This window comes from Engystomops pustulosus, chromosome 11, assembly GCF_040894005.1.
Source record: "Engystomops pustulosus chromosome 11, aEngPut4.maternal, whole genome shotgun sequence".
NCBI lineage: Eukaryota > Metazoa > Chordata > Amphibia > Anura > Leptodactylidae > Engystomops > Engystomops pustulosus.
In genome coordinates, this window is record NC_092421.1 from 74,217,367 (window position 1) to 74,478,480 (window position 261,114).

The 261,114-nt window shown below is 47.8% G+C and overlaps 4 protein-coding genes across 5 annotated transcripts; all 4 read left to right on the forward strand.

Annotated features, from left to right (window-relative positions):
* The first annotated feature begins 1,341 nt into the window (after window positions 1-1,341).
* LOC140105769 (inactive pancreatic lipase-related protein 1-like) lies at window positions 1,342-43,106 on the forward strand. The gene is made up of 11 exons (XM_072129847.1): window positions 1,342-1,435; window positions 1,510-1,558; window positions 1,633-1,778; window positions 2,630-2,746; window positions 17,005-17,139; window positions 26,802-26,907; window positions 32,940-33,056; window positions 38,526-38,624; window positions 38,795-38,914; window positions 41,963-42,081; window positions 42,850-43,106. Exons 1-11 carry the CDS (start codon window positions 1,424-1,426, stop codon window positions 42,952-42,954), a joined length of 1,125 nt encoding a protein of 374 aa, XP_071985948.1. The 5' UTR covers window positions 1,342-1,423; the 3' UTR covers window positions 42,955-43,106.
* A 16,901-nt stretch (window positions 43,107-60,007) lies between these two features.
* LOC140105805 (inactive pancreatic lipase-related protein 1-like) lies at window positions 60,008-76,789 on the forward strand. The gene is made up of 11 exons (XM_072129905.1): window positions 60,008-60,114; window positions 60,189-60,237; window positions 60,312-60,457; window positions 65,978-66,094; window positions 67,340-67,474; window positions 68,845-68,953; window positions 70,727-70,843; window positions 72,139-72,237; window positions 72,417-72,536; window positions 75,794-75,912; window positions 76,531-76,789. Exons 1-11 carry the CDS (start codon window positions 60,103-60,105, stop codon window positions 76,633-76,635), a joined length of 1,128 nt encoding a protein of 375 aa, XP_071986006.1. The 5' UTR covers window positions 60,008-60,102; the 3' UTR covers window positions 76,636-76,789.
* Window positions 76,790-88,199: 11,410 nt separating this feature from the next.
* Window positions 88,200-163,397, forward strand: LOC140105992 (pancreatic lipase-related protein 2-like). Of its 2 annotated transcripts, XM_072130135.1 has the most exons (12): window positions 88,202-88,537; window positions 102,682-102,836; window positions 103,645-103,770; window positions 104,362-104,502; window positions 111,080-111,188; window positions 115,529-115,639; window positions 115,717-115,821; window positions 122,226-122,344; window positions 122,531-122,660; window positions 160,524-160,638; window positions 161,448-161,612; window positions 163,184-163,397. In XM_072130135.1, the coding sequence occupies exons 1-12, from the start codon at window positions 88,465-88,467 to the stop codon at window positions 163,254-163,256; spliced, it is 1,422 nt and encodes a 473-aa protein (XP_071986236.1). In that variant the 5' UTR covers window positions 88,202-88,464; the 3' UTR covers window positions 163,257-163,397. The 2 variants fall into 2 exon arrangements, with proteins under 2 accessions (XP_071986237.1, XP_071986236.1); XM_072130136.1 differs by lacking the exon at window positions 163,184-163,397 and having other exon boundaries at window positions 88,200-88,537; window positions 122,226-122,414; window positions 161,448-161,584.
* A 7,640-nt stretch (window positions 163,398-171,037) lies between these two features.
* On the forward strand, window positions 171,038-218,423 carry LOC140105886 (inactive pancreatic lipase-related protein 1-like). Its single transcript, XM_072130011.1, has 14 exons — window positions 171,038-171,141; window positions 180,576-180,613; window positions 180,698-180,749; window positions 182,644-182,801; window positions 184,087-184,212; window positions 184,866-185,003; window positions 185,195-185,303; window positions 185,467-185,586; window positions 200,666-200,761; window positions 213,089-213,204; window positions 213,369-213,486; window positions 215,390-215,501; window positions 217,076-217,225; window positions 217,303-218,423. Exons 3-14 carry the CDS (start codon window positions 180,698-180,700, stop codon window positions 217,367-217,369), a joined length of 1,362 nt encoding a protein of 453 aa, XP_071986112.1. The 5' UTR covers window positions 171,038-171,141; window positions 180,576-180,613; the 3' UTR covers window positions 217,370-218,423.
* The last annotated feature ends 42,691 nt before the right edge of the window (window positions 218,424-261,114 follow it).

Consider the following 261,114-nt stretch of genomic DNA (forward strand, 5'->3'; position numbering starts at 1 on the left):
GCAAGTCAATAGCAAACAGAAAAGCTAAAAATATAACCAGCAAAGTACTATACACATAGGTGATGGGAGAGCCTTAGCTGAAGAAGACTGTGGTGGGGCTCTTTCAGTCACAGCAAGTACCTACTGCGGGACCAGAGCACAGCTGCAGAGGGACTGGGTGTGGGCCAACAGTCGAAATACAGTCAGGGACTTAGAGCACACTTGGAATTCTCAGAAAGAGGGAAAGTCAACGCCACATGCTATGGACAGAAGAAGATGCTGGCACGCATGTAACACTAGGAATGTGGAATTGAAAAGTTTAAATTTAAATCTCGCCACCACCACTTTGTCAGATGTATCACTGCCTTCTACCCATGTCGGTTTTAGGACCTCATCATGATCCCTCTCCTCTTCTACCACCAAGCCACCATGTTGCCCTCCTTCAGCTGTTGGCAGTTTTGTTTCATTGCCATCATAGGTCTCTTCTGATGGTTCACCGCCCACACTCTCATTATTCTCCAATAAAAGTGCTTCGAAATCTTGGAACTCTATCTCTACTACTGGGGCAGGTGGATGGGACATGGAACCCAAGTCATCGTACAGCACCACTGACAGCTCCATGACTTGTGGATGAAACAGCTGTGATACTTTGAATTGTGTGTGAGGGGGTGAGTATGAGTGAGATGAAGACAATTACAGAAGTTTCCATTATATAAAATAAAGAAACTGTCCTTCTTCAAACAGATAAGATGTTCAGGGGTCTATGGCAGGCGCCAGCAGAACAACCGCCCCACGATGTGACAAGTGAAATTCAATTTTCCTAACAGTGTGAAAAGCTAAAGCAAACTGTCTGCCGGCCCTACATACAAAAAGTCATCCGACTAATGAATGACCTCAACAACTACCTTATGGCCTACTCCAAAAACATGCACGTAGGCCCTGACATCCTACCGCGGTGCCACAATCCAAGCACTAGGCACCAACTGCTACTCACCTCTCCCCTGGTGGCAGCACGGACCTGGTACCTACCGGGGCTCCATGTCGCTCTGCTGGTGCTCGTTTGCCACCCCCAGACCTTTGCTCACTCCTCCTCCTCCAGTGCACAGTCCTACTCATGCGAGATTACCAAACAAGGGAATTAGTAATGACCTCAGCTGATGGACATAAGATCGACCATTTTACAAAAACTTTAAACATTGTGACTTCTGCTAACAAATGCTGCTCCTTCTCAGTCCTGTGTGTGTGTGGCTCCCAACAAGCCCCAGGCATTCGAAGGCTACATACCACCATATGTCAACAATGGAGGGTGCTGGAGATGCCAGGATGAGATACTATGAGCATTGGCATTGCTACAAAGAGTCGGAGGCTTCTCCACCCTCTGCCCTGAGGTTCTTTTAGCCCTTATAACCAGTGGATGAGAATCCAGTAGTATTAAGTCTGGGACATGAGCTGCAAGGTGAGTGCTGATGAGTTATAGCCTTATTACGGTGCGGTGCCATGAGACTGATGAGACTGTTATTATATGTGCAGATGCTGCGGAGCTGTGTGCTGATCCTCTCCCTGCTGGGCGCTGCCACAGGTCAGATATGTGATATATAATCTCCTGTACACTGTTATATCTTCATGTGATGATATCCTCCTCTCCTCCTGCAGGACTGTCTATCTGCTATGCTCCTGATGAGTGTTACTCACTCTCTCCTCCGTTTAGTGGCACTGCTGTAAGACCCTTTGCAGCGCTCCCTCTTCCTGTACCAGTTTACTTCTATCTCTACACCCCAAGTCACCCTGACGAGTATGAGGTAAGTCCACGTTATTATATTGCTGTAGATGAATGTTAGCTCATGGGACAAGACAAGTAACTTTCCTGCTGCTAGTAGTGCAATCTATCTGGGATTTTCAACATCCCTGAGATGATGTTACCAATCGTATCTCCTGAGAGACAGTCCTGGATTTTTGGCCGTACACCTGTATCCAGGGCGGCAGGGGGAATGTCCTGGGTCCTCTGGATGCTATTAGAGTTGGGTGCAATGGTAGTGCAGGAAGCCGTCAGCCCCCCTCCCCACCAGGACTATTGAGCCTCTTCCAATGTTGTGTAAGGATTTCATTGCACCTGTCAGCTTCAGAGGGATCGAGTAAAGGGGACTGTAAAGGGGGAGCAGAGGATGGGGGGGGGGGGTCAAAAAGTAAAGGAGGAGAGGTCAATGTGAGGCGGAGGGGAAGCAAAATGTAAAGGTAATGAAAAGAGCAGGGGCCACAGTACGGGTGTTCTTTGTGTGGTCCACTGGGAGGGAGCATTATACAGTGTGGAGAAGCCACAATACTAACAGGGGGCCATGATGTGAAGGTGGGACATGGCTTAGGACATAAATTGTTTTTGTCTCTCAATCACACGCACATTTTGGGAGGTATGGGTACCATAAAGGACGACACCCCTATGGCAGCTGTGAGGCCCCATCATAGACAAAATATGTAATTCCACCATCAATACTAACACATGCGAGGACCATGGGTGAGACCTTCATGGGGAGACAGGTGACATCACTGACTTATGACCTGGGGGTCTGGGTGTCAATCATCACCTGGGGGTCTGCTCCATGAGATTATACCAGTCACTTACATTTATCTGTAATTATTGTATCTTCTCCACCAGGAAATCTTCCCCGACAATCTCTGCAGCTCCGGGTTTAACTTCAACAGAAAGACTAGAATTGTATGTCATGGATTCACAGAAAATGGAAAGGAGCCCTGGATCAGAGATATGTGCCAGGTACAGGACACCCGACTGACCTATTGTCTTAGCCCATTATCCCTAATCATAGGAGCTAAAAATCTTATATCCCATTCACACACAGTGTATTATCACCTGCATCACTGTCTCCAGCAATTCTGATTATACAGCCACAACTAGGGGGAGCTCACTACATACAGATTATACAGCCATCACTAGGGGGAGCTCACTACATACAGATTATACAGCCACAACTAGGGGGAGATAACTACATACAGATTATACACCACCACTAGGGGGAGCTCACTACATACAGATTATACACCACCACTAGGGGGAGCTCACTACATACAGATTATACACCACCACTAGGAGGAGCTCACTACATACAGATTATACAGCCACCACTAGGAGGAGCTCACTACATACAGATTATACACCACCACTAGGGGGAGCTCACTACATACAGATTATACACCACCACTAGGAGGAGCTCACTACATACAGATTATACAGCCACCACTAGGGGGAGCTCACTACAAACAGATTATACACCACCACTAGGGGGAGCTCACTCCAGACAGATTATACAGCCATCACTAGGGGGAGCTCACTCCAGACAGATTATACAGTCACCACTAGGAGGAGCTCACTACATACAGATTATATACCACCACTAGGGGGAGCTCACTACATACAGATTATACAGTCACCACTAGAGGGAGCTCACTACATACAGATTATACACCACCACTAGGGAGAGCTCACTACATACAGATTATAACGCCACCACTAGGGGGAGCTCACTACATACAGATTATACAGCCATCACTAGGGGGAGCTCACTCCAGACAGATTATACAATCACCACAAGGAGGAGGTCACTACATACAGATTATACACCACCACTAGGGGAGCTCACTACATACAGATTATACAGTCACCACTAGAGGGAGCTCACTACATACAGATTATACACCACCACTAGGAGAAGATCACTACATACAGATTATGCACCACCACTAGGGGGAGCTCACTACATACAGATTATACACCACCACTAGGGGGAGCTCACTGCATACAGATTATACACCACCACTAGGGGGAGCTCACTACATACAGATTATACACCAACACTAGGAGGAGCTCACTACATACAGATTATACAGCCACCACTAGGGGAAGATCACTACATACATATTATACACCCACCACTAGGGGAAGTTCACTACATACAGATTATACACCACCACTAGAGGGAGCTCACTATATACATATTATACAGTCACCATTAGAGAGAGCTCCTCACATACAGATTATACAGTCACCACTAGGGAGAGCTCACTACATACACATTATACAGCCACCACTAGGGGGAGCTCACTACATACACATTATACAGCCAACAGTAGGGAGAGCTCCTCACATACAGATTATACAGTCACCACTAGGGGGAGCTCACTACATACAGATTATACAGACACCACTAGGGAGAGCTTACTACATACAGATTATACACCACCACTAGGGATAGCTCACTACATACAGATTATACACCACCACTAGGGGGAGCTCACTACATACAGATTATACAGCCATCACTAGGGGGAGCTCACTACATACAGATTATACAGTCACCACTAGAGGGAGCTCACTACATACAGATTATACAGCCACCACTAGGGGAAGATCACTACATACAGATTATACATCCACCACTAGGGGAAGCTCACTACATACAGATTATACACCACCACTAGAGGGAGCTCACTATATACATACTTTACAGTCACCATTAGAGAGAGCTCCTCACATACAGATTATACAGTCACCACTGGGGGAAAAATATTCACATGCATATAATACAGCCACCACTAGGGGGAGCCCACTCCATACAAATTATACATTCACCACTAGGTGGAACTACTCACATAAAGATTATACAGACACCACTAGGGTGAGATCACTACATACAGATAATACAGTCAACACTAAAGGGAGCTCATTACATACTGATTATATGTTCACCACTATGGGGAGCTCACTACATTCACAACATATGCCACATTATACTGTATACCACCACTAGGGGGAGCTCACTACATACAGGTTATACAGCCACCACTACGGGGAGATCGCTACATACAGATTATACACCAGCACTCGGGGGAGCTCACTACATAAAGATTATACACAACCACTAGGGGCAGCTCACTACATACAAATTATAAAGCCACCACTAGGGGGAGCTTACTACTTACAGATTATACAGCCGCCAATATGGGGAGCTCACTATATACACATTATACACCACCACTAGAGGGAGCTCAATAATTACAGATGACACACCACCACTAAGAAGAACACACTACACACAGATCACTACATGCAGATTATACAGCCACCACTAGGGGGAGCCCACTACACACAGATTATACACCACCACTAGGGGGAGCCCACTACATACAGATTATACACCACCACTAGGGGGAGCCCACTACATACAGATTATACGTTCACCACTAGGAGGAGCTCATTACATATAGATTATACAGCCACCACTAGGAGGAGCTCACTACATACAGATTATGCAGCCACCACTCGGGGGAGTTTACTACATTCAGGTTATACACCACCATTAGGGGGAGCTAACTACATTCACATTATATACCACCAATAGGGGGAGATCACTACATACAGATTATACACTAGCACTAAGGGGAGCTCACTACATACAGATTATACAGCCACCACTAGGGGGAGCTCACTACATAAAGATTATACACAACCACTAGGGGCAGATCACTACATACAAATTATACAGCCAGGACTAGGGGGAGCTCACTATATACACATTATACACCACCACTAGAGGGAGCTCAATAATTACAGATTACACACCACCACTAGGGGAAGCTCACTACATACAGATTATACACCACCACTAGAGGGAGCTCACTATATACATATTATACAGTCACCATTAGAGAGAGCTCCTCACATACAGATTATACAGTCACCACTAGGGAGAGCTCACTACATACACATTATACAGCCACCACTAGGGGGAGCTCACTACATACACATTATACAGCCAACAGTAGGGAGAGCTCCTCACATACAGATTATACAGTCACCACTAGGGGGAGCTCACTACATACAGATTATACAGACACCACTAGGGAGAGCTTACTACATACAGATTATACACCACCACTAGGGATAGCTCACTACATACAGATTATACACCACCACTAGGGGGAGCTCACTACATACAGATTATACAGCCATCACTAGGGGGAGCTCACTACATACAGATTATACAGTCACCACTAGAGGGAGCTCACTACATACAGATTATACAGCCACCACTAGGGGAAGATCACTACATACAGATTATACATCCACCACTAGGGGAAGCTCACTACATACAGATTATACACCACCACTAGAGGGAGCTCACTATATACATACTTTACAGTCACCATTAGAGAGAGCTCCTCACATACAGATTATACAGTCACCACTGGGGGAAAAATATTCACATGCATATAATACAGCCACCACTAGGGGGAGCCCACTCCATACAAATTATACATTCACCACTAGGTGGAACTACTCACATAAAGATTATACAGACACCACTAGGGTGAGATCACTACATACAGATAATACAGTCAACACTAAAGGGAGCTCATTACATACTGATTATATGTTCACCACTATGGGGAGCTCACTACATACACAACATATGCCACATTATACTGTATACCACCACTAGGGGGAGCTCACTACATACAGGTTATACAGCCACCACTACGGGGAGATCGCTACATACAGATTATACACCAGCACTCGGGGGAGCTCACTACATAAAGATTATACACAACCACTAGGGGCAGCTCACTACATACAAATTATAAAGCCACCACTAGGGGGAGCTTACTACTTACAGATTATACAGCCGCCAATATGGGGAGCTCACTATATACACATTATACACCACCACTAGAGGGAGCTCAATAATTACAGATGACACACCACCACTAAGAAGAACACACTACACACAGATCACTACATGCAGATTATACAGCCACCACTAGGGGGAGCCCACTACACACAGATTATACACCACCACTAGGGGGAGCCCACTACATACAGATTATACACCACCACTAGGGGGAGCCCACTACATACAGATTATACGTTCACCACTAGGAGGAGCTCATTACATATAGATTATACAGCCACCACTAGGAGGAGCTCACTACATACAGATTATGCAGCCACCACTCGGGGGAGTTTACTACATTCAGGTTATACACCACCATTAGGGGGAGCTAACTACATTCACATTATATACCACCAATAGGGGGAGATCACTACATACAGATTATACACTAGCACTAAGGGGAGCTCACTACATACAGATTATACAGCCACCACTAGGGGGAGCTCACTACATAAAGATTATACACAACCACTAGGGGCAGCTCACTACATACAAATTATACAGCCAGGACTAGGGGGAGCTCACTATATACACATTATACACCACCACTAGAGGGAGCTCAATAATTACAGATTACACACCACCACTAAGGGGAGCTCACTACGCACAGATTATACAGCCACCACAAGGGAGGAAATACTCACATACATATAATACAGCCACCACTAGGGGGAGCTCATTACCTACTGATTATACAGTCACCACTATGGGGAGCTCACTACATACACAATATATGCCACCACTAGGGGGAGCCCTTACATACAGATTATACATTACCACTAGGTGGAGCCCACTAAATACAGATTATACGTTCACCAATAGGAGGAGCTCATTACATACAGATTATACGTTCACCACTAGGAGGAGCTCATTACATACAGATTATACACAACAACTAGGTGAGCTCATTACATACAGATTATACATCACCACTAGGAGGAGCTCATTACATACAGATTATACAGCCACCACTAAGGGGTGGTCACTACATACAGATTATACAGCTACCACTAGGAGGAGCTCACTACATACAGATTATACAGCCACCACTCGGAGAAGCTTACTACATTCAGGTTATACACCACCATTAGGGGGAGCTAACTGCATACACATTATATACCACCACCAGGGGGAGATCACTACATAAAGATTATACAGCCACCAAGACGGGGAGATCACTACATACAGATTATACACCATCACTCGGGGGAGCTCACTACATACAGATTATACAGTCAACACTAAGGGGAGCTCATTACATACTGATTATACGTTCACAACTAGGAGGAGCTCATTACATACAGATTATACATCACCACTAGGAGGAGCTCATTACATACAGATTATAAAGCCACCACTAAGGGAAGGTCACTACATACAGATTATACAGCCACCACTAGGAGGAGCTCACTACATACAGATTATACAGCCACCACTCGGAGGAGCTTACTACATTCAGGTTATACACCACCATTGGGGGGCTAACTACATACACATTATATACCACCACTAGGGGGAGCTCATTACCTACTGATTATACAGTCACCACTATGGGGAGCTCACTACATACACAATATATGCCACCACTAGGTGGAGCCCACTACATACAGATTACACGTTCACAACTAGGAGGAGCTCATTACATACAGATTATACACCACAACTAGGAGGAGCTCATTACATACAGATTATATAGCCACCACTAAGGGGAGGTCACTACATACATATTATACAGCCACCACTAGGGGGAGATCACTACATACAGATTATACACCACTGCTAAGGGGAGGTCACTACATACATATTATACAGCCACCACTAGGAGGAGATCAATACATACAGATTATACAGCCACCACTAAGGGGAGGTCACTACATACATATTATACAGCCACCACTAGGAGGAGCTCATTACATACAGATTATACAGCCACCACTAAGGGGAGGTCACTACATACAGATTATACAGCCACCACTAGGAGGAGATCATTACATACAGATTATACAGCCACCACTCGGGGGAGCTTTCTACATTCAGGTTATGCACCACCAATAGGGGGAGCTAACTACATAAACATCATATTCCACCACTAGGGGGAGCTCATTACATACTGATTATACGTTCACCACTAGGAGGAGCTTAATACATACAGATATTACAGTCACCACTAGGGGGAGCTCATTACATACTGATTATACATCACCACTAGGAGGAGCTCATTACATACAGATTATACAGCCAACACTACGAGGAGCTCATTACATACAGATTATACAGCCACCAATCGGAGGAGTTTACTACATTCAGGTTATAAACCACCAGTAAGGGGAGCTAACTACATACACAGTATATGCCACCACTAGGGGGAGCCCACTACATACAGATTATACAGCCACCACTAGGAGGAGCTCATTACATACAGATTATACATCACCACTAGGAGGAGCTCATTACATACAGATTATACAGCCAACACTACGAGGAGCTCATTACATACAGATTATACAGCCACTAATCGGAGAAGTTTACTACATTCAGGTTATAAACCACCAGTAAGGGGAGCTAACTACATACACATTATATACCACCACTAGGGGGAGCTCACTACATAATGATTATACAGCCACCAAGACGGGGAGATCACTACATACAGATTATACACCAGCACTCGGGGGAGCTCACTGCATACAGATTGTACAGTCAACACTAGGTAGAGCTCATTACATACTGATTATACGTTTACCACTAGGAGGAGATAATTACAAACCGATAATACAGTCACCACTATGGGGAGCTCACTACACACACAATATGAGCCACCACTAGGGGGAGCCCACTACATACACAATATATGCCACCACTAGGGGGAGCCCATAACATACACATTATACACCACCACTAGGGGAAGCCCACAAAATACAGATTATACATTCACCACTAGGAGGAGCTCATTACATACAGATTACACACCACACTTAGGAGGAGCTCATTACAAACATATTATACAGCCACCACTAAGAGGAGCTTACTACATACAGATTATACAGCCACCACTAGGGGGAGCTCACTACATACAGATTATACAGCCACCACTAGGGGGAGCTCACTACATACAGATTATATAGCCACCACCAGGAGGAGCTCACTACATACAGATTATACAGCCACCGCTCGGGGGAGTTTACTACATTCAGGTTATACACCACCAATAGGGGGAGCTAACTACATACACATCATATCCCACCACTAGGGGGAGCTAATTACATACTGATTATATGTCCACCACTAGGAGGAGCTTATTACATACAGATATTACAGTCACCACTAAGGGGAACTCATTACATAGTGATTATACAGTCACCACTATGGGAGCTCACTACATACACAATATATGCCACCATTAGGGGGAGCCCACTACATAAAGATTATACTTTCACAACTAGGAGAAGCTCATTACATACAGATTATACATCACCACTAGGAGGAGCTAATTAAATACAGATTATACAGCCACCACTAAGGGGAGGTCACTACATACACATTATATACCACCACTAGGAGGAGCTCATTACATACAGATTATACACCAGCACTTGTGGGAGCTCACTACATACAGATTATACAGCCACCACTAGGGGCAGCTCACTACATATAAATTATACAGCCACCACTAGGTGGATCTTACTACTTACAGATTATACAGCCGCCTATATGGGGATCTCACTATATACACATTATACACCACCACTAGAGGGAGCTCAATAATTACAGATTACACACCACCACTAAGGGGAGCTCACTACACACAGATTATACAGCCACCACTAGGGAGGAAATATTCACATACATATAATACAGTCACCACTAGGGGGAGCTCATTACCTACTGATTATACAGTCACCACTATGGGGAGCTCACTACATATACAATATGAGCCACCACTAGGGGGAGCCCACTACATACAGATTATACACTACCACTAGGGGGAGCCCACTACATACAGATTATACACCACCACTAGGTGGAGCCCACTTAATACAGATTATAGTTCACCACTAGGAGGAGCTGATTACATACAGATTATACACCACAACTAGGTGGAGCTCCTTACATACAGATTATACAGCCACCACTAGGGGGAGCTCACTACATAAAGATTATGCACTACCACTAGGGGCAGCTCACTACATATAAATTATACAGCCACCCCTAGGGGGAGCTTACTACTTACAGATTATACAGCCGCCAATATGGGGAGCTCACTATATACACATTATACACCACCACTAGAGGGAGCTCAATAATTACAGATTACACACCACCACTAAGGGGAGCTCACTACACACAGATTATACAGCCACCACTAGGGAGGAAATATTCACATACAAATAATACAGTCACCACTAGGGGGAGCTCATTACCTACTGATTATACAGTCACCACTATGGGGAGCTCACTACACACACAATATGAGCCACCACTAGGGGGAGCCCACTACATACAGATTATACACTACCACTAGGGGGAGCCCACTACATACAGATTATACACCACCACTAGGTTGAGTCCACTTAATACAGATTATACGTTCACCACTAGGAGGAGCTCATTACATACAGATTATACACCACAACTAGGTGGAGCTCATTACATACTGATTATACAGTCAACACTAAGGGGAGGTCACTACATACAGATTATACAGCCACCACTAGGAGGAGCTCACTACATACAGGTTATACAGCCACCACTAGGGGGAGCTCACTACATACACAATATATGCCACCACTAGGGGGAGCCCACTACATACAGATTATACGTTCACCACTAGGAGGAGCTCATTACATACAGATTATACATCCACCACTAAGGGGAGGTCACTACATACAGATTATACGTCCACCACTCGGGGGAACTTACTACATTCAGGTTATACACCACTATAAGGGGAAGCTAACTACATACACATTATATACCACCACTAGGTTGGAAATATTCACATACATATAATACAGTCACCACTAGGGGGAGCTCATTACCTACTGATTATACAGTCACCACTATGGGGAGCTCACTACATACACAATATGAGCCACCACTAGGGGGAGCCCACTACATACAGATTATACAGCCACCACTAGGGGGAGCTCATTACATACTGATTATACAGTCACCACTAGGAGGAGCTAATTACATACAGATTATACAGCCACCACTAGGGGGAGCTCATTACCTACTGATTATACAGTCACCACTATGGGGAGCTCACTACATACACAATATATGCCACCACTAGGGGGAGCTCACTACATACAGATTATACGATCACCACTAGGAGGAGCTCATTACATATAGATTATACACCACCACTAGGAGGAGCTAATTACATACAGATTATACAGCCACCACTAAGGGGAGGTCACTACATACAGATTATGCAGCCACCACTCGGGGGAGCTTACTACATTCAGTTTATACACCACCATTAGGGGGAGCTAGATACATACACATTATATACCACCACTAGGGGAAGCTCACTACATACAGATTATACAGCCACCACTCGGGGGAGCTTACTACATTCAGGTTATACACCACCATTAGGGGGAGCTAACTGCATACAGATTATACAGCCACCACTCGGAGCAGCTTACTACATTCAGGTTATACACCACCATTAGGGGGAGCTCACTACATACAGATTATACAGCCACCAAGACAGGGGGAGATCACTGCATACAGATTATACACCAGCACTTGGGGGAGCTCACTACATACAGATTATACAGCCACCACTAGGGGAAGCTCACTACATAAAGATTATACACTACCACTAGGGGCAGCTCACTACATACAAATTATAGAGCCACCAATAGGGGGATCTTACTATTTACAGATTATACAGCCGTCAATATGGGGAGCTCATTATATACACATTATACACCACCACTAGGGGGAGCTGAATAATTGCAGATTACACACCAGCACTAAGGGGAGCTCACTACATACAGATTATACAGCCACCACTAGGGGGGAAATATTCACATACATATAATACAGCCACCACTAGGGGAGCCCACTGCATACAAATTATACATTCTCTACTAGGAGGAACTACTCACATAAAGATTATACAACCACCGCTAGGGGGAACTTCTTACATAAAGATTATACAGTCACCACTACGGGGAGATCACTACATACAGATAATACAGTAAACACTAGACGGGAGCTCATTACATACTGATTATTCGTTTACCAGTAGGAGGAGCTCATTACATACAGATCATACACCACCACTAGGAGGAGCTCACTACATACAGATTATACACCACCAGTAGGGGGAGCCAACTACATACAGTTTATACACCACCACTAGGGGGAGCCCATTAGATACAGATTATACGTTCACCACTAGGAGGAGCTCATTACATACAGATTATACACCACCACTAGGAGGAGCTAATTACATACAGATTATACAGCCACCACTCGGGGGAGCTTACTACATTTAGGATATACACCACCATTAGGGGGAGCTAACTACATACACATTATATACCACCACTAGGGGGAGGTCACTACATACAGATTATACAGCCACCAAGACGGGGAGATCACTGCATACAGATTATACTCCAGCACTCGGGGGAGCTCACTACATACAGATTATACAGCCACCACTAGGGGGAGCTCACTACATAAAGATTATACACTACCACTAGGGGCAACTCACTACATACAATTTATACAGCCACCACTAGGGGGAGCTTACTACTTACAGATTATACAGCTGCCAATATGGGGAGCTTACTATATACACATTATACACCACCACTAGGGGGAGCTGAATAATTACAGATTACACACCACCACTAAGGGGAGCTCACTACATACAGATTATAAAGCCACCACTAGGGGGGAAATATTCACATACATATAATACCGCCACCACTAGGGGGAGCCCACTCCATACAAAATATACATTTTCCACTAGGAGGAACTACTCACATACAGATTATACACCACCGCTAAGGGTAATTTCTTACATAAAGATTATACAGTCACCACTATGGGGAGCTTATTGCATACAGATAATACAGTCACCACTAGGGGGAGCTCATTACATACTGATTATACAGTCACCACTAGGAGGAGCTTATAACATACAGATAATACAGTCACCACTAGGGGGAGCTCATTACATACAGATTATACAGTCACCACTAGGGGAAGCTCACTACATACAGATTATACACCACCACTAGGGGGAGCTCACTACATACTGATTATACATCACCACTAGGAGGAGCTTATTACATGCAGATAATACAGTCACAATATTCATCTGTAGTGGAGGACTTCCTCAGGGATGAGGAAAGTCACCCCTGAGGAAGTCTCCACTTGGGAGACGGAACGCGTGGGGAGTCCTCCACGTCCTCCACTACTGCATGCCTGCCTGCTGACCACTGACTCGTAAGGTATACTTACTCATTTATCCTATAGCCGCACTATGATTGTTATGGCAGATTTATCTTCATCTGTTCAGGGTCATTAGACATCTTGGGCCTTATTCATCCTTCTATTGTACTTGTATCATACTAGGGGAGGTGTTTGTTTGGTGAACCTTACCTGGTTGTGCCAAACATTTTGACTCATGTATATTTTTTAATTGTTTTTAACCTGTCCTTCATGCCTTGATGGAGTTTTTCTATTGTTGAAATAAAGATTTATCACTTTTTTACATAATTTTGTCTATTGGCACACCTCCACTCTGTATATAGTATTACAGTCACAACTATGGGGAGCTCACTACATACACAATATATGCCACCACTAGGGGGAGCTCACTACATACAGATTATACACTACCACTAGGGGGAGCCCACTAGATACAGATTATACGTTCACCACTAGGAGGAGCTCAATACATACAGATTATACAGCCACCACTAGGGGGAGCCCACTACATACAGATTTTACACCACCACTAGGGGGAGCCCACTAGATACAGATTATACGTTCACCAATAGGAGGAGCTCATTACATACAGATTATAGAGCCACCAGTAAGGGGAGGTCACTACAAACAGATTATATAGCCTCCACTAGGAGGAGCTCACTACATACAGATTATACAGACACCACTAGGGGCAGCTCACTACATACAGATTATACAGCCACCACTAAGGGGAGGTCACTACATACAGATTATATAGCCACCACTAGGAGGAGCTCACTACATACAGATTATACAGCCACTACTCGGGGGAGCTTACTACATTCAGGTTATACACCACCATTAGGGGGAGCTAACTACATACACATTATATACCACCACTAGGGGGAGCTCACTACATACAGATTATACCTTCACCACTAGGGGGATCTCATTACATACTGATTATACAGCCACCACTAGGGGGAGCTCCTCATATACAGATTATACAGCCACCACTAGGGGAAGCTCACTACATACAGATAATAGAGCAACCACTAGGGGGAGCTCACTACATACATATTATAGAGCCACCAATATGGGGAGCTCACTACATACAGATTATAAAGCCACCAATATGGGGAGCTCAATATATACACATTATACACCACCACTAGGAGGAGCTCAATAAATACAGATTATACACCACCACTAAGGAAACTCACTACACACAGAATTTACAGCCACCACTTGAAGGAGCTCACTACATACAGATTATACAACCACCACTAGGGGGGTCTCACTACATACAGATTACACAGCCACCACTAGGGGGAGCTCACTACATACATATTATAGAGCCACCAATATGGGGAGCTCACTACATACATATTATACAGCCACCAATATGGGGGACCTCAATAAATACAGATTATACACCACCACTAAGGAAACACACTACAAACAGAATATACAGCCACCACTAGGGGGAGCTCACTACATACAGATTATACAGCCACCACTAGGGGGAGCTCACTACATACAGATTATACAGCCACCACTAGGGGGAGCTCACTACATACAGATTATACACCACCACTAGGGGGAGCTCACTACATACAGATTATACACCACCACTAGGGGGAGGTCACTACATACAGATTATACAGCCACCACTAGGGGGAGCTCACTACATACAGATTATACAGCCACCACTAGGGGGAGCTCACTACATACAGATTATACACCACCACTAGGGAGAGCTCACTACATACAGATTATACACCACCACTAGGGGGAGCTCACTACATACAGATTATACAGCCACCACTAGGGGGAGGTCACTACATACAGATTATACAGCCACCACTAGGGGGAGCTCACTACATACAGATTATACACCACCACTCGGGGGAGCTCACTACATACAGATTATACACCACCACTAGGGGGAGCTCACTACAAACAGATTATACACCACCACTAGGAGGAGCTCACTACATACAGATTATACAGCCACCACTAGGGGGAGCTCACTACATACAGATTATACACCACCACTCGGGGGAGCTCACTACATACAGATTATACACCACCACTAGGGGGAGCTCACTACATACAGATTATACAGCCACCACTAGGGGGAGGTCACTACATACAGATTATACAGCCACCACTAGGGGGAGCTCACTACATACAGATTATACACCACCACTCGGGGGAGCTCACTACATACAGATTATACACCACCACTAGGGGGAGCTCACTACAAACAGATTATACACCACCACTAGGAGGAGCTCACTACATACAGTTTATACAGCCACCACTAGGGGGAGGTCACTACATACAGATTATACAACCACCACTAGGAGGAGCTCACTACATACAGATTATACAGCCACCACTAGGGGGAGCTCACTACATACAGATTATACACCACCACTCGGGGGAGCTCACTACATACAGATTATACACCACCACTAGGGGGAGCTCACTACAAACAGATTATACACCACCACTAGGAGGAGCTCACTACATACAGTTTATACAGCCACCACTAGGGGGAGGTCACTACATACAGATTATACAACCACCACTAGGGGGAGCTCACTACATACAGATTATACAGCCACCACTAGGGGGAGCTCACTACATACAGATTATACACCAGCACTAGGGGGAGATCACTACATAAGGACTGACCACTTATAACCCCTATAACACCACTAATGTTATACAGTATGAATTCCAGTTTGCTGTAAGTATGAATAAAAAATATTCAAAGACATTCTGCTCTCTTTGCTCCTGATTGTTCTCACTCTTCTTCCTCTCATTCATTTTGCAGGAATTTTCTAAGCACGATGCAGACAACTGCATTGCTGTAGACTGGAGCGCCGCTTCCTCCATGGTTTATGTTCAAGCTGCAAATTCTGTCCGCACTGTTGCAACAAGTATTGCCAATCTTTTGGAAGTGCTGGAAGTGGGTCATGGTCACAACCTAAATGAAATTTTTACTACATACTGGGGCAGATTTACTTACACGGTCCAGTAGCGATCCAGCGGCGCGTTCTCCGACGCTGATTCGGGTTCTGCCGCGATTCACTGAGGTTATGTCCACTAGGTGTCGCTGCTGCGCTCAGGTCCGCCGTAGTTCACCTTCTCCGTCTGGGTGTATGTGAGTGCTTGATCTTGCGACACAATTTTTTTTTTTAGTCGGGTTTTCCGACGGCCACGCCCCCCGATTTCTGTTGCGTGAAAGCCGGCGCCGATGCGCCACTATCCGATCGCGTGCACCGAAATCCCGGAGCAATTCAACGCAAATCGGAAAGATTCTGGAAACCCGATGAAAATGGGCGATTCGGACCCTTAGTAAATGACCCCCAATCAGTCTGTATATGGGACACTATGGAGCTTGGTGTAATACAGGGGACACTATGGTGCTTGGTGTAATACAGGGGACACTATGGTGCTTGGTGTAGTACAGGGGACACTATGGTGCTTGGTGTAGTACAGGGGACACTATGGTGCTTGGTGTAATATAGGGGACACTATGGTGCTTGGTGTAGTACAGGGGACACTATGGTGCTTGGTGTAGTACAGGGGACACTATGGTGCTTGGTGTAGTACAGGGGACACTATGGTGCTTGGTGCGGTACAGGGGACACTATGGTGCTTGGTGCGGTACTTGGGACACTACGGTGCTTGGTGTAGTACAGGGGACACTATGGTGCCTGGTGTAATACAGGGGACACTATGGAGCTTGGTGTAGTACAGGGGACACTATGGAGCTTGGTGTAGTACAAGGGACACTATGGTGCTTGGTGTAGTACAGGGGACACTATGGTGCTTGGTGTAGTACAGGGGACACTATGGAGCTTGGTGTAGTACAGGGGACACTATGGAGCTCGGTGTAGTACAGGGGACACTATGGAGCTTGGTGCAGTACAGGGGACACTATGGAGCTCGGTGTAGTACAGGGGACACTATGGTGCTTGGTGTAGTACAGGGGACACTATGGAGCTTGGTGTAGTACAGGGGACACTATGGAGCTCGGTGTAGTACAGGGGACACTATGGTGCTTGGTGTAGTACAGGGGACACTATGGTGCTTGGTGTAGTACAGGGGACACTATGGTGCTTGGTGTAGTACAGGGGACACTATGGAGCTTGGTGTAGTACAGGGGACACTATGGTATTTGGTGTAGTACAGGGGACACTATGGTGCTTGGTGTAGTACAGGGGACACTATGGAGCTTGGTGTAGTACAGGGGACACTATGGTGCTTGGTGTAGTACAGGGGACACTATGGTGCTTGGTGTAGTACAGGGGACACTATGGTGCTTGGTGTAGTACAGGGGACACTATGGAGCTTGGTGTAGTACAGGGGACACTATGGTATTTGGTGTAGTACAGGGGACACTATGGTGCTTGGTGTAGTACAGGGGACACTATGGAGCTTGGTGTAGTACAGGGGACACTATGGTGCTTGGTGTAGTACAGGGGACACTATGGTACTTGGTGTAGTAAAGGGGACACTATGGTACTTGGTGTAGTACAGGGGACACTATGGTGCTTGTTGTAGAAAAGGGGACACTATGGTGCTTGGTGTAGTACAGGGGACACTATGGAGCTTGGTGTAGTACAGGGGACACTATGTTGCTTGGTGTAGTACAGGGGACACTGGTGCTTGGTGTAGTACAGAGGGGACACTATGGAGCTCGGTGTAGTACAGGGGGTTGAGGGATAAAAAATAGGAAACACGGAGGATGGCGCCTCGGGTGATAACGTTTGGTAAGCGTTGGTAGTTTGAATGAAGAATAGAGGGTGCTCACCTGGTTTATTCTTGGTTTTTAGGCATGTATATTAGAGTACGGTCCAAGTGTTCCAGGCGATGAAGTATCAGATGGTGGTTATCCTTTGTGGAGTTTTAGGTATCTATATAGGTTTCTAAATCGGTTTCTGACAGGTACAATTCTAGGGTTCGTTATACCAAATATGCAGCTACCACAACTCTAAAGGGCCGGGATCCCAATAGGGTCCGGAGAGATAATAGGAAGAAATTTGCAAAAAGGAGAGTTCACGTGGAGCGCTATTGGAAATAACTTACCCAAATTTGAAATATACCAATGTTGAAACCAAATAAAGATTTATCAAAGAATTTTAATATTATTTTCTTAAAAAACAGATAAAAAATAAATAAATAAATCTTACAGACAAAGTCCAAATGACGCGTTTCGGGTCGCAGACCCTTTCTCAAATACAGGACATATATGAATAATCAGATCAATAATGCAGTCTTTAAATACAAAATGAGTGTGTACTTACAATTGCCATGCTGTGCGGTGAATGGGTAGGGAAATGGCGCGATAAGCGGGTTTTTGGCGCGCTGACGGCCCGGAGCCGGGCGACGCATGCGCAGAAAATTTGTGTTGAAAGATGTTGCCGGAGTTACCGGAAGTAAAGCGTGGTGAGTGGTAGTCTTGACAACGGAGCATGCGCTCTCGCAGCTCCTGGTATGTAATGTTACGCGCAAAACAATAAATGTTAAGCAAGTAATCTATGCGCATGTCAGGATTTATCGTTAGTTAAAGGGTGGGGGGCACAAAAAATTAGCTTTAGATAAATAATGAACGGAATAGAGAATAATAAAGGTTGGCACGATCTGGGGTAATTAAAATAACATTGGGCTGATGTCGGAATAATATACTTTTGGTAATAGGAGTTTCCAAGTAGTTATAATACTGGGACTAATATAAACATTAATTTAGGAATAAATAATCAATATCAATTCACAGAATAATTAATTAAATAAATAAATGTAAGAGTAAAATGAGTACCAAACCGTAAATACATAAATAAATAATTAATACATAGTAAAAAATCTCATGAATGGTGAGAGGACTATGTTAAAAAAGGATATTATCAAAATTAAGAAGAAGGTGATAAAAAATTTTGTATAGTAACATATATAAATGCATAATAATAAGTACATGCAAAAAAATTTTGTATCCATATATATTCATATTCATATTCAAATACACTCAAGATTAGAAAGTATTGGATTATGATAAGATGGCCGGAGGGTAAGATAATATTTGTCTCAGAATACATTTTCTAGGCTTTCGTTTAATCCTGTGGGTGTCAGGCATTGTAATTTAAATATCCAAAACATTTCTCTTTTTTTCAGGTAGTTAAATCTCTGAGGTGTATTGGATTTTATGTGCTCAATGGGTGTGATGTTGAAATCACTCATGTTGCAACTGTGATGGGTGGCTGCATGGCGTGAGACACTATGTAGAGCAAAACCTTTTTCTATGTTTTGTCTATGTTTGTTAAGTCTCTCCCTCAATGGTTGAATGGTGCGTCCAATGTACTGAAGCTTACACTTGCATTCCAACAAGTATATAATGTATTTAGAGCTACAATTGAGGAAGCTCTTAATAGGGTAAACTTCTCTAGTGACTGTAGACATAAAGTCCCTTCGTCTATGTGTGATCGAGTCGCAGCATTTGCAACCATTGTGACCGCATTTGTAACTTCCTAATAATTTGGGAAAGAAAGAAGATTGCACATTAGTAGTGGCTACTTCCGGCCGAAGGCGGCTAGGTGCCAAAATATTCTTCAGGGTTTCTGACCTTCTGAAGGTAACTTGTGGTTTTTTGGGAATAGATTCCCTCAGATAGGGGTCGTGCATAAGAATTTCCCAATTTTTATTTAGGATTGCGCGGATCCTTTGACTGTCAGTTGAGAAAGTCGTTATGAAGTTGACGTTATGGGGATTTTTGTTCGTGTCTTTATTTTTAGGAACTAGACAAGTTTCTTGTGAAAGGGCTCCTGCTTTCTTGACAGCTGTTTGGATGAGAGAAGTGGGATATTTCTTTGCTTTAAAACGTTTAGTTAAAATGGCACTCTGATCAACATAGTCTTTATCGTCCGTACAATTTCGCCGAATTCTCTTATATTGTCCATAGGGTACGTTTGTGAGCCATTTTTTAAAATGACTACTGCTAAAATCTAAAAAACTGTTGCTATCAACTTGCTTAAAAAACGTTTTTGTTTTGATGTCCCCGTCTGGAGTGTGGAAGACGACAACATCTAAAAATTCGGCATTATTCTTGGTAATATTACAGGTAAAATGAAGACCCCAGGAATTCTCATTGATGTCTTTGATAAAATTCATAGCCTCTTCTTCCGTACCATTCCAAATAATAAAAATGTCATCAATAAATCTTTTATAGAAATAGCAGTGTGAGTAGGATGTATGTTGGTAGATGACCTGTTCTTCAAAAAGTCCGACAAATATGTTCGCAAAGCTGGGGGCGAATTTACTCCCCATAGCTGTGCCACGTTTCTGTAAAAAAATCTTATTAAGGAAGGTGAAGTAGTTGTGTTCAAGGATAAATTTAGTAGCCTGTAACAAAAAGTTGGCCTGTGCTTTACCTATTACGGGATCTTTATCTAAAAAGTGGGAGATGGCGTGTATTCCTAAATCATGTGGTATGTTGGTGTACAGTGATGATATGTCCATTGTAATGAATAAGAAGGAGTTATCCCATTTACGTGTGATTATTTGTTTGATTAAATCAGAAGTGTCAAGTAAGAATGCATCCAAAGATCTTACATATTTTTGCAGGTAGAGGTCGACATAATGTGACAGGTTAGAGGTCAGAGATTCTATGCCTGCAATAATTGGCCTCCCGGGGGGTTTTGTCTGATGTTTGTGTATTTTTGGTAAATGGTAAAAATGTGCAACGGCAGGTTCTTCAATCTTCAGGTATTGATGTTCTTTTTTATTTAAGATTCCAGAGGAGAGACCTTCGTCAAGAAGTCTATACAATTCTTTCTTAAATGTCGGAGTGGGATCGGTTTCAAGTTTGGAATAAAATTCAGTATCAGATAAAAGTCTCATTGCTTCTGTTACATAATCCGCCCTATTCTGTAGCACTATGCCTCCTCCCTTATCCGCTGACTTGATTACTAAGTCATCTATTGAGGACAGATTTTTTAGTGCAGTCCTTTCTTTTAGAGTAAGATTGCTCTTTTTGGGAGGTAATTTATTCTTGTCAGCTAGGGAGTACATATCATGAAATTCTGTTGAGACAAGAGTGTAAAACGTCTCAACGTAATTGCCCTTATGGTGTGATGGGTAGAAAGTTGATTTAGGTTTTAGGTTAGTGTGCACAGGGATCACCCTATCAGTACCGTCAGTCGTGTCTAGTACAATATCATTAGTATTGTGATGTGATTTTCCTTCTTTATTTTCACTAAGAAGATTAAAATGTCTTTTTAACGTTAAGTTCCTAATAAATCTGTTAAGGTCTATAAACAAATCAAATTTGTTAGAACGTTTGGTAGGGCAATATGATAGACCCTTCTGAAGTACTTTCGTCTCGTATGTAGACAAAGGGTGTGAGGATAGATTAAATATTTTTACAAGATCCGTATTCTCTTTTTCCTTTTTGTCTATTGGAGCTATGGTTTCAATTATCTGATTTTCTTGTTCTTTGGTGTCTCGATAAGAGAATCTTCCTCTGATGATGCTGTCCCTGTGTCTAGTTCTTCCTCCTCTTGTTCCTCTCTTACTGCATTTTTTCTTTTTAGGGAGAGGGGGGGTGCCGGGTATATTGTTTCCTTTAGAATTGGTTTTATTGCATATTGTTGTAATGGGAAATTCGTCATTTCCCCTGGAAGTCCTAAAAAAGATATGGTTTCGTTGAATGAAGGACCATCTAGGTTTTGTGAAGGTTCTATGGGTAATTTTATTACATTATTACTATTTAGAGGGGTATAGAATTGTTGTGGGGGGTCATCATTAGGACTACTAGGAGGAGGACTATTATCGTGGATGGTGAGGATGGACTCATTCAATTCACTGGAAGGGAATTTCCCTGATGGTAGGTTGGGTTTAGGGTAATTGTTATTGGGAAGTGTGAGTTCGTCAAAGTTTAAGGCAGGTTTAGCTCCTGTGTTCAGTTTCGTATGAGTGACCTGTTTGTCTTGGGTAGTGGGCCCTATAGTCTTATGGTTCATGTTGAGAGTGGGTTTAATTAATCTGGCTGTGGGGGGGTCTTTTTTGGGGGGCCTTACACTGTACGTATTCCTGGTGTTAGTATTCGGGGTGATTCTGGGTTTAGTATTTTGGTATAGGTGAGGGGGTATGAATTCTTTTCTATGATATCTAGAACGAGTATTATTGGTATGTTCGTCAGTGCTAGGATTTCTATCCTTATTTTTGTTCTTAGTCCAGTATTTAATGTTTCCAGTGTTGAAATCATTTCTGTCTCTATCTAGTTTCCCCACTTTTTTCTCTAAAATATCTTTTTCGTACTGTTCTATGTTAAGTGTAAGTTTTTTATAAAGTTTGTTGTAAATAGTGCTTTGCTCAAAGGGTTGTAATTTGGATAAAATTTCTTCAATAACGGGTGTACAGTTTTTTGACAGTGACAAACGCTTGATACAGAGACATTTCAAAAGTGTAATGGAGCATTCATGTAATATATTGTCCCATTCTTTTATGAATAGAGGGTCATTCTTAAAAGCTGGTTCAGGGTGCAGACGTAGACCTCTCGGTATGATGTTTTCTGAGAGATAGGTATCCAAAAACAGTTTATCTAAATGGTGTTGAGATTCGGTCTTCATATGTTTCTCAAGGTCAAAGAATAAATGTTCTATATGTTTAGCATCAGGTTGTGGTTCACTTACAGTTTCACAAGTTTTGGTCCTTTCTTCCAACGTAGTTCTGGTGTAGAATGAGAAAGCTTGCTCTCTTTCTCGGAATCTTCTCTCAAATCTTGACATGTTTTCAACAAAGGGATCCGATATCACCCTGTCAGCCGAAGTAACCTCTGCGTTCCGTAGGTCCGAGTTTACAAGTAAACCGGAAAAAACTGAGGGTTGAGGGATAAAAAATAGGAAACACGGAGGATGGCGACTCGGGTGATAACGTTTGGTAAGCGTTGGTAGTTTGAATGAAGAATAGAGGGTGCTCACCTGGTTTATTCTTGGTTTTTAGGCATGTATATTAGAGTACGGTCCAAGTGTTCCAGGCGATGAAGTATCAGATGGTGGTTATCCTTTGTGGAGTTTTAGGTATCTATATAGGTTTCTAAATCGGTTTCTGACAGGTACAATTCTAGGGTTCGTTATACCAAATATGCAGCTACCACAACTCTAAAGGGCCGGGATCCCAATAGGGTCCGGAGAGATAATAGGAAGAAATTTGCAAAAAGGAGAGTTCACGTGGAGCGCTATTGGAAATAACTTACCCAAATTTGAAATATACCAATGTTGAAACCAAATAAAGATTTATCAAAGAATTTTAATATTATTTTCTTAAAAAACAGATAAAAAATAAATAAATAAATCTTACAGACAAAGTCCAAATGACGCGTTTCGGGTCGCAGACCCTTTCTCAAATACAGGACATATATGAATAATCAGATCAATAATGCAGTCTTTAAATACAAAATGAGTGTGTACTTACAATTGCCATGCTGTGCGGTGAATGGGTAGGGAAATGGCGCGATAAGCGGGTTTTTGGCGCGCTGACGGCCCGGAGCCGGGCGACGCATGCGCAGAAAATTTGTGTTGAAAGATGTTGCCGGAGTTACCGGAAGTAAAGCGTGGTGAGTGGTAGTCTTGACAACGGAGCATGCGCTCTCGCAGCTCCTGGTATGTAATGTTACGCGCAAAACAATAAATGTTAAGCAAGTAATCTATGCGCATGTCAGGATTTATCGTTAGTTAAAGGGTGGGGGGCACAAAAAATTAGCTTTAGATAAATAATGAACGGAATAGAGAATAATAAAGGTTGGCACGATCTGGGGTAATTAAAATAACATTGGGCTGATGTCGGAATAATATACTTTTGGTAATAGGAGTTTCCAAGTAGTTATAATACTGGGACTAATATAAACATTAATTTAGGAATAAATAATCAATATCAATTCACAGAATAATTAATTAAATAAATAAATGTAAGAGTAAAATGAGTACCAAACCGTAAATACATAAATAAATAATTAATACATAGTAAAAAATCTCATGAATGGTGAGAGGACTATGTTAAAAAAGGATATTATCAAAATTAAGAAGAAGGTGATAGTACAGGGGACACTATGGTGCTTGGTGTAGTACAGGGGACACTATGGTGCTTGGTGTAGTACAGGGGACACTATGGTGCTTGGTGTAGTACAGGAGACACTATGGTGCTTGGTGCAGTACAGGGGACACTATGGAGCTCGGTGTAGTACAGGGGACACTATGGTGCTTGGTGTAGTACAGGGGACACTATGGTGCTTGGTGTAGTACAGGGGACACTATGGTGCTTGGTGTAGTACAGGGGACACTATGGTGCTTGGTGCAGTACAGGGGACACTATGGTGCTTGGTGTAGTACAGGGGACACTATGGTGCTTGGTGCAGTACAGGGGACACTATGGTGCTTGGTGTAGTACAGGGGACACTATGGTGCTTGGTGTAGTACAGGGGACACTATGGTGCTTGGTGTAGTACAGGGGACACTATGGTGCTTGGTGTAGTACAGGGGACATTATGGTGCTTGGTGTAGTACAGGGGACACTATGGAGCTTGGTGTAGTGCAGGGGACACTATGGTGCTTGGTGTAGTACAGGGGACACTATGGTGCTTGATGTAGTACAGGGGACACTATGGTATTTGGTGTAGTACAGGGGACACTATGGTATTTGGTGTAGTACAGGGGACACTATGGAGCTTGGTGTAGTGCAGGGGACACTATGGAGCTTGATGTAGTACAGGGGACACTATGGTGCTTGGTGTAGTACAGGGGACACTATGGTGCTTGGTGTAGTACAGGGGACACTATGGAGCTTGATGTAGTACAGGGGACACTATGGTATTTGGTGTAGTACAGGGGACACTATGGTATTTGGTGTAGTACAGGGGACACTATGGAGCTTGGTGTATTGCAGGGTACACTATGGAGCTTGATGTAGTACAGGGGACACTATGGTGCTTGGTGTAGTACAGGGGACACTATGGTATTTGGTGTAGTACAGGGGACACTATGGAGCTCGGTGTAGTACAGGGGACACTATGGTATTTGGTGTAGTACAGGGGACACTGTTGGTTTGGTGAAAGACTAGATGTTGCTTAGTGCAGTAGCTCTTATACTTAGTGTGGAGTAGGGGGCGCTCTCACTCCTGGGCCTGTCATTGGGGGTCATTTACTCATGCCCGATTCGCGTTCTCCCGACGTGTTACCCGAATATTTCTGATTTGCGCCGATTTTCCCTGTATTGCCCTGGGATTTTGGCGCACGCGATCGGGTTGTGGCGCAACGGCGCTGGCGTGCACGTGGCGGAAATCGGGAGGACGTGGCCGATAGAAAACCCGATGGATTCGGAAAAACCGCCGCATTTAAAAAAAAAAAGTGTTGCGGGACACGCGCTTACCTTCACCAGGTATAGGCTCGTGCATTCCGGCGGACCTCGGGGAACTTCAGCGCAGCAGCGACATCTGGTGGACGGCGGAGGAACTGCCTTAGTGAATCGCCGGAAGACCTGAATCCACCGCACAGAATGCGCTGCTGGATCACGAATGGGCCGGGTAAGTAAATCTGCCCCAATGTCTCTAACATGATCTCGACTGGTTGTTATCTTACAGGTGACATATGGCTATTCTTCTGCATGTCATCTTATCGGACACAGTCTCGGAGCGCACGTCATGGGGTTTGTTGGAAAGTATAGAAAAAACATTTTTCGGATCACAGGTGAGGAGTCTGTGATGCTACTGCCCCAGTGACGTCTTCTCTCTCCCATTATACACTTTCCTTTTAAGGCTCTTTCTTACTCTTATAATATATTCTCTAGAGCGCAGTAATGGGACGTGTGCTATGGTTGTACGTCCGCTATGGCACTAATCAAAATCCCATGTGCTACTGAATTCTGTTGTCCAGTGTCACAATGAAAATGGAGAATCACATATCTCACCAGGTTTTATGACAAATAACACATTTGCTGGTTTCTGTAATGTTAAATATCTGTTACCCGCATCTTCCCTTCAGTGCAGCCCTTTCTTCGGAGTTTGTGTTACTCACTGACATCAACTCTGCCATGGTCTACAGACTCTGGGATCTCTCACTCCCTCTCCTGCTCCTGTGAGCTGTCAGCTGCACCAGTATCGGAATGTGTAGCAGGAGTCCGCTGGGTCCTAGAGGCAGATTGTAACACTGTAGTAGCGTGGAAGCCACTTCCTTGGAGGTCATGTTATTGCCTACGGCTGTATCACTTGGTTTCAAGTAGATGGCAGAAATATAGGGGCAGATTTACTTACCCGTCCTGTCGTGATCCCCGCCGTGCGTTGTCAGACGAAGATTCGGAGCTGCCACGATTCACTAAGATCTTGCTTCCAATTTCCTGCATCTGTCGCTTCTCCGCTGAGGTCCCCGGAGTTCACCTTCTTCTTCCTGGTGCATGTGATCGCGTGCGCCATAAACCCGTGGGAATTCAGGGCAAAATGGAAAAGAATTGCGAAACCCGACGAAAATGCAGCGTTTGGACACTTAGTAAATGTGCCCCATAGTCTCTATAGAGTAGTAGCTTTCTCCCAATCTGTTTGACGATCCTGTAAGTATGGCTATACGGCTAGACGCGTTTCGGGGTGTCTAACCCCTTTCTCAATAGCTCTTGGTCTCTAGACTGTGGCGGAGTTGATGTCAGTGAGTAACACAAACTCAAGTCAAGAGAGAGAGTGGGACAAGCTCCCCTTATATACAGGAAACAAAAGGGGAGGAGGAAAGTGCACTGCAACAAACCTCCTCCCCTTACAGTGCACTGTGGAATTAACCCCTTCCGCCTCCAAACATTCACCACCAGTCCAGGTGCACACTCCGTAACCTGTCGGGCATACACCGCAAACCCTTATATTTGTATGAATTAAACACATGTTGGTTGTCAGTAGTGCATGGGATTTTTATTTTAATTCTTACTCTTCTCTGTTCCGCTGCAGCAGCTCTCTTGTCCTCTGCCACTGCTGTGCCGGCTCTGAAGCCTGTAGGCGCCATGTGATGACATCTCCTTCCTGTTAAACCCCCAACTCTTATCACCACTTTCTCTCTAGTTTGTCCCACTTATAACACCACTTACCCCAAATCTTTGTGACCCTCTTTTCTTTCCGACATCCCCCACCCACCCAGGACCCTGGAACAATATTTATTGAAGTCCCAGTTTTTTATGGGACTTTGCACATTTTTTTTTACTGAAAACCACTTGCACATTTATAAAGTGTTGCACACTCCACATTAAAGGAAACCTACCACTTGAAGTGGCAGGTTTCAGATGGAAATACCGAGCACCAGCTCAGGGTGAGCTGGTGCCGGAGCTTATTTTAGTTAGTGTTTTAAACCGCTGTATTGTGGTTTAAAACACTTTTTAAACTTTATAGCGGGGAGGTACGCGCTCCGCGCTTACCGTGTGCCCGGCTACATAGGAAGTGAAGGAGAGCCGTGCGCATGGTAAGCGCCGAGCGCGTACCTCCCTGCGCCGGCTATAAAGTTTAAACATACCTCCCAACCGTCCCGGATACAGCGTGACAGTCCCGTTTTTCATGGTCTGCCCCGCTGCCCGTCACGGCGAGAGTCATGGCCCGGGACATCTACTCTATTGCCACGTGATCTCCCCTCTCACACTTTCACTATGAATAGACGGCCTCATTAACATAATCCTAGCACTCGCTAAAGTCCACACCCATCTCCATTAAGGCAATCCCCTGTCCACACCCACCTCCTCCGCTTAGCCAATCCTCTGTTCCCACTTTACAGTCAGTGCAGTCATGCAGACTCCGCCCAGTACACCTTTATCCTCTCCACTTCCGGGAGTAGTGTCACGTGACTGCAGCTCACACTGCTTCCTGTTATGTGCCTGGCAGCGTGCAGCTCACAGCCGGAGTTATCATCAGTAGACACAGCGGGCAGTGCAAGTCTCTACCTGTCTCCTCATGTACCTGCACACTCTACAGGTATAGTCTGAGACTTGGTTATGTCTGGCCCCCTGCCCTGTACTCCTTCTGCCCTCTGTGCCCCCTGCCCTGTACTCCTTCTGCCCTCTGTGCCCCCTGCCCTGTACTCCTTCTGCCCTCTGTGCCCTCTGCCCTGTACTCCTTCTGCTCTTTGTGCCCCCTGCCCTGTACTCCTTCTGCCCCCTGCCCTGTACACCTTCTGCCCTCTGTGCCCCCTGCCCTGTACTCCTTCTGCCCTCTGTGCCCCCTGCCCTGTACTCCTTCTGCCCTCTGTGCCCCCTGCCCTGTACTCCTTCTGCCCTCTGTGCCCCCTGCCCTGTACTCCTTCTGCCCTCTGTGCCCCCTGCCCTGTACTCCTTCTGCCCTCTGTGCCCCCTGCCCTGTACTCTTTCTGCCCTCTGTGCCCCCTGCCCTGTACTCCTTCTGCCCTCTGTGCCCCCTGCCCTGTACTCCTTCTGCCCTCTGTGCCCCCTGCCCTGTACTCCTTCTGCCCTCTGTGCCCCCTGCCCTGTACTCCTTCTGCCCTCTGTGCCCCCTGCCCTGTACTCCTTCTGCCCTCTGTGCCCCCTGCCCTGTACTCCTTCTGCCCTCTGTGCCCCCTGCCCTGTACTCCTTCTGCCCTCTGTGCCCCCTGCCCTGTACTCCTTCTGCCCTCTGTGCCCCCTGCCCTGTACTCCTTCTGCCCTCTGTGCCCCCTGCCCTGTACTCCTTCTGCCCTCTGTGCCCCCTGCCCTGTACTCCTTCTGCCCTCTGTGCCCTCTGCCCTGTACTCCTTCTGCTCTTTGTGCCCCCTGCCCTGTACTCCTTCTGCTCTTTGTGCCCCCTGCCCTGTACTCCTTCTGCCCTCTGTGCCCCCTGCCCTGTACTCCTTCTGCTCTTTGTGCCCCCTGCCCTGTACTCCTTCTGCCCTCTGTGCCCCCTGCCCTGTACTCCTTCTGCCCTCTGTGCCCTCTGCCCTGTACTCCTTCTGCCCTCTGTGCCCTCTGCCCTGTACTCCTTCTGCCCTCTGTGCCCTCTGCCCTGTACTCCTTCTGCCCTCTGTGCCCTCTGCCCTGTACTCCTTCTGCCCTCTGTGCCCCCTGCCCTGTACACCTTCTGCCCTCTGTGCCCCCTGCCCTGTACACCTTCTGCCCTCTGTGCCCCCTGCCCTGTACTCCTTCTGCCCTCTGTGCCCCCTGCCCTGTACTCCTTCTGCCCTCTGCCCTGTACTCCTTCTGCCCTCTGCCCTGTACTCCTTCTGCCCTCTGTGCCCTCTGCCCTGTACTCCTTCTGCCCTCTGTGCCCTCTGCCCTGTACTCCTTCTGCCCTCTGTGCCCCCTGCCCTGTACTCCTTCTGCCCCCTGCCCTGTACACCTTCTGCTCTCTGTGCCCCCTGCCCTGTACTCCGTCTGCCCTCTGTGACCCCTGCCCTGTACTCCTTCTGCCCTCTGTGCCCTCTGCCCTGTACTCCTTCTGCTCTCTGTGCCCCCTGCCCTGTACACCTTCTGCCCTCTGTGCCCCCTGCCCTGTACTCCTTCTGCCCTCTGTGCCCCCTGCCCTGTACTCCTTCTGCCCTCTGTGCCCTCTGCCCTGTACTCCTTCTGCCCTCTGCCCTGTACTCCTTCTGCCCTCTGCCCTGTACTCCTTCTGCCCTCTGTGCCCCCTGCCCTGTACTCCTTCTGCCCTCTGTGCCCCCTGCCCTGTACTCCTTCTGCCCTCTGTGCCCCCTGCCCTGTACTCCTTCTGCCCTCTGTGCCCCCTGCCCTGTACTCCTTCTGCCCTCTGTGCCCTCTGCCCTGTACTCCTTCTGCCCTCTGTGCCCTCTGCCCTGTACTCCTTCTGCCCTCTGTGCCCTCTGCCCTGTACTCCTTCTGCCCTCTGTGCCCTCTGCCCTGTACTCCTTCTGCCCTCTGTGCCCCCTGCCCTGTACTCCTTCTGCCCCCTGCCCTGTACACCTTCTGCCCTCTGTGCCCCCTGCCCTGTACTCCTTCTGCCCTCTGTGCCCCCTGCCCTGTACTCCTTCTGCCCTCTGTGCCCCCTGCCCTGTACTCCTTCTGCCCTCTGTGCCCCCTGCCCTGTACTCCTTCTGCCCTCTGTGCCCCCTGCCCTGTACTCCTTCTGCCCTCTGTGCCCCCTGCCCTGTACTCTTTCTGCCCTCTGTGCCCCCTGCCCTGTACTCCTTCTGCCCTCTGTGCCCCCTGCCCTGTACTCCTTCTGCCCTCTGTGCCCCCTGCCCTGTACTCCTTCTGCCCTCTGTGCCCCCTGCCCTGTACTCCTTCTGCCCTCTGTGCCCCCTGCCCTGTACTCCTTCTGCCCTCTGTGCCCCCTGCCCTGTACTCCTTCTGCCCTCTGTGCCCCCTGCCCTGTACTCCTTCTGCCCTCTGTGCCCCCTGCCCTGTACTCCTTCTGCCCTCTGTGCCCCCTGCCCTGTACTCCTTCTGCCCTCTGTGCCCCCTGCCCTGTACTCCTTCTGCCCCCTGCCCTGTACTCCTTCTGCCCTCTGTGCCCCCTGCCCTGTACTCCTTCTGCCCTCTGTGCCCCCTGCCCTGTACTCTTTCTGCCCTCTGTGCCCCCTGCCCTGTACTCCTTCTGCCCTCTGTGCCCCCTGCCCTGTACTCCTTCTGCCCTCTGTGCCCCCTGCCCTGTACTCCTTCTGCCCTCTGTGCCCCCTGCCCTGTACTCCTTCTGCCCTCTGTGCCCCCTGCCCTGTACTCCTTCTGCCCTCTGTGCCCCCTGCCCTGTACTCCTTCTGCCCTCTGTGCCCCCTGCCCTGTACTCCTTCTGCCCTCTGTGCCCCCTGCCCTGTACTCCTTCTGCCCTCTGTGCCCCCTGCCCTGTACTCCTTCTGCCCTCTGTGCCCCCTGCCCTGTACTCCTTCTGCCCTCTGTGCCCCCTGCCCTGTACTCCTTCTGCCCTCTGTGCCCCCTGCCCTGTACTCCTTCTGCCCTCTGTGCCCCCTGCCCTGTACTCCTTCTGCCCTCTGTGCCCCCTGCCCTAGGGCTCTATGGGAACCTGCCCACAAATTAATTTTTTCAAACAGGAGTGAAAGGTTCCCTATGAGGACTTAATTTGCTTTTCAATATGTGAAGTGTATCCATATTGTTTGTTATACTACCACTTTGAGGAGATAATTTAAAGTGGGGAAAAATGTGAAGTAAAGCGCTGTGGAATTTGATGGCGCTATATAAATAAAGATTATTATTGTAAATTGAAGAAAACCTTAAAGAGGGGTTATATGTTGCTGAATTGCAATAGGAGCTATTATATAGGTCCTTTGGGGGTTGGCCACACGACGGGTGCATTATACTTTGTGTGGGCCGTTAAGGTCGATATTATACTATGTTTTGGGGGCGGGCAAGGGGTGGGACAGTGGGTGTGGTTTAGGGGAAATGGGAGGGGCTTTTGTCCCTCTTTCTGTAGCCCAAAAGTTGGGAGGTATGGTTTAAAAAGTGTTTTAAACCGCAATACAGCGGTTTAAAACACTAACAAAAATCAGCTCTGGCACCAGCTCACCCTGATCTGGTGCTCGGTATTTCCATCTGAAACCTGCCACTTCAAGTGGTAGGTTTCCTTTAAAGGTGAACCAAAAAAAAAAAGTTGGTGTGGTCTGTCGGAGCAGTGCAGGGGGCGCCAGATTCATGAAGAACGTGCAACACAAATCATAAATCTGGCGCCCCCTGTACTATATACAGGCAAACAGCACTTAATGTGGGCCAATGTATGATCACTGTGATCGCTGCAGGTTTTCTGATTTTCTAATTCATTTTCATGATGGTGGATTATTTGACCCTTCCTCCTTGCTGACAGGTCTTGACACCGCGGCACCATATTTTGAAGGAGCGGGTGATGATGTTGGGTTAAGTAGGAATGACGCCACATTTGTAGACACCATCCACACCAGCGCTCTGCCTTTAGCAAATCTAGGTGAGTGTAAGCTCTAGGGGAATATCCTGTAAATATGACGTTATAACCAGCGCAATATCAGATGTTCTATATTGTATCATTCCCGTGAGCGGAGCTTCTATGCTTGTGCCCCTGAGGGCTCCTACCCAGTGATGTCATAGGGACACCAAGGGCACAGGGCTTAGGATCCCTGATCCACAGATGCTATTATAGGTCCCTTAGTGTCACGGGTGCTCCTGCGATCCCTGTCTCGGATCGCGGGCGCATCCGTGCTCCTCCATGTGCCCCCGCTGCAGCCCGCCTCCTAGGGCACGCGCGCGCGTCTCCTGCCGAAAATTTAAAGGGCCAGCGCACCACACAGCCTAAGAGAAAGCTTCCTGGTGATTATTCCTGCGTTCCTGTGTATTCCTGCATTCCTGTGTGTCTCCGCTCCTGAGTCCTGTGTAGCCATGTTACCCGAGTTCCTTCATGTTGCTGTGTTCCGTGTGCCTGTGTTCCCGTTCCCACCTGCCTGGACCTCCCATTGCTGACCCCGGATTTGGACTTGATCTCGCATCTCTGCCGCCTGCCCTGACCCCAAGCCTGGACCTGACTAAGAGACTGTCTTCTGCTAAGGTACCTCGACCTCGGCTGCCACCGCGGGCTAGTCGCACCTGGGAACGACCTGGTGGTTTCCTGCCGCAGCAAGTCCAACCCGCTTTGCGGCAGGCTCTGGTGAAAACCAGGTGCCACTTGGATTCCGGTCCCAGGTGTCGGCTAGTTCCATCTCCCGCGGTGGTCCAGAGGATCCACTGATCCGGCCATGGATCCCGCCGAGGCTCCTCCTCCCAGTCAGCCTGATCTCGCCACTATCGTGATCCACCAGTCCCGGCAAATTTCTGCACAGCGGAATCAGCTAGAGCAAGTCACCGCCATGCTGCAACAGGTGCTAGCTACCCAGCATCAGCAACAGTCTCCTGAAGCGGCCGCTGAGACTCCTGCTACCCCGGCTTATCTTCCTGCTCCTTAACCCAGGCTACGTCTCTTTGCCCGGCAAGTATGATGGAGATCCCAAGATGTGCAGGGGCTTCATAACCCAGTGCTCCTTGCACATAGAACTCATGCCGTCGCAATTTGTCACAGAGCGGTCCAAGGTGGCATTTGTCCTCAGCCTTCTTTCCAGGAAAGCCCTGGCCTGGGCTCCTCCACTTTGGGACAGAGATGACCCAGTTATGTCTAGCCTCACCACGTTTCTGTCAGAGTTCCGGTCAGTCTTCGAGGAACCAGCACGAGCCTCCTCTGCGGAGTCTGCATTGTTGAACCTGCGTCAGGGAAACTCATCTGTGGGAGAGTACGCAGTTCAATTCCGCACCCTGGCTTCCGAACTTGCTTGGAACAATGCAGCCCTCATCGCTACATTTAAGAAAGGGCTCTCTGCGCAGGTCAAGGACGCACTGGCAGCTCGGGACCTTACATCTACCTTGAGTGGCCTCATCACCTTGGCCACTCGAATTGACGTTCGGTTTAAGGAGCGCGCTGAGGAACTACGCTCCAAGTATCCCCAAGGCCGTGTTAGACGCCTTCCTCGCCTGGCACCAGTCTTCCAAAGGCCGCTCCAGTCCCTGCCAGAATCTTCTGCTGAGGAACCCATGCAGGTTGCCCGAACCCGGCTCACTCTACAAGAGCGTTCCAGATGATGTCAAGAGAACCTGTGCATGTATTGTGCCAGCCCACAGCACTTCGTCGCGACTTGTCCTGTCTGTCCCCAACGCCTGAGAAATGCCAGCACCTAGGCTTCTCAGGAGAAGCGTCCCTAGGTGTGCATAAAGCTTCTCCACGCCTGATTCTCCCCGTGCTCCTCAGCATTGGCACCGGTACTCTGGTCCAGGTTTCCGCTTTTCTGGATTCGGGCTCCACAGCGAACTTTGTAGATGCTGTCCTGGTCTCCCTGCATCATTTCCCGGTGGTTCGTCTAGAGCAGCCCTTGTCCATTGCCTCAGTCAGTGGCCAGATTCTCTCATAAAGAGAGACTCTCCTTTTTTGTGCTGCCACAGTGCACTTCCACTCTCCTGCTGGGTCTCCCCTGGTTCCAGCATCATGCCCCTGTTCTGGACTGGTCTTCCGTTGGGGTCCGGATTGTTCCTCACCGTGCATAACGGTTCCACATCCGCTCCCTGTCAGGACTACTACCTTGTCTCCCAAGCCTCTGGAGGGACTTCCAGCTCCGTACCGGGACTTTGCAGATGTGTTTTCTAAAAAACAAGCCGAGACCCTTCCTCCACATCGTCCCTACAATTGCCCCTCTCCGCCCCTGTATCGACTATCGTGGTCTTAACAAGGTCACCGTTAAGAATCGCTATCCTCTGCTGCTTATCACGAAGCTATTTGATCGTCTGCGGGGTGCAAGAATTTTTTCCAAATTAGATCTTTGTGGGGCCTACAACCTCATCCGCATCAGGAAGGCTGACGAGTGGAAGACCGCCTTTAACACCCGTGATGGGCATTTTGAATATTTAGTTATGCCCTTCGGACTTTGTAATGCGCCAGCCGTTTTCCAGGAATTTGTGAATGATATTTTCCGGGACTTATTGTACAGTTGTGTTGTGGTTTACCTGGATGACATCCTTGTGTATTCTGCTGATCTCGAGTCCCACCAGTCTCATGTACGGCAAGTTCTCATCCGCCTCAGGATGAACCACCTCTATGCCAAGCTGGAGAAGTGCCAGTTTCATCAGAAGAGCCTTCCATTCCTCGGCTACATAATTTATGATAAAGGTTATCTGCGGTTCTTCAGTGGCCACGGCCAGTGGGACTGCGAGCTATACAAAGATTTCTGGGCTTTGTTAATTATTATAGACAATTTATCCCACATTTCTCATCTCTGGTCGCGCCAATGGTGGCGCTTACGAAAAAGGTGCTAATCCCCGTGTCTGGCAGCAAGCAGCAGAAGAAGCCTTCACGAAATTACAAACTGCCTTTTCCTCCGCTTCAGTCCTTACCCGACCTGATACTGAAAAGCCGTTCCTGGTGAAGGTTGATGCCTCCTCCGTGGGCGCTGGGGCAGTCCTTACCCAGAAGGGGCCTAGGGGCCGAACACTCACTTGTGGCTTCTTCTCCAAAACCTTCTCCTCCGTGGAGAGAAATTATTCCATTGGAGATCGGGAGCTTCTAGCCATCAAGCTGGCTTTGGAAGAGTGGCGTCATCTGCTGGAGGGAGCCCGATTTCCAGTCAGCATTTTCACGGACCACAAAAACCTTCAGTATCTACAGACGGCTCAGCGTTTGAATCCACGTCAAGCCCGGTGGTCCCTCTTATTTTCTCGCTTTGACTTCCGAATCCATTTTCGTCCTGCAGAGAAAAACATCAAGGCTGACGCCTTGTCCCGTGCTTCTGATGTTATGGGGGAGGACTCTGCTTCAAGGCATATTGTTTCTCCAGAGACTTGTGCTTGCCGCGCCAGTGGACCTCTGGCAGCTGCCTCCCGGCAAGACTTCTTCTGGCCATACCGCTATCTGGATGGTGACTGACCGCTTTTCGAAAATGTATCATTTTGTCCCTCTACCAGGTTTGCCTTCTGCTCCACGTCTCGCCAGCCTCTTCTTCCAGCATATTTTACGTCTTCATGGTCTCCCTCGGCACATCGTCTTGGATCGAGGAGTTCAGTTTGTGTCAAAATTCTGGAGATCTCTGTGCAACCAGTTGCAGGTGAACTTGGACTTGTCTTCTGCTTATCACCCACAGACTAACGGCCAAGTGGAGAGGGTGAATCAGACTTTAGGTTGCTATCTCCGCCACTTCATCTCTGCCCATCAGGACGACTGGGCCTCTGTCCTTGGGCGGAGTTCTCTTACAATTCCCTCGACTCCACTTCTGCCGGTTCTGCTCCCTTTTTTATTAACTACGGACTGCATCCTCGGCCTCCTCTTCCGTTACCCATGTCTGCAGATGTTCCTGCTGTGGAGGACCTGGTACGTGATCTAAAAGCCATCTGGGAACAAGTCCACACCTCTTTTCTCCAAGCTTCAGCCCAGACCAAGCGTCAAGCAGACAAAAGACGCCCACCATTTCCTGTTTTAGCTCCTGGTGACAGGGTCTGGCTGTCCGCCAAGTATGTTCGGCTGAAGATCCCGAGCTATAAATTGAGACCCCGGTTCTTGGGTCCATTTGAAATTCTCAGCCGCATCAACCCGGTGGCTTACAAGTTGCGTCTGCCTTCCAGCATGCGCATTCCTAACTCTTTCCACGTTTCTCTCCTTAAGCCAATCATCTTCAACCGCTTCAACCGACAAATTACTCCTCCTCCGGCACCACAAGCCAATTCCACCGATGTCTACAAGGTGAAAGAGATCCTGGATACTAAGCCAGTGAGAGGTAGGCAGTTGTTTCTGGCATCCGTGCTCCTCCATGTGCCCCCGCTGCCGCCCGGTCTCCTCACTCAACTCTCCTGGCTCCTGCTCTTCCCCGGACTGCCGTGCGCACACGTCCCCGCCTCCTAGGGCACACGCGGGGCTCCTGCCAAAAATTTAAAGGGTCAGCGCACCGTTAATTGGTGCACTGGCTGAACACCTCACCTTTAAGAATCCTGCCTCTTCCTGTGTCCCCTGCCGGATCTTTGCACCTCACAGCCTAAGAGAAAGCTTCCTGGTGATTATTCCTGCGTTCCTGTGTATTCCTGCGTTCCTGTGTGTCTCCGCTCCTGAGTCCTGTGTAGCCGTGTTACCCGAGTTTCTCCGTGTTGCTGTGTTCCATGTGCCTGTGTTCCCGTTCCCACCTGCATGGACCGCCCATTGCTGACCCCGGAATTTGGACTTGACCTCGCATCTCTGCCGCCTGCCCTGACCCCGAGCCTAGACCTGACTACGAGACTGTCTTCTGCTAAGGTACCTCGACCTCGGCTGCCACCACGGGCTGGTCGCGCCTGGGAACGACCTGGTGGTATCCTGCCGCAGCAAGTCCAACCCGCTTTGCGGCGGGCTCTGGTGAAAACCAGGTGCCACTTGGATTCTGGTCCCAGGTGTCTGCTAGTTCCACCTCCCGTGGTGGTTCGAGGATCCACTGATCCTGACACTTAGTCATTTGTGCCTGAGTGCAAAGATGCTGTAGGAATGCAATTAAAAGATATCTTCTTGCAAGGTTCTATATGTGGGGTCTTGCATGAGTCTGAACTAAGCGGTCTGGGGTCTTGCAGGTGTCTAAATACATGGTCTGGGGTGTCTAAAAGGTGTCTGAGTGTGTTGTCCGAGGTCTCTGAGTGGTACAGAAAGGGAGGTCTGGGGTCTAGTTTGGGTATGGCCATGAAGTCTGAGGTTTCATAGGTGTCTGGATGTGTGGTCTGGGGTCTTGCTTGGGAATGACCATGGGGGCCAGGGTTTCACAGTTGTGTGGAAGTGGGGGCCAGTGCTACAGACACTGCAGGGCATCTGGTCTTTCCCAGTGGTTCAGACATGGGATCTTGGGTCTGGCAGGGCTAAGTTGCGAGAGAGAGATTACAAATGATCTGTTATTTTCAGGTTTGGGGTTCATTAATCCTGTCGGTGACATTGACTTCTATCCTAACGGAGGTGGAATCATGCCAGAGTGTCCAGACGTCACCGCAATCCAGCACCAAGGTAAATCCACAGAAAATCGGGAATGAGAGTCCACATCCAAGCCATGATTTTCTCCACATCTCAGTAATGGGGTCACCAGTCTGGTCTTAAGGTCCTGACCCCATGGGATCGCTGTGGTACCTACTGGAGTCTGTCTCCACCAGTATAACCATTCTCTTGTGGTCTTGCAGTTGCTTGCATGCTTCCCGCCCTCTTCGGACCCTACAGCTGCTCAGAAGATTTCCTGGCCATGTTTGAGGGCTGCGAGGAGTTGGTGAAGGACGTCACTATCACAGCCACTGAACTGAAAGGTAAGATTCCTGGAGGTATTGTCATTATAGGGGTTGTGTCAGTATCTCCTAAATGTAAGACCACCGCTGTCTGAAAATAAGGGTTCTATTGCTTCTGAGTTGCTCCACTGTCGGCTTAGCAATCAGGTCTGTACATGTATCCCCCATACTATTGTTACAGGATAAATGTAAATCTTTACTTAGACCTTTCAAGGAGGTAATGATGGTAAAGCAAATATGCTCCAAACATGCTCTAGGAAAACAAGATACTAAGGAATGACATGACTATACCAATGTGTGGCATCACTAGCCTATTGTATGACAACAGAATGTAAGAATCAGTTAAGTTAAATCCCGCACTCAGTCCAAATCAGTCGGATTGACCGGCGCCCCGCCCCCGATTTCTGTCGCATAAAAGCCACCTGTCCAAACTGCGCAAATCCTAAAAAAGGCGAACAGTCCGACAAAAGTGAGCAGTGCTATCCTTGGTAAATGAGCCCCTTAATCTGCCACTGCAAAAGTGTGATTTAGGATTAAAGAACTATAGGAGGTAGCTGCTGTATTTCTGTTATATCCTGTTTTGGGGAGCACAGACAAGGTCAGACAGGCGCTGGTAGTGGAAGATTCCATTATTAGGGGAACAGACAGGGCAATCTGTCACAGAGACCATGCATAATGAACAGTGGGGGTCATTTACTAGGGGCCCGAATTGCGTTTTTTCGTCGGGTTGCCCGAAAATTACCGGTTTGCGCCAAATTGCCCTGGGTTTTTGGCGCACACAATCGGATTGTGGCACATCCGCGCCGGCATGCACACAATGGAAATTGGGGGCGTGGCCGTCGGAAAACCTGATGGATTTAAAAAAAAAATGTGTTGCTCGACACGCACTTACCTGCACCCAGGATAGCTTGGTGAACTCCAGTGAACTCCGAAGGACTTCAGCGCAGCAGCGACACCTGGTGGACATCGGGCGCGCTACCTTAGTGAATCGCCAGAAAACCCGAATCAGCGTCAGAGAACCCGCTGCTGGATCGCGAATGGACCGGATAAGTAAATCTGCCCCTGTGTGTTGTGTGCCGGGTGCTCGGGTTCGGCATGTTGCGGGTTGGGTTGCCAGAACCTGTTGGGGAACCAGCGGTCATGGTCAACATTGGCACCGATGACAAAGTAAGAGGTAGGTGGAAGGTCTTTAAAAATGATTTCAGGGATTTAGGCCATAAGCTCTGGACAAGGACCTCAAAGGTAGTTTTCTCCGAAATACTACCTGTACCACGTGCCACACCAGAAAGGCAGCGGGAGATCAGGGAGGTAAATAAGTGGCTCAAAAGTTGGTGTATTTATTGCATATTAGCAATTAGCAATGTAAGAACAATGTTAGTAGTAAGGATCAATCAATTAAAATCTATAAAAAGTCAAAATTACTGGTCCACAAATCTAAGATCAGATATACCTGATAACATTGTGAAAGAAAAAATTATATTACATAAAGACATAAAGGGGGACATTTATAGCCTCCCAGTATATAGCCAGCCAGCTCCTTGTAGTATATAGCCAGCCCCATGTAGTACACAACCAGCCAGCCCAATGTAGTACACAGCCAGCCAGCCCCATGAAGTATACAGCCAGCCCCGAGTAGTATACAGCCAGCCAGCCCCCAGTAGTATACAGCCAGCCCCCAGTAGTATACAACCAGCCAGCCCCATTTAGTATACAACCAGCCAGTCCCATGTAGTATACAGCCATCCAGTCCCATGTAGTATACAGCCAGTCCCCAGTAGTATACAGCCAGCCCCATGTAGTACACAACCAGCCAGCCCCATGTAGTACACAGCCAGCCAGCCGCATGTAGTATACAGCCAGCCCCATGTAGTACACAACCAGCCAGCCCCATGTAGTACACAACCAGCCAGCCCCATGTAGTACACAACCAGCCAGCCCCATGTAGTACACAGCCAGCCAGCCCCCAGTAGTATACAGCCAGCCAGCCCCCAGTAGTATATAGCCAGCCAGCCCCATGTAGTATACAACCAGCCAGCCCCATGTAGTATACTACCAGCCAACCCCATGTAGTATACAGCCAGCCAGCCTCATGTAGTATACAACCAGCCAGCCCCATGTAGTATACAACCAGCCAGCCCCATGTAATATACAGCCAGCAAGCCTCATGTAGCATACAGCCAGCCAGTCCCATGTAGTATACAACCAGCCAGCCCCCATGTAGTATACAACCAGCCTTATGTAGCATACAGCTAGCCAGTCCCCAGTAGTATACAGCCAGCCAGCTCCCATGTAGTATACAGCCAGCCCCATGTAGTATACAGCCAGCCCCATGTAGTATACAGCCAGCCCCATGTAGTATACAGGCAGCCAGCCCCCAGTAGTATACAGGCAGCCAGCCCCCAGTAGTATACAGGCAGCCAGCCCCCAGTAGTATATAGCCAGCCAGCCCCATGTAGTATACAACCAGCCAGCCCCATGTAGTATACAGCCAGCCCCATGTAGTATACAGGCAGCCAGCCCCCAGTAGTATACAGGCAGCCAGCCCCCAGTAGTATACAGGCAGCCAGCCCCCAGTAGTATACAGGCAGCCAGCCCCCAGTAGTATATAGCCAGCCAGCCCCATGTAGTATACAACCAGCCAGCCCCATGTAGTATACAGCCAGCCCCATGTAGTACACAACCAGCCATCCCCATGTAGTATACAACCAGCCAGCCTCATGTAGCAAACAGCCAGCCAGTCCCATGTAGTATATAGCCAGCCAGCCCCCAGTAGTATACAGCCAACCAGCCCCATGTAGTATATAGCCAGCCAGCCCCCAGCAGTATACAACCAGCCAGCCCCCAGTAGTATACAGCCAGCCCCATGTACTGTTGACTCTGTTGACATTATTGACTAGTGTATAAGCCAAGGTGAGGTTTTTCAGCACATTTTTATATACAAGTATATACAGTAAGTAAGTAATGGACCCATCACACAGGACAGAACTGCAGTAGAGACAAGCAAATCGCTCATAGAAGCTGCAGTACCAGATGTAGCCGAAATTATTATTTTGAGTTTGTTTTTTCCAGAGAAGCTCAAGCTCGTCTTCTGTCACCACTATCAGGCCATCTACTACTTCATTGACAGCATCAACAATTATGAGAAGTATAAGGCCTGTCCCTGCCGATCACTGGAGACCTGCCGTCAGGTAAGTACATGCCCATTAAGAACTAACACAATACCTTGTCCTGTCATATAATTCTGCTACTTCTAATCTTCACCTTTAAGGGGGCCCAATACTTACAGTGAGTAGGAGGGGGAGCGGGTGCCCTCCATTATCCTTTTTTGGGGGGGTGAGTGGGGCAGCTATGTCAGAGGACCCTACCCGCAGGTAAGATGACCTTAGCCCTACTGATGATTATTATTTCTATTAGTCAATGTCAGACCCTTGAGCCACGTAAGCTGCCACATCCAAAGTGGGTGTTTGAGTTTGACACATCATATTGGGCTACGCTCAGGGGATAGCACTGACCCGTTCTTTGGGATCGGCCTGAACTGATTTGGTTGCATGTCCTATGATGCTCCCTTCTTCACATGATCATTGATAGCTTCAATGTGAGTGGGGCCAGTGGCCACCTACCTCCACATGTCTACAGAAGATCTGGACCTCTAGTAGGTGAGTAGGTGTGCCCCTATACTCACCAACCGTCTCATGGATTAGGCCATTGTGTGACCCCCGAGAAGGTGCAAGACAATCACCTACCTGCAATGGATATCATGTCATTGGTGGGATGTAGCCGGAGCGGTGGAGTTGTCCTAGAAGTCCTGTCGTAAGCAGCAGAAGCCAAGGTCACCATGGGGCAGGATTTATATTCTTTACAAAAACCTTTTCTTATTTTATTTACGTATAGTTTTTCCATATAATTAAGAATTTATACCCATTTTTTCCTGATCCCTTTCATCCTGTCTTTTGCAGGGAATATCGGAGCCGTGTTCTGAGGACGAGGTCCAGTACATGGGTTACCGCGCCAAACCCCCGCTATCCCAGGAGTGGCACATGTATACTCTCTCTACAGCGTAGACTCACAGCATAGAGAGAGCAACCCCAGGAGAATACTAGAAGTAGTGATAATAAGAGATGTATGACATCACCAGAAGATGATTATAATATATTCAGCATACTACTACTAATAATAATAATAATAAAGAGTATTCATCAATAGTCGAAATAAACTTTATAACCGTTTCTAGAGGTGAAGACCCACCCCATATCCTCAATACCTGTCATTATATACAGGAGATCCCCAGGTTATACCAGCTGTACATATATCATTATATACAGGAGATCCCCAGGTTATACCGGCTGTACATATATCATTATATACAGGAGATCCCCAGGTTATACCAGCTGTACATATATCATTATATACAGGAGATCCCCAGGTTATACCAGCTGTACATATATCATTATATACAGGAGATCCCCAGGTTATACAGGCTGTACATATATCATTATATACAGGAGATCCCCAGGTTATACCAGCTGTACATATATCATTATATACAGGAGATCCCCAGGTTATACCGGCTGTACATATATCATTATATACAGGAGATCCCCAGGTTATACCGGCTGTACATATATCATTATATACTGGAGATCCCCAGGTTATACCTGCTGTACATGGATAATTATATACAGGAGATCCCCAGGTTATACCAGCTGTACATATATCATTATATACAGGAGATCCCCAGGTTATACCAGCTGTACATATATCATTATATACAGGAGATCCCCAGGTTATACCAGCTGTACATATATCACTATATACAGGAGATCGCCAGGTTATACAGGCTGTACATATATCATTATATATAGGAGATCCCCAGGTTATACCGGCTGTACATATATCATTATATACAGGAGATCCCCAGGTTATACCAGCTGTACATATATCATTATATACTGGAGATCCCCAGGTTATACCAGCTGTACATATATCATTATATACAGGAGATCCCCAGGTTATACCTGCTGTACATATATCATTACATACAGAGGATCCACAGGTTATACCAGCTGTACATATATCATTATATACAGGAGATCCCCAGGTTATACCAGCTGTACACATATCATTATATACAGGAGATCCCCAGGTTATACCGGCTGTACACATATCATTATATACAGGAGATCCCCAGGTTATACCGGCTGTACATATATCATTATATACAGGAGATCCCCAGGTTATACCGGCTGTATATATATCATTATATACAGGAGATCCCCAGGTTATACCAGCTGTACATATATCATTATATACAGGAGATCCCCAGGTTATACCGGCTGTACATATATCATTATATATAGGAGATCCCCAGGTTATACCGGCTGTACATATATCATTATATCCAGGAGATCCCCAGGTTATACCGGCTGTACATATATCATTATATCCAGGAGATCCCCAGGTTATACCAGCTGTACATATATCATTATATACAGGAGATCCCCAGGTTATACCAGCAGTAAATAAATCATTATATACAGGAGATCCCCAGGTTATACCAGCTGTACATATATCATTATATACAGGAGATCCCCAGGTTATACCACCTGTACATATATCATTATATACAGGATATACCAAGGTTATACCGGCTGTACATATATCATTATATACAGGAGATCCCCAGGTTATACCGGCTGTACATATATCATTATATACAGGATATACCCAGGTTATAGCGGCTGTACATATATCATTATATACAGGAGATCCCCAGGTTATACCGGCTGTACATATATCATTATATACAGGAGACCCCCAGGTTATACCAGCTGTATAATATATCATTATACACAGGAGATCCCCAGGTTATACCGGCTGTACATATATCATTATATACAGGAGATCCCCAGGTTATACAGGCTGTACATATATCATTATATACAGGAGATCCCCAGGTTATACCGGCTGTACATATATCATTATATGCAGGAGATCCCCAGGTTATACCGGCTGTACATATATCATTATATACTGGAGATCCCAAGGTTATACCAGCTGTACATATATCATTATATACTGGAGATCCCAAGGTTATACCAGCTGTACATATATCATTATATACAGGAGAACCCCAGGTTATACCAGCTGTATAATATATCATTATACACAGGAGATCCCCAGGTTATACCGCCTGTACATATATCATTATATACAGGAGATCCCCAGGTTATACCTGCTGTACATATATCATTATATACAGGATATACCCAGGTTATACCAGCTATACATATATCATTATATATAGTAAAATGCCCAGGTTATACCAGCTGTACATATATCATTATATACAGGAGATCCCCAGGTTATACCGGCTGTACATATATCATTATATACAGGAGATCCCCAGGTTATACCGGCTGTACATATATCATTATATACAGGAGATCCCCAGGTTATACCGGCTGTACATATATCATTATATACAGGAGATCCCCAGGTTATACCGGCTGTACATATATCAATATATACAGGAGATCCCCAGGTTATACCGGCTGTACATATATCATTATATGAAGGAGATCCTCAGGTTATACCGGCTGTACATATATCATTATATACAGGAGATCCCCAGGTTATACCAGCTGTACATATATCATTATATACAGGGAATCCACAGGTTATACCAGCTGTACATATATCATTATATACAGGGGATCCACAGGTTATACCAGCTGTACATATATCATTATATATAGGAGATCCCCAGGTTATACCAGCTGTACATATATCACTATATACAGGAGATCCCCAGGTTACACCAGCTGTACATATATCATTATATATAGGAGATCCCCAGGTTATACCTGCTGTACATATATCATTATATACTGGAGATCCCCAGGTTATACCAGCTGTACATATATCATTATATACAGGAGATCCCCAGATTATACCGGCTGTACATATATCATTATATACTGGAGATCCCCAGGTTATACCTGCTGTACATATATCATTATATACAGGGGATCCCCAGGTTATACCGGCTGTACATATATCATTATATACTGGAGATCCCCAGGTTATACCGGCTGTACATATATCATTATATATAGGAGATCCCCAGGTTATACCTGCTGTACATATATCATTATATACTGGAGATCCCCAGGTTATACCAGCTGTACATATATCATTATATACAGGAGATCTCCAGGTTATACCGGCTGTACATATATCATTATATACTGGAGATCCCCAGGTTATACCAGCTGTACATATATCATTATATATAGGAGATCCCCAGGTTATACCTGCTGTACATATATCATTATATACTGGAGATCCCCAGGTTATACCAGCTGTACATATATCATTATATACAGGAGATCCCCAGATTATACCGGCTGTACATATATCATTATATACTGGAGATCCCCAGGTTATACCTGCTGTACATATATCATTATATACAGGGGATCCCCAGGTTATACCGGCTGTACATATATCATTATATACTGGAGATCCCCAGGTTATACCGGCTGTACATATATCATTATATATAGGAGATCCCCAGGTTATACCTGCTGTACATATATCATTATATACTGGAGATCCCCAGGTTATACCAGCTGTACATATATCATTATATACAGGAGATCTCCAGGTTATACCGGCTGTACATATATCATTATATACTGGAGATCCCCAGGTTATACCTGCTGTACATATATCATTATATACAGGGGATCCACAGGTTATACCGGCTGTACATATATCATTATATATAGGAGATCCCCAGGTTATACCAGCTGTACATATATCATTATATACAGGAGATCCCCAGGTTATACCAGCTGTACATATATCATTATATACAGGAGATCCCCAGGTTATACCAGCTATACATATATCATTATATATAGGAGATCCCCAGGTTATACCTGCTGTACATATATCATTATATACTGGAGATCCCCAGGTTATACCAGCTGTACATATATCATTATATACAGAAGATCCCCAGGTTACACCAGCTGTACATATATCATTATATACAGGGGATCCCCAGGTTATACCAGCTGTACATATATCATTTTATACAGGAGATCCCCCAGGTTATCCCGGCTGTACAAATATCATTATATACAGGAGATCCCCAGGTTATACCGGCTGTACATATATCATTATATACAGGAGACCCCCAGGTTATACCAGCTGTATAATATATCATTATACACAGGAGATCCCCAGGTTATACCGGCTGTACATATATCATTATATACAGGAGATCCCCAGGTTATACCGGCTGTACATATATCATTATATACAGGAGATCCCCAGGTTATACCGGCTGTACATATATCATTATATGCAGGAGATCCCCAGGTTATACCGGCTGTACATATATCATTATATACTGGAGATCCCAAGGTTATACCAGCTGTACATATATCATTATATACAGGAGATCCCCAGGTTATACCGGCTGTACATATATCATTATATACAGGAGACCCCCAGGTTATACCAGCTGTATAATATATCATTATACACAGGAGATCCCCAGGTTATACCGGCTGTACATATATCATTATATACAGGAGATCCCCAGGTTATACCTGCTGTACATATATCATTATATACAGGAGATCCCCAGGTTATACCGGCTGTACATATATCATTATATGCAGGAGATCCCCAGGTTATACCGGCTGTACATATATCATTATATACAGGAGATCCCCAGGTTATACCGGCTGTACATATATCATTATATACAGGAGATCCCCAGGTTATACCGGCTGTACATATATCAATATATACAGGAGATCCCCAGGTTATACCGGCTGTACATATATCATTATATACAGGAGATCCTCAGGTTATACCGGCTGTACATATATCATTATATACAGGAGATCCCCAGGTTATACCAGCTGTACATATATCATTATATACAGGAGATCCTCAGGTTATACCGGCTGTACATATATCATTATATACAGGAGATCCTCAGGTTATACCGGCTGTACATATATCATTATATACAGGAGATCCCCAGGTTATACCAGCTGTACATATATCATTATATACAGGAGATCCCCAGGTTATACCAGCTGTACATATATCATTATATACAGGAGATCCTCAGGTTATACCTGCTGTACATATATCATTATATACAGGGAATCCACAGGTTATACCAGCTGTACATATATCATTATATACAGGGGATCCACAGGTTATAACAGCTGTACATATATCATTATATATAGGAGATCCCCAGGTTATACCAGCTGTACATATATCACTATATACAGGAGATCCCCAGGTTACACCAGCTGTACATATATCATTACATACAGGAGATCCCCAGGTTATACCAGCTGTACATATATCATTATATATAGGAGATCCCCAGGTTATACCTGCTGTACATATATCATTATATACTGGAGATCCCCAGGTTATACCAGCTGTACATATATCATTATATACAGGAGATCCCCAGGTTATACCGGCTGTACATATATCATTATATACTGGAGATCCCCAGGTTATACCGGCTGTACATATATCATTATATACAGGACATCCCCAGGTTATACCGGCTGTACATATATCATTATATATAGGAGATCCCCAGGTTATACCTGCTGTACATATATCATTATATACTGGAGATCCCCAGGTTATACCAGCTGTACATATATCATTATATACAGGAGATCTCCAGGTTATACCGGCTGTACATATATCATTATATACTGGAGATCCCCAGGTTATACCTGCTGTACATATATCATTATATACAGGGGATCCACAGGTTATACCGGCTGTACATATATCATTATATATAGGAGATCCCCAGGTTATACCAGCTGTACATATATCATTATATACAGGAGATCCCCAGGTTATACCAGCTGTACATATATCATTATATACAGGAGATCCCCAGGTTATACCAGCTGTACATATATCATTATATACTGGAGATCCCCAGGTTATACCAGCTGTACATATATCATTATATACAGGAGATATCCAGGTTATACCGGCTGTACATATATCATTATATACAGGAGATATCCAGGTTATACCGGCTGTACATATATCATTATATACAGGAGATCCCCAGGTTATACCGGCTGTACAAATATCATTATATACAGGAGATATCCAGGTTATACCGGCTGTACATATATCATTATATACAGGAGATATCCAGGTTATACCGGCTGTACAAATATCATTATATACAGGAGATATCCAGGTTATACCGGCTGTACATATATCATTATATACAGGAGATCCCCAGGTTATACCAGCTGTACATATGTCATTATATACAGAAGATCCCCAGGTTATACCAGCTGTACATATATCATTATATACAGGAGATCCCCAGGTTATACCAGCTGTACATATATCATTATATACAGGAGATCCCCAGGTTATACCAGCTGTACATATATCATTATATACAGGAGATCCCCAGGTTATACCGACTGTACATATATCATTATATACAGGAGATCCCCAGGTTATACCGGCTGTACATATATCATTATATACAGGAGAACCCAGGTTATACCGGCTGTACATATATCATTATATACAGGAGATCCCCAGGTTATACCGGCTGTACATATATCATTATATACAGGAGATCCCAAGGTTATACCGACTGTACATATATCATTATATCCAGGAGATCCCCAGGTTATACCGGCTGTACATATATCATTATATACAGGAGATCCCCAGGTTATACCGGCTGTACATATATCATTATACACAGGAGATCCCCAGGTTATACCGGCTGTACACATACCATTATATACAGGAGATCCCCAGGTTATACCGGCTGTACATATATCATTATATATAGGAGATCCCCAGGTTATACCTGCTGTACATATATCATTATATACAGGAGATCCCCAGGTCATACCAGCTGTACATATATCATTATATACAGGAGATCCCCAGGTTATACCAGCTGTACATATATCATTATATACAGGAGATCCCCAGGTTATACCAGCAGTAAATATATCATTATATACAGGAGATCCCCAGGTTATACCAGCTGTACATATATCATTATATACAGGAGATCACCAGGTTATACCACCTGTACATATATCATTATATACAGGATATACCCAGGTTATACCAGCTGTACATATATCATTATATACAGGAGATCCCCAGGTTATACCGGCTGTACATATATCATTATATACAGGATATACCCAGGTTATAGCGGCTGTACATATATCATTATATACAGGAGATCCCCAGGTTATACCGGCTGTACATATATCATTATATACAGGAGACCCCCAGGTTATACCAGCTGTATAATATATCATTATACACAGGAGATCCCCAGGTTATATCGGCTGTACATATATCATTATATACAGGAGATCCCCAGGTTATACCGGCTGTACATACATCATTATATACAGGAGATCCCCAGGTTATACCGGCTGTACATATATCATTATATGCAGGAGATCCCCAGGTTATACCGGCTGTACATATATCATTATATACTGGAGATCCCAAGGTTATACCAGCTGTACATATATCATTATATACAGGAGATCCCCAGGTTATACCGGCTGTACATATATCATTATATACAGGAGACCCCCAGGTTATACCAGCTGTATAATATATCATTATACACAGGAGATCCCCAGGTTATACCGGCTGTACATATATCATTATATACAGGAGATCCCCAGGTTATACCAGCTATACATATATCATTATATATAGTAAAATCCCCAGGTTATACCAGCTGTACATATATCATTATATACAGGTGATCCCCAGGTTATACCGGCTGTACATATATCATTATATACAGGAGATCCCCAGGTTATACCGGCTGTACATATATCATTATATACAGGAGATCCCCAGGTTATACCAGCTGTAAATATATCATTATATACAGGAGATCCCCAGGTTATACCAGCTGTACATATATCATTATATACAGGAGATCCCCAGGTTATACCACCTGTACATATATCATTATATACAGGATATACCCAGGTTATACCAGCTGTACATATATCATTATATACAGGAGATCCCCAGGTTATACCGGCTGTACATATATCATTATATACAGGATATACCCAGGTTATAGCGGCTGTACATATATCATTATATACAGGAGATCCCCAGGTTATACCGGCTGTACATATATCATTATATACAGGAGACCCCCAGGTTATACCGGCTGTATAATATATCATTATACACAGGAGATCCCCAGGTTATACCGGCTGTACATATATCATTATATACAGGAGATCCCCAGGTTATACCGGCTGTACATATATCATTATATACAGGAGATCCCCAGGTTATACCGGCTGTACATATATCATTATATACAGGAGATCCCCAGGTTATACCGGCTGTACATATATCATTATATACAGGAGATCCCCAGGTTATACCGGCTGTACATATATCAATATATACAGGAGATCCCCAGGTTATACCGGCTGTACATATATCATTATATACAGGAGATCCCCAGGTTATACCGGCTGTACATATATCATTATATACAGGAGATCCCCAGGTTATACCGGCTGTACATATATCGTTATATACAGAAGACCCCCAGGTTATACCAGCTGTACATATATCATTATATACAGGAGATCCCCAGGTTATACCGGCTGTACATATATCAATATATACAGGAGATCCCCAGGTTATACCGGCTGTACATATATCATTATATACAGGAGATCCCCAGGTTATACCGGCTGTACATATATCATTATATACAGGAGATTCCCAGGTTATACCGGCTGTACATATATCATTATATAACGGAGATTCCCAGGTTATACCGGCTGTATATATATCATTATATACAGGAGACCCCCAGGTTATACCAGCTGTATGATATATCATTATATACAGGAGATCCCCAGGTTATACCAGCTGTACATATATCATTATATACAGGAGATCCCCAGGTTATACCAGCTGTACATATATCATTATATGCAGGAGATCCCCAGGTTATACCAGCTGTACATATATCATTATATACAGGAGATCCTCAGGTTATACCGGCTGTACATATATCATTATATACAGGATATACCCAGGTTATACCAGCTGTACATATATCATTATATACAGGAGATCCCCAGGTTATACCGGCTGTACATATATCATTATATACAGGAGATCCCCAGGTTATACCGGTTGTACATGTATAATTATATACCGGTAGATCCCCAGGTTATATCATCTGTACACATATCATTATATACAGGAGATCCCCAGGTTATACCGGCTGTACATATATCATTATATAAAGGAGATCCCCAGGTTATACCAGCTGTACATATATCATTATATACAGGAGATCCCCAGGTTATACCTGCTGTACATATATCATTATATACAGGATATACCCAGGTTATACCGGCTGTACATATATCATTATATACAGGAGATCCCCAGGTTATACCAGCTGTACATATATCATTATATACAGGAGATCCCGAGGTTATACCGGCTGTACATACACTCACCGGCCACTTTATTAGGTACACCATGCTAGTAACGGGTTGGACCTCCTTTTGCCTTCAGAACTGCCTCAATTCTTCGTGGCATAGATACAACAAGGTGCTGGAAGCTCCTCAGAGATTTTGGTCCATATTGACATGATGGCATCACACAGTTGCCGCAGATTTGTCGGCTGCACATCCATGATGCGAATCTCCCGTTCCACCACATCCCAAAGATGCTCTATTGGATTGAGATCTGGTGACTGTGGAGGCCATTTGTGTCCAGTGACCTCATTGTCATGTTCAAGAAACCAGTCTGAGATGATTCCAGCTTTATGACATGGCGCATTATCCTGCTGAAAGTAGCCATCAGATGTTGGGTACATTGTGCTCATAAAGGGATGGACATGGTCAGCAACAATACTCAGGTAGGCTGTGGGGTTATACCAAGGGGCCCAAAGAGTGCCAAGAACATATTCCCCACACCATGACACCACCACCACCAGCCTGACCCGCTGATACAAGGCAGGATGGATCCATGCTTTCATGTTGTTGACACCAAATTCTGACCCTACCATCCGAATGTCGCAGCAGAAATCGAGACTCATCAGACCAGGCAACGTTTTTCCAATCTTCTACTGTCCAATTTCGATGAGCTTGTGCAAATTGTAGCCTCAGTTTCCTGTTCTTAGCTGAAAGGAGTGGCACCCGGTGTGGTCTTCTGCTGCTGTAGCCCATCTGCCTCAAAGTTGGACGTACTGTGCGTTCAGAGATGCTCTTCTGCCTACCTTGGTTGTAACGGGTGGCGATTTGAGTCACTGTTACCTTTCTATCAGCTCGAACCAGTCTGCCCATTCTCCTCTGACCTCTGGCATCAACAAGGCATTTCCGCCCACAGAACTGCCGCTCACTGGATGTTTTTTTCTTTTTCGGACCATTCTGTGTAAACCCTAGAGATGGTTATGTGTGAAAATCCCAGTAGATCAGCAGTTTCTGAAATACTCAGACCAGCCCTTCTGGCACCAACAACCATGCCACGTTCAAAGGCCTCAAATCACCTTTCTTCCCCATACTGATGCTCGGTTTGAACTGCAGGAGATTGTCTTGACCATGTCTACATGCCTAAATGCACTGAGTTGCCGCCATGTGATTGGCTGATTAGAAATTAAGTGTTAACGAGCAGTTGGACAGGTGGACCTAATAAAGTGGCCGGTGAGTGTATATCACTATATACAGGTAGATGTATACATTATACATGTTGACAGGGTTGTAACGACCCGGCCCGTTGGAGTGCATGGGCCCAGGCCAAGGCTGTCACCACTTCCTAAACTGTGACAGCCGCGGTCTGGGCCCCCTGTTATAAATATGCTGCTGGCTTACTAATTAATATGTGGGGAGGGGGACCCGCATCTGTTATCTAGGTCCCATATTGTAGCTTAGAGCTGTATTGGAGCTGTGATCCGATACTGCTAGAAGCCGGGACAGAGCAGGAAGTGATACACATGTTCTGTCGGTGTGTCACACCACCAGTGCATTACTGTGTGCTCAGGAGAGTGAAGAAGCCGGGAGGAGCACAGAGGACTGGAGTGCATGCACCCCAGGCCGCTAGCAGGCTGCTGGACATTTTAGAGAGTGGAGGCTGCTGCTGGTCATTTTTATTGAGTAGAGGCTGCTGCTGGCCATTTTTATTGAGTGGAGGCTGCTGCTGGTCATTTTTATTGAGTAGAGGCTGCTGCTGGCCATTTTTATTGAGTGGAGGCTGCTGCTGGTCATTTATATTGAGTGGAGGCTGCTGCTGGTCATTTTTATTGAGTGGAGGCTGCTGCCGGTCATTTTAAAATTCTATATTTTAAAGATTTTATCATAACAAAATATGAACATCGGGTATAAGTTACTGTAATCACCATGAGACACATACATTGCATGGATATTGCAGAAAGAAGGAGGAACAATAAATCAAATCACACAGCTCTGAACGAGACCCAGGGTAGCCATCGCAGAAGGAATTGGTGTGCTGCATCAGACCGAAAATCATCCAGCACTACCATCTCCTCCATCCTCAGATTGTATGCCATCTCCGCAGACCACATGGCCCTGGAGGGGGTGTAGTCGACTTGGATAGTCTGGGAATGACACATCTCATTGCCATAATGAAATGCCTCACAAGGCATGGATAGATGGGCTAGGGCCGGATTACACATGGTGGAGGAAGATTTCAGCCTATCATGTAGCGAAAAAACCGCCTCCCATAGATCTTTGACTGCAGGCCACGTATATGGAGCGTCACCCTTCCCCGCCCCCGCCACTGTTGGATAGAACCTGTGTAAAACAGACAGTGTCCTGTACCATTGGGACAGTATTTTGTAGCTCGTCTCCTGCAATTGTCAAGAAATCAAGGTTTGTGAGTAAACACAATAGATCTTGACCACGCCTCCTCCGAAAATGCCTGATTGCAATCTCTTTCCCAAGATTCCTGAAATCTGGCGCCAAAAACCCATATGCAATTCAGGGCAAATCGGAAATATTCGGGAAACCTGACGGAAATGCGTCCGACGGACCCCTAGTAAATGTGCCCCAATATGTCACCCACAGACCGTATACCCATTGAAGACAGCACGTGACAGACTTGGATTATTGGGCTATTTGGGACCGTTAAGAACAGGGGGTCCTTCAAACCCAATGGGAAATTCGGATTATAGGACAGAGGAGAAAGCGGACCAGGACGGGAAGAGGCCAATCCTCTAAGTAGCACCCCATACCTGCTAGATTAAACAGAGGAGATAAGCATAGTGGCCCTGAATGGGGACCAGGAGGGACCCACAAAGCTGCTGGAATAGGGGAAAAATGTCTAGTTGTCTCAATTTCCACCCACAGCCTATGCCGGTCACCATGTAGGAGGTCAAATCCGGGAGACCCATTCCCCCCTCGTACTTGGGCCTAGCAAGGGTAGAGAAAGACAACTGTGACCTCGATGACCCCCACGCAAACTGCATGGTCAAGGAAATTTTAACCATCCATGAAAGGGGCAACTTGGCCCACCTCGCCATATCCTTTTCCACTGAGCTCAGCGGTACAGTGTAGTTAAGAGTGAACGACTTGAAAGGATCAGAGGAAATATCCACCCCCAGATACTCCATCGCCCCCCTTCACCACTTGATCTTGACGGTAAGGCTACCACTCATTCTGAGAGATTCATGTTAAGCAGTTCTGATTTGGATACATTTGCATGGAAGTTCGAGACTGCCGAGTACCTGTCCAATTCTTTTAGTATCGCTGGAAGATTAGATTCAGGATTTGTGACATACAGCAGTAGATCATCTGCAAAGACTGACATCTTATGTATGGAGTCGCCAACAGCAATCCCAGTGATTTCACTATTAGATTCCATGACTAAGATATACAACAGTGGGGACCGGGGCAGCCCTGCTCAGTTCCATTTCACACAAGGAAGAATTCTGACAGGATACCATTAACCCTGACCTGGGCCCTAGAATTGTGGTATAGCGCCATGATCCGGGACATCATGACAGGATGACGTGGCTTCCAGGAATTTGTGTGGACCTGGCTCTATGCATCAAAGAGAAAGTCGTGATGGGATTATCCTTGGCTTCCTGTCCCGGGATGAAACCGACCTGTTCCCTATGTATGAAATTTGGAACAAGTAGTTTTAATCGCATGGTCAACATCTTTGAGTAGATTTTAATATCAATGTTGATGAGGGAGATGGGCCTAAAGTTAGCACAATGAGTAGCACCACTATATGGCCCAACATAGACTGAGAGTGGAACTTATCGCCCTTAGATACAGAATTGAACAGAGAAGACATTGGGACCCTCAGCTCCACCCCAAACATCTTATAAAACCTGGCCATGAAGCCATCCAGTCCAGGGCTCTTTAACCCTTTGACCACCTAAACACTACACAGATGCCTCCAGTCTATTGCCCTTCGACTAAAATATCTTTGAAACATATTAGATATTCATTAATCAGCTCATATATACCAAGGGCTCTGTTGTGCTTCTTCTCTGAAGATAATTGGTCTGTTTAGGGAAGTTCTTTGCTCTGATGTTAACTTTGGGATTTTAATATTTGATAAGAAGGTGTCGATATCATGTACTATAGTAACACACCTAAATAGACAGACTACATGCATTACGAAAAGGTAAACATATACATAAAATTACAAAGAAGAGCAGTTATGTTCCCACAGTATCTGGACTTCAAAGGAAAAGCAAAAGAGCAACCAATTTACACCAGAAAGAGCAATTGCAGCAAGTAAGTATGGTGGTAGCAGCCATAGTAGGTGCTAGGGGGCCCACAGTGTCAGGGGGCCCTGCCATTCAACCTGACACACTAAAGAACGGAGGATGTGCACCATTGTATACATATTGGTACATATTGTACAGGTATTTAACTGGTGTCTGCGCTGGGATTGTGTCGCACGTGCTTCCATGTGTCACAAATCAGGGGATGTGCCGTCGGACGATCTGACTGATTCTGACTGAGCGCGGGATTTAACTTTCAAATTGTGTCGCAAGACAATGCACTTACATGCCCCAGGAAGAAGAAGGTGAACTCCGGGGACCTGAGCGGGGAAGCGACACATGCAGGATATCGTCCGCACGATCTTAGTAAATCGCGGCACAGGGCATTGTCGTCGGACAATGCACTCTCTTTGAACTCCGCGGAAGGGTAAGTAAATGAGCCCCAATCTGTATATAACAGTGCACATCTTCCACAGTACACAGCATGAACCAGCAGCTCGGGAGAGGGGGGGACAGCAGTCTTAATTAAGCCCCGGGGCAGTTAATAAAGATTGACTTTTGAATGTTCTTATTTACAGGCAGATCCATCTTCTAATTGTATCTCAAGATGATTCACTCCATAAGTAAATATCTCAGGGTATTAGGTTTGTGTCCAAAAAGGCTCCAACTCGAAGTTCTCACCTTTCCCCCAACTAGTCGGCCAGTCCTAAGGGGGTTAATAGCTAAGTGTCCCTGGTAATCGTACATGCGGACGCACCCACTGTAAGACATGTTTATACATCCTGGAGGGTGACTCCTACAGTTCATACATCACATCAACACCCACATAAGTTGTAAGACAAGTCATTGATTTGGCAGCTCGCGCTATTTGTTCAAAGCGTTGGGAATTAGACGCCATTTGTCAGGGGGGTTTAGGGAAGTTCACAACAGGAATACCCAAGACTTTACCTGGAGAGGATTAAAAAGTTACCTGTCCCATTGGAAGAGGAAGCTACAAAAGAAAATGGATAAACAGGGGATGTTACTGCATTTCTATATTACATCCCAGAAACCCCGGGGTCTTCATGAAAGACAAGATGTAATTCTATTCAAATCCCTGAGTTACTTCCATATTGACTCTATCAGTAACATTGTTATCTTCTTCAGGACCAGATTATGGGTGGTGGGGACCCTGGGGGCAAACTGGTGAGGGCCGCCCCACAATTTTTTTTTCAACATTTTTTTTCAATAAAGTAAATGTTGTTTATAATATATACAGCTCCCCCCCCCCCCCCAGTAATGGATTTATACAGCTCCCTAGTAACATGTATATATATATATATATATATATATATATATATATATACACAGCACAACCCCCAGTAGCATACCATATATTTACAGCACCACCCCCAGTAACACACATATATATATATATATATATATATATATATATATATAGTACACGAAAGTAGGCAGCACTCCAGGGCGTACGGTGAAATACTTCTTTTATTCCATGCTCAAAGATACATCATAGTGCAGCAACGTTCAAGCTAAGTGATGTCAGTGGGAGCCATACATTTATACCAAACATAGTGGTCACATGACCCGACAAAACCCCTCCCCCTCAATATCATATTACGTCATTATAATCAAATAAAGTGCACATTTTTCTATCAAAAATACATAGACAATGTCACAGTGCTATCAACAGTTCATACAGTCATAAAGTGCATACAGTGTTGGTATATTTATACATAGTTGTCATACAGTGTCTCGTGCATCCTGTGTTCAATAAAGTGTCAAGTGCAATAAACATTAAAAACATTCAATTCATAATTCCTATGCAGTAGCATATACTTCGGGATCTCACCATCCGTTCCATGTGCTGTATCCTGTAGAAAACCACTGCTGAGTGCGCGCCTGCGATCACCTCGCGTGCACCCACCACAAGCCACCTTTCTTGTGTGCTGTTTGGACTTTCCTTACGTATATATATATGGCCTGGGTCGCAGGCGCACCCGTGTTCCTCCTAGCGCCTCCGGTTCCTGCCTGCAAGATGACTTACCTTTCCCGGCTCCAGCAGCAGTCTCCGTGGCTCCCACGGCCAGGCGCACGCGACCCCATCCCCTAGGGCGCAGGCTCAACAAGATTTAAAGGGCCAGTGTGCCGATAACTGGCAATGGCTGGCTGCCAATTTTGTTAAATTCTCAGCCTTGTGCCTTAGAGAAAGCTTTGTCTCATGTCCTGAGCTGTGGTTTCCCATTGTGACCCCGGTTCCGTTCCTCACTACGCTCCTCCGCTGCCTTGACCTGTTGCTACGTCCCCGACTCCTACTGCCTATCCTGAGCTCCTGCCTGTGCCCGACTGCAATCCTGCTGTACCTTTCATTGGCCGCCACCACAGACAAAGTCGCACTTGTGGAATGACTTGGCGGTACCACGCCACAAGTCCAACCCACTTTGCAGCGGGCTCTGGTGAAAACCGGAGGCCACTTAGACCTCGGTCACAGGTGTCGGATTAAGTGATCATCCGTGGTTCAGTGGGTCCACTACCCCTGGAGCCTGACAATATAAATATGTATATATATACATATACACAGCACCACCCCCAGTAACACACTTAAATGTATATATAATAATAATAATAATAATCTTTATTTATATAGCAACATCAAATTCCATATATGCAACCAAATTACCATTCCCTGGTAACTTTATCTAAGCCTTGAGTTCAGACTATTCTACTGCCTTGTGATTTTGTACTGCGTTTGCCATCTTTATTGTGATGTGGCTCCGGCAACTATTTTATTTGTCTGTTCTGTCTTTGTCTCTGTGTTTTGCACTTTCCAGCAGGGAGAGATTGTTGCCCAGTTTCTGGCCCCCACCTAGGGTGGATGAAGTAATAGGTAGGGAGAGTCTAGTGGGCTTAAAATCATGGCTCACTGTCTGTGGCCGTTTTTAAGTTCCTAGTCCCCACATTACACCTATACACTGCAGGACTATCCTTTCCTTATCCAGGCTTTACTTCTGATAATTCTTTATACTTTTGATCATTTTGCTGCTACTGAATAATGTACAATCACATCATGTCCATTAATGTGATAACAATGTTGAGATATTGGTATCTTCACGGCTTCATTATTCAGCTGTTGTACGTTGTATCGAGTTTACAGGATTGAAGATCAATCATCTGATGAATGTTTGTGGTGCAGATGTATGAACACTATACTACCATGTGTCAATATTTAAGGGTGTGTTATATACTATATAATGATGGAGATGCCAGGGGGAGATACCCTGAGCCTTGGCATCTCCACAAAACTTCTCCGCCCTGTGGTCTTTTCAGCCTTTATAACCAGTGGATGAGAATCCAGTAGTATTGAGTCTGGGACATGAGCTGCAAGGTGAGTGCTGATGCGTTATAGCCTTATTACGGTGCGGTGCCATGAGACTGATGAGACTGTTATTATATGTGCAGATGCTGCGGAGCTGTGTGCTGATCCTCTCCCTGCTGGGCGCTGCCACAGGTCAGATATGTGATATATAATCTCCTGTACACTGTTATATCTTCATGTGATGATATCCTCCTCTCCTCCTGCAGGACTGTCTATCTGCTATGCTCCTGATGAGTGTTACTCACTCTCTCCTCCGTTTAGTGGCACTGCTGTAAGACCTTTTGCAGCGCTCCCTCTTTCTGTGCCAGTTCACTTCTATCTCTACACCCCAAGTCACCCGGACGAGTATGAGGTAAGTCCACGTTATTATATTGCTGTAGATGAATGTTAGCTCATGGGACAAGACAACTTTCCAATCTATCTGGTATTTCCCACTTCTCTGAGATGACGGTACTAATCTTACCTCCCGAGTGTCACAGATCTTGCAGGACTGCCCCAGATTTTGGGCTACCGGTATAGCAGGTCAGAATACGGTAAACCGTCCCAGATTATACCCCACAGCCCAAAATATACCCTCCAGGCCTGAATATCAATGGTGTAATTTGAAGCTGATGGACCCCAGTGCAAAGTCTGTGCCGGGCCCCCGACTATAATGTAGGGTTTATAGTAATAGTCTTCTCATATCAGAAAGTGAGACCTTAAGGGCCCCCTAAACCTCTTGGGCCCGGGTGCGATCGCAACCTCAGCACTCCCTCAAGTTACACCCCTGCTGAATATATACCCCTCTAGCCTGGGTATAGTCTGGGCCAGGCCACATTTTACCACTTGGGGTAAACTCAATATCAGGAGGTAGACAATAACCCAAGCCCTATCCATCCAGACCTTAATGTTATCACTTCACTGGTTTTTAATCCTTTATAAATTGAAGTTTCAAGAAGTTTTCTGGTTAACCCCTTAATGACCGCCCTATCGGGATTCTACGTCGGTCATTAAGGGTACTTCTTCTGACGCGACGCCTTTCTACGGCGCCGCGTCAGAAGAAGATTTCGGGACATCGGGTCAGTATAGTGCCGGTGTCGGGCTGTGACATCACAGCCCAGACCCGGCACTAACACCCGGGATCGGAAAAACTCTGATCCCGGGTGTTTAACCCCTTACACGCCGCGGTCAAGTATGACCGCGGCGTGCAAGTGTGTCCCCCGTGGATCGGACCCCCCCGGTGTGCTTACCGGGGGATCCGATCCCTCCTGCCGCTGCCCCGGGTCCCGACGAGTGACCCGAGGCTGTCGGCTCCTCTTCTCGCCGGGTCCTGCCTTCCTGGCAGGACCCGGCTGTAAGTAACTGAGCAAGTGTATTGCATTGTAAAGGCTTGAATAAGCGATTGGATGATCGCTTATTCAAGCCAAGAAGTAGAAAATGTAAAAAAGTTAAAAAAAAAAATTATTTTTATAATATAATTAAATAAGTAAATAAAATAAAAGTCCCATAATCTCCCCAGTAACACATAAAATGCAAATACAGTAAATAAAACACAAAAACATACATATTTGGTATCACCGCATCCGTATTAATCTGTACAATAAATCCAAATCAATATTGAACCCGCTCGGTGAACGATGAAAAAAAAACTACGAAAAACTTCCCGTAATATACAATTTTTCATCAAACACCATCACAAAAAATGTTCTAAAAAGTGATCAAAAAAAGCTACGTTCCCTAATATGATACGACTGAAAAGAACAACTCTTTTCGCAAAAATAAGCCCTCAACCAGGTCTGACAACAGAAAAATACAGAAGTTATGGCCCTATAAAGTTGTCAATAGTAAAAACAATGCGATATTCTCCAATATTGGTTTTGCTCAGGAAAATTGAGCAAAGATAAGAAAAACTATATAAATGAGGTATCACCGCGATCGTAGTGACCAGAGAATAAAGATAAAATATTATTTTTACATTACGGTGAACGGGGGGAAAAAAATGCTAAAAATCCAAAATAAAAATTGATGATTTTGTTTGTGCCCCCCTTGAAATAGTTAATAAAATCTCATGAATAAGCTATAGACCCCCCTAAATGAATTATCTATACATTGTATCTCATCCCGTACATAATAAGCCCTCATATGTTTGCATTACCAAAAAAAATAAAAATGTATAGGTCGTACAATGTGACAATACAAATCTGCTGTGAATGACGCCTCCATTCATTCTATACTCGGCCGTGCGAGTTTACCACCACATATGGGGTATCGCTACACTCGGGAGGAATTGGGCATCAAACGTTGCAGTGCGTTTCATCATTTAATTTATTCTGAAACTGTCAGTTTGGCCTAAATTAATGTATTTTCCAAAAAAATTCCATAGTTTCTAAATCGCAGGTCCATATTGTTTTAACCCATGTGAAACACTTAAAGGGTTAATGGACTGAATAGAAGTTGTTTTACATATGTTGAGGGGTGAAGTTTCTATAGTGGGGTAATTTATGGGGTGTTACTATTATTTAGGCCTCTCAAAGTCACTTGGAAGCTGAGTTTTCCCTCAAAATGTGAGTTTTGGCAATTTTCATGAAAATGAGAAAAATCGCACCTAAAGTTCTGCGCCTCATAACATCCTAGAAAAATGACCGGAAGCATAAAATATCATCTCAACATAAAGCAGACATTCCGTAAATGTAATTTATCAAGCTTTTTGGGTATTTTTACTTCCCATCTGGAAAGCAGAACATTTCAAACTTGGAAAATGAAGAATTTTTACAAACTTTTGCCAAATTTTCACTTTTTTTCAGAACGAATCGCAAAACGTATCACTTAAATTTTATAACTAACATGAAGTACAATGTGTCACGAGAAAACATTCTCAAAATCACCAGGATATGTTAAAGCGTTTCGAAGTTATAACCAATTATCGTGAGACAGGGCAGATTTGAAAAATCGAGTCTGGTCATTGAGCTGAAAACTAGTGTCGGTGATAAGGGGTTAAAGGGAGTCCAGTCTATTGTGGGTTTTTGTTACGGTTTCTATGCAACGAGAATATCGGGCTGCTGACACTTTTTCTATAACCTGCACCAGGATCCGCGCACAATTTATAGCAGATTTCTATATCATGGCAGATCTGGCGTACAATGATGTGAAGCCGGTGCCTCCTCGTATACTGGGATATTGTGCAGGAGGAACATGGCGGCTGCTACACAATGTGCACGGTCAGGATAAATTCCCCCCATTATGTGTTTGGAGTTTTACTACTAGTTGTTTGTAATGTAGTCACTCACTCGTCTGCTGAAGAGTAAGCCCCTTCTACACAGGGCCAGCGCCCACATTGGGCGTACCTGGGGAAGTGCCAGGGCCCAGGGCTGCTGGGGGCCCCCATAAGGCTGTCAGGGGGCCTGTATCAAATAAATCCATAGAAGGTTAGGGGGGCTATGTATAAAAAAACTATGAGGGGACTGTTTGAGATGATAAATTGGTGAATATTTTAGGGAACAGGAGACAGTTTCAGTTTCTGAAATTTTAATGCCGCCACATGAGTTCACTGCAAAGTGTAAATTAAATACAGTAAATTGAATAAAGCCCCTCCTGTTCAGTTATATACAGATCCCATTCACATCCCCCTCCTGAAATTAAAATCTAGCCCCTATAGATAGAACCCCCCATTTTATTATATTCCCTATCCCATTACTATCCCCTAGTTTTAATATATAAAAAATAAGAGTAAAGAGCCTGTCAAGGGTTCCTCTATTGGGGAGGTAACATATTTAGGACTGGCTCCAGACCATGCAGGGGACAGTAGGGGAAGAGGTATAAACAGGTTAGGTGTCACCAGTCTTCATCCAGGGATATCAGGATTACGGGATGTCCGATCCAGTTGTGGCCTAGTTATCCCTATTCACTCTGACTCCTGGACCCCTTCAATTGCTCCCAGCCCTTACAAGGGCGGTCCCGTGTCTGCCCCTGCAGCGGCTATTGTGCCCTAGAGCTCAGACAGATATTACCATAAAATCCCTATGCGTTTCGTGCAAGGGTTAAATTGCACTCATCAGGGGATACAAACAATAAATCAAGTACTGATAGGCTTGCTGTTCCTGAGTGGGCTGTGTATGCTGGAGACCGGGCAGTGGCTCGTCCAGCATAAGCAAGCATTCACCTCCGCCGACGCCGTACTTTGTACCTAGTGATTAGGTGAACGCTTGCTTATGCTGGACGAGCCACTGCCTGGTCTCCAGCCTGTAGTTAGGGCCAGCATACACAGCCTGGGAGCTGGATCGGACATCCCGTAATCCTGATATCCCTGGATGAAGACTGGTGAGACCTAACCTGTTTATACCTCTTCCCCTACATGTACCCAAAGTTGATGGTTGGCTTATTGTTACCCATGTATGCTTGTAGATCCGTTTTCATACTGATGGATAGGACACATTGGTGTCCACTTTGGTGATTTTTTTTCACTAGGTTTGTTTTATATTTATGCTTTTCCACTTTAGCCGCAGACACATTTGTGGCTTTTTATTGTATATTAATTAAAAGTTAAGTCTTATGTACTACTGGGCACCTTGCTTATATTATAGTTTTAATATATACAATACACCATAAGAGCCCCTCCCCATAAATGTCCCCCTTCTTAATTAGCATTTGGCTCCATATACAACCCTCCCCAGTTACACACAGAACCCAACAGCCCAACCCCCAGCTCAATTATTATCCACCTGTCTCCTTCTTCCCCTGGCTCCTGTGCCGGGCCCCGGTTCTGTGTCGGGAGGCAGGTGGTGTGACATCATCACACGCCACCCGTGTCCTCCACAGTTACAGAGCAGAGAGACACAGAGGCAGGTGAGATTAGAGAGACCGTACAACAGCGGATGAAAATAAACTCATGAAGTTGCAAATTTGGGTCACAAAAATATATAAGTATAATTTTTTTCATCAATTTTTTCATCGTAAGCACCATGAATCCGATCTTGTACGATCTCGGAAGCAGTGCAGTGCTGGGTCTGGACAGTATTTGGAAGGGGAGAGATTTCATGATACTAAATTGTATTTCATTTATGGATATTTTTCAAATAAAAAGTATCTTTTCAGCTTTTAAAATAAATAGTCTTTTCTGTTCATGTATTCCCTTCTTCAGTTCAGTATAGCTGCACATTATTCATATATATCCTTTATTATCATATTATCCTATTATACATAGGACTGTATTTTAGTTTGCATTCCGTATTTTTTTTTTCAATTTTTAAAATTTTATTTAACAAACCAAGAATAACATACATGACATTACCAGGGAGGCATGTCCACCAGGGGCGTAACTACAGCGGTAGCAGTCATAGCAACTGCTATGGGGCCCACAGTATAATGGGGGCCCCGGCATCTGGGGTATTTAGTGTGAATATGCTGTATGTGTGTATTTGTGACGTGTATATGCTCTAAATGTGAATGCGTATGCGATGTGTATATGCTGTATGTCTGTGTATATGGTGTGTATGCACTGTATGCATATTTTTACAAGGTATGGGGGCCCCATTCAGAAGTTCACTATGGGGCCCTACCTCTCCAAGTTACCATTAAGGGAACCCCCATAGCAGCTGCTGGGCCCCATCATAGACAAAAAAGTCGAATGTGGGGACCAAGGGTGAGACCTTCATGGGGGCACTGGTGAGAGGTGACATCACACATTCATCACTGGGGGTCTGGGTGCCATAAATAAGAGGTGACCCACAATCCGGATTGTGGATTTCGTACCCCAGAAGACTCGATCCTGTCTTTTCTGCTTCCTTCATGGCTGGATCCATTGAGTTAAGGGTGTCAATCATCACCTGGGGGTCTGCGCCATGAGATTATACCAGTCACTTACATTTATCCGCAATTATTGTATCTTCTCCACCAGGAAATCTTCCCCGACACTCTCAGCAGCTCCGGGTTTAACTTCACCAGAAAGACTAGAATTGTATGTCATGGATTCACAAACAATGGAAAGGAGCCCTGGATCAGAGATATGTGCCAGGTACAGGACACCCGACTGACCGCACTGCAATGTGTCATCACCTGCATCCCTGACCCCAACAATTCTGATTACATAGTGACAACCTATAAAGATTATACAGGCAACAATAGGAGGAGTTGTCAGAATACAAAATATATAGCCACCACTAGGGGGAGCTCACTACATACACATTATACAGCCACCACTAGGGGGAGCTCACTACATACAGATTATACACCACCACTAGGGGGAGCTCACTACATACAGATTATACAGCCACCACTAGGGGGAGCTCACTACATACAGATTATACAGCCACCACTAGGGGGAGATCACTACATACAGATTATACACCACCACTAGGAGGAGCTCACTACATACATCTTATACACCACCACTAGGGGGAGCTCACTACATACACATTATACAGCCACCACTAGGGGGAGCTCACTACATACAGATTATACAGCCACCACTAGGGGGAGCTCACTTCATACAGATTATACAGACACCACTAGGGGGAGCTCACTACTAACATATTATACTGTACATCCACCACTAGGGGGAGCTCACTACTTACAGATTATACAGCCACCACTAGGGGGAGATCACTACATACAGATTATACGACACCACTAGGGGGAGCTCACTACATACAGATTATACACCACCACTAGGGGGAGCTCACTACATACAGATTATACAGCCACCACTAGGGGGAGCTCACTACATACAGATTATACACCACCACTAGGGGGAGCTCACTACATACAGATTATACACCACCACTAGGGGGAGCTCACTACATACAGATTATACACCACCACTAGGGGGAACTCACTACATACAGATTATACAGCCACCACTAGGGGGAGCTCACTACATACAGATTATACCGCCACCACTAGGGGGAGCTCACTACATACAGATTATACAGTCACCATTAGGGGGTGCTCACTACGTACAGATTATACAGCCATCACTAGGGGGAGCTCACTACATACAGATTATACAGCCATCCCAAGGGGGAGTTCACTACATATAGATTATACAGCCAACACTAGGGGGAGCTCACTACATACAGATTATGCACCCACCACTAGGGGGAGCTCATTACATACAGATTATACAGCCAACTCTTAGATAAAACACTATACATTTGAAGTTGCTGTGTGTTTCAATGAAGAATATTAACACTTATTTCTGCATTCTCCATTTTGCTTCTGGTTGTGCTTATTTTCACTCATTTTCTTCTACAACTTAAAGGAATTTTTTAAGGAAGAAGAAGTGAACTGCGTTGCTGTAGACTGGGGAGTCGCTTCCTTCAATGTCTATATTCAAGCTGTTAATATTGTACGCACTGTTGCAAGAAAAATTGCTGATGTATTGCAAATCCTGGAGGTGAGTCATGAACAGAGGCTAAACATTACACATGGTTATGGTGCTCGGTTTAGTACAGGGGACACTACGGAGCTTGGTGCAGTACAGGGGACACTATGGTGCTCGGTGTAGTACAGGGGACACTATGGAGCTTGGTGCAGTACAGGGGACACTATGGTGCTCGGTGTAGTACAGGGGACACTATGGTGCTCGGTGTAGTACAGGGGACACTATGGAGCTTGGTGCAGTACAGGGGACACTATGGTGCTCGGTGTAGTACAGGGGACACTATGGTGCTCGGTGTAGTACAGGGGACACTATGGTGCTCGGTGTAGTACAGGGGACACTATGGAGCTTGGTGTAGTACAGGGGACACTATGGTGCTTGGTGCAGTACAGGGGACACTATGGAGCTTGGTGCAGTACAGAGGACACTATGGTGCTTGGTGTAGTACAGGGGACACTATGGTGCTTGGTGCAGTACAGGGGACACTATGGAGCTTGGTGCAGTACAGAGGACACTATGGTGCTTGGTGTAGTACAGGGGACACTATGGTGCTTGGTGTAGTACAGGGGACACTATGGTGCTTGGTGTAGTACAGGGGACACTATGGTGCTTGGTGTAGTACAGGGGACACTATGGTGCTTGGTGTAGTACAGGGGACACTATGGTGCTTGGTGTAGTACAGGGGACACTATGGTGCTTGGTGTAGTACAGGGGACACTATGGTGCTTGGTGTAGTACAGGGGACACTATGGTGCTTGGTGTAGTACAGGGGACACTATGGTGCTTGGTGTAGTACAGGGACACTATGGTGCTTGGTGTAGTACAGTGGACACTATGGTGCTTGGTGTAGTACAGGGGACACTATGGTGCTTGGTGTAGTACAGGGGATACTATGATGCTTAGTGCAGTACAGTGGACACTATGGTGCTTGGTGTAGTACAGGGGACACTATGGTGCTTGGTGTAGTACAGGGGACACTATGGTGCTTGGTGTAGTACAGGGGATACTATGGTGCTTGGTGTAGTACAGGGGACACTATGGTGCTTGGTGTAGTACAGGGGACACTATGGTGCTTGGTGTAGTACAGGGGATACTATAGTGCTTGGTGTAGTACAGGGGACACTATGGTGCTTGGTGTAGTACAGGGGACACTATGCTGCTTGGTGTAGTACAGGGGACACTATGGTGCTTGGTGTAGTACAGGGGATACTATGGTACTTGGAGTAGTACAGGGGACACTATGGTACTTGGAGTAGTACAGGGGACACTATGGTACTTGGAGTAGTACAGGGGACACTATGGTACTTGGAGTAGTACAGGGGATGCTGTAGCTCTTTGGGGTGTAAGTATTTTTCCAGTGATTTTGTTTTTTTGTTTTTATAAAGGAAAATCATTACTATTCTTCCGGAAATGTTCACCTCATTGGACACAGTCTCGGAGCGCAAATTGTGGGGTTTGTTGGGAAGTTTCAAAAGAACATTTATCGGATCACAGGTGAGGAAACTGCTCTTGCAACATCTTCACCGGGAGCTGATAAGACTCAGGAGACGAGTGACCGGCCTGGTTGTGCGGTCCTGTTATCTTAGTCCTGTTGTAGACCTCCTGCACGCCTATCAGTAGGGTGAAGCAAGAAGAGGGGACCACGTGGTCACAAGTTTTAGATGTTACAGGGGAGGTTAGGGATGGTAGCGGCTTGAATCAGGGACTTACACTTGGAACAGAGATGATGATCAATGTACAGTTCCTTTATGGCAGCAAGTCAGGAGCAGGAACAGTTTGTGAAACTTCCCTCGCTGGTGACATATAACAGCCGTGTCCAATAACTGGTTTCAGTGCAGATAAATTTGCCTTTGGTTCAGGGGCAGGAACCCGTCTTCAGCTCTGCAGCACTGGCCAAATCTTCTTGGTGCCGCCAACTATTTGATATCAGTGCAGAATGCAGAACAAGTACAAACACCCCCAGTGGACAGAAAACAGCTTCCTGGGTTTTCTTTTTCCGTCTTTACATTTAACTCTGAGTAAAATAATTTCATTATTGTAAGAGGATGGGTTCTGCAAAGTCACCTTGCTCCCAGGATCTGATGGGTTCAGCAGAGTCATCTCACTATCATAAGAGGATGAGGACCAGGATAAGATAGATTCATCAGAGTTATCTGATTATCATAGGGCAGTGGTGGCGAACCTATGGCACAGGTGCCAGAAGTGGCACTCAGAGCCCTCTCTATGGGCACCCGCACCATCACCCCAGCGCAGAGTTTGCCAGACAGGACTCAAGGCCTCTTGCTGTCCCAGGCAGCCCAGAACCCTATAAATTAGCGGCAATGATAATCCAAACTTCTTCCCCTTCTTTCTACTGTATTGGTGTCGTCAGGGGCCTATACAATTTAAACATGTGAAAGAGTCGCTCCGGCACTTTGCAAAAAATACGTGGGTTTTGGTTGTAGTTTGGGCACTCAGCATCTAAAAGGTTTGCCATCACTGTCATAGGGGGATAGTGTGATCAGTATCATATTACAGTCACGAGAAGAAGGGGTTTGAAGAGTCATCTCAATGGCATACAAGGATGGGGTCATCAGAGTCATCTCACTATCATAAGAGGATGGGGATAGCAGAGTCATCTCACTATCATAAGAGGATGGGGATAGCAGAGTCATCTCACTATCATAAGAGGATGGGGTCATCAGAGTCATCTCACTGGCATACAAGGATGGGGTCATCAGAGTCATCTCACTGGCATACAAGGATGGGGTCATCAGAGTCATCTCACTATCATAAGAGGATGGGGATAGCAGAGTCATCTCACTATCATAAGAGGATGGGGTCATCAGAGTCATCTCACTGGCATACAAGGATGGGGTCATCAGAGTCATCTCACTGGCATACAAGGATGGGGTCATCAGAGTCATCTCACTATCATAAGAGGATGGGGATAGCAGAGTCATCTCACTGGCATACAAGGATGAGGTCCCAGATTCTGGGATTTTCAGTCATCTCCTTACCTCAGAGGAAGTCAGCAGAGTCATTCAATTATCATTAGCGCAGTGTCAAAGGTTGTTCCTGCTATGCATCCTCATGGCCACCACCCTGAAAGAAGCTTCTCTGACTTTCATTGGGATCAGCACCATGGTAGCTCCTCTTATGGTCCCTGGCTCTGAAGATAATGTATGATGCCACAAGACATCTTCCATGAACGCTGAAGGTTTTCTGATGTTGTTCTCCTTTATTTCCATGATGGCGGATTATTTGACCCTTCCTTCGCGTCGAAAGGGCTTGACACAGCGGCGCCATATTTTGAAGGAGCGGGTGATGCTGTGGGTCTAAGTAGGAATGACGCCACATTTGTAGACTCCATCCACACCAGCGCTCTGCCTTTGGAGAAGCTTGGTGAGTGTAATATATCTTTATCATAATTTTTATTCTGGTACCATATCCATGTAGTAACCTTGGTCCCTTTGCTGTCTCCGTGTAGTAATTCTGTAAATTGTAATCTCCGTTTAGGTAACATTTTAAAGTAGTAATCTTTTTTCTGGTAATGTAGCTATGCAGCATTTGTAGTAACTTGATTCCAGTACTGTTTCTATGTCGTAACTTAGTTATGGTAGCATATCTAGGTAGAAATTCTAGTTGTAGACCTGTTTCTGTGTGGCAATCTTGGTTCCAGTGCTGTATCTAAATAGTAATCTTAATTCTGGTAATTTGTTCAAGTAGACATCTTGATTCCAGTCCTGTTTCTATGTAGTATTCTTGGTTCTACTTCTGTATCTATGTAGTAATCATGGTTTTGTTCCTGTATCTATAAAATAATCTCGGTTCTGTATACAAACCTTTGATTCTGCAGCTCTCTCTATATTGTAGGCTTGGTTCTGGTTCCATATCTATGTAGTAGCTTGGTTCCAGTGCTGTATCAGTACAGTAAGATTTGTTTTTGTACCGTTCCTACTGTTTTGTTATATTACTGTTTTATACAGTGAATGTCAGATTATCTAAAAAAGCTAGGCCTTCGGGGACACCACAATCCACGACATGTGATAGTCTTAAACTAATGTATTTGATGTGGTGTAGTATAAGATGCTAAATTATTTTCATATGAGGGAGTACCAACACAATTACCCATCAGGGACCCTGGATATTAGATCTATGATTGGTTTCTATTAGGTCCTTAAGACAATTTTGGTGCAAAAATTAGTGATGGTTGTAGGAATGTAATCAACAGAGGTCATGGGTCTAGATGGGGAGTCTCGCTGGGGGTTGGGTTGTGAGATATTACAGGAGTCTGGACCTGAGGTCTTACAGGTGTCTAAATGTGTGGTCTAAGATGTTGTAGGAGTTTGGATGTGGGGTCTCTAATGTCTATGGATCAGGGCTCCAGAGTCTCGCAGGTGTCATGGGGTTTGGGTTTTATGGAGGGGGTCTTGGAGGTTTCTAAATGTGTGGTCTATTGTGTTTAGTGTAATAGTTTGGGTCTGGGGACTCACAGGTGTCTGGAAGTGTGGTCTGGTGGTCAGCCATCAATAAGGAGTCATTTTCAAAACGCGTAGGATTTTCTGCATTTTTCCTGGGTCTCCCAGTAATAAAAACATGCGGTCTGGGGTCTGGGATCTTGCAGCGGCCATGTTGTGGTTTTTGGGTGTGCAGCTATAGCTAAGAAATTACAAATGAGCTGTTTTTATTGTCTTCAGGTTTGGGATTCATCAACCCTGTCGGTCACGTTGACTTCTATCCTAATGGAGGTGGATTCATGCCAGAGTGTCCGAACATCACCACTGTCCAGCTCCAAGGTAAATCCATGGATAACCGAGTCACAGAGTGAGACGAAGAAAGTCTCCATCCAAACCATGATTTCCTCCACATCTCAGTCACCGGTCTGGGCACTTTCTGTCCATACCCCATGTGGGACCCTGTGGTACCTGCTGGAGCCTGTCTCTTCCAGTATAATCAACCTCTTCTAATATTGCAGATATTTGCATGCTTCCCATCATCTTGGGACCCTACAGCTGCTCACAATCTTATCTGGCCATGTTTGAGGGCTGCGAGGAGTTGGTGAAGGACGTCACTATCACAGCCACTGAACTGAAAGGTAAGATTCCTGGAGGTATTGCGATAAAATGGGTTGTGTCAATATCTAACTCCTAACGTCTAAAAATAAGGGGTCTGTGTCTCCTGACTTGCTCCATACCATTCAGTCTTCTGGATTTCAGATGATCTGTAAGATGTTGAAAATATTATAGGTGGGGTTAAGACATTGTAACAGTTTGTAAAGCCAAAAGACTCCTTAGCATAATTAAAAAAAATATTTTAGAAGGAAAGAGGCCATAGGTAACAAATATAAGAAGATTACCACAGTCACCGTGCCAGGAGTAAGTGTCCCTGGTTTATCATGAAGGATTTTAATGGACCACTATTAGGGGGGTGCAAGACAATTTACACCTCTGCAGACACAGTGGCATCAACAGTATTCACAGAGTTCCCTTCAAAATAACACAAAAGGAGACACAGAAGCGTATGGCCAATAATGTTATTTGCCATTGATGGATTTATGCCACAAAAGCGCATATCTCAATCTGTTCTGGAGACCTCGGATGAGGAGATATAGAACTCTTAATGGAAGCATAGTAAGTGGGTCATGTTTGTTCCCAAAAGATGCTAGAGAACTCGATGGGTCTGATGGTTCCAGAACCACACTCCTTTGACTCCCATTGAGGCATTAGTATTCATCCTGGGTTCTGGATTTGGTCCAGATTGGAGGTCCGGGAACTGGAGGGGTTTGATGGTTCCAGAACCATAATCCTATGGTGTCGGGAGAGAGGGCCCGATCAACCTATTTCTGCCATTAAACGTCAGAGCAGCCATTGTATTTCTGCAGTCAGCCCTGTCAGAGGGAGCCATGTGCAGTACCACCACCACCTACTGGCCATTGCTAGTATTGTGTATCATTATAATATTTTACTATTTATGTTTATTGTTTAATATGTAATTCGTTCACATGATAGCAGATGGGCCTTCTAATTGGCTGGCCACTCAGAACCTTCTAGAAGGTCTTCCTCCCTGGGTTTGGTGTTAAGTGTTGCTGTAGTATCAGTGAAGAACTTATTTGTGTAGGAAAGTGGAAAGTGTTGAGTACTGGAGACAGAGAGCCATCCTTCCTACCATCACTGCAGACCTGCCAAAGCTTAATCCAACCCCAGATTAAGGAGATATTTTTTGTGCTTCAGCCTCAAATCTGAGATAATAATCCAGGCCTGAGTTGCACTCAATGCAGACAGACTCTGTTATATTGTTGTTGTTGCTGTTGGATTTCAATTTTTAAATAAAGAACTGTGGGGCAGATTTACTTACCCAGCCCATTCGCGATCCAGCGGCGCCTTCTCTGCGGTGGATTCGGGTCCGGCTGGGATTCACTAAGGTAGTTCCTCCGCCGTCCACCAGGTGGCGCTGCTGCGCTGAAGAGCATAGGAACGCACTGAAATTCACCGAGCTGGACCAAGTGAAGGTAAGTGCGTCCCAAGCGACACATTTTCCGTTTTTAAATGCGGCGGTTTTTCCGAATACGTCGGGTTTTCGTGCGGCCACGCCCCCCGATTTCTGTCGCGTGCATGCCGGCGCCGATGCGCCACAATCCGATCGCGTGCGCCAAAAACCCGGGGCAATTCAGGGGAAATCGGCGCAAATCGGAAATATTCGGGTAACACGTCGGGAAAACGCGAATCGGGCCCTTAGTAAATGACCCCCTGTGAGTTGGAATTAACATGTGTTCTGTGTGCCCCCCGGATATCGACATTACCATCATGGGGCTCCCCTATACCACAGCCTAAGACACTTGCCAGCCAGGATTGGCCCAGGGGGATCTTGACAGCTGTTTCCCCCCCTTTTTTACAGCATACCCATGATCCCTGACAGATGTTGGAGTAGTATTATCAGCCAGAAGAAGTCCACCATGACCTCATTTTATTGTATCTAAAATTGCTTAGATGGCTGCATGGCACAACAACACAACCAAGTAGTGAGAATAGGTTGTTACATTGTGCACTATATGTATGCATGTCTGTTGTTAACCCAAGCCTAAATACCTTTTACACTATGCTCGTATTACATTATTTATCTTTCCTGAGGCTGTGCAGGCTGTGAGGCCTATAAGTCTATAAATATAGTCTCTTGGGACTTTTGGTCATGAGGCTTCAGTTACTGAATACAAAGACTACAGAGAATGCTGTCTGCTTATTGTCGTGTTTCTGATGCAGCAGAGCCAACCTGGCTCCCCAAACATCATTGCCAAACAAGTCGACCTCAGGTGCAGGGTGAGGTTCCTGCTACAATAGGACTTTTCCTACTGTCACAGCCAGCCAACGAGAGTTCTGCTAGCCCTCAGAGGAAGGATTTGGCCATCAGCCTGTTTCCTGCTGCAGTTACAGTTCTTCCAATAAAGGAACTGTGGTATTTTCAAGTTTTCCATTTGCTGTGTGTCCCTGACCTGCCGCTATGGGAGGGGCACAGGGGAAACCTTCATAGTCACACAGTCTCCCCTCTTCTTGATTCAGCTTGCCAACCCAGATTGGTGTGCATGAGAACTTGCCTAGGATAAAAGTATCCATTAATACCCACAGCCTAGCCACCATCAAGCCAGGCAATCTTATCCTACCTCAGGCTGCCCCTGCATACTGTCGACCCCCTAGGTGGGAATGTTGCAGGTACATCAGGTTGAAAAAGATACAGAACATCTTACCCAGACCAAAGTTACATGTGTTTCGTTAGGGCGAGACTGTCTGCGATTCTGAAGCCAGGGATAATGCAGGTCTGATCTCTATGTAGGATCACGTTCAAGACAACAATCAACTTGTTGGCTAGCACATTTTCAGAATCTAGTTGTCCGAAGGAAACCAGTTCTTCAGGTCACACCTCACTCTCTTCCACATATACAGGATTGTGATCATTCCTTGCCTCAAACATTTTGCCCTCCACCACCATCCAAGAGGTCTAGCAAGTCCATGTAGGTGAGGTCCCCCTGTACCATGGTTAGCTTGACTGGTAGCACGTCCTGCCAAGTCTAAAGGATTTGGAGGCAAAGTGCAGCTGATCCACCATTAGAGAGGCATCTGTAGCCGAGGCATCTTCTGGATTAATTGTGTTAGTGAGTTGTCTGTGGGTTTTTGGGATTGGAGGCTGCTGTAGAAGACCCTCATCACTGCTTCTCCCCCTCTGTGCTTTCAGTTTCATCTTCAGGGGTGTATGGCCAGTGTTGACCTTCATGATGAAGAAAGAGTTCACCCTTCACCTGGTTGTCCACTGTGGCACAAAAGATGATTCATACAGTAATTTTTATATATTTTTTTTTTCTAGAGATATTTATCAATGTGTTCTGTAATCACTTCCGGGCCATCCACTACTACATTGACAGCATCAACAATTATGAGAAGTATAAGGCCTGTCCCTGCCGATCACTGGAGACCTGCCGTCAGGTAAGTACATGCACCTTCAGAACCTACATGAAACCCCGTCCTGTCATATCATTCTGCTACTTCTAGGCTTCACCTTTAAGGGGGCCCTATACCTATCCTAGCAGCCTGTTCTCTCCCACATACCTCATTATTTTGGGGTGATTGGGGCAGATATGGACCCTACCCTAGATGACTTGGACTGATTTGGCTCCAAATATTGCATGATGATTCCCCTTCTTCACATCACTATCCAAAGCTGCAATGTGAGTGGGGGCAGAGGCCACCTACCTCCACATGTCTACAACAGAGCCAGACCCCTAGTAGGTAAGTAACCCTACAACCTGGTGCACCACCTGTACCCCTTTACTCTCTCTAACTGTCTCATGGAATATACCATTGCGTGAACCTTCAAGAGGTGTGAGACGCCCACCTACCTACCCAAGAATTAATACCATGGGTGGGATGGGGTCAGAGCGGTGGTGCAGCCCTAGAGAACATGTCATAGGTGACAGGAGCCCCGGTCACCATGGAATTTATATCCTTTACAAAACATTTCTAATTTTTTTTAATCTATTTTTTCCATACAATTAAACATTTTCCTTATTTTTCCTGATCGTTTTCATCCTTCTATTTTTGCAGGGAATATCGGAGCCGTGTTCTGAGGACGAGGTCCAGTACATGGGTCACCGCGCTAAACCCCCGTTATCCCAGGAGTGGCAGATGTATACTCTCTCTACAGCGTAGACTCCCAGCATAGAGAGAGCGACCCCATGAGAATACTAGGAGTAGTGATAATAAGAGATGTATGACATCACCAGCAGCGGATTATAATATACTCATCATCATAATAAAGAGGATTCATGCAAAAGTGGAAATAAACTTGATATCAGTTACTAAAGGTGAAGACTCTGTCCACCCCATATCCTCAATACCTGTCACTAAATACAGGAGATCCCCAGGTTATACCAGCTGTACATATATCATTATATACAGGAGATCTCCAGGTTATACCGGCTGTACATATATCATTATATACAGGAGATCCCCAGGTTATACCAGCTGTACATATATCATTATATACAGGAGATCCCCAGGTTATACCGGCTGTACATATATCATTATATACAGGAGATCCCCAGGTTATACAGGCTGTACATATATCATTATATACAGGAGATCCCCAGGTTATACCGGCTGTACATATATCATTATATACAGGAGATCCCCAGGTTATACCAGCTGTACATATATCATTATATACAGGAGATCCCCAGGTTATACAGGCTGTACATATATCATTATATACAGGAGATCCCCAGGTTATACCAGCTGTACATATATCATTATATACAGGAGATCTCCAGGTTATACCGGCTGTACATATATCATTATATACAGGAGATCCCCAGGTTATACCAGCTGTACATATATCATTATATACAGGAGATCCCCAGGTTATACCGGCTGTACATATATCATTATATACAGGAGATCCCCAGGTTATACAGGCTGTACATATATCATTATATACAGGAGATCCCCAGGTTATACCAGCTGTACATATATCATTATATACAGGAGATCCCCAGGTTATACCAGCTGTACATATATCATTATATACAGGAGATCCCCAGGTTATACCGGCTGTACATATATCATTATATACAGGAGATTCCCTGGTTATAGCAGCTGTACATATATCATTATATACAGGAGATCCCCAGGTTATACCGGCTGTACATATATCATTATATACAGGAGATCCCCAGGTTATACCGGCTGTACATATATCATTATATACAGGAGATCCCCAGGTTATACCGGCTGTACATATATCATTATATACAGGAGATCCCCAGGTTATACCGGCTGTACATATATCATTATATACAGGAGATCCCCAGGTTATACCGGCTGTACATATATCACTATATACAGGAGATCCCCAGGTTATACCAGCTGTACATATATCATTATATACAGGAGATCCCCAGGTTATACCGGCTGTACACATATCATTATATACAGGAGATCCCCAGGTTATACCAGCTGTACACATATCATTATATACAGGAGATCCCCAGGTTATACCGCCTGTACATATATCATTATATATAGGAGATCCCCAGGTTATACCGGCTGTACACATATCATTATATACAGGAGATCCCCAGGTTATACCAGCTGTACATATATCACTATATAAGGAGATCCCCAGGTTATACCAGCTGTACATATATCATTATATACATTATATACCCAGGTTATACCAGCTATACATATATCATTATATACAGGAGACCCCCAGGTTATACCGGCTGTACACATATCATTATATACAGGAGATCTCCAGGTTATACCAGCTGTACACATATCATTATATACAGGAGATCCCCAGGTTATACCGGCTGTACATATATCATTATATACAGGAGACCCCCAGGTTATACCGGCTGTACACATATCATTATATACAGGAGATCTCCAGGTTATACCAGCTGTACACATATCATTATATACAGGAGATCCCCAGGTTATACCAGCTGTACATATATCATTATATACAGGAGATCTCCAGGTTATACCAGCTGTACATATATCATTACATACAGGAGATCCCCAGGTTATACCAGCTGTACACATATCATTATATACAGGAGATCCCCAGGTTATACCGGCTGTACATATATCATTATATACAGGAGATCTCCAGGTTATACCAGCTGTACACATATCATTATATACAGGAGATCCCCAGGTTATACCGGCTTTACATATATCATTATATACAGGAGATCCCCAGGTTATACCGGCTGTACACATATCATTATATACAGGAGATCCCCAGGTTATACCAGCTGTACATATATCATTATATACAGGGGATCCCCAGTTTATTCCAGCTGTACATATATCATTATTTACAGGAGATCCCCAGGTTATACCGGCTGTACATATATAATTATATACAGGAGATCTCCAGGTTATACCAGCTGTGCATATATCACTATATACAGGAGATCCCCAGGTTATACCAGCTGTACATATATCATTATATACAGGAGATCCCCAGGTTATACCGCCTGTACATAAATCACTATATACAGGAGATCCCCAGGTTATACCAGCTGTACATATATCACTATATACAGGAGATCTCCAGGTTATACCAGCTGTACACATATCATTATATACAGGAGATCCCCAGGTTATACCGCCTGTACACATATCATTATATACAGGAGATCCCCAGGTTATACCAGCTGTACACATATCATTATATACAGGAGATCTCCAGGTTATACCAGCTGTACACATATCATTATATACAGGAGATCTCCAGGTTATACCAGCTGTACACATATCATTATATACAGGAGATCCCCAGGTTATACCAGCTGTACATATATCATTATATACAGGAGATCTCCAGGTTATACCAGCTGTACATATATCATTATATACAGGAGATCCCCAGGTTATACCAGCTGTACACATATCATTATATACAGGAGATCCCCAAGTTATACCGGCTGTACATATATCATTATATACAGGAGATCTCCAGGTTATACCAGCTGTACACATATCATTATATACAGGAGATCCCCAGGTTATACCGGCTTTACATATATCATTATATACAGGAGATCCCCAGGTTATACCGGCTGTACACATATCATTATATACAGGAGATCCCCAGGTTATACCAGCTGTATATATATCATTATATACAGGGGATCCCCAGTTTATTCCAGCTGTACATATTTCATTATTTACAGGAGATCCCCAGGTTATACCAGCTTTACATATATCATTATATACAGGAGATCTCCAGGTTATACCAGCTGTACACATACCATTATATACAGGAGATCCCCAGGTTATACCAGCTGTACACATATCATTATATACAGGAGATCCCCAGGTTATACCGCCTGTACATATATCATTATATACAGGAGATCCCCAGGTTATACCAGCTGTACATATATCATTATATACAGGAGACCCCCAGGTTATACCAGCTGTACATATATCATTATATACAGGAGATCCCCAGGTTATACCAGCTGTACATATATCATTATATACAGGAGATCCCCAGGTTATACCGGCTGTACATATATCATTATATACAGGAGATCCCCAGGTTATACCAGCTGTACATATATCATTATATACAGGAGATCTCCAGGTTATACCAGCTGTACATATATCATTATATACAGGAGATCCCCAGGTTATACCGGCTGTACATATATCATTATATACAGGAGATCCCCAGGTTATACCGGCTGTACATATATCACTATATACAGGAGATCCCCAGGTTTTACCGGCTGTACATATATCACTATATACAGGAGATCCCCAGGTTATACCGGCTGTACATATATCATTATATACAGGAGATCCCCAGGTTATACCGGCTGTACATATATCATTATATACAGGAGATCTCCAGGTTATACCAGCTGTACATATATCATTATATACAGGAGATACCCAGGTTATAGCAGCTGTACATATATCATTATATACAGGAGATCTCCAGGTTTTACCAGCTGTACATATATCATTATATACAGGAGATACCCAGGTTATACCAGCTGTACATATATCATTATATACAGGAGATCCCCAGGTTATACCGGCTGTACATATATCATTATATACAGGCGATCCCCAGGTTATACCGGCTGTACATATATCATTATATACAGGAGATCCCCAGGTTATACCGGCTGTACATATATCATTATATACAGGAGATCCCCAGGTTATACCAGCTGTACATATATCATTATATACAGGAGATCCCCAGGTTATACCAGCTGTACATATATCATTATATACAGGAGATCCCCAGGTTATACCGGCTGTACATATATCATTATATACAGGAGATACCCAGGTTATAGCAGCTGTACATATATCATTATATACAGGAGATCTCCAGGTTTTACCAGCTGTACATATATCATTATATACAGGAGATCCCCAGGTTATACCAGCTGTACATATATCATTATATACAGGAGATCCCCAGGTTATACCGGCTGTACATATATCATTACATACAGGAGATCCCCAGGTTATACCGGCTGTACATATATCATTACATACAGGAGATCCCCAGGTTATACCGGCTGTACATATATCATTATATACAGGAGATCCCCAGGTTATACCAGCTGTACTTATATCATTATATACAGGAGATCCCCAGGTTATACCGGCTGTACATATTGTAGCGGGGTCAGTTTTAATGTGACAAAGTCCAGAGACACAGACAGGCTTGACAGCAGAAATACAATATATCATTATATACAGGAGATCCCCAGGTTATACCGGCTGTACATATATCATTATATACAGGAGATCCCAGGTTATACCAGCTGTACATATATCATTATATACAGGAGATCCCCAGGTTAAACCAGCTGTACATATATCATTATATACAGGAGATCCCCGGGTTATACCAGCTGTACATATATCATTATATACAGGAGATCCCCAGGTTATACCGGCTGTACATATATCATTATATACAGGAGATACCCAGGTTATACCAGCTGTACATATATCATTATATACAGGAGATCCCCAGGTTATACCAGCTGTACATATATCATTATATACAGGAGATCCCCAGGTTATACCGGCTGTACATATATCATTATATACAGGAGATCCCCAGGTTATACCGGCTGTACATATATCATTATATACAGGAGATCCCCAGGTTATACCAGCTGTACATATATCATTATATACAGGAGATCCCCAGGTTATACCAGCTGTACATATATCATTATATACAGGAGATCCCCAGGTTATACCAGCTGTACATATATCATTATATACAGGAGATCCCCAGGTTATACCAGCTGTACATATATCATTATATACAGGAGATCCCCAGGTTATACCAGCTGTACATATATCATTATATACAGGAGATCCCCAGGTTATACCAGCTGTACATATATCATTATATACAGGAGATCCCCAGGTTATACCAGCTGTACATATATCACTATATACAGGAGATCTCCAGGTTATACCAGCTGTACACATATCATTATATACAGGAGATCCCCAGGTTATACCGCCTGTACACATATCATTATATACAGGAGATCCCCAGGTTATACCAGCTGTACACATATCATTATATACAGGAGATCTCCAGGTTATACCAGCTGTACACATATCATTATATACAGGAGATCTCCAGGTTATACCAGCTGTACACATATCATTATATACAGGAGATCCCCAGGTTATACCAGCTGTACATATATCATTATATACAGGAGATCTCCAGGTTATACCAGCTGTACATATATCATTATATACAGGAGATCCCCAGGTTATACCAGCTGTACACATATCATTATATACAGGAGATCCCCAAGTTATACCGGCTGTACATATATCATTATATACAGGAGATCTCCAGGTTATACCAGCTGTACACATATCATTATATACAGGAGATCCCCAGGTTATACCGGCTTTACATATATCATTATATACAGGAGATCCCCAGGTTATACCGGCTGTACACATATCATTATATACAGGAGATCCCCAGGTTATACCAGCTGTATATATATCATTATATACAGGGGATCCCCAGTTTATTCCAGCTGTACATATTTCATTATTTACAGGAGATCCCCAGGTTATACCAGCTTTACATATATCATTATATACAGGAGATCTCCAGGTTATACCAGCTGTACACATACCATTATATACAGGAGATCCCCAGGTTATACCAGCTGTACACATATCATTATATACAGGAGATCCCCAGGTTATACCGCCTGTACATATATCATTATATACAGGAGATCCCCAGGTTATACCAGCTGTACATATATCATTATATACAGGAGACCCCCAGGTTATACCAGCTGTACATATATCATTATATACAGGAGATCCCCAGGTTATACCAGCTGTACATATATCATTATATACAGGAGATCCCCAGGTTATACCGGCTGTACATATATCATTATATACAGGAGATCCCCAGGTTATACCAGCTGTACATATATCATTATATACAGGAGATCTCCAGGTTATACCAGCTGTACATATATCATTATATACAGGAGATCCCCAGGTTATACCGGCTGTACATATATCATTATATACAGGAGATCCCCAGGTTATACCGGCTGTACATATATCACTATATACAGGAGATCCCCAGGTTTTACCGGCTGTACATATATCACTATATACAGGAGATCCCCAGGTTATACCGGCTGTACATATATCATTATATACAGGAGATCCCCAGGTTATACCGGCTGTACATATATCATTATATACAGGAGATCTCCAGGTTATACCAGCTGTACATATATCATTATATACAGGAGATACCCAGGTTATAGCAGCTGTACATATATCATTATATACAGGAGATCTCCAGGTTTTACCAGCTGTACATATATCATTATATACAGGAGATACCCAGGTTATACCAGCTGTACATATATCATTATATACAGGAGATCCCCAGGTTATACCGGCTGTACATATATCATTATATACAGGCGATCCCCAGGTTATACCGGCTGTACATATATCATTATATACAGGAGATCCCCAGGTTATACCGGCTGTACATATATCATTATATACAGGAGATCCCCAGGTTATACCAGCTGTACATATATCATTATATACAGGAGATCCCCAGGTTATACCAGCTGTACATATATCATTATATACAGGAGATCCCCAGGTTATACCGGCTGTACATATATCATTATATACAGGAGATACCCAGGTTATAGCAGCTGTACATATATCATTATATACAGGAGATCTCCAGGTTTTACCAGCTGTACATATATCATTATATACAGGAGATCCCCAGGTTATACCAGCTGTACATATATCATTATATACAGGAGATCCCCAGGTTATACCGGCTGTACATATATCATTACATACAGGAGATCCCCAGGTTATACCGGCTGTACATATATCATTACATACAGGAGATCCCCAGGTTATACCGGCTGTACATATATCATTATATACAGGAGATCCCCAGGTTATACCAGCTGTACTTATATCATTATATACAGGAGATCCCCAGGTTATACCGGCTGTACATATTGTAGCGGGGTCAGTTTTAATGTGACAAAGTCCAGAGACACAGACAGGCTTGACAGCAGAAATACAATATATCATTATATACAGGAGATCCCCAGGTTATACCGGCTGTACATATATCATTATATACAGGAGATCCCAGGTTATACCAGCTGTACATATATCATTATATACAGGAGATCCCCAGGTTAAACCAGCTGTACATATATCATTATATACAGGAGATCCCCGGGTTATACCAGCTGTACATATATCATTATATACAGGAGATCCCCAGGTTATACCGGCTGTACATATATCATTATATACAGGAGATACCCAGGTTATACCAGCTGTACATATATCATTATATACAGGAGATCCCCAGGTTATACCAGCTGTACATATATCATTATATACAGGAGATCCCCAGGTTATACCGGCTGTACATATATCATTATATACAGGAGATCCCCAGGTTATACCGGCTGTACATATATCATTATATACAGGAGATCCCCAGGTTATACCAGCTGTACATATATCATTATATACAGGAGATCCCCAGGTTATACCAGCTGTACATATATCATTATATACAGGAGATCCCCAGGTTATACCAGCTGTACATATATCATTATATACAGGAGATCCCCAGGTTATACCAGCTGTACATATATCATTATATACAGGAGATCCCCAGGTTATACCAGCTGTACATATATCATTATATACAGGAGATCCCCAGGTTATACCAGCTGTACATATATCATTATATACAGGAGATCCCCAGGTTATACCAGCTGTACATATATCATTATATACAGGAGATCCCCAGGTTATACCAGCTGTACATATATCATTATATACAGGAGATCCCCAGGTTATACCAGCTGTACATATATCATTATATACAGGAGATCCCCAGGTTATACCGGCTGTACATATATCATTATATACAGGAGATCCCCAGGTTATACCAGCTGTACATATATCATTATATACAGGAGATCCCCAGGTTATACCAGCTGTACATATATCATTATATACAGGAGATCCCCAGGTTATACCGGCTGTACATATATCATTATATACAGGAGATCCCCAGGTTATACCGGCTGTACATATATCATTATATAAAGGAGATCCCCAGGTTATACCAGCTGTACATATATCATTATATACAGGAGATCCCCAGGTTATACCGCCTGTACATATATCATTATATACAGGAGATCCCCAGGTTATTCCAGCTGTACATATATCATTATATACAGGAGATCCCCAGGTTATACCAGCTGTACATATATCATTATATACAGGAGATCCCCAGGTTATACCGGCTGTACATATATCATTATATACAGGAGATCCCCAGGTTATACCGCCTGTACATATATCATTATATACAGGAGATCCCCAGGTTATACCGGCTGTACATATATCATTATATACAGGAGAACCCCAGGTTATACCAGCTGTACATATATCATTATATACAGGAGAACCCCAGGTTATACCAGCTGTACATATATCATTATATACAGGAGATCCCCAGGTTATACCAGCTGTACATATATCATTATATACAGGAGATCCCCAGGTTATACCGGCTGTACATATATCATTATATACAGGAGATCCCCAGGTTATACCGGCTGTACATATATCATTATATACAGGAGATCCCCAGGTTATACCAGCTGTACATGGATAATTATGATGAGACCAGGTCTCAAAAGATTCTTGAGATGGTATAACATGAGCAGATATGGACCAAAGATCTTTGCCAGAGACCGATTTCTTATCCTCAAGGCCACTTCCCTTACAATGAAGTAGATATTGAACAGAGTTCGGATAAGTTGCTTCAGCGGAGGGACTGGTGACTTTTGGTGACTACAGGAGGAGAATTTTGGATTGAAACCACAATCACAGATGCATGGTGTCATGAGCCCCCTATCCTGTAGTCCAATCATGGTGTGCACTTACCCTTGGGGACCCTACAAATTACCCCTTAAGCTTCTCCGAATTTACGGAAAATGGTGTCCTTATGCTAAGTTCTTCTCCAAAGCGTTCAGCACACCCAGTAAACCCAATTCTTGTCACGGAAACCAAACGCATCCAAAATCCAGACACTACACAATTCTAAATGTTAAATCCCGCGCGTTTTCTGGATCCGTTGGTTTGTCCGACTGCCCGCCCCCCAATTTCTGTTGCGTGCAAGCAGGCGCCGATGCTCCAAAATCCGATCAAATGAGCCCCAGTGAGCACATAAAAAGGTATTGGATTGGCATGGAGATCCTCGGAGGAGAAACCGATAAAATCCTAGATCAGTTTTACAAAACTGAGTTGCATCTCCTATATCGGACGATGATTGAATGCTGGCATGCGGGTTTTGAATAACCACTTAATCCGCCCCCCTGGTCATGTGAGAGGGGCGGGACTACACCTGAATAAGAAAGTTGGGGACATATTTCCTAATTATGTCATATCATCTTCTATGTGTCTACTGAACAGAGGATCTGCCCAGCACATTTCCCATGAATTAACAAATCTAACAATACAAAATATCCTTATGAAATGTTGGCCCAATGGTGTAATAGCCATTTTCTTTGCTCCCGAAGTCCGAAATCCTTGGTTCCCGGTACCCCAGGACTATCAGATGATGCTGATCACAGATTAGTTGACCAGAAATTGAAATATTGGATTTATGACCAGGTTATCTTTGAAATATAATTTTGCCATATTCTTAAAGTGTAACTGTAAAGTTATAATGATTTTACCAAATTATTTTATGTGATTCCCCCTTTCAAAACAAACAGAATGATGCCCATATTGTGCTGCTCACGCTTCTGTCCAAAGTTATGGCATTTTCTGTTCTGAAAGTGTTTGACAAAACTCATTCTCACCAGAGTGGGCAGAGACTAATGTCTGTCTGTCTATGCCCTCAAGCTGAGGCCAGTTAGCTTGCCCACAGATCCCATGATGCTTTGTGTTTTCTCTCAAAGTAATTTAGTATTAAATCCATTTACCATATATACTCGAGTATAAGCCGAGTTTTTCAGCACAAAATTTGTGCTTAAAAACCCTATCTCAGCTTATACTCGAGTCTATAGAAAAAAATAACACTGCAATCACCTTTCCGAGGTCCCCCGTAGGTCCTCTTCTGCTTCCGATGCTCAGCTGCCGCCTTGGGTCCTGCGGAGGAGGAGTGGAACGTCCCGAAGAGAAGCCAAAGAGGAGCGGAGGAACCCGAAGAGGACCTAAGGACCCGAGAAACCACCGGAACATTGGAAGCAGAAGAGGACCTACGCGGGATGTTGGAAAGGTGTGTACAGTGTTAATTTTTTTTTTTTACTACAGGAGATGGCAGGCTGTATACTACTGGGGCTGGCAGGTTATATACTACAGGGGCTTGCAGGCTATATACTGTGGGGGGCTGGCTGGCTGTATACTACAGGGGCTGGCTATATACTATATGGCTGGCTGGCTGTATACTACAGGCGCTGGCAGGCTGTATACTACAGGGGCTGGCAGGCTGTATACTACAGGGGCTGGTAGGCTGTATACTACAGGGACTGGCAGGCTGTATACTACAGGGGCTGGCTGGCTATATACTATGGGGCTGGCAGGCTATATACAACAGGGGCTGGCAGGCTTTACACTACAGGATCTGGTAGGCTATATACTACAAGGGCTGGCAGGCTATATACTACAGGAGCTGGTATGCTATATACTACAGGGGCTGGCTGGCTATACTACTGGGGCTGGCTGGCTATATACTACAGTGGGCTGGCTGGCTATGTACTACTAGGGGCTGGCTGGCTATATACTACTGGGGGCTGGGTATATACTACAGGGTGCTGGCTGGTTATATACTGGGGGCTGTGACCAATGCATTTCCTACCTTCAGCTTATACTCGAGTCAATAGGTTTTCCCAGTTTTTTGTGTTAAAATTAGGGGTCTCGGCTTATACTCGAGTATATACAGTAGTTTCCCTACATACTATAAATGTGGCCCATTGTATCTCATTGTATCTTCCTCATTCCTCGGCCTCTCCTCTGTGCCGTCATCCTCAGATTACTTCTTCTTCTTGCACAATTCTGGCTTTGTTTTCATCTCTTCTGATTGTTGTTTATTTCAGGAACTTCCCCGTCCCTTGAATGAAAAGCAAATGTGGAAAGTAGAGATACAGATTAGGAGAGATGTTTCATAATTCAGGTGTGGAGGACACAAGGTCCAGACCATTGCGTACACAGCAAGGAGATGAATAATCTGGAGCCAATTACGTTCACGTGACCTCGGCTAGAAAAGCGTGAGCGGCGGCGTAACCCGACCACAGACACATCTGCCCTGAGTTACGTGAAACCGGATCCTGGAAACTCCATCACAGGAGGATAATATTCTTCTACATCTACAGAGGAGACTACAGCCCCAGCATGTCTCCACAACAGAGGATGATGAGGATCATAGTCCTGACCTTAGTCATGACAACAATGACACCGGTGAAAGGTAAGTAGCGAGATGTCATGTCACAGCATCAGTATGATAATCTACTATGGATCCATAAGAGGATGTAATTATGTATCATATGGAAACATCATAGTGTATGGCACAGAGTAATATATGCAAGGATAACACACAAAAAAGAAAGGATCACAAAGAGTTAATGGGAATGTCACCTCCTGTGTCCTCCTCATCCTCATAGATTGTAAGCTCTTGTGACCATAGTACAAGCACTATCACCTACTGTGTCCTCCTCCTCATAGATTGTAAGCTCTTGTGATCATTGTACAAGCACTGTCACCTTCTGTCCCCTCCTCCTCATAGATTGTAAGCTCTTGTGACCATTGTACAAGCACTGTCACCTCCTGTGCCCCCTCCTCCTCATAGATTGTAAGCTCTTGTGACCATTGTACAAGCACTGTCACCTCCTGTCCTCCTCCTCCTCATAGATTGTAAGCTCTTGTGATCATTGTACAAGCACTGTCACCTCCTGTGTCCTTCTCATCATAGATTGTAAGCTCTTGTGACCATTGTACAAGCACTGTCACCTCCTGTGTCCTTCTCATCATAGATTGTAAGCTCTTGTGACCATTGTACAAGCACTGTCACCTCCTGTCCTCCTCCTCATAGATTGTAAGTAGAGATGAGCGAGCACTAAAATGCTCGGGTACTCGTTATTCGAGACAAACTTTTCCCGATGCTCGAGTGCTCGTCTCGAATAACGAGCCCCATTGAAGTCAATGGGAGACTCGAGCATTTTTCAAGGGGACCAAGGCTCTGCACAGGGAAGCTTGGCCAAACACCTGGGAACCTCAGAAAAGGATGGAAACACCACGGAAATGGACAGGAAACAGCAGGGGCAGCATGCATGGATGCCTCTGAGGCTGCTTAATCGCACCATTATGCCAAAATTATGGCCAACAGCATGGCCATGACAGAGTGACAGAATGAGGCTAGATAGCATCTAAAACATCCAATAATTGACCCTGACACTATAGGGGACGGCATGCAGAGGCAGCGGCAGCAGCGGCAGGCTAGAGAGTGGCATGGCGACATACCCTAAATGGACTCAGGCTTCAAACCAATGGGTGGCAGAGAGGAACCAAAGGAGGTGAGCAAGAAGCGCTCAAATAATATCGGTACATGATAAAAGTTTGCCAGTATATTTTGTGGATTACACAGCAGGGTGGCGACAAGGTTAACATGGAAGCCATGAAAACAACCCAAAATTCTGCCTGACACAGCTCGTTTGATAAGGGGACCATGTATGGAGGCAGTGAACTAGTAGTAGATTAAAGGTGCTGCAGTTAAAACTATGTTAGTTGGATCTTGGCATGGAGCTGGCGCTCCACTGCCAGGCGAGCTTTCGCCAATCCAAGCCCCTGTCTCTAGGCTACTCCCCAAACAGCACTTCTAAGAACCTTTTGTATAAGATCAAGTGTAATAGCGTTCTTATAAGTTTAGGATATGGCGGGTGAGGGGAATGGAAACAGATGCGCAAGAAGCGCTGAAATAATATTGATAAAAGTTTGCCAGTATATTTTGTGGATTACACAGCAGGGTGGCGACAAAGTTAACAAGTTTGTTGTGGAAGCCATGAAAACAACCCAAAATTCTGCCTGACACAGCTCGTTTGATAAGGTGACCATGTATGCCTACAGTTCATGCCAGACGCTGCTCTGGCTGCCAGTCTCCTTTCGAATACAGTTTAAAATAATAACCCTCATCCATAAAGCTCTGTATAATGCTGCACCCCCCTACCTCTCCTCTCTTATCTCAGTCTATCGCCCAACCCGTGCTCTTAGATCCGCCAGTGATCTTAGATCAACCTCTACCCTAGTGCGGACCTCCCACTCGCGTCTCCAAGACTTCTCTAGAGCTGCACCAATTCTATGGAATGCTCTGCCCCGGACTATCAGACTAATACCTAACCTCCAAAGTTTCAAACGTGCTCTTAAAACCCATTTCTTTAGGCAAGCCTATAACACTCATTAACTGCATGAAGTTTTAACTCTTCTACTAACCCGTCCTGTGTCGTCCTCCCATCTGTTATCCATCAACCAACAGGCACCAGACTTCTATGCAGTCCCATTCACCCTGGACCTGGTGACGGCTGAGTGGTTCAAGCGACAGCAATTCCATTTATTATATTTTGTTCTATTCCCTAAGAAGAATGGCTTGACCATTAAAAATTCTTTTACCTCGTGTTACCCCATCATCTTCATAAACCGTAAGCTCTGGCGAGCAGGGACCTCACTCCTGTTGTTCCATACAAATGTTGTGCTCTGTTACAATACATTTGTATTTGTTTCCTATGATTTGTAAAGCGCTACGGAATATGATGGCGCTATATAAATAAAGATTATTATTATTATTATTATTATGGAGGCAGTGAACTAGTAGTAGATTAAAGGTGCTGCACTTAAAACTATGTTAGTTGTATCTTGGGATGGAGCTGGCGCTCCGCTTCCAGGCGAGCTTTCGCCAATCCAAGCCCCTGTCTCTAGGCTACTCCCCAAACAGCACTTCTAAGAACCTTTTGTATAAGATCAAGTGTAGTAGCGTTCTTATAAGTTTGGGATATGGCGAGAGAGGGGAATGTAAACAGATGCGCAAGAAGCGCTGAAATAATATTGGTAAATGATAAAAGTTTGCCAGTATCTTTTCTGGATTACACAGCAGGGTGGCGACAAAGTTAACAAGTTTGATGTGGAATGCCCTGTAATAGCTCTTGGGCGGTGTGCCTTTTATCGGCTAGGCTCAGCAGTTTGAGCACCGCCTGCTGTCGCTTAGCGACTGCACTGCTGCTGTGCCTAGAGCTACCGACTGATGGCGCCATGGCCACGGATGGTAATTCGGAGGAGGAGGAGGTGGAGGAGGGGTGGGAGGAGGAGGAGGTATAGTAGGCCTTTGAGACCTGGACCGAGGTAGGCCCCGCAATCCTCTGCGTCGGCAGTATATCACCAGCCCCAGGGTCAGACTCGGTCCCAGCGTGCACCAAGTTAAGTGTAGTAGCGTTCTTATAAGTTTGGGATATGGCGGGTGAGGGGAATGTAAACAGATGCGCAAGAAGCGCTGAAATAATATTGGTAAATGATAAAAGTTTGCCAGTATATTTTGTGGATAACACAGCAGGGTGGCGACAAAGTTAACAAGATTGTTGTGGAAGCCATGAAAACAACCCAAAATTCTGCCTGACAAAGCTCGTTTGATAAGGGGACCATGTATGGAGGCAGTGAACTAGTAGTAGATTAAAGGTGCTGCAGTTAAAACTATGTTAGTTGGATCTTGGCATGGAGCTGGCGCTCCGCTGCCAGGCGAGCTTTCGCCAATCCAAGCCCGTGTCTCTAGGCTACTCCCCAAACAGCACTTCTAAGAACCTTTTGTATAAGATCAAGTGTAGTAGCGTTCTTATAAGTTTAGGATATGGCGGGTGAGGGGAATGTAAACAGAAGCGGAAGAAGCGCTGAAATAATATTGGTAAATGATAAAAGTTTGCCAGTATATTTTGTGGATTACACAGCAGGGTGGCGACAAAGTTAACAACTTTGATGTGGAATCCATGAAAACAACCCAAATTTCTGCCTGACACACCTCGTTTGATAAAGGGACGATGTATGGAGGCAGCTATATGGACGACTTTTGGAGGAAGCAATGGAGACAACGTGTGGAGGCTGCTATGGAGACAATTTAATTTGGATAGTGCCTGTATGTGGCAGTCCAAAAAAGTTTTCAAACCAGAGGAGCAGGTAGGTGGCCCTCCAGAAAAATGGAATAGATTGAGTGCCTGTATGTGGCAGTCCAAAAAAGTTTTCAAACCAGAGGAGCAGGTAGGTGGCCCTCCAGAAAAATGGAATAGATTGAGTGCCTGTATGTGGCAGTCCAAAAAAGTTTTCAAACCAGAGGAGCAGGTAGGTGGCCCTCCAGAAAAATGGAATAGATTGAGTGCCTGTATGTGGCAGTCCAAAAAAGTTTTCAAACCAGAGGAGCAGGTAGGTGGCCCTCCAGAAAAATGGAATAGATTGAGTGCCTGTATGTGGCAGTCCAAAAAAGTTTTCAAACCAGAGGAGCAGGTAGGTGGCCCTCCAGAAAAATGGAATAGAGTGAGTGCCTGTATGTGGCAGTCCAAAAAAGTTTTCAAACCAGAGGAGCAGGTAGGTGGCCCTCCAGAAAAATGGAATAGATTGAGTGCCTGTATGTGGCAGTCCAAAAAAGTTTTCAAACCAGAGGAGCAGGTAGGTGGCCCTCCAGAAAAATGGAATAGATTGAGTGCCTGTATGTGGCAGTCCAAAAAAGTTTTCAAACCAGAGGAGCAGGCAGGTGGCCCTCCAGAAAAATGGAATAGATTGAGTGCCTGTATGTGGCAGTCCAAAAAAGTTTTCAAACCAGAGGAGCAGGTAGGTGGCCCTCCAGAAAAATGGAATAGATTGAGTGCCTGTATGTGGCAGTCCAAAAAAGTTTTCAAACCAGAGGAGCAGGTAGGTGGCCCTCCAGAAAAATTGAATAGATTGAGTGCCTGTATGTGGCACTCCCAAAAATTGTTTAAAACAGAGGACCGGGTCGGTGGCCCTCCAGAAAAATTAAATGCATAAAGTACTATAGGTAGAGCCAGTGGGCCCTGTCAAAAAATAGCCAGTTTCCTCTGCTTTACTGTACAAAGAGCAGGAGAAGGAGGAAAATGAGGAGGAGGAGGAGTGGATAAATTATTCAGGTTGAGCTTCCTTCACCTGCTGGAGATTGGAAATTAGGAGAAATCCATGCTTTATTCATCTTGATAAGCGTCAGCCTGTCAGCGCTGTCAGTCGACAGGCGTGTACGCTTATCGGTGATGATGCCACCAGCTGCACTGAAAACCCGCTCGGACAACACGCTAGCGGCAGGGCAGGCAAGAACCTCCAAGGCGTACAGCGCCAGTTCGTGCCACATGTCCAGCTTTGAAACCCAGTAGTTGTAGGGAGCTGTGTGATCATTTAGGACGATGGTATGGTCAGCTACGTACTCCCTCACCATCTTTCTGTAAAGATCAGCCCTACTCTGCCGAGACTGGGGACAGGTGACAGTGTCTTGCTGGGGTGACATAAAGCTGGCAAAAGCCTTGTAAAGCGTACCCTTGCCAGTGCTGGACAAGCTGCCTGCTCGCCTACTCTCCCTCGCTACTTGTCCCGCAGAACTACGCACTCTGCCGCTAGCGCTGTCAGAAGGGAAATACTGTTTCAGCTTGTGCACCAGGGCCTGCTGGTATTCATGCATTCTCACACTCCTTTCCTCTCCAGGGATGAGAGTGGAAAGATTTTGCTTGTACCGTGGGTCCAGGAGAGTGAACACCCAGTTATCGGTGCTGGAATAAATTCTTTGAACGCGAGGGTCACGGGATAGGCAGCCTAGCATGAAATCTGCCATATGCGCCAGAGTACCAACGCGTAAGAATTCACTCCCCTCACTGGCCTGACTGTCCATTTCCTCCTCCTCCAACTCCTCCAATTCCTCTTCTTCTGCCCATACACGCTCAACAGTGAAGGACTCAACAATGGTCCCCTCTTGTGTCTCGCCAACATTCTCCTCCTCTTCCTCCTCCACCTCCACCTCCTCCGATATGCGCTGAGAAACAGACCTAAGGGTGCTTTGGCTATCAACAAGGGAATCTTCTTCCCCCGTCTCTTGTGAGGAGCGCAAAGCTTCCGACTTCATGCTGACCAGAGAGTTTTTCAACAGGCCAAGCAGCGGGATGGTGAGGCTGATGATGGCGGCATCGCCACTGACCATCTGTGTTGACTCCTCAAAGTTACTCAGCACCTGACAGATATCAGACATCCACGTCCACTCCTCATTGTAGACTTGAGGAAGCTGACTGACCTGACTACCAGTTCTGGTGGAAGTTGACATCTGGCAGTCTACAATCGCTCGGCGCTGCTGGCAAACTCTGGATAACATGGTCAGTGTTGAATTCCACCTCGTGGGCACGTCGCACAACAGTCGGTGAGCGGGCAGTTGGAGGCGGCGCTGCGCTGCCCTGAGACTGGCAGCATCTGTGCTGGACTTCCTGAAATGCGCACAGATGCGGCGCACCTTCGTGAGCAAATCAGACAGATTGGGGTATGTCTTGAGGAAACGCTGAACTATCAGATTTAACACATGGGCCAGGCATGGCACATGTGTCAGTCTGCCGAGTTGCAGAGCCGCCACCAGGTTACGGCCGTTGTCACACACAACCATGCCTGGCTTCAGGTTCAGCGGTGCCAGCCACAGATCAGTCTGCGCCGTGATGCCCTGTAATAGTTCTTGGGCGGTGTGCCTTTTATCGCCTAGGCTCAGCAGTTTGAGCACCGCCTGCTGTCGCTTAGCGACAGCACTGCTGCTGTGCCTAGAGCTACCGACTGATGGCGCCATGCCCACGGATGGTCGTTCGGAGGAGGAGGTGGAGGAGGGGTGGGAGGAGGAGGAGGCATAGTAGGCCTCAAACACCTGGACCGAGGTAGGCCCCGCAATCCTCGGCGTCGGCAGTATATGACCAGCCGCAGGGTCACACTCGGTCCCAGCCTCCACCAAGTTAACCCAATGTGCCGTCAGAGATATATAGTGGCCCTGCCCGGCAGCACTCGTCCACGTGTCCGTGGTCAGGTGGACCTTGTCAGAAACGGCGTTGGTCAGGGCACGGATTATGTTGTCTGACACGTGCTGGTGCAGGGCTGGGACGGCACATCGGGAAAAGTAGTGGCGGCTGGGGACCGAATACCGAGGGGCGGCCGCCGCCATGAGGCTGCGAAAGGCCTCGGTCTCTACTAGCCTATAGGGCAGCATCTCCAGGCTTAGCAATCTGGAGATGTGCACATTAAGGGCTTGGGCGTGCGGGTGGGTTGCACTATATTTGCGTTTCCGCTCCAGCGTCTGGGGTATGGAGAGCTGAACACTGGTGGATGCTGTGGAGGATCGTGGAGGCGACGATTGGGTTTTTGTGGCAGGGTCCTGGGCAGGGGGCTGACTATCAGCTGACACAGGGGAAGGAGCAGTGGTGTGCACGGCCGGAGGTGAACGCGCTTGTTGCCACTGAGTGGGGTGTTTAGCATTCATATGCCTGCGCATACTGGTGGTAGTTAAGCTAGTAGTGGTGGAACCCCTGCTGATCCTGGTTTGGCAAATGTGGCACACCACAGTCCGTCGGTCATCCGGTGTTTCCTTAAAGAACCTCCAGACTTCTGAGAATCTAGCCCTCGCCGCAGGAGCCCTCGCCACGGGAGCTTCACTAGTTGACACATTTGGCGCTGATGCACCAGCTCTGGCCCTGCCTCTCCGTCTGGCCCCACCACTGCCTCTTCCAACCTGTTCTGGTCGAGGACTCTCCTCCGTCTCAGAAGCACTGTGTTCACCCGGCCTCTCAACCCAGCTTGGGTCTGTCACCTCATCATCCTCCGATCCCTCAGTCTGCTCCCCCCTCGGACTTCCTGCCCTGACAACAACTTCCCCACTGTCTGACAACCGTGTCTCCTCATCGTCGGACACCTCTTTACACACTTTTTCCAGTACGTCAACAAGGTCATCATCACCCACAGACTGCGACTGGTGGAAAACCTGGGCATCGGAAAATTGCTCATCAGCAACCGGACAAGTGGTTTGTGACTGTGGGAAGGGTCCAGAAAACAGTTCCTCAGAGTATGCCGGTTCAAATGGCAAATTTTGCTGGGAGGGGGCAGACTGGGGGGGAGGAGGCTGAGGTGCAGGAGCTGGAGGAGTGCCGATTTCGGTGACATGGGTGGACTGCGTGGAAGACTGACTGGTGGACAAATTGCTCGAAGCATTGTCGGCAATCCACGACATCACCTGTTCGCACTGTTCTGGCCTCAACAGTGCTCTACCACGAGTCCCAGTAACTTCAGACATGAACCTAGGGAGTGTAGCTCTGCGGCGTTCCCCTGCTCCCTCATAAGCAGGTGGTGTCTCACCCCGCCCAGGACCACGGCCTCTGACCCCTGCAGTAGTTGGACGCCCACGTCCCCGCCCTCGTCCTCTACCCCTAGCCCTCGGGTTAAACATTTTGAAAATGAGAGTTATAACTTGAATTTTTTTTTTAACTTTTTTTTTTTTTTTTTTGGTTTTTTTTTATGTTTTTTAGTTTTTAAAACCAAACGATGCTATCCTATTGCTATGGCTATTTTATAGCCAAGTATGAAAGCACACTGCTATGCCAGATGAGATGACACTGAGTTATTAAACAAAATAAACGTAAAATAAAAAAGGAAATGGCAGACTGTGCCTAATTGAAATACAACCCCGGGCCCTAATAAATTTTCCCACTTCGGTCTTTGCGATGGATATGTGCGTCACTAAAACACAGTGGTCGCAAGTCTGACTCCAAATTGCTCACAATTTACTAGTAGATGCACTGCAGCAAGTACAGCCACCAGCAGATCAACCAGAAATCAAATATATATAACGCTACTGTAGGCGTAAGTAAGCCGTTTGGATTCTCCTATGGCTATTTTCTAGCCAAGTATGAAAGCACACTACTATGCCAGATGAGATGACGCTGAGTTATGAAAAAAATAAACGTAAAATAAAAAGAAACTGGCAGACTGTGCCTAATTCTACTCAAACCCCTAATAAATTTTCCCACTTTGGTGTTTGAGGTGGATATGTGTGTCACTAAGAGCTAAACACAACGGTAGCAAGTCCCCCTGCAAATTCCTCACAATATGGTACTAGCTGCAAATAAAAAAAAAAAAAAATTATAACGTTATTGTAGCCCTAAGAAGGGCTGTTGGGTTGTTGTAGAATCACTCCTGCCTAACAGTAAGCTAATAGAACACCCTAACGCTTTCCCTGACCAGCAGCAGCTCTCTCCCTAGCGGCATCCAGACAGAGAATGATCCGAGCAGCGCGGGCAGCGGCTAGTCTATCCCAGGGTCACCTGATCTGGCCAGCCAACCACTGCTATCTACGTGTAAGGGTACCACGTCATGCTGGGTGGAGTGCAGAGTCTCCTGGCTTGTGATTGGCTCTGTTTCTGGCCGCCAAAAAGCAAAACGGCGGGAGCTGCCATTTTCTCGAGCGGGCGAAATACTCGTCCGAGCAACGAGCAGTTACGAGTACGCTAATGCTCGATCGAGCATCAAGCTCGGACGAGTATGTTCGCTCATCTCTAATTGTAAGCTCTTGTGATCATTGCACAAGCACTGTCACCTCCTGTGTCCTTCTCATCATAGATTGTAAGCTCTTGTGACCATTGTACAAGCACTGTCACCTTCTGTGTCCTTCTCCTCATGGATTGTAAGCTCTTGTGACCATTGTACAAGCACTGTCACCTCCTGTATCCTCCTCCTCATAGACTGTAAGCTCTTGTGATCATTGTACAAGCACTGTCACCTTCTGTGTCCTTCTACTCATAGATTGTAAGCTCTTGTGATCATTGCACAAAAACTGTCACCTCCTGTGTCTCCTCCTCCTCATAGATTGTAAGCTCTTGTGACCATTGTACAAGCACTGTCACCTCCTGTGTCGTCCTCCTCATAGATTGTAAGCTCTTGTGATCATTGTACAAGTACTGTCACCTCCTGTGTCGTCCTCCTCATAGATTGTAAGCTCTTTTGATCATTGTACAAGCACTGTCATCTCCTGTGTCATCCTCCTCATAGATTGTAAGCTCTTGCGACCATTGTACAAGCACTGTCACCTCCTGTGTCGTCCTCCTCATAGATTGTAAGCTCTTGTGACCATTGTACAAGTACTGTCACCTCCTGTGTCGTCCTCCTCATAGATTGTAAGCTCTTTTGATCATTGTACAAGCACTGTCATCTCCTGTGTCATCCTCCTCATAGATTGTAAGCTCTTGCGACCATTGTACAAGCACTGTCACGTCCTGTCCCCTCCTCCTCCATAGATTGTAAGCTCTTGTGACCATTGTACAAGCACTGTCACCTCCTGTCCCCTCCTCCTCATAGATTGTAAGCTCTTGTGATCATTGCACAAGCACTGTCACCTCCTGTGTTGTCCTCCTCATAGATTGTAAGCTCTTGTGACCATTGCACAAGCACTGTCACCTCCTTTGTCATCCTCCTCATAGATTGTAAGCTCTTGCGACCATTGTACAAGCACTGTCACGTCCTGTCCCCTCCTCCTCCATAGATTGTAAGCTCTTGTGACCATTGTACAAGCACTGTCACCTCCTGTCCCCTCCTCCTCATAGATTGTAAGCTCTTGTGATCATTGCACAAGCACTGTCACCTCCTGTGTTGTCCTCCTCATAGATTGTAAGCTCTTGTGACCATTGCACAAGCACTGTCACCTCCTTTGTCGTCCTCCTCATAGATTGTAAGCTCTTGTGACCATAATACAAGCACTGTCACCTCCTGTGTCGTCCTCCTCATAGATTGCAAGCTCTTGTGACCATAGTACAAGCACTGTCTCCTCCTGTGACCTTCTCTTCATAGATTGTAAGCTCTTGTGACCACTGTACAAGCACTGTCACCTCCTGTCCTCCTCCTGCTCATAGATTGTAAGCTCTTGTCATCATTGCACAAGCACTGTCACCACCTGTGTTGTCCTCCTCATAGATTGTAAGCTCTTGTGACCATTGCACAAGCACTGTCACCTCCTGTGTCGTCCTCCTCATAGATTGTAAGCTCTTGTGATCATAGTACAAGTACTGTCAACTCCTGTGTCGTCCTCCTCATAGATTGTAAGCTGTTGTGACCATAGTACAAGCACTGTCACCTCCTGTGTCCTTCTCTTCATAGATTGTAAGCTCTTGTGATCATTGTACAAGCACTGTCACCTCCTGTGTCCTTCTCATCATAGATTGTAAGCTCTTGTGACCATTGTACAAGCACTGTCACCTTCTGTGTCCTTCTCCTCATGGATTGTAAGCTCCTGTGACCATTGTAAAAGCACAGTCACCTCCTGTGTCGTCCTCCTCATAGATTGTAAGCTCTTGTGACCATAGTACAAGTACTATCACCTCCTGTGTTGTCCTCCTCATAGATTGTAAGCTCTTGTGACCATTGCACAAGCACTGTCACCTCCTGTGTCGTCCTCCTCATAGATTGTAAGCTCTTGTGACCATAGTACAAGCACTGTCCCCTCCTGTGTCGTCCTCCTCATAGATTGTAAGCTCTTGTGACCATTGTACAAGCACAGTCACCTCCTGTGTCCTCCTCCTCCTCATAGATTGTAAGCTCTTGTGATCATTGTACAAGTACTGTCACCTCCTGCATCCTCCTCCTCATAGATTGTAAGCTCTTGTAACCATTGTACAAGCACTGTCACCTCCTGTCCTCTCCTCCTCATAGATTGTAAGCTCTTTTGACCATTGTACAAGCACTGTCACCTCCTGTCCCCTCCTCCTCATAGATTGTAAGCTCTTGTGATCATTGCACAAGCACTGTCACCTCCTTTGTTGTCCTCCTCATAGATTGTAAGCTCTTGTGACCATTGCACAAGCACTGTCACCTCCTGTCCCCTCCTCCTCATAGATTGTAAGCTCTTGTGACCATTGCACAAGTTCTGTCACCTCCTGTGTCATCCTCCTCATAGATTGTAAGCTCTTGTGACCATAGTACAAGCACCTTCACCTCCTGTGTTGTCCTCCTCATAGATTGTAAGCTCTTGTGACCATAGTACAAGCAATATCACCTCCTGTCCCCTCCTCCTCATAGATTGTAAGCTCTTGTGATCATTGCACAAGCACTGTCACCTCCTGTGTTGTCCTCCTCATGGATTGTAAGCTCTTGTGACCATTGCACAAGCACTGTCACCTCCTGTGTCGTCCTCCTCATAGATTGTAAGCTCTTGTGACAATAGTACAAGTACTGTCACCTCCTGTGTCGTCCTCCTCATAGATTGTAAGCTCTTGTGACCATTGCACAAGTGCTGTCACCTCCTGTGTCGTCCTTTTCATAGATTGTAAGCTCTTGTGATCATTGTACAAGTACTGTCACCTCCTGTGTCGTCCTCCTCATAGATTGTAAGCTCTTGTGATGATTGTACAAGCACTGTCACCTCCTGTATCCTCCTCCTCATAGACTGTAAGCTCTTGTGACCATAGTACAAGCACTGTCACCTCCTGTGTTGTCCTCCTCATAGATTGTAAGCTCTTGTGACCATTGCACAAGCACTGTCACCTCCTGTGTCGTCCTCCTCATAGATTGTAAGCTCTTGTGATCATTGTACAAGCACTGTCACCTCCTGTCCCCTCCTCCTCATAGATTGTAAGCTCTTGTGACCATAGTACAAGCACTGTCACCTCCTGTGTTGTCCTCCTCATAGATTGTAAGCTCTTGTGACCATTGCACAAGCACTGTCACCTCCTGTGTCGTCCTCCTCATAGATTGTAAGCTTTTGTGACCATTGTACAAGTGCTGTCACCTCCTGTGTCGTCCTCCTCATAGATTGTAAGCTCTTGTGACCATTGTACAAGCACTGTCACCTCCTGTGTTGTCCTCCTCATAGATTGTAAGCTCTTTTGACCATTGCACAAGCACTGTCACCTCCTGTGTCGTCCTCCTCCTAGATTGTAAGCTCTTGTGACCAATGTACAAGCACTGTCACCTCCTGTGTCGTCCTTCTCATAGATTGTAAGCTCTTGTAAACATTGTTCAAGCACTGTCACCTCCTGTGTCGTCCTCCTCCTAGATTGTAAGCTCTTGTGACCAATGTACAAGCACTGTCACCTCCTGTGTCATCCTCCTCCTAGATTGTAAGCTCTTGTGACCACTGTACAAGCACTGTCACCTCCTGTGTCGTCCTCCTCATAGATTGTAAGCTCTTGTGACCATTGTACAAGCACTTATTTTTTTTAAAAAAACAACGATGTGCGGAGAGTTTTGTAATATGGTTGCAATCAATAACATTATACAACGAGTGGAAACTATTGCAACCATGTAACAAAAGTCTCCACACATCGTTAGGTTTTTAAAAAATAAGTTTATTTGTATCAATTACTCACCTTTATTTTAAATAGCAGAATAAATGTTATATTTTATTGACACTTGGATATGGGGGGTACTGCTTTGCCATAGGAAACATCCTGTAAATATAACTAACCCTGCTTAGTGTTTTGTCCTTGAAGTTCTGTCATTGTTCACGCACTGTCCCCTCCTCCTCATAGATTGTAAGCTCCTATGATCATTGTACAAGCACTGTCACCTCCTGTGTCCTCCTCCTCATAGATTGTAAGCTCTTGTGATCATTGCACAAGCACTGTCACCTCCTGTGTCCTCCTCCTCATAGATTGTAAGCTCCTATGATCATTGTACAAGCACTGTCACCTCCTGTTCCCTCCTCCTCATAGATTGTAAGCTCTTGTGATCATTGTACAAGCACTGTCACCTCCTGTCCCCTCCTCCTCATAGATTGTAAGCTCTTGTGATCATTGTACAAGCACTGTCACCTCCTGTCCCCTCCTCCTCATAGATTGTAAGCTCTTGTGATCATTGCACAAGCACTGTCACCTCCTGCCTCCTCCTCCTCATAGATTGTAAGCTCCTATGATCATTGTACAAGAACTGTCAGGGCGGCACGGTGGCTGAGTGAGTAGCACATCTGCCTTGCAGCACTGGGGTCCTGGGTTCGAATCCCACCCAGGTCAACATCTGCAAAGAGTTTGTATGTTCTCTCCGTGTTTGCGTGGGTTTCCTCCGGGTACTCCGGTTTCCTCCCACACTTCAAAAACATACTGTTAGGTTGTTTAGATTGTGAGCCCCATGGGGACAGGGATCAATTTGACATGCCTGTGCAGCGCTGCGTAATCTGTGTGCGCTATATAAATAAAGAATTATTATTATTATTATTATTAACTGTCACCTCCTGTTCCCTCCTCCTCATAGATTGTAAGCTCTTGTGACCATTGTACAAGCACTGTCACCTCCTGTGACCTCCTCCTCATAGATTGTAAGCTCTTGTGACCATTGTACAAGCACTGTCATCTCCTGTGTCCCCCTCCTCATAGATTGTAAGCTCTTGTGACGTCCTGTATGATATATCTGCAGGAGTTTAGATGTTGGGCCCCCAGTGACTGTGTATATTGGGGTCCAGTGCACCTGATCTCTATCCTGGAGATTAGAATTGAGGAGAAGACCTGCCCTGAGACCTCACATGGTCCAGTATAATGGATGACTGGTTATTATACTATATAAACCCTCATGACTGGTGTCTCTTGGCAGGGGGTGAGGTCTGCTATGGCCGCCTGGGCTGCTTCTCAGATGCTTATCCATGGTCTGGGACACTGCAGAGACCCCAGCCCGCCCTGCCCTGGCCTCCAGAGAAGATCAACACCAAGTTCTTCCTCTTTACTGGAGAAGGACCCAACTCCTACCAGGTGATGCTCCCACTTGTATCCAGTAACAAGGACTCTGTACAACCATCACTACTCCTATTATTATTATTCCTACCACCACTAGTACTACTACTCCTATTATTACTAGTCCTACCACCAATACTACTACTACTCCTATTATTACTAGTCCTACCACCACTAGTACTACTACTCCTATTATTATTATTCCTACCACCACTAGTACTACTACTCCTATTATTACTAGTCCTACCACCAATACTACTACTACTCCTATTATTACTAGTCCTACCAACACTAGTACTACTACTCCTATTATTATTATTCCTACCACCACTAGTACTACTACTCCTATTATTACTAGTCCTACCACCAATACTACTACTACTCCTATTATTACTAGTCCTACCACCACTAGTACTACTACTCCTATTATTACTGGTCCTACAACCACCACTAGTACTACTTCTCCTTTTATTACTAGTCCTACCACCACTAGTACTACTACTCCTATTATTACTAGTCCTACCACCACTAGTAGTAGTACTACTCCTATTATTACTAGTCCTACCACCACTAGAACTACTACTCCTATAATTACTAGTTCTACCACCACCACTAGTACTACTACTCCTATTATTATCAGTCCTACTTCCACCTCTAGTACTAATACTCTCATCATTACTAGTCCAATCAGGACCACTAGTATTACTACTCCTATCATTACCAGTCCAACCACCAATACAACAGCCATTTCTATTATTACTATTGAGAACTGTTACCTCCACTATTGAAAGGACTTTTTAACTAATTTTATGTCATTTATTTGCAGACGATCAGTGCAGATAATATAACAACCATCACATCCTCCAAGTTCCAGATAGGAAAGAAAACATGTCTTATAGTGCACGGTATGGCGGACAAGGCTCTGAACAACTGGGTGTCAGACATGTGCCAGGTACAAGCCTTATAGTATTATCAGTGATAACATTGGACAGGGGCGGAGCTGTGACTACCTTTCATGCAGGATATTCAGGCAGGGGGCGGGGCTGTGACTACCTCTCACACAGGATATACAGGCAGGGGGCGGGGCTGTGACTACCTCTCACACAGGATATATAGGCAGGGGGCGGGGCTGTGAATACCTCTCACGCAGGATGTACAGGCAGGGGGCGGGGCTGTGACTACCTCTCACACAGGATATACAGGCAGGGGGCGGGGCTGTGACTACCTCTCACACAGGATATACAGGCAGGGGGCGGGGCTGTGACTACCTCTCACACAGGATATATAGGCAGGGGGCGGGGCTGTGACTACCTCTCACGCAGGATGTACAGGCAGGGGGCGGGGCTGTGACTACCTCTCACACAGGATATTAAGGCAGGGGGCGGGGCTGTGACTACCTCTCACGCAGGATGTACAGGCAGGGGGCGGGGCTCTGACTACCTCTCACACAGGCTATACAGGCAGGGGGCGGGGCTGTGACCACCTCTAACACATATACAGGCTGGTTGCCAGTAGTAATAGCTATCATTATCCCCTAAATCAGGCCATCCTTGAAGCAGAAAATGTAAACTGTGCTGGAGTGGATTGGCGTGCTGGCTCAGGAAACGTTATTACATATGCCCAGGCTGCAAACAACATTCGTGTGGTGGGGGCGGAAGTCGCATTTTTAATTGAGACACTGAAGGTAAGTGTCATATATATATATATATATATATATATATATATATATATATATACATGTACACACATAGGCATTATACAGGCACTACTAGGGTGAGCTCCTCACATACAGATTATACAGCCACCACTAGGGGGAGCTCACTACATACAGTTTATACAGTCACCACTACGGAGAGCTCATTACATACTGATTATACAGTCACCACTAGGGGGAGCTCCTTGCATACAGATTATACAGCCACCACTAGGGGGAGCTCACTACATACAGATTATACAGCCACCACTAGGGGGAGCTCACTACATACAGATTATACACCATCACTAGGGAGAGCTCACTACATAGATTATATAGCCACCAATAGGGGGAGCTCACTACAAACAGATTATACAGACACCACTAGGGGGAGCTCACTACATACAGAATATTCACCACCACTAGGGGGAGCTCACAACATACAGATTATACACCTCCACTAGGGGGAGCTCACTACATACAGATTATACACCACCACTAGGGGGAGATCACTACATACAGATTATACAGCCACCACTAGGGGGAGATCACTACATACAGATTATACAGCCACCACTAGGGGGAGATCACTACCTACAGATTATACAGCCACCACTAGGAGGAGCTCACTACATACAGATTATACATCCACCACTAGGAGGAGCTCACTACATACAGATTATACACCACCACTAGGGGAAGCTCACTACATACAGATTATACATCCACCACTAGGAGGAGCTCACTACATACAGATTATACAGCCGCCACTAGGGGGAGATCACTACATACAGATTATACACCACCACTAGAAGGAGCTCACTACATACAGATTATACACCACCACTAGGGGGAGATCACTACATACAGATTATACACCACCACTAGGGGAAGCTCACTACATACAGATTATACACCACCACTAGAAGGAGCTCACTACATACAGATTATACACCACCACTAGGGGAAGCTCACTACATACATATTATACACCACCACTAGGGGGAGCTCACTACATGCAGATTATACAGCCACCACTAGGGGAAGATCACTACATACAGATTATACAGTCACCACTAGGGGGAGCTAACTACATACAGATTATACAATCACCACTAGGTGGAGCTAACTACATACAGATTATACACCACCACTAGGGGGAGCTCACTACATACAGATTATACACCACCACTAGGGGGAGATCACTACCTACAGATTATACAGCCACCACTAGGAGGAGCTCACTACATACAGATTATACATCCACCACTAGGAGGAGCTCACTACATACAGATTATACACCACCACTAGGGGAAGCTCACTACATACAGATTATACATCCACCACTAGGAGGAGCTCACTACATACAGATTATACAGCCGCCACTAGGGGGAGATCACTACATACAGATTATACACCACCACTAGAAGGAGCTCACTACATACAGATTATACACCACCACTAGGGGGAGATCACTACATACAGATTATACACCACCACTAGGGGAAGCTCACTACATACAGATTATACACCACCACTAGAAGGAGCTCACTACATACAGATTATACACCACCACTAGGGGAAGCTCACTACATACATATTATACACCACCACTAGGGGGAGCTCACTACATGCAGATTATACAGCCACCACTAGGGGAAGATCACTACATACAGATTATACAGTCACCACTAGGGGGAGCTAACTACATACAGATTATACAATCACCACTAGGTGGAGCTAACTACATACAGATTATACACCACCACTAGGGGGAGCTCACTACATACAGATTATACACCACCACTAGGGGGAGCTCACTACATACAGATTATACAGTCACCACTAGGGGGAGCTAACTACATACAGATTATACACCACCACTAGGGGGAGCTCACTACATACAGATTATACACCACCACTAGGGGGAGCTCACTACATACAGATTATACACCACCACTAGGGGGAGCTCACTACATACAGATTATACAGCCACCACTAGGGGGAGCTAACTACATACAGATTATACACCACCACTAGGGGGAGCTCACTACATACAGATTATACACCACCACGAGGGGAAGCTCACTACATACATATTATACACCAACACTAGGGGGAGCTCACTACATGCAGATTATACAGCCACCACTAGGGGGAGATCACTACATACAGATTATACAGTCACCACTAGGGGGAGCTAACTACATACAGATTATACAATCACCACTAGGTGGAGCTAACTACATACAGATTATACACCACCACTAGGGGGAGCTCACTACATACATATTATACACCACCACTAGGGGGAGCTCACTACATACAGATTATACAGTCACCACTAGGGGGAGCTAACTACATACAGATTATACACCACCACTAGGGGGAGCTCACTACATACAGATTATACACCACCACTATGGGGAGCTCACTACATACAGATTATACACCACCACTAGGGGGAGCTCACTACATGCAGATTATACAGCCACCACTAGGGGGAGCTCACTACATACAGATTATACAGCCACCACTAGGGGGGGCTCACTACATACAGATTATACAGTCACCACTAGGGGGAGCTCACTACATACAGATTATACAGCCACCACTAGGGGGAGCTCACTACATACAGATTATACACCACCACTAGGGGGAGCTCACTACATACAGATTATACGTCACCACTAGGCGGAACTCCTAGTTTGAGCTTCTCACATACATATTACACAGCCATAGCAGTGCTTATAACATGCATCTACCATTTAACAAAATGAAATATTTAATCGCTTTATGACTTGGTCAATTTCACTTTTAGCAATGATGTTTTTTACTAGAAGGTATTATTTATAAAATTAAAAGATTATGTAATTTTCTTTACATAGATATACTCAGACGACTCTGCATTTGTTATGTAAGAGGCAGGGTCACATGTCCCGGTGCCACAACAGAGAGGAGACAGAACTAGGGAAAAAAATCAAGATTTTGTCAGTCAGAGAGACAATTAACAATGCCCTGTTCAGGGCACTTAGGTATAGAGCAGGGGTAGGGAACCTACGGCTCGGGAGCCAGATGTGGCTCTTTTGTTGGCTGCATCTGGCTCTCAGGCAGATCTTTAAAGGAAACCTACCACCACAAATCTACCTATAAAGGTAGATCGGGTGGTAGGTGAATCAATGGGACGTGAGGATAGCCCTTTTAAGGGCTAATCCTCACGTCCCCGCACTGTTTTGTAAACTTTTATTACCCTAATATGTTAATTTACTTATGTGGCTACTGGGGCGTGGAGTAGCCGCATCTGAGGTTACACGAGGCGGCCACTCCACGCCCCGGTAGCCACTTTTCCCCTTCTACTCACCATGTTCGGCGCGCAGCTGCTCGTAGCTGCGCGCCCTCGTCCGCCGATCCTGCCGTCTGCGCATGCGCAGAACAGCAGGCCTGCGCCTGCGCAGCCCCGGCTTCGGAGCAGTGACCGCGCAGGCGCGGGCCTGCTGTTCTGCGCATGCGCAGACGGCAGGATCGGCGGACGAGGGCGCGCAGCTACGAGCAGCTGCGCGCCGAACATGGTGAGTAGGAGGGGAAAAGTGGCTACCGGGGCGTGGAGTAGCCGCCTCGTGTAACCTCAGATGCGGCTACTCCACGCCCCAGTAGCCGCATAAGTAAATTAACATATTAGGGTAATAAAAGTTTACAAAACAGTGCGGGGACGTGAGGATTAGCCCTTTGATTCTATCCTCACGTCCCATTGATTCACTTACCACCCGATCTACCTTTATAGGTAGATTTGTGGTGGTAGGTGCCCTTTAATAAATAGTGATGGCTGCTGTGTGTCATAGACTGATCACTGGACACAGGCAGCGATGCTACCATTGCCTAAGTCCTTTGTATGACCCAGTAGTGAGTGTAGTAGTATAGTGGACCCCCTGGACCACAGCGGACAATGATTTAAGCAGACACCTGGGACCGGAATCTAAGTGGCACCCGGTCTTCACCAGAGACCGCCACAAAGCAGGATGGTCTTGCTGCAGGGTGGTACCACCTGGTTGTTCCACAGGCGCCACTTGTCCACGGTGGCAGCTAAGGTCAAGGTACAGGATCACTAGGCAGTCTCATGGTCAGGAACAGGCAGACGGTCAAGTCAGGTGGCAATGATGTGAGGTTGGGGATGGAGCAAGAGGTCAGGGCTGGCAGCGAAGGAGCAGAATCAGGAACAGGTCCGGGGTCACAACGGGAGTTCAACACTTGGGAAGGAAACGCTGTGGAAAGCTGCTTCATAGGCATGAAGCACTAAGATCTGGGGGGGGGAGAATGCTTGGAGCCACCGGTTTTTATAGGAACCTGGGAAGTGGGTTGCGCCAATCAGTGCTGGCCAGCCGGGACGGGAGCAGGAACATAGACAGGTGAGTGAGCTCAGCAAGGGGCATCACCACGGACAGAGGCATGGGTGTGCCTGCAATCCGAGACATAGATCGCAGGGGCACCCATGACACTGGGACTACCTATCTACTTGGGGGCATGTGCATATGGTACGGCTCTTACGGAATAACATTTTAAAATATGTGGCATTCATGGCTCTCTCAGCCAAAAAGGTTCCTGACCCCTGGTATAGAGGGAAGGCTGCAGTTGTAAGTGACAGGTGCATCTCTGAAATAATTACCCTTCTCAGGGCACCCTGAATTACTGCATGTTGCTGCTCTTATGATGCAATTGTTCAGGGCCCATTTTAGTACTATTTGTATCATACATATAAATATGAACACAAAAGGGAACTGGATAGCTGTTCCACATGCCAATAGGAAAGAACACTTGGGTTACCAGGGGCAAATGTTACCAATTGTCACGGCTGCCCCTGTGACCTATGTCTCGGGTCACATGGGCACCAGTCTCTACTATAGTCAATAGTTTCAGTTGATACAGGAATTTATTCTAGGGGTTGGGAGGGAACTGCTATGCAACTGGTGGTGCTGGAGAGACTGGGGGGCAACTGAACACCTTATGTAAACCACCTGTAAGGGCACTTTAATAAATTACCCGTAACACAAATATCTGTAAACTTTAACCGTGTAAGTTAACTTCGAAAATATGACAAAATTAGGTCACGGCTTTATTTTTTTTTATATATATAAACCCGTGATATCTAAAAATCAGGCACTTGGAATAGAATCACACATTTTTGAGCCTTGGAAACTGAATTCCCAGCTGGACTCCCAGCTGGCAAGTCAGCCAACCGAGCAACCACCATCTCAAATCTTCCACCATTCTGCTTGCTGTGACTTGAAAGTAGACTGTCCCCAAACGCATGCTCGTTACCTTAGAGGTGATGGGGGACTGCTGCTGGCATGCTCCGTGCCGTCTTTTATACCGAAATATGCAATTATAAAGTTTATGCAAATGAGCAGGAGGCGCTCACTGTTTGGATGGCCGAGCACCTCCTGCCTCCGTCAGAACATAATTTATGCATGCTCCCTCATCTATATACAGCCTCGGCTCTGGTGGAAAGTGCTAAACACAGTCGGTGACTTCACACGGCTGTCTGCTAATCTCGTGCATGCCTTCTTCTTCTCTCCAGCCAGCTGAGCAAGGAATGTAGTTCCCGCACATGCGCAAGAACAGCAGACACGCGACACAAATTAGGGGGCGTGTTGTTGGACGTTCCGAATGATTCTAAGAGGGGGGAAAACTACAACTATGTATTGGCTAAGAGGATGAGGGTGAAACTTCAAAACATTATGGGAAATACAGAACAACCCACTACATGTACAGTATAGGCAGACAACCAATCAACGTAGTGGTTTTATGTTGGGTACCACCAGAAATTTGGCAATTGAACTCAAGTTGAGCCTTTTGCCTCAGGCAGCACCTGTGCAGTCAACTACTACAAAGCAGGACCTGACAATAGTGTAGCTTCACACCTGTTGTCAGCATAACCAGATATATTATTACTGGATGGGGCGAAGGGGGTGCCATGCTTAACCCGCATCCGGCAGCAGGTAGTTTAGGTTCACCCCTGCCTCCATGTGCTGCTGTAAAGGCTCCATGAGGTAAGTTACTTGCCTGGCATGTAATGAAACCTCCTCATAGTAGCCCAGGACACTGTATATTACACACATTGGGGGTCATTTACTAAGGGCCCGAATCACGTTTTTCTGGCGGGTTACGCAAATTTTTCCATTTTGCGCCAATTTTCCCTGAATTGCCCCGGGATTTTGGCGCACGCAATCGGATTGTGCCACATCGGCGCCGGCGTGCACACGACGGAAGTTAGGGGACGTGGTCGTACGAAAACCCGACAAATTCTGAAAAACCGCCACATTTTTTTAAAAAAAGTGTCGCTGGACACGCGCTTACCTGCACCCGGCCCGGCTTGGTGAAGTTCAGTGCATTCCGAGGAACTTCAGCGCAGCAGTGACATCTAGTGGACTTGGGGGGAACTGCCTTAGTGAATCGCCAGAAGACCCGAATCCTCCACACAGAACACGCTGCTGGATCGCGAATGGACCGGGTAAGTAAATCTGCCCCATTGGCTTTCTATTACAATGTCCTGCTTCTGTCTGTGTCTCCTCAGGATTTGCTTGGACATCCCCCATCTGACATCCACCTCATCGGGCACAGTCTGGGTGCTCACGCTGCCGGAGATGCTGGGAGGAGGGTGCCCGGCATTGGAAGGATAACAGGTCTGGAGGCTCCTGACCTCATCTCTATATTCCTGCAACTTTCTAAAGAACTTCGGGATCCAACGGTCAGATAAGGGTCAATTGTCAGGTTTTAGAAAATCACAGATGACAACGTTTTTCCACTTTACGAGGAATCACTCACCATTATACAGCGTTTAGGGTGCGACCACACACTCAGTTTTTCAGATGCCGTTTTTGATGCCTAAACCAGGAATGTAGAAAAATTAGGAGGTGGAGCAGAACCTTTGAATTTTTTGTCTGACCCCATTATCATCCGCATCTGCTTTTGGCAGGTGGCGTTCTGGCGCATGCGTTTTCGTGTTACCATGCGTTTATAAATGCATTGCAACAGCTGAAGAGAGATTTGCCTAATTAAACAGCTGTTAACACTTGCGTTTACAAAACGAAACCGTTAACACATTGTTAACGCATGTGTTAACCTCATATTAACACATTACATTTTCACCTCTGTTTTCTTGTGGGCTTGGATTTTACATCTTTCAATGTGCGCCCCAAATCACATGTCTACTTTATTCTTTGGGTCGGTGAAATCACGGGGATAAAAAATTTATAAAGGTTTTATAATGTTTTCATACATTTACAAAAATGAAAACCCTCTATACAAAAAAAATCTTCATTTTGCCATCTTTCAATGATACCATGTGCAAATCGCACATGATAATATACATTGTAAAACAAGACAGCCTCCGGTCTTTGCATGACCTAAGGCTCTCATAGCAACAGATCACCGCTCCCTGATGACGACATGGAGAGCGCTGATCTAAGCCAACATGGCAGTGTCCACCGATTGCGGGTGTTACCGGTGAGTGCTTGCTGCAATATACAGCAAATTTCCACCAACTATAAAAATGTAGCATAGTCGGACCATGCGGCAGATTTAACATGCGAAGTCTGACAAAATTGTGTCGCACGCCCTGACCCACGAAGCATCAGTATGTCAGGGCTTCCCCGTGGTGGTGACTATATAGCATGCATGTACTGAGTTCTCTCTATTGGTGGTGTATAATCTGTATGTAGTGAGCTCCCCCTAGTGGTGGAGTATAATCTGTATGTAGTGAGCTCCCCCTAGTGGCGGTGTATAATCTGTATGTAGTGAGCTCCCCCTAGTGGTGGTGTATAATCTGTATGTAGTGATCTCCTCCTAGTGGTGGTGTATAATCTGTATGTAGTGAGCTCCCCCTAGTGCTGGTGTATGATCTGTATGTAGAAATCTCTCCCTAGTGGTGGCTGTATAATATCTATGTAATGAGCTCCCCCTAGTGGTGACTGTATAATCTGTATGTGAGGAGCTCCCCCTAGTGGTGGTGTATAATCTGTATGTAGTGAGCTCCCCCTAGTGGTGGTGTATAATCTGCATGTACTGAGCTCCCCCTAGTGGTGGCTGTATAATCTTTATGCAGTGATTTCCCACTAGTAGTGGCTGTATAATCTGTTTGTTGTGACCTCCCCCCTAGTGGTGGCTGTATAATCTGTATGTGAGGATCTCCCCCTACTGGTGGCTGTAAAATATGTATGTGAGGAGCTCCCCTATTGGTGGCTGTAAAATCTGTATGTGAGGATCTCCCCCTACTGGTGGCTGTAAAATATGTATGTGAGGAGCTCCCCTAGTGGTGGCTGTAAAATATGTATGTGAGGAGCTCCCCTAGTGGTAGCTGTAAAATCTGTATGTGAGGAGCTTCCCTTAGTGGTGGCTGTATAATCTGCATGTAGTGAGCTCCCCCTAGTGGTGGCTGTATAATCTGTATGTAGTGAGCTCCCCCTAGTGGTGGCTGTATAATCTGCATGTAGTGAGCTCCCCCTAGTGGTGGCTGTATAATCTGTATGTAGTGAGCTCCCCCTACTGGTGGTGTATGATCTGTATGTAGTGAGCTCCTCCTAGTGATGGCTGTATAGTCTGTATGTGGTGAGCTCCCCCTAGTGGTGGCTGTATAATCCATATGTAGTGATCACCCCCTAGTGGTGACCATATAATCTGTATGTAGTGAGCTCCCCATAGTGGTGGCTGTATAATCTATATGTAGTGAGCTCTCCCTAGTGATGACTGTAAAATCTGTATGTAGTGAGCTCCCCCTAGTGGTGGCTGTATAATCTGTTTGTTGTGACATTCCCCTAGTGGTGGCTGTATAATCTGTATGTGAGGATCTCCCCCTAGTGGAGGCTGTTAACTTTGTATGTGAGGAGCTTCCCTTAGTGGTTGCTGTGTAATCTGCATGTAGTGAGCTCCCCCTAGTGGCGGTGTATGATCTGTATGTAGAGAGTGTCCCATAGTGGTAGCTTTATAATCTTTATGTAGTGATTTCCTACTAGTGGTGGCTGTATAATCTGTATGTGAGGATCTCCCCCTAGTGGTGGCTGTATAATCTGTATGCAGTGAGCTCCCCCTAGTGGTGGCTGTATAATCTGTATGTAGTGAGCTCTCCCTACTGGTGACTGTATAATCTGTATGTAGTGAGCTCCTCCTAGTGATGGCTGTATAATCTGTATGTGGGGAGCTCCCCCTAGTGGTGACTATATAATCTCTATGTAATGAGCTTCCCCTAGTGGTGATGTATAATGTGTACGTAGTGAGCTTCTCCTAGTGGTGGTATATAATCTGTATGTAGTGAGCTTCCCCTAGTGGTGGCTGTATAATCTGTTTGTTGTGACATTCCCCTAGTGGTGGCTGTATAATCTGTATGTGAGGATTTCCCCCTAGTGGAGGCTGTTAACTTTGTATGTGAGGAGCTTCCCTTAGTGGTTGCTGTGTAATCTGCATGTAGTGAGCTCCCCCTAATGGCGGTGTATGATCTGTATGTAGAGAGTGTCCCATAGTGGTAGCTTTATAATCTTTATGTAGTGATTTCCTACTAGTGGTGGCTGTATAATCTGTATGTGAGGATCTCCCCCTAGTGGTGGCTGTATAATCTGTATGCAGTGAGCTCCCCCTAGTGGTGGCTGTATAATCTGTATGTAGTGAGCTCTCCCTACTGGTGACTGTATAATCTGTATGTAGTGAGCTCCTCCTAGTGATGGCTGTATAATCTGTATGTGGGGAGCTCCCCCTAGTGGTGACTATATAATCTCTATGTAATGAGCTTCCCCTAGTGGTGATGTATAATGTGTACGTAGTGAGCTTCTCCTAGTGGTGGTATATAATCTGTATGTAGTGAGCTCCCCCTAGTGGTGGCTGTATAATCTGTATGTAGTGAGCTTCTCCTACTGCTGACTGTACAATCTATATGTAGTGATCTTCTCCTAGTGATGGTGTATAATCTGTATGTAGTAAGCTCTCCCTACTGGTGACTGTATAATCTGTATGTGGTGAGCTCCCCTTAGTGGTGACTATATAATCTGTATGTCGTGAGCTTCTCCTAGTGGTGGCTGTATAATCTGTATGTAGTGAGCTCCCCCTAGTGGTGACTGTATAATCTGTATGCAGTGAGCTTCTCCTAGTGGTGGCTGTATAATCTGTATGTCGTGAGCTTCTCCTAGTGGTGGCTGTATAATCTGTATGTAGTGAGCTTCTCCTACTGCTGGCTGTATAATCTGTATGTAGTGAGCTCCCCCTAGTGGTGACTGTATAATCTGTATAGTGAGCTCCCCCTAGTGGTGGCTTTATAATCTGTATGTAGTGAGCTCCCCCTAGTGGTGACTATATAATCTGTATGTAGTGAGCTCCCCCTAGTGGTGACTGTATAATCTGTATGTAGTGAGCTTCTCCTAGTGGTGACTGTATAATCGGCATGTAGTGAGCTCCCCCTAGTGGCGGCTGTATAATCTGCATGTAGTGCGCTCCCCCTAGTGGTGATTCTATAATATGTATGCAGTGAGCTCCCCTAGTGGTGACTGTATAATGTGTATGTAGTGAGCTTCCCCTAGTGGTGGCTGTATAATCTGTATGTAGTGAGCTCCCCCTAGTGGTGATTGTATAATATGTATGCAGTGAGCTTCCCCTAGTGGTAGCTGTATAATCTGTATGTAGTGATCTCCCCCTAATGGCGACAGTGTAATCTGCATGTAGTGAGCTCCCCCTAGTGGCGGCTGTATAATCTGCATGTAGTGAGCTCCCCCTAGTGGTGGCTGTATAATCTGTATGTAGTGAGCTCCCCCTAGTGGTGGCTGTATAATCTGCATGTAGTGAGCTCCCCCTAGTGGTGATTGTATAATATGTATGCAGTGAGCTCCCCCTAGAGAAAATTAACAATGTAACAATGGTTCCTTTAAATGTCATATTTTGCTGATTATAATTTCTAAAATTCATTAAGAAGAAAATAATGACTCATAGTAGAAATGGACATGGCTGCCAACTATCAGGCTACTTTTTCTCATTGCCCACTAAGGTCTGGACCCAGCTGGGCCCTGGTTTGAGAACACACCCATAGATGTTCGTCTGGACCCTTCTGATGCAGAGTTTGTTGATGTCATCCACTCGGACAGTAAACTTTTCACTGGTAATGATCTATATACCTATATACCTATAGACCCAGTTCTTATAATAAGAACCTCACCCTAATCTAATCTTCACCAGGTGTCGGGATGATAAGTCCAATAGGACACTATGACTTCTACCCAAATGGAGGAGGTCACATGACTGGATGCCCAAATAAGATTTCAATTCTAAGTAACAGTAAAGGTAAGATCTCACCATATTTACAGTATAGACTCCATTGTGTGACCCCTCTTACAGTATAGACCCCATAGTGTGACCCCTCTTACAGTATAGACCCCATAGTGTGACCCCTCTTACAGTATAGACCCCATAGTGTGACCCCTCTTACAGTATAGATCCCATAGTGTGACCTCTATTACAGTATAGACTCCATAGTGTGACCCCTCTTACAGTATAGACCCCATAGTGTGACCCCCTCTTACAGTATAGACCCCATAGTGTGACCCCCCTGTTACAGTATAGACTCCATAGTGTGACCCCCCATGTTACAGTATAGACCCCATAGTGTGACCCCTCTTACAGTATAGACCCCATAGTGTGACCTCTATTACAGTATAGACCCCATAGTGTGACCTCTCTTACAGTATAGACCCCATAGTATGACCCCTCTCACAGTACAGACTCCATAGTGTGACCTCTCTTACAGTATAGACCCCATAGTGTGACCCCTCTTACAGTATAGACCCCATAGTGTGACCCTTCTTACAGTATAGACTCCATAGTGTGACCCCTTTCACAGTATAGACCCCATAGTGTGACCCCCTCTTACAGTAAAGACTTCATAGTGTGACCCCTCTGACAGTATAGACCCCATAGTGTGACCCCTCTTACAGTATAGACTCCATAGTGTGACCCCTTTCACAGTATAGACCCCATAGTGTGACCCCCTCTTACAGTAAAGACTCCATAGTGTGACCCCTCTGACAGTATAGACTCCATAGTGTGACCCCCCCCTGTTACAGTATAGACCCCATAGTGTGACCCCCTCTGTTACAGTATAGACTGGGTGTCATGGATCCCAATAAACCAATAAGAACTCTCTCAGGCCCTTTAATACTAAACCACATTACCAAACAAATAACCATCAAAAACACGCAGACTCTTCTTTTGTTGGGTATAAAAATTGGTCACAGCTTTATTTTTTAAATAACAATTTTCCAAAAACTCTTAAACTCGTGAAGGCACTTGATTGTGAACTCGTTCCATTGGCCCGGCCGCTGTATGCCAGCTGGCCTCCCAGCTGCCAAGTCGGCCAACCGAGCCTTCACCTCCATTGCTCATTTTCCGCCACCAGCAGAACCGTGTACTCCTACACGGTGCTGCGACCACCACCCAACAAAAAGAGAGCCTGTTCTATACCGTCTTGAATCCCCGACAGAAAAATATCTGTCCCAATATCGTTTAAATGAGCCCCGTCTTCACGCATCAGATTGGCATTATTGCCTTCCAACTCCCTGTGACGCACAACTACCCCACACCGTCCTTGAACATAACGGGACATTCTCGTATTGATGGTGCGTCTAGCCCTCTCCACCGCCGAGCGATCACGAGCACCTCTCCAAACCACCCGTGGAATCACCTCTGACCACACCACCACCACTTCCGAAAAGAAGGACAAAATGCGCTCCAGGTCCTGTCGCATGAGGGTAAGCAACTCAGCCACACGTACAGTGCACAGATCATTACCCCCCGCGTGCAAAACTAAAACCACCGGGCCAGAGGTAGATCTGCTGATGGACACCGCTTCGGGAAGCACCTGAACCCATCTCAAACCCTGAATGCCCCTCCAACACACGTCAGCTTGGTGAAACCCGAGACTCCGGCCTCCCGGACGACATGCGGCCCTCTGGCCCGCCCAGAAAATATAGGAATGCCCCAATAACCAAACCGCCGGCCTGGGGCGCACCATACCAGCAACTCCTGAAAAACAAAATTGAACAATATGAATAAAAACATCACAATAAATCAGGACGTATGTATCGCGCAAAACACGCCGATCTCCATCGCCCAATTTTCATAACTTCCGAATCCGGAAGACCCGTCCTGGCAGCCTACGTTGCCGCCCCGATACGGAAAGAATGAGTGCGGTAGTTACTGTGGTCCACCCCCAAAACCCCAAGGCATTTCCGAAAAATAGTCTGGAATTGATAACGGGTGAGGGGGGAACCATCCTCATGAACCAAAAAACACGAACCCGCCGTTGCGACCGAAGAAAATTCCCGCACTAACGAGACCGGACACGAGGAACCGCCCACCGACTCCAAGCGAATCCAGGCGCCCCGACCGAACACATCAGTCTTTGAGCGTCTTACCCGAAGGCGAACGATACCCGCACCCAAAGACACATCCCCTTTTTGTAACCCGCCTGGTCTAGCCGCAGAAGGGGGGACTAATTCGGCTATCCGAAATGCGCCGAAAAAGGCCAAGCTAAAGGCCGTTGAAAAAAGCAAGGATTCAAAAGGGGAGGAACACACCACGGAACACCCCTTAATCAGATCGCATAACAAAGCAAAAGAAACCGGCCGCCTCGATTAGCCAGGGATGTGCTCCCTACGCCAACCCTTCAAGGCCTGTCTGATGACAAAAGTCTTCGTGGGGTCGGCCAGCCCGAAAAACTGCAAAAAGAAGGACACCCCCGCTAGCCGACGCTGCGCCACTGCCCCCGATATACCCGCATCCCGCATACTCAACAAATAATCCTGAGTCACCCTTGTTCTCATAGCAGGATCCCGCCATATGTCCCTATCGCCTGCCGCTTGCAACCAAGCCCCCCACGCCTTACCATACTGCTGCCATGTAGCGGGGGCCACCGAGGAACGAACCATCGCCATCAACCGTGGATCAGGCTCCACATATGGGGAGGGCACTGACACCCCTCCATATCCGCTCCCGGGAACCGCTGCCGGAAAACCTGAAAATCAAGGCGAGATAGCGGGTCAGCAATTACATTATCAACTCCCGGCACATGTTGTGCCCTGAACATGATGTTCCACTCCAAACATCTAAGGACCAGGTGCCTCAGCAACGCCAACACTGGAAGGGAAGAAGAAGTCAGTTTGTTAACAGCAAACACAACCCCCAAATTATCCGTCCAAAAACAAATCCGCTTATTCGCAAACGAATGGCCCCAGAGCTCAACTGCGACAACAATCGGGAACAGTTCCAACAACGTCAGATTGCGGGCGGCCATTCGGGCGGCCACGGCTCGGCACACCATGCGGATCCGAAAATCGCCCCAAAACCATGCCCGCCCGCAGCGTCCGTGAAAAGCGAAATCTCTGAGTTAGGAACCTCTGGGGCCTGCCAGCACGTCATGCCATTATACCCCAGCAAAAAACTTTCCCATACCCGCAAATCAGCCCGGTGCTGGGCAGAAATACGAATACGATGCTCAGGGTGGCAAACCCCTTTTGTGGCCAGGGACAAGCGTCGCGAAAAAACTCTGCCCATGGGCATAACCCGACACGTGAAAACCAGCAGACCCAATAACGATTGCATCTGCCGCAGCGTGACCTTCCTGACTCCAAGAGCTTTTCGAGCTTTTCCTTAGGCAAACGGAAAACCATCGCTTCGGAATCAAGTTCTATCCCCAAAAAGGACAAAACCGTGCACGGGCCCTCCGTCTTATCCGCCGATAAAGGGACCCCGAAACGTGACATAAAAAACTGGAAGGATTTTAACAGATGTGAGCAAACCGGGGAAGCAGCCGGTCCCACAAACAAAAAAATCATCCAGGTAATGTGTGACCGACCGAAATCCAGTTTCGTATCGGACCACCCACTCCAGGAATGAACTGAAAAGCTCAAAGTATTTGCAAGAAATGGAGCAGCCCATAGGGAGGCAGGTATCGTAGTAATACATCCCATCAACCATGCAACCCAAAAGATGGTAGCAATCTGGGTGCACCGGCAAGAGCCGGAAAGCCGACTCGATGTCTGACTTTGCCAGCAAAGCCCCCTGTCCCGCCTGCCGCAACAAGAAAACTGCCCTGTCGAACGAGACGTAAGAAACGAAAGCCTGCGGGGGGAGCGCCTACGGGTGTCCCGGGAGGAGGTGGAAGACTGCGATGACTGGCTGCGGGACCTACCACGCCTACGCCTTGGAGCACTGAACCCCGAGAATGGCACTATGGGGGTGGGGGCAGTGGGGGGTGAGAAGAACTGCCCGGAAGCAGGCTGCCCTGACTGACCCCCCTGGGGGGCAGCCACCGTCCCACTAAACTGCGGCTGCTGCATGAGAGGCTGGGCGGTTCCTGAGGCCGGCGCCGGCCCTTGGCAAGGGGCCACTGAACCCGGGGCGCCCATAAACGGCGTGCCCGCCGGGGGAGGCATGGCGGCAGCGCAGGGCTGCTGAGGCTGCGCCCCAGTAGAAGGTAAACTTGCCGGGGGTCTTGACAAACAAGGGGGGGGGCCGAGGACGAACCCCCCGCCGGATGCGGAGTCAGCGCCGGGACCCCGCCACCCGCCTGCGAGTGAGCGGAGGTATCCGAGGAGGAGGGACCGGAGCTGAGGTTGCTGCCCATGGCCGGGAGAGGAGCGCGTGGTGCAGAGAAGATGGCGGCCGCGCACTGCAAGGGAGGCACTTCCGGTCGGAGCTCACGTGACCGGAAGTGGGCGGAGTCAGGGGCGGAACGGGAGCCGCGCCACAAACCTGAGGCGCGCTCCCGCCCGCAGGAAGGCCTTGCACCGCATCCACTGAGGTATGGCGCCCGGACCTGCCGGAGCGCCGGGAAGCATTAGGACAGGTAAGGGAGTGACCGGAGCGGGGACGGGAGGAGCGGGGAGAGGAGGAGGGGCTAAGCCGAGCCGGCGGGCGCGACACGCGAGACGACCGCCGCCCGCCGCTTACACTCACCGCAGGCGCCGCATCAGTAGCTTGCACGGAGGAAAGAAACTGTTGCAGCCAGCCATCACCCTCCGTTTGCATGCGGGCACGGAAGGCCGCTGCAAGAGGGTCCTCCATTATTCACAGGCTTAGACCTGGACACAGCAACCGCTTCTCTGCCAAGCTTGTGACAAAGAGGAAGCACCCACCCCCTACACCGGCTTAAATACCACACGCCAGTAGGCGTGAATAACTATGAGGTAGTAGGGTGGGGATGAGCTATAACCCACCCCTAATTAAAGTGCCACCAGCCCTTGAACATAACCTTGAGTTAAACTAAAAGAGCAGACACCATTCTAGGGGCACCTTCCTTAATTAGTCAGGCGTACCCCGCAGACCCCATAGTGTGACCCCCCCTGTTACAGTATAGACCCCATAGTGTGACCCCTCTTACAGTATAGACCCCATAGTGTGACCCCCCCTGTTACAGTATAGACCCCATAGTGTGACCCCTCTTACAGTATAGACTCCATAGTGTGACCCCCCTGTTACAGTATACTATACTGTAACAGGGGGGTCACACTATGGAGTCTATACTGTAAGAGGGGTCACACTATGGGGTCTATACTGTAACAGGGGGGTCACACTATGGGGTCTATACTATAGACCCCATAGTGTGACCCCCCTGTTACAGTATAGACCCCATAGTGTGACCCCTCTTACAGTATAGACCCCATAGTGTGACCCCCCTGTTACAGTATAGACTCCATAGTGTGACCCCCCTGTTACAGTATAGACCCCATAGTGTGACCCCCCCTGTTACAGTATAGACCCCATAGTGTGACCCCTCTTACAGTATAGACCCCATAATGTGACCCCCCCTGTTACAGTATAGACTCCATAGTGTGACCCCCCCTGTTACAGTATAGACCCCATAGTGTGACCCCCCCTGTTACAGTATAGACCCCATAGTGTGACCCCTCTTACAGTATAGACTCCATAGTGTGACCCCTCTTACAGTATAGACCCCATAGTGTGACCCTCCTGTTACAGTATAGACCCCATAGTGTGACCCTCCTGTTACAGTATAGACCCCATAGTGTGACCCCTCTTACAGTATAGACCCCATAGTGTGACCTCTCTTACAGTATAGACTCCATAGTGTGGCCCCTCTTACAGTATAGACCCCATAGTGTGACCCCCTCTTACAGTATAGACCCCATTGTGTGACCCTCCTGTTACAGTATAGACCTCATAGTGTGACCCCTCTTACAGTATAAACCCCATAGTGTGACCTCTCTTACAGTATAGACCCCATAGTGTGACCCTCCTGTTACAGTATAGACTCCATAGTGTGACCCCTCTTACAGTATAGACCCCATAGTGTGACCCCTCTTACAGTATAGACCCCATAGTGTGACCCCTCTTACAGTATAGACCCCATAGTGTGACCCTCCTGTTACAGTATAGACTCCATAGTGTGACCCCTCTTACAGTATAGACCCCATAGTGTGACCCCTCTTACAGTATAGACTCCATAGTGTGACCCCTCTTACAGTATAGACCCCATAGTGTGACCCCTCTTACAGTATAGACCCCATAGTGTGACCCGTCTTACTGTATAGACTCCATAGTGTGACCCCTCTTACAGTATAGACTCCATAGTGTGACCCCTCTTACAGTATAGACTCCATAGTGTGACCCCTCCTATAGTTTGGGTTTCCTCTATATTTTGGTTTATTGTTCCTTCCGATATTTTGCAGACGCTTTCCACATTTTGGCGTGTAACCACTTCCGCTCTTTCCTCTACTTTACGTACAGCGTGCGTCACCCCGGGGGGCTCAGAGGTTTCCCCTGTGACAGCTACGAGGACTTCCTGGAGGTGAGTTGTGACCTCCTGCTCATCTCGCCCCCGCTGATTATACAAGCTTCTCCTCTTATTTTCTGCCCAGGTAAAGATTTCACGGACCCTCATATCTCGCAGATGCACTCAGCGTCCGGTCATGTGACTTTCCAAGATGCAAAAGCTCATCAGTAAATAAATAATTGTATTTCACTTTGTCCTCAGGGCTCCTGTTTCCCCTGCCCCCCTGGTGGATGCCCCTCCATGGGGTACTACGCCGATTCCACCCCCTTCAATGCCAGCATGAGGCAGAGCTTCTACTTAAACACCGGGGGCGACGTCAACCATTTCTCCAGTAAGTGATGATTAGAGGATGTGGGGGTAAGTAGGTCATGGCTGGGACCTGATGGAGCAGAGCTGCAGTGTAAAGCATGGAATAGTCAGTCTCTAATATATAATGCACATCCACTGGAGCCACAGATGTTAGCGGAGACATAATAGAGCAGAGCTGCAGTGTAAAGCATGGATGAATCTCTAATAGTGCACATCCACTGGAGCCACAGACCATAGCGGAGGCATAATAGAGCAGAGCTGCAGTGTAAAGCATGGATCAGTTTCTAATATATAGTGCACATTCACTAGAGCCACAGATCATTGCGGAGACATAATAGAGCAGAGCTGCAGTGTAAAGCATGGATCAATCTCTAATAGTGCACATCCACTGGAGCCACAGACCATAGCGGAGGCATAATAGAGCAGAGCTGCAGTGTAAAGCATGGATCAGTTTCTAATAAATAGTGCACATTCACTAGAGCCATAGATCATTGCGGAGACATAATAGAGCAGAGCTGCAGTGTAAAACATGGATCAGTCTCTTATAGTGCACATCCACTAGAGCCACAGATCATTGCGGATACATAATAGAGCAGAGCGGCAGTGTAAAGCATGGATCAATCTCTTATAGAGCAGATCAACTGAGACATAGTGGAGACATAATAGAGCAGAGCTGCAGTGTAAAGCATGGATCAATCTCTTATAGAGCACATCAACTGGAGCCACAGATCATTGCGGATACATAATAGAGCAGAGCGGCAGTGTTAAGCATGGATCAATCTCTTATAGTGCACATCAACTGGAGCCACAGATCATTGCGGATACATAATAGAGCAGAGCGGCAGTGTAAAGCATGGATCAATCTCTTATAGCGCAGATCAACTGAAGCCACAGATCATAGTGGAGACATAATAGAGCAGAGCTGCAGTGTAAAGCATGGATCAATCTCTTATAGTGCACATCCACTGGAGCCACAGATCATTGCGGATACATAATAGAGCAGAGCGGCAGTGTAAAGCATGGATCAATCTCTTATAGCGCAGATCAACTGGAGCCACAGATCATAGTGGAGACATAATAGAGCAGAGCTGCAGTGTAAAGCATGGATCAATCTCTAATAGTGCAGATCTATTGGAGCCACAGATCATAGAGGAGGCTTATTAGAGCAGAGCTGCAGTGTAAAGCATGGATCAATCTCTTATTGCGCAGATCCACATGAGCCACAGATCATAGTGGAGACATAATAGAGCAGAGCTGCAGTGTAAAGCATGGATCAATCTCTAATAGTGAATTTATTGATGTAATTTTACTATTCTTACTCAATAAACTTGGACAAAGGGGGAGATTTATCAGTGCTTCTATGCCTGTTTAATCCTGTATCTACTATGGAGCATGAAAGGTGGCAGGAAAGGCTGGTAGAAAAGCTGTCTAGAATATAGAGGCTATCGCCTTAGTGCTAGGGCTAATACCCTCTCCTCCACCCCTGCAGTGACAGTCCACAGGCTGGGCTTCCCTTATAGGCTACTTAGTTCTGCCTCTGGAATGTTATTGCCTACCAGCCAGTCGGATAGCCTGCTTATCACCAGGTGACGTGAACAGTAAATACAGAGCATCACTATTTTTACATGTAAAGGACATCTACCATCATCAGATGGTCCTGATACTGATGGTAGACTCCTATAATTTACCTCTTCGTCTTTTTCCTAAGGCGACCTCTAGGCTCTGGGGGCTGATAATTTATTTCTGCCAGGTCCTGCCCGTGTATTGCTCACCAGGCATCCAGCAAAACTGGTGCATTCGTGCCAGCTGCAAGCATGGAAAGTTCTGCAGGATTCGCAGGCTGCTAGGATGTGTCACCGACAGTCTGAGCGATACACGGCGGGACCCGGCTGCAAGAAGCACAAAGAAAATCATCAGCCCCCAGAGCCTGGAGGCTACAGACTTTCTAGGATATAGTAGAAAAGCCCTTGGAAGAAGAAGAACCAAAGAATAGGTAAGTTATAGGAATCTCCCCTCAATATATCTGACGATAGGCATCCAAGCAATAATTACATGGAAATACCCAAACAGAACAGTAGATGGCAGTGATGTGCACATGAGCTCAGACCGGGGTTGTATCTAGTTATACTGGATTTTATATCACCCCCTGTGTGTCCCCCATATGGTCACATACTGTGTATATGTCACCCCCTGTGTGTCCCTCCATATGGTCACATACTGTGTATATGTCACCCCCTGTGTGTCCCCCATATGGTCACATACTGTGTATATGTCACCCCCTGTGTGTCCCTCCATATGGTCACATACTGTGTATATGTCACCCCCTGTGTGTCCTCCATATGGTCACATACTGTGTATATGTCACCCCCTGTGTCCCCCCATATGGTCACATACTGTGTATATGTCACCCCCTGTGTGTCCCTCCATATGGTCACATACTGTGTATATGTCACCCCCTGTGTGTCCTTCATATGGTCACATACTGTGTATATGTCACCCCCTGTGTGTCCTCCATATGGTCACATACTGTGTATATGTCACCCCCTGTGTGTCCCCCATATGGTCACATACTGTGTATATGTCACCCCCTGTGTGTCCCTCCATATGGTCACATACTGTGTATATGTCACCCCCTGTGTGTCCCCCATATGGTCACATACTGTGTATATGTCACCCCCTGTGTGTCCCTCCATATGGTCACATACTGTGTATATGTCACCCCCTGTGTGTCCTCCATATGGTCACATACTGTGTATATGTCACCCCCTGTGTCCCCCCATATGGTCACATACTGTGTATATGTCACCCCCTGTGTGTCCCTCCATATGGTCACATACTGTGTATATGTCACCCCCTGTGTGTCCTTCATATGGTCACATACTGTGTATATGTCACCCCCTGTGTGTCCTCCATATGGTCACATACTGTGTATATGTCACCCCCTGTGTGTCCTCCATATGGTCACATACTGTGTATATGTCACCCCCTGTGTGTCCCCCATATGGTCACATACTGTGTATATGTCACCCCCTGTGTGTCCCTCCATATGGTCACATACTGTGTATATGTCACCCCCTGTGTGTCCCTCCATATGGTCACATACTGTGTATATGTCACCCCCTGTGTGTCCTCCATATGGTCACATACTGTGTATATGTCACCCCCTGTGTCCCCCCATATGGTCACATACTGTGTATATGTCACCCCCTGTGTGTCCCTCCATATGGTCACATACTGTGTATATGTCACCCCCTGTGTGTCCTTCATATGGTCACATACTGTGTATATGTCACCCCCTGTGTGTCCTCCATATGGTCACATACTGTGTATATGTCACCCCCTGTGTGTCCTCCATATGGTCACATACTGTGTATATGTCACCCCTTGTGTGTCCTCCATATGGTCACATACTGTGTATATGTCACCCCCTGTGTCCTCCATATGGTCACATACTGTGTATATGTCACCCCCTGTGTCCTCCATATGGTCACATACTGTGTATATGTCACTCCCTGTGTGTCCCTCCATATGGTCACATACTGTGTATATATGACCCCCTGTGTGTCCCTCCATATGGTCACATACTGTGTATATGTCACCCCCTGTGTCCTCCATATGGTCACATACTGTGTATATGTCACCCCCTGTGTGTCCTCCATATGGTCACATACTGTGTATATGTCACCCCCTGTGTGTCCTTCCATATGGTCACATACTGTGTATATGTCACCCCCTGTGTGTCCCTCCATATGGTCACATACTGTGTATATATCACCCCCTGTGTGTCCCTCCATATGGTCATATACTGTGTATATGTCACCCCCTGTGTGTCCCTCCATAAGGTCACATACTGTGTATATGTCACCCCCTGTGTGTCCCTCCATATGGTCACATACTGTGTATATATCACCCCCTGTGTCCCCCCATATGGTCACATACTGTGTATATATCACCCCCTGTGTCCCCCCATATGGTCACATACTGTGTATATGTCACCCCCTGTGTGTCCCTCCATATGGTCACATACTGTGTATATATCACCTCTTGTGTCCCCCCATGTGGTCACATACTGTGTATATGTCACCCCCTGTGTCCTCCATATGGTCACATACTGTGTATATGTCACCCCCTGTGTCCTCCATATGGTCACATACTGTGTATATGTCACTCCCTGTGTGTCCCTCCATATGGTCACATACTGTGTATATATGACCCCCTGTGTGTCCCTCCATATGGTCACATACTGTGTATATGTCACCCCCTGTGTCCTCCATATGGTCACATACTGTGTATATGTCACCCCCTGTGTGTCCTCCATATGGTCACATACTGTGTATATGTCACCCCCTGTGTGTCCTTCCATATGGTCACATACTGTGTATATGTCACCCCCTGTGTGTCCCTCCATATGGTCACATACTGTGTATATATCACCCCCTGTGTGTCCCTCCATATGGTCATATACTGTGTATATGTCACCCCCTGTGTGTCCCTCCATAAGGTCACATACTGTGTATATGTCACCCCCTGTGTGTCCCTCCATATGGTCACATACTGTGTATATATCACCCCCTGTGTCCCCCCATATGGTCACATACTGTGTATATATCACCCCCTGTGTCCCCCCATATGGTCACATACTGTGTATATGTCACCCCCTGTGTGTCCCTCCATATGGTCACATACTGTGTATATATCACCTCTTGTGTCCCCCCATGTGGTCACATACTGTGTATATGTCACCCCCTGTGTGTCCCCCCATATGGTCACATACTGTGTATATATCACCCCCTGTGTGTCCCCCATATGGTCACATACTGTGTATATGTCACCCCCTGTGTCTCCCTCCATATGGTCACATACTGTGTATATGTCACCCCCTGTGTGTCCCTCCATATGGTCACATACTGTGTATATGTCACCCCCTGTGTCCCCCCATATGGTCACATACTGTGTATATGTCACCCCCTGTGTGTCCCTCCATATGGTCACATACTGTGTATATGTCACCCCCTGTGTGTCCCTCCATATGGTCACATACTGTGTATATGTCACCCCCTGTGTGTCCCTCCATATGGTCACATACTGTGTATATGTCACCCCCTGTGTGTCCCTCCATATGGTCACATACTGTGTATATGTCACCCCCTGTGTGTCCCTCCATATGGTCACATACTGTGTATATGTCACCCCCTGTGTGTCCCTCCATATGGTCACATACTGTGTATATGTCACCCCCTATGTCTCCCTTCATGTGGTCACATACTGTGTATATGTCACCCCCTTGTGTGTCCCCCATATGGTCACATACTGTGCATATATCACCCCCTGTGTGTCCCCCATATGGTCACATACTGTGTATATGTCACCCCCTGCGTGTCCCTCCATATGGTCACATACTGTGTATATGTCACCCCCTGTGTGTCCCTCCATATGGTCACATACTGTGTATATATCACCCCCTGTGTCCCCCCATATGGTCACATACTGTGTATATATCACCCCCTGTGTCCCCCCATATGGTCACATACTGTGTATATGTCACCCCCTGTGTGTCCCCCCATATGGTCACATACTGTGTATATGTCACCCCCTGTGTGTCCCTCCATATGGTCACATACTGTGTATATGTCACCCCCTGTGTGTCCTCCATATGGTCACATACTGTGTATATGTCACCCCCTGTGTGTCCCTCCATATGGTCACATACTGTGTATATGTCACCTCCTGTGTGTCCTCCATATGGTCACATACTGTGTATATGTCACCACCTGTGTCCCCCCCATATGGTCACATACTGTGTATATGTCACCCCCTGTGTGTCCCTCCATATGGTCACATACTGTGTATATATCACCCCCTGTGTCCCTCAATATGGTCACATACTGTGTATATGTCACCCCCTGTGTCCCTCCATATGGTCACATACTGTGTATATGTCACCTCCTGTGTGTCCTCCATATGGTCACATACTGTGTATATGTCACCCCCTGTGTGTCCCTCCATATGGTCACATACTGTGTATATGTCACCTCCTGTGTGTCCTCCATATGGTCACATACTGTGTATATGTCACCCCCTGTGTGTCCCTCCATATGGTCACATACTGTGTATATGTCACCTCCTGTGTGTCCCTCCATATGGTCACATACTGTGTATATATCACCCCCTGTGTGTCCCTCCATATGGTCACATACTGTGTATATATCACCCCCTGTGTCCCCCCCATATGGTCACATACTGTGTATATGTCACCCCCTGTGTGTCCCTCCATATGGTCACATACTGTGTATATGTCACCCCCTGTGTGTCCCTCCATATGGTCACATACTGTGTATATGTCACCCCCTGCGTGTCCCCCCATATGGTCACATACTGTGTATATGTCACCCCCTGCGTGTCCCTTCATATGGTCACATACTGTGTATATATCACCCCCTGTGTCCCTCCATATGGTCACATACTGTGCATATATCCCCCCCTGTGTGTCCCTCCATATGGTCACATACTGTGTATATGTCACCCCCTGTGTGTCCCTCCATATGGTCACATACTGTGTATATATCACCCCCTGTGTCCCTCCATATGGTCACATACTGTGTATATATCCCCCCCTGTGTGTCCCTCCATATGGTCACATACTGTGTATATGTCACCCCCTGTGTGTCCCTCCATATGGTCACAAACTGTGTATATATCACCCCCTGTGTCCCTCCATATGGTCACATACTGTGTATATGTCACCCCCTGTGTGTCCCTCCATATGGTCACAAACTGTGTATATATCACCCCCTGTGTGTCCCTCCATATGGTCACATACTGTGTATATGTCACCCCCTGTGTGTCCCTCCATATGGTCACATACTGTGTATATATCACCCCCTGTGTGTCCCTCTATATCAGTGGTTCTCAACCTGTGGGTCGGGACCCCAGCGGGGGTCGAACGACCAAAACCGGGGGTCGCCTAAAGCCATCGGAGCCGAAATTTTACTGTGTTTTTACTGCAAGTTGCATGGTTTGGGGTCACCACAGCATGAGGAACTGTATTGCGGGGTCACAGCATTAGAAAGGTTGAGAACCACTGCTCTATATGGTCACATACTGTGTATATGTCACCTCCTGTGTGTCCCTCCATATGGTCACATACTGTGTATATGTCACCCCCTGTGTGTCCCTCCATATGGTCACATACTGTGTATATGTCACCCCCTGTGTGTCCCCCCATATGGTCACATACTGTGTATATGTCACCCCCTGTGTGTCCCCCCATATGGTCACATACTGTGTATATGTCACCCCCTGTGTGTCCCTCCATATGGTCACATACTGTGTATATGTCACCCCCTGTGTGTCCCACTCCCTCCATATGGTCACATACTGTGTATATGTCACCCCCTGTGTGTCCCTCCATATGGTCACATACTGTGTACATGTCACCCCCTGTGTGTCCCTCCATATGGTCACATACTGTGTACATGTCACCCCCTGTGTGTCCCTTCATATGGTCACATACTGTGTATATATCACCCCCTGTGTCCCTCCATATGGTCACATACTGTGTATATATCCCCCCCTGTGTGTCCCTCCATATGGTCACATACTGTGTATATGTCACCCCCTGTGTGTCCCTCCATATGGTCACAAACTGTGTATATATCACCCCCTGTGTCCCTCCATATGGTCACATACTGTGTATATATCACCCCCTGTGTGTCCCTCTATATGGTCACATACTGTGTATATGTCACCCCCTGTGTGTCCCTCCATATGGTCACATACTGTGTATATGTCACCCCCTGTGTGTCCCCCCATATGGTCACATACTGTGTATATGTCACCCCCTGTGTGTCCCCCCATATGGTCACATACTGTGTATATGTCACCCCCTGTGTGTCCCTCCATATGGTCACATACTGTGTATATGTCACCTCCTGTGTGTCCCCCCATATGGTCACATACTGTGTATATGTCACCCCCTGTGTGTCCCCCATATGGTCACATACTGTGTATATATCACCCCCTGTGTGTCCCTCCATATGGTCACATACTGTGTATATATCACCCCCTGTGTCCCCCCCATATGGTCACATACTGTGTATATGTCACCCCCTGTGTGTCCCTCCATATGGTCACATACTGTGTATATGTCACCCCCTGTGTGTCCCTCCATATGGTCACATACTGTGTATATGTCACCCCCTGCGTGTCCCCCCATATGGTCACATACTGTGTATATGTCACCCCCTGCGTGTCCCTCCATATGGTCACATACTGTGTATATATCACCCCCTGTGTCCCTCCATATGGTCACATACTGTGTATATATCCCCCCCTGTGTGTCCCTCCATATGGTCACATACTGTGTATATGTCACCCCCTGTGTGTCCCTCCATATGGTCACATACTGTGTATATATCACCCCCTGTGTCCCTCCATATGGTCACATACTGTGTATATATCCCCCCCTGTGTGTCCCTCCATATGGTCACATACTGTGTATATGTCACCCCCTGTGTGTCCCTCCATATGGTCACAAACTGTGTATATATCACCCCCTGTGTCCCTCCATATGGTCACATACTGTGTATATGTCACCCCCTGTGTGTCCCTCCATATGGTCACAAACTGTGTATATATCACCCCCTGTGTGTCCCTCCATATGGTCACATACTGTGTATATGTCACCCCCTGTGTGTCCCTCCATATGGTCACATACTGTGTATATATCACCCCCTGTGTGTCCCTCTATATCAGTGGTTCTCAACCTGTGGGTCGGGACCCCAGCGGGGGTCGAACGACCAAAACCGGGGGTCGCCTAAAGCCATCGGAGCCGAAATTTTACTGTGTTTTTACTGCAAGTTGCATGGTTTGGGGTCACCACAGCATGAGGAACTGTATTGCGGGGTCACAGCATTAGAAAGGTTGAGAACCACTGCTCTATATGGTCACATACTGTGTATATGTCACCTCCTGTGTGTCCCTCCATATGGTCACATACTGTGTATATGTCACCCCCTGTGTGTCCCTCCATATGGTCACATACTGTGTATATGTCACCCCCTGTGTGTCCCCCCATATGGTCACATACTGTGTATATGTCACCCCCTGTGTGTCCCCCCATATGGTCACATACTGTGTATATGTCACCCCCTGTGTGTCCCTCCATATGGTCACTTACTGTGTATATGTCACCCCCTGTGTGTCCCTCCATATGGTCACATACTGTGTATATGTCACCCCCTGTGTGTCCCACTCCCTCCATATGGTCACATACTGTGTATATGTCACCCCCTGTGTGTCCCCCCATATGGTCACATACTGTGTATATGTCACCCCCTGCGTGTCCCTCCATATGGTCACATACTGTGTATATGTCACCCCCTGTGTGTCCCTTCATATGGTCACATACTGTGTATATATCACCCCCTGTGTCCCTCCATATGGTCACATACTGTGTATATATCCCCCCCTGTGTGTCCCTCCATATGGTCACATACTGTGTATATGTCACCCCCTGTGTGTCCCTCCATATGGTCACAAACTGTGTATATATCACCCCCTGTGTCCCTCCATATGGTCACATACTGTGTATATATCACCCCCTGTGTGTCCCTCTATATGGTCACATACTGTGTATATGTCACCCCCTGTGTGTCCCTCCATATGGTCACATACTGTGTATATGTCACCCCCTGTGTGTCCCCCCATATGGTCACATACTGTGTATATGTCACCCCCTGTGTGTCCCCCCATATGGTCACATACTGTGTATATGTCACCCCCTGTGTGTCCCTCCATATGGTCACATACTGTGTATATGTCACCTCCAGTGTGTCCCCCCATATGGTCACATACTGTGTATATGTCACCCCCTGTGTGTCCCTCCATATGGCCACATACTGTGTATATGTCACCCCCTGTGTGTCCCTCCATATGGTCACATACTGTGTATATGTCACCCCCTGTGTGTCCCTCCATATGGTCACATACTGTGTATATATCACCCCCTGTGTCCCCCCCATATGGTCACATACTGTGTATATGTCACCCCCTGTGTGTCCCTCCATATGGTCACTTACTGTGTATATGTCACCCCCTGTGTGTCCTTCCATATGGTCACATACTGTGTATATATCACCCCCTGTGTCCCTCAATATGGTCACATACTGTGTATATGTCACCCCCTGTGTCCCTCCATATGGTCACATACTGTGTATATGTCACCCCCTATGTGTCCCTCCATATGGTCACATACTGTGTATATGTCACCCCCTGTGTGTCCCTCCATATGGTCACATACTGTGTATATGTCACCCCCTGTGTGTCCCTCCATATGGTCACATACTGTGTATATGTCACCCCCTATGTGTCCCTCCATATGGTCACATACTGTGTATATGTCACCCCCTGTGTGTCCCTCCATATGGTCACATACTGTGTATATGTCACCCCCTGTGTGTCCCTCCATATGGTCACATACTGTGTATATGTCACCACCTGTGTCCCCCCCATATGGTCACATACTGTGTATATGTCACCCCCTGTGTGTCCCTCCATATGGTCACATACTGTGTATATATCACCCCCTGTGTCCCTCAATATGGTCACATACTGTGTATATGTCACCCCCTGTGTCCCTCCATATGGTCACATACTGTGTATATGTCACCCCCTGTGTGTCCCCCCATATGGTCACATACTGTGTATATGTCACCCCCTGTGTGTCCCTCCATAAGGTCACATACTGTGTATATATCACCCCCTGTGTGTCCCTCCATATGGTCACATACTGTGTATATGTCACCCCCTGTGTGTCCCTCCATATGGTCACATACTGTGTATATGTCACCCCCTGTGTCTTCCCATATGGCCACATACTGTGTATATGTCACCCCCTGTGTGTCCCTCCATATGGTCACATACTGTGTATATGTCACTCCCTGTGTGTCCCTCCATATGGTCACATACTGTGTATATGTCACCCCCTATGTGTCCCTCCATATGGTCACATACTGTGTATATGTCACCCCCTGTGTGTCCCTCCATATGGTCACATACTGTGTATATGTCACCCCCTGTGTCTCCCTCCATATGGTCACATACTGTGTATATATCACCCCCTGTGTCCTATGGGGCGCCGTTTGTTCACAGTGCATTTTGTGACACAGAATCCATTTTGTAAGCACAGAATAATTTTGTGTTCACAAAATATTCTGCTTGAAGACAAAATACATTACACTTGCACAAAACTACACATCTACTTTTAGTGAACACCAAATTTATTTTGTGCTTACATAATAGATTATGTGAACAAAAAAACGATTTTGTGTTTACAGAATAATTTTTTGTGACACAGAATTAAATTTTGTAGACACAAAACTTGTCCTGTGACACAGATTTTTTTATTTTGTGGAACAGAATAATTTTTTTTAACAAAATGACTTTTGTGTAAGAGTCTTTTTAAAATTACATTTCTGTACTACAAAATGCCATTCTGTGAGACAAAATTATTATTCTGTGTGACAGAATTCTACTTCTGTACTACAAAATACTATTTTGTGCGACAGAATTCTACTTCTGTACTACAAAATACCATTCTGTGTGACAGAATTCTTATTCTGTGTGACAGAATTGTACTTCTGTACTACAAAATGCCACTCTGTGTGACAAAATTATTATTCTGTGTGACAGAATTCTACTTCTGTACTACAAAATGCCATTCTGTGTGACAGAATTCTACTTCTGTACTACAAAATACCATTCTGTGTGATAGAATTCTTATTCTGCGTGACAGAATTGTACTTCTGTACTACAAAATACCATTCTGTTTTACAAAAAATCATTCTGTGTGACAAAATTCTACTTCTGTACTACAAAATACTATTCTGTGCGACAGAATTCTACTTTTGTACTACAAAATACTATTCTGTGCGACAGAATTCTACTTTTGTACTACAAAATGCCATTCTGTGCAACAGAATTCTACTTCTGTACAACAAAATTCTATTCTGTGCGACAGAATTCTACTTCTGTACTACAAAATTCTATTCTGTGCGACAGAATTCTACTTCTGTACAACAAAATTCTATTCTGTGCAACAGAATTCTACTTCTGTACTAAAAAATGCTATTCTGTGCAACAGAATTCTACTTCTGTACTAAAAAATGCTATTCTGTGCAACAGAATTCTACTTCTGTACTACAAAATGCTATTCTGTGCGACAGTATTCTACTTCTGTACTACAAAATACTATTCTGTGCAACAGAATTCTACTTCTGTGCTACAAAATACCATTCTGTGTGACAGAATTCTTATTCTGTGTGACAGAATTGTACTTCTGTACTACAAAATGCCATTCTGTGTGACAAAATTATTATTCTGTGTGACAGAATTCTACTTCTGCACTACAAAATACTATTCTGTGCGACAGAATTCTACTTCTGTACAACAAAATGCTATTCTGTGCAACAGAATTCTACTTCTGTACTACAAAATACCATTCTGTGCGACAGAATTCTTATTCTGTGAGAAATATCTGTCAGTCAAACAGACCAGCCAACCAATCAAATGCTTCCTTTATTGCCAGGTCCTGGAGACAGCAGTAAAGCCCCAGCTCTGCTCTCAGGCTGGAGGTTGTGAGGTCTCCCTGGTCTGCCCTGGTTGTGGTCTATAGATAGGGCAGGGACTGGATTGTGCTGATCTCCTGCACATTGTACTGTACACACAGGAAAGTGCCTGCTCTGAGAAGTTACAGTAGATTCTATTTCCTTGTGGTGTAAAGGACCTTTGATGACATCATCGCCATGTGACTTGTGTGGGAGGAGCAACTCTAGCGTTACACAGAAACCATGGAGATCCCTGATAGAAGCTGCAGCCCTGAGGAATAGAAGGGAGTAATAGAGGGAGAGGAGGAGGTGGGGAACAGCGTGACATGTATGTAATGTGGGGGTGCAGGGTGACATGGATGTAATGTGGGGGTGCAGGATGACATGGGTGTAATGTGGGGGTGCAGGATGACATGGGTGTAATGTGGGGGTGCAGAGTGACATGGATGTAATGTGGGGTGCAGGGTGACATGGATGTAATGTGGGGAGCAGGGTGACATGGATGTAATGTGGGGTGCAGGGTGACATGGGTGTAATGTGGGGTGCAGGGTGACATGGATGTAATGTGGGGGTGCAGGGTGACATGGGTGTAATGTGGGGGTGCAGGGTGACATGGATGTAATGTGGGGTGCAGGGTGACATGGATGTAATGTGGGGTGCAGGGTGACATGGGTGTAATGTGGGGGTGCAGGATGACATGGGTGTAATGTGGGGGTGCAGAGTGACATGGATGTAATGTGGGGTGCAGGGTGACATGGATGTAATGTGGGGAGCAGTGTGACATGGATGTAATGTGGGGGTGCAGGGTGACATGGATGTAATGTGGGGGTGCAGGATGACATGGGTGTAATGTGGGGGTGCAGAGTGACATGGATGTAATGTGGGGTGCAGGGTGACATGGATGTAATGTGGGGAGCAGGGTGACATGGATGTAATGTGGGGTGCAGGGTGACATGGGTGTAATGTGGGGTGCAGGGTGACATGGATGTAATGTGGGGGTGCAGGGTGACATGGGTGTAATGTGGGGGTGCAGGGTGACATGGATGTAATGTGGGGTGCAGGGTGACATGGATGTAATGTGGGGTGCAGGGTGACATGGATGTAATGTGGGGGTGCAGGGTGACATGGATGTAATGTGGGGGTGCAGGGTGACATGGATGTAATGTGGGGGTGCAGGATGACATGGGTGTAATGTGGGGGTGCAGAGTGACATGGATGTAATGTGAGGTGCAGGGTGACATGGATGTAATGTGGGGTGCAGGGTGACATGGATGTAATGTGGGGTGCAGGGTGACATGGATGTAATGTGGGGTGCAGGGTGACATGGATGTAATGTGGGGAGCAGGGTGACATGGATGTAATGTGGGGTGCAGGGTGACATGGATGTAATGTGGGGGTGCAGGGTGACATGTATGTAATGTGGGGTGCAGGGTGACATGGATGTAATGTGGGGTGCAGGGTGACATGGATGTAATGTGAGGTGCAGGGTGACATGGATGTAATGTGGGGGTGCAGGGTGACATGGATGTAATGTGGGGGTGCAGGGTGACATGGATGTAATGTGGGGTGCAGGGTGACATGGATGTAATGTGGGGGTGCAGGGTGACATGGGTGTAATGTGGGGTGCAGTGTGACATGTATGTAATGTGGGCTGCAGGGTGACATGGATGTAATGTGGGGTGCAGGGTGACATGGATGTAATGTGGGGGTGCAGGGTGACATGGATGTAATGTGGGGGTGCAGGGTGACATGGATGTAATGTGGGGGTGCAGGGTGACATGGATGTAATGTGGGGGTGCAGGGTGACATGGGTGTAATGTGGGGTGCAGGGTGACATGGATGTAATGTGGGGGTGCAGGGTGACATGGATGTAAGGTGGGGTGCAGTGTGACATGGATGTAATGTGGGGTGCAGGGTGACATGGATGTAATGTGGGGAGCAGGGTGACATGGATGTAATGTGGGGTGCAGGGTGACAAGGATGTAATGTGGGGTGCAGGGTGACATGTATGTAATGTGGGGTGCAGTGTGACATGGATGTAATGTGGGGTATAGGGTGACATGGATGTAATGTGGGGGTGCAGGGTGACATGGATGTAATGTGGGGAGCAGTGTGACATGGATGTAATGTGGGGTATAGGGTGACATGGATGTAATGTGGGGGTGCAGGGTGACATGGATGTAATGTGGGGGTGCAGGGTGACATGGATGTAATGTGAGGTGCAGGGTGACATGGATGTAATGTGGGGTGCAGGGTGACATGGATGTAATGTGAGGTGCAGGGTGACATGGATGTAATGTGGGGGTGCAGGGTGACATGGATGTAATGTGGGGAGCAGAGTGACATGGATGTAATGTGGGATGCAGGGTGACATGGATGTAATGTGGGGTGCAGGGTGACATGGATGTAATGTGAGGTGCAGGGTGACATGGATGTAATGTGGGATGCAGGGTGACATGGATGTAATGTGGGATGCAGGGTGACATGGATGTAATGTGGGATGCAGGGTGACATGGATGTAATGTGGGGAGCAGAGTGACATGGATGTAATGTGGGATGCAGGGTGACATGGATGTAATGTGGGGTGCAGGGTGACATGGATGTTATGTGGGGGTGCAGGGTGACATGGATGTAATGTGGAGGTGCAGGGTGACATGGGTGTAATGTGGGGTGCAGGGTGACATGGATGTAATGTGGGGTGCAGTGTGACATGTATGTAATGTGGGGTGCAGGGTGACATGGATGTAATGTGGGGTGCAGGGTGACATGGATGTTATGTGGGGGTGCAGGGTGACATGGATGTAATGTGGAGGTGCAGGGTGACATGGGTGTAATGTGGGGTGCAGGGTGACATGGATGTAATGTGGGGTGCAGTGTGACATGTATGTAATGTGGGGTGCAGGGTGACATGGATGTAATGTGGGGAGCAGAGTGACATGGATGTAATGTGGGGTGCAGGGTGACATGGATGTAATGTGGGGAGCAGGGTGACATGGATGTAATGTGGGGTGCAGGGTGACATGGATGTAATGTGGGGAGCAGAGTGACATGGATGTAATGTGGGGTGCAGGGTGACATTGTGCAATGTAAGGTGCAGGGTGACATGGATGTAATATGGGGGTGCAGGGTGACATGGATGTAATGTGGGGGTGCAGGGTGACATGGATGTAATATGGGGGTGCAGGGTGACATGGATGTAATGTGGGGTGCAGGGTGACATTGTGCAATGTAAGGTGCAGGGTGACATGGATGTAATATGGGGGTGCAGGGTGACATGGATGTAATGTGGGGGTGCAGGGTGACATGGATGTAATGTGAGGTGCAGGGTGACATGGATGTGATGTGGGGGTGCAGGGTGACATGGATGTAATGTGGGGGGTACAGGGTGACATGGATGTAATGTGAGGTGCAGGGTGACATGGATGTGATGTGGGGGTGCAGGGTGACATGGATGTAATGTGGGGGGTACAGGGTGACATGGATGTAATGTGCGATGCAGGGTGACATGGATGTAATGTGAGGTGCAGGGTGACATGGATGTAATGTGGGGGTGCAGGGTGACATGGGTGTAATGTGGGGAGCAGGGTGACATGGATGTAATATGGGGGTGCAGGGTGACATGGATGTAATGTGGGGGTGCAGGGTGACATGTATGTAATGTGGAGGTGCAGGGTGACATAGATGTGATGTGGGGTGCAGGGTGACATGGATGTAATGTGGGGTGCAGGGTGACATGGATGTAATGTGAGGTGCAGGGTGACATGGATGTAATGTGGGGAGCAGGGTGACATGGATGTAATGTGAGGTGCAGGGTGACATGGATGTAATGTGGGGTGCAGGGTGACATGGATGTAATGTGAGGTGCAGGGTGACATGGATGTAATGTGGGGGTGCAGGGTGACATGGGTGTAATGTGGGGAGCAGGGTGACATGGATGTAATATGGGGGTGCAGGGTGACATGGATGTAATGTGGGGGTGCAGGGTGACATGTATGTAATGTGGAGGTGCAGGGTGACATAGATGTGATGTGGGGGTGCAGGGTGACATGGATGTAATGTGGGGGGTACAGGGTGACATGGTTGTAATGTGGGGGTGCAGGGTGACATGGATGTAATGTGGGGGTGCAGGGTGACATGGATGTAATGTGGGGTGCAGGGTGACATGGATGTAATGTGGGGTGCAGGGTGACATGGATGTAATGTGAGGTGCAGGGTGACATGGATGTAATGTGGGGGTGCAGGGTGACATGGATGTAATGTGGGGTGCAGGGTGACATGGATGTAATGTGGGGTGCAGGGTGACATGGATGTAATGTGAGGTGCAGGGTGACATGGATGTAATGTGGGGTGCAGGGTGACATGGATGTAATGTGAGGTGCAGGGTGACATGGATGTAATGTGGGGGTGCAGGGTGACATGGGTGTAATGTGGGGAGCAGGGTGACATGGATGTAATATGGGGGTGCAGGGTGACATGGATGTAATGTGGGGGTGCAGGGTGACATGTATGTAATGTGGAGGTGCAGGGTGACATAGATGTGATGTGGGGGTGCAGGGTGACATGGATGTAATGTGGGGGGTACAGGGTGACATGGTTGTAATGTGGGGGTGCAGGGTGACATGGATGTAATGTGGGGGTGCAGGGTGACATGGATGTAATGTGAGGTACAGGGTGACATGGATGTAATGTGGGGTGCAGGGTGACATGGATGTAATGTGGGGGTGCAGCGTGACATGGATGTAATGTGGGGTGCAGTGTGACATGTATGTAATGTGGGGGTGCAGGGTGACATGGATGTAATGTGGGGTGCAGGGTGACATGGATGTAATGTGGGGGTGCAGGGTGACATGGATGTAATGTGGGGAGCAGGGTGACATGGATGTAATGTGGGGGTGCAGGGTGAAATGGATGTAATGTGGGGTGCAGGGTGACATGGATGTAATGTGGGGGTGCAGGGTGACATGGATGTAATGTGAGGTGCAGGGTGACATGGATGTAATATGGGGGTGCAGGGTGACATGAATGTAATGTGGGGGTGCAGGGTGACATGGATGTAATGTGGGGTGCAGGATGACATGGATGTAATGTGTGGTGCAGGGTGACATGGATGTAATGTGGGGGTGCAGGGTGACATGGATGTAATGTGGGGGTGCAGGGGGACATGGATGTAATGTGGGGGTGCAGGGTGACATGGATGTAATGTGGGGGTGCAGGGGGACATGGATGTAATGTGGGGGTGCAGGGTGACATGTATGTAATGTGGGGTGCAGGGTGACATGGATGTAATGTGGGGTGCAGGGTGACATGGATGTAATGTGGGGGTGCAGGGTGACATGGATGTAATGTGAGGTGCAGGGTGACATGGATGTAATGTGGGGAGCAGGATGACATGGATGTAATGTGGGGTGCAGGATGACATGGGTGTAATGTGGGGTGCAGGATGACATGGATGTAATGTGGGGGTGCAGGGTGACATGGATGTAATGTGGGGAGCAGGGTGACATGGATGTAATGTGGGGTGCAGGATGACATGGATGTAATGTGGGGTGCAGGATGACATGGGTGTAATGTGGGGTGCAGGATGACATGGGTGTAATGTGGGGTGCAGGATGACATGGATGTAATGTGGGGTGCAGGATGACATGGGTGTAATGTGGGGTGCAGGATGACATGGATGTAATGTGGGGAGCAGGGTGACATGGATGTAATGTGGGGTGCAGGGTGACATGGATGTAATGTGGGGGTGCAGTGTGACATGGATGTAATGTGGGGGTGCAGGGTGACATGGATGTAATGTGAGGTGCAGGGTGACATGGATGTAATGTGGGGAGCAGGATGACATGGGTGTAATGTGGGGTGCAGGATGACATGGGTGTAATGTGGGGGTGCAGTGTGACATGGATGTAATGTGGGGGTGCAGTGTGACATGGATGTAATGTGGGGTGCAGGGTGACATGGATGTAATGTGGGGGTGCAGGGTGACATGGATGTAATGTGGGGGTGCAGGGTGACATGGATGTAATGTGGGGTGCAGGGTGACATGGATGTAATGTGGGGGTGCAGGGTGACACGGATGTAATGTGGGGTGCAGGGTGACATGGATGTAATGTGGGGTGCAGGGTGACATGGATGTAATGTGGGGGTGCAGTGTGACATGGATGTAATGTGGGGTGCAGGGTGACATGGATGTAATGTGGGGGTGCAGGATGTAATGTGAGGTGCAGTGTGACATGGATGTAATGTGGGGGTGCAGGGTGACATGGATGTAATGTGGGGGTGCAGGGTGACATGGATGTAATGTGGGGGTGCAGGGTGACACGGATGTAATGTGGGGTGCAGGGTGACATGGGTGTAATGTGGGGTGCAGGGTGACATGGATGTAATGTGGGGGTGCAGTGTGACATGGATGTAATGTGGGGTGCAGGGTGACATGGATGTAATGTGGGGGTGCAGGGTGACATGGGTGTAATGTGGGGTGCAGGATGACATGGATGTAATGTGGGGAGCAGGATGACATGGGTGTAATGTGGGGTGCAGGATGACATGGGTGTAATGTGGGGGTGCAGTGTGACATGGATGTAATGTGGGGGTGCAGTGTGACATGGATGTAATGTGGGGGTGCAGGGTGACATGGATGTAATGTGGGGGTGCAGGGTGACACGGATGTAATGTGGGGTGCAGGGTGACATGGATGTAATGTGGGGTGCAGGGTGACATGGATGTAATGTGGGGGTGCAGTGTGACATGGATGTAATGTGGGGTGCAGGGTGACATGGATGTAATGTGGGGAGCAGGGTGATATGGATGTAATGTGGGGGTGCAGGGTGACATGGATGTAATGTGGGGAGCAGGGTGATATGGATGTAATGTGGGGTGCAGGGTGACATGGATGTAATGTGGGGTGCAGGGTGACATGGATGTAATGTGGGGGTGCAGGGTGACATGGGTGTAATGTGGGGTGCAGGATGACATGGATGTAATGTGGGGAGCAGGATGACATGGGTGTAATGTGGGGGTGCAGTGTGACATGGATGTAATGTGGGGGTGCAGTGTGACATGGATGTAATGTGGGGTGCAGGGTGACATGGATGTAATGTGGGGGTGCAGTGTGACATGGATGTAATGTGGGGGTGCAGTGTGACATGGATGTAATGTGGGGTGCAGGATGACATGGGTGTAATGTGGGGGTGCAGTGTGACATGGATGTAATGTGGGGGTGCAGTGTGACATGGATGTAATGTGGGGTGCAGGGTGACATGGATGTAATGTGGGGGTGCAGGGTGACATGGATGTAATGTGGGGGTGCAGGGTGACATGGATGTAATGTGAGGTGCAGTGTGACATGGATGTAATGTGGGGGTGCAGGGTGACATGGATGTAATGTGGGGGTGCAGGGTGACACGGATGTAATGTGGGGTGCAGGGTGACATGGGTGTAATGTGAGGTGCAGGGTGACATGGATGTAATGTGGGGTGCAGGGTGACATGGATGTAATGTGGGGTGCAGGGTGACATGGATGTAATGTGGGGGTGCAGGGTGACATGGATGTAATGTGGGGGTGCAGTGTGACATGGATGTAATGTGGGGGTGCAGGGTGACATGGATGTAATGTGAGGTGCAGGGTGACATGGATGTAATGTGGGGGTGCAGGGTGACATGGATGTAATGTGGGGGTGCAGGGTGACATGGGTGTAATGTGAGGTGCAGGGTGACATGGATGTAATGTGGGCTGCAGGGTGACATGGATGTAATGTGGGCTGCAGGGTGACATGGATGTAATGTGGGGGTGCAGGGTGACATGGATGTAATGTGAGGTGCAGGGTGACATGGATGTAATGTGGGGGTGCAGTGTGACATGGATGTAATGTGGGGTGCAGGGTGACATGGATGTAATGTGGGGGTGCAGGGTGACATGGGTGTAATGTGGGGTGCAGGGTGACATGGATGTAATGTGGGGTGCAGGGTGACATGGATGTAATGTGGGGGTGCAGGGTGACATGGATGTAATGTGGGGTGCAGGGTGACATGGATGTAATGTGAGGTGCAGGGTGACATGGATGTAATGTGAGGTGCAGGGTGACATGGATGTAATGTGGGGTGCAGGGTGACATGGATGTAATGTGAGGTGCAGGGTGACATGGATGTAATGTGGGGGTGCAGGGTGACATGGATGTAATGTGGGGGTGCAGGGTGACATGGATGTAATGTGGGGAGCAGGGTGACATGGATGTAATGTGGGGGTGCAGGGTGACATGGGTGTAATGTGAGGTGCAGGGTGACATGGATGTAATGTGAGGTGCAGGGTGACATGGATGTAATGTGGGGTGCAGGGTGACATGGATGTAATGTGGGGGTGCAGTGTGACATGGATGTAATGTGGGGTGCAGGGTGACATGGATGTAATGTGAGGTGCAGGGTGACATGGATGTAATGTGGGGTGCAGGGTGACATGGATGTAATGTGAGGTGCAGGGTGACATGGATGTAATGTGGGGGTGCAGTGTGACATGGATGTAATGTGGGGGTGCAGGGGGACATGGATGTAATGTGGGGAGCAGAGTGACATGGATGTAATGTGAGGTGCAGGGTGACATGGATGTAATGTGGGGAGCAGGGTGACATGGATGTAATGTGGGGGTGCAGGGTGACATGGATGTAATGTGAGGTGCAGGGTGACATGGATGTAATGTGGGGAGCAGGGTGACATGGATGTAATGTGGGGTGCAGGGTGACATGGATGTAATGTGGGGGTGCAGGGTGACATGGATGTAATGTGGGGTGCAGGGTGACATGGATGTAATGTGGGGTGCAGGGTGACATGGGTGTAATGTGGGGTGCAGTGTGACATGGATGTAATGTGGGGGTGCAGGGTGACATGGATGTAATGTGGGGTGCAGGGTGACATGGATGTAATGTGGGGGTGCAGTGTGACATGGATGTAATGTGGGGGTGCAGGGTGACATGGATGTAATGTGGGGTGCAGGGTGACATGGATGTAATGTGGGGTGCAGGGTGACATGGATGTAATGTGGGGGTGCAGTGTGACATGGATGTAATGTGGGGTGCAGGGTGACATGGATGTAATGTGGGATGCAGGGTGACAGGGATGTAATGTGGGGGTGCAGGGTGACATGGATGTAATGTGGGGAGCAGGGTGACATGGATGTAATGTGGGGGTGCAGGGTGACATGGATGTAATGTGGGGGTGCAGGGTGACATGGATGTAATGTGGGGGTGCAGGGTGACATGGATGTAATGTGAGGTGCAGGGTGACATGGATGTAATGTGGGGTGCAGGGTGACATGGATGTAATGTGGGGTGCAGGGTGACATGGATGTAATGTGGGGGTGCAGGGTGACATGGATGTAATGTGGGGGTGCAGGGTGACATGGATGTAATGTGGGGGTGCAGGGTGACATGGATGTAATGTGAGGTGCAGGATGACATGGATGTAATGTGGGGTGCAGGGTGACATGGATGTAATGTGGGGTGCAGGGTGACATGGATGTAATGTGGGGTGCAGGGTGACATGGATGTAATGTGGGGAGCAGTGTGACATGGATGTAATGTGGGGTGCAGGGTGACATGGATGTAATGTGAGGTGCAGTGTGACATGGATGTAATGTGGGGTGCAGGGTGACATGTATGTAATGTGGGGTGCAGGGTGACATGGATGTAATGTGGGGGTGCAGGGTGACATGGATGTAATGTGGGGTATAGGGTGACATGGATGTAATGTGGGGGTGCAGGGTGACATGGATGTAATGTGGGGGTGCAGGGTGACATGGATGTAATGTGGGGAGCAGTGTGACATGGATGTAATGTGGGGTATAGGGTGACATGGATGTAATGTGGGGGTGCAGGGTGACATGGATGTAATGTGGGGAGCAGGGTGACATGGATGTAATGTGAGGTGCAGGGTGACATGGAAGTAATGTGGGGGTGCAGGGTGACATGGATGTAATGTGGGGTGCAGGGTGACATGGCTGTAATGTGGGGGTGCAGGGTGACATGGATGTAATGTGGGGTGCAGGGTGACATGGATGTAATGTGGGGAGCAGGGTGACATGGATGTAATGTGGGGTGCAGGGTGACATGGGTGTAATGTGGGGTGCAGGGTGACATGGATGCAATGTGGGGTGCAGGGTGACATGGATGTAATGTGAGGTGCAGGGTGACATGGATGTAATGTGGGGTGCAGGGTGACATGGATGTAATGTGGGGTGCAGGGTGACATGGATGTAATGTGAGGTGCAGGGTGACATGGATGTAATGTGGGGTGCAGGGTGACATGGATGTAATGTGGGGTGCAGGGTGACATGGGTGTAATGTGGGGTGCAGGGTGACATGTATGTAATGTGGGGGTGCAGGGTGACATGGATGTAATGTGGGGGTGCAGGGTGACATGGATGTAATGTGGGGTGCAGGGTGACATGGATGTAATGTGGGGGTGCAGGGTGACATGGATGTTATGTGGGGGTGCAGGGTGACATGGATGTAATGTGGGGTGCAGGGTGACATGGATGTAATGTGGGGGTGCAGGGTGACATGGATGTAATGTGGGGGTGCAGGGTGACATGGATGTAATGTGGGGTGCAGGTAGGTCCTGGTGGATAGGGGGAGCCGCTTCTTTAGCCCATTAGGATTTAGCATCCTTTATATAAAGCAAACTAAATGCTGGATGGCAAAACCGGGTCCTTTAGCCCACAAGGTTTTGGGTAGCAATAAATCCCCTTAAAGGGGTTTTCCCATTAAATAAAGTTCTCACATTTCAATGTTTACACAATAAAGATCATTTTAACCCCTTACTGCACGATGTTACTCAGTGTTATTGGTGTTTTAGCTCCTATCACTCAGTGATGTTCGGTGTAAGACCCCAGAGTGTGAGCGGGGACTCTCTGAGCAGACGCTTCATGATTCCTCTGTGCTGTGAGCGGGGACTCTCTGAGCAGACACTTCATGATCCCTCTGTGCTGTGAGCGGGGACTCTCTGAGCAGACACTTCATGATCCCTCTGTGCTGTGAGCGGGGACTCTCTGAGCAGACACTTCATGATCCCTCTGTGCTGTGAGCGGGGACTCTCTGAGCAGACACTTCATGATCCCTCTGTGCTGTGAGCGGGGACTCTCTGAGCAGACACTTCATGATCCCTCTGTGCTGTGAGCGGGGACTCTCTGAGCAGACACTTCATGATCCCTCTGTGCTGTGAGCGGGGGCTCTCTGAGCAGACACTTCATGATCCCTCTGTGCTGTGAGCGGGGACTCTCTGAGCAGACACTTCATGATCCCTCTGTGCTGTGAGCGGGGACTCTCTGAGCAGACACTTCATGATCCCTCTGTGCTGTGAGCGGGGACTCTCTGAGCAGACACTTCATGATCCCTCTGTGCTGTGAGCGGGGACTCTCTGAGCAGACACTTCATGAGTCCTCTGTGCTGTGAGCGGGGTCTCTCTGAGCAGACACTTCATGATCCCTCTGTGCTGTGAGCGGGGACTCTCTGAGCAGACACTTCATGATCCCTCTGTGCTGTGAGTGGGGACTCTCTGAGCAGACACTTCATGAGTCCTCTGTGCTGTGAGCGGGGACTCTCTGAGCAGACACTTCATGATCCCTCTGTGCTGTGAGCGGGGACTCTCTGAGCAGACACTTCATGATCCCTCTGTGCTGTGAGCGGGGACTCTCTGAGCAGACACTTCATGATCCCTCTGTGCTGTGAGCGGGGACTCTCTGAGCAGACACTTCATGATCCCTCTAGTGCTGTGAGCGGGAACTCTCTGAGCAGATACTACATGATCCCTCTGTGATGTGAGTTCCTGGGAGCTCACAATGTGCTTAGATTATAAGGGTACTGGATTTATCTACACTTTTATTTACCTTCTGAACATTCTACTAGTATCTGACACATAGAAAGAGATGAGACTGATCAGAGATGATGAGATCCATGAGATGCCTATTACACGCAATGGGGCAGATTTATCAAGCTGTCTAAAAGTCAGAATATTCCTAGTTGCACATGGCAACCAATTACAGCTCAGCTTTAATTTCACCAGCGCTCATGAATATTTTAAAGGGGAGCTGTGATTGGAATATTCTGACTTTTAGACAGCTCAATAAATCTGCCCCAATGACACTCTCAGCTCTGCTACATCTCACACACACAGTCAGCCCTGCTATATGCCTCCCCTCCCTGGATAAAGATCTTATTAGGTAGATCCATTAAGGTAGGTTTCCTTTAACAAATCTCAGATAGCATACGGCCGCCATAAAAGTGCACGGACACATGTATCACCGTACCCCCCAGAAAAAAGATAGAACGTGCTTCAATAGATACATACAACCCCCCCCCCCAACAAAAAATAGGCCAAAATCCTGTATTTATATGTTAAATACTTGGTATCACATCAGCAGATTACAAAGAACACGACCCAGACCAGTAATAGTCAGACTGTCCTGATACTGTATACAGGTCACCCCACACATCACCGACTGTAGGTGGCGCCTCTCTCATCATGGTGACCTATCCCACTCTCTCCATCATTGCTGTCCCCGAGTGACTTATCTCTAAATGGATCCTCTCACTCTTAGTTGTCAGTGTGGATCCTCTCAGTCCTAGTTGTCAGTATGGATCCTCTCACTCCTAGTTGTCGGTGTGGATCCTCTCACTCCTAGTTGTCAGCGTGGATCCTCTCACTCCTAGTTGTCAGTGTGGATCCTCTCACTCCTAGTTGTCAGTGTGGATCCTTTCACTCCTAGTTGTCAGTGTGGATCCTCTCACTCCTAGTTGTCAGTGTGGATCCTTTCACTCCTAGTTGTCAGCGTGGATCCTCTCACTCCTAGTTGTCAGTGTGGATCCTCTCACTCCTAGTTGTCAGTGTGGATCCTTTCACTCCTAGTTGTCAGTGTGGATCCTCTCACTCCTAGTTGTCAGTGTGGATCCTCTCACTCCTAGTTGTCAGCGTGGATCCTCTCACTCCTAGTTGTCAGTGTGGATCCTCTCACTCCTAGTTGTCAGTGTGGATCCTTTCACTCCTAGTTGTCAGTGTGGATCCTCTCACTCCTAGTTGTCAGTGTAGATCCTCTCACTCCTAGTTGTCAGCGTGGATCCTCTCACTCCTAGTTGTCAGGGTGGATCCTCTCACTCCTAGTTGTCAGTGTGGATCCTCTCCCTCCTAGTTGTCAGTGTGGATCCTCTCACTCCTAGTTGTCAGTGTGGATCCTCTTCTCCTAGTTGTCAGTGTGGATCCTCTCACTCTTAGTTGTCAGTGCGGATCCTCTCACTCTTAGTTGTCAGTGTGGATCCTCTCGCTCCTAGTTGTCAGTGTGGATCCTCTCGCTCCTAGTTGTCAGTGTGGATCCTCTCAATCCTAGTTGTCAGTGTGGATCCTGTCACTCCTAGTTGTCAGTGTGGATCCTGTCACTCCTAGTTGTCAGTGTGGATCCTCTTGCTCCTAGTTGTCAGTGTGGATCCTCTCACTCCTAGTTGTCAGTGTGGATCCTCTCCCTCCTAGTTGTCAGTGCGGATCCTCTCCCTCCTAGTTGTCAGTGTGGATCCTCTCCCTCCTAGTTGTCAGTGTGGATCCTCTCACTCCTAGTTGTCAGTGTGGATCCTCTCCCTCCTAGTTGTCAGTGTGGATCCTCTTCCTCCTAGTTGTCAGTGTGGATCCTCTCACTCCTAGTTGTCATGTGGATCCTCTCACTCCTAGTTGTCAGCGTGGATCCTCTCACTCCTAGTTGTCGGTGTGGATCCTCTCACTCCTAGTTGTCAGCGTGAATCCTCTTACTCATAGTTGTCAGTGTGGATCCTCTCACTCCTAGTTGTCAGTGTGGATCCTCTTCCTCATAGTTGTCAGTGTGGATCCTCTCACTCCTAGTTGTCAGTGTGGATCCTCTTCTCCTAGTTGTCAGTGTGGATCCTCTTCCTCATAGTTGTCAGTGTGGATCCTCTCACTCCTAGTTGTCAGTGTGGACCCTCTCACTCCTAGTTGTCAGTGTGGATCCTCTCACTCCTAGTTGTCAGTGTGGATCCTCTCACTCCTAGTTGTCAGTGTGGATCCCCTCACTCCTAGTTGTCAGTGTGGTTCCTCTCACTCCTAGTTGTCAGCGTGGATCCTCTCCCTCCTAGTTGTCAGTGTGGATCCTCTCACTCCTAGTTGTCAGTGTGGATCCTCTCACTCCTAGTTGTCAGTGTGGATCCTCTCACTCCTAGTTGTCAGTGTGGATCCTCTCACTCCTAGTTGTCAGCGTGGATCCTCTTCTCCTAGTTGTCAGTGTGGATCCTCTCACTCCTAGTTGTCAGTGTGGATCCTCTCCCTCCTAGTTGTCAGTGTGGATCCTCTCACTCCTAGTTGTCAGCGTGGATCCTCTCACTCCTAGTTGTCGGTGTGGATCCTCTCACTCCTAGTTGTCATGTGGATCCTCTCACTCCTAGTTGTCAGCGTGGATCCTCTCACTCCTAGTTGTCGGTGTGGATCCTCTCACTCCTAGTTGTCATGTGGATCCTCTCACTCCTAGTTGTCAGCGTGGATCCTCTCACTCCTAGTTGTCGGTGTGGATCCTCTCACTCCTAGTTGTCAGCGTGAATCCTCTCACTCATAGTTGTCAGTGTGGATCCTCTTCTCCTAGTTGTCAGTGTGGATCCTCTTCCTCATAGTTGTCAGTGTGGATCCTCTCACTCCTAGTTGTCAGTGTGGATCCTCTCACTCCTAGTTGTCAGTGTGGATCCTCTCACTCCTAGTTGTCAGCGTGGATCCTCTCACTCCTAGTTGTCAGTGTGGATCCTCTCACTCCTAGTTGTCAGTGTGGATCCTCTCACTCCTAGTTGTCAGCGTGGATCCTCTCCCTCCTAGTTGTCAGTGTGGATCCTCTCACTCCTAGTTGTCAGTGTGGATCCTCTCACTCCTAGTTGTCAGTGTGGATCCTCTCCCTCCTAGTTGTCAGTGTGGATCCTCTCACTCCTAGTTGTCAGTGTGGATCCTCTCACTCTTAGTTGTCAGTGTGGATCCTCTCACTCTTAGTTGTCAGTGTGGATCCTCTTCTCCTAGTTGTCAGTGTGGACCCTCTCACTCCTAGTTGTCAGTGTGGATCCTCTCACTCCTAGTTGTCAGTGTGGATCCTGTCACTCCTAGTTGTCAGTGTGGATCCTCTCACTCCTAGTTGTCAGCGTGGATCCTGTCACTCCTAGTTGTCAGTGTGGATCCTCTCACTCCTAGTTGTCAGTGTGGATCCTCTCACTCCTAGTTGTCAGTGTGGATCCTCTCACTCCTAGTTGTCAGCGTGGATCCTCTCACTCCTAGTTGTCAGTGTGGATCCTCTTCCTCCTAGTTGTCAGTGTGGATCCTCTCACTCCTAGTTGTCAGTGTGGACCCTCTCACTCCTAGTTGTCAGTGTGGACCCTCTCACTCCTAGTTGTCAGTGTGGACCCTCTCACTCCTAGTTGTCAGTGTGGATCCTGTCACTCCTAGTTGTCAGTGTGGATCCTCTCACTCCTAGTTGTCAGCGTGGATCCTGTCACTCCTAGTTGTCAGTGTGGATCCTCTCACTCCTAGTTGTCAGTGTGGATCCTCTCACTCCTAGTTGTCAGTGTGGATCCTCTCACTCCTAGTTGTCAGCGTGGATCCTCTCACTCCTAGTTGTCAGTGTGGATCCTCTTCCTCCTAGTTGTCAGTGTGGATCCTCTCACTCCTAGTTGTCAGTGTGGATCCTCTCACTCCTAGTTGTCAGTGTGGATCCTCTCACTCCTAGTTGTCAGTGTGGATCCTCTCACTCCTAGTTGTCAGTGTGGATCCTCTCACTCCTAGTTGTCAGTGTGGATCCTCTCGCTCCTAGTTGTCAGTGTGGATCCTCTCACTCCTAGTTGTCAGTGTGGATCCTCTCACTCCTAGTTGTCAGTGTGGATCCTCTTCCTCCTAGTTGTCAGTGTGGATCCTCTCACTCCTAGTTGTCAGTGTGGATCCTCTCACTCCTAGTTGTCAGTGTGGATCCTCTTACTCCTAGTTGTCAGTGTGGATCCTCTCACTCCTAGTTGTCAGTGTGGATCCTCTCACTCCTAGTTGTCAGTGTGGATCCTCTTCCTCCTAGTTGTCGGTGTGGATCCTCTCACTCCTAGTTGTCAGTGTGGATCCTCTCACTCCTAGTTGTCAGCGTGGATCCTCTCACTCCTAGTTGTCAGTGTGGATCCTCTCACTCCTAGTTGTCAGTGTGGATCCTCTCACTCCTAGGTGTCAGTGTGGATCCTCTCACTCCTAGTTGTCAGTGTGGATCCTCTCGCTCCTAGTTGTCGGTGTGGATCCTCTCACTCCTAGTTGTCAGTGTGGATCCTCTCACTCCTAGTTGTCAGTGTGGATCCTCTCACTCCTAGTTGTCAGTGTGGATCCTCTCACTCCTAGTTGTCAGTGTGGATCCTCTCACTCCTAGTTGTCAGTGTGGTTCCTCTCACTCCTAGTTGTCAGTATGGATCCTCTCACTCCTAGTTGTCAGTGTGGATCCTCTTCCTCCTAGTTGTCAGTGTGGATCCTCTCACTCCTAGTTGTCAGTGTGGATCCTCTTCCTCCTAGTTGTCAGTGTGGATCCTCTCACTCCTAGTTGTCAGTGTGGATCCTCTCCCTCCTAGTTGTCAGCGTGGATCCTCTCACTCCTAGTTGTCAGTGTGGATCCTCTCACTCCTAGTTGTCAGTGTGGATCCTCTCACTCCTAGTTGTCAGTGTGGATCCTCTCACTCCTAGTTGTCAGTGTGGATCCTCTCACTCCTAGTTGTCAGTGTGGATCCTCTCACTCCTAGTTGTCAGTGCGGATCCTCTCACTCCTAGTTGTCAGTGTGGATCCTCTCACTCCTAGTTGTCAGTGTGGATCCTCTCACTCCTAGTTGTCAGTGTGGATCCTCTCACTCCTAGTTGTCAGTGTGGATCCTCTCACTCCTAGTTCTCAGTGTGGATCCGCTTCCTCCTAGTTGACCATTGTCAGTAAAAGGGTGAGGCTACATGCACACGATGCATGCCCGCTGTACCCTATTACTGTATTACGGGGGCATACATCGGTGCCGGGGAGAGGAGCGGGGGATGAGCGCTGCCCCATAGCCCCTCTCCATAGGAATACACAGCGCACAGCACCGTATTCCGGAGAAAGATAGGACATGTCCTTGCTTTCTACGGATTATGGAACGGTACAGTGCCGCACAGACTGCTCCCATATGTGAGGCATTTGAAATGTATGGGGAACGTATATATGTGGTGTATATACAACGACTGTATATACGTCCTCCATACCTTCGAGTGAATGTAGCCTTAAACTGTTCCTAGAAAGGCTATAACAAATGTGCATTTCCCTTTCCCCCCCTAGAGATTACATTGTTTATATTACAAGGATTGTGATTGGTCAGAATTGAATTTGCATTGTACCAGGGACTCGTCTATGCTCACATGTTGGGCGGGGGTATATGCCTGGGCAAACTTGGCACTAAGATTATCTAATATGGGCCTGACCTTAAATAAACAATCATAACTGGGGTCATCGCGGGGTGGGCACTGTGCATTGTAGGTGTAGTGCAAAAACTTATGGATGGCTCCAGAGCGCATCCTACTCATCGCCATGCGGAACATGGGGGTGTGGTACAGAATGTCTGGGCTCCAGGAGTCCCTGATTGAAGGCTTCTTTACTATCTCCATAAGGAGTATTATGCCCCAATACTTCTGCATCTCTGCTGCAGTGACAGGGGTCCACCTGTAGGGTTGTGCATAAAATGATGAGGGGTTTGGGGCATATGCTGTGCAGCGTAGAGATTGGTCTGGACTACATTTAAATTCAACAGCTCCTCATCAAAAAGAAAACTTTAAAAAGTCCACAGCTCTGAGCCCTGTCGTGTCAAATTTAATTCCAGGTTGGTCCAAAAAGTCGAGGACCTGAGGGGTATAATTATCTGGGGCTACCCATGTGGGGTCAGTGGAAGCCCCAGACACTTCTCCTGCAGAAGTCCCAGGCACAGGAACCCTACAGCACCTTCCAGGTCACTGGAAGATAAGCAGGAGGATGATGATCGGTAAAAGGGGACATCATCCCCACTAGCTGACTCGGTGTCTGAGGCCGGCATGTTGTATGCCTCCAACACGGCGCACGTCTTCTGAGACACTGCATAAATAAAATAAATAAGAATGTGCACCAGAAAAAAACTATAGAAAGTACACGGACAATCCGCACAGATGGCACACACAAAAAATAGATAAGTGCACCCAACTACAGGTACACCTACGGCGCTCTGGAAAAAAATAATACCAGGGACCAGAAAAAACCTATGTGCACCGTGCAAAAAGGCGCTACAGATGCATCTAGCTGCCCTAAGACAAACTAACTACCGCTAAAGATACCGCTATTCACACAGCGCACTGAAAAGTGCGTCCAGTGCAGAACAACGCTAACACAGCGCACTGAAAAGTGCGTTTGGGTTCAGAAGGGACAGACAGGGAAAAACGGAAGACAAGTATGATCACGCAAGGTGATCACACAGGGAAAACAAAGGATGCAGGAGGGAACAGATAGGGATCAATAGAGATAAGATAGGAAAAATGTGTTTTGGTGCACACAGTAACGCTCTGCTCATCTCTCCAGCGGTACCAAACCAAAATGGTGCCGCTAGAGGAAGGAGCTAAAAACACATTTTTTAGCCCAAAAACGCTGCAATTGGCCAGTCAGGACTGACTGGCCGATCACAGCAATCAGCGGGCGGGACAGATCAGATTGGTCGGGTGAAGTCGGCTGGAGGTTCTCCTGCCTCAGTCACCTGCGTCCCCTCGTGATGTCACCACATCACGTGACGTGGTGGCATGGGATAGCCCTGGTGCACTTGCGCTGTACTAGTACAGTGCTAAGTGCTAATCGCCGGGAGCCATATTAGCAAGGGGTTAATTACTTAATTTATTTGGTAATTTTATATTTACTAACATTTTTATGCAACAAAATATTTCACAGTGACAGAATGCATTTTGTGAGACAGAATTAATTCTGTGTTACAGAATACATTTTGTGAATTTTGTGTGACAAAATGCATTTTATGAGACAGAATAAATTTTGTGTTACAGAATACATTTTGTGAATTTTGTGTGACAGAATGCATTTTGTGAGACATAATTCTGTGTTACAGAATACATTTTGTGAATTTTGTGTGACAGAATGCATTTTGTGAGACAGAATTAATTCTGTGTTACAGAATACATTTTGTGAATTTTGTATGACAAAATGCATTTTGTGTGACAGAATGCATTTTGTGAGACAAAATTAATTCTGTGTGACAGAATACATTTTGTGAATTTTGTATGAAAAAATGCATTTTGTGAGACAGAATAAATTCTGTGTGACAGAATGCATTTTGTGAGACAAAATTAATTCTGTGTGACAGAATGCATTTTGTGAGACAAAATTAATTCTGTGTGACAGAATTCATTTTGTGAATTTTGTGTGACGGAATGCATTTTGTGAGACAACATTAATTCTGTGTTACAAAATACATTTTGTGAATTTTGTGAGGCAAAATTAATTCTGTGTGACAGAATACATTTTGTGAATTTTGTATGACAAGATGCATTTTGTGAGACAGAATAAATTCTGTGTGACAGAATGCATTTTGTGAGACAAAATTAATTCTTTGTTACAGAATACATTTTGTGGGACAAAATTAATTCTGTATGACAAAATAATATTGTGTGTGACACAAAATCTTATTTTGTGCAACAAAATGGCATTTTGTAGTCAAACAATTATATTTTGTGACACAAAATACATTCTGTTCACATAAAATAAACTGCATCACAAAATTATTTTTGTGCATTCTGTGAAAGTCTAATTGATTTTGTGCACACAAAAATGATTTTTGTAATGACAAAAGGCAATTTGGGTCGATAAATATTACTTTTGTAAGCACAAAACAGATTTTGTGATGACAACATTGAATTCTGTGTCCATAGTATGAATTCTGTGATCACAAAATTAATTTTGTGCCACTGAACACATTTTGTTGCACAGAATACATTGGGGGTCATTTACTAAAGGCCCGATTCGCGTTTTCCCGACGTGTTACGCGAATATTTCCGATTTGCGCCGATTGTACCTGAATTGCCCCGGGATTGTGGCGCACGCGATCGGATTGTGGCGCATCGGCGCTGGCATGCGCGCGACGGAAATCGGGGGGCGTGGCCGAACGAAAACCCGACGTATTCGGAAAAACCGCCGCATTTAAAAACCGCAAAAGTGTCGCTTGGGGAGCGCTTACCTTCACTTGGTCCGAGGTGGTGAATTCCGGCGCGATGAGATGACTTTCAGCGCAGCAGCGCCACCTGGTGGACGGCGGAAGAACTACATTCATAAATCCCGGCCGGACCCGAATGCAGAGCAGAGAACGCGCCGCTGGATCGCGAATGGACCGGGTAAGTAAATGTGCCCCATTGTGAACAAACGGCGCCCCATAGTGTCCCTCCATATGGTCACATACTGTGTATATGTCACCCCCTGTGTCCCTCCATATGGTCACATACTGTGTATATGTCACCCCTTGTGTGTCCCTCCATATGGTCACATACTGTGTATATGTCACCCCCTGTGTCTCCCTCCATATGGTCACATACTGTGTATATATCACCCCCTGTGTCCCTCCATATGGTCACATACTGTGTATATGTCACCCCCTGTGTCCCTCCATATGGTCACATATTGTGTATATGTCACCCCTTGTGTGTCCCTCCATATGGTCACATACTGTGTATATGTCACCCCCTGTGTGTCCCTCCATATGGTCACTTACTGTGTATATGTCACCCCCTGTGTGTCCCTCCATATGGTCACATACTGTGTATATGTCACCCCCTGTGTGTCCCTCCATATGGCCACATACTGTGTACATGTCACCCCCTGTGTGTCCCTCCATATGGTCACATACTGTGTATATATCACCCCCTGTGTGTCCCTCCATATGGTCACATACTGTGTATATGTCACCCCCTGTGTGTCCTCCATATGGTCACATACTGTGTATATGTCACCCCCTGTGTGTCCCTCCATATGGTCACATACTGTGTATATGTCACCCCCTGTGTGTCCCTCCATATGGTCACATACTGTGTATATGTCACCTCCTGTGTGTCCCCACATATGGTCACATACTGTGTATATATCACCCCCTGTGTCCCTCCATATGGTCACATACTGGGGCACATTTACTTCTCCGGTCCAGTCGCGATCCAGCGGCGCGTTCTCTGCTCTGCATTCGGGTCCGGCCGGGATTTATGAATGTAGTTCTTCCGCCGTCCACCAGGTGGCGCTGCTGCGCTGAAAGTCATCTCATCGCGCCGGAATTCACCACTTCGGACCAAGTGAAGGTAAGCGGTCCCCAAGCGACACTTTTTCGGTTTTTAAATGCGGCGGTTTTTCCGAATCCGTCGGGTTTTCGTTCGGCCACGCCCCCCGATTTCCGTCGCGCGCATGCCGGCGCCGATGCGCCACAATCCGATCGCGTGCGCCACAATACCGGGGCAATTCAGGTACAATCGGCGCAAATCGGAAATATTCGCGTAACACGTCGGGAAAACGCGAATCGGGCCTTTAGTAAATGACCCCCACTGTGTATATATCACCCCCTGTGTCCCTCCATATGGTCACATACTGTGTATATATCACCCCCTGTGTCCCCCCCATATGGTCACATACTGTGTATATGTCACCCCCTGTGTGTCCCCCATATGGTCACATACTGTGTATATATCACCTCCTGTGTGTCCCTCCATATGGTCACATACTGTGTATATGTCACCCCCTGTGTGTCCCTCCATATGGTCACATACTGTGTATATGTCACCCCCTGTGTCTTCCCATATGGCCACATACTGTGTATATGTCACCCCCTGTGTGTCCCTCCATATGGTCACATACTGTGTATATGTCACTCCCTGTGTGTCCCTCCATATGGTCACATACTGTGTATATGTCACCCCCTGTGTGTCCCTCCATATGGTCACATACTGTGTATATGTCACCCCCTGTGTGTCCCTCCATATGGTCACATACTGTGTATATGTCACCCCCTATGTGTCCCTCCATATGGTCACATACTGTGTATATGTCACCCCCTGTGTCTCCCTCCATATGGTCACATACTGTGTATATATCACCCCCTGTGTCCCTCCATATGGTCACATAATGTGTATATGTCACCCCCTGTGTCCCTCCATATGGTCACATACTGTGTATATGTCACCCCTTGTGTGTTCCTCCATATGGTGACATGCTGTGTATATGTCACCCCCTGTGTGTCCCTCCATATGGTCACATACTGTGTATATGTCACCCCCTGTGTGTCCCTCCATATGGTCACATACTGTGTATATGTCACCCCCTGTGTGTCCCTCCATATGGTCACATACTGTGTATATGTCACCCCCTGTGTGTCCCTCCATATGGTCACATACTGTGTATATGTCACCCCCTGTGTGTCCTCCATATGGTCACATACTGTGTATATGTCACCACCTGTGTCCCTCCATATGGTCACATACTGTGTATATGTCACCCCCTGTGTGTCCCTCCATATGGTCACATACTGTGTATATGCCACCCCCTGTGTGTCCCTCCATATGGTCACATACTGTGTATATGTCACCCCCTGTGTGTCCCCCATATGGTCACATACTGTGTATATGTCACCCCCTGCGTGTCCCTCCATATGGTCACATACTGTGTATATGTCACCCCCTGTGTGTCCCCCATATGGTCACATACTGTGTATATGTCACCCCCTGTGTGTCCCTCCATATGGTCATATACTGTGTATATGTCACCCCCTGTGTGTCCCTCCATATGGTCACATACTGTGTACATGTCACCCCCTGCGTGTCCCTCCATATGGTCACATACTGTGTATATGTCACCCCCTGCGTGTCCCTCCATATGGTCACATACTGTGTATATGTCACCCCCTGCGTGTCCCTCCATATGGTCACATACTGTGTATATGTCACCCCCTGTGTGTCCCTCCATATGGTCACATACTGTGTATATATCACCCCCTGTGTCTCCCTCCATATGGTCACATACTGTGTACATGTCACCCCCTGTGTCCCCCCATATGGTCACATACTGTGTACATGTCACCCCCTGTGTCCCCCCATATGGTCACATACTGTGTATATGTCACCCCCTGTGTGTCCCTCCATATGGTCACATACTATGTATATGTCACCCCCTGTGTGTCCCTCCATATGGTCACATACTGTGTATATGTCACCCCCTGTGTGTCCCTCCATATGGTCACATACTGTGTACATGTCACCCCCTGTGTCTCCCTCCATATGGTCACATACTGTGTACATGTCACCCCCTGTGCCCCCCCATATGGTCACATACTGTGTATATGTCACCCCCTGTGTGTCCCTCCATATGGTCACATACTGTGTATATGTCACCCCCTGTGTGTCCCTCCATATGGTCACATACTGTGTATATGTCACCCCCTGTGTGTCCCTCCATATGGTCACATACTGTGTATATGTCACCCCCTGTGTCTCCCTCCATATGGTCACATACTGTGTATATATCAACCCCTGTGTCCCCCCATATGGTCACATACTGTGTATATATCACCCCCTGTGTGTCCCTCCATATGGTCACATACTGTGTATATATCACCCCCTGTGTGTCCCCCATATGGTCACATACTGTGTATATGTCACCCCCTGTGTCTCCCTCCATATAGTCACATACTGTGTATATGTCACCCCCTGTGTGTCCCTCCATATGGTCACATACTGTGTATATGTCACCCCCAGTGTGTCCCTCCATATGGTCACATACTGTGTATATGTCACCCCCTGTGTGTCCTCCATATGGTCACATACTGTGTATATGTCACCCCCTGTGTCCCCCCATATGGTCACATACTGTGTATATGTCACCCCCTGTGTGTCCCTTCATATGGTCACATACTGTGTATATGTCACCCCCTGTGTGTCCTCCATATGGTCACATACTGTGTATATGTCACCCCCTGTGTGTCCTCCATATGGTCACATACTGTGTATATGTCACCCCCTGTGTGTCCTCCATATGGTCACATACTGTGTATATGTCACCCCCTGTGTCCTCCATATGGTCACATACTGTGTATATGTCACCCCCTGTGTGTCCCTCCATATGGTCACATACTGTGTATATGTCACCCCCTGTGTCCTCCATATGGTCACATACTGTGTATATGTCACCCCCTGTGTGTCCCTCCATATGGTCACATACTGTGTATATGTCACCCCCTGTGTGTCCCCCATATGGTCACATACTGTGTATATGTCACCCCCTGTGTGTCCTCCATATGGTCACATACTGTGTATATGTCACCCCCTGTGTGTCCTCCATATGGTCACATACTGTGTATATGTCACCCCCTGTGTGTCCTCCATATGGTCACATACTGTGTACATGTCACCCCCTGTGTGTCCCCCCATATGGTCACATACTGTGTACATGTCACCCCCTGTGTGTCCTCCATATGGTCACATACTGTGTATATGTCACCCCCTGTGTGTCCTCCATATGGTCACATACTGTGTACATGTCACCCCCTGTGTGTCCCCCCATATGGTCACATACTGTGTATATGTCACCCCCTGTGTGTCCCTCCATATGGTCACATACTGTGTATATGTCACCCCCTGTGTGTCCCTCCATATGGTCACATACTGTGTATATGTCACCCCCTGTGTCCCTCCATATGGTCACATACTGTGTATATGTCACCCCCTGTGTGTCCCTCCATATGGTCACATACTGTGTATATGTCACCCCCTGTGTCTCCCTCCATATGGTCACATACTGTGTATATATCACCCCCTGTGTGTCCCTCCATATGGTCACATACTGTGTATATATCACCCCCTATGTGTCCCTCCATATGGTCACATACTGTGTATATGTCACCCCCTGTGTGTCCCCCATATGGTCACATACTGTGTATATATCACCCCCTATGTGTCCCTCCATATGGTCACATACTGTGTATATGTCACCCCCTGTGTGTCCTCCATATGGTCACATACTGTGTATATATCACCCCCTGTGTGTCCCTCCATATGGTCACATACTGTGTATATGTCACCCCCTGTGTGTCCCTCCATATGGTCACATACTGTGTATATGTCACCCCCTGTGTGTCCCCCCATATGGTCACATACTGTGTATATATCACCCCCTGTGTGTCCCTCCATATGGTCACATACTGTGTATATGTCACCTCCTGTGTTTCTGCTCTGTGTCTCAGGATGGAGGTACAGGGTCTCGGTGTCTCTCAGGGGGGATGGTCGAGTCTTTGGAAGATTGTATGTGTCCCTCTCCGCAGCGTCCGGGGGTAACACATCAGATCACATGGTGCACAGGTGAGTGGCGCTAAACTGTCGGGAACCTTGGTTGCAGCTAAACCTTGTACACACTCCAATCACATCCAGAGCTGCAGGTATTGTTCTTCTAAGTCATGTGTTATATATTGGGGCTCATTTACTAAGGGTCCGATTCGCGCACTTCCGCTGGGTTTTCCGACGATTTCCGATTTGCCCTGGGATTCTGGCGCACGCGATTGGATTGGCGCATCGGCGTCGGCTTTCATGCGACAGAAATCAGGGGCGTGGTCGTCGGAAAACCCGACAGATTAGTAAAAACCACTGAATTTAAAAAAAGAATTCTGTCGCAAGATCGGCACTCACATGCACTGGGAAGAAGAAGGTGAACTCCGGCGGACCTCGGCGCAGCAGCGACACCTGGTGGATATCGGGCGCACGACCTTAGTGAATCCCGGCAGACCCCAATCGGCGTCGGAGAACGCACCGCTGGATTGCGACTCGACCAGGTAAGTAAATGAGCTCCATTATGTCTACAGAGTATGAGATACAGGGAGATGTGTGACCTGTGACGGTGTAGTTACGTCTGTCTCTGTGTGCAGCTCTATGTGTGACCTGTGACGGTGTAGTGATGTCTTTCTCTGTGTGCAGCTCTATGTGTGACCTGTGACGGTGTAGTTACGTCTGTCTCTGTGTGCAGCTCTATGTGTGACCTGTGACGGTGTAGTTACGTCTGCCTCTGTGTGCAGCTCTATATGTGACCTGTGACGGTGTAGTGATATCTGTCTGTTTGCAGCTCTATGTGTGACCTGTGACAATGTAGTCCCGTCTGTCCCTGTATTTCTGTGCAGGGGTCTCCTAGTCCCTGGAGAAAAATACTCGGCCCTGGTGGACTCCGCACTAAGGCTCCATCCTACCCCCAATGTCACCTTCCACTGGTCCTCGCGCCTCAATCTCTTTGGTGTCCAGCTGGGAGCAGAGAGGATAGAAGTCCAGACCGGAGAGGACGGCAAAATGTAAGACAACGACTGCGGGCGAGACAGATATAGGGGCACACAGTTTAGGGTATATGAAGGATCAAATGTACATTACAGGGCATCTGTAGGGTCATATATACAGTATGGGGAATCTGTAGGGTCACTTAGAAAGTAGGGTCACATGTCATGTAGGGGAAATATGTAGGGACATATATACAGTAGTGGGGCATCTGTAGGGTCACATGTACAGTAGGGGGAAATGTAGGGACATATATACAGTAGGGGGCATCTGTAGGGTCACATGTACAGTACGGGGAACTGTAGGGACATATATACAGTAGTGGGGCATCTGTAGGGTCACATGTACAGTAGGGGGAAATGTAGGGACATATATACAGTAGGGGGCATCTGTAGGGTCACATGTCATGTAGGGGAACTGTAGGGACATATATACAGTAGGGGGCATCTGTAGGGTCACATGTTATGTAGGGGAACTGTAGGGACATATATACAGTAGGGGGCATCTGTAGGGTCACATGTACAGTAGGGGGAATCTGTAGGGACATATAAACAGTATGGGGCATCTGTAGGGTCACATGTTATGTAGGGGGAACTGTAGGGACATATATACAGTAGTGGGGTATCTGTAGGGTCACATGTACAGTAGGGGGAACTGTAGGGACATATATACAGTAGGGGGCATCTGTAGGGTCACATGTTATGTAGGGGGAACTGTAGGGACATATATACAGTAGGGGGCATCTGTAGGGTCACATGTACAGTAGGTGGAACTGTAGGGACATATATACAGTAGGGGGCATCTGTAGGGTCACATGTACAGTAGGGGGAACTGTAGGGACATATATACAGTATGTGGCATCTGTAGGGTCACATGTACAGTAGGGGCGTCTGTCAGGTGATATATACAGTAGGGGGCATATGTAAGGTCACATGTACATTAGAGGAAATCTTTAGGGACATATATACGGTAGGGGGCATCTGTAGGGACATATATACAGTAGGGGGAACTGTAGGGACATATATATAGTACGCGGCATCTGTAGGGTCACATGTACAGTACGGGGAACTGTAGGGACATATTTATATAGTACGCGGCATCTGTAGGGTCACATGTACAGTAGGGGGAACTGTAGGGACATATATACAGTAGGGGGCATTTGTAGGGTCACATGTACAGTAGGGGGAACTGTAGGGACATATATACAGTACGGGGCATCTGTAGGGTCACATGTACAGTAGGGGGAACTGTAGGGACATATATGCAGTAGGGACATCTGTAGGGTCACATGTACAGTAGGGGGAACATTAGGGACATGTTTATAGTAGTGGGCATCTGTAGGGTCACATGTACAGTAGGGGGGAATCTGTAGGGTCACATGTACATTAGGGGGAACTATAGGGACATATATACAGTAGGGGGTATCTGTAGGGTCACATGTACTGTAGGGGGGAATCTGTAGGGTCACATGTACATTAGGGGGAACTTTAGGGACATATATACAGTAGGGGGTATCTGTAGGGTTACATACACATTTACAGACCCTGTAGTTTATAGAGGTGGAGGATGATGAAACTTTTTTCTCCTCTAGATTTTCATTTTGTTCCAATACAACCGTCCCAGATAGCCAGGGAGAAGATCTAGACCCTTGTGATGAAGCCTAAACCTCTAGATCCAAGGAAAGGACATCAGGCAATCAATAAAGTTTGTGACGTGTCGTTTTATTTCAAATTAAGATTTTATTGTACAAATCATTAAAATAATAATTGTGATGCTCATGGTGGTTTCCACTCCTGATGCTGGTCTCCTCGAACATTGTGGTGTCTTCTCCTTATGATGGTCTCCTCACTCATGATGATGTCCTCTCCTGATGATGGTCTTTTCACTTGTGATGGTCTCCTCCAGATGATGCCCTCCTCAGCGCTGTTCTCAGCTGAAGGTTTGTTACAATTATAACCAGCCTGTAGAAAATTTGGGCTGATATTACAAGATGAACATCATAGGTTGTAAAAGATTATGCTAAGAGAAACCAGGAATGGAGTAAAATAAACACCAGTCCAATGTCCAAGTCACCATGCCTGGTGGTGGTGGGGATTAGGCTCTGATTTTTGGTGATATCACCAGCTTGGCCGCTGTAGTTGTTTAACAATGCTGTGGAGAAGGTCCCTTCAGAGGGTTGGGTGATCCCTAAGATTTATCTCAGATCATTAAGAGATGTTTGATGATGATGAAACATACTGAGAAGAAGAGCAGCTGTGAAGGCTCAGTGGTAGAAGATCCCAGGGGTGATGATGAGTTCCTAGACCCAACATGGACCCAAAGCAGTCATAGTTCGGACATGGAGGTGTTGGTCAGGAAGCCCCAGGCAGCCAGCAGACAAGGGCAAAGGGGGCCAAGACCATAGTCATGACATTCCTGCTACTGCCCATGGGCGTAGCACACAAAGGCAGATCTAAAGGGTGACATTTTTTTCTGCCAGAGTGCAGATGATAGAATAAGGGACAAATGGGGTGTGATGACCGGAGGACGGGTGGGGTGCAGGACTGGAGGACAGATGGAGTGTGATGACTGGAGGATGGGTGGGGTGTAATGATTGTGTGGGGTAGGATGCCTGTAGGGCGGATGGAGTGTGATGTATTGAGGGCAGATGGGGTGTGATGATTGGAGAACGGATGGGATGTGATGACTGGAGGATGGGTGGGTGTGATGATTGGGAGACGGGTGGGATACAATGATTGGGGGACGGATGGGGTGTGATGACTGGAGGATTGGTGGGGTGTGATGACTGGAGGATGGGTGGGGTGTGATGATTGGAGAACGGATGGGATGTGATGACTGGGGGGACGGGTGGGGTGTGATGACTGGCTGTGATGACTGGAGGATGGGTGGGTGTGATGATTGGGGGATGGGTGGGGTGTGATGACTGGGGGACGGGTGGGGTGTGATGATTGGGGGACGGGTGGGGTGTGATGACTCCAGGGCGGATGAAGTGTGATGACTGGGGGACGGGTGGGGTGTGATGACTGGGGGATGGGTGGGGTGTGATGACTGGGGGACGGATAGAGTGTGATGTCTGGAGGATTGGTGGGATATGTTGACTATCGGAGGGATGGGATGTGATGACTAGAGTTTGGGTGGATATGATAATTGGGGAACGGATGTGGTATGATGACTGGGGGATGGGTGGGATATGATGACTGTTGGAGGGATGGAGTGTGATGATTGGGAGATGGGTGGGGTACAATGATTGGGGGACGGATGGGGTGTGATGACTGGAGGATGGGTGGGGTGTGATGATTGGAGAACGGATGGGATGTGATGACTGGAGGATGGGTGGGGTGTGATGATTGGAGAACGGATGGGATGTGATGACTGGAGGATGGGTGGGTGTGATTTTTGGGGGGACAGATGGAGTGTGATGACTGGGGGACGGGTGGGGTCTGATGACTGTAGGATGGATGGAATGTGATGACTGGTGGACAGGTGGAATATGATGACTGTAGGAGGGATGGAGTGTGATGATTGGGAGACGGGTGGGGTACGATGATTGGGGGATGGATGGGGTGTGACGACTGGAGGATGGGTGGGATGTGATGACTGAAGGATGGGTGGATGTGATTTTCAGGGGGATGGGTGGGGTGTGATGACTGTAGGATGGATGGAATGTGATGACTGAAGGACAGGTGGGATATGTTGACTATCGGAGGGATGGGGTGTGATGATTGGAGAACGGATGGGATGTGATGACTGGAGGATGGGTGGGTATGATAATTGGGGAACGGATGTGGTATGATGACTGGGGGACAGGTGGGATATGATGACTTTAGGAGGGATGGAGTGTGATGATTGGGAGACGGGTGGGGTAGGATGATTGGGGGATGGATGGGGTGTGATGATTGGAGAACGGATGGGATCATTAGTTAAGGAACATCAACTGACCAATGTTCATACAGGTCTAGTGTTCCCATTCCCCTCACCCTGTTTACCACCTCATGCACCAGGAGGACCCTAAACAACCCGTGTACAGACAAAAAGCTTCTGTTCATTTACTTGAAGACTTAATTTTTTATTGTTCAGCCTGAGGCTCCTGGAATCTATGGACAATGAATAAGTATAGAGAAATCGAGAGTCATAAAACGCGTGCCACCTGTAGAGTATCATGCGACACAACCGGTATCACCCGCCTCTGAGAGGAAGGTAAACAGAGGAGGACCCATAATTATAGAACTCTTATGTACAAACTGTCTTGGCTCCTTACAAGGGTTGGTGATGGGCCAGGATCTTTATGTAACGGCACATTGTGGTCACACAACATCTCCATCTGTGAGACTCGCACACAGGTAAAGGGATCATGAGACTTAAAGAGGGTAGGCAACCCCTTTAATTCCCCAAAATATGATAAAAACATTTTTAAAAAACTAAAGCATTAGAGAGCCCGCAAGGTCCAACCACCATATACTGAACTATGGGAAGGTTGTTTCTACATGGGGGAACTGCGCAGTGGGACTACCATTTCCATAGAAACATTGCATGTCCCAGTTAGGAATGGGCTCGGTTTTTTCTTCATAAAGGGGGGGGGGTAAAGATTATTTCCTATGTGAGGAGTGGGCAAGTTGTTTCCTTGCTAAGTAATAGGCTTGTTGGGGGCTGGTGGTTTGCATCATGAGTTATGAGAAGGTTGTTTCCTCAGCGAGGAGGGGGCTGGTTGTCTCCTGGGTGAGGAATGGGCTGTTGTTTCTTCAGTGAGGTATTGGCTGGTTGTGTCCTCAATAAGAAGTAGGATAGTTCCAGGTTCGGCTCCAGGTAGCAGCAGGCCCCTGGGCGACAGAGCCTCAGTGGGCCCTTTTGCAGTGAATTCACGTGGCGGCATTAAAATTTCAGAAACCAAAACAGTTTCTTGTTCCCTAAAACATTCCCTAGTTTATCATCCCAAACAGCCTCCTCATGGTTATTTTATGTAAAGCCCCCTCACCCACTATGGATTCATTGGATACAGCCCCCTCACCCCCATGGATTCATTGGGGCTCATTTACTAAGGGCTCCGCGGCCGCACTTTCGTTGGGTTTCCCAAATTTTTATGTTTTTGCGGCAAATTCCAGCCGGGATTTTGGCGCATGTGATTGGATTTTGCACGATAGAGATTGGGGGGGCCTGGCCGTCGGACAACCCGACGATTTGGAAAAACCACGGAATTTAAAAAACGAAAAGTGTCGCAAGATCAGCACTCACATGCACCAGGAAAAAGAAGGTGAACTCCGGCGGACCTCGGCGCAGCAGCGACACCTGGTGGATCCCGGCAGAACCCGAATCCTCGTTGTAGGATAATGACTGGACCGGGTAAGTAAATGAGCCCCATTGTGTCACCGATGATCTCTGCTGAATCTGCTGCTACTGTTTGGCCATTGCCTGCCGTTTGAAGTTGAATAAAGAACTGTAAGTTGATTTGCACAATGTTGCCTCCGTGTGATCCCTGGATCAGGCTGCTTCACCACCACGGGCTCCCCATCCTCCATCATCCAGGGATTCCCAAATACACCTCAATGGTATCTCCATGGAGAAACCTATTGCATCAGCCTCTCCCTCCATATTTCTTGCACTCACCACCTTCAGAACCAATACCAAGCACCGTGACCATAGCGTGCCCAAGGCCACGTAAGACAGCCACTCCGGTATTCTGGGCCCCGGCTGTCTACAACCACCGAAGAAAGGCCAAGCCCCCATGGGGGATGTTGCAGATGTGTTACTTTACAATAGCACTGAGCACAGCAATGCTGCGCTGTCTTGGACCACAAGAGGAAGCTTCGAGTCCTGTCTGGCAAATTCTGTCCTGGGGTGTAGGCCTGGGTGCCCAATTAAAGGGCCTCTGAGTGCCACCTCTGACACCCGTGCCATAGGTTTGCCACCACTACCTTCTGTACAGCCTTATGTGGGCCCCCCAGCAGCTCTGGGCCCGGGCACTTGCCCAGGTATGCCCAATGCTAACACCCGGCCTGATAAGTTGTGAGTAGTGGGCTAGTTGTTTCCTGTTTGAGGGGTGTGGGTTTGTTGTGTTATGTATATGAGGAGGGGGCTGCTTGTTTCCACAATGAGGAAGGGGCTACTTGTTTCAGCCGAGAAGAATTATTTTGCTGCGGGTGCAATGGCTGACAAATTTTTCCATAAGTGTCTCCTGTTTGAGATATGAATAAGAAGTAGGACGGACCTTTAGACAACGAGAAAACAGAGACTCTTTATTCGTTGTTTTGACATTGTAAGAGCCATTTTTTATAGTGAGAAGGTTTTCCCATCTCGACATTCACATTTAACCCCTTAACGACCTGGCCCTTTTTAGTTTTTTCACTTCCATTCTTCACTCCCCACCTTCAAAAATCTATAACTTTTTTTTATTTCTCCACGTAAAGAGCTCTGTGGGGGCTTGTTTTTTTTCTGCGTAACAAATTGCACTTCGTAGTGATGGTATTTAATATTCAAAGAAATGTCCAAATGGTGATAAAACGCATTAGCACCGTTTTCTTGTGGGCTTGGATTTTACGGCTTTCAAATGACAGGTCTAATTTATTCTTTCGGTCAGTAAGGTCACAGATTTGTATAGGTTTTATAATGTTTTCATAGATTTACAAAAATTAAAACCTCCTGTAAAAAATTTCTTTTTGGATTTTTCCATTTTCTGGCGCTAATAACTTTTTCATAATCTGGTCTACGGAGCGGTGGGTGGTGTCATTTTTGTGACTTTTGACGGCATTTTCAATACTGCTAATTTTAAGACTGTGCAAACTTTCGATCACTTTTTATAGAATTTTTTAATATTTTTTTTAAATGGCAAAAAAGTGCCATTTTCGACTTTGGGTGCTATTTTCCATTACGGGGTTAAACGCAGTGAAAAACCGTTATCATATTTTGATAGATCGGGCATTTTCGGACGCGTCGATACCTGATGTGTTTATCATTTTTACTGATTATTTATATTTATATCAGTTCTGGGGAAAGGGGGGGGGATTTGAATTTTTAGGTTTTTTTATTATAATTTTTTTTTTTTACTTTTTTTTATTTTTATTTTTACTATTTTTCAGACTCCATATGGTACTTTAACCCTAGGTTGTCTGATCGATCCTATCATATACTGCCATGCTTCAGTATGGCATTATATGGGGATTTTCCTGCTCATTTATTACAAAGGGGCAGATTTACTTACCCGGCCCATTCGCGATCCAGCGGCGCATTCTCTGCGGTGGATTCGGGTCTTCCGGCAATTCACTAAGGTAGTTCCTCCGCCGTCCACCAGGTGTCGCTGCTGCGCTGAAGAGCATCGGAACGCACTGGAATACACCGAGCCGGGCTGAGTGAAGGTAAGCGCGTGCCGTGCGACATTTTTTTTTTAAATGCGGCGTTTTTTTCCGAATCCGTCGGGTTACCGTTCAGCCATGCCCCCCGATTTCCGTTGCGTGCATGCCGGCGCCGATGCGCCACAATCCGATCGCGTGCGCCAAAATCCCGGGGCTATACAGGGAAAATCGGAAATATTCGGGTAACACGTCTGGGAAACGCGAATCGGGCCCTTAGTAAATGACCCCCAATGTGCTATACGGGCACGCGGCCGGGGGCCATAGATAGGAAGGAGCCATTCAGGGCAGATCTGCATAGTCACATTTTATAGGCTATAAAATGTTTATTTTTTTTGTAATTTGGACTTATGGAGGTTTATTTTTTTGGTGGATGAGGTCTACTTTTCAGGGACATCATTTCTGGGGGGGTTCAATAGCCAATAATCAGATTTTATTAACTCTTTCTTGGTGGTGGTTAAAAAAAAACATTTACTCTTGTTTATGGTTTTTAGCATTTTTTTATCCTAGACGTTCACCGTACCATAAAAATAATGTCTTAATTCTATGGGTCATCACAATTACGGCGATACCCCATTTAGATAGCTTTATATGATTAACTTGTTTTACAGAATATAGAACTCATTTGGTGAGAAATTTGCTTGTTTGTATTTTTTTTGTTTACAGAGCTGTGTTAGAGCTTATTTTTTTGCAGGACAAGCTGTACTTTTTCTTAGTATCAAGTTGGTAAATTTTATTTTTTGATCACTTTTAATGCACTTTTTATGAGGTCAGATTTTTTTGTGTTTTTTTTTTTACGGAGTTTAGCGTACGGGTTTTATTTTATTGAATGGGGTGTTACGGATGAGGTGATCCTATATGTTGTGGGTTGTTTTGGTGATTTTCACTTTTTTATGTTTTATTTGATTACTGCATTACTTTTATTCTTTTTTAATAATTTTTTTTTAATTACACTTTTTTTTTTAAACTTTTTTTTACTGTTTTATTTTGTCCCAGGGTGGGACATGAACAATTGTAATATGTTCATTGTTCATTATAATATGCTGTAATACTAATGTATTGCAGCGTATTACATAGTCGGCCTATGTATTCTGCAGTGCACGAGCCAAACAGGCTGCTACTATAGGCGGCTCTGGGGTCCTTATAAGACCTCAGGGTTGCCATGATAACGACTGGCAGGGCCCGGAGGGTGCCGATCGTCACATCGATGCACCGTATACGCTGCGGTCATAGTGATCGCGGCATCTATAGGCTTGAACAGGCGGGATTGCGATAGTCGCGATCCCGACTGTTACTGCAGGATCCCGGCTACCATGTACTGCCAGGATCCCGCGCCTATCACACGGGCTCAGCTTCTTAGCCCGGGCGATCGCCATGATGTGAGTCTACGACAAGGTGCGGAAGCGTCCCGCATCCTATGACGTAGAATTACTTCAAGGTTTGGGAAGGGGTTAATTGAATTCACCTGCCATATACTCTTACATACATTTTTTCAATTGGATGTTATTAAAAAAAATTTACCTGTGGGAAGATAATTTCCCAAAAATGTAACCTTATTGCCCCTTAGAAACAGAGAAGTTGTCCTTGGACACGACCATCAATGCTGCAGTGACTGCACAAACAAGCAAATATAGTTTCTGCATATAAAATGGGTGGGAGTTACTGCATGTCCCACAGCCGACTGCTGTATCCATCTGGTCAGACAATCAATAAAATGTAATGTGTGGCCACCACTGGAAGAGTACAGTGGTGGTCGTGTCCAAGGACAACTATCTGGTTTGTAAGGGACAACATGGCTACATTTAGGGGAAATCATTTTTCAGATTAATTAAGTCAAATGTAAATGCCCAGATGAGAATACCCCTTTGAGTTATTTTTAGATGGTCATCCCTGGTGGGTCTGCACCTATACGTATAATCCCAGATCATCTGACGACACCACCAGGTGCTTGGGGCATGGATGCTTCGAGAAGGTGCCCAGCCTGTGGCATATAATTATATGTTACAAGCTTTGTATACTTTGTATACTTTCCAGGTCTGACGTCAATGTGCCGTTGCATCAGCTCCGTTACATTTGCATATTGCTCCAATAATAATCCCCAGCATCTTCTCCCCACACACATCATCCTGAGCCGCCTCCTGCAGTCCTAGACTCTAGTCCTGGTCCAGCAGGTGAAGCACTCACTGCTGTCTACAAGTGGGATCTCCAGGTAAGTGAAGGTCATACCTAGAGAAGATGCAAAACATAATGGGCCAGATCAATTATTCTGGGGAGGGGGGGGGGGGCAGATAGACCCTTTGCCAGTCTCCTTTATTGCCGTCATCCAGGTTGTAGAATACAGGATGCACAATACTTGGATAGGTTGTCAGTCAGGAGTCCATGTCAGTCAATCTTTCCTTGAGATTATGTTTTGGAGGTGGTCGGGAGGTTTCCTTCTTCTCTAGAAGCTCTCCATATATCTTTATCCATCTGTTGTGTGTCCTCCAAATGTCTGTGAGAGACGTCCGAGACGTGAGAGCGCAAGAGTTCTAGCAATGAGAGACGTCCAGATGTCCAACTGTCCATGCCTCTCCGTAGTAGCCTCTCCGTCCCAGCCTCTCTGTCCTTGCCTCTCCGTCCCAGCCTCTCTGTCCTTGCCTCTCCGTCCCAGCCTCTCTGTCCCAGCCTCTCTGTCCCAGCCTCTCCGTCCCAGCCTCTCTGTCCTTGCCTCTCTGTCCTTGCCTCTCCGTCCCAACCTCTCCGTAGTAGCCTCTCCCTCCCAGCCTCTCTGTCCCAGCCTCTCCGTAGTAGCCTCTCCGTCCCAGCCTCTCCGTCCCAGCCTCTCTGTAGTAGCCTCTCCGTCCCAGCCTCTCCGTAGTAGCCTCTCCGTCCCAGCCTCTCCGTCCCAGCCTCTCCGTCCCAGCCTCTCCGTCCCAGCCTCTCCGTCCCAGCCTCTCTGTCCCAGCCTCTCCGTCCCAGCCTCTCCCTATTCCTGTCTGCTGTCTAGAAATATCCATAATAAATATTTTTTCTGATATAAAATTCAATCAACACCATCGCATTATTATAAAGTATATGAATAAATGTTATGAAATACTGTGATCAAATAGAAATAAATTTATATACTATATACTAAATGTAAACTAGATGAAGCTGCTTCTTGTCATCTTCTTCTCATCTAGTAGAAGGATACATTACGCAGTCTTTAGTATGTAGATTCCTTACCATTACTGTTGGTAGATTATCATGTGCAGAACCTTTAATTGCATTTCTGGATTGTAATTTCCTTCCAGTATGTAACACAAAAGTTTAGAAAGTTATAAATCCAAAGAAGAAATCCTTGTGATGAACATGTATCACTCGTGATGCAGCAGTCACCCCCTTGGAATTGACTTGACTCGAAATAATTCTTGGAGATTGTGAACTTGTCACTGAAACAGCTGTGATAGCATTGCAAGGGATAACATTGACATTGATCCCTTCTGAAGCAAGTATGGGAATGGTTAAAGCGAGACAGCGCCCCTCTAAGGTAGACAAGTAGATTTGTTTTCTGTTACCACATCCTAGGCGCAGGATCACCTTAGACTTTCTTGGGTAGAGGCTTTAAAAACCATCACCTGAGTCGGCTGCCCAGCTGTCACCCGTGCGTCTGGGGCTGACTGTATCTGCACGATAGGCACCATGAAAGAGGAGAATCTCTTCTTTCAAATGAATCTTGAATTGTGTTTCTAGGTGCTATGGAGCCAGAGATATTCAGGTTTAAAGTGAGAATATCAGGTGACATTTTTATATATAAAAATCACTCCCGACGGCATTTTAACAGTTAATATCTCCGGTATTTCTGACTCTTAGAAACACATATTTAGATTCTTATAAAATAGGAGACTCTATTCTTTTATAGGAAAAAAGGAGTGAGGTTCTATGTGTCACAGAGCCAGAGATACAGCCCCCTGAAGTGTGCCCCCCCCCTCCTCCAGATTAACCATCAGGCTACAGGGAGAACTTGCTGCACACAGGAGCTGCTGCACCTCACAGATAATGGAAATATTCACTTTATATGTTACTACATTCTGATAATTGATAATATCAACTAATATTCATGTTTTTAACCCTCTCCTATCCAGAACTATCTAAGAACACACTTGCTCTCTTATTACCTTTTATTTCATGACAGTTTTTTTTTGTGAAAATTGTCTGATACGATGAACATTCGATCCTCTCCACCTCATGTCGCTATTATATATTAACACCGCGACCCAGGACATGTCCATAAAGTTATATGTGACACCAAAAACACCCACATGTTTGGGGATAAAGTTTTTATTTCCCACCATCCTCCATTACTTACACCGATGTTATGACGTTCTCACTCAGATTCTTATGAAGCGCGGAGGGTTCTGTTATTGTGCGGCTAATACAATGGCGCACATCTAAACGTGACTTTTGCTATCTTATTAGAGGGGGTTATGGATGTGTAGTTTTTTATTTGGTTACCATTGTGCAAGGAGAATACAATGGTAGATCTGTGTGAAGCTCAATGCAATTTTCTGCAATAATAGTTTGGTGCCCCCTGTGTATTTATCGTTCCCTTTGCTGCATATTTTGGTGAATTTACACATATGGGGTCTGTATGATCTCCTCACATCTTACAGTAAGTATATTTTGTTTATATAAGTATTCTGGATTTGTAAATATTTTAGAGGAAATTTTTTTAATGCAATTTTTGCATTTTATTGCAGTTTAATGCAAAGTTGCATGAAGGTGGTAGTGTGTATGAATTTAAAAGTTATTCTTGTTTACATGGTGATTTTTGGAAAAAAATTGATTTTGACTTTTTATTTTGTGTGTGATATATTTTTAACCCCTTAAGGACGCAGCCATTTTACAGTTTAAGGCTCAGCCCGATTTTTTGGATTCTGACTTGCTTCGCTTTATATGGTTATAACTTTTGAACACTGTTACTTATCAAAACGAGATAGTTTTTTCCCCACATTTTGTACTTCATTTTAGTGGTAAATTTTGGCTGATAAGTTTTGCGTTTATTTACAAAAAAAAAGAAAATATGATACATTTTTTGAAAAATTTGCCATTTTCGAAATTCAAAATCATTGCGTTTTCAGGCAGATAGATTTACCAGCTAAATAAGTTGCTGAATAACATTTCCCATTTGTCTACTTTACATTTTCATAATTTCTGAAATATCTGGATAATTTATTTTGATGTCACACGGCTTACAAATAGAATATCGCTTTTCCGGATTTTCAGAATTGACTATTTTGGGGATAAATACAGTTTTGAATGAAATTTTACATATTTAGCATCAAAACCCCCTATATAATCTACCCATTTTCAAATCTGCACCCCTCAAGCTATCAGAAACAGCTTTTACGAAGATTGTTAACCCCTTGAGATCTTCATAGTAATTGAATCAAAATGGAGGTGAAATTTAGAATGGTCATATTGTTCCCTTATACGTTCATTTAGCACCAAAATTTACACATTTCCAAAATATAAAAAGAGAAAACCCACCATACAATTTGTTCTGCAATTTCTCCTGAGTACAAAGACCCCCCACATGTGGCCGTTACTTGTTTTATGGGGGCACAGCGAGGCGCAGAAGGGAAGGAGGGCGCTGCAGCTGCCAGGATTTTAGTTTCCTCATTGGCCCCTTTTGAAGGCTATAAAATTTTCGCTTTTTCGTTATTGGGGCCATGTGACGGCATTTTTTTTGCGGGATGAGATGCTTTTTCCATTGTTACCATTTTGGGGTTGGTATCACCTATTGTTGAAAATTTAGGAACTTTTTTTGAGGGCAGGAGTAGAAAAGCATCAATTCTGTACTGGATTTTTGACTTTTTTTTTTTTGGTGTTCACCGTATAGACTAATAGTCATGTTATCTTTATTCTATGGGTCGATACGATTACGGGGATACCAGACATGAATATATTTTCTTACGTTTTACTAAATTTGTCAAACAAAACCCTAATGTGGGGAAAAATCTATAATTTTTGTATTGCCATCTTCCAAGTGGCATAACTTTGTTACGTTTTTGGCTACGGAGCTGGTTGATGGCTTGTTTTTTGCGGGACATGTTGTACTTTGCACCAGTATCATGTCTGAGTACATATGGTTTTTTGGTCGCATTTTATATCATTTTTTGTGGGATTGAAAAGGTAAAAATCATAATTTTTGGAGGGTTTATAACAGTTTTTTTTTACGGCGTTTATCGTGGGGGTTCAATAATGATTTACTTTTATTCTACGGGTTGTTACGGACGCGGTGATACTATATATGTGGGGTTTGTGTTATGATTTAGACTTTTTTTTTGAGTTATATGTCTCTTTATATGTTTTGGGGGTTTGGGGCATTTTTAGTGATTTATGACTTTATTTTTTTATTGAATAACTTTTTTTTTTACTTTTTCACTTTTATACCATGGGACATGAACACGCAATCCTCTGATTGCTTCTTCATGATAATATTCTGCAATACTCATGTATTGCAGAGTATTATCAGTGTCAGCCTATGCACTTGCATAGGCTGGCACTGTGCCAGTAAGATGACGTCACAGACGCCATCTTACTGGCAATTCTTGCTAGATCCAGATCGGACCCCAGAGTTACTATAGCAACGATCGGCGCCCCCCGAAAACGGTTCGGGGGGGCCGATCGTGGGGGAAAGACCCCCCAGATACTTGTTAGATGCCGCGGTCGCGCTGACCGCGGCATCTAACGGGTTAAGCACCCGCGATCGGAGACAACTCCGACCGCGGGTGTTACACTGGGGTGCCGGCTATTAGTTACAGCCGGCACCCCGTGTTTCCCGATGCCGGTTCGGCTCTGATCCAGAGCCGAGCCGGCATAGGAGCCGTGGCGGATATATCCGCCACTGAGCGCTAAGTCACTGCGCTCCGTGGCGGATATATCCGCCGCGGAGCGTGAAGGGGTTAAACACATTTGTGGATAGCAACCAAATATGTCACGGTTTTTGTTTTAGTATTATTGGGAGTGTAAACTCTTGATGTTGTGTATTGTGGTATGTATAGATCTGATCACTTTGTGTTATTATTTTTAAATCCCTATTTGTGCCTAAACCTCCACTTCAATGTGAGTTGTATGTAAAAACGTACGTTATCAAGGTATTTTCAGTGCACTTTTAGGTTAATAATTTGTGTATGTCACAAAGTTACATGAGGGTGGTCATATGTTAACTGCCAAATGCATTGCCTGGTTTTCTGCTTTCAAAATTCTATAGGTTTTATGGCGCCTTTACTTTTTAATCTGTTTTATTGATATATTTTGCAGGTTGTGACTTAAAATTTCTAGCTGAAAAGCAAGAAACTAAAAGTGATTTAGTTATTTCAATCTTAGTGATATTATGATGATTTATTCATGTGAACATATCAATATGGGACATTTGTGACCTCTACACATGTCCATCTATTACATTTAGGAGATGTGCAGGTAAATGTTTTCTGTTTGGAGAACATTTTTAACCATTAAAGTCATATTTTTAAGTATTTTTAAGAAAAAAAATGTTTCTGTTTGAATCAAAATGGCATGAAGGCGTCAATGTCTATAAACTCTTTCATGCAATTTTGAAAATGGGGCAGGTGCCTGCTTTCAGAAAATATGTGGTTTGTTGGATTTACTTTAATTCTTTTTGCTGTAATTTCGATTTTATTTGTAAACATCAAAATTGTAAGAATTGCTCTGGCCAATAATGCGACAAAATATCCAGAAATGCCTGGTAGTGAAAGGGTTAACCCCTTAAGGACGGAGGGTTTTCCGGCTCATTTCTCGCTCTCCAACTTCAAAAATCCATAACTTTTTCATTTTTCCCTATACAGACCTGTGTGAGGGCTTATTTTGTGCGTAACAAATTTTACTTTCCCGTAATGTTATTTATTATAACATGCCGTGTACTGCGAAGCTGAAAAAAAATTCCAAATGTGGAAAAATTGTGGGCTCAGTGTTTACGACTTTCACTCTTCGCTCCACTTTTCGGTGCGATCGCGGTGATACCAAATTTATACAGGTTTTATTGTGTTTTAATACATTTTCAAAAATTAAACGAATGTGTACAAAAAAGAAAAAAAAATGTTGCCATCTTCTGACGCTAATAACTTTTTCATACTTTGGCGCACGGAGATGTTTGAGGGGTCATTTTTTCCGAAATGAGGCAACGTTTTCATTGCTATCATTCTGAGGTCTGTGCGACATTTTGATCATTTTTTATTTCATTTTTTATGTTATGTAAAAAAGGTGTAAAAGTCGCATTTCGGACATTTGGGCGCCATTTCCCGCCTCGGAGGTCACCGCCGCCTGTAACCGTTTTTATATTTTGATAGATCGGGCATTTTGGGACGCGGCGATACCTAATATGTTTGTGATTTTTATTGTTTATTATGTTTTATATCCGTTCTAGGGAAAGGGGGGTGATTTGAACTTTTAATATTTTATTAATTTTTTTTCTTTTTTAAACTTTTTTTTTTCTTTTTTTATTCACTATCTTTTAGACCATCTAGGGTACATTAACCCTAGATGGTCAGATCGCTGCTACCATATACTGCAATACTTCTGTATTGCAATATATGGCATTTTTGCAGCACATTCATTACAATGAGCCACTGGCTCATTGTAACGAATCTGCAGCTGCCAGATCATACCTGCCTCTTCATACATCCCTTATACCTCTGCGACGTAGAGCTACGGCGCAGAGCGTTAAGGGGTTAATGCCCCTTGGTTGAATTCCCGGGTGAAGTTTCTTATCATCTATCTCCTGTCTATATATCTATTTTTCTAGTTTTCTCATATAATCTCACCATTTATATATCTCACTTTTTCTCTATCTATTTTTCAATCAATCTTCTATTTCTCTTCTACTTTATTTTTCTCTCACATCCATCTCCTGTATATATCACCTACTTTATGGTTCTGCATCTAGAAATCTTTATCATCTTTCAAATTTATCTTCTATCATAATAATTATACTGAATAATTCCTTTATTTACCGTATATACCTGAGCATAAGCCGAGACCCCTAAATACAACACAAAAAACTGGGAAAACCTATTGACTTGAGTATAAGCCGAGGATGGGAAATGCATTGGTCACAGCCCCCCAGTATATAGCCAGCCAGCCCCCTGTAGCATATATCCTGCCCAGCCCCTGTAGTATATAGCCTGCCCAGCCCCTGTAGCATATATCCTGCCCAGCCCCTGTAGTATACAGCCTGCCCAGCCCCTGTAGTATACAGCCTGCCCAGCCCCTGTAGTATACAGCCTGCCAGCCCTTGTAGTATATATCCTGCCCAGCCCCTGTAGCATATAGCCTGCCAGCCCCTGTAGTATACAGCCTGCCCAGCCCCTGTAGTATACAGCCTGCCAGCCCTTGTAGTATATATCCTGCCCAGCCCCTGTAGCATATAGCCTGCCAGCCCCTGTAGTATACAGCCTCCCAGCCCTTGTAGTATATAGCCTGCCAGCCCCTGTAGTATATAGCCTGCCCAGCCCCCTGTAGTATATAGCCTGCCCAGCCCCTGTAGCATATATCCTGCCCAGCCCCTGTAGTATACAGCCTGCCAGCCCCTGTAGTATACAGCCTGCCAGCCCCTGTAGTATACAGCCTGCCAGCCCCTGTTGTATACAACCTACCCAGCCCCTGTAGTATATAGCCTGCCAGCCCCTGTAGTATACAGCCTTCCCAGCCCCTGTACTATGCAGCCTGCCAGCCCCTGTAGTATACAGCCTGCCAGCCCCTGTAGTATACAGCCTGCCAGCCCCTGTAGTATACAGCCTGCCCAGCCCCTGTACTATGCAGCCTGCCAGCCCCTGTAGTATACAGCCTGCCAGCCCCTGTAGTATACAGCCTGCCAGCCCCTGTAGTATACAGCCTGCCAGCCCTTGTAGTATATATCCTGCCCAGCCCCTGTAGTATGTAGCCTGCCTCTGTAGTATACAGCCTGCCAGCCCCTGTAGTATACAGCCTGCCAGCCCCTGTTGTATACAACCTACCCAGCCCCTGTAGTATACAGCCTGCCCAGCCCCCTGTAGTATACAGCCTGCCAGCCCCTGTAGTATACAGCCTGCCCAGCCCCTGTAGTATACAGCCTGCCCAGCCCCCTGTAGTATACAACCTGCCCAGCCCCCTGTAGTATACAGCCTGCCAGCCCCCAGTAGTATACAACCTGCCCAGCCCCCTGTAGTATACAACCTGCCCAGCCCCCTGTAGTATACAGCCTGCCCAGCTCCCTGTAGTATACAACCTGCCCAGCCCCCTGTAGTATACAGCCTGCCCAGCCCCCTGTAGTATACAGCCTGCCCAGCCCCCTGTAGTATATAGCCTGCCCTGCCCCCTGTAGTATACAGCCTTCCCAGCCCCTGTATTATATAGCCAGCCCCTGTAGTATACAGCCTGCCAGCCCCTGTAGTATACAGCCTGCCCAGCCCCTGTAGTATACAGCCTGCCCAGCCCCCTGTAGTATACAACCTGCCCAGCCCCCTGTAGTATACAGCCTGCCCAGCTCCCTGTAGTATACAACCTGCCCAGCCCCCTGTAGTATACAGCCTGCCCAGCCCCCTGTAGTATACAGCCTGCCCAGCCCCCTGTAGTATACAGCCTGCCCAGCCCCCTGTAGTATACAGCCTGCCCTGCCCCCTGTAGTATACAGCCTTCCCAGCCCCTGTATTATATAGCCAGCCCCTGTAGTATACAGCCTGCCCAGCCCCCTGTATTATATAGCCAGCCCCTGTAGTATACAGCCTGCCCAGCCCCCTGTATTATATAGCCAGCCCCTGTAGCATGCAGCCTGCCAGCCCCTGTAGTATACAGCCTGCCCAGCCCCCTGTAGTATACAGCCTGCCCAGCCCCCTGTAGTATATATCCTTAGTAAATGTGCCGTAATAAGTTTCAAAAACTTTTCAATTGGTTTGGAGACTTGATTGAAGACGACTTCTTCTGCCCTAAATCTACACCAAAATTGGTGATTATTCCTAATTTATAGCGATCACAGTGAGACATATCATTCATTGGGGCTCATTTACTTACCCGGTCCAGTCGCGAACCCGCGGCGCGTTCTCCGATGAGGATTCGAGTTCTGCCGTGATTCACTAAGGTCGTGCCTTCTAAAAACATTATAAAGTATGCTAATGAGCCAGTAGGTTTTTTTTTTTTTCCCCTCACTGAATTCTCTTCACAGGTTGTTACAATGAGCAGAGTAGAGCTCCTTTCCCCCTGCCCTTACTGCAGCTGCTAAACAACACAAGGCAGAGGGAGGAGGGAGATCTTCTCTGCTCATTGTAACAACCAGTGACAATACATCACTGAGGGGCTCTGGAAACACCCTTTAGAGCACTTTAGGCTTATTAGCATAATTTTAAAAGTTGATTTTAGCCGTGGATAACAAATACTGGAAGATTACTACACAGTCACGTTGGCTGGATCGATGGGTAAGTGTCCCTGGATTAACGTGATGGTTTTTAATGGTAGATTTTAATTAATGTGAACTATAACCCTGAGTTGGATTTATCATGTTATGAGCACAGGACGGGGCCTGAAGATGCACAGCAGTGGGAGGAGACCTCCTTCTGGGGTGTATAGCTCCTTGTACGGGGGGCACATACTTTTCATACATTCATATTTATTCTTTTTTCTTCTGTGCAGAGACTTGTTCACATCGCTTGGTCATATCTGGGGTCACAGTGAGTTTCCTTCCTCCCTTATATAATATAGGGCTCCATCCCCTATAGATGTAGATGTGACATCCGCTCTCTCTCTCTCCGCAGATGATCGCCATCGCCCTCCTCTTGATCTGCTCCGTCACTACGGACGCAATAGGTGAGGTCATCCAAATGGGGTCTTAGTGCTCTGCTTTGTGCTCCTCCATAGCCCTTTTGCTCCGATCTGATTAACCCCTTAAGGACGCAGCCATTTTGCAGCTTAAGGCTCAGCCCCATTTTTTGGATTCTGACCTGCGTCGCTTTATATGGTTATAACTTTTGAACACTGTTACTTATCAAAGCGATTCTGAGATTGTTTTTTCCCCACATGTTGTCTTTCATTTTAGTGGTAAATGTTGGCTGATAAGTTTTGTGTTTATTTTCCAAAAAAAGAAAAAATTAGGAAATTTTTGGAAAATTTCACTTTTTTGAAATTCTAAATCATTACATTTTCAGGCAGATAGATTTACCACCTAAATAAGTTGCTGAATAACATTTCCCATTTGTCTACTTTACATTTTCATCATTTTTGAAATGTCTGGATAATTTATTTTGATGTCGCGCGGCCTTCAAATCGAATAGCGATTTTCCGTATCTGCACCCCTCAAGCTATCAGAAACAGCTTTTAGGAAGATAGTTAACCCCTTGAGATCTTCATAGTAATTGAATCAAAATGGAGGTGAGATTTAGAACGGTCAAATTGTGCCGTTTATACGTTCATTTCCTTACCTTTTAGTAAATTTGTCAAATAAAACCCTAATGTGGGGAAAAAAATCGATCATTTTTGCATTGCCGTCTTCCAAGTGGCATAACATTTTTACTTTTTTGGCTACAGAGCTGGTTGATGGGTTGTGTTTTTTGCGGGACATGTTGTACTTTGCACCAGTATCATTCTGGAGTGCATATGTTTTTTTGATCACTTTTTATTGCATTTTTTGTGGGATTCAATAGGTAAAAATGATAATTTGTGGTGGGTTTTTTAACAGTTTTTTTAACGTCGTTCATCGTACGGGTTCAATAATGATTTACTTTTATTCTACGGGTTGTTACGGACGCGGTGATACTATATATGTGGGGGTTTTATTATGATTTAGACTTTTTTTGGGTTATATGTCTCTTTATATGTTTTGGGGCTTTTGGGCATTTTTAGTGATTTATTACTTTATTTTTTATTGAATAACATTTTTTTTTTTACCTTTTCACTTTTTCCACCATGGGACATGAACAAGCAATCATCTGATTGCTTGTTCATGATAATACTCTGCAATACTCATGTATTGCAGGGTATTATCAGTGTTAGCCTATGCTCTTGCACACGTCACAGACACCATCTCACTGGCAGTGCCTGCAGGCAGTGCTGGGGACCAGATCGGACCCCAGCACTTCCCTAGCAGCGATCGGAGCCCCCCAAAAACGGTCCGGGGGGGGGGGCGATCGTGGGGGAAAGACCCCCCCAGAGGCATGATAGATGCCTTGGTCGCGCTGACCGTGGCATTTAACAGGTTACACACCCGCGATCGGAGCCCACTCCGATCGTGGGTGTTACACTGGGGTGCCGGCTATTAGTTACAGCCGGCACCCGTGTTTCCCGATGCTGGTTCTGCTCCGATCCAGAGCCGAGCCAGCATCAGCTCCGTGGCGGATATATCCTCCACGGAGCGCTAAGGGGTTAAAGTTTCCAATGCTACTAACAACAAACACAAAGTCATGATTGCAGTGGGTGCAAGGAGCACAGAGCACAGCAGTGTAAGGACTTGCCACCATTGCACACAGAGGAGCTACAATCCTGGAACATAGATCCATCTATCACAGTCCTGCTGCTACTAACAATATACACAGGTATACAAAAAGGTGCACATCTCTCAAGGGACAATACAAAAAAAATGGCTGCAGAGAGCACAGAGAGCAGCAGTGTGAAGACTCCGTCAAAATTGCTGACAGGCAACTTGAATATTTTATAATCTGATGACCGTGTAATGTCGCCTGTAATAAGTGTCATCTTGTATGTTCAGATTTGAATTTTTGCATGGAGTCATTGCCTCGGTGCATTAACATTCCTGAGAAAATCACCTCAGCCGGGGTGACCACTCTTCTCCCACCTCCGATGTCTGCAGAAGAGATGAATATCAAACTACTTCTCTACACCCAGGAACATCCTGACACCCCCCAGGTGAGTCCCATGTCAGCAGATAACATATGACATCACATGCGTCTCCTGAGGTAAGTGAATCTTCCCGGCCTTCCATGATCCATCTCATCCTCCTGCCCAGAGAATACAATGTATATTCTCCTAAACTCTTCTATGAGTCTATGGAGCGGTGAGGGAGGAGCAACTAGGCGTAAAGTGATTCTGCTGCGGAGATAAAAGCAAGATTCTATCTCACCCCAAGTGCTTTATTCCCATCAGTACAGGTCTATAATATCCTATATGATCCTGTGGATAGAGGAGAGACAGAGGCTGCTGGAGATAATAGGAAGCTTCTATCTCACCCCAAGTGATTTACTGCGATCAGTACTTTTCTATAATATCCTATATGCTCCTGTTGATAGATGAGAGACAGAGGCTGTTGGAGTTAATAGGAAGCTTCTATCTCACCCTAAGTGATTTACTGCGATCAGTACTTTTCTATAATATCCTATATGCTCCTGTTGATAGATGAGAGACAGAGGCTGCTGGAGTTAATAGGAAGCTTCTATCTCACCCCAAGTGATTTACTGCGATCAGTACTTTTCTATAATATCCTATATGCTCCTGTTGATAGATGAGAGACAGAGGCTACTGGAGTTAATAGGAAGCTTCTATCTCACCCCAAGTGATTTACTGCGATCAATACTTTTCTATAATATCCTATATGCTCCTGTGGATAGAGTAGATACAGAGACTGCTGGAGTTAATGGGAAGCTTCTATCTCACCCCAAGTGATTTACTGCGATCAGTACTTTTCCATAAATATCCTATATGATCCTGCAAATGTTTCTGAGTAATGAAAAGACATGGGCACACGTAGCGGCTGCTGGATGTAATAGGAAGTTTCTATCTCACCCCAAGTGCTTTATTCCCATTCACACAGGTCAGAACTTCTCTGTAATGTCCAATATGATCCTGCACCACAAATGCTTCCTAAGGGTTAAACTCCCAGGACCCCCAGATCCGCATAGTCATGGGACAATAGTGCTTATCTTTAAGGTCAGCTGTTGCTGATATTTCATGTGTCTGGAGTGCTCCTTTAATTAGTCTTGTCTTCTTACTCTGACTCTTACTGTTCTCTGTCTCTTCCTCTGAAGATGACAGTTATTGTCCTCCTCAGGAGCATGAAGATGGGAGTAATGGGAAGAAGATCTGCTTGTAGGTGGGCTAAGGGTTGGGTATGATGTGTATCCAATTATCTGTGAGATACAGTATAAGAGGACGGGTACAATGTATCCAGCACTGATCCCCAGTATCTGATTCACAGGCATTTCCAGCATTAAACCCCATGGAGGTGCATGACACAGACTTCGATCCATCAAAGGCGACCAAAATTAACATCTATGGATGGAACAATAATGCAGAAGTACCCTGGGTGATCGCCTTGCCTCAGGTGCGGCACTGCATATTACCAGAACCCTATAGACTAGGGGAGAGGGTTAGATCTGGGGAGGGCAACCCAATGTTTTAGAGGGTCTATATGTGGTACATGCCAGGACACTTGGGGGCAGAAGTCTAATGAAATCATTATGGGGCACATTTACTTACCTGTCCGACGAGGATTTGGAGCTGCCGCGATTCACCAAGATCGTGCGTCCAGTTTTGTGCATGTGTCGCTTCCCTGATCAGGTCCCTGGAGTTCATCCTACTTCTTCTCGGTGCATGTAAGTGCTTGGCTTGCGACAAAATTTTGAATGCTTAGTCCGAATCAGTCGGGTTGCCACCCGATTTGTGTTGCGTGTAAGCCGGCGCGTTTACGAGACAATTCGATCGCGTGCGTCACAATCCCTGGCGCGATACCCAAAATGTCGGGAAACCCGACGAAAATGGGGCTGCGGGGCCCTTAGTAAATAAGCCCCCATGTGTCTCTTCTCCACACAAATATACACAATTCATTATAGTTGGGGGCCCAGTCAGTCAGGGGGCACATAATCTGGTGTAGTGTGATCCTAGCTCTAGGGGGCAGCACTCTGATATCATGTGTTTTGGCTTCGGAGCTGTGACCAGACCTGTCATCAGACTGACCTCTTCTTATCTCGGCCTCAGGCCATATTAAGTGTTGAAGATGTGAACTGCATTGTGGTGGATTGGAGAAAAGGGTCCGAAACAATCAACTACCTACAAGCCGCCAGTAACACTCGGGTGGTGGGGGTCGTGTTGGCGAACTTCTTGTGCTATCTACAGGTAAGGTCATCCTTTTATTCCATAACATGACCTCATCATACTGTGACCCTGAACTCAGAGGGTGGGATGCATCACCATTACAGCACCCGCATACATGTCTTATAGCGGGTGCCCCTCACCCATTCTGGCAGGGGTAACCTACATGACTCTTGCAGACATATAGTAAGTGTGAACCCCTTTGTCATCTTCAGAAGACATTCCCCTATTCCCTCTTGCTGGTGCACATGATGGGGCACAGTTTGGGGGCGCACATTGCTGGATTCGCGGGACAATACTGTCGTGGAGTGGGCAGAATAAGTGGTAAGTGTGGAGCAGAGATGGAGCCGCCCTCATAGTAGCAGCAGGGCTTGTGTTATATATGGTGGCTCTGTCCTCGTGGCACCTGGTCTGGGGCTTCTTGTACCTCCACATATTTCCGTGTCTCTCCTCTTGAAGATTCTGATGTGTGACTCCTATGTGACAGGAATGGACCCGGCCGGTCAATTATTTATAGGGGTCAATGCGGACAACAGATTGGACCCGTCAGACGCAATTTTTGTAGATGTGATATACTGCAATGAAACACCCTTCGTTCTAGGCATCGGTAAGGAGCATCTATCCCCTAATGCAGAACCTTACAATCCTTACCTTTACATAGCACAGCATCCAAATCCAGGACCTGTGCACTTATCTACCACCTCCACATACTTCCCTATCCCTAGCACCTACCTACAGAACATCCCCAACACCCTCCCCCGGGTCCAGTCTATATACACAACATCCACAGCCCCCCCCGGGTCCAGTCTATATACACAACATCCACAGCCCCCCCCGGGTCCAGTCTATATACACAACATCCACAGCCCCCCCCGGGTCCAGTCTATATACACAACATCCACAGCCCCCCCCGGGTCCAGTCTATATACACAACATCCACAGCCCCCCCCGGGTCCAGTCTATATACACAACATCCACAGCCCCCCCCGGGTCCAGTCTATATACACAACATCCACAGCCCCCCCCGGGTCCAGTCTATATACACAACATCCACAGCCCCCCCAGGTCCAGTCTATATACACAACATCCACAGCCCCCCCCGGGTCCAGTCTATATACACAACATCCACAGCCCCCCCCGGGTCCAGTCTATATACACAACATCCACAGCCCCCCCCCCCCCAGGTCCAGTCTATATACACAACATCCACAGCCCCCCCCCCCGGGTCCAGTCTATATACACAACATCCACAGCCCCCCCCCCCCAGGTCCAGTCTATATACACAACATCCACAGCCCCCCCTCCGGGTCCAGTCTATATACACAACATCCACAGCCCCCCCCGGGTCCAGTCTATATACACAACATCCACAGCCCCCCCCCGGGTCCAGTCTATATACACAACATCCACAGCCCCCCCCGGGTCCAGTCTATATACACAACATCCACTGCCCCCCCCCCCAGGTCCAGTCTATATACACAACATCCACAGCCCCCCCCCCAGGTCCAGTCTATATACACAACATCCACTGCCCCCCCCCCCAGGTCCAGTCTATATACACAACATCCACTGCCCCCCCCCAGGTCCAGTCTATATACACAACATCCACAGCCCCCCCCCCAGGACCAGTCTATATACACAACATCCACAGCCCCCCCCAGGTCCAGTCTATATACACAACATCCACAGCCCCCCCCAGGTCCAGTCTATATACACAACATACACTGCCCCCCCCCAGGTCCAGTCTATATACACAACATCCACAGCCCCCCCCCCAGGACCAGTCTATATACACAACATCCACAGCCCCCCCCAGGTCCAGTCTATATACACAACATCCACAGCCCCCCCCAGGTCCAGTCTATATACACAACATACACAGCCCCCCCCCCCAGCTCCAGTCTATATACACAACATCCACAGCCCCCCCCCCCCAGGTCCAGTCTATATACACAACATCCACAGCCCCCCCTCCGGGTCCAGTCTATATACACAACATCCACAGCCCCCCCCGGGTCCAGTCTATATACACAACATCCACAGCCCCCCCCGGGTCCAGTCTATATACACAACATCCACAGCCCCCCCCGGGTCCAGTCTATATACACAACATCCACTGCCCCCCCCCAGGTCCAGTCTATATACACAACATCCACAGCCCCCCCCCCAGGACCAGTCTATATACACAACATCCACAGCCCCCCCCAGGTCCAGTCTATATACACAACATCCACAGCCCCCCCCAGGTCCAGTCTATATACACAACATACACAGCCCCCCCCCCCAGCTCCAGTCTATATACACAACATCCACAGCCCCCCCCCAGGTCCAGTCTATATACACCACATCCACAGCCCCCCCCCGGGTCCAGTCTATATACACAACATCCACAGCCCCCCCCCACAGGTCCAGTCTATATACACAACATCCACAGCCCCCCCCCCCCCTGGGTCCAGTCTATATACACAACATCCACAGCCCCCCCCAGGTCCAGTCTATATACACAACATCCACTGCCCCCCCCCCCCCCAGGTCCAGTCTATATACACAACATCCACAGCCCCCCCCAGGTCCAGTCTATATACACAACATCCACTGCCCCCCCCCCCCAGGACCAGTCTATATACACAACATCCACAGCCCCCCCCAGGTCCAGTCTATATACACAACATCCACAGCCCCCCCCAGGTCCAGTCTATATACACAACATCCACTGCCCCCCCCCCCAGCTCCAGTCTATATACACAACATCCACAGCCCCCCCCCAGGTCCAGTCTATATACACCACATCCACAGCCCCCCCCCGGGTCCAGTCTATATACACAACATCCACAGCCCCCCCCCACAGGTCCAGTCTATATACACAACATCCACAGCCCCCCCCCCCCTGGGTCCAGTCTATATACACAACATCCACAGCCCCCCCCAGGTCCAGTCTATATACACAACATCCACTGCCCCCCCCCCCCAGGTCCAGTCTATATACACAACATCCACAGCCCCCCCCCAGGTCCAGTCTATATACACAACATCCACTGCCCCCCCCCCAGGTCCAGTCTATATACACAACATCCACTGCCCCCCCCCCAGGTCCAGTCTATATACACAACATCCACAGCACCCCCCCCCAGGTCCAGTCTATATACACAACATCCACCCCCCCCCCCCAGGTCCAGTCTATATACACAACATCCACAGCCCCCCCCCAGGTCCAGTCTATATACACAACATCCACAGCCCCCCCCCCCGGTCCAGTCTATATACACCACATCCACAGCCCCCCCCAGGTCCAGTCTATATACACAACATCCACTGCCCCCCCCAGGTCCAGTCTATATACTCAACATCCACAGCCCCCCCCCAGGTCCAGTCTATATACATAACATCCACTGCCCCCCCCCCCACAGGTGCAGTCTATATACACAACATCCACTTCCCCCCCCCCCAGGTCCAGTCTATATACACAACATCCACAGCCCCCCCCCTCCCCCGGGTCCAGTCTATATACACAACATCCACTCCCCCCCCCCAGGTCCAGTCTATATACACAACATCCACAGCCCCCCCCCCAGGTCCAGTCTATATACACCACATCCACAGCCCCCCCCCCCAGGTCCAGTCTATATACACAACATCCACAGCCCCCCCTTGGGTCCAGTCTATATACACAACATCCACAGCCCCCCCTTGGGTCCAGTCTATATACACAACATCCACAGCCCCCCCCAAGGCCAGTCTATATACACAACATCCACAGCCCCCCCTTTGGTCCGGTCTATATACACAACATCCACAGCCCCCCCCCCCCCGGTCCAGTGTATATACACAACATCCACAGCCCCCCCCCCGGGTGCAGTCTATATACACCACATCCACAGCCCCCCCCCCCCAGGTCCAGTCTATATACACAACATCCACAGCCCCCCCCTTGGGTCCGGTCTATATACACAACATCCACAGCCCCCCCTCCGGGTCCAGTCTATATACACAACATCCACAGCCCCCCCCAGGTCCAGTCTATATACACAACATCCACAGCCCCCCCCCCGGGTGCAGTCTATATACACCACATCCACAGCCCCCCCCCCCCAGGTCCAGTCTATATACACAACATCCACAGCCCCCCCCTTGGGTCCGGTCTATATACACAACATCCACAGCCCCCCCTCCGGGTCCAGTCTATATACACAACATCCACAGCCCCCCCCCAGGTCCAGTCTATATACACAACATCCACAGCCCCCCCCCAGGTCCAGTCTATATACACAACATCCACTGCCCCCCCCGGGTCCAGTCTATATACACAACATCCACAGCCCCCCTTGGGTCCGGTCTATATACACAACATCCACAGCCCCCCCCCCCAGGTCCAGTCTATATACACAACATCCACAGCCCCCCCTTGGGTCCGGTCTACATACACAACATCCACAGCCCCCCCTTGGGTCCGGTCTATATACACAACATCCACAGCCCCCCCCCCCCAGGTCCAGTCTATATACACAACATCCACAGCCCCCCCCCCGGGTCCAGTCTATATACACAACATCCACAGCCCCCCCCCCAGGTCCAGTCTATATACACCACATCCACAGCCCCCCCCCCCAGGTCCAGTCTATATACACAACATCCACAGCCCCCCCTTGGGTCCAGTCTATATACACAACATCCACAGCCCCCCCTTGGGTCCGGTCTATATACACAACATCCACAGCCCCCCCCAAGGCCAGTCTATATACACAACATCCACAGCCCCCCCTTTGGTCCGGTCTATATACACAACATCCACAGCCCCCCCCCCCGGTCCAGTGTATATACACAACATCCACAGCCCCCCCCCCGGGTGCAGTCTATATACACCACATCCACAGCCCCCCCCCCCCCAGGTCCAGTCTATATACACAACATCCACAGCCCCCCCCTTGGGTCCGGTCTATATACACAACATCCACAGCCCCCCCCCAGGTCCAGTCTATATACACAACATCCACAGCCCCCCCCTTGGGTCCGGTCTATATACACAACATCCACAGCCCCCCCCCAGGTCCAGTCTATATACACAACATCCACAGCCCCCCCCCAGGTCCAGTCTATATACACAACATCCACTGCCCCCCCCCGGGTCCAGTCTATATACACAACATCCACAGCCCCCCCCCCCAGGTCCAGTCTATATACACAACATCCACAGCCCCCCCTTGGGTCCGGTCTACATACACAACATCCACAGCCCCCCCCTTGGGTCCGGTCTATATACACAACATCCACAGCCCCCCCCCCCAGGTCCAGTCTATATACACAACATCCACAGCCCCCCCCCCGGGTCCAGTCTATATACACAACATCCACTGCCCCCCCCGGGTCCAGTCTATATACACAACATCCACAGCCCCCCCCCCACCAGGTCCAGTCTATATACACAACATCCACAGCCCCCCCCGGGTCCAGTCTATATACACAACATCCACAGCCCCCCCCCCGGGTCCAGTCTATATACACAACATCCACAGCCCCCCCCACAGGTCCAGTCTATATACACAACATCCACAGCCCCCCCCCACCAGGTCCAGTCTATATACACAACATCCACAGCCCCCCCCCCCCCGGTCCAGTGTATATACACCACATCCACAGCCCCCCCCCCCCGGGTCCAGTCTATATACACCACATCCACAGCCCCCCCCCGGGTCCAGTCTATATACACAACATCCACAGCCCCCCCCCCACAGGTCCAGTCTATATACACAACATCCACAGCCCCCCCCCCACAGGTCCAGTCTATATACACAACATCCACAGCCCCCCCCCCTGGGTCCAGTCTATATACACAACATCCACAGCCCCCCCTCCGGGTCCAGTCTATATACACAACATCCACACCCCCCCCCCGGGTCCAGTCTATATACACAACATCCACAGCCCCCCCCCCCTGGGTCCAGTCTATATACACAACACCCACAGCCCCCCCCAGGTCCAGTCTATATACACAACATCCACTGCCCCCCCCGGGTCCAGTCTATATACACAACATCCACAGCCCCCCCTTGGGTCCGGTCTATATACACAACATCCACAGCCCCCCCCCCCAGGTCCAGTCTATATACACAACATCCACAGCCCCCCCTTGGGTCCGGTCTACATACACAACATCCACAGCCCCCCCTTGGGTCCGGTCTATATACACAACATCCACAGCCCCCCCCCCCCCAGGTCCAGTCTATATACACAACATCCACAGCCCCCCCCCCGGGTCCAGTCTATATACACAACATCCACTGCCCCCCCCGGGTCCAGTCTATATACACAACATCCACAGCCCCCCCCCCACCAGGTCCAGTCTATATACACAACATCCACAGCCCCCCCCGGGTCCAGTCTATATACACAACATCCACAGCCCCCCCCCACAGGTCCAGTCTATATACACAACATCCACAGCCCCCCCCCACCAGGTCCAGTCTATATACACAACATCCACAGCCCCCCCCCCCCGGTCCAGTGTATATACACAACATCCACAGCCCCCCCCCCCCCGGGTCCAGTCTATATACACCACATCCACAGCCCCCCCCCGGGTCCAGTCTATATACACAACATCCACAGCCCCCCCCCCACAGGTCCAGTCTATATACACAACATCCACAGCCCCCCCCCCCTGGGTCCAGTCTATATACACAACATCCACAGCCCCCCCTCCGGGTCCAGTCTATATACACAACATCCACACCCCCCCCCCCGGGTCCAGTCTATATACACAACATCCACAGCCCCCCCCCCTGGGTCCAGTCTATATACACAACACCCACAGCCCCCCCCAGGTCCAGTCTATATACACAACATCCACTGCCCCCCCCAGGTCCAGTCTATATACACAACATCCACAGTCCCCCCTTCCTGGGTCCAGTCTATATACACAACATCCACACCCCCCCCCCCCGGGTCCAGTCTATATACACAACATCCACAGCCCCCCCCCCCCCTGGGTCCAGTCTATATACACAACACCCACAGCCCCCCCAGGTCCAGTCTATATACACAACATCCACTGCCCCCCCCAGGTCCAGTCTATATACACAACATCCACAGTCCCCCCTTCCTGGGTCCAGTCTATATACACAAGACTGCATGCATATAACAAACTATAGCCACCCACCATACCCCCCTTTCCAGAGTAAACACAGACACGGAAATATCTTTAAAACATGTGGAGTGACAACAGGGAGTCGGCCACAGCTTTATTAAAATACTTTAACCATTTAAACACCTACTCATAGAGTAGTAACTTCTTTTTTAACTTTTAACAAAAAAGGAACATAATCAACGGGGCACCTGAAATGCCAGCCTCACTAGAGGGCATGTAGGTCCTCACCCCCTTCTGTACAACCGCCACGGAGGAGGACATGCAAACCTACATGTCCCTCCGACCCCCCACCAGAAGGGACATTGCCCTCTCAATCCCATCCTGAAGACCAGACAGGAAAATATCCATCCCAATATCCGTGAGATGTACACCATCAGGCAGCAACAAGCCCCGATTATCCCCCTCCAACTCCCTGTGTCGAACTACCACACCACCCCTTTCACGAACAAAACGGGAAACTTTAGTGTTCAACAACCTCCTACTCCTTTCTATACCGGCCCCGTCCCTGGCCCCTTCCCAAATTGCCCTAGGAATGATCTCTGACCATACTAGTACGAACCTGGAGAAAAAGGAAGAAAACCTCTCCAGGTCCGACTGTATCAACGGGACCAACTCCCCAAACCGAACAGAACACAGGTCGTTACCCCCAAGATGCAGAACCAGAATGGAGGGTGAGACGGAATATCTGCTAATGTCCACCACCTCAGGCAGTGCCTGCATCCAGCGCAGGCCTCCGATTCCTCTCCAGCGGACGTCGGCGTCAAAAAAGCCAAGGGACCTTCCTCCAGGACGAACCATAGCCCTCTGCTCGGCCCAGTAAATGAACGAATGCCCAAGGATCCATACCGTCGGGCGGGAATCTAAAATGAACAAAATCAGTTAATAAGCAAGTCAGGGCGAATATAACCAGCAAAACATTCAGACCTCCAACGCCCAATTCTTTGCACCTCGGCATCAGAAAGGCCAAGCTCACTCGCAGTAGTCGCAGCGCCAATCCTAAAAGAATGCGTGCCAAATTCCCCAGGAGGAAACCCGGCAGCCGCCAGCGCTTTTTTAAACAAAACCGTAAATTGGAAACGTGTAAGCGGGGAACTATCAGCATGGGAGAAAAATTGAACCCCCCCAACCCTGATCGCTAAAAAATTGCTAACCGCCAGCACAGGACATGCTGCGCCTCCCACCTGACGCAGTGACACCCAGCAACCTCGCCCAAATACGTCTGTCTTAGAACGACGTATACGCAAACGCAATCCACCACAAGACACTGAAACATCCTCAAATAACAACCCCCCTGGTTTATTAGCACTAGGAGGGACCAATTCCGAAATCCGCAAAGCCCCAAAAAACGCCGTGACAAAAGCTGCACTGACCAACTTAACCTCAAAACCATCTCGACAGACCGTGTCCAGGACCGCAAGCAGTCGCAACAGGACCGAATAAGAAACAGGACGGCGGGATTCCCGTCGAACCGAATCCTTCTTCCAGCCCTTGATAACCTGTTTTATGAAAAAACACTGGGTCACATCCACCCATCCATGCAATTTAAAGAAAAATGCTATGCCTGCTAACCGACGCTGCGCACACAGCCCCGATACACCCCTATCCCTTAACCCTTCCAAATAACGCAAGGTAATGTCCAAGCGAACCCTTGCATCAGACGAAAAATCCACCGCCCCGGCTACTACAGACCATTCCGCCCAAGCTTTACCATGTGCTGTCCAAGTAGACGGAGCAAGAGACGACTGAACTAAGGCCCGAAGTTGGCTTCCAGAGTTGACCACAGGGAACCCGGGCACGGAGTCCCTTCCGCATCCGCCAAAGGGCAAAGGGATCGAAAAACCTGCCAATTAAAACGTGAAAGAGCGTCAGCGATGCTGTTCTCCACCCCTGGCACATGACGAGCTCTAAAAACAATATTCCACTGTAGGCAACGTAACACAAGACGTCTCAACAAACACAACACCGGTAGTGAGGAAGAAGAAATGCTATTCACCGCATGGACCACACTCATGTTGTCAGACCAGAAAACTACCGCCTTGTTCGCCATAATCTTACCCCACAGCTCAACCGCCACCACAATAGGAAAAAGTTCTAACAAAGCCAGGTTCCCGCACCAACCCCGCTCATGCCAATGCGGCGGCCAACTTTCCGCACACCATCCGTGCCTAAAATAACCCCAAAGCCTACCGATCCCGCCGCGTCAGAAAACAACTGCAAATCAGGGCTGGAGATCTCCTTTTCTCTCCAGCAAGTACGCCCGTTATAATCAGCTAGAAAAGAATCCCAAACCCGTAGATCAGCCTTGATACCTTTGGTCATACGAATGCGATGATGTGCGACTCGGACTCCAGCAGTAGCCAAGGAAAGTCTACGTGAAAAAACCCTCCCCATAGGCATAATGCGACACGCAAAAACTAGCAACCCCATCAACGACTGAACCTGCTGTAGAGATGCCTTCCGGGCCGCAAGACAGGCTGTTATCGCTGAGCGCAACTTTAACAATTTATCCTTAGGAAGCCGGAATTCCATTGCAATGGAATCAATTTCTATCCCTAAAAAGGACAAGATCGTACATGGACCCTCCGTCTTTTCAGCTGACAAGGGTACCCCGAACTGCTGGGACAAAAAACGAAATGAAGACAACAAGCCTGCGCAGTGACCTGAATCGCGCGGGCCCACAAAGAGAAAGTCATCCAAATAATGGGTCACCAGCGAGGAGGACGTTTCAAACTTCAAAACCCACTCCAGGAAAGTACTGAAGACTTCGAAGTAATAACAGGAGATGGAACAACCCATGGGCAAACACATGTCATAATAGAATTCATCATCCAGCTGGCAACCCAATAAATGAAAACAATCCTCATGCACTGGCAAGAGCCGGAAGGCCGACTCTATATCAGACTTGGCCATAAGGGCCCCTGGACCTGCGGCGCAAACCAACGATATAGCTTTGTCAAAGGAAACATACGATACAGACACCAAATTCTTATCAATACCATCGTTGACCGATGATCCCTGGGGATGAGACAAATGATGAATAAGCCTGTACTTACCCGGCTCCTTTTTAGGAACCACCCCCAATGGAGAAACCCGAAAATTAACAAAAGGAGGGGAACTGTAAGGGCCAGACATTCTCCCTAACTCAACCTCCTTGGCAACCTTGGCTCGAGCTATTTCGGGCATCTGCAGGACAGATTTCAAGTTCTTTGCAAAAACAGGGGCAACGCTGGGAATGAACGGTATGAAAAACCCAAAAGAAAAACCCGTTCTAAGTAGCGCGGCCTCCGCCTTCTTGGGGTAGAGAGCGAGCCATGGCAGCATCTTTTCCACGCGAACCGGCGTCCTCTGGCTTACCACTACTGAGAGACCGCGAGGAGGCAGCCGCAGGACGGGAACAGCGGAGGGAGGCATGAGCCCCGCCACAGTTGGAGCACTCGTGCCTGAATTTGCAAGACCCGTAAAATCGACAGTGTCCTTCATTGAACATCCAACAAGTTCCCGACCTGCGAGCCGCCCCCGGCCCAAGGGAACCAGCCGGAGCTGAGGACGAGGAGGAGGAGGAGGTGGCTGCCGGAAAGGGCTTGGGAGCGGTCATTATACGTAGCCAGACATCCGTGGCTTTAGAATCCCAACCGATATCCGACCTCTGCGCCAGCCGTCTCCTGAACTCCTCATCGTACCTCCACCACGCGGTACCCCCGTGGGTCCTAAACGCATTAAAAATGACATCTAGATAAACAAAAAGCTGAGGGGCTTTCTCAGGCAATTTCTGAGTCAGGATGCAACCCAAAACGGAGAAAGCCTGAATCCAGTTGTTAAACGTCTTTGCCACCTTAGGTTTTCTCTCAACACCACGCTCAAAGCGGCGTTCCCTATCCACCGTCACAGAGTCCACGGAAATTAAGGACCAAATGTCCACGTAGTCGTTGCGAAAATTTTTTTCTTTTGTGTCATCAGAGAGATGATAGCCAAGAGGGGATACACCACAAAAATACGTATCCCTATAGGCCGGTAAAGACGGTGTGAAGGTGGACGTGGAAGCCTCAACCGTAGCTTTTGCCGTTGAAGGAGGCGACGCCATGGCCGTAGGCGCACCAGGCGCCGCCCCCAACAAGGATCTAATGGACGACAATACCGCAGAATCAGACCCCGAACCACCCCACGCCTGCAAGCAGGCCGACTCACCAGACGCTGATGCAGGCCTCGGAGCCGAGGACGACCTTCCAGGAGCTGCCATCGCCAACGCCGTTGAAGGACCGGACACCTGCTCTCTGCTGGAATGATGAGACCTCACCGAGCTCCCACGGGACCTACTACCACCATGCTGTCTTTTCGGAGATGGAGTACCAGATGATCCAGAGGAAGCCTGCCGTGATGACCGAGAGGATCCGGACCGTGAAGCAGACCTGCGGCCGCGGGAGCGGCGCCTTTTTTCCCGCCCTGACCGGGAGCGAGAAGCCCGCCGGCGCCTGGACGAAGTCGAGCGACGGCTATAACTAGAGCTGGCCCTAGACCGCACTGAAGAGGCACGCCGCTGGCCTTGGGCCAGCACATACCCCGTGCCCAATTCCCCGGCCATCAGCGGAGCAACCAGGGGGGGCGGGACGACCAGGGTGTCTGGATCGAGGGGGGTGAATTCGGATCCAATGATGTCTTCCTCAGAGGCAGCACCTTCATCCAGATCGGTAGGCCCTAGGATGGACGAAGGCTGGGGGTTAACACTCAAATCCTGAGGATGCCAGGGCTGTACATTACGGGCCAAGGCCGGGGGCTGGGAGGGCAGATGTAAACCAGCTGCCCCCGGGCCTTGAGCCAAAGCTAGGGCAGGGAAGTGGCGGGAAGTGGGTCTGATGGAGGAGCTACTCCTGGCTGCGGTGCGTGTGGCGACGCAGCCTCTGCTGGCAGCGCGGGAAGGAGGATTAACCCCCCCCGACCCGGCTGCCACACTAACTAATGGGCGCCGGCTCCGGCCTGCAGAGGCCCTGGCCGGAACCGGAGTGGGGGGGGATGAAATCGGGGGACTCCTCTCTCCTCACCGCTTCCGGGCGCGGTGACAGAGAGGGATTGCGTCCCCCGTTCCGATGGTGAGAAGAGGGAGGCGCTGGGGTGCGCGCGGCGGGCAGAGAAGTACTCACGGCCGCCTGCGCTGATGGGGACAAGCGCTGAGGCGGCCGTGACAACCTACCGGAGCGTCGCACGTCCTGAGGTGGGGGAGCCGACGGCGCCGCATCTTCAGCCTGCGCCTCCGCAAGCAGGGAGGACAACCAGGCAGAGCCTTCAGCCCGGAGACGATGACGGATGGCGTCATCAGTGGCCATAGTAGTCCAGATCTTGCAGGAGATGATTCCCCCGAGAAGGATTCCTGAAAGAGGGTGAGTGAGAGCTCTGACCCTCTTTTAAGCCCTAAGCTCAGCCCCCCAGGTGTGGCTAGCACTAGCCCTGCCCCCGGTCACGTAGCCCACGTACCCAGTAACCCACTCCTGCTGAAAAGGAGGGGGGGGGAGAGAGAGTTAACCCTTAGCTGCCCTCCCCACTGCCTGCAGTCCCTAGCCCAACGGCTATATGCCTACGGGCTAACAACACCCACAGCCCCCCCCAGGTCCAGTGTATATACACAACATCCACTGCCCCCCCCCCCAGGTCCAGTCTATATACACCACATCCACAGCCCCCCCCCCCCAGGTCCAGTCTATATACACAACATCCACAGCCCCCCCCAGGTCCAGTGTATATACACAACATCCACTGCCCCCCCCCCCAGGTCCAGTCTATATACACCACATCCACAGCCCCCCCCCCCAGGTCCAGTCTATATACTCAACATCCACAGCCCCCCCCCCCAGGTCCAGTCTATATACACAACATCCACTGCCCCCCCCCAGGTCCAGTCTATATACACAACATCCACAGCCCCCCCCCCCCAGGTCCAGTCTATATACACAACATCCACAGCCCCCCCCCCAGGTCCAGTCTATATACACAACATCCACAGCCCCCCCCCCCCCCCCGGGTCCAGTCTATATACACAACATCCACTTCCCCCCCCCCCAGGTCCAGTCTATATACACAACATCCACAGCCCCCCCCCCCAGGTCCAGTCTATATACACAACATCCACAGCCCCCCCCCGGGTGCAGTCTATATACACCACATCCACAGCCCCCCCCCCCCAGGTCCAGTCTATATACACAACATCCACAGCCCTCCCCCCCAGGTCCAGTCTATATACACAACATCCACAGCCCCCCCCCCCCAGGTCCAGTCTATATACACAACATCCACAGCCCTCCCCCCCAGGTCCAGTCTATATACACAACATCCACAGCCCCCCCTTGGGTCCAGTCTATATACACAACATCCACAGCCCCCCCTTGGGTCCGGTCTATATACACAACATCCACAGCCCCCCCCAGGTCCAGTCTATATACACAACATCCACAGCCCCCCCTTGGGTCCGGTCTATATACACAACATCCACAGCCCCCCCCCAGGTCCAGTCTATATACACAACATCCACTGCCCCCCCCCCAGGTCCAGTCTATATACACAACATCCACAGCCCCCCCCCCCCGGGTCCAGTCTATATACACAACATCCACTCCCCCCCCCCCCCAGGTCCAGTCTATATACACAACATCCACAGCCCCCCCCCAGGTCCAGTCTATATACACAACATCCACAGCCCCCCCCCCTAGGTCCAGTCTATATACACAACATCCACAGCCCCCCCCCCCCCGGGTCCAGTCTATATACACAACATCCACTGCCCCCCCCCCCAGGTCCAGTCTATATACTCAACATCCACAGCCCCCCCCCCCAGGTCCAGTCTATATACACAACATCCACTGCCCCCCCCCAGGTCCAGTCTATATACACAACATCCACAGCCCCCCCCCCCCAGGTCCAGTCTATATACACAACATCCACAGCCCCCCCCCCAGGTCCAGTCTATATACACAACATCCACAGCCCCCCCCCCCGGGTCCAGTCTATATACACAACATCCACTTCCCCCCCCCCCAGGTCCAGTCTATATACACAACATCCACAGCCCCCCCCCCCAGGTCCAGTCTATATACACCACATCCACAGCCCCCCCCCCCAGGTCCAGTCTATATACACAACATCCACAGCCCCCCCTTGGGTCCAGTCTATATACACAACATCCACAGCCCCCCCTTGGGTCCGGTCTATATACACAACATCCACAGCCCCCCCCAGGTCCAGTCTATATACACAACATCCACAGCCCCCCCTTGGGTCCGGTCTATATACACAACATCCACAGCCCCCCCCCAGGTCCAGTCTATATACACAACATCCACTGCCCCCCCCCCAGGTCCAGTCTATATACACAACATCCACAGCCCCCCCCCAGGTCCAGTCTATATACACAACATCCACAGCCCCCCCCCCTAGGTCCAGTCTATATACACAACATCCACAGCCCCCCCCCCCCAGGTCCAGTCTATATACACAACATCCACTGCCCCCCCCCCCCAGGTCCAGTCTATATACTCAACATCCACAGCCCCCCCCCCCAGGTCCAGTCTATATACACAACATCCACTGCCCCCCCCCAGGTCCAGTCTATATACACAACATCCACAGCCCCCCCCCCCCCAGGTCCAGTCTATATACACAACATCCACAGCCCCCCCCCAGGTCCAGTCTATATACACAACATCCACAGCCCCCCCCCCCCGGGTCCAGTCTATATACACAACATCCACTTCCCCCCCCCCCAGGTCCAGTCTATATACACAACATCCACAGCCCCCCCCCCAGGTCCAGTCTATATACACCACATCCACAGCCCCCCCCCCCAGGTCCAGTCTATATACACAACATCCACAGCCCCCCCTTGGGTCCAGTCTATATACACAACATCCACAGCCCCCCCTTGGGTCCGGTCTATATACACAACATCCACAGCCCCCCCCAGGTCCAGTCTATATACACAACATCCACAGCCCCCCCTTGGGTCCGGTCTATATACACAACATCCACAGCCCCCCCCCAGGTCCAGTCTATATACACAACATCCACTGCCCCCCCCCCCCCCAGGTCCAGTCTATATACACAACATCCACAGCCCCCCCCCAGGTCCAGTCTATATACACAACATCCACAGCCCCCCCCCCCTAGGTCCAGTCTATATACACAACATCCACAGCCCCCCCCCCCCCCCCGGGTCCAGTCTATATACACAACATCCACAGCCCCCCCTTGGGTCCAGTCTATATACACAACATCCACAGCCCCCCCTTGGGTCCGGTCTATATACACAACATCCACAGCCCCCCCCAAGGCCAGTCTATATACACAACATACACAGCCCCCCCCAAGGCCAGTCTATATACACAACATACACAGCCCCCCCCCCCGGTCCAGTCTATATACACAACATACACAGCCCCCCCCAAGGCCAGTCTATATACACAACATACACAGCCCCCCCCAAGGCCAGTCTATATACACAACATACACAGCCCCCCTCAGGTCCAATCTTGAACTTCCTTTCTAATTTGCTTCTCATCCGCAGGGATTTTATTTTATGGAACCTATATAGTATCTGGACACGTAAACTTCTATGTAAATGGTGGAATGTGGCAGCCCGGATGCAAGGCCTTCGACATCGGTGATTATATTTTCCTTATTACAATTTTCCATGAACACATCAGAAAGAAGACGTAGACTCTGATATACATTCTTACTATTGATGGTTTTCAGGTTTTCTATTTCTAGTCACAACCAAATCCACAGGCAAAATGTGTCCGATTTTCTGTTTGATCTGAACTGTGGTGATAGTCCCACAGAACTGAGCAAAGCTTCCTAATTTCAGTGGTCTGCAGCTCTGGGTGTGACTAGAGGATAAGACATAAAATGACTGCAGCTTTGGGTGTGATACATGATATGATGTTATTCAGCTGTAGAACAGATGTGTAAAGGGAAGCATTGGGGCTCATTTACTAAGACCAGGGCAGTGTGTGCTAGGTGCAGGGTCCTGTGTATAGTGCAGTGTGTACTAGGTGCAGTGTCCTGTGTATAGTGCAGTGTGTGCTAGGTGCAGGGTCCTGTGTATAGTGCAGTGTGTACTAGGTGCAGGGTCCTGTGTATAGTGCAGTGTGTACTAGGTGCAGGGTCCTGTGTATAGTGCAGTGTGTGCTAGGTGCAGGGTCCTGTGTATAGTGCAGTGTGTACTAGGTGCAGGGTCCTGTGTATAGTGCAGTGTGTACTAGGTGCAGGGTCCTGTGTATAGTGCAGTGTGTACTAGGTGCAGTGTCCTGTGTATAGTGCAGTGTGTACTAGGTGCAGGGTCCTGTGTATAGTGCAGTGTGTACTAGGTGCAGTGTCCTGTGTATAGTGCAGTGTGTACTAGGTGCAGGGTCCTGTGTATAGTGCAGTGTCCTGTGTATAGTGCAGTGTGTACTAGGTGCAGTGTCCTGTGTATAGTGCAGTGTGTACTAGGTGCAGGGTCCTGTGTATAGTGCAGTGTGTACTGGGTGCAGGGTCCTGTGTATAGTGCAGTGTGTACTAGGTGCAGGGTCCTGTGTATAGTGCAGTGTGTACTAGGTGCAGGGTCCTGTGTATAGTGCAGTGTGTACTAGGTGCAGGGTCCTGTGTATAGTGCAGTGTGTACTAGGTGCAGGGTCCTGTGTATAGTGCAGTGTGTGCTAGGTGCAGGGTCCTGTGTATAGTGCAGTGTGTACTAGGTGCAGGGTCCTGTGTATAGTGCAGTGTGTACTAGGTGCAGTGTCCTGTGTATAGTGCAGTGTGTACTAGGTGCAGTGTCCTGTGTATAGTGCAGTGTGTGCTAGGTGCAGGGTCCTGTGTATAGTGCAGTGTGTACTAGGTGCAGTGTCCTGTGTATAGTGCAGTGTGTACTAGGTGCAGGGTCCTGTGTATAGTGCAGTGTGTACTAGGTGCAGGGTCCTGTGTATAGTGCAGTGTGTACTAGGTGCAGTGTCCTGTGTATAGTGCAGTGTGTGCTAGGTGCAGTGTCCTGTGTATAGTGCAGTGTGTGCTAGGTGCAGGGTCCTGTGTATAGTGCAGTGTGTGCTAGGTGCAGGGTCCTGTGTATAGTGCAGTGTGTACTAGGTGCAGTGTCCTGTGTATAGTGCAGTGTGTACTAGGTGCAGTGTCCTGTGTATAGTGCAGTGTGTACTAGGTGCAGTGTCCTGTGTATAGTGCAGTGTGTGCTAGGTGCAGTGTCCTGTGTATAGTGCAGTGTGTGCTAGGTGCAGTGTCCTGTGTATAGTGCAGTGTGTACTAGGTGCAGTGTCCTGTGTATAGTGCAGTGTGTACTAGGTGCAGTGTCCTGTGTATAGTGCAGTGTGTACTAGGTGCAGTGTCCTGTGTATAGTGCAGTGTGTACTAGGTGCAGGGTCCTGTGTATAGTGCAGTGTGTACTAGGTGCAGTGTCCTGTGTATAGTGTAGTGTGTACTTGGTACAGGGTCCTGTGTATAGTGCAGTGTGTACTAGGTGCAGTGTCCTGTGTATAGTGCAGTGTGTGCTAGGTGCAGTGTCCTGTGTATAGTGCAGTGTGTACTAGGTGCAGTGTCCTGTGTATAGTGCAGTGTGTACTAGGTGCAGTGTCCTGTGTATAGTGTAGTGTGTACTTGGTACAGGGTCCTGTGTATAGTGCAGTGTGTACTAGGTGCAGTGTCCTGTGTATAGTGCAGTGTGTACTGGGTGCAGTGTCCTGTGTATAGTGCAGTGTGTACTTGGTGCAGTGTCCTGTGTATAGTGCAGTGTGTACTAGGTGCAGTGTCCTGTGTATAGTGCAGTGTGTACTAGGTGCAGTGTCCTGTGTATAGTGCAGTGTGTACTAGGTGCAGTGTCCTGTGTATAGTGTAGTGTGTACTTGGTACAGGGTCCTGTGTATAGTGCAGTGTGTACTAGGTGCAGTGTCCTGTGTATAGTGCAGTGTGTACTGGGTGCAGTGTCCTGTGTATAGTGCAGTGTGTACTTGGTGCAGGGTCCTGTGTAAAGTGCAGTGTGTACTAGGTGCAGTGTCCTGTGTATAGTGCAGTGTGTACTAGGTGCAGTGTCCTGTGTATAGTGCAGTGTGTACTATGTGCAGGGTCCTGTGTATAGTGCAGTGTGTACTAGGTGCAGGGTCCTGTGTATAGTGCAGTGTGTACTAGGTGCAGTGTCCTGTGTATAGTGTAGTGTGTACTTGGTGCAGGGTCCTGTGTATAGTGCAGTGTGTACTAGGTGCAGTGTCCTGTGTATAGTGCAGTGTGTACTGGGTGCAGTGTCCTGTGTATAGTGCAGTGTGTACTTGGTGCAGGGTCCTGTGTATAGTGCAGTGTGTACTATGTGCAGGGTCCTGTGTATAGTGCAGTGTGTACTAGGTGCAGGGTCCTGTGTATAGTGCAGTGTGTACTAGGTGCAGGGTCCTGTGTATAGTGCAGTGTGTACTAGGTGCAGTGTCCTGTGTATAGTGCAGTGTGTACTGGGTGCAGTGTCCTGTGTATAGTGCAGTGTGTACTTGGTGCAGGGTCCTGTGTAAAGTGCAGTGTGTACTATGTGCAGGGTCCTGTGTATAGTGCAGTGTGTACTATGTGCAGGGTCCTGTGTATAGTGCAGTGTGTACTAGGTGCAGTGTCCTGTGTATAGTGTAGTGTGTACTTGGTGCAGGGTCCTGTGTAAAGTGCAGTGTGTACTATGTGCAGGGTCCTGTGTATAGTGCAGTGTGTACTATGTGCAGGGTCCTGTGTATAGTGCAGTGTGTACTAGGTGCAGGGTCCTGTGTATAGTGCAGTGTGTACTAGGTGCAGGGTCCTGTGTATAGTGCAGTGTGTGCTAGGTGCAGGGTCCTGTGTATAGTGCAGTGTGTACTAGGTGCAGTGTCCTGTGTATAGTGCAGTGTGTACTAGGTGCAGGGTCCTGTGTATAGTGCAGTGTCCTGTGTATAGTGCAGTGTGTACTATGTGCAGTGTCCTGTGTATAGTGCAGTTTGTACTAGGTGCAGGGTCCTGTGTATAGTGCAGTGTGTACTAGGTGCAGGGTCCTGTGTATAGTGCAGTGTGTGCTAGGTGCAGGGTCCTGTGTATAGTGCAGTGTGTACTAGGTGCAGTGTCCTGTGTATAGTGCAGTGTGTACTAGGTGCAGGGTCCTGTGTATAGTGCAGTGTGTACTAGGTGCAGTGTCCTGTGTATAGTGTAGTGTGTACTTGGTGCAGGGTCCTGTGTATAGTGCAGTGTGTACTAGGTGCAGTGTCCTGTGTATAGTGCAGTGTGTACTGGGTGCAGTGTCCTGTGTATAGTGCAGTGTGTACTAGGTGCAGGGTCCTGTGTATAGTGCAGTGTGTGCTAGGTGCAGGGTCCTGTGTATAGTGCAGTGTGTACTAGGTGCAGTGTCCTGTGTATAGTGCAGTGTGTACTAGGTGCAGGGTCCTGTGTATAGTGCAGTGTCCTGTGTATAGTGCAGTGTGTACTATGTGCAGTGTCCTGTGTATAGTGCAGTTTGTACTAGGTGCAGGGTCCTGTGTATAGTGCAGTGTGTGCTAGGTGCAGTGTCCAGTGTATAGTGCAGTGTGTACTAGGTGCAGTGTCCTGTGTATAGTGCAGTGTGTACTAGGTGCAGTGCCCTGTGTATAGTGCAGTGTGTACTAGGTGCAGTGTCCTGTGTATAGTGCAGTGTGTACTAGGTGCAGTGTCCTGTGTATAGTGCAGTGTGGACTAGGTGCAGGGTCCTGTGTATAATGCAGTGTGTACTAGGTGCAGTGTCCTGTGTATAGTGTAGTGTGTACTAGGTGCAGGGTCCTGTGTATAGTGCAGTGTGTACTATGTGCAGTGCCCTGTGTATAGTGCAGTGTGTACTAGGTGCACTGCCCTGTGTATAGCTCAGTGTGTACTATGTGCAGTGTCCTGTGTATAGTGCAGTGTGTACTAGGTGCAGTGTCCTGTGTATAGTGCAGTGTGTACTAGGTGCAGGGTCCTGTGTATAGTGCAGTGTGTACTAGGTGCAGTGTCCTGTGTATAGTGCAGTGTGTACTAGGTGCAGTGTCCTGTGTATAGTGCAGTGTGTACTAGGTGCAGTGTCCTGTGTATAGTGCAGTGTGTACTAGGTGCAGTGTCCTGTGTATAGTGTAGTGTGTACTTGGTACAGGGTCCTGTGTATAGTGCAGTGTGTACTAGGTGCAGTGTCCTGTGTATAGTGCAGTGTGTACTGGGTGCAGTGTCCTGTGTATAGTGCAGTGTGTACTTGGTGCAGGGTCCTGTGTAAAGTGCAGTGTGTACTAGGTGCAGTGTCCTGTGTATAGTGCAGTGTGTACTAGGTGCAGTGTCCTGTGTATAGTGCAGTGTGTACTATGTGCAGGGTCCTGTGTATAGTGCAGTGTGTACTAGGTGCAGGGTCCTGTGTATAGTGCAGTGTGTACTAGGTGCAGTGTCCTGTGTATAGTGTAGTGTGTACTTGGTGCAGGGTCCTGTGTATAGTGCAGTGTGTACTAGGTGCAGTGTCCTGTGTATAGTGCAGTGTGTACTGGGTGCAGTGTCCTGTGTATAGTGCAGTGTGTACTTGGTGCAGGGTCCTGTGTAAAGTGCAGTGTGTACTATGTGCAGGGTCCTGTGTATAGTGCAGTGTGTACTAGGTGCAGGGTCCTGTGTATAGTGCAGTGTGTACTAGGTGCAGGGTCCTGTGTATAGTGCAGTGTGTACTAGGTGCAGGGTCCTGTGTATAGTGCAGTGTGTACTAGGTGCAGTGTCCTGTGTATAGTGCAGTGTGTACTAGGTGCAGGGTCCTGTGTATAGTGCAGTGTGTACTAGGTGCAGTGTCCTGTGTATAGTGTAGTGTGTACTTGGTACAGGGTCCTGTGTATAGTGCAGTGTGTACTGGGTGCAGTGTCCTGTGTATAGTGCAGTGTGTACTGGGTGCAGTGTCCTGTGTATAGTGCAGTGTGTACTAGGTGCAGGGTCCTGTGTATAGTGCAGTGTGTACTAGGTGCAGGGTCCTGTGTATAGTGCAGTGTGTACTAGGTGCAGGGTCCTGTGTATAGTGCAGTGTGTACTATGTGCAGGGTCCTGTGTATAGTGCAGTGTGTACTAGGTGCAGGGTCCTGTGTATAGTGCAGTGTGTACTAGGTGCAGTGTCCTGTGTATAGTGTAGTGTGTACTTGGTGCAGGGTCCTGTGTATAGTGCAGTGTGTACTAGGTGCAGTGTCCTGTGTATAGTGCAGTGTGTACTGGGTGCAGTGTCCTGTGTATAGTGCAGTGTGTACTTGGTGCAGGGTCCTGTGTAAAGTGCAGTGTGTACTATGTGCAGGGTCCTGTGTATAGTGCAGTGTGTACTATGTGCAGGGTCCTGTGTATAGTGCAGTGTGTACTAGGTGCAGTGTCCTGTGTATAGTGTAGTGTGTACTTGGTGCAGGGTCCTGTGTAAAGTGCAGTGTGTACTATGTGCAGGGTCCTGTGTATAGTGCAGTGTGTACTATGTGCAGGGTCCTGTGTATAGTGCAGTGTGTACTAGGTGCAGGGTCCTGTGTATAGTGCAGTGTGTACTAGGTGCAGGGTCCTGTGTATAGTGCAGTGTGTGCTAGGTGCAGGGTCCTGTGTATAGTGCAGTGTGTACTAGGTGCAGTGTCCTGTGTATAGTGCAGTGTGTACTAGGTGCAGGGTCCTGTGTATAGTGCAGTGTCCTGTGTATAGTGCAGTGTGTACTATGTGCAGTGTCCTGTGTATAGTGCAGTTTGTACTAGGTGCAGGGTCCTGTGTATAGTGCAGTGTGTACTAGGTGCAGGGTCCTGTGTATAGTGCAGTGTGTACTAGGTGCAGGGTCCTGTGTATAGTGCAGTGTGTACTAGGTGCAGGGTCCTGTGTATAGTGCAGTGTGTACTAGGTGCAGGGTCCTGTGTATAGTGCAGTGTGTACTAGGTGCAGTGTCCTGTGTATAGTGCAGTGTGTACTGGGTGCAGTGTCCTGTGTATAGTGTAGTGTGTACTAGGTGCAGGGTCCTGTGTATAGTGTAGTGTGTACTATGTGCAGTGTCCTGTGTATAGTGCAGTGTGTACTGGGTGCAGGGTCCTGTGTATAGTGCAGTGTGTACTTGGTGCAGGGTCCTGTGTAAAGTGCAGTGTGTACTATGTGCAGGGTCCTGTGTATAGTGCAGTGTGTACTATGTGCAGGGTCCTGTGTATAGTGCAGTGTGTGCTAGGTGCAGGGTCCTGTGTATAGTGCAGTGTGTGCTAGGTGCAGTGTCCTGTGTATAGTGCAGTGTGTACTAGGTGCAGTGTCCTGTGTATAGTGCAGTGTGTACTAGGTGCAGGGTCCTGTGTATAGTGCAGTGTGTACTGGGTGCAGTGTCCTGTGTATAGTGCAGTGTGTACGATGTGCAGAATCCTGTGTATAGTGTAGTGTGTACTAGGTGCAGGGTCCTGTGTATAGTGCAGTGTGTACTAGGTGCAGTGTCCTGTGTATAGTGCAGTGTGTACTATGTGCAGTGCCCTGTGTATAGTGCAGTGTGTACTAGGTGCACTGCCCTGTGTATAGCTCAGTGTGTACTATGTGCAGTGTCCTGTGTATAGTGCAGTGTGTACTATGTGCAGTGTCCTGTGTATAGTGCAGTGTGTACTATGTGCAGTGTCCTGTGTATAGTGCAGTGTGTACTATGTGCAGTGTCCTGTGTATAGTGTAGTGTGTACTATACAGTATCCTGTGTATAGTGCAGTGTGTACTATGTGCAGTGTCCTGTGTATAGTGCAGTGTGTACTAGGTGCAGGGTCCTGTGTATAGTGCAGTGTGTACTAGGTGCAGGGTCCTGTGTATAGTGCAGTGTGTACTAGGTGCAGGGTCCTGTGTATAGTGCAGTGTGTACTAGGTGCAGGGTCCTGTGTATAGTGCAGTGTCCTGTGTATAGTGCAGTGTGTACTAGGTGCAGGGTCCTGTGTATAGTGCAGTGTGTACTAGGTGCAGGGTCCTGTGTATAGTGCAGTGTGTACTAGGTGCAGGGTCCTGTGTATAGTGCAGTGTGTACTAGGTGCAGGGTCCTGTGTATAGTGTAGTGTGTACTAGGTGCAGTGTCCTGTGTATAGTGTAGTGTGTACTAGGTGCAGGGTCCTGTGTATAGTGCAGTGTGTACTAGGTGCAGTGTCCTGTGTATAGTGCAGTGTGTACTATGTGCAGTGCCCTGTGTATAGTGCAGTGTGTACTATGTGCAGTGCCCTGTGTATAGTGCAGTGTGTACTATGTGCAGTGCCCTGTGTATAGTGCAGTGTGTACTAGGTGCAGTGTCCTGTGTATAGTGCAGTGTGTACTAGGTGCAGTGTCCTGTGTATAGTGCAGTGTGTACTATGTGCAGTGTCCTGTGTATAGTGTAGTGTGTACTATGTGCAGTGTCCTGTGTATAGTGTAGTGTGTACTAGGTGCAGTGTCCTGTGTATAGTGCAGTGTGTACTATGTGCAGTGTCCTGTGTATAGTGTAGTGTGTACTAGGTGCAGTTTCCTGTGTATAGTGCAGTGTGTACTATGTGCAGTGTCCTGTGTATAGTGCAGTGTGTACTAGGTGCAGGGTCCTGTGTATAGTGCAGTGTGTACTAGGTGCAGGGTCCTGTGTATAGTGTAGTGTGTACTAGGTGCAGTGTCCTGTGTATAGTGTAGTGTGTACAAGGTGCAGGGTCCTGTGTATAGTGCAGTGTGTACTTGGTGCAGTGTCCTGTGTATAGTGCAGTGTGTACTATGTGCAGTGCCCTGTGTATAGTGCAGTGTGTACTATTTGCAGTGCCCTGTGTATAGTGCAGTGTGTACTATGTGCAGTGCCCTGTGTATAGTGCAGTGTGTACTAGGTGCAGTGTCCTGTGTATAGTGCAGTGTGTACTATGTGCAGTGCCCTGTGTATAGTGCAGTGTGTACTAGGTGCAGTGTCCTGTGTATAGTGCAGTGTGTACTATGTGCAGTGCCCTGTGTATAGTGGAGTGTGTACTAGGTGCAGTGTCCTGTGTATAGTGCAGTGTGGACTAGGTGCAGGGTCCTGTGTATAGTGCAGTGTGTACTATGTGCAGTGCCCTGTGTATAGTGCAGTGTGTACTAGGTGCAGGGTCCTGTGTATAGTGCAGTGTGTACTAGGTGCAGGGTCCTGTGTATAGTGCAGTGTGTACTATGTGCAGTGTCCTGTGTATAGTGCAGTGTGTACTAGGTGCAGGGTCCTGTGTATAGTGCAGTGTGTACTAGGTGCAGGGTCCTGTGTAAAGTGCAGTGTGTACTAGGTGCAGTGTCCTGTGTCCTGTGTATAGTGCAGTGTGTACTAGGTGCAGGGTCCTGTGTATAGTACAGTGTGTACCAGGTGCAGTGTCCTGTGTATAGTGCAGTGTGTACTAGGTGCAGTGCCCTGTGTATAGTGCAGTGTGTACTAGGTGCAGTGTCCTGTGTATAGTGCAGTGTGTACTAGGTGCAGTGCCCTGTGTATAGTGCAGTGTGGACTAGGTGCAGGGTCCTGTGTATAATGCAGTGTGTACTAGGTGCAGTGTCCTGTGTATAGTGCAGTGTGTACTAGGTGCAGTGTCCTGTGTATAGTGCAGTGTGTACTAGGTGCAGTGTCCTGTGTATAGTGCAGTGTGTACTAGGTGCAGGGTCCTGTGTATAGTGCAGTGTGTACTATGTGCAGTGTCCTGTGTATAGTGCAGTGTGTACTATGTGCAGTGTCCTGTGTATAGTGTAGTGTGTACTAGGTGCAGGGTCCTGTGTATAGTGCAGTGTGTACTATGTGCAGGGTCCTGTGTATAGTGCAGTGTCCTGTGTATAGTGCAGTGTGTACTAGGTGCAGGGTCCTGTGTATAGTGCAGTGTGTGCTAGGTGCAGGGTCCTGTGTATAGTGCAGTGTGTACTAGGTGCAGGGTCCTGTGTATAGTGCAGTGTGTACTAGGTGCAGGGTCCTGTGTATAGTGCAGTGTGTACTAGGTGCAGGGTCCTGTGTATAGTGTAGTGTGTACTAGGTGCAGTGTCCTGTGTATAGTGTAGTGTGTACAAGGTGCAGGGTCCTGTGTATAGTGCAGTGTGTACTTGGTGCAGTGTCCTGTGTATAGTGCAGTGTGTACTATGTGCAGTGCCCTGTGTATAGTGCAGTGTGTACTATTTGCAGTGCCCTGTGTATAGTGCAGTGTGTACTATGTGCAGTGCCCTGTGTATAGTGCAGTGTGTACTAGGTGCACTGCCCTGTGTATAGCTCAGTGTGTACTATGTGCAGTGTCCTGTGTATAGTGCAGTGTGTACTAGGTGCAGTGTCCTGTGTATAGTGCAGTGTGTACTAGGTGCAGTGTCCTGTGTATAGTGCAGTGTGTACTAGGTGCAGTGTCCTGTGTATAGTGCAGTGTGTACTAGGTGCAGTGTCCTGTGTATAGTGCAGTGTGTACTAGGTGCAGTGTCCTGTGTATAGTGCAGTGTGTACTAGGTGCAGTGTCCTGTGTATAGTGCAGTGTGTACTAGGTGCAGGGTCATGTGTATAGTGCATTGTGTACTATGTGCAGGGTCCTGTGTATAGTGCAGTGTGTACTAGGTGCAGTGTCCTGTGTATAGTGCAGTGTGTACTAGGTGCAGTGTCCTGTGTATAGTGCAGTGTGTACTAGGTGCAGTGTCCTGTGTATAGTGCAGTGTGTACTAGGTGCAGGGTCATGTGTATAGTGCATTGTGTACTATGTGCAGGGTCCTGTGTATAGTGCAGTGTGTACTAGGTGCAGTGTCCTGTGTATAGTGCAGTGTGTACTAGGTGCAGTGTCCTGTGTATAGTGCAGTGTGTACTAGGTGCAGTGTCCTGTGTATAGTGCAGTCTGTACTAGGTGCAGTGTCCTGTGTATAGTGCAGTGTGTACTAGGTGCAGTGTCCTGTGTATAGTGCAGTGTGTACTAGGTGCAGGGTCCTGTGTATAGTGCAGTGTGTACTAGGTGCAGTGTCCTGTGTATAGTGCAGTGTGTACTAGGTGCAGGGTCCTGTGTATAGTGCAGTGTGTACTAGGTGCAGTGTCCTGTGTATAGTGTAGTGTGTACTAGGTGCAGGGTCCTGTGTATAGTGCAGTGTGTACTAGGTGCAGGGTCCTGTGTATAGTGCAGTGTGTACTAGGTGCAGTGTCCTGTGTATAGTGTAGTGTGTACTAGGTGCAGGGTCCTGTGTATAGTGCAGTGTGTACTAGGTGCAGGGTCCTGTGTATAGTGCAGTGTGTACTAGGTGCAGGGTCCTGTGTATAGTGCAGTGTGTACTAGGTGCAGGGTCCTGTGTATAGTGCAGTGTGTACTAGGTGCAGGGTCCTGTGTATAGTGCAGTGTGTACTAGGTGCAGGGTCCTGTGTATAGTGTAGTGTGTACTAGGTGCAGGGTCCTGTGTATAGTGCAGTGTGTACTAGGTGCAGTGTCCTGTGTATAGTGCAGTGTGTACTAGGTGCAGGGTCCTGTGTATAGTGCAGTGTGTACTAGGTGCAGGGTCCTGTGTATAGTGCAGTGTGTACTAGGTGCAGGGCACGCGACACAATTCTGTTGTACTTTGCATGTTAAATCTTGCACGGTCTGACTGAGCACCAGAGCGCCCCCTTCAGTCTAAGGCTGTCCAAGCAGTTTACACTCTCTTTGGGGGTCTCTCACTTGGTGAGCATCCCTGAATAGTCCTCACTAGGGGGCCATCTTTGGGTGGTCCTCTCTGGGTGGTCCGCTCAGGGTGGTAATATTTGGGTGGCTCTCTTAGTGATCATCTCTGGATAGTCCTCTCTTGTTGATCATCTCTGGGTGGTCCTCTCTGGTTGGTCATCTCTGGGTGGTCCTCTCTGGGTGGTCCGCTCAGGGTGGTAATATTTGGGTGGCTCTCTTAGTGATCATCTCTGGATAGTCCTCTCTGGTTGGTCATCTCTGGTTGGTCCTCTCTGGGTGGTGCTCTCTGGGTGGTCCTCTCTGGGTGGTAATATTTGGGTGGCTCTCTTAGTGATCATCTCTGGATAGTCCTCTCTTGTTGATCATCTCTGGGTGCTCCTGTCTGGTTGGTCATCTCTGGGTGGTCCTCTCTGGGTGGTCATCTCTGGGTGGTCCTCTCTGGGTGGTCCTCTCTGGGTGGTCATCTCTGGGTGGTCATCTCTGGGTGGTCATCTCTGGGTGGTCATCTCTGGGTGGTCATCTCTGGGTGGTCATCTCTGGGTGGTCCTCTCTGGTTGGTCATCTCTGGGTGGTCCTCTCTGGTTGGTCCTCTCTGGTTGGTCCTCTCTGGTTGGTCATCTCTGGGTGGTCCTCTCTGGTTGGTCATCTCTGGGTGGTCCTCTCTGGGTGGTCCGCTCAGAGTGGTCCGCTCAGGGTGGTAATATTTGGGTGGCTCTCTTAGTGATCATCTCTGGATAGTCCTCTCTTGTTGATCATCTCTGGGTGGTCCTCTCTGGTTGGTCATCTCTGGGTGGTCCTCTCTGGTTGGTCATCTCTGGGTGGTCCTCTCTGGGTGGTCCGCTCAGGGTGGTAATATTTGGGTGGCTCTCTTAGTGATCATCTCTGGATAGTCCTCTCTGGTTGGTCATCTCTGGGTGGTCCTCTCTGGTTGGTCATCTCTGGGTGGTCCTCTCTGGGTGGTGCTCTCTGGGTGGTCCTCTCTGGTTGGTCATCTCTGGGTGGTCCTCTCTGGTTGGTCATCTCTGGGTGGTCCTCTCTGGTTGGTCATCTCTGGGTGGTCATCTCTGGTTGGTCATCTCTGGGTGGTCCTCTCTGGGTGGTCCTCTCTGGGTGGTCCTCTCTGGTTGGTCATCTCTGGTTGGTCATCTCTGGGTGGTCATCTCTGGTTGGTCATCTCTGGTTGGTCATCTCTGGGTGGTCATCTCTGGTTGGTCATCTCTGGGTGGTCATCTCTGGGTGGTCCGCTCAGGGTGGTTCTTTTTAGGTGGTTTTCTCCAGTTAGTTCTCTAGGGGTAGGTATCTTCGGGTGGTCTTCTTTGACTGGCTCTCTCTAGGTGCTCATCTCGGAATGGTCTTTTCCAGGTTGTCATTGGTTTTTATATTCTTTACCTTAGCAAATAACAATGGTTCGTGCAGTCATGGACGGTGCCACGAACTGTACATCGAGAGCGTCGGTCATCCTGGAGCCTTTCATGCGTATGATGCCGCTTCTTATGATGATTTCCAAGAGGTAAGTTATTTCTTTTTGTGAGTCAGATAGTGGGTGAGGGGAGTCATGTGCACCACAAGTCCCATAATGCCTATTCCTCGTGATGCTTTGTTTCTAATTGATGTAGAAGTGTTGGCCGGAGCTCCGGTTGTTACTGGTTGTTAAAATCTGGATTTCCCTCTTAGGGAGGAGGTTTTCCATGGATGGAACAAACCTGCAACTTTATGGGATATTACGCGTACCCCACCGCATCCAGCCCTGCACTGCTTTACCTGAATACCAATGGAGAGCCCCCATTCAGAGGTGAGGACAATCCTGCCATAAATTCATCTGAGGCTACATTACCCCCTAAATATGGTGGAGGGGTGGGCTGCTATGTACCAGGTGTCACATGACCTCTGTATACACTATATATATATATATATATATATATATATATATATATACACATATATACACACAATGGGGGACATGTATTTTTATTACAGCTAGTTAATTTCTCGGTTTTTCTTGGTCTGCACCTTGTGCCTTATGTCTCTTGACTTTCCGGATGTTCCGCGCGACGCTTCACTTTTATCACTTTTTTTTTTTTGCTTATTTTTGCCACTTTTTTGGGCGCAATTCTGCACCTGATCCAGAGCATGTTCAGAGAAAGGATTTTTTTTTTTTTCCACGGACCCTGTTTGACCATGTAAATCGGAATTATTTCACCTGCTTTAAATGTTGCACAAAAACCTGCTGGGCATTGAAAGTAGGGTTTTTTTTAAATTCATAGATTTTTGCATTTACATTTCATTGTAATCACTTCTAAGGGTGGTGGCACACGTGGCGTTTTGAACCCGTTTTTTAGCAGTCCGATAAAAAACGCATGCGTTTTTTTGAAAAACGCATCTGTTTTTGACTGTTTTCCCCCAATTATCTTATTTAAAGTAATTGGAAAACAGTAAAAGAAAACGTAAAAAAACGGATGCGTTTTCACGAAACCGGACTGGTTTTACGGACTGCTTAAAAACGGATTCAAAACACCACTTGTGCCACCACCCTCAGGGCAATGCCACACATGGCGTTTTTGGTCCGTTTTTACCAATTAACCTAATACATAATCTGGTTGTAAGCAGCCAAACGCGTGGTAAACGGTCAAAAACAGTCAAAGACGAATGCGTTTTTAAACAGACCAAAAACACCATGTGTGGCATCACCCTAACTAAGGTGGTGTTGTGAATCCGTTTTTGGCCTGTTTTTAAGCATTCCGTTAAAAAACACATGCGTTTTTGACCGTTTTTTAATTAAGATAATTGGTTAAACCGTACAAAAATGGTCAAAAACGGATGCGTTTTTTTAACGGACTGCTTAAAAACAGGCCAAAAACGGGTTCAAAACGCCACGTGCCCTGAGGGTGAAGACACACATGGCGTTTTTAGGCCGTTTTTGGGCCATTTTTGACCAGTTTGAATTAAGATAATTGCTCAAACCTGTCAAAAACGCATGCGTTTTCAAAAAACGCATGCGTTTTTTAACGATCTGAAAACGCACTAACTAAAAACGGCCCAAAAACGGCCTAAAAACGCCATGTGTGTCTTCACCCTAAGGGTCACACGTGGCGTTAAGACCTGCATTTTCAAACGCCTCACAACAGCTGAGAAGAGATTTACCTAATTACATTGCTGCCAACATGGCGTTTACGAAACGCAAGCATTTACTCAATGTTAACACATACATTAGCACCATGTTAACACACACACACATTTGATAACGCTACCTTAACAGAGGTGTTAACTTCTTGTTAAAAGATGCGTTTTGTAAGCGCCATGTTGACGGCAATGTAATTAGGCAAATCTCTTCTTCTCCGCTGATGCATTTGAAAACGCCACGTGTGGCCGCAGCTTCGTATGTCGTCATCTCCCTGGGGTGTGACTAGAGGGCTTAACAATGCAGGGCACGGCCTCAAATCATCCAAAATTGACAGTAGCGTCCACTCCTGCATATAACCCCCTCATGTGGCTCGTGTCCATGTGCAACAAAAGGTCTCAAAAAAATAAGCCAAAAGTTGCGCCGCTCAGGACAGGCAAAAACGAAACACAAAAATGTATCACAAGAAAAAAGACAGGATCCTATACAATGGGCGCAAAGACATACAATTATACAAAGAAAATAAACTAAGGAACGTGTCCCGCTATGTATCATAACGGATTCCCCTCCCCCACAGCTTGGAGAATCAGAGTGGAAATAGAGGTGACGATCAGTTATCCCTCATTCGGCAGCATCACCTTCACCCTAGAGGAAAAAGCAGGAATCAGCCCCCAGTACGATATCTACAGGTAAGTAGCCGCCGCTACATAGAGCACCAGGCTTTATTATTCTGTGATTTCAGTAACATGACAACATCACTGGCATATGCAGCATGACCATAAGACCATGGGGAGCTGATAACAGAGAGTAATAGATTGTATCCCCCCCCCCCCCCCCTGTACAGTCTCCTGTCCCCGGGATGTAATGGCTGATAACAGAGAGTAATAGATTGTATCCCCCCCCTGTACAGTCTCCTCTCCCCGGGATGTAATGGCTGATAACAGAGAGTAATAGATTGTATCCCCCTGTATAGTCTCCTCTCCCCGGGATGAAATGGCTGATAACAGAGAGTAATAGATTGTATCCCCCTGTACAGTCTCCTCTCCCCGGGGTGTAATGGCTGATAACAGAGAGTAATAGATTGTATCCCCCCTGTACAGTCTCCTCTCCCCGGGATGTAATGGCTGATAACAGAGAGTAATAGATTGTATCCCCCCTGTACAGTCTCCTCTCCCCAGGATGTAATGGCTGATAACAGAGAGTAATAGATTGTATCCTCCTGTACAGTCTCCTCTCCCCGGGGTGTAATGGCTGATAACAGAGAGTAATAGATTGTATCCCCCCCCCCTGTACAGTCTCCTCTCCCCGGGATGTAATGGCTGATAACAGAGAGTAATAGATTGTATCCCCCTGTACAGTCTCCTCTCCCCGGGATGAAATGGCTGATAACAGAAAGTAATAGATTGTATCCCCCCTGTACAGTCTCCTCTCCCCGGGGTGTAATGGCTGATAACAGAGAGTAATAGATTGTATCCCCCCCCCCTGTACAGTCTCCTCTCCCCAGGATGAAATGGCTGATAACAGAGAGTAATAGATTGTATCCCCCTGTACAGTCTCCTCTCCCCGGGATGAAATGGCTGATAACAGAAAGTAATAGATTGTATCCCCCTGTACAGTCTCCTCTCCCCGGGGTGTAATGGCTGATAACAGAGAGTAATAGATTGTATCCCCCCTGTACAGTCTCCTCTCCCCGGGATGTAATGGCTGATAACAGAGAGTAATAGATTGTATCCCCCTGTACAGTCTCCTCTCCCCGGGGTGTAATGGCTGATAACAGAGAGTAATAGATTGTATCCCCCCCTGTACAGTCTCCTCTCCCCGGGGTGTAATGGCTGATAACAGAGAGTAATAGATTGTATCCCCCCTGTACAGTCTCCTCTCCCCGGGATGTAATGGCTGATAACAGAGAGTAATAGATTGTATCCCCACTGTACAGTCTCCTCTCCCCGGGGTGTAATGGCTGATAACAGAGAGTAATAGATTGTATCCCCCCTGTACAGTTTCCTCTCCCCGGGATGTAATGGCTGATAACAGAGAGTAATAGATTGTATCCCCTTCCCTGTACAGTCTCCTCTCCCCGGGATGTAATGGCTGATAACAGAGAGTAATAGATTGTATCCCCCCCTGTACAGTCTCCTCTCCCCGGAATGTAATGGCTGATAACAGAGAGTGATAGATTGTATCCCCTGACGTGGCAGATAGCAGGGAGCAGTAGCGGGCAGTTCCTGTACATGTAGTGACAGTGTCTGTGGTCTCTCTGCAGGGGGGGCATTACTTCTGACCTGTATTCCACCTACCTGGATGTGTGGGCCCCGGGGCCGCCCTTTGCTGTGACAGTCTCCTGGAGTGTGATTTTTGGGCCTATGGTGACAGTGACCTCGGTGTTTGTGGTGTACGGTCATACCGCTCAGGGGTAAGGATGTTGTGACCCCGGAGGTTAGTGCTCCGCTGTTTGTTACAGGGTAATGACCTCTGTGTCTCCTCATGTAGGTTCTCGTTCTGTCCTAGCGGCTTGGAGGATGGAAGCAACTCGGTGCGCCTTGTACCCTGCATGTAACACCCTGACCCATCACCCATGCACGTAACACCCTGACCCATCACCCCTGCACGTAACACCCTGACCCATCACCCCTGCACGTAACACCCTGACCCATCACCCCTGCACGTAACACACTGAACCATCACCCCTGCACATAACACACTGACCCATCACCCTGCATATAACACCCTGACCCATCACCCCTGCACGTAACACCCTGACCCATCACCCCTGCACGTAACACACTGACCCATCACCCCTGCATATAACACACTGACCCATCACCCTGCATATAACACACTGACCCATCACCCCTGCATATAACACACTGACCCATCACCCTGCATATAACACACTAACCCATCACCCTGCATATAACACCCTGACCCATCACCCCTGCACGTAACACCCTGACCCATCACCCTGCACATAACACACTGACCCATCACCCTGCACATAACACACTGACCCATCACCCTGCATTTAACACACTGACCCATCACCCCTGCATATAACACACTGACCCATCACCCCTGCACATAACACCCTGACCCATCACCCCTGCATATAACACACTGACCCATCACCCTGCATATAACACACTAACCCATCACCCTGCATATAACACACTGACCCATCACCCTGCATATAACACACTAACCAATCACCCTGCATATAACACACTAACCCATCACCCTGCATATAACACACTAACCCATCACCCTGCACATAACACCCTGACCCATCACCCCTGCACGTAACACCCTGACCCATCACCCTGCATATAACACACTGACCCATCACCCCTGCATATAACACACTAACCCATCACCCTGCACATAACACACTGACCCATCACCCTGCACGTAACACACTGACCCATCACCGTGCATATAACACACTAACCCATCACCCTGCATATAACACACTGACCCATCACCCTGCATATAACACACTAACCCATCACCCTGCACATAACACACTGACCCATCACCCTGCACATAACACACTGACCCATCACCCTGCATATAACACACTGACCCATCACCCCTGCACGTAACACACTGACCCATCACCCTGCACGTAACACACTGACCCATCACCCTGCACGTAACACACTGACCCATCACCCTGCATATAACACACTGACCCATCACCCTGCATATAACACACTAACCCATCACCCTGCATATAACACACTGACCCATCACCCTGCATATAACACACTAACCCATCACCCTGCATATAACACACTGACCCATCACCCTGCATATAACACACTAACCCATCACCCTGCATATAACACACTAACCCATCACCCTGCATATAACACACTAACCCATCACCCTGCACATAACACACTGACCCATCACCCTGCATATAACACACTAACCCATCACCCTGCATATAACACACTAACCCATCAACCCTGCATATAACACACTGACCCATCACCCCTGCATATAACACACTGACCCATCACCCTGCATATAACACACTGACCCATCACCCCTGCATATAACACAATAACCCATCACCCTGCATATAACACACTGACCCATCACCCCTGCATATAACACACTAACCCATCACCCCTGCATATAACACACTAACCCATCACCCTGCATATAACACACTGACCCATCACCCTGCATATAACACACTGACCCATCACCCCTGCATATAACACACTAACCCATCACCCTGCATATAACACACTGACCCATCACCCCTGCATATAACACACTGACCCATCACCCCTGCATATAACACCCTGACCCATCACCCCTGCACATAACACACTGACCCATCACCCTGCATATAACACACTAACCCATCACCCTGCACATAACACACTAACCCATCACCCCTGCATATAACACACTAACCCATCACCCTGCATATAACACACTGACCCATCACCCCTGCACATAACACACTGACCCATCACCCTGCATATAACACACTGACCCATCACCCTGCATATAACACACTGACCCATCACCCTGCATATAACACACTAACCCATCACCCTGCATATAACACACTGACCCATCACCCCTGCATATAACACACTAACCCATCACCCTGCACATAACACACTGACCCATCACCCTGCATATAACACACTAACCCATCACCCTGCATATAACACACTAACCCATCACCCTGCATATAACACACTAACCCATCACCCTGCATTTAACACACTAACCCATCACCCTGCATATAACACACTGACCCATCACCCTGCATATAACACACTGACCCATCACCCTGCATATAACACACTGACCCATCACCCCTGCATATAACTCACTAACCCATCAACCTGCACATAACACACTGACCCATCAACCCTGCATATAACACACTGACCCATCACCCTGCATATAACACACTGACCCATCACCCTGCATATAACACACTGACCCATCACCCTGCATATAACACACTAACCCATCACCCTGCATATAACACACTAACCCATCACCCTGCATATAACACACTAACCCATCACCCTGCATATAACACACTAACCCATCACCCTGCATATAACTCACTAACCCATCACCCTGCACATAACACACTGACCCATCACCCCTGCATATAACACATTAACCCATCATCCCTGCATATAACACACTAACCCATCACCCTGCATATAACACACTAACCCATCACCCTGCATATAACACACTAACCCATCACCCTGCATTTAACACACTAACCCATCACCCTGCACATAACACACTGACCCATCACCCTGCATATAACACACTAACCCATCACCCTGCACATAACACACTAACCCATCACCCTGCATATAACACACTGACCCATCACCCCTGCATATAACACACTGACCCATCACCCTGCATATAACACACTGACCCATCACCCTGCATATAACACACTAACCCATCACCCTGCATATAACACACCGACCCATCACCCCTGCATATAACACACTGACCCATCACCCTGCATATAACACACTAACCCATCACCCTGCACATAACACACTGACCCATCACCCCTGCATATAACACACTAACCCATCACCCTGCATATAACACACTGACCCATCACCCTGCATATAACACACTGACCCATCACCCTGCATATAACACACTGACCCATCACCCTGCATATAACACACTAACCCATCACCCTGCATATAACACACTAACCCATCACCCTGCATATAACACACTGACCCATCACCCTGCATATAACACACTAACCCATCACCCTGCATATAACACACTAACCCATCACCCTGCATATAACACACTAACCCATCACCCTGCACATAACACACTGACCCATCACCCCTGCATATAACACATTAACCCATCACCCCTGCATATAACACACTAACCCATCACCCTGCATATAACACACTGACTAGAGATGAGCGAGCACTAAAATGCTCGGGTGCTCGGTATTCGAGACAAACTATTCCTGATGCTCGAGTGCTCGTCTCGAATAACGAACCCCATTGAAGTCAATGGGAGACTCGAGCATTTTTCAAAGGGACCATGGTTCGGGAATAAAATGTGTTATTTAATAGAAAAAGAATGTCTTCTGATAAGTTAGCAGATGTATGCAAACATCTGCAATCTATTCTTCACTGTTCCGCGCGTATATTATCTCCCGACAAGTTATCAGATGTGAAGAACAGTGAAGAATAGAATAAAAACAGTGAACACAGGATGATTTAAGTGAAAAACACAATGAAAAACACAGTGAAGAATAGATTACAGATGTTCGGCACATCTGCTTACTTGTCGGGAGATACGCTGTCCCGGGATCCGCTCCTCTTCTTCCACTGAAGTCTCCCCGATGTCTCCCTGCTGCCCGATGTCTCCCCGTGCTGCCCGATGTCTCCCCGTGCTGCCCGATGTCTCCCCGTGCTGCCCGATGTCTCCCCGTGCTGCCCGATGTCTCCCCGTGCTGCCCGATGTCTCCCCGTGCTGCCCGATGTCTCCCCGTGCTGCCCGATGTCTCCCCGTGCTGCCCGATGTCTCCCCGTGCTGCCCGATGTCTCCCCGTGCTGCCCGATGTCTCCCCGTGCTGCCCGATGTCTCCCCGTGCTGCCCGATGTCTCCCCGTGCTGCCCGATGTCTCCCCGTGCTGCCCGATGTCTCCCCGTGCTGCCCGATGTCTCCCCGTGCTGCCCGATGTCTCCCTGCTGCGCCCGATGTCTCCCTGCTGCGCCCGATGTGTCTCTGCTGCGCCCGATGTGTCTCTGCTGCGCCCGATGTGTCTCTGCTGCGCCCGATGTGTCTCTGCTGCGCCCGATATCTCCCTGGTGCGCGATGTCTCCCTGCTGCCGTTCCGCGCGTATCTTCCGAAAAGTAAGCAGATGTGCCGAACATCTGTAATCTATTCTTCACTGTGTTCTTCACTGCCTTTTTCACTTAAATGATCCTGTGGTCACTGTTTTTATTCTATTCTTCATTGTTCTTCACTGTGTTTGTTTAATTAAATGCTCGATCTCCAGCAGGGGAAATACTCGTCCGAGCAACGAGCCGTCTCGAGTACCTTAATACTCGAACGAGCATCAAGCTCGGACGAGTATACTCGCTCATCTCTAACACTGACCCATCACCCTGCATATAACACACTGACCCATCACCCTGCACATAACACACTAACCCATCACCCTGCATATAACACACTGACCCATCACCCTGCATATAACACACTGACCCATCACCCTGCATATAACACACTGACCCATCACCCTGCATATAACACACTGACCCATCACCCTGCATATAACACACTAACCCATCACCCTGCACATAACACACTAACCCATCACCCTGCACATAACACACTAACCCATCACCCCTGCATATAACACACTAACCCATCACCCTGCATATAACACACTGACCCATCACCCCTGCATATAACACCCTGACCCATCACCCCTGCACATAACACACTGACCCATCACCCTGCATATAACACACTGACCCATCACCCTGCATATAACACACTAACCCATCACCCTGCACATAACACACTAACCCATCACCCCTGCATATAACACACTAACCCATCACCCTGCATATAACACACTGACCCATCACCCTGCACATAACACACTGACCCATCACCCTGCACATAACACACTAACCCATCACCCTGCACATAACACACTAACCCATCACCCTGCATATAACACACTGACCCATCACCCTGCATATAACACACTGACCCATCACCCTGCATATAACACACTGACCCATCACCCTGCATATAACACACTGACCCATCACCCTGCATATAACACACTGACCCATCACCCTGCATATAACACACTGACCCATCACCCCTGCATATAACACCCTGACCCATCACCCCTGCACATAACACACTGACCCATCACCCTGCATATAACACACTGACCCATCACCCTGCATATAACACACTAACCCATCACCCTGCACATAACACACTAACCCATCACCCCTGCATATAACACACTAACCCATCACCCTGCATATAACACACTGACCCATCACCCCTGCATATAACACCCTGACCCATCACCCCTGCATATAACACCCTGACCCATCACCCCTGCACATAACACACTGACCCATCACCCTGCATATAACACACTGACCCATCACCCTGCATATAACACACTAACCCATCACCCTGCACATAACACACTAACCCATCACCCCTGCATATAACACACTAACCCATCACCCCTGCATATAACACACTAACCCATCACCCTGCATATAACACACTAACCCATCACCCCTGCATATAACTCACTAACCCAACACCCTGCACATAACACACTGACCCATCACCCTGCATATAACACACTAACCCATCACCCCTGCATATAACACACTAACCCATCACCCTGCATATAACACACTAACCCATCACCCTGCATATAACACACTAACCCATCACCCTGCATATAACACACTAACCCATCACCCTGCACATAACACACTGACCCATCACCCTGCATATAACACACTAACCCATCACCCTGCATATAACACACTAACCCATCACCCTGCACATAACACACTGACCCATCACCCTGCATATAACACACTAACCCATCACCCTGCACATAACACACTGACCCATCACCCTGCATATAACACACTGACCCATCACCCTGCATATAACACACTAACCCATCACCCTGCATATAACACACTGACCCATCACCCTGCATATAACACACTAACCCATCACCCTGCATATAACACACTAACCCATCACCCCTGCATATAACACACTGACCCATCACCCTGCATATAACACACTGACCCATCACCCTGCATATAACACACTAACCCATCACCCTGCATATAACACACTGACCCATCACCCCTGCACATAACACACTGACCCATCACCCTGCATATAACACACTAACCCATCACCCTGCATATAACACACTGACCCATCACCCCTGCATATAACACACTAACCCATCACCCTGCATATAACACACTAACCCATCACCCTGCATATAACACACTAACCCATCACCCTGCACATAACACACTGACCCATCACCCCTGCATATAACACACTAACCCATCACCCCTGCATATAACACACTAACCCATCACCCCTGCACATAACACACTGACCCATCACCCTGCACATAACACACTGACCCATCACCCTGCATATAACACACTGACCCATCACCCCTGCATATAACACACTAACCAATCACCCCTGCATATATCACACTGACTTCCCCTCTCTTCATATATCACGCTGACACTTCATCCCTGCATATAACACCCTTGACCCCTCCATATAGCACTGACCTTTTTGACCCTTCACCACTGCTCCCCCTGTATTACATCAAATGTCTGATAATAAAGGTCTCCAGTGATTGATTTGTCTGGTGTGATAAATATATTACATAGGCTCCTGGTATATTACAGGAGTCATATAAGTGGTTAGTATAATATAATACCGCCACGAGGTGCAGTAAGGAGGAGGCAGTCTAGCTGTATGTACTCTGATAAGGTACATGTTGTAGTCAACTCTACACTGCAGCCAGGATTACTGCCATTCAGTGCGCCTGAGAATACCGCCATACACTGCCTGCAGGATAACACCTTGTAGAGCAAATAACCATAGCTCCATCTAGTGTGCCTGAGAATACCGCCATACACTGCCTGCAGGATAACACCTTGTAGAGCACCTAACCATAGCGCCATCTAGTGCGCCTGAGAATACCGCTATACACTGCCTGCAGGATAACGCCTTGTAGAGCACCTAACCATAGCGCCATCTAGTGCGCCTGAGAATACCGCTATACACTGCCTGCAGGATAACGCCTTGTAGAACACCTAACCATAGCGCCATCTAGTGTGCCTGAGAATACTGCCATACACTGGCTGCAGGATAACACCTTGTAGAGCACCTAACCATAGCGCCATCTAGTGCGCCTGAGAATACCGCTATACACTGCCTGCAGGATAACACCTTGTAGAGCACCTAACCATAGCGCCATCTAGTGCGCCTGAGAATACCGCCATACACTGCCTGCAGAATAACACCTTGTAGAGCACCTAACCATAGCGCCATCTAGTGTGCCTGAGAATACCGCCATACACTGCCTGCAGGATAACACCTTGTAGTGCACCTAACCATAGCGCCATTCAGTGTGCCTGAGAATACCGCCATACACTGCCTGCATGATAACACCTTGTAGAGCACCTAACCATAGCGCCATCTAGTGTGCCTGAGAATACTGCCATACACTGGCTGCAGGATAACACCTTGTAGAGCACCTAACCATAGCGCCATTCAGTGCGCCTGAGAATACCGCCATACACTGCCTGCAGGATAACACCTTGTAGAGCACCTAACCATAGCGCCATCTAGTGTGCCTGAGAATACTGCCATACACTGGCTGCAGGATAACACCTTGTAGAGCACCTAACCATAGCGCCATCTAGTGCGCCTGAGAATACCACCATACACTGCCTGCAGGATAACACCTTGTAGAGCACCTAACCATAGCGCCATCTAGTGCGCCTGAGAATACCGCCATACACTGCCTGCAGAATAACACCTTGTAGAGCACCTAACCATAGCGCCATCTAGTGTGCCTGAGAATACCGCCATACACTGCCTGCAGGATAACGCCTTGTAGAGTACCTAACCATAGCTCCATCTAGTGCGCCTGAGAATACCGCCATACACTGCCTGCAGGATAAAACCTTGTAGAGCACCTAACCATAGCGCCAACTAGTGCGCCTGAGAATACCGCCATACACTGCCTGCAGGTTAACACCTTGTAGAGCACCTAACCATAGCGCCATCTAGTGCGCCTGAGAATACCGCCATACACTGTTTGCAGGATAACACCTTGTAGAGCACCTAACCATAGCGCCATCTAGTGTGCTTGAGAATACCGCCATACACTGCCTGCAGGATAACACCTTGTAGAGCACCTAACCATAGCGCCATCTAGTGTACCTGAGAATACCGCCATACACTGCCTGCAGGATAACATCTTGTAGAGCACCTAACCATAGCGCCATCTAGTGTGCCTGAGAATACCGCCATACACTGCCTGCAAGGTTAACATCTTGTAGAGCACCTAACCATAGCGCCATCTAGTGTGCTTGAGAATACCGCCATACACTGCCTGCAGGATAAGCTCCTTGTAGAGCACCTAACCATAGCGCCATCTAGTGCGCCTGAGAATACCGCCATACACTGCCTGCAGGATAACACCTTGTAGAGTACCTAACCATAGCGCCATTCAGTGCGTCTGAGAATACCACCATACACTGCCTGCAGGATAACACCTTGTAGAGCACCTAACCATAGCGCCATTCAGTGCACCTGAGAATACTGCCATACACTGCCTGCAGGATAACACCTTGTAGTGCACCTAACCATAGCGCCATTCAGTGCACCTGAGAATACCGCCATACACTGCCTGCAGGATAACACCTTGTAGAGCACCTAACCATAGCACCATTTAGTGCACCTGAGAATACCACCATACACTGCCTGCAGGATAACACCTTGTAGAGCACCTAACCATAGCGCCATTCAGTGCACCTGAGAATACTGCCATACACTGCCTGCAGGATAACACCTTGTAGTGCACCTAACCATAGCGCCATTCAGTGCACCTGAGAATACCGCCATACACTGCCTGCAGGATAACACCTTGTAGAGCACCTAACCATAGCGCCATCTAGTGTGCCTGATAATACCGCCATACACTGCCTGCAGGATAACACCTTGTAGAGCACCAACCATAGCGCCATTCAGTACGCCTGAGAATACCGCCATACACTGCCTGCAGGATAAGATCCTTGTAGAGCACCTAACCATAGCTCCATCTAGTGCGCCTGAGAATACCGCCATACACTGCCTGCAGGATAAAACCTTGTAGTGCACCTAACCATAGCGCCATCTAGTGCGCCTGAGAATACCGCCATACACTGCCTGCAGGATAAGATCCTTGTAGAGCACCTAAACATAGCTCCATCTAGTGCGCCTGAGAATACCGCCATACACTGCCTGCAGGATAAAACCTTGTAGTGCACCTAACCATAGCGCCATCTAGTGCGCCTGAGAATACCGCCATACACTACCTGCAGGATAAGCACCTTGTAGAGCACCTAACCATAGCGCCATCTAGTGTGCTGAGAATACCGCCATACACTGCCTGCAGGATAACACCTTGTAGAGCACCTAACCATAGCGCCATCTAGTGTTCCTGAGAATACCGCCATACACTGCCTGCAGGATAACACCTCGTAGAGCACCTAACCATAGCGCCATTCAGTGCGCCTGAGAATACTGCCATACACTGCCTGCAGGATAAAATCCTTGTAGAGCACCTAACCATAGCGCCATCTAGTGTGCCTGATAATACCGCCATACACTGCCTGCAGGATAACACCTTGTAGAGCACCTAACCATAGCGCCATCTAGTGTGCCTGAGAATACCGCCATACACTGCCTGCAGGATAACACCTTGTAGAGCACCTAACCATAGCGCCATTCAGTGCGCCCGAGAATACCGCCATACACTGCCTGCAGGATAACACCTTGTAGAGCACCTAACCATAGCGCCATCTAGTGGGCCTGAGAATACCACCATACACTGCCTGCAGGATAACACCTTGTAGAGCACCTAACCATAGCGCCATTCAGGGCGCCTGAGAATACCGCCATACACTGCCTGCAGGATAACTCCTTGTAGAGCACCTAACCATAGCGCCATTCAGTGCACCTGAGAATACCGCCATACACTGCCTGCAGGATAACACCTTGTAGCGCACCTAACCATAGCGCCATTCAGTGCACCTGAGAATACCGCCATACACTGCCTGCAGGATAACACCTTGTAGTGCACCTAACCATAGCGCCATTCAGTACGCCTGAGAATACCCCCATACACTGCGGGCAGGATAACACCTTGTAGAGCACCTAACCATAGCGCCATCTAGTGTGCCTGAGAATACCGCCATACACTGCCTGCAGGATAACACCTTGTAGAGCACCAACCATAGCGCTATTCAGTGCACCTGAGAATACCGCCATACACTGCCTGCAGGATAACACCTTGTAGAGCACCAAACCATAGCGCCATCTAGTGTGCCTGAGAATACCGCCATACACTGCCTGCAGGATAACACCTTGTAGAGCACCTAACCATAGCGCCATCTAGTGGGCCTGAGAATACCGCCATATACTCCCTGCAGGATAAGCACCTGGTAGCGCACCTAACCATAGCGCCATTCAGTGCGCCTGAGAATAACACCATACACTGCCTGCAGGATAAGCTCCTTGTAGTGCACCTAACCATAGCGCCATCTAGTGTGCCTGAGAGTACCGCCATACACTGCCTGCAGGATAACACCTTGTAGAGCACCTAACCATAGCGTCATCTAGTGTGCCTGAGAATACCGCCATACACTGCCTGCAGGATAACACCTTGTAGAGCACCTAACCATAGCGCCATCTATTGTGACTGAGAATACCGCCATACACTGCCTGCAGGATTAGCACCTTGTAGCGCACCTAACCATAGCTCCATCTAGTGGGCCTGAGAATACCGCCATACACTGCCTGCAGGATAACGCCTTGTAGAGCACCTAACCATAGCGCCATTCAGTACGCCTGAGAATACTGCCATACACTGCCTGCAGGATAACACCTTGTAGAGCACCTAACCATAGCGCCATTCAGTGCCCCTGAGAATACCGCCATACACTGCCTGCAGGATAACACCTTGTAGAGCACCTAACCATAGCACCATCTAGTGTGCCTGAGAATACCGCCATACACTGCCTGCAGGATAACACCTTGTAGAGCACCTAACCATACCGCCATTCAGTGCGCCTGAGAATACCGCCATACACTGCCTGCAGGATAAAACCTTATAGAGAACCTAACCATAGCGCCACCTAGTGTGCCTGAGAATACCGCCATACACTCCCTGCAGGATAACACCTCGTAGAGCACCTAACCATAGCGCCATCTAGTGCACCTGAGAATACCGCCATACACTGCCTGCAGGATAACACCTTGTAGAGCACCTAACCATAGCGCCATCTAGTGGGCCTGAGAATACCGCCATACACTGCCTGCAGGATAACACCTTGTAGAGCACCTAACCATAGCGCCATCTAGTGGGCCTGAGAATACCGCCATACACTGCCTGCAGGATAACACCTTGTAGAGCACCTAACCATAGCGCCATTCAGTGCACCAGAGAATACCGCCATACACTGCCTGCAGGATAACACCTTGTAGAGCACCAACCATAGCGCCATCTAGTGTGCCTGAGAATACCGCCATACACTGCCTGCAGGATAACACCTTGTAGTGCACCTAACCCTAGCGCCATTCAGTGCACCTGAGAATACCGCCATACACTGCCTGCAGGATAACACCTTGTAGTGCACCTAACCATAGCGCCATTCAGTGCACCTGAGAATACCGCCATACACTGCCTGCAGGATAACACCTTGTAGTGCACCTAACCATAGCGCCATTCAGTACGCCTGAGAATACCCCCATACACTGCGGGCAGGATAACACCTTGTAGAGCACCTAACCATAGCGCCATCTAGTGTGCCTGAGAATACCGCCATACACTGCCTGCAGGATAAGATCCTTGTAGAGCACCTAACCATAGCGCCATCTAGTGTGCCTGAGAATACCGCCATACACTGCCTGCAGGTTAACGCCTTGTAGAGTACCTAACCATAGCGCCATTCAGTACGCCTGAGAATACCCCCATACACTGCGGGCAGGATAACACCTTGTAGAGCACCTAACCATAGCGCCATCTAGTGTGCCTGAGAATACCGCCATACACTGCCTGCAGGATAAGATCCTTGTAGAGCACCTAACCATAGCGCCATCTAGTGTTCCTGAGAATACCGCCATACACTGCCTGCAGGATAACACCTCGTAGAGCACCTAACCATAGCTCCATCTAGTGCACCTGAGAATACCCCCATACACTGCCTGCAGGATAACACCTTGTAGTGCACCTAACCATAGCGCCATCTAGTGTGCTGAGAATACCGCCATACACTGCCTGCAGGATAACACCTTGTAGAGCACCTAACCATAGCGCCATCTAGTGTTCCTGAGAATACCGCCATACACTGCCTGCAGGATAACACCTCGTAGAGCACCTAACCATAGCACCATTCAGTGCGCCTGAGAATACTGCCATACACTGCCTGCAGGATAACACCTTGTAGAGCACCTAACCATAGCGCCATCTAGTGTGCCTGATAATACCGCCATACACTGCCTGCAGGATAACACCTTGTAGAGCACCTAACCATAGCGCCATTCAGTGCGCCTGAGAATACCGCCATACACTGCCTGCAGGATAACACCTTGTAGAGCACCTAACCATAGCGCCATTCAGTGCGCCTGAGAATACCACCATACACTGCCTGCAGGATAACACCTTGTAGAGCACCTAACCATAGCGCCATCTAGTGTGCCTGATAATACCGCCATACACTGCCTGCAGGATAACACCTTGTAGAGCACCTAACCATAGCACCATTCAGTGCGCCTGAGAATACCGCCATACACTGCATGCAGGATAACACCTTGTAGAGCACCAACCATAGCGCCATTCAGTGCGCCTGAGAATACCGCCATACACTGCCTGCAGGATAACACCTTGTAGAGCACCTAACCATAGCGCCATCTAGTGTGCCTGAGAATACCGCCATACACTGCCTGCAGGATAACACCTTGTAGAGCACCAACCATAGCGCCATTCAGTGCGCCCGAGAATACCGCCATACACTGCCTGCAGGATAACACCTTGTAGAGCACCTAACCATAGCGCCATCTAGTGGGCCTGAGAATACCGCCATATACTCCCTGCAGGATAAGCACCTGGTAGCGCACCTAACCATAGCGCCATTCAGTGCGCCCGAGAATACCGCCATACACTGCCTGCAGGATAACACCTTGTAGCGCACCTAACCATAGCGCCATCTAGTGTTCCTGAGAATACCGCCATACACTGCCTGCAGGATAACTCCTTGTAGAGCACCTAACCATAGCGCCATTTAGTGCACCTGAGAATACCGCCATACACTGCCTGCAGGATAACACCTTGTAGAGCACCTAACCATAGCGCCATCTAGTGGGCCTGAGAATACCGCCATACACTGCCTGCAGGATAACACCTTGTAGAGCGCCTAACCATAGCGCCATTCAGTGCACCAGAGAATACCGCCATACACTGCCTGCAGGATAACACCTTGTAGAGCACCAACCATAGCGCCATTCAGTGCACCTGAGAATACCGCCATACACTGCCTGCAGGATAACACCTTGTAGTGCACCTAACCATAGCGCCATTCAGTGCACCTGAGAATACCGCCATACACTGCCTGCAGGATAACACCTTGTAGTGCACCTAACCATAGCGCCATCTAGTGTGCCTGAGAATACCCCCATACACTGCCTGCAGGATAACACCTTGTAGAGCACCTAACCATAGCGCCATCTAGTGTGCCTGAGAATACCGCCATACACTGCCTGCAGGATAAGATCCTTGTAGAGCACCTAACCATAGCTCCATCTAGTGTGCCTGAGAATACCGCCATACACTGCCTGCAGGATAAAACCTTGTAGTGCACCTAACCATAGCGCCATCTAGTGTGCTGAGAATACCGCCATACACTGCCTGCAGGATAACACCTTGTAGAGCACCTAACCATAGCGCCATCTAGTGTTCCTGAGAATACCGCCATACACTGCCTGCAGGATAACACCTCGTAGAGCACCTAACCATAGCGCCATTCAGTGCGCCTGAGAATACTGCCATACACTGCCTGCAGGATAACACCTTGTAGAGCACCTAACCATAGCGCCATCTAGTGTGCCTGATAATACCGCCATACACTGCCTGCAGGATAACACCTTGTAGAGCACCTAACCATAGCGCCATTCAGTGCGCCTGAGAATACCGCCATACACTGCCTGCAGGATAACACCTTGTAGAGCACCTAACCATAGCGCCATTCAGTGCGCCTGAGAATACCACCATACACTGCCTGCAGAAAACACCTTGTAGAGCACCTAACCATAGCGCCATCTAGTGTGCCTGAGAATACCGCCATACACTGCCTGCAGGATAACACCTTGTAGAGCACCTAACCATAGCGCCATCTAGTGTGCCTGATAATACCGCCATACACTGCCTGCAGGATAACACCTTGTAGAGCACCTAACCATAGCACCATTCAGTGCGCCTGAGAATACCGCCATACACTGCCTGCAGGATAACACCTTGTAGAGCACCAACCATAGCGCCATTCAGTGCGCCTGAGAATACCGCCATACACTGCCTGCAGGATAACACCTTGTAGAGCACCTAACCATAGCGCCATCTAGTGTGCCTGAGAATACCGCCATACACTGCCTGCAGGATAACACCTTGTAGAGCACCAACCATAGCGCCATTCAGTGCGCCCGAGAATACCGCCATACACTGCCTGCAGGATAACACCTTGTAGAGCACCAACCATAGCGCCATTCAGTGCGCCCGAGAATACCGCCATACACTGCCTGCAGGATAACACCTTGTAGAGCACCTAACCATAGCGCCATCTAGTGGGCCTGAGAATACCGCCATATACTCCCTGCAGGATAAGCACCTGGTAGCGCACCTAACCATAGCGCCATGATCCAGGCAATTGCTGACTCGGTACGATTAGAGATGAAAGGAAAGTAAAAAGAATCTGCCTGACCAACCCCTTCTAACTAAATAAACATACATACAACTTTTTGAATTGGAAGGTGATTGGTCACAGCCTTTATTGAATTTGTTTACAATCTGTAAAAAACCAACTTTATTAAAACACAATAATATAACAATTATATAACAGTCCTTTTTCAAAATTAAAATGATGGGTGAGCAGAGTCCTTGACAACAGCTTCCACGAATTACCACCAATATTTCCATAGTTCTATTCGTCCGGTGCCTTTTAAACCAATATATATATATATATGCTCAGAAAGCACGCTCGGCGTGCGATGTCACAACTACCAAAACCACTAGCCGCCAACCTCCTAGCAAGTGGCGTGAGCAGAGGTGACTAACCATCAAACTTAATAAAACCAACCAGGTCCTAAAAGGGGAGGCCACCCCCATGCAGGATCCTGGCAAAAATCCTCTTAACCTCCGGACTTAAAATAACCACACCATCTTTTTCTCAACCTGTTATCCACTTTACCAATTGAATTAGCTGTTGCCAAGAACCCCGCCCCCGCCACCGCATGTCGGCTTGACCCCTTAAGCCGCCATGCCGCCCCACACCCGCACAGCAAAGCCAGCCACTTCAGCCAAACCGTAATTGAACACATCCAAACCCAAGTCCGTAAGGTGCACTCCATCCGGGCCCGTATAACTCACTTCCTCCTCAAGCAAATCATGGCGAACCACCAAACCTCCATTCAGGCGCACAAACTTCGAGACACTTTTATTAATCTTCTTCCGTGTGCGATTCAGCGCTGGCACCGACACCGCATCTCTCCACCTGGATCTCCGGACCATTTCAGACCAAACCAACAGACACTCCGCATGCTCATCCAACAACCATAACAAATCCCTTTTTATCGTCTTAATCAATGGCCGCATCGGGAAACTTCCCACATCGTTTCCACCCACATGCAGAACCAACACATCGGGCACTCCCCACCTCTTAAAAGCCCCCTCCAATCTAAACCTTACCTTATCCCAGCACAATCCCCTAAAACCAAACCATCGAACACTTACCATTTCCTCATCCAGCCCCAATGACCTACCACCTAAGCGCAGCTGCGCTCTCTTCTCCGCCCAATAGATGAAGGAATGGCCAAACATCCAAACCACGCACTTACGTGAACCTATCCATAATGAATAAACAGATAAATACAATAACCAATACCCCTCCATATAACACGCCTGCCTACCACTCCCCTGCCAGCGCTTACTACCTAACGCTCCACCCTATGTATGCGAACGTATGACCGGAAGCGCCGTGACTCCCATCTCCCAATGCGCTTCACCTCGTTTTCTGACATACCCCATCTAGCCGCCTCCGTAGCTGCACCTATACGGAAGGAATGTGAACAATATTCCCTTTCCTCTAAACCCAATCTCTTTATGCCTGCACGAAAAACCGCCACAAACTGATATCTCGTCAGCGGTGACCCATCAGCATGAATAAACAAACTGCCAGGAGTTCCCCCGCGCACTTCCACAAAGGTCTCATAATTCGCTACCGGGCAAACCCCATGACCCTCCAATCTGTGCAATGAAACCAAAAAACCCTTCCCATACTTGTCTGTTTTTGACCCCACCAATGTAATCCGCAACTCATCCTCACCCATTACCACCTGATGCACTTGTATACCCCCCGGGCTGCTTTTTCTGGGACTAACCAACTCACCCAACCGGAACGCCCCAAAAAACGCCCAGGAAAAAACCACGCTAAACAATGCTCGCTCGTATCCTGACACACACACTACCGGCAATATCTCTAACAATTCTTGCAATAAGTTAAATGACACTGGCCTCCTACCATCAGGAGGACCCCCGCGCCTAACATACCCCTTAACCGCCTGCCTGACTATAAACGCCTGTGTATCATCCACCCCCCCACACAGTTTAAACAAGAATGACAATGCAGCCAACGCCCTCTGGACCCCGGCCCTAGAAACGCCCTTATCCAACAACTCAGATATATAACAAAGGACCGCTTCCCCTCTAACCCAAGGCAACCCTCCCGCACACCAGTCGTCCTGAAATAAAAACCACGACTTCCATACCTTCTGATACGCCATCCACGTGGATGGCGCCAAGGATTTCTGAATCCAGTACAAGATACTCAAATTACCAACTCCCAAAGCGCGTCCGGGCATAACTTCGGCTCCTTCGCCGCCCCTGGCACCAGCTCCCTGAATTTTTCCAGCTGTAGACGAGATAGAGCGTCTGCTATAGTGTTATCCACTCCTGGAACATGAACTGCCCGAAACATAACATTCCACTCTAAGCAGCGCAATACCAAATGTCGCAACAACACGATCACCTCAGGAGAAGATGCCGTTTGTTGATTGATTACCTGCACGACTGACATGTTATCGCAGTGAAAAACCACACATTTTTCCGCAAGCAGGCTCCCCCACAGCTCCACTGACATGACAATCGGGAACAGTTCCAACAAACACAAATTAGCCGTCAGTCCCCTTTCCACCCAATGCCTAGGCCACAATCCGGCACACCATTCGCCATCAAAGAACTCCCCATAACCTACTGCTCCAGCTGCATCCGTATACAAATGCAACTCCAAGTTGGACACCGGGGCGGTCATCCACAGTGTCCGGCCATTATACTTTGCCAAAAAACTGTCCCAAACCATCAAATCCGCTCTGTGCTCACTGCGTAATCTGATAAAATGATCCGGTCTCCGCACCCCCGCTGTCGCCTGCGCTAACCGTCGACAAAATACCCTCCCCATCGGCATAATTCGACAAGCAAAGTTCCGTTTTCCCAGCAATGATTGAAGCTGGCGCAATGTGAGTTTCTTCTTCACTAAAGCTTCCTGTACCCCCAAACGAAGGTCCTCTAACTTCGCAGCCGGCAGGCGACATTCCATCCTCTCAGTATCAATTTCAATGCCCAAAAAACACAATGTCGTCGCCGGACCCTCAGTTTTTTCTGCTGCCAACGGAACGCCAAACTCAGCAAACACTTTCTCCACCGTAGCTAGTAATACTTTACATCCATAGCCACGGGCGGGCCCTACACATAAAAAATCGTCTAAGTAGTGTATAACTGACTTCGACCCAGCACTCTCCCGGATGACCCACTCCAAAAATGTACTAAACGCTTCAAAATATGCACATGAAATGGAGCAGCCCATCGGGAGGCAAGCATCCACATAATAGCAATCCTCAAAGCAACACCCCAACAAATGCATAGATTCCGGGTGAACCGGCAGCAAACGAAACGCAGCCTCAATATCAGCCTTTGCCATAAGGGCTCCCCACCCTGTCTCCCTCACTAAAGCTACTGCTGCGTCAAACGACGTGTAAGACACAGACGTTAAAGAAGCCTCGATGTCATCGTTAACTGACGCCCCTCTTGGATAGGATAAATGATGTATAAGCCTAAACTTCCCGACCTCTTTCTTCGGGACCAAACCCAGCGGGGACACCCTTAACTCCGCCACCGGTGGTGAAGAAAACGGACCTAACAACCTCCCCAACGCCACTTCCTTCCCCAACTTGTCTCTCACTACCGCTGGAAACTCCGCTACCGACTTAAGATTCTTTGCAAAACAACCCCCCAAACCCTCTTTAAACGGAATCCGAAAACCCGCACTAAACCCCTCCTGTAACAACAATGCTTTTTCCCTATTTGGGTATTTCTCTAGCCACGGCATCATTGCGGCGAGGCGCACTGGAGTTGTCCCCTTTTTGAGCACTGTCCCCGCCCCGCTGCATCTGTGTCCCCCTTCTCTTAAAACATCTGACGAAAGGGTGATTACTTCCCCCACACCCCGAGCACTCATGACGGAAGATACAAGAGACTCCCCATGTACAGGATCCTTCGTTGAACCGCCAGCACACACCCTTTTTAACTCCACCCGACGGGCTCCCAAACTTCCCCCCGTCGGGTCCTGGCTGAAAGGACGTCCCTGCCACCTGTACTCCCCCAAAATACGACCCTTTCCCCGATGTTTTAGGCAATGTCATCAACCGCATCCACAGATCTATATCCCTGTGATCCCATTCCAGTGACGGTTGCACCGACATACGCTGCCGAAACTGCTCGTCATACTGCAACCATGCCGTACCCCCGTAGTTCTTGTATGCATCCCACACCGTCACAAAGTAACACCATAATGCTGAACAGCATTCCGGGCGCTTTTCACCCACCACACTTGCTAGTATAGCAAACGCATTCAACCAGTTCCCGAATGTACGAGGAATCAACCTAAACCGTCTCCTCTCTTCATCCTCCTCCTTCCTATGCTCCTTTCCCTTCTCCCACCTTTCAACACTAAAGCGCTCCAAAGGCAACAACGTGAAAATGTCAAGATTCTCCTTCTTCCATATTTTCTCTTTTACTTCTGGTTTTAAATGAGCCCCTAACGGACCCCTCATACAAATATACAGACTAGCTTTTGCCCCGTCTGATACCGGCAGCGCCTTAGCCGCCGCATCTTCCTTTTCTGTCTGCACCCCCGTTTCCGCTGAGCTAGTTGACACTCCCTGCTCCTGCCTTGCAACCACTCCAGCCCCCGTACTCGTACCTGAGCTAACACCCCCAGTCCAAACCGCTAACGGCCCCGCACGCTGTGACCCCTGAACTTGCTCAACCACTTTAACCAAACGCTGCACTCCCTGTAATATTTCCTGCAGCGCCCCTCCTGAGGCCATTTCTGCCCCCCCCCATCACAATCTCGCCACCTTGCCCTACTGTTGTTTGTGTAATTCCTTGTGTCAGTGTATGTGTGCCTGTAGACCCACCTGATCGGGCAGCGCTATGGACGCATGCTGCCGCTGTAGAGCTAGATGTTCCCGCGACCGTCCCGGATCCTGGCAAGGAAGGTTGTCCCACTGCCGCAACTCCCAGCGGGGCCGATACACCCGCCGCCACCGGCATATGCACCGGCGTGATTCCTGCCGTGCTGGAAACCCCCGCAGGGACCGCCAACACTGGAGCCTGTCCTGGCAGAGCCGTGCCTAAAGCCTGCCGCAACGTCTCCAGAATGGCCGTCTCCGCGCCGCCGAGGGCCTGTAATGGAAAAAGAACAGAGGAGACACCGCGCACCACCGATTGATCCTCAACCTGACCCCTCATACTGCTGCTAAGTGTAACCGAATTCGGCTGACACCCCCCAGCAGCCCTATGTCCGCCCTCACTACGCATACTCCGCTCTCCAGTGTCGCCTAGAGGGGGTGCACCCCCCCCCGCAGCCACCTCTGTCATAGCCAACCGGGCCGCTCGCCTGGCCCCTGTTGCGCGCACTTCAGGACTGGAGCTATGTGCACCGCTGCCAGCCCCCTGCCTCCTAGTGGGAGAGCTGTCCTCCCGCTCCCCCACCGCATCTCCCCGCTGACCGTGCCCAGCCGCTGCTCCCAGCCGGTTCCTCATCCTCCTCTCCCCCACCCGCCGGCTGCTCCCCGCTTCCACCCGCCTCTGTCTTTTTGCCGCGCCGCTGCCCCCTGGCGCTGCGCTTGTCCCCCCAGCACTCACCGCTGGCCTGGTGATGCCGCCGCTGCTCCGTCTGCGCCTTGTCGTTCCCGGCTCCTCCTCTTCCTCCTCGTCAGCATCCGCGTCATCGTCGACCTCTCCCTCCACCTCGCGCGTCACCGCCCTCGCTCCGCCCTTCTGCACGGCTCCTGCACCGCTCCGCCTCTTCACTGCCCTGCCGCGTGGCGACGCCATCTTGGCCGGCCTCACCGGTACCCGGGCTCTTCCCCTAACCTCTGCGCCGACCGGGACATGCCTTGCCTCTCCACTTGCCGTGTCCCGAGACCTCCTCCGCTGGCCACTTCCGACACTGCCGCTGGCTGCCGCACTCGACCTCCGCTGTCCCCGCCTCGGCGATCCGGATGGGCTCAGACGCTCGGGGGGACGAGAGCGCCTGGAACTGGCTGGGCGCCCAGGTAAGTCGTCCCCTGACATGGCCAACATCTGACTCTTCACCCACTCCGGGCCCTTCACTCTAGCCTGCTCCCTCATCTTCTCCAAAAACGCCTCTACCTCCGCCATACTCTATACTATATAATCCACACCTAGTACACCTATCCTTCACCCCCTTTTTCTTTGCCCCCTCCTAGGCCCTATCCACAAACAAGAACCAGCAACCTACTCTTACAATTTTCTAAAGCCAAAAGATGGCTGCCCTTCCTAATCCTCCTATATAAACCCCTCACTATCTCCTCCCCCCAATTCAAACCCACCTATCCACTTCGACTAACATCTCCACCCACCAAGACCACTCCACCCATCATTTCCTCCCCTCTCATCCCTGCCTGTCATGGCCGCACTGCACCTATCCTTGCAGCCGGCTTCGTGCTAACATTCAGTGCGCCCGAGAATACCGCCATACACTGCCTGCAGGATAACACCTTGTAGCGCACCTAACCATAGCGCCATCTAGTGTTCCTGAGAATACCGCCATACACTGCCTGCAGGATAACTCCTTGTAGAGCACCTAACCATAGCGACATCTAGTGTTCCTGAGAATACCGCCATACACTGCCTGCAGGATAACTCCTTGTAGAGCACCTAACCATAGCGCCATTCAGTGGGCCTGAGAATACCGCCATACACTGCCTGCAGGATAACACCTTGTAGAGCACCAACCACAGCGCCATTCAGTGCACCTGAGAATACCGCCATACACTGCCTGCAGGATAACACCTTGTAGCGCACCTAACCATAGCGCCATTCAGTGCACCTGAGAATACCGCCATACATTGCCTGCAGGATAACACCTTGTAGTGCACCTAACCATAGCGCCATTCAGTACGCCTGAGAATACTGCCATACACTGCCTGCAGGATAACACCTTGTAGAGCACCTAACCACAGCGCCATTCAGTGCGCCTGAGAATACCGCCATACACTGCCTGCAGGATAACACCTTGTAGAGCACCTAACCATAGCGCCATCTAGTGCGCCTGAGAATACCGCCATACACTGGCTGCAGGATAACACCTTGTAGAGCACCTAACCATAGCACCATCTAGTGCACCTGAGAATACCGCCATACACTGCCTGCAGGATAACACCTTGTAGTGCACCTAACCATAGCGCCATTCAGTGCACCTGAGAATACCGCCATACACTGTTTGCAGGATAACACCTTGTAGAGCACCAAACCATAGCGCCATCTAGTGTGCCTGATAATACCGCCATACACTGCCTGCAGGATAACACCTTGTAGAGCACCTAACCATAGCGCCATCTAGTGTGCCTGAGAATACCGCCATACACTGCCTGCAGGATAACACCTTGTAGAGCACCTAGCCATAGCGCCTTTTAGTGCACCTGAGAATACCGCCATACACTGCCTGCAGGATAACACCTTGTAGAGCACCTAACCATAGCGCCATCTAGTGTGCCTGAGAATACCGCCATACACTGCCTGCAGGATAAGCTCCTTGTAGCGCACCAACCATAGCGCCATGCAGTGCACCTGAGAATACCGCCATACACTGCCTGCAGGATACAACCTTGTAGAGCACCTAACCATAGCGCCATTCAGTGCGCCTGAGAATACCGCCATTCACTGCCTGCAGGATAACACCTTGTAGAGCACCAACCATAGCGCCATTCAGTGCACCTGAGAATACCGCCATACACTGCCTGCAGGATAACACCTTGTAGAGCACCTAACCATAGCGCCATCTAGTGTGCCTGAGGATACCGCCATACACTGCCTGCAGGATAAGCACCTTGTAGAGCACCAAACCATAGCGCCATTCAGTGCACCTGAGAATACCGCCATACACTGCCTGCAGGATAACACCTTGTAGAGCACCTAACCATAGCGCCATTCAGTGTGCCTGAGAATACCGCCATACACTGCCTGCAGGATAACACCTTGTAGAGCACCTAACCATAGCGCCATCTAGTGTAGCTGAGAATACCGCCATACACTGCCTGCAGGATAAAACCTTGTAGAGCACCTAACCATAGCGCCATTCAGTGCGCCTGAGAATACCGCCATACACTGCCTGCAGGATAACACCTTGTAGAGCACCAACCATAGCGCCATTCAGTGCACCTGAGAATACCGCCATACACTGCCTGCAGGATAACACCTTGTAGAGCACCTAACCATAGCGCCATCTAGTGTGCCTGAGAATACCGCCATACACTGCCTGCAGGATAACACCTTGTAGAGCACCTAACCATAGCGCCATCTAGTGGGCCTGAGAATACCGCCATACACTGCCTGCAGGATAACACCTTGTAGCGCACCTAACCATAGCGCCATCTAGTGTGCCTGAGAATACCGCTATACACTGCCTGCAGGATAACACCTTGTAGAGCACCTAACCATAGGGCCATTCAGTGCGCCTGAGAATACCGCCATACACTGCCTGCAGGATAACACCTTGTAGAGCACCTAACCATAGCGCCATCTAGTGTGCCTGAGAATACCGCCATACACTGCCTGCAGGATAACACCTTGTAGAGCACCTAACCATAGCTCCATCTAGTGCGCCTGAGAATACCGCCATACACTGCCTGCAGGATAACACCTTGTAGAGCACCTAACCATAGCGCCATTCAGTGCGCCTGAGAATACCGCCATACACTGCCTGCAGGATAAAATCCTTGTAGTGCACCTAACCATACCGCCATTCAGTGCGCCTGAGAATACCGCCATACACTGCCTGCAGGATAATGCCTTGTAGAGCACCTAACCATAGCGCCATTCAGTGCACCTGAGAATACCGCCATACACTGCCTGCAGGATAACACCTTGTAGTGCACCTAACCATAGCGCCATTCAGTGCACCTGAGAATACCGCCATACACTGCCTGCAGGATAACACCTTGTAGAGCAACTAACCATAGTGCCTTTCAGTGCGCCTGAGAATACCGCCATACACTGCCTGCAGGATAACACCTTGTAGAGCACCTAACCATAGCGCCATCTAGTGGGCCTGAAAATACCGCCAAACACTGCCTGCAGGATAACACCTTGTAGCACACCTAACCATAGCGCCATCTAGTGTGCCTAAGAATACCGCCATACACTGCCTGCAGGATAACACCTTGTAGAGCACCTAACCATAGCGCCATCTAGTGCGCCTGAGAATACCGCCATACACTGCCTGCAGTATAACGCCTTGTAGAGCACCTAACCATAGCGCCATTCAGTGCGCCTGAGAATACCGCCATACACTGCCTGCAGGATAACACCTTGTAGAGCACCTAACCATAGCGCCATTCAGTGCGCCTGAGAATACCACCATATATTGCCTGCAGGATAACACCTTGTAGAGCACCTAACCATAGCGTCATCTAGTGTGCCAGAGAATACCGCCATACACTGCATGCAGGATAGCACCTTGTAGCGCACCTAACCATAGCGCTATTCAGTGCGCCTGAGAATACCGCCATACACTGCCTGCAGTATAACGCCTTGTAGTGCACCTAGCCATAGCGCCATTCAGCGCGCCTGAGAATACCGCCATACACTGCCTGCAGGATAACACCTTGTAGTGCACCTAACCATAGCGCCATCTAGTGGGCCTGAGAATACCGCCATACACTGCCTGCAGGATAACACCTTGTAGAGCACCTAACCATAGCGCCATTTAGTGCACCTGAGAATACCGCCATACACTGCCTGCAGAATAACACCTTGTAGAGCACCTAACCATAGCGTCATCTAGTGTGCCAGAGAATACCGCCATACACTGCCTGCAGGATAGCACCTTGTAGCGCACCTAACCATAGCGCTATTCAGTGCGCCTGAGAATACCGCCATACACTGCCTGCAGTATAACGCCTTGTAGTGCACCTAACCATAGCGCCATTCAGCGCGCCTGAGAATACCGCCATACACTGCCTGCAGGATAATACCTTGTAGTGCACCTAACCATAGCGCCATCTAGTGGGCCTGAGAATACCGCCATACACTGCCTGCAGGATAACACCTTGTAGAGCACCTAACCATAGCGCCATTTAGTGCACCTGAGAATACCGCCATACACTGCCTGCAGGATAACACCTTGTAGAGCACCTAACCATAGCGCCATCTAGTGCGCCTGAGAATACCGCCATACACTGCCTGCAGGATAACACCTTGTAGAGCACCTAACTATAGCGCCATTCAGTGCGCCTGAGAATACCGCCATACACTGCCTGCAGGATAACACCTTGTAGAGCACCTAACCATAGCGCCATTTAGTGCACCTGAGAATACCGCCATACACTGCATGCAGGATAACACCTTGTAGAGCACCTAACCATAGCGCCATCTAGTGCGCCTGAGAATACCGCCATACACTGCCTGCAGGATAACACCTTGTAGAGCACCTAACCATAGCGCCATTCAGTGCGCCTGAGAATACCGCCATACACTGCCTGCAGGATAACACCTGGTAGAGCACCTAACCATAGCGCCATTCAGTGCGCCTGAGAATACCGCCATACACTACCTGCAGGATAAGCTCCTTGTAGAGCTCCTAACCATAGCGCCATCTAGTGTGCCTGAGAATACCGCCATACACTGCCTGCAGGATAACACCTGGTATAGCACCTAACCATAGCGCCATCTAGTGTGCCTGAGAATACCGCCATACACTGCCTGCAGGATAACACCTTGTAGAGCACCTAACCATAGCGCCATTCAGTGCACCCGAGAATACCGCCATACACTGCCTGCAGGATAACACCTTGTAGAGCACCTAACCATAGCTCCATCTAGTGCGCCTGAGAATACCGCCATACACTGCCTGCAGGATAACACCTTGTAGAGCACCTAACCATAGCGCCATCTAGTGCGCCTGAGAATACCGCCATACACTGCCTGCAGGATAACACCTTGTAGAACACCTAACCATAGCGCCATCTAGTGGGCCTGAGAATACCGCCATACACTGCCTGCAGTATAACGCCTTGTAGTGCACCTAACCATAGCGCCATTCAGCGCGCCTGAGAATACCGCCATACACTGCCTGCAGGATAACACCTTGTAGTGCACCTAACCATAGCGCCATCTAGTGGGCCTGAGAATACCGCCATACACTGCCTGCAGGATAACACCTTATAGAGCACCTAACCATAGCGCCATTTAGTGCACCTGAGAATACCGCCATACACTGCATGCAGGATAACACCTTGTAGAGCACCTAACCATAGCGCCATCTAGTGCGCCTAAGAATACCGCCATACACTGCCTGCAGGATAACACCTTGTAGAGCACCTAACCATAGCGCCATTCAGTGCGCCTGAGAATACCGCCATACACTGCCTGCAGGATAACACCTGGTAGAGCACCTAACCATAGCGCCATTCAGTACGCCTGAGAATACCGCCATACACTGCCTGCAGGATAACACCTGGTAGAGCACCTAACCATAGCGCCATTCAGTGCGCCTGAGAATACCGCCATACACTACCTGCAGGATAAGCTCCTTGTAGAGCTCCTAACCATAGCGCCATCTAGTGTGCCTGAGAATACCGCCATACACTGCCTGCAGGATAACACCTGGTATAGCACCTAACCATAGCGCCATCTAGTGTGCCTGAGAATACCGCCATACACTGCCTGCAGGATAACTCCTGGTATAGCACCTAACCATAGCGCCATCTAGTGTGCCTGAGAATACCGCCATACACTGCCTGCAGGATAACACCTTGTAGAGCACCTAACCATAGCGCCATTCAGTGCACCTGAGAATACCGCCATACACTGCCTGCAGGATAACACCTTGTAGAGCACCTAACCATAGCTCCATCTAGTGCGCCTGAGAATACCGCCATACACTGCCTGCAGGATAACACCTTGTAGAGCACCTAACCATAGCGCCATTCAGTGCGCCTGAGAATACCGCCATACACGCCCTGCAGGATAACACCTCGTAGAGCACCTAACCATAGCGCCATTCAGTGCGCCTGAGAATACCGCCATACACTGCCTGCAGGATAAGATCCTTGTAGAGCACCTAACCATAGCGCCATCTAGTGTGCTGAGAATACCGCCATACACTGCCTGCAGGATAACACCTTGTAGAGCACCTAACCATAGCGCCATCTAGTGTTCCTGAGAATACCGCCATACACTGCCTGCAGGATAACACCTCGTAGAGCACCTAACCATAGCGCCATTCAGTGCGCCTGAGAATACCGCCATACACTGCCTGCAGGATAACACCTTGTAGAGCACCTAACCATAGCGCCATTCAGTGCGCCTGAGAATACCGCCATACACTGCCTGCAGGATAACACCTTGTAGAGCACCTAACCATAGCGCCATTCAGTGCACCTGAGAATACCGCCATACACTGCCTGCAGGATAACACCTTGTAGAGCACCTAACCATAGCGCCCTTCAGTGCGCCTGAGAATACCGCCATACACTGCCTGCAGGATAACGCCTTGTAGTGCACCTAACCATAGCGCCATTCAGTGCGCCTGAGAATACCGCCATACACTGCCTGCAGGATAACACCTTGTAGAGCACCTAACCATAGCGCCATTCAGTGCACCTGAGAATACCGCCATACATTGCCTGCAGGATAACACCTTGTAGAGCACCTAACCATAGCGCCATTCAGTGCGCCTGAGAATACCACCATACACTGCCTGCAGGATAAGCACCTGGTAGCGCACCTAACCATAGCGCCATTCAGTGCGCCTGAGAATACCACCATACACTGCCTGCAGGATAAGCTCCTTGTAGTGCACCTAACCATAGCGCCATCTAGTGGGCCTGAGAATACCGCCATATACTGCCTGCAGGATAACACCTTGTAGAGCACCTAACCATAGCGCCATCTAGTGGGCCTGAGAATACCGCCATATACTCCCTGCAGGATAAGCACCTGGTAGCGCACCTAACCATAGCGCCATTCAGTGCGCCTGAGAATACCACCATACACTGCCTGCAGGATAACACCTTGTAGAGCACCTAACCATAGCGCCATCTAGTGGGCCTGAGAATACCGCCATATACTCCCTGCAGGATAAGCACCTGGTAGCGCACCTAACCATAGCGCCATTCAGTGCGCCTGAGAATACCACCATACACTGCCTGCAGGATAAGCTCCTTGTAGTGCACCTAACCATAGCGCCATCTAGTGTGCCTGAGAATACCGCCATACACTGCCTGCAGGATAACACCTTGTAGAGCACCTAACCATAGCGCCATCTACTGTGACTGAGAATACCGCCATACACTGCCTGCAGGATAAGCACCTTGTAGCGCACCTAACCATAGCACCATCTAGTGTGCCTGAGAATACCGCCACACACTGCCTGCAGGATAACGCCTTGTAGAGCACCAAACCATAGCGCCATTCAGTGTGCCTGAGAATACCGCCATATACTGCCTTCAGGATAACACCTTGTAGAGCACCTAACCATAGCGCCATTCAGTGCTCCTGAGAATACCGCCATACACTCCCTGCAGGATAACACCTTGTAGAGCACCTAACCATAGCGCCATCTAGTGTGCCTGAGAATACCGCCATACACTACCTGCAGGATAACACCTTGTAGCGCACCTAACCATATCGCCATTCAGTACGCCTGAGAATACCGCCATACACTGCCTGCAGGATAACACCTTGTAGTGCACCTAACCATAGCACCATCTAGTGTGCCTGAGAATACCGCCATACACTGCCTGCAGGATAACACCTTGTAGAGCACCTAACCATAGCGCCATCTAGTGGGCCTGAGAATACCGCCATACACTGCCTGCAGGATAAAACCTTATAGAGAACCTAACCATAGCGCCATTTAGTGCACCTGAGAATACCGCCATACACTGCCTGCAGGATAACACCTTGTAGAGCACCTAACCATAGCGCCATCTAGTGTGCCTGAGAATACCGCCATACACTGCCTGCAGGATAAGCTCCTTGTAGCGCACCAACCATAGCGCCATTCAGTGCACCTGAGAATACCGCCATACACTGCCTGCAGGATACAACCTTGTAGAGCACCTAACTATAGCGCCATTCAGTGTGCCTGAGAATACCGCCATTCACTGCCTGCAGGATAACTCCTTGTAGTGCACCTAACCATAGCGCCATTCAGTGCACCTGAGAATACCGCCATACACTGCCTGCAGGATAACACCTTGTAGAGCACCTAACCATAGCGCCATTCAGTGCACCTGAGAATACCGCCATACACTGCCTGCAGGATAACACCTTGTAGAGCACCTAACCATAGCGCCATCTAGTGTGCCTGAGAATACTGCCATACACTGCCTGCAGGATAAAACCTTGTAGAGCACCTAACCATAGCGCCATTCAGTGCGCCTGAGAATACCGCCATACACTGCCTGCAGGAAAACACCTTGTAGAGCACCTAACCATAGCGCCATTCAGTGCTCCTGAGAATACCGCCATACACTGCCTGCAGGATAACACCTTGTAGAGCACCTAACCATAGCGCCATTCAGTGCGCCTGAGAATACCGCCATACACTGCCTGCAGGATAACACCTTGTAGAGCACCTAACCATAGCGCCATCTAGTGCGCCTGAGAATACCGCCATACACTGCCTGCAGGATAACACCTTGTAGAGCACCTAACCATAGCGCCATCTAGTGGGCCTGAGAATACCGCCATACACTGCCTGCAGTATAACGCCTTGTAGTGCACCTAACCATAGCGCCATTCAGCGCGCCTGAGAATACCGCCATACACTGCCTGCAGGATAACACCTTGTAGTGCACCTAACCATAGCGCCATCTAGTGGGCCTGAGAATACCGCCATACACTGCCTGCAGGATAACACCTTATAGAGCACCTAACCATAGCGCCATTTAGTGCACCTGAGAATACCGCCATACACTGCATGCAGGATAACACCTTGTAGAGCACCTAACCATAGCGCCATCTAGTGCGCCTAAGAATACCGCCATACACTGCCTGCAGGATAACACCTTGTAGAGCACCTAACCATAGCGCCATTCAGTGCGCCTGAGAATACCGCCATACACTGCCTGCAGTATAACACCTGGTAGAGCACCTAACCATAGCGCCATTCAGTACGCCTGAGAATACCGCCATACACTGCCTGCAGGATAACACCTGGTAGAGCACCTAACCATAGCGCCATTCAGTGCGCCTGAGAATACCGCCATACACTACCTGCAGGATAAGCTCCTTGTAGAGCTCCTAACCATAGCGCCATCTAGTGTGCCTGAGAATACCGCCATACACTGCCTGCAGGATAACACCTGGTATAGCACCTAACCATAGCGCCATCTAGTGTGCCTGAGAATACCGCCATACACTGCCTGCAGGATAACTCCTGGTATAGCACCTAACCATAGCGCCATCTAGTGTGCCTGAGAATACCGCCATACACTGCCTGCAGGATAACACCTTGTAGAGCACCTAACCATAGCGCCATTCAGTGCACCTGAGAATACCGCCATACACTGCCTGCAGGATAACACCTTGTAGAGCACCTAACCATAGCTCCATCTAGTGCGCCTGAGAATACCGCCATACACTGCCTGCAGGATAACACCTTGTAGAGCACCTAACCATAGCGCCATTCAGTGCGCCTGAGAATACCGCCATACACGCCCTGCAGGATAACACCTCGTAGAGCACCTAACCATAGCGCCATTCAGTGCGCCTGAGAATACCGCCATACACTGCCTGCAGGATAAGATCCTTGTAGAGCACCTAACCATAGCTCCATCTAGTGCACCTGAGAATACCGCCATACACTGCCTGCAGGATAACACCTTGTAGAGCACCTAACCATAGCACCATTCAGTGCACCTGAGAATACCGCCATACACTGCCTGCAGGATAACACCTTGTAGCGCACCTAACCATAGCGCCATCTAGTGTGCTGAGAATACCGCCATACACTGCCTGCAGGATAACACCTTGTAGAGCACCTAACCATAGCGCCATCTAGTGTTCCTGAGAATACCGCCATACACTGCCTGCAGGATAACACCTCGTAGAGCACCTAACCATAGCGCCATTCAGTGCGCCTGAGAATACCGCCATACACTGCCTGCAGGATAACACCTTGTAGAGCACCTAACCATAGCGCCATTCAGTGCGCCTGAGAATACCGCCATACACTGCCTGCAGGATAACACCTTGTAGAGCACCTAACCATAGCGCCATTCAGTGCACCTGAGAATACCGCCATACACTGCCTGCAGGATAACACCTTGTAGAGCACCTAACCATAGCGCCCTTCAGTGCGCCTGAGAATACCGCCATACACTGCCTGCAGGATAACGCCTTGTAGTGCACCTAACCATAGCGCCATTCAGTGCGCCTGAGAATACCGCCATACACTGCCTGCAGGATAACACCTTGTAGAGCACCTAACCATAGCGCCATTCAGTGCACCTGAGAATACCGCCATACATTGCCTGCAGGATAACACCTTGTAGAGCACCTAACCATAGCGCCATTCAGTGCGCCTGAGAATACCACCATACACTGCCTGCAGGATAAGCACCTGGTAGCGCACCTAACCATAGCGCCATTCAGTGCGCCTGAGAATACCACCATACACTGCCTGCAGGATAAGCTCCTTGTAGTGCACCTAACCATAGCGCCATCTAGTGTGCCTGAGAATACCGCCATACACTGCCTGCAGGATAACACCTTGTAGAGCACCTAACCATAGCGCCATCTAGTGGGCCTGAGAATACCGCCATATACTCCCTGCAGGATAAGCACCTGGTAGCGCACCTAACCATAGCGCCATTCAGTGCGCCTGAGAATACCACCATACACTGCCTGCAGGATAAGCTCCTTGTAGTGCACCTAACCATAGCGCCATCTAGTGTGCCTGAGAATACCGCCATACACTGCCTGCAGGATAACACCTTGTAGAGCACCTAACCATAGCGCCATCTACTGTGACTGAGAATACCGCCATACACTGCCTGCAGGATAAGCACCTTGTAGCGCACCTAACCATAGCACCATCTAGTGTGCCTGAGAATACCGCCACACACTGCCTGCAGGATAACGCCTTGTAGAGCACCAAACCATAGCGCCATTCAGTGTGCCTGAGAATACCGCCATATACTGCCTTCAGGATAACACCTTGTAGAGCACCTAACCATAGCGCCATTCAGTGCTCCTGAGAATACCGCCATACACTCCCTGCAGGATAACACCTTGTAGAGCACCTAACCATAGCGCCATCTAGTGTGCCTGAGAATACCGCCATACACTGCCTGCAGGATAACACCTTGTAGAGCACCTAACCATAGCGCCATCTAGTGTGCCTGAGAATACCGCCATACAATACCTGCAGGATAACACCTTGTAGCGCACCTAACCATATCGCCATTCAGTACGCCTGAGAATACCGCCATACACTGCCTGCAGGATAACACCTTGTAGTGCACCTAACCATAGCACCATCTAGTGTGCCTGAGAATACCGCCATACACTGCCTGCAGGATAACACCTTGTAGAGCACCTAACCATAGCGCCATCTAGTGGGCCTGAGAATACCGCCATACACTGCCTGCAGGATAAAACCTTATAGAGAACCTAACCATAGCGCCATTTAGTGCACCTGAGAATACCGCCATACACTGCCTGCAGGATAACACCTTGTAGAGCACCTAACCATAGCGCCATCTAGTGTGCCTGAGAATACCGCCATACACTGCCTGCAGGATAAGCTCCTTGTAGCGCACCAACCATAGCGCCATTCAGTGCACCTGAGAATACCGCCATACACTGCCTGCAGGATACAACCTTGTAGAGCACCTAACCATAGCGCCATTCAGTGTGCCTGAGAATACCGCCATTCACTGCCTGCAGGATAACTCCTTGTAGTGCACCTAACCATAGCGCCATTCAGTGCACCTGAGAATACCGCCATACACTGCCTGCAGGATAACACCTTGTAGAGCACCAACCATAGCGCCATTCAGTGCACCTGAGAATACCGCCATACACTGCCTGCAGGATAACACCTTGTAGAGCACCTAACCATAGCGCCATCTAGTGTGCCTGAGAATACTGCCATACACTGCCTGCAGGATAAAACCTTGTAGAGCACCTAACCATAGCGCCATTTAGTGCACCTGGGAATACCGCCATACACTGCCTGCAGGAAAACACCTTGTAGAGCACCTAACCATAGCGCCATTCAGTGCTCCTGAGAATACCGCCATACACTGCCTGCAGGATAACACCTTGTAGAGCACCTAACCATAGCGCCATTCAGTGCGCCTGAGAATACCGCCATACACTGCCTGCAGGATAAAACCTTGTAGAGCACCTAACCATAGCGCCATTCAGTGCGCCTGAGAATACCGCCATACACTGCCTGCAGGATAACACCTTGTAGAGCACCAACCATAGCGCCATTCAGTGCACCTGAGAATACCGCCATACACTGCCTGCAGGATAACACCTTGTAGAGCACCTAACCATAGCGCCATCTAGTGTGCCTGAGAATACCGCCATATGCTGCCTGCAGGATAACACCTTGTAGAGCACCTAACCATAGTGCCATCTAGTGTGCCTGAGAATACCGCCATACACTGCCTGCAGGATAACACCTTGTAGAGCACCTAACCATAGCGCCATCTAGTGGGCCTGAGAATACCGCCATACACTGCCTGCAGGATAACACCTTGTAGCGCACCTAACCATAGCGCCATCTAGTGTGCCTGAGAATACCGCCATACACTGCCTGCAGGATAACACCTTGTAGAGCACCTAACCATAGCGCCATCTAGTGTGCCTGAGAATACCGCCATACACTGCCTGCAGGATAACACCTTGTAGAGCACCTAACCATAGCTCCATCTAGTGCGCCTGAGAATACCGCCATACACTGCCTGCAGGATAACACCTTGTAGAGCACCTAACCATAGCTCCATCTAGTGCGCCTGAGAATACCGCCATACACTGCCTGCAGGATAACACCTTGTAGAGCACCTAACCATAGCGCCATTCAGTGCGCCTGAGAATACCGCCATACACTGCCTGCAGTATAATGCCTTGTAGTGCACCTAACCATAGCGCCATTCAGCGCGCCTGAGAATACCGCCATACACTGCCTGCAGGATAACACCTTGTAGTGCACCTAACCATAGCGCCATCTAGTGTGCCTGAGAATACCGCCATACACTGCCTGCAGGATAACACCTTGTAGAGCACCTAACCATAGCGCCATTCAGAGCACCTGAGAATACCGCCATACACTGCATGCAGGATAACACCATGTAGAGCACCTAACCATAGCGCCATTTAGTGCACCTGAGAATACCGCCATACACTGCATGCAGGATAACACCTTGTAGAGCACCTAACCATAGCGCCATTCAGAGCACCTGAGAATACCGCCATACACTGCCTGCACTATAACACCTTGTAGAGCACCTAACCATAGCGCCATCTAGTGTGCCTGAGAATACCGCCATACACTGGCTGCAGGATAACACCTTGTAGAGCACCTAACCATAGCGCCATTCAGTGCGCCTGAGAATACCGCCATACACTGCCTGCAGGATAACACCTTGTAGAGCACCTAACCATAGCGCCATCTAGTGCGCCTGAGAATACCGCCATACACTGCCTGCAGGATAACACCTTGTAGTGCACCTAACCATAGCGCCATCTAGTGTGCCTGAGAATACCGCCATACACTGCCTGCAGGATAAGCACCTTGTAGAGCACCTAACCATAGCGCCATCTAGTGTGCCTGAGAATACCGCCATACACTACCTGCAGGATAACACCTTGTAGCGCACCTAACCATAACGCCATTCAGTACGCCTGAGAATACCGCCATACACTGCCTGCAGGATAACACCTTGTAGTGCACCTAACCATAGCACCATCTAGTGTGCCTGAGAATACCGCCATACACTGCCTGCAGGATAACACCTTGTAGAGCACCTAACCATAGCGCCATCTAGTGGGCCTGAGAATACTGCCATACACTGCCTGCAGGATAACACCTTGTAGAGCAACTAACCATAGCGCCATCTAGTGTGCCTGAGAATACCGCCATACACTGCCTGCAGGATAAGCTCCTTGTAGCGCACCAACCATAGCGCCATTCAGTGCACCTGAGAATACCGCCATACACTGCCTGCAGGATACAACCTTGTAGAGCACCTAACCATAGCGCCATTCAGTGCGCCTGAGAATACTGCCATACACTGCCTGCAGGATAACACCTTGTAGAGCACCTAACCATAGCACCATCTAGTGTGCCTGAGAATACCGCCATACACTGCCTGCAGGATAAGCTCCTTGTAGCGCACCAACCATAGCGCCATTCAGTGCACCTGAGAATACCGCCATACACTGCCTGCAGGATACAACCTTGTAGAGCACCTAACCATAGCGCCATTCAGTGCGCCTGAGAATACCGCCATACACTGCCTGCAGGATAACACCTTGTAGAGCACCTAACCATAGCGCCATCTAGTGTGCCTGAGAATACCGCCATTCACTGCCTGCAGGATAACTCCTTGTAGTGCACCTAACCATAGCGCCATTCAGTGCGCCTGAGAATACCGCCATTCACTGCCTGCAGGATAACTCCTTGTAGTGCACCTAACCATAGCGCCATTCAGTGCACCTGAGAATACCGCCATACACTGCCTGCAGGATAACACCTTGTAGAGCACCTAACCATAGCGCCATTCAGTGCACCTGAGAATACCGCCATACACTGCCTGCAGGATAACACCTTGTAGAGCACCTAACCATAGCGCCATTCAGTGCGCCTGAGAATACCGCCATACACTGCCTGCAGGATAAAACCTTGTAGAGCACCTAACCATAGCGCCATCTAGTGGGCCTGAGAATACCGCCATACACTGCCTGCAGGATAACACCTTGTAGCGCACCTAACCATAGAGCCATCTAGTGTGCCTGAGAATACCGCCATACACTGCCTGCAGGATAACACCTTGTAGAGCACCTAACCATAGCGCCATCTAGTGTAGCTGAGAATACCGCCATACACTGCCTGCAGGATAACACCTTGTAGAGCACCTAACCATAGCTCCATCTAGTGCGCCTGAGAATACCGCCATACACTGCCTGCAGGATAACACCTTGTAGAGCACCTAACCATAGCTCCATCTAGTGCGCCTGAGAATACCGCCATACACTGCCTGCAGGATAACACCTTGTAGAGCACCTAACCATAGCGCCATTCAGTGCGCCTGAGAATACCGCCATACACTGCCTGCAGTATAACGCCTTGTAGTGCACCTAACCATAGCGCCATTCAGCGCGCCTGAGAATACCGCCATACACTGCCTGCAGGATAACACCTTGTAGTGCACCTAACCATAGCGCCATCTAGTGTGCCTGAGAATACCGCCATACACTGCCTGCAGGATAACACCTTGTAGAGCACCTAACCATAGCGCCATTCAGAGCACCTGAGAATACCGCCATACACTGCATGCAGGATAACACCATGTAGAGCACCTAACCATAGCGCCATTTAGTGCACCTGAGAATACCGCCATACACTGCATGCAGGATAACACCTTGTAGAGCACCTAACCATAGCGCCATTCAGAGCACCTGAGAATACCGCCATACACTGCCTGCACTATAACACCTTGTAGAGCAGCTAACCATAGCGCCATCTAGTGTGCATGAGAATACCGCCATACACTGCCTGCAGGATAACACCTTGTAGAGCACCTAACCATAGCGCCATTCAGTGCGCCTGAGAATACCGCCATACACTGCCTGCAGGATAACACCTTGTAGAGCACCTAACCATAGCGCCATCTAGTGGGCCTGAGAATACCGCCATACACTGCCTGCAGGATAACACCTTGTAGCGCACCTAACCATAGCGCCATCTAGTGTGCCTGAGAATACCGCCATACACTGCCTGCAGGATAACACCTTGTAGAGCACCTAACCATAGCGCCATCTAGTGTGCCTGAGAATACCGCCATACACTGCCTGCAGGATAACACCTTGTAGAGCACCTAACCATAGCTCCATCTAGTGCGCCTGAGAATACCGCCATACACTGCCTGCAGGATAACACCTTGTAGAGCACCTAACCATAGCTCCATCTAGTGCGCCTGAGAATACCGCCATACACTGCCTGCAGGATAACACCTTGTAGAGCACCTAACCATAGCGCCATTCAGTGCGCCTGAGAATACTGCCATACACTGCCTGCAGTATAACGCCTTGTAGTGCACCTAACCATAGCGCCATTCAGCGCGCCTGAGAATACCGCCATACACTGCCTGCAGGATAACACCTTGTAGTGCACCTAACCATAGCGCCATCTAGTGTGCCTGAGAATACCGCCATACACTGCAGGCAGGATAACACCTTGTAGAGCACCTAACCATAGCACCATTCAGAGCACCTGAGAATACCGCCATAAACTGCCTGCACTATAACACCTTGTAGAGCACCTAACCATAGCGCCATCTAGTGTGCCTGAGAATACCGCCATACACTGGCTGCAGGATAACACCTTGTAGAGCACCTAACCATAGCGCCATTCAGTGCGCCTGAGAATACCGCCATACACTGCCTGCAGGATAACACCTTGTAGAGCACCTAACCATAGCGCCATCTAGTGCGCCTGAGAATACCGCCATACACTGCCTGCAGGATAACACCTTGTAGTGCACCTAACCATAGCGCCATCTAGTGTGCCTGAGAATACCGCCATACACTGCCTGCAGGATAACACCTTGTAGAGCACCTAACCATAGCGCCATCTAGTGTGCCTGAGAATACCGCCATACACTGCCTGCAGGATAACACCTTGTAGAGCACCTAACCATAGCACCATCTAGTGTGCCTGAGAATACCGCCATACACTGCCTGCAGGATAACACCTTGTAGAGCACCTAACCATAGCGCCATTCAGTGCGCCTGAGAATACCGCCATACACTGCCTGCAGGATAACACCTTGTAGAGCACCTAACCATAGCGCCATCTAGTGTGCCTGAGGATACCGCCATACACTGCCTGCAGGATAACACCTTGTAGAGCACCTAACCATAGCACCATTCAGTGCGCCTGAGAATACCGCCATACACCGCCTGCTGGATAACACCATGTAGAGCACCTAACCATAGCGCCATCTAGTGCGCCTGAGAATACCGCCATACACTGCCTGCAGGATAACACCTTGTAGAGCACCTAACCATAGCACCATTCAGTGCGCCTGAGAATACCGCCATACACTGCCTGCAGGATAACACCTTGTAGAGCACCAACCATAGCGCCATTCAGTGCGCCTGAGAATACCGCCATACACTGCCTGCAGGATAACACCTTGTAGAGCACCTAACCATAGCGCCATTCAGTGCGCCTGAGAATACCGCCATACATGCCCTGCAGGATAACACCTTGTAGTGCACTTAACCATAGCGCCATTCAGTGCGCCTGAGAATACCGCCATACACTGCCTGCAGGATAACACCTTGTAGAGCACCTAACCATAGCGCCATCTAGTGTGCCTGAGAATACCGCCATACACTGCCTGCAGGATAACACCTTGTAGAGCACCTAACCATAGCGCCATCTAGTGTGCCTGAGAATACCGCCATACACTGCCTGCAGGATAACACCTTGTAGAGCACCTAACCATAGCGCCATCTAGTGCGCCTGAGAATACCGCCATACACTGCCTGCAGGATAACACCTTGTAGAGCACCTAACCATAGCGCCACCTAGTGTGCCTGAGAATACCGCCATACACTGCCTGCAGGATAAAACCTTGTAGAGCACCTAACCATAGCGCCATTCAGTGTGCCTGAGAATACCGCCATACACTGCCTGCAGGATAACACCTTGTAGTGCACCTAACCATAGCGCCATCTAGTGTCCCTGAGAATACCGCCATACACTGCCTGCAGGATAACACCTTGTAGAGCACCTAACCATAGCGCCATTCAGTGCACCTGAGAATACCGCCATACACTGCCTGCAGGATAACACCTTGTAGAGCACCTAACCATAGCGCCATCTAGTGTGCCTGAGAATACCGCCATACACTGCCTGCAGGATAAAATCCTTGTAGAGCACCTAACCATAGCGCACCAGGCACTGAATGGCGCTATGGTTAGGTGCGCTACAAGGTGTTATCCTGCAGGCAGTGTATGGCGGTATCCTCAGGCACACTAGATGGCGCTATGGTTAGGTGCTCTACAAGGCGTTAACCTGCAGGCAGTGTATGGCGGTATTATCAGGCACACTAGGTGGCGCTATGGTTAGGTGCTCTACAAGGATTTTATCCTGCAGGCAGTGTATGGCGGTATTCTCAGGCACACTAGATGGCGCTATGGTTAGGTGCTCTACAAGGTGTTATCCTGCAGGCAGTGTATGGCGGTATTCTAACCATACACTGCCTGCAGGATAACACCTTGTAGAGCACCTAACCATAGCGCCACCTAGTGTGCCTGAGAATACCGCCATACACTGCCTGCAGGATAAAACCTTGTAGAGCACCTAACCATAGCGCCATTCAGTGTGCCTGAGAATACCGCCATACACTGCCTGCAGGATAACACCTTGTAGTGCACCTAACCATAGCGCCATCTAGTGTCCCTGAGAATACCGCCATACACTGCCTGCAGGATAACACCTTGTAGAGCACCTAACCATAGCGCCATTCAGTGCACCTGAGAATACCGCCATACACTGCCTGCAGGATAACACCTTGTAGAGCACCTAACCATAGCGCCATCTAGTGTGCCTGAGAATACCGCCATACACTGCCTGCAGGATAAAATCCTTGTAGAGCACCTAACCATAGCGCACCAGGCACTGAATGGCGCTATGGTTAGGTGCGCTACAAGGTGTTATCCTGCAGGCAGTGTATGGCGGTATACAGTGCACCTAACCATAGCGCCATCTAGTGGGCCTGAGAATACCGCCATACACTGCCTGCAGGATAACACCTTGTAGAGCACCTAACCATAGCGCCATTCAGTGCACCTGAGAATACCGCCATACACTGCCTGCAGGATAACACCTTGTAGAGCACCTAACCATAGCGCCATTCAGTGCACCTGAGAATACCGCCATACACTGCCTGCAGGATAACACCTTGTAGCGCACCTAGCCATAGCGCCATCTAGTGTGACTGAGAATACCGCCATACACTGCCTGCAGGATGACACCTTGTAGAGCACCTAACCATAGCGTCATCTAGTGTGCCTGAGAATACCGCCATACACTGCCTGCAGGATAACACCTTGTAGAGCACCTAACCATAGCGCTATTCAGTGCGCCTGAGAACACCGCCATACACTGCCTGCAGTATAACGCCTTGTAGTGCACCTAACCATAGCGCCATTCAGCGCGCCTGAGAATACCGCCATACACTGCCTGCAGGATAACACCTTATAGAGCACCTAACCATAGCGCCATCTAGTGCACCTGAGAATACCGCCATACACTGCCTGCAGGATAACACCTTGTAGAGCACCTAACCATAGCGCCATTCAGTGCACCTGAGAATACCGCCATACACTGCCTGCAGGATAACACCTTGTAGAGCACCTAACCATAGCGCCATTCAGTGCGCCTGAGAATACCGCCATACACTGCCTGCAGGATAACACCTTGTAGAGCACCTAACCATAGCGCCATCTAGTGTGACTGAGAATACCGCCATACACTGCCTGCAGGATAAGCACCTTGTAGCGCACCTAACCATAGCGCCATTCAGTGCGCCTGAGAATACCGCCATACACTGCCTGCAGGATAACGCCTTGTAGAGCACCTAACCATAGCGCCATCTAGTGCACCTGAGAATACCTCCATACACTGCCCGCAGGATAACACCTTGTAGTGCACCTAACCATAGCGCCATTCAGTGCACCTGAGAATACCGCCATACACTGGCTGCAGGATAACACCTTGTAGAGCACCTAACCATAGCACCATTTAGTGCACCTGAGAATACCGCCATACACTGCTTGCAGGATAACACCTTGTAGAGCACCTAACCATAGCGCCATCTAGTGTGCCTGAGAATACCGCCATACACTGCCTGCAGGATAACACCTTGTAGAGCACCTAACCATAGCGCCATTCAGTGCGCCTGAGAATACCGCCATACACTGCCTGCTGGATAACACCTTTTAGAGCACCTAACCATAGCGCCATTCAGTGTGCCTGAGAATACCGCCATACACTGCCTGCAGGATAACACCTTTTAGAGCACCTAACCATAGCGCCATCTAGTGTGACTGAGAATACCGCCATACACTGCCTGCAGGATAACACCTTGTAGAGCACCTAACCATAGCGCCACCTAGTGTGCCTGAGAATACCGCCATACACTGCCTGCAGGATAACACCTTGTAGCGCACCTAACCATAGCGCCATTCAGTGCGCCTGAGAATACCGTCATACACTGCCTGCAGGATAACACCTTGTAGAGCACCTAACCATAGCGCCATCTAGTGTGCCTGAGAATACCGCCATACACTACCTGCAGGATAACACCTTGTAGAGCACCTAACCATAGCGCCATTCAGTGTGCCTGAGAATACCGCCATACACTGCCTGCAGGATAACACCTTGTAGAGCACCTAACCATAGCGCCATTCAGTGCGCCTGAGAATACCGCCATACACTGCCTGCAGGATAACACCTTGTAGAGCACCTAACCATAGCGCCATCTAGTGTAGCTGAGAATACCGCCATACACTGCCTGCAGGATAACACCTTGTAGAGCACCTAACCATAGCGCCATCTAGTGGGCCTGAGAATACCGCCGTACACTGCCTGCAGGATAACACCTTGTAGAGCACCTAACCATAGCGCCATCTAGTGTGCCTGAGAATACCGCCATACACTGCCTGCAGGATAACACCTTGTAGAGCACCTAACCATAGCACCATTAAGTGCGCCTGAGAATACCGCCATACACTGCCTGCAGGATAACACCTTGTAGAGCACCTAACCATAGCGCCATCTAGTGTGCCTGAGAATACCGCCACACACTGCCTGCAGGATAACACCTTGTAGCGCACCTAACCATAGCGCCATTCAGTGCGCCTGAGAATTCCGCCATACACTACCTGCATGATAAGCTCCTTGTAGAGCACCTAACCATAGCGCCATCTAGTGTGCCTGAGAATACCGCCATACACTGCCTGCAGGATAACACCTGGTATAGCACCTAACCATAGCTCCATCTAGTGTGCCTGAGAATACCGCCATACACTGCCTGCAGGATAACACCTGGTATAGCACCTAACCATAGCGCCATCTAGTGTGCCTGAGAATACCGCCATACACTGCCTGCAGGATAACACCTTGTAGAGCACCTAACCATAGCTCCATCTAGTGCGCCTGAGAATACCGCCATACACTCCCTGCAGGATAACACCTCGTAGAGCACCTAACCATAGCGCCATTCAGTGCGCCTGAGAATACTGCCATACACTGCCTGCAGGATAACACCTTGTAGAGCACCTAACCATAGCGCCATCTAGTGTGCCTCATAATACCGCCATACACTGCCTGCAGGATAACACCTTTTAGAGCACCTAACCATAGCGCCATCTAGTGGGCCTGAGAATACCGCCATACACTGCCTGCAGGATAACACCTTGTAGAGCACCTAACCATAGCGCCATTCAGTGCACCCGAGAATACCGCCATACACTGCCTGCAGGATAACACCTTGTAGAGCACCAACCATAGCGCCATTCAGTGCGCCTGAGAATACCGCCATACACTGCCTGCAGGATAACACCTTGTAGAGCACCTAACCATAGCGCCATTCAGTGCGCCTGAGAATACCGCCATACACTGCCTGCAGGATAACACCTTGTAGAGCACCTAACCATAGCGCCATTCAGTGCGCCTGAGAATACCGCCATACACTGCCTGCAGGATAACACCTTGTAGAGCACCTAACCATAGCGCCATTCAGTGCGCCTGAGAATACCGCCATACACTGCCTGCAGGATAGCACCTTGTAGCGCACCTAACCATAGCGCTATTCAAAGCTCCTGAGAATACCGCCATACACTGCCTGCAGGATAACACCTTGTAGTGCACCTAACCATAGCGCCATCTAGTGTGCCTGAGAATACCGCCATACACTGCCTGCAGGATAACACCTTGTAGAGCACCTAACCATAGCGCCATCTAGTGCGCCTGAGAATACCGCCATACACTGCCTGCAGGATAACACCTTGTAGAGCACCTAACCATAGCGCCACCTAGTGTGCCTGATAATACCGCCATACACTGCCTGCAGGATAACACCTTGTAGAGCACCTAACCATAGCGCCATCTAGTGTGACTGAGAATACCGCCATACACTGCCTGCAGGATAAGCACCTTGTAGCGCACCTAACCATAGCGCCATTCAGTGCGCCTGAGAATACCACCATACACTGCCTGCAGAATAACACCTTGTAGAGCACCTAACCAAAGCGCCATCTAGTGCGCCTGAGAATACCGTCATACACTGCCTGCAGAATAACACCTTGTAGAGCACCTAACCATAGC

What these genes read in the sequence shown, in the direction of transcription:
- LOC140105769 (XM_072129847.1), top strand. An exon ending in AAACATTTTTCGGATCACAG is followed by an intron (nt 26,908 to 32,939) that starts GTGAGGAGTCTG and finishes CCTTGCTGACAG; the next exon opens with GTCTTGACACCGCGGCACCA. An exon ending in CACCGCAATCCAGCACCAAG is followed by an intron (nt 38,625 to 38,794) that starts GTAAATCCACAG and finishes GTGGTCTTGCAG; the next exon opens with TTGCTTGCATGCTTCCCGCC.
- LOC140105805 (XM_072129905.1), top strand. An exon ending in ATGTATTGCAAATCCTGGAG is followed by an intron (nt 67,475 to 68,844) that starts GTGAGTCATGAA and finishes GTTTTTATAAAG; the next exon opens with GAAAATCATTACTATTCTTC. An exon ending in GAACATTTATCGGATCACAG is followed by an intron (nt 68,954 to 70,726) that starts GTGAGGAAACTG and finishes TCGCGTCGAAAG; the next exon opens with GGCTTGACACAGCGGCGCCA.
- LOC140105992 (XM_072130135.1), top strand. Translation starts at nt 88,465, where the DNA reads ATGTCTCCACAACAGAGGATGATGAGGATCATAGTCCTGACCTTAGTC. An exon ending in AATTCTAAGTAACAGTAAAG is followed by an intron (nt 115,822 to 122,225) that starts GTAAGATCTCAC and finishes GATATTTTGCAG; the next exon opens with ACGCTTTCCACATTTTGGCG. An exon ending in GCTACGAGGACTTCCTGGAG is followed by an intron (nt 122,345 to 122,530) that starts GTGAGTTGTGAC and finishes CTTTGTCCTCAG; the next exon opens with GGCTCCTGTTTCCCCTGCCC.
- LOC140105886 (XM_072130011.1), top strand. Translation starts at nt 180,698, where the DNA reads ATGATCGCCATCGCCCTCCTCTTGATCTGCTCCGTCACTACGGACGCA. An exon ending in CGTCACTACGGACGCAATAG is followed by an intron (nt 180,750 to 182,643) that starts GTGAGGTCATCC and finishes TTGTATGTTCAG; the next exon opens with ATTTGAATTTTTGCATGGAG. An exon ending in TACGGTCATACCGCTCAGGG is followed by an intron (nt 217,226 to 217,302) that starts GTAAGGATGTTG and finishes CTCCTCATGTAG; the next exon opens with GTTCTCGTTCTGTCCTAGCG.